The sequence below is a fragment of the Gymnoscopelus braueri genome (assembly GCF_963280865.1).
Source record: "Gymnoscopelus braueri genome assembly, chromosome: 12".
Taxonomy (NCBI): Eukaryota; Metazoa; Chordata; class Actinopteri; order Myctophiformes; family Myctophidae; genus Gymnoscopelus; species Gymnoscopelus braueri.
Window position 1 is genome coordinate 40,009,246 of NC_137614.1, and position 229,531 is coordinate 40,238,776.

Here is a 229,531-nt window from a genome sequence, read left to right on the forward strand (position 1 = left end):
AAGGTCTGAAGAATTCATCCTGGTGGCGCATGTTGGCACTATAAAAGGCAGATGTGAAAAATGTCTAAAAATAACCGTTATTCACAACCGTTCTACCATTATTTACAAGCAACTTCAGAAAAACAAGCCCAATGTGGCTTATAATAACCAGACCAGGTAACACTGCAGACAGGGAGATAAGAGAGTATCCGTATATTGGATTGGGGATAATGGCTAGCGCAGTCTTCTCTTAAAGGTAATGGCATCTGGCACGGTGATTGGTTTTATCATTGTAACGCCCAAACCACACCTATGCTTAATGTAACGGGTAGCGCAGGTGCCCCTTGCCTAGTCGTAAATCCGATATTAGTGGCTATTAAGATCTAGATATTAGTTTAGCAACTTGAACCTGGAATAGGGCCCTTTGGCTGCACCCGTTTGTTCCATTGTAGACAGTTGACCAATCTGGGAACCCAGAACCAAATGAGAAGGAAAAACAGCGCCCTCTGCTGTTTGTACTATCTCACTTGGCTCTGGGACAATGACGACGTAGCACCCGTGCGCAAGGAAACCGGGGTTTTGGTCTGCCTTCAGCGTTTCACTTCTGGTGGTGCGACTATGTTTTCATTCCCACTAACAATATGTCTACACGGAACACTAACACCACTTCTCCCAGAGAACATGGATCGTTTTGGTTATAAGCCCACTTGTTTCTATGATAAAAGAGCAAGTTAAAATGTGAATATCTTTTCGTGGTTTTGTCTGCTCCGCGGACGCTATTGTTAAATTAGTTTCGGTTGGTTTCGAGTGGGGAATGATCGGCGGACACGTAAATCCCGCCCACTACATTTGATTGGGTATATATATATATCACTTACCCTACCTTTAACTTGTGTAGCAATGGCGGGTGTAAAAAAATGAAAATCACTTACTCTGATTTGCCTAGAATTTTCATCACATGTTGTGAAATTTGTTTGAAATCCTTTCCTTCAGCATCAACCAGCACTTGCTCCCCATCATCTGTAGGAGAAAATACAGAACAATTCAGAACGAGTTAAACCACTTGTTAACCACTTTCACTCTGACGTCCCACGGTATGTCATTAGACTAACATTTTCAGAAGATGTCAGATCTACATCAGCTTTTTGATTGATTGATTGATTGATTGAATACGTTATTAACAGTTTGCAAAAAAGGTAGTGGCACGATTATACAAATGGTGCTAAAGGGATAACACAGACAAGCCCTGAGGGCTTAGTTCAATTGTGGTCCTGTGAATTCAATTCATTGAGACATTTGAATACAAACAATAATATTCAATAATATGGAAAACACGATGATCGGCGGACACGTAAATCCCGCCCACTACATTTGATTGGGTAAAGCGCGGCCTGCTTCCTGATCTGAAGGCACGCCCACTTGTAGCCCAGTGTGCACACGTTATGACGAACCTTCACGACAGATTCCAACGCAGAGCAGAATCTGTTCTTGAGAGATTAACAGTTGACTGACTGTCGGACAGGCATCTGGACACATGTATCCACTCCAAAAATCGAACACATTATAAACAAACTGCTTCAACAGTCATTCAGCTAAGATTGCAGATCTGGCTGCATTGGCTATTTAAAAATAGCAAATCTACAAGCTCACAAAGCGTTGCATCGCGACGCTTTGTGAGCTTGTAGATCAGCTATTTTCAAACTATACGAGCGCTTATGTGAGAGCGGCCGCGCCTCTGTAATCTTTTCATGGACAGTGAGGTCTCCAAACCTACTGTAGCGTGTCCTATGGAGTTATGTACAACCTGGGTTAAGCATAGGAACCCGACGCTCCAGACCTTTGCCCAGCGCAGGTGATTCTTCATGCTGTGGATTTATTTGGCCCACCGGGAAATCGGACTTTTAACCCTTCCCACACACACCAGCCTTCATCCATTAATGTTTATGCATTCATTCATCAATCACTCCATAAATGTTCAGATTACGAGTGCCTCTCCAGGCTATCTCTCATTAACGTGGCGGTAATCACTGCAGCCTGAGTCTCACTGGGAATAGCCTACATGACTGCTTTATTTTAGTGTAACTCGAACGTGCACTGCTCGGTATGAGTTGAATAAATTAATATACAAACGTATTCCATTCATGGCGATGTGATTGGTGTCATTCATGTAGGCTACAAGCCTACTTGACAAAGATTGTACCGTTACGGAATACATGACAAACACATGTGTATCCTTAGGTGCCATGAACTATCAACCCCATTATATTTGTTTACCTGTAAATTAATTGTAATTTGTGGATTCAAAAAAAGAATTAAAATGTGTTTGTGTGTGTGTGTGTGTGTGTGTGTGTGTGTGTGTGTGTGTGTGTGTGTGTGTGTGTGTGTGTGTGTGCGTGTGTGTTTGCATTTGTGTGTGTGACTTGACAGGCAGCAAGGCGGGTGGGGTAAACTCTTTCTTATTGGCTTTCCAAGCGTTGTCTGGTCGTATAGATGGGTTTCCCGTTTGTAAACATGAGGGGATGATGCGCGCGCAGTGGAGGGAAGAGCCTGTAGAGGGCGCTATTACCCGCAGCATCTCTGTCCATTGTACATTGATAAAATAAATGGTCTTCACCGGGTTTAATGAAAGTAGATTAAATGATGCAGTTTGTAATATCTTCTTTACTCAATAAAAATGATTTGTCGGAAGTTGGATCTGTCTGTATATAATAGCAGCATTATGCCTATTATGCCTATAATAGCAGCATTATGCCTATCTAAATCCCGAAAATAACAATAGAGTGAATGGCACTTCCGGGTCGTTCTACCTCCCGCATGCGCAGATCGCACACTCTGCTCTGTGATGACGTCGCGCGGAAACCCATCTATAGAGACACACGGGGACTACAAATTTCACGCCCACTTTTGAGACAGCGCCGCTACTCGAGGTCCGTTAGAACGATGAACTGCAGCTGCCAATGCAATCCCTATGAGAGGATATGAGAATTAGCCTACTTTTGAAATATTCGTACATTAACTGGAGACGATATTGATTTAAATAAAAATATGTTTCCAAATGTATGGAGTGTCTTTGTCAACATATCTTCTTGTTTTCTTAATAGTTGATGTGTTTCACATTTAATTTGCCACTTTAACGAGTTACCCATAATGCTAACACAGCAGAGGGTAGACAGCAGACAGGCATTTCAGTGACATCACTGTCTTTACGAGCGCCGAGCGCCGACCGACAGCGTACCCCACTGTAGTAGAGGCAGGAGAGGCGGTCGCCTGCCCAACTAAGATCTCGCCTCCCCTAAAAAAAAAAATAACCCGAAAATGTGTCATTGCGTGCTTAATGTCCTCAAAGTCACGCATCCAACAAGCTTTGAACTGAGCAGATTGGACCTTCTGTTCCAGAGATAATGACCAAAACCTATTGAAAACGGCCACTTTCGCCAGTTTTCTGGGTATTGAAAACCTCAAGGGATGCGTCCGTGATGCGACCACTTAAAGTCTGGATCTCCGATGCTAGCGGTTTTGACATACTGATGGAGTATATTATAGTATATTGTGGGTAGTATATCGAGATGAAAGATATGGGACATTAAAAAGGACAAATTAAACAAATGGGACAGATTATTAGAACACAAAAAAAATCGCTACAGCCTCAGTAGTTAACCAGTGAAATGACGGTATTTTACAATGCCTCTCATAGAGATTGCATTGAGAGCTGCAGTTCATCGTTCTAACGGACCCCGAGTGTCAAAAGTGGGCGTGGATTTGTAGGCCTTCCGCTTCCGGCCGTGTGTCTCTATAGAGCGTCGCAGTTCCCGCCCACTTCCTGTTTTTTTTGGTGCCGGAAGAAAAAACTCAATGCATTTTTCCATTGACATTTCCAAAAATATTTATATCTATTAATTTAAGCCTCGAATCAAGCCATCACGAGATGACATGAATCATGACCATAAAACGTTTTTTTCTGTGATTTTTTTTTATTTTATATTTAATTATATGATATACTATATTTAATAAATACCCTTTGTTTTGCCGTTTTCAACAAAAATCATATCATATAATTAAATATAAAATAAATAAAAAATCACAGAAAAAAACGTTTTATGGTCATGATTCATGTCATCTCATGATGGCTTGATTCGAGGCTTAAATTAATAGATATAAATATTTTTGGAAATGTCAATGGAAAAATGCATTGAGTTTTTTCTTCCGGCACCAAAAAAAACAGGAAGTGGGCGGGAACTGCGACGCTCTATAGAGCATCGCAGTTCCCGCCCCCTCCGGGTGCCGGAAGAAAAAACTCAATGCATTTTTCCCATTGACATTTCCAAACATATTTATATCTATTAATTTAAGCCTCGAATCAAGCCATCATGACATGACATGAATCATGACCATAAAACGTCTGATTCTGTGATTATTATTTTTTTAAACGGCAAAACAAGGGTATTTATTAAATATAGTATATCATATAATTAAATATAAAATAAAAAAAAATCACAGAAAAAAACGTTTTATGGTCATGATTCATGTCAAGTCATGATGGCTTGATTCGAGGCTTAAATTAATAGATATAAATATTTTTGCAAATGTCAATGGAAAAAGTGCATTGAGTTTTTTCTTCCGGCACCAGGAAAAACCAGGAAGTGGGCGGGAACTGCGATGCTCTATTCTGGTTCTTCATGTCGTAAAATCGGGGCGTTTCGAGAACATTTAAAGGCGTTTCGAGAACAGAGAGAGGGCGTGTTATTTAAATGAAGGTCGGTTTCAACCGTGGCATGTATCAAAGCTCCAACCAAATGTACGCTAGGATTGGCTATATAGGATCCTTTGATAAATCTCACTTGGACGTTGGCATAAGGGCAAAAATACGTCAAAAAATACGCCGTTTTTTACACTCCATTGATAAATGAGGGCCATAGTCTCTGCCACGCCTTTGGCCTGGCGGAGACAATAACAATAGGGTGCCTACGCACTAAGTGTTTGGCCACCTAATATTAATAAACTATTTGTATAGCACTTTTCAAAAGCTAGTTACAAAGTGCTTTATACAATAAATAAAATACTTATGTAGACAACAGCATATAGGAGACAAATTTTAAAACAATGCACAGACTCAGCAAGCCTGATTTCCTTTGGGTTAGGGCATTACAAAATGTGGACGCTCTGCAAAAGCCTTCTTTTGTTTTCAATGTAAAGTTTAAGCATCTGACAGAGCCTATGAGCTATGTGTTCAAATTAATCTAATATGTCGCCTTAGATTTCTATTTATTGCACCTATTCTATAGATAGACCATTTATTGATCCGGCAGTGGAAATTCAAATGTCATGGCAGTACCCCAGTTAAGACACACATGACAGATAACATTCAAATAGATTACAGCTAGGAGTGAAAAGAAAAGTAATAAAAAGAGTAAACAGGTAGTAATGCATAGGGTTTATAGTATAACTCTGGGCACCTGGTTCATCTCAAATGAGGTGAAACAGGTGAGAATCAGTCCGGTCACACTATTCAAACTTGAAGTAGGCTAACCTGGCTAAAACAGCTAACTTTCAAGGCTATGCTAGAAGTAAAAAGTAGCCTACCCTAATGGCAACCTTCATAGAAAGAGTCAAAAAGTATAAATATATGTATTTGATTTTTTTCAATTAAACGTAAGTACTCAAAGTAAAGTACATGCAGCTATTCAAAAAAATTACAGCACAATTTAAAAAGTCCAGTACTCATTCTATAAATCAATAATCAGTGATGGAAGTACTCACGTTTTACGTAAAAGTATTAATATCACAATACAAGTAAAGGTCTGGTATTCAAAATTTACTTGAGTAAATAGTACAACAGACCTAAAGTTTCTATTATTAATATGTTACACCTTTTATTCTTCTACATTCTCATTTGTTATTTTTAATTATTATTAAAATAAAGGTTACTTATAATAATACAATACACTAATCCTATTAAAATATAATTAAAATTAAATTGGCTTAACAGGCGGATGGTTGGACCACGCCATCACACTCATGTCACCATGACTTGGCCATAACCATATACCAAGGAATTCCCAACGCAGCTACATCCAACTATGGAGTGTGTTGTCTAACATCAATGTGTCATCATGGACTCAAGCACAAAAAAAACACTTGCCTCGATATATGGCCACAAAGGGGGCCATGGCCATTTATGGCCATATACTAATTACATCAGGGATCTCGATTTATGCCCATGAAAGGGACAAGAAATGACAGATAGAGATCTCCATACATGGCCATATAGTAGGGTCATCTGTGGCACTTCCGTGACCGTGGAGAGCAAAGGTCCGTTTCTCAATGGATTTGTCATCTAGGAGGGTTATTAAACAAATTTAGCCGGGGTGTATTTTTAAAAGGGGCGGGGAAAATTTGTGAGAGACCAAAATCCAAAATGGCTGCCGTGAAAATTAACTTTTTAATGGTTTGACCTACAATGATACACAATACATGGTTTCAGAGTTTATTTTGGTCAAGGAATACATCTTTGGTGTTTATATAATGATTTGACCTATTGTTGACCTTCAAATGCAAGATGGCTGCCAATTATGAGCTCCAAAAGTTTTTTTTTTCAAACTCGTCACAGAGCCTTCTTATTAGGCTCTAATGAAAGCTCTGCTCATGATGAGTTGAATAATATGCAGTATAAGTACACAGAAGTAATCTCTGAGGTCAATAAAGTAAATGTTTGTGTGTAAACAACAGTTACTGATGTGCGGTTTCCCATTAAATAGAGCGTCGCAGTTCCCGCCCACTTCCTGTTTTTTTTGGTGCCGGAAGAAAAAACTCAATGCATTTTTCCATTGACATTTCCAAAAATATTTATATCTATTAATTTAAGCCTCGAATCAAGCCATCATGACATGACATGAATCATGACCATAAACGTTTGATTCTGTGATTTTTTTTTTGTTGAAAACGGCAAAACAAAGGGTATTTATTAAATATAGTATATCATATAATTAAATATAAAATAAAAAAAAATCACAGAAAGAAAAACGTTTTATGGTCATGATTCATGTCATCTCGTGATGGCTTGATTCGAGGCTTAAATTAATAGATATAAATATTTTTGGAAATGTCAATGGAAAAATGCATTGAGTTTTTTCTTCCGGCACCAAAAAAAAACAGGAAGTGGGCGGGAACTGCGACGCTCTATAGTGTAGGCTACTGAGAATATGGTGTCCAGTTCATCCCATCACATTTTCATAATGAACCAAAAATAAATTAGCACTCTAGCCTAACATAACGTAGTATTCTGTATGCAAAGCTAGAAAGGTTTGTTGCTTGAGGTGAATTTAAAGGTCAACTCATGTGTCACCCTTATTTTGTAGTATTGCTCCCAGTGTTTCCTGTCTGCCTACTTACTTTTACCTGCCTTCTCTAACCAGTCTTGTGATTGTGTCAGTGTTTCCACCTGTGTCCTCTTAGTCCCCCAGCCTATCCTAGTGTTGATTGTCTGTTGAGTTCACATGTGTCCTGTTAATCCCTTTCTATATGGGAATACCACTCATTTTCAACGTTGACATATGTCTTTAATAATACACCTTAGCTGTTGTGTGGAAATAAGAAAAAAGCCCCCCCGCCCCCTTCTATGTTGCCTAGAACTGGATAATTGATTGAGATCATGTGATCAGTGACATACGCAAGGTGTACTTTTGGCCTCAGTACACCTTTGCAGGCTGGATGGAGAAAAATCTAGGGTGGATCAAAAGCTATAGGAGAAGAGGTGTGTTTTGAGTCTGGGATTTGAAAGTGTCCAGGGAGGGGGCGAACCTAACAGTGGATGGAAGGCTGTTCCACAAATTTGGGCCAGCCACGGAAAAGGCTCGGTCGCCTTTTTGCCTCAACCGGGCGTTCGGAACCTTGAGAAGCCTCTGGTCAGAGGATCTCAATGGCCGGGTGCTGTCCGGGGGGCCCAGCAGTTCAGCGATTTAGGGTGGTGCTAGTCCATTTAGTGCTTTAAAAACAAATAAAATGATTTTTAAATCTATTCTAAATCTGACTGGCAGCCAGTGGAGGGAGACCAGTACAGGGGTGATATGGTCCCGCTACGAGTGCCAGTCAGCAGTCTGGCGGCAGCATTTTGTACAAGCTGGAGTTTTAGGCAACATATTGAGGTATTCTTGATTGAGGTCATGTGATCAGTGACATACGCAAGGTGTACTTTTGGCTGAGGCCAAAAGCACACCTTGCGTATGACACTGATCACATGGCTGAGGCCATGTGATCATGTGTACTTTTGGCTGAGGCCAAAAGCACACCTTGCGTATGTCACTGATCACATGATCTCAATCAATTATCCAGTTCTAGGCAACATAGAAGGGGGCGGGGGGACTTTTTTCTCATTTCCACACAACAGCTAAGGTGTATTAAAGACATATTTCAACGTTGAAAATGAGTGGTATTCCCCTACACACGAATCCACGGAGCGCTGCCCTGTAGGTGGCGCAGCCATTGCTGCCTTTATTGACCTCAGAGATTACTTCTGTGTACTTATACTGCATATTATTCAACTCATCATGAGCAGAGCTTTCATTAGAGCCTAATAAGAAGGCTCTGTGACGATTTTGAAAGAAAAAAAAAACGTTTGGAGCTCATAATTGGCAGCCATCTTGCATTTGAAGGTCAACAATAGGTCAAATCATTATATAAACACCAAATAATAGTATTCCTTGACCAAAATAAGCTCTGAAACCATGTATTAATTTGTGCATCATTGTAGGTCAGTCAAACCATTAAAAAGTTCATTTTCACGGCAGCCATTTTGGATTTTGGTCTCTCACTAATTTCCCCCGCCCCTTTTAAAAATACACCCCGGCTAAATTTGTTTAATAACCCTCCTAGATGACAAATCCATTGAGAAACGGACCTTTGCTCTCCACGGTCACGGAAGTGCCACAGATGACCCTACTAATATCAGTTGGATCACTGGTACAACGTAGCTGGTGGATTTGCGATGCGAGGTGGACGCTCAACTAGCCCAAAAGAAGCACGCTTGAGTGTGTGTGCGTGTGTGTGAGTGTGTGTGTGTGTGTGTGTGTGTGTGGAACGCGTGTGCAAAGGACAGAGAGAGAGAGGGAAAGGAGGTGAGAGAGGGAGAGAGAGGGTGGATCTGGCCGATCTGCGCTGCGAAGTGGGCGCTACGTCACGCTAGATGTGAGGCCGAACTTCTAGTCAATTCAATTCAAATGACTTTATTGGCATGAATATTAGAACAATATAAAATAGTGGAACAATACAATCAAAACAGAATAATGTTGGTTGTGCACAAATAGCAGCTGTTTTTCAAAAGTGTTTAGAGTAATTGCTGTGTTTGTATGTACAGTGTTTCTACAATTTATTTATTTTCAAAAGTGGTTCAAGGTGATTGCTCTGTTTGTACAGGTATGTGCAGTGTTTCAACAATGTACATTAAAAAAAAAAGAAAAAAAAGTAGGCTACAGTGTATGTACAGTGTTTCTACAATTTACACATTTTAAAAAAGTGTTTAAAGGTAATTGCTGTGTTTGTATGTACAGTGTTTCTACAGCTTACATTTTACATATTTGGCATTCAGCATACGCTCTTAAGCGAGGAAAAACACAAGGTAATACATCAATTGCATAGAAATAGTAATCTAGGATAGGTAACTAAGAACATAATATCATCAGTCTAAACAGTAGAATATCCAAGAAATCAAGTTCTAGGTAACGAGATCACTCAATGCAGACAGTGCAGGAATACAAACAATGATTAGTAGTCTTTAAGGTGGTTGTGTTCTATTTGATATCCTTTTCCTTTACCATAATAGAATAATGACATGCAGGGTTCTGTTCCACAGATATGGGCGTCAGAATAGATTAGATTAGATCAACTTTATTTCAGACTTTCTTTCTTTCTTTCTTTATTCGGATCCCCATTAGCTTCCGCTGCCGCGGTCGCTAGTCTTCCTGGGGTCCACATAAAACATCACAACATAAAACAACATACAATATACATACAAACAACAACTGACACTCGTCAGTCCAAAACTAAGCTACATTAAAATGCCAAAATAGACAGACAAAATAGGTCCATATAAAAACAGAGATACAAAACACAATAACAACACAGAGATAGCCTGAGTACCAGAATAATTTCGCTCCTTTTGTTTTTCCAGAAGCACGAGGAATACCTTGTATCACTGTGTGATCCTTGTTAAGGCCATCATTAACACATTCTTTGACTCCATCAGTCTACACATAAATCTATATATAGAATTCCTCAATACAGCATGAAAGGTGGTCACAAACATTTCACGTGAACAAGTCCATCTCCAGTTTCAGCAATATTCAAAATGCATGTGTTGTGTTGCAATGTTGTTGATCTGATTTACATCCAAAGCATACTTATCCACACACTTAAACTCGCTATGTAAAGCACTGGTTCTCAAACCTTTTTTATGTCAAGGACCTCCAGGTTAATATGTATTTGGCTGGGGACCCCATTTGAAAATATTTGGTGCCAGGGTCCCTACTCCCCATACGTGATTTGTGTTGTTAAAATGTTTAAGAAATAACCCCAGACTAATAACCCATATCAGATCTGATCTGTCCATCTAGGTTTTTAAGTCTTTACTCAAACATCACCCGTTCTCTTTGGCTTTTAAACACATCTGATCTTAAGTTTTGAAGTTTGTGCGTGTCATTTTGTTTAACTTCTTATTTTTGTGTGCAATGGCCCTGCAGTGGGTGTGTAACACCCATGCTAATTTATAAATAAAGCTAACTTTTGCTCACTTTCAGAAACACAGCAGGAGAAAGGGTAAACATTCACGAGTCTTCTGCCAAATTCAGGAGTGTTGGCAGGTATGCCTGAGGTGACAAAGGCAAGGGGCTGGTTTTAAAAGGGAGGGGTCTATGAGGACAAGGCCCTGCCCCTATGCTCAAACTGTATAAATGTCTTGCCATTTGTGTCATACTCTGAAAAGGAACCCAAGAAGCTCTTGAAGAACTGAATACAGAAGAACATACATTTTGATTCAAGGTAAGAATATGTATGTGTGTATGTATATATATATATATATATATATATATATATATATATATATATATATATATATATATATATATATATATATATATAATTTTTTTTTTTTTTTTACTTGGTAGCAGTAAACAAAGCTTATAGAGTAACATAAATTATACCAGTTTACACCTGAACATAAGAACTATGCTAAGTCGATTGTACCAAGAGTCAAAGGTTTTGGCAAGAGCTCTTTCATCATGATTTGTGTGTGTGCATATCTCATTTTAAACCAGCTCAGTGCTTTATGAGACTTCCAGTTTAGTAGACCTTGTATTGTGAATTTGTTCTTCCATGTGCTGTTGTTCTCATGTCTTACTAAATAAAGTACATCAATCAATCAATACATGGGAATTTCTCTTTGAAATGAGCTGCCTCTGTGTGTCAGGCAGTCTCAATCTAAACTGTTCTATAGAAACTGTGTTAAAATACTGATTTGGAAAAAACTAAAGCTAGTGATGCATTTCAATTTGTGTTTTTATGGTTTGATATTTGTTAGGGATGGATTCAGGTTGTTTTAGTTGTTTTGTACTTTGTGAGTTCATGTGACGTGCTGCGTGCTATGTAATGTATTGGTGCTATATAATTTATTGGACTATTTAAAAAAAAAAACATTTCAGGACTGATTGATTGTTTGAATACTCTATTAACATTTTGCAAAAAGTACACAGGGTGACTTCAAGTACAAAATGTCATGAGCAGTGATTAACATCTTCTTTGCACTCTGGCCAGGCTGTCTTTCCAGTTCTCGTGGCAATGGCATTGGTGTCCGGTCTGGTTGCAGTTGTGGGAATGATTGGCTCTGCAGTTGTTGAGCTCATTCCAACTGATCGCCATTGCACCATTACTATCAGCAACCATAGTTCCCATTTACTCATCAATCCCAGGTATTTGTTTATTATTATTATTATTATTATTATTATTATTATTATTATTATTATTATTATTATTATTATTATTATTATTATTATCAGTTGCTCTAAACTGGGGGGTCATTTGGGGTCTCCAGGGATGGCAATTACTGCTCCCTAGTGCTCACATTCCGTTATTTCATGCATATTTTCCGCAACTCTTTTTCCGCAAATGTTGTTGCAGATTAATCTGATTAGAGATGAACGATGAGTGCATCTCAATCCATGCCCGTCCATCTACAGTAGCCTACATGTGACACATGCATGTTGGTCCCTTCCTTTTGGTCATGTCATTATAGGCGAACACTTTCACATTTGTTCAACATTTTAATAAAATAATGGATCTATAAGCTTGTAGATCCACTATTTTCAGAAATGGGGTTTAAGTGGTAATACATTTTTGCAGACCCCTATTTTTTCTGAAATTACGCCTCTGGCTCTAACTTTCATTTTTCTTCCTACTATTAAGGATGTACGTTTCCAGTGGCCATTGCACCAGATCTTTACCGCACGAAATCGCCTCCGGCCATGAGGCCATCGTTGAGTTCAAGAAGACACCCAACACTGCTAGGGGCGCTGTCGGTGTCTTCACCTACGAGCTCCAAAATCCAAGCAGCAAATCGCACTCCGAGAAGCTAGCTTACATGTTCTCTGTGCCCTTCGACTACATCGAGTACTCAAACTGGCATGCGGGGGGATTCATTGGAAAAAACAAAACTTGCGACTGCCATCTTTTTAAGGAGATGTATTACAACTCAGAGAATGGATTTGTCAGACAGAAAGGAGACAATTCGCTCTCTCACTCCGACGGTTATTTTAAAGTCATGGCCACGATGACAGACACTTGCACACCTGTCATGACTGTGGAAGTTCGTGACAACTGAGATCAGGGTTATTATAGTTAAAGGTAGGGTAAATGTTACTTTTGCGTTAAAACAAAACGTTTTTTGGTAACAGGTTAAAGCTCTATATTGTGATAGTAATCATTGATAAAGAACAGTGTTAGTTCAGTACCAGGGGTCTCCCTGTCCCCCCAGCTCTTTAATGAACAGAAGAAAACATTTGTCAGGTGGGTTGCCAATTTCAGCCAATCAGGATAGAGCACCCATGCAGCTTAACTTTTATAGTGTTCCAATTCCAATTTGGTCTGCTCATTTCTTTGTCATTACCTGCAGTTTATCCTGTATACTGCATGAGTTCTCTCTCCTGATTGGATAACATTGGTATCCTGGCCTGAAAATGAATTTTCTGTTTATTAAAGAGCTGATGCATGAGACCCATACTGAACAAACACTCTACAGCAATGATTTCAGAATACAGAGCTATTTAACACGTATTTTAACCACGCACGCACGCACACACACACACACACACACATTAATCAAATTAAGTATTAATCAAAAGAAAACACAAGTAATGCATTTTAGAAACCCAGGTACAGAAAGAAGTAGCTTCAAGTTTAGTGTGGGTGATAAACAACTGCAGTTTACAGATAAGTACAAGTACCTTGGTTTGTTTCTAGATGAAAACATGTCTTTTTTTCACGGTGTATCTGCCCTAGCAGATTCTGCCGGCAGGGCATTGGGAGGCCTCATAGGCAAAACCAAAACGTTGAAGGACATGGGCTATCTTACGTAGGCCTACTCTAAATTGTATCACACATGTGTATGTCCCATTTTAGATTATATTTCGGGGGTTTGGGGGTACAAAAGGTTTCAGTTAAATGAACGTGTCCAGAATCGGGCAATTCGATTCTTTTTAGGACTACATAAGTATGCGTCAATCGCAGCATTTAATGGAGATATGGGGTGGGACTCCTGTGAAATTAGATGGAAGGCCAGCATGGTGAGTCTCTGGAACAGGTTGCTGTGTCTGCCATCCAATAGGGTGGCTAGTCAAATTTTTTACTGGGATCTGTCTGGAGAAGGGGAATGGGCCTCTGAGATCTTTGATGTATTGAGGGAATGTGGTCTGGAAGAACATTATTTCCAAAGAACAACTGTGAATGTGGAGGAGTTTAAAAACAGAATCCGTGCAAAATGCATACAAACCTGGTTAGAAGACATTTGGCAAAAGCCAAAATTAAGAACATATCGTCTTTTAAAAAAAGATTATAAATGTGAAAATTATGTTTTGTATAATTTGGCAAAAAGTCGGAGGTCACTTTGTGCGCAGATAAGATGTGGCATTCTGCCATTACATATTGAAACGGGAAGATATAGAGGCATAGCTGCGGAGGATAGAATATGTGAATATTGTGATTTGAATGAGGTGGAGAATGAAATCAATTTTATTTTGTTTTGTCCCCTGTATGATGACCTGAGAGATATACTGTTTAAAAAAGTCCACACCCCTGATCTAAACCTGATAGATTATGAGAATGGTGCCTTGATTGAATTTCTTTTTTTTCATGTTTTTGCATTTTCAGAGTTTCTTTATAAAGCGTGGGATAGAAGGAGAAGGGTGACTTATAATGGATTTTTTTTTTGTAAATGTGTGTGTATTCTATGTGCAGGTATATATGAGTTGCTGGTTGGGTGTACACTGGAATGTTTGTAATTTTTGTTTTTTTGTTTTGGGATTGATGTGTCTGATAATCCCATGTGGGATGGGTCAAAGAAATTGTCCGGACACGGAAATAAAACATTCATTCATTCATTCATTCATTCATTCATTCATTCATTGCTGCCTTTATTGACCTCAGAGATTACTTCTGTGTACTTATACTGCATATTATTCAACTCATCATGAGCAGAGCTTTCATTAGAGCCTAATAAGAAGGCTCTGTGACGATTTTGAAAGAAAAAAAAAACGTTTGGAGCTCATAATTGGCAGCCATCTTGCATTTGAAGGTCAACAATAGGTCAAATCATTATATAAACACCAAATAATAGTATTCCTTGACCAAAATAAGCTCTGAAACCATGTATTAATTTGTGCATCATTGTAGGTCAGTCAAACCATTAAAAAGTTCATTTTCACGGCAGCCATTTTGGATTTTGGTCTCTCACTAATTTCCCCCGCCCCTTTTAAAAATACACCCCGGCTAAATTTGTTTAATAACCCTCCTAGATGACAAATCCATTGAGAAACGGACCTTTGCTCTCCACGGTCACGGAAGTGCCACAGATGACCCTACTAATATCAGTTGGATCACTGGTACAACGTAGCTGGTGGATTTGCGATGCGAGGTGGACGCTCAACTAGCCCAAAAGAAGCACGCTTGAGTGTGTGTGCGTGTGAGTGTGTGTGTGTGTGTGTGTGTGTGTGTGGAACGCGTGTGCAAAGGACAGAGAGAGAGAGGGAAAGGAGGTGAGAGAGGGAGAGAGAGGGTGGATCTGGCCGATCTGCGCTGCGAAGTGGGCGCTACGTCACGCTAGATGTGAGGCCGAACTTCTAGTCAATTCAATTCAAATGACTTTATTGGCATGAATATTAGAACAATATAAAATAGTGGAACAATACAATCAAAACAGAATAATGTTGGTTGTGCACAAATAGCAGCTGTTTTTCAAAAGTGTTTAGAGTAATTGCTGTGTTTGTATGTACAGTGTTTCTACAATTTATTTATTTTCAAAAGTGGTTCAAGGTGATTGCTCTGTTTGTACAGGTATGTGCAGTGTTTCAACAATGTACATTAAAAAAAAAAGAATAGGCTACAGTGTATGTACAGTGTTTCTACAATTTACACATTTTAAAAAAGTGTTTAAAGGTAATTGCTGTGTTTGTATGTACAGTGTTTCTACAGCTTACATTTTACATATTTGGCATTCAGCATACGCTCTTAAGCGAGGAAAAACACAAGGTAATACATCAATTGCATAGAAATAGTAATCTAGGATAGGTAACTAAGAACATAATATCATCAGTCTAAACAGTAGAATATCCAAGAAATCAAGTTCTAGGTAACGAGATCACTCAATGCAGACAGTGCAGGAATACAAACAATGATTAGTAGTCTTTAAGGTGGTTGTGTTCTATTTGATATCCTTTTCCTTTACCATAATAGAATAATGACATGCAGGGTTCTGTTCCACAGATATGGGCGTCAGAATAGATTAGATTAGATCAACTTTATTTCAGACTTTCTTTCTTTCTTTCTTTATTCGGATCCCCATTAGCTTCCGCTGCCGCGGTCGCTAGTCTTCCTGGGGTCCACATAAAACATCACAACATAAAACAACATACAATATACATACAAACAACAACTGACACTCGTCAGTCCAAAACTAAGCTACATTAAAATGCCAAAATAGACAGACAAAATAGGTCCATATAAAAACAGAGATACAAAACACAATAACAACACAGAGATAGCCTGAGTACCAGAATAATTTCGCTCCTTTTGTTTTTCCAGAAGCACGAGGAATACCTTGTATCACTGTGTGATCCTTGTTAAGGCCATCATTAACACATTCTTTGACTCCATCAGTCTACACATAAATCTATATATAGAATTCCTCAATACAGCATGAAAGGTGGTCACAAACATTTCACGTGAACAAGTCCATCTCCAGTTTCAGCAATATTCAAAATGCATGTGTTGTGTTGCAATGTTGTTGATCTGATTTACATCCAAAGCATACTTATCCACACACTTAAACTCGCTATGTAAAGCACTGGTTCTCAAACCTTTTTTATGTCAAGGACCTCCAGGTTAATATGTATTTGGCTGGGGACCCCATTTGAAAATATTTGGTGCCAGGGTCCCTACTCCCCATACGTGATTTGTGTTGTTAAAATGTTTAAGAAATAACCCCAGACTAATAACCCATATCAGATCTGATCTGTCCATCTAGGTTTTTAAGTCTTTACTCAAACATCACCCGTTCTCTTTGGCTTTTAAACACATCTGATCTTAAGTTTTGAAGTTTGTGCGTGTCATTTTGTTTAACTTCTTATTTTTGTGTGCAATGGCCCTGCAGTGGGTGTGTAACACCCATGCTAATTTATAAATAAAGCTAACTTTTGCTCACTTTCAGAAACACAGCAGGAGAAAGGGTAAACATTCACGAGTCTTCTGCCAAATTCAGGAGTGTTGGCAGGTATGCCTGAGGTGACAAAGGCAAGGGGCTGGTTTTAAAAGGGAGGGGTCTATGAGGACAAGGCCCTGCCCCTATGCTCAAACTGTATAAATGTCTTGCCATTTGTGTCATACTCTGAAAAGGAACCCAAGAAGCTCTTGAAGAACTGAATACAGAAGAACATACATTTTGATTCAAGGTAAGAATATGTATGTGTGTATATATATATATAATTTTTTTTTTTTTTTTACTTGGTAGCAGTAAACAAAGCTTATAGAGTAACATAAATTATACCAGTTTACACCTGAACATAAGAACTATGCTAAGTCGATTGTACCAAGAGTCAAAGGTTTTGGCAAGAGCTCTTTCATCATGATTTGTGTGTGTGCATATCTCATTTTAAACCAGCTCAGTGCTTTATGAGACTTCCAGTTTAGTAGACCTTGTATTGTGAATTTGTTCTTCCATGTGCTGTTGTTCTCATGTCTTACTAAATAAAGTACATCAATCAATCAATACATGGGAATTTCTCTTTGAAATGAGCTGCCTCTGTGTGTCAGGCAGTCTCAATCTAAACTGTTCTATAGAAACTGTGTTAAAATACTGATTTGGAAAAAACTAAAGCTAGTGATGCATTTCAATTTGTGTTTTTATGGTTTGATATTTGTTAGGGATGGATTCAGGTTGTTTTAGTTGTTTTGTACTTTGTGAGTTCATGTGACGTGCTGCGTGCTATGTAATGTATTGGTGCTATATAATTTATTGGACTATTTAAAAAAAAAAACATTTCAGGACTGATTGATTGTTTGAATACTCTATTAACATTTTGCAAAAAGTACACAGGGTGACTTCAAGTACAAAATGTCATGAGCAGTGATTAACATCTTCTTTGCACTCTGGCCAGGCTGTCTTTCCAGTTCTCGTGGCAATGGCATTGGTGTCCGGTCTGGTTGCAGTTGTGGGAATGATTGGCTCTGCAGTTGTTGAGCTCATTCCAACTGATCGCCATTGCACCATTACTATCAGCAACCATAGTTCCCATTTACTCATCAATCCCAGGTATTTGTTTATTATTATTATTATTATTATTATTATTATTATTATTATTATTATTATTATTATTATTATCAGTTGCTCTAAACTGGGGGGTCATTTGGGGTCTCCAGGGATGGCAATTACTGCTCCCTAGTGCTCACATTCCGTTATTTCATGCATATTTTCCGCAACTCTTTTTCCGCAAATGTTGTTGCAGATTAATCTGATTAGAGATGAACGATGAGTGCATCTCAATCCATGCCCGTCCATCTACAGTAGCCTACATGTGACACATGCATGTTGGTCCCTTCCTTTTGGTCATGTCATTATAGGCGAACACTTTCACATTTGTTCAACATTTTAATAAAATAATGGATCTATAAGCTTGTAGATCCACTATTTTCAGAAATGGGGTTTAAGTGGTAATACATTTTTGCAGACCCCTATTTTTTCTGAAATTACGCCTCTGGCTCTAACTTTCATTTTTCTTCCTACTATTAAGGATGTACGTTTCCAGTGGCCATTGCACCAGATCTTTACCGCACGAAATCGCCTCCGGCCATGAGGCCATCGTTGAGTTCAAGAAGACACCCAACACTGCTAGGGGCGCTGTCGGTGTCTTCACCTACGAGCTCCAAAATCCAAGCAGCAAATCGCACTCCGAGAAGCTAGCTTACATGTTCTCTGTGCCCTTCGACTACATCGAGTACTCAAACTGGCATGCGGGGGGATTCATTGGAAAAAACAAAACTTGCGACTGCCATCTTTTTAAGGAGATGTATTACAACTCAGAGAATGGATTTGTCAGACAGAAAGGAGACAATTCGCTCTCTCACTCCGACGGTTATTTTAAAGTCATGGCCACGATGACAGACACTTGCACACCTGTCATGACTGTGGAAGTTCGTGACAACTGAGATCAGGGTTATTATAGTTAAAGGTAGGGTAAATGTTACTTTTGCGTTAAAACAAAACGTTTTTTGGTAACAGGTTAAAGCTCTATATTGTGATAGTAATCATTGATAAAGAACAGTGTTAGTTCAGTACCAGGGGTCTCCCTGTCCCCCCAGCTCTTTAATGAACAGAAGAAAACATTTGTCAGGTGGGTTGCCAATTTCAGCCAATCAGGATAGAGCACCCATGCAGCTTAACTTTTATAGTGTTCCAATTCCAATTTGGTCTGCTCATTTCTTTGTCATTACCTGCAGTTTATCCTGTATACTGCATGAGTTCTCTCTCCTGATTGGATAACATTGGTATCCTGGCCTGAAAATGAATTTTCTGTTTATTAAAGAGCTGATGCATGAGACCCATACTGAACAAACACTCTACAGCAATGATTTCAGAATACAGAGCTATTTAACACGTATTTTAACCACGCACGCACGCACACACACACACACACACATTAATCAAATTAAGTATTAATCAAAAGAAAACACAAGTAATGCATTTTAGAAACCCAGGTACAGAAAGAAGTAGCTTCAAGTTTAGTGTGGGTGATAAACAACTGCAGTTTACAGATAAGTACAAGTACCTTGGTTTGTTTCTAGATGAAAACATGTCTTTTTTTCACGGTGTATCTGCCCTAGCAGATTCTGCCGGCAGGGCATTGGGAGGCCTCATAGGCAAAACCAAAACGTTGAAGGACATGGGCTATCTTACGTAGGCCTACTCTAAATTGTATCACACATGTGTATGTCCCATTTTAGATTATATTTCGGGGGTTTGGGGGTACAAAAGGTTTCAGTTAAATGAACGTGTCCAGAATCGGGCAATTCGATTCTTTTTAGGACTACATAAGTATGCGTCAATCGCAGCATTTAATGGAGATATGGGGTGGGACTCCTGTGAAATTAGATGGAAGGCCAGCATGGTGAGTCTCTGGAACAGGTTGCTGTGTCTGCCATCCAATAGGGTGGCTAGTCAAATTTTTTACTGGGATCTGTCTGGAGAAGGGGAATGGGCCTCTGAGATCTTTGATGTATTGAGGGAATGTGGTCTGGAAGAACATTATTTCCAAAGAACAACTGTGAATGTGGAGGAGTTTAAAAACAGAATCCGTGCAAAATGCATACAAACCTGGTTAGAAGACATTTGGCAAAAGCCAAAATTAAGAACATATCGTCTTTTAAAAAAAGATTATAAATGTGAAAATTATGTTTTGTATAATTTGGCAAAAAGTCGGAGGTCACTTTGTGCGCAGATAAGATGTGGCATTCTGCCATTACATATTGAAACGGGAAGATATAGAGGCATAGCTGCGGAGGATAGAATATGTGAATATTGTGATTTGAATGAGGTGGAGAATGAAATCAATTTTATTTTGTCCCCTGTATGATGACCTGAGAGATATACTGTTTAAAAAAGTCCACACCCCTGATCTAAACCTGATAGATTATGAGAATGGTGCCTTGATTGAATTTCTTTTTTTTCATGTTTTTGCATTTTCAGAGTTTCTTTATAAAGCGTGGGATAGAAGGAGAAGGGTGACTTATAATGGATTTTTTTTTTGTAAATGTGTGTGTATTCTATGTGCAGGTATATATGAGTTGCTGGTTGGGTGTACACTGGAATGTTTGTAATTTTTGTTTTTTTGTTTTGGGATTGATGTGTCTGATAATCCCATGTGGGATGGGTCAAAGAAATTGTCCGGACACGGAAATAAAACATTCATTCATTCATTCATTCATTCATTCATTCATTCATTGCTGCCTTTATTGACCTCAGAGATTACTTCTGTGTACTTATACTGCATATTATTCAACTCATCATGAGCAGAGCTTTCATTAGAGCCTAGTAAGAAGGCTCTGTGACGATTTTGAAAGAAAAAAAAAACGTTTGGAGCTCATAATTGGCAGCCATCTTGCATTTGAAGGTCAACAATAGGTCAAATCATTATATAAACACCAAATAATAGTATTCCTTGACCAAAATAAGCTCTGAAACCATGTATTAATTTGTGCATCATTGTAGGTCAGTCAAACCATTAAAAAGTTCATTTTCACGGCAGCCATTTTGGATTTTGGTCACTCACTAATTTCCCCCGCCCCTTTTAAAAATACACCCCGGCTAAATTTGTTTAATAACCCTCCTAGATGACAAATCCATTGAGAAACGGACCTTTGCTCTCCACGGTCACGGAAGTGCCACAGATGACCCTACTAATATCAGTTGGATCACTGGTACAACGTAGCTGGTGGATTTGCGATGCGAGGTGGACGCTCAACTAGCCCAAAAGAAGCACGCTTGAGTGTGTGTGCGTGTGTGTGAGTGTGTGTGTGTGTGTGTGTGTGTGTGTGTGGAACGCGTGTGCAAAGGACAGAGAGAGAGAGGGAAAGGAGGTGAGAGAGGGAGAGAGAGGGTGGATCTGGCCGATCTGCGCTGCGAAGTGGGCGCTACGTCACGCTAGATGTGAGGCCGAACTTCTAGTCAATTCAATTCAAATGACTTTATTGGCATGAATATTAGAACAATATAAAATAGTGGAACAATACAATCAAAACAGAATAATGTTGGTTGTGCACAAATAGCAGCTGTTTTTCAAAAGTGTTTAGAGTAATTGCTGTGTTTGTATGTACAGTGTTTCTACAATTTATTTATTTTCAAAAGTGGTTCAAGGTGATTGCTCTGTTTGTACAGGTATGTGCAGTGTTTCAACAATGTACATTAAAAAAAAAAGAAAAAAAAGTAGGCTACAGTGTATGTACAGTGTTTCTACAATTTACACATTTTAAAAAAGTGTTTAAAGGTAATTGCTGTGTTTGTATGTACAGTGTTTCTACAGCTTACATTTTACATATTTGGCATTCAGCATACGCTCTTAAGCGAGGAAAAACACAAGGTAATACATCAATTGCATAGAAATAGTAATCTAGGATAGGTAACTAAGAACATAATATCATCAGTCTAAACAGTAGAATATCCAAGAAATCAAGTTCTAGGTAACGAGATCACTCAATGCAGACAGTGCAGGAATACAAACAATGATTAGTAGTCTTTAAGGTGGTTGTGTTCTATTTGATATCCTTTTCCTTTACCATAATAGAATAATGACATGCAGGGTTCTGTTCCACAGATATGGGCGTCAGAATAGATTAGATTAGATCAACTTTATTTCAGACTTTCTTTCTTTCTTTCTTTATTCGGATCCCCATTAGCTTCCGCTGCCGCGGTCGCTAGTCTTCCTGGGGTCCACATAAAACATCACAACATAAAACAACATACAATATACATACAAACAACAACTGACACTCGTCAGTCCAAAACTAAGCTACATTAAAATGCCAAAATAGACAGACAAAATAGGTCCATATAAAAACAGAGATACAAAACACAATAACAACACAGAGATAGCCTGAGTACCAGAATAATTTCGCTCCTTTTGTTTTTCCAGAAGCACGAGGAATACCTTGTATCACTGTGTGATCCTTGTTAAGGCCATCATTAACACATTCTTTGACTCCATCAGTCTACACATAAATCTATATATAGAATTCCTCAATACAGCATGAAAGGTGGTCACAAACATTTCACGTGAACAAGTCCATCTCCAGTTTCAGCAATATTCAAAATGCATGTGTTGTGTTGCAATGTTGTTGATCTGATTTACATCCAAAGCATACTTATCCACACACTTAAACTCGCTATGTAAAGCACTGGTTCTCAAACCTTTTTTATGTCAAGGACCTCCAGGTTAATATGTATTTGGCTGGGGACCCCATTTGAAAATATTTGGTGCCAGGGTCCCTACTCCCCATACGTGATTTGTGTTGTTAAAATGTTTAAGAAATAACCCCAGACTAATAACCCATATCAGATCTGATCTGTCCATCTAGGTTTTTAAGTCTTTACTCAAACATCACCCGTTCTCTTTGGCTTTTAAACACATCTGATCTTAAGTTTTGAAGTTTGTGCGTGTCATTTTGTTTAACTTCTTATTTTTGTGTGCAATGGCCCTGCAGTGGGTGTGTAACACCCATGCTAATTTATAAATAAAGCTAACTTTTGCTCACTTTCAGAAACACAGCAGGAGAAAGGGTAAACATTCACGAGTCTTCTGCCAAATTCAGGAGTGTTGGCAGGTATGCCTGAGGTGACAAAGGCAAGGGGCTGGTTTTAAAAGGGAGGGGTCTATGAGGACAAGGCCCTGCCCCTATGCTCAAACTGTATAAATGTCTTGCCATTTGTGTCATACTCTGAAAAGGAACCCAAGAAGCTCTTGAAGAACTGAATACAGAAGAACATACATTTTGATTCAAGGTAAGAATATGTATGTGTGTATATATATATATATATATATATATATATATATATATATATATATATATATATATATATATATATATATATATATATATATATATATATATATATATATATTTTTTTTTTTTTTTTACTTGGTAGCAGTAAACAAAGCTTATAGAGTAACATAAATTATACCAGTTTACACCTGAACATAAGAACTATGCTAAGTCGATTGTACCAAGAGTCAAAGGTTTTGGCAAGAGCTCTTTCATCATGATTTGTGTGTGTGCATATCTCATTTTAAACCAGCTCAGTGCTTTATGAGACTTCCAGTTTAGTAGACCTTGTATTGTGAATTTGTTCTTCCATGTGCTGTTGTTCTCATGTCTTACTAAATAAAGTACATCAATCAATCAATACATGGGAATTTCTCTTTGAAATGAGCTGCCTCTGTGTGTCAGGCAGTCTCAATCTAAACTGTTCTATAGAAACTGTGTTAAAATACTGATTTGGAAAAAACTAAAGCTAGTGATGCATTTCAATTTGTGTTTTTATGGTTTGATATTTGTTAGGGATGGATTCAGGTTGTTTTAGTTGTTTTGTACTTTGTGAGTTCATGTGACGTGCTGCGTGCTATGTAATGTATTGGTGCTATATAATTTATTGGACTATTTAAAAAAAAAAACATTTCAGGACTGATTGATTGTTTGAATACTCTATTAACATTTTGCAAAAAGTACACAGGGTGACTTCAAGTACAAAATGTCATGAGCAGTGATTAACATCTTCTTTGCACTCTGGCCAGGCTGTCTTTCCAGTTCTCGTGGCAATGGCATTGGTGTCCGGTCTGGTTGCAGTTGTGGGAATGATTGGCTCTGCAGTTGTTGAGCTCATTCCAACTGATCGCCATTGCACCATTACTATCAGCAACCATAGTTCCCATTTACTCATCAATCCCAGGTATTTGTTTATTATTATTATTATTATTATTATTATTATTATTATTATTATTATTATTATTATTATCAGTTGCTCTAAACTGGGGGGTCATTTGGGGTCTCCAGGGATGGCAATTACTGCTCCCTAGTGCTCACATTCCGTTATTTCATGCATATTTTCCGCAACTCTTTTTCCGCAAATGTTGTTGCAGATTAATCTGATTAGAGATGAACGATGAGTGCATCTCAATCCATGCCCGTCCATCTACAGTAGCCTACATGTGACACATGCATGTTGGTCCCTTCCTTTTGGTCATGTCATTATAGGCGAACACTTTCACATTTGTTCAACATTTTAATAAAATAATGGATCTATAAGCTTGTAGATCCACTATTTTCAGAAATGGGGTTTAAGTGGTAATACATTTTTGCAGACCCCTATTTTTTCTGAAATTACGCCTCTGGCTCTAACTTTCATTTTTCTTCCTACTATTAAGGATGTACGTTTCCAGTGGCCATTGCACCAGATCTTTACCGCACGAAATCGCCTCCGGCCATGAGGCCATCGTTGAGTTCAAGAAGACACCCAACACTGCTAGGGGCGCTGTCGGTGTCTTCACCTACGAGCTCCAAAATCCAAGCAGCAAATCGCACTCCGAGAAGCTAGCTTACATGTTCTCTGTGCCCTTCGACTACATCGAGTACTCAAACTGGCATGCGGGGGGATTCATTGGAAAAAACAAAACTTGCGACTGCCATCTTTTTAAGGAGATGTATTACAACTCAGAGAATGGATTTGTCAGACAGAAAGGAGACAATTCGCTCTCTCACTCCGACGGTTATTTTAAAGTCATGGCCACGATGACAGACACTTGCACACCTGTCATGACTGTGGAAGTTCGTGACAACTGAGATCAGGGTTATTATAGTTAAAGGTAGGGTAAATGTTACTTTTGCGTTAAAACAAAACGTTTTTTGGTAACAGGTTAAAGCTCTATATTGTGATAGTAATCATTGATAAAGAACAGTGTTAGTTCAGTACCAGGGGTCTCCCTGTCCCCCCAGCTCTTTAATGAACAGAAGAAAACATTTGTCAGGTGGGTTGCCAATTTCAGCCAATCAGGATAGAGCACCCATGCAGCTTAACTTTTATAGTGTTCCAATTCCAATTTGGTCTGCTCATTTCTTTGTCATTACCTGCAGTTTATCCTGTATACTGCATGAGTTCTCTCTCCTGATTGGATAACATTGGTATCCTGGCCTGAAAATGAATTTTCTGTTTATTAAAGAGCTGATGCATGAGACCCATACTGAACAAACACTCTACAGCAATGATTTCAGAATACAGAGCTATTTAACACGTATTTTAACCACGCACGCACGCACACACACACACACACACATTAATCAAATTAAGTATTAATCAAAAGAAAACACAAGTAATGCATTTTAGAAACCCAGGTACAGAAAGAAGTAGCTTCAAGTTTAGTGTGGGTGATAAACAACTGCAGTTTACAGATAAGTACAAGTACCTTGGTTTGTTTCTAGATGAAAACATGTCTTTTTTTCACGGTGTATCTGCCCTAGCAGATTCTGCCGGCAGGGCATTGGGAGGCCTCATAGGCAAAACCAAAACGTTGAAGGACATGGGCTATCTTACGTAGGCCTACTCTAAATTGTATCACACATGTGTATGTCCCATTTTAGATTATATTTCGGGGGTTTGGGGGTACAAAAGGTTTCAGTTAAATGAACGTGTCCAGAATCGGGCAATTCGATTCTTTTTAGGACTACATAAGTATGCGTCAATCGCAGCATTTAATGGAGATATGGGGTGGGACTCCTGTGAAATTAGATGGAAGGCCAGCATGGTGAGTCTCTGGAACAGGTTGCTGTGTCTGCCATCCAATAGGGTGGCTAGTCAAATTTTTTACTGGGATCTGTCTGGAGAAGGGGAATGGGCCTCTGAGATCTTTGATGTATTGAGGGAATGTGGTCTGGAAGAACATTATTTCCAAAGAACAACTGTGAATGTGGAGGAGTTTAAAAACAGAATCCGTGCAAAATGCATACAAACCTGGTTAGAAGACATTTGGCAAAAGCCAAAATTAAGAACATATCGTCTTTTAAAAAAAGATTATAAATGTGAAAATTATGTTTTGTATAATTTGGCAAAAAGTCGGAGGTCACTTTGTGCGCAGATAAGATGTGGCATTCTGCCATTACATATTGAAACGGGAAGATATAGAGGCATAGCTGCGGAGGATAGAATATGTGAATATTGTGATTTGAATGAGGTGGAGAATGAAATCAATTTTATTTTGTTTTGTCCCCTGTATGATGACCTGAGAGATATACTGTTTAAAAAAGTCCACACCCCTGATCTAAACCTGATAGATTATGAGAATGGTGCCTTGATTGAATTTCTTTTTTTTCATGTTTTTGCATTTTCAGAGTTTCTTTATAAAGCGTGGGATAGAAGGAGAAGGGTGACTTATAATGGATTTTTTTTTTGTAAATGTGTGTGTATTCTATGTGCAGGTATATATGAGTTGCTGGTTGGGTGTACACTGGAATGTTTGTAATTTTTGTTTTTTTGTTTTGGGATTGATGTGTCTGATAATCCCATGTGGGATGGGTCAAAGAAATTGTCCGGACACGGAAATAAAACATTCATTCATTCATTCATTCATTCATTCATTCATTCATTGCTGCCTTTATTGACCTCAGAGATTACTTCTGTGTACTTATACTGCATATTATTCAACTCATCATGAGCAGAGCTTTCATTAGAGCCTAATAAGAAGGCTCTGTGACGATTTTGAAAGAAAAAAAAAACGTTTGGAGCTCATAATTGGCAGCCATCTTGCATTTGAAGGTCAACAATAGGTCAAATCATTATATAAACACCAAATAATAGTATTCCTTGACCAAAATAAGCTCTGAAACCATGTATTAATTTGTGCATCATTGTAGGTCAGTCAAACCATTAAAAAGTTCATTTTCACGGCAGCCATTTTGGATTTTGGTCTCTCACTAATTTCCCCCGCCCCTTTTAAAAATACACCCCGGCTAAATTTGTTTAATAACCCTCCTAGATGACAAATCCATTGAGAAACGGACCTTTGCTCTCCACGGTCACGGAAGTGCCACAGATGACCCTACTAATATCAGTTGGATCACTGGTACAACGTAGCTGGTGGATTTGCGATGCGAGGTGGACGCTCAACTAGCCCAAAAGAAGCACGCTTGAGTGTGTGTGCGTGTGTGTGAGTGTGTGTGTGTGTGTGTGTGTGTGTGGAACGCGTGTGCAAAGGACAGAGAGAGAGAGGGAAAGGAGGTGAGAGAGGGAGAGAGAGGGTGGATCTGGCCGATCTGCGCTGCGAAGTGGGCGCTACGTCACGCTAGATGTGAGGCCGAACTTCTAGTCAATTCAATTCAAATGACTTTATTGGCATGAATATTAGAACAATATAAAATAGTGGAACAATACAATCAAAACAGAATAATGTTGGTTGTGCACAAATAGCAGCTGTTTTTCAAAAGTGTTTAGAGTAATTGCTGTGTTTGTATGTACAGTGTTTCTACAATTTATTTATTTTCAAAAGTGGTTCAAGGTGATTGCTCTGTTTGTACAGGTATGTGCAGTGTTTCAACAATGTACATTAAAAAAAAAAGAAAAAAAAGTAGGCTACAGTGTATGTACAGTGTTTCTACAATTTACACATTTTAAAAAAGTGTTTAAAGGTAATTGCTGTGTTTGTATGTACAGTGTTTCTACAGCTTACATTTTACATATTTGGCATTCAGCATACGCTCTTAAGCGAGGAAAAACACAAGGTAATACATCAATTGCATAGAAATAGTAATCTAGGATAGGTAACTAAGAACATAATATCATCAGTCTAAACAGTAGAATATCCAAGAAATCAAGTTCTAGGTAACGAGATCACTCAATGCAGACAGTGCAGGAATACAAACAATGATTAGTAGTCTTTAAGGTGGTTGTGTTCTATTTGATATCCTTTTCCTTTACCATAATAGAATAATGACATGCAGGGTTCTGTTCCACAGATATGGGCGTCAGAATAGATTAGATTAGATCAACTTTATTTCAGACTTTCTTTCTTTCTTTCTTTATTCGGATCCCCATTAGCTTCCGCTGCCGCGGTCGCTAGTCTTCCTGGGGTCCACATAAAACATCACAACATAAAACAACATACAATATACATACAAACAACAACTGACACTCGTCAGTCCAAAACTAAGCTACATTAAAATGCCAAAATAGACAGACAAAATAGGTCCATATAAAAACAGAGATACAAAACACAATAACAACACAGAGATAGCCTGAGTACCAGAATAATTTCGCTCCTTTTGTTTTTCCAGAAGCACGAGGAATACCTTGTATCACTGTGTGATCCTTGTTAAGGCCATCATTAACACATTCTTTGACTCCATCAGTCTACACATAAATCTATATATAGAATTCCTCAATACAGCATGAAAGGTGGTCACAAACATTTCACGTGAACAAGTCCATCTCCAGTTTCAGCAATATTCAAAATGCATGTGTTGTGTTGCAATGTTGTTGATCTGATTTACATCCAAAGCATACTTATCCACACACTTAAACTCGCTATGTAAAGCACTGGTTCTCAAACCTTTTTTATGTCAAGGACCTCCAGGTTAATATGTATTTGGCTGGGGACCCCATTTGAAAATATTTGGTGCCAGGGTCCCTACTCCCCATACGTGATTTGTGTTGTTAAAATGTTTAAGAAATAACCCCAGACTAATAACCCATATCAGATCTGATCTGTCCATCTAGGTTTTTAAGTCTTTACTCAAACATCACCCGTTCTCTTTGGCTTTTAAACACATCTGATCTTAAGTTTTGAAGTTTGTGCGTGTCATTTTGTTTAACTTCTTATTTTTGTGTGCAATGGCCCTGCAGTGGGTGTGTAACACCCATGCTAATTTATAAATAAAGCTAACTTTTGCTCACTTTCAGAAACACAGCAGGAGAAAGGGTAAACATTCACGAGTCTTCTGCCAAATTCAGGAGTGTTGGCAGGTATGCCTGAGGTGACAAAGGCAAGGGGCTGGTTTTAAAAGGGAGGGGTCTATGAGGACAAGGCCCTGCCCCTATGCTCAAACTGTATAAATGTCTTGCCATTTGTGTCATACTCTGAAAAGGAACCCAAGAAGCTCTTGAAGAACTGAATACAGAAGAACATACATTTTGATTCAAGGTAAGAATATGTATGTGTGTATATATATATATATATATATATATATATATATATATATATATATATATATATATATATATATATATATATATATATATATATATATATATATATATATAATTTTTTTTTTTTTTTTACTTGGTAGCAGTAAACAAAGCTTATAGAGTAACATAAATTATACCAGTTTACACCTGAACATAAGAACTATGCTAAGTCGATTGTACCAAGAGTCAAAGGTTTTGGCAAGAGCTCTTTCATCATGATTTGTGTGTGTGCATATCTCATTTTAAACCAGCTCAGTGCTTTATGAGACTTCCAGTTTAGTAGACCTTGTATTGTGAATTTGTTCTTCCATGTGCTGTTGTTCTCATGTCTTACTAAATAAAGTACATCAATCAATCAATACATGGGAATTTCTCTTTGAAATGAGCTGCCTCTGTGTGTCAGGCAGTCTCAATCTAAACTGTTCTATAGAAACTGTGTTAAAATACTGATTTGGAAAAAACTAAAGCTAGTGATGCATTTCAATTTGTGTTTTTATGGTTTGATATTTGTTAGGGATGGATTCAGGTTGTTTTAGTTGTTTTGTACTTTGTGAGTTCATGTGACGTGCTGCGTGCTATGTAATGTATTGGTGCTATATAATTTATTGGACTATTTAAAAAAAAAAACATTTCAGGACTGATTGATTGTTTGAATACTCTATTAACATTTTGCAAAAAGTACACAGGGTGACTTCAAGTACAAAATGTCATGAGCAGTGATTAACATCTTCTTTGCACTCTGGCCAGGCTGTCTTTCCAGTTCTCGTGGCAATGGCATTGGTGTCCGGTCTGGTTGCAGTTGTGGGAATGATTGGCTCTGCAGTTGTTGAGCTCATTCCAACTGATCGCCATTGCACCATTACTATCAGCAACCATAGTTCCCATTTACTCATCAATCCCAGGTATTTGTTTATTATTATTATTATTATTATTATTATTATTATTATTATTATTATTATCAGTTGCTCTAAACTGGGGGGTCATTTGGGGTCTCCAGGGATGGCAATTACTGCTCCCTAGTGCTCACATTCCGTTATTTCATGCATATTTTCCGCAACTCTTTTTCCGCAAATGTTGTTGCAGATTAATCTGATTAGAGATGAACGATGAGTGCATCTCAATCCATGCCCGTCCATCTACAGTAGCCTACATGTGACACATGCATGTTGGTCCCTTCCTTTTGGTCATGTCATTATAGGCGAACACTTTCACATTTGTTCAACATTTTAATAAAATAATGGATCTATAAGCTTGTAGATCCACTATTTTCAGAAATGGGGTTTAAGTGGTAATACATTTTTGCAGACCCCTATTTTTTCTGAAATTACGCCTCTGGCTCTAACTTTCATTTTTCTTCCTACTATTAAGGATGTACGTTTCCAGTGGCCATTGCACCAGATCTTTACCGCACGAAATCGCCTCCGGCCATGAGGCCATCGTTGAGTTCAAGAAGACACCCAACACTGCTAGGGGCGCTGTCGGTGTCTTCACCTACGAGCTCCAAAATCCAAGCAGCAAATCGCACTCCGAGAAGCTAGCTTACATGTTCTCTGTGCCCTTCGACTACATCGAGTACTCAAACTGGCATGCGGGGGGATTCATTGGAAAAAACAAAACTTGCGACTGCCATCTTTTTAAGGAGATGTATTACAACTCAGAGAATGGATTTGTCAGACAGAAAGGAGACAATTCGCTCTCTCACTCCGACGGTTATTTTAAAGTCATGGCCACGATGACAGACACTTGCACACCTGTCATGACTGTGGAAGTTCGTGACAACTGAGATCAGGGTTATTATAGTTAAAGGTAGGGTAAATGTTACTTTTGCGTTAAAACAAAACGTTTTTTGGTAACAGGTTAAAGCTCTATATTGTGATAGTAATCATTGATAAAGAACAGTGTTAGTTCAGTACCAGGGGTCTCCCTGTCCCCCCAGCTCTTTAATGAACAGAAGAAAACATTTGTCAGGTGGGTTGCCAATTTCAGCCAATCAGGATAGAGCACCCATGCAGCTTAACTTTTATAGTGTTCCAATTCCAATTTGGTCTGCTCATTTCTTTGTCATTACCTGCAGTTTATCCTGTATACTGCATGAGTTCTCTCTCCTGATTGGATAACATTGGTATCCTGGCCTGAAAATGAATTTTCTGTTTATTAAAGAGCTGATGCATGAGACCCATACTGAACAAACACTCTACAGCAATGATTTCAGAATACAGAGCTATTTAACACGTATTTTAACCACGCACGCACGCACACACACACACACACACACATTAATCAAATTAAGTATTAATCAAAAGAAAACACAAGTAATGCATTTTAGAAACCCAGGTACAGAAAGAAGTAGCTTCAAGTTTAGTGTGGGTGATAAACAACTGCAGTTTACAGATAAGTACAAGTACCTTGGTTTGTTTCTAGATGAAAACATGTCTTTTTTTCACGGTGTATCTGCCCTAGCAGATTCTGCCGGCAGGGCATTGGGAGGCCTCATAGGCAAAACCAAAACGTTGAAGGACATGGGCTATCTTACGTAGGCCTACTCTAAATTGTATCACACATGTGTATGTCCCATTTTAGATTATATTTCGGGGGTTTGGGGGTACAAAAGGTTTCAGTTAAATGAACGTGTCCAGAATCGGGCAATTCGATTCTTTTTAGGACTACATAAGTATGCGTCAATCGCAGCATTTAATGGAGATATGGGGTGGGACTCCTGTGAAATTAGATGGAAGGCCAGCATGGTGAGTCTCTGGAACAGGTTGCTGTGTCTGCCATCCAATAGGGTGGCTAGTCAAATTTTTTACTGGGATCTGTCTGGAGAAGGGGAATGGGCCTCTGAGATCTTTGATGTATTGAGGGAATGTGGTCTGGAAGAACATTATTTCCAAAGAACAACTGTGAATGTGGAGGAGTTTAAAAACAGAATCCGTGCAAAATGCATACAAACCTGGTTAGAAGACATTTGGCAAAAGCCAAAATTAAGAACATATCGTCTTTTAAAAAAAGATTATAAATGTGAAAATTATGTTTTGTATAATTTGGCAAAAAGTCGGAGGTCACTTTGTGCGCAGATAAGATGTGGCATTCTGCCATTACATATTGAAACGGGAAGATATAGAGGCATAGCTGCGGAGGATAGAATATGTGAATATTGTGATTTGAATGAGGTGGAGAATGAAATCAATTTTATTTTGTTTTGTCCCCTGTATGATGACCTGAGAGATATACTGTTTAAAAAAGTCCACACCCCTGATCTAAACCTGATAGATTATGAGAATGGTGCCTTGATTGAATTTCTTTTTTTTCATGTTTTTGCATTTTCAGAGTTTCTTTATAAAGCGTGGGATAGAAGGAGAAGGGTGACTTATAATGGATTTTTTTTTTGTAAATGTGTGTGTATTCTATGTGCAGGTATATATGAGTTGCTGGTTGGGTGTACACTGGAATGTTTGTAATTTTTGTTTTTTTGTTTTGGGATTGATGTGTCTGATAATCCCATGTGGGATGGGTCAAAGAAATTGTCCGGACACGGAAATAAAACATTCATTCATTCATTCATTCATTCATTCATTCATTCATTGCTGCCTTTATTGACCTCAGAGATTACTTCTGTGTACTTATACTGCATATTATTCAACTCATCATGAGCAGAGCTTTCATTAGAGCCTAATAAGAAGGCTCTGTGACGATTTTGAAAGAAAAAAAAAACGTTTGGAGCTCATAATTGGCAGCCATCTTGCATTTGAAGGTCAACAATAGGTCAAATCATTATATAAACACCAAATAATAGTATTCCTTGACCAAAATAAGCTCTGAAACCATGTATTAATTTGTGCATCATTGTAGGTCAGTCAAACCATTAAAAAGTTCATTTTCACGGCAGCCATTTTGGATTTTGGTCTCTCACTAATTTCCCCCGCCCCTTTTAAAAATACACCCCGGCTAAATTTGTTTAATAACCCTCCTAGATGACAAATCCATTGAGAAACGGACCTTTGCTCTCCACGGTCACGGAAGTGCCACAGATGACCCTACTAATATCAGTTGGATCACTGGTACAACGTAGCTGGTGGATTTGCGATGCGAGGTGGACGCTCAACTAGCCCAAAAGAAGCACGCTTGAGTGTGTGTGCGTGTGTGTGAGTGTGTGTGTGTGTGTGTGTGTGTGTGGAACGCGTGTGCAAAGGACAGAGAGAGAGAGGGAAAGGAGGTGAGAGAGGGAGAGAGAGGGTGGATCTGGCCGATCTGCGCTGCGAAGTGGGCGCTACGTCACGCTAGATGTGAGGCCGAACTTCTAGTCAATTCAATTCAAATGACTTTATTGGCATGAATATTAGAACAATATAAAATAGTGGAACAATACAATCAAAACAGAATAATGTTGGTTGTGCACAAATAGCAGCTGTTTTTCAAAAGTGTTTAGAGTAATTGCTGTGTTTGTATGTACAGTGTTTCTACAATTTATTTATTTTCAAAAGTGGTTCAAGGTGATTGCTCTGTTTGTACAGGTATGTGCAGTGTTTCAACAATGTACATTAAAAAAAAAAGAAAAAAAAGTAGGCTACAGTGTATGTACAGTGTTTCTACAATTTACACATTTTAAAAAAGTGTTTAAAGGTAATTGCTGTGTTTGTATGTACAGTGTTTCTACAGCTTACATTTTACATATTTGGCATTCAGCATACGCTCTTAAGCGAGGAAAAACACAAGGTAATACATCAATTGCATAGAAATAGTAATCTAGGATAGGTAACTAAGAACATAATATCATCAGTCTAAACAGTAGAATATCCAAGAAATCAAGTTCTAGGTAACGAGATCACTCAATGCAGACAGTGCAGGAATACAAACAATGATTAGTAGTCTTTAAGGTGGTTGTGTTCTATTTGATATCCTTTTCCTTTACCATAATAGAATAATGACATGCAGGGTTCTGTTCCACAGATATGGGCGTCAGAATAGATTAGATTAGATCAACTTTATTTCAGACTTTCTTTCTTTCTTTCTTTATTCGGATCCCCATTAGCTTCCGCTGCCGCGGTCGCTAGTCTTCCTGGGGTCCACATAAAACATCACAACATAAAACAACATACAATATACATACAAACAACAACTGACACTCGTCAGTCCAAAACTAAGCTACATTAAAATGCCAAAATAGACAGACAAAATAGGTCCATATAAAAACAGAGATACAAAACACAATAACAACACAGAGATAGCCTGAGTACCAGAATAATTTCGCTCCTTTTGTTTTTCCAGAAGCACGAGGAATACCTTGTATCACTGTGTGATCCTTGTTAAGGCCATCATTAACACATTCTTTGACTCCATCAGTCTACACATAAATCTATATATAGAATTCCTCAATACAGCATGAAAGGTGGTCACAAACATTTCACGTGAACAAGTCCATCTCCAGTTTCAGCAATATTCAAAATGCATGTGTTGTGTTGCAATGTTGTTGATCTGATTTACATCCAAAGCATACTTATCCACACACTTAAACTCGCTATGTAAAGCACTGGTTCTCAAACCTTTTTTATGTCAAGGACCTCCAGGTTAATATGTATTTGGCTGGGGACCCCATTTGAAAATATTTGGTGCCAGGGTCCCTACTCCCCATACGTGATTTGTGTTGTTAAAATGTTTAAGAAATAACCCCAGACTAATAACCCATATCAGATCTGATCTGTCCATCTAGGTTTTTAAGTCTTTACTCAAACATCACCCGTTCTCTTTGGCTTTTAAACACATCTGATCTTAAGTTTTGAAGTTTGTGCGTGTCATTTTGTTTAACTTCTTATTTTTGTGTGCAATGGCCCTGCAGTGGGTGTGTAACACCCATGCTAATTTATAAATAAAGCTAACTTTTGCTCACTTTCAGAAACACAGCAGGAGAAAGGGTAAACATTCACGAGTCTTCTGCCAAATTCAGGAGTGTTGGCAGGTATGCCTGAGGTGACAAAGGCAAGGGGCTGGTTTTAAAAGGGAGGGGTCTATGAGGACAAGGCCCTGCCCCTATGCTCAAACTGTATAAATGTCTTGCCATTTGTGTCATACTCTGAAAAGGAACCCAAGAAGCTCTTGAAGAACTGAATACAGAAGAACATACATTTTGATTCAAGGTAAGAATATGTATGTGTGTATATATATATATATATATATATATATATATATATATATATATATATATATATATATATATATATATATATATATATATATATATATATAATTTTTTTTTTTTTTTTACTTGGTAGCAGTAAACAAAGCTTATAGAGTAACATAAATTATACCAGTTTACACCTGAACATAAGAACTATGCTAAGTCGATTGTACCAAGAGTCAAAGGTTTTGGCAAGAGCTCTTTCATCATGATTTGTGTGTGTGCATATCTCATTTTAAACCAGCTCAGTGCTTTATGAGACTTCCAGTTTAGTAGACCTTGTATTGTGAATTTGTTCTTCCATGTGCTGTTGTTCTCATGTCTTACTAAATAAAGTACATCAATCAATCAATACATGGGAATTTCTCTTTGAAATGAGCTGCCTCTGTGTGTCAGGCAGTCTCAATCTAAACTGTTCTATAGAAACTGTGTTAAAATACTGATTTGGAAAAAACTAAAGCTAGTGATGCATTTCAATTTGTGTTTTTATGGTTTGATATTTGTTAGGGATGGATTCAGGTTGTTTTAGTTGTTTTGTACTTTGTGAGTTCATGTGACGTGCTGCGTGCTATGTAATGTATTGGTGCTATATAATTTATTGGACTATTTAAAAAAAAAAACATTTCAGGACTGATTGATTGTTTGAATACTCTATTAACATTTTGCAAAAAGTACACAGGGTGACTTCAAGTACAAAATGTCATGAGCAGTGATTAACATCTTCTTTGCACTCTGGCCAGGCTGTCTTTCCAGTTCTCGTGGCAATGGCATTGGTGTCCGGTCTGGTTGCAGTTGTGGGAATGATTGGCTCTGCAGTTGTTGAGCTCATTCCAACTGATCGCCATTGCACCATTACTATCAGCAACCATAGTTCCCATTTACTCATCAATCCCAGGTATTTGTTTATTATTATTATTATTATTATTATTATTATTATTATTATTATTATTATTATCAGTTGCTCTAAACTGGGGGGTCATTTGGGGTCTCCAGGGATGGCAATTACTGCTCCCTAGTGCTCACATTCCGTTATTTCATGCATATTTTCCGCAACTCTTTTTCCGCAAATGTTGTTGCAGATTAATCTGATTAGAGATGAACGATGAGTGCATCTCAATCCATGCCCGTCCATCTACAGTAGCCTACATGTGACACATGCATGTTGGTCCCTTCCTTTTGGTCATGTCATTATAGGCGAACACTTTCACATTTGTTCAACATTTTAATAAAATAATGGATCTATAAGCTTGTAGATCCACTATTTTCAGAAATGGGGTTTAAGTGGTAATACATTTTTGCAGACCCCTATTTTTTCTGAAATTACGCCTCTGGCTCTAACTTTCATTTTTCTTCCTACTATTAAGGATGTACGTTTCCAGTGGCCATTGCACCAGATCTTTACCGCACGAAATCGCCTCCGGCCATGAGGCCATCGTTGAGTTCAAGAAGACACCCAACACTGCTAGGGGCGCTGTCGGTGTCTTCACCTACGAGCTCCAAAATCCAAGCAGCAAATCGCACTCCGAGAAGCTAGCTTACATGTTCTCTGTGCCCTTCGACTACATCGAGTACTCAAACTGGCATGCGGGGGGATTCATTGGAAAAAACAAAACTTGCGACTGCCATCTTTTTAAGGAGATGTATTACAACTCAGAGAATGGATTTGTCAGACAGAAAGGAGACAATTCGCTCTCTCACTCCGACGGTTATTTTAAAGTCATGGCCACGATGACAGACACTTGCACACCTGTCATGACTGTGGAAGTTCGTGACAACTGAGATCAGGGTTATTATAGTTAAAGGTAGGGTAAATGTTACTTTTGCGTTAAAACAAAACGTTTTTTGGTAACAGGTTAAAGCTCTATATTGTGATAGTAATCATTGATAAAGAACAGTGTTAGTTCAGTACCAGGGGTCTCCCTGTCCCCCCAGCTCTTTAATGAACAGAAGAAAACATTTGTCAGGTGGGTTGCCAATTTCAGCCAATCAGGATAGAGCACCCATGCAGCTTAACTTTTATAGTGTTCCAATTCCAATTTGGTCTGCTCATTTCTTTGTCATTACCTGCAGTTTATCCTGTATACTGCATGAGTTCTCTCTCCTGATTGGATAACATTGGTATCCTGGCCTGAAAATGAATTTTCTGTTTATTAAAGAGCTGATGCATGAGACCCATACTGAACAAACACTCTACAGCAATGATTTCAGAATACAGAGCTATTTAACACGTATTTTAACCACGCACGCACGCACACACACACACACACACATTAATCAAATTAAGTATTAATCAAAAGAAAACACAAGTAATGCATTTTAGAAACCCAGGTACAGAAAGAAGTAGCTTCAAGTTTAGTGTGGGTGATAAACAACTGCAGTTTACAGATAAGTACAAGTACCTTGGTTTGTTTCTAGATGAAAACATGTCTTTTTTTCACGGTGTATCTGCCCTAGCAGATTCTGCCGGCAGGGCATTGGGAGGCCTCATAGGCAAAACCAAAACGTTGAAGGACATGGGCTATCTTACGTAGGCCTACTCTAAATTGTATCACACATGTGTATGTCCCATTTTAGATTATATTTCGGGGGTTTGGGGGTACAAAAGGTTTCAGTTAAATGAACGTGTCCAGAATCGGGCAATTCGATTCTTTTTAGGACTACATAAGTATGCGTCAATCGCAGCATTTAATGGAGATATGGGGTGGGACTCCTGTGAAATTAGATGGAAGGCCAGCATGGTGAGTCTCTGGAACAGGTTGCTGTGTCTGCCATCCAATAGGGTGGCTAGTCAAATTTTTTACTGGGATCTGTCTGGAGAAGGGGAATGGGCCTCTGAGATCTTTGATGTATTGAGGGAATGTGGTCTGGAAGAACATTATTTCCAAAGAACAACTGTGAATGTGGAGGAGTTTAAAAACAGAATCCGTGCAAAATGCATACAAACCTGGTTAGAAGACATTTGGCAAAAGCCAAAATTAAGAACATATCGTCTTTTAAAAAAAGATTATAAATGTGAAAATTATGTTTTGTATAATTTGGCAAAAAGTCGGAGGTCACTTTGTGCGCAGATAAGATGTGGCATTCTGCCATTACATATTGAAACGGGAAGATATAGAGGCATAGCTGCGGAGGATAGAATATGTGAATATTGTGATTTGAATGAGGTGGAGAATGAAATCAATTTTATTTTGTTTTGTCCCCTGTATGATGACCTGAGAGATATACTGTTTAAAAAAGTCCACACCCCTGATCTAAACCTGATAGATTATGAGAATGGTGCCTTGATTGAATTTCTTTTTTTTCATGTTTTTGCATTTTCAGAGTTTCTTTATAAAGCGTGGGATAGAAGGAGAAGGGTGACTTATAATGGATTTTTTTTTTGTAAATGTGTGTGTATTCTATGTGCAGGTATATATGAGTTGCTGGTTGGGTGTACACTGGAATGTTTGTAATTTTTGTTTTTTTGTTTTGGGATTGATGTGTCTGATAATCCCATGTGGGATGGGTCAAAGAAATTGTCCGGACACGGAAATAAAACATTCATTCATTCATTCATTCATTCATTCATTCATTCATTGCTGCCTTTATTGACCTCAGAGATTACTTCTGTGTACTTATACTGCATATTATTCAACTCATCATGAGCAGAGCTTTCATTAGAGCCTAATAAGAAGGCTCTGTGACGATTTTGAAAGAAAAAAAAAACGTTTGGAGCTCATAATTGGCAGCCATCTTGCATTTGAAGGTCAACAATAGGTCAAATCATTATATAAACACCAAATAATAGTATTCCTTGACCAAAATAAGCTCTGAAACCATGTATTAATTTGTGCATCATTGTAGGTCAGTCAAACCATTAAAAAGTTCATTTTCACGGCAGCCATTTTGGATTTTGGTCTCTCACTAATTTCCCCCGCCCCTTTTAAAAATACACCCCGGCTAAATTTGTTTAATAACCCTCCTAGATGACAAATCCATTGAGAAACGGACCTTTGCTCTCCACGGTCACGGAAGTGCCACAGATGACCCTACTAATATCAGTTGGATCACTGGTACAACGTAGCTGGTGGATTTGCGATGCGAGGTGGACGCTCAACTAGCCCAAAAGAAGCACGCTTGAGTGTGTGTGCGTGTGTGTGAGTGTGTGTGTGTGTGTGTGTGTGTGGAACGCGTGTGCAAAGGACAGAGAGAGAGAGGGAAAGGAGGTGAGAGAGGGAGAGAGAGGGTGGATCTGGCCGATCTGCGCTGCGAAGTGGGCGCTACGTCACGCTAGATGTGAGGCCGAACTTCTAGTCAATTCAATTCAAATGACTTTATTGGCATGAATATTAGAACAATATAAAATAGTGGAACAATACAATCAAAACAGAATAATGTTGGTTGTGCACAAATAGCAGCTGTTTTTCAAAAGTGTTTAGAGTAATTGCTGTGTTTGTATGTACAGTGTTTCTACAATTTATTTATTTTCAAAAGTGGTTCAAGGTGATTGCTCTGTTTGTACAGGTATGTGCAGTGTTTCAACAATGTACATTAAAAAAAAAAGAAAAAAAAGTAGGCTACAGTGTATGTACAGTGTTTCTACAATTTACACATTTTAAAAAAGTGTTTAAAGGTAATTGCTGTGTTTGTATGTACAGTGTTTCTACAGCTTACATTTTACATATTTGGCATTCAGCATACGCTCTTAAGCGAGGAAAAACACAAGGTAATACATCAATTGCATAGAAATAGTAATCTAGGATAGGTAACTAAGAACATAATATCATCAGTCTAAACAGTAGAATATCCAAGAAATCAAGTTCTAGGTAACGAGATCACTCAATGCAGACAGTGCAGGAATACAAACAATGATTAGTAGTCTTTAAGGTGGTTGTGTTCTATTTGATATCCTTTTCCTTTACCATAATAGAATAATGACATGCAGGGTTCTGTTCCACAGATATGGGCGTCAGAATAGATTAGATTAGATCAACTTTATTTCAGACTTTCTTTCTTTCTTTCTTTATTCGGATCCCCATTAGCTTCCGCTGCCGCGGTCGCTAGTCTTCCTGGGGTCCACATAAAACATCACAACATAAAACAACATACAATATACATACAAACAACAACTGACACTCGTCAGTCCAAAACTAAGCTACATTAAAATGCCAAAATAGACAGACAAAATAGGTCCATATAAAAACAGAGATACAAAACACAATAACAACACAGAGATAGCCTGAGTACCAGAATAATTTCGCTCCTTTTGTTTTTCCAGAAGCACGAGGAATACCTTGTATCACTGTGTGATCCTTGTTAAGGCCATCATTAACACATTCTTTGACTCCATCAGTCTACACATAAATCTATATATAGAATTCCTCAATACAGCATGAAAGGTGGTCACAAACATTTCACGTGAACAAGTCCATCTCCAGTTTCAGCAATATTCAAAATGCATGTGTTGTGTTGCAATGTTGTTGATCTGATTTACATCCAAAGCATACTTATCCACACACTTAAACTCGCTATGTAAAGCACTGGTTCTCAAACCTTTTTTATGTCAAGGACCTCCAGGTTAATATGTATTTGGCTGGGGACCCCATTTGAAAATATTTGGTGCCAGGGTCCCTACTCCCCATACGTGATTTGTGTTGTTAAAATGTTTAAGAAATAACCCCAGACTAATAACCCATATCAGATCTGATCTGTCCATCTAGGTTTTTAAGTCTTTACTCAAACATCACCCGTTCTCTTTGGCTTTTAAACACATCTGATCTTAAGTTTTGAAGTTTGTGCGTGTCATTTTGTTTAACTTCTTATTTTTGTGTGCAATGGCCCTGCAGTGGGTGTGTAACACCCATGCTAATTTATAAATAAAGCTAACTTTTGCTCACTTTCAGAAACACAGCAGGAGAAAGGGTAAACATTCACGAGTCTTCTGCCAAATTCAGGAGTGTTGGCAGGTATGCCTGAGGTGACAAAGGCAAGGGGCTGGTTTTAAAAGGGAGGGGTCTATGAGGACAAGGCCCTGCCCCTATGCTCAAACTGTATAAATGTCTTGCCATTTGTGTCATACTCTGAAAAGGAACCCAAGAAGCTCTTGAAGAACTGAATACAGAAGAACATACATTTTGATTCAAGGTAAGAATATGTATGTGTGTATGTATATATATATATATATATATATATATATATATATATATATATATATATATATATATATATATATATATATATATATATATATATATAATTTTATTTTATTTTTTACTTGGTAGCAGTAAACAAAGCTTATAGAGTAACATAAATTATACCAGTTTACACCTGAACATAAGAACTATGCTAAGTCGATTGTACCAAGAGTCAAAGGTTTTGGCAAGAGCTCTTTCATCATGATTTGTGTGTGTGCATATCTCATTTTAAACCAGCTCAGTGCTTTATGAGACTTCCAGTTTAGTAGACCTTGTATTGTGAATTTGTTCTTCCATGTGCTGTTGTTCTCATGTCTTACTAAATAAAGTACATCAATCAATCAATACATGGGAATTTCTCTTTGAAATGAGCTGCCTCTGTGTGTCAGGCAGTCTCAATCTAAACTGTTCTATAGAAACTGTGTTAAAATACTGATTTGGAAAAAACTAAAGCTAGTGATGCATTTCAATTTGTGTTTTTATGGTTTGATATTTGTTAGGGATGGATTCAGGTTGTTTTAGTTGTTTTGTACTTTGTGAGTTCATGTGACGTGCTGCGTGCTATGTAATGTATTGGTGCTATATAATTTATTGGACTATTTAAAAAAAAAAACATTTCAGGACTGATTGATTGTTTGAATACTCTATTAACATTTTGCAAAAAGTACACAGGGTGACTTCAAGTACAAAATGTCATGAGCAGTGATTAACATCTTCTTTGCACTCTGGCCAGGCTGTCTTTCCAGTTCTCGTGGCAATGGCATTGGTGTCCGGTCTGGTTGCAGTTGTGGGAATGATTGGCTCTGCAGTTGTTGAGCTCATTCCAACTGATCGCCATTGCACCATTACTATCAGCAACCATAGTTCCCATTTACTCATCAATCCCAGGTATTTGTTTATTATTATTATTATTATTATTATTATTATTATTATTATTATTATCAGTTGCTCTAAACTGGGGGGTCATTTGGGGTCTCCAGGGATGGCAATTACTGCTCCCTAGTGCTCACATTCCGTTATTTCATGCATATTTTCCGCAACTCTTTTTCCGCAAATGTTGTTGCAGATTAATCTGATTAGAGATGAACGATGAGTGCATCTCAATCCATGCCCGTCCATCTACAGTAGCCTACATGTGACACATGCATGTTGGTCCCTTCCTTTTGGTCATGTCATTATAGGCGAACACTTTCACATTTGTTCAACATTTTAATAAAATAATGGATCTATAAGCTTGTAGATCCACTATTTTCAGAAATGGGGTTTAAGTGGTAATACATTTTTGCAGACCCCTATTTTTTCTGAAATTACGCCTCTGGCTCTAACTTTCATTTTTCTTCCTACTATTAAGGATGTACGTTTCCAGTGGCCATTGCACCAGATCTTTACCGCACGAAATCGCCTCCGGCCATGAGGCCATCGTTGAGTTCAAGAAGACACCCAACACTGCTAGGGGCGCTGTCGGTGTCTTCACCTACGAGCTCCAAAATCCAAGCAGCAAATCGCACTCCGAGAAGCTAGCTTACATGTTCTCTGTGCCCTTCGACTACATCGAGTACTCAAACTGGCATGCGGGGGGATTCATTGGAAAAAACAAAACTTGCGACTGCCATCTTTTTAAGGAGATGTATTACAACTCAGAGAATGGATTTGTCAGACAGAAAGGAGACAATTCGCTCTCTCACTCCGACGGTTATTTTAAAGTCATGGCCACGATGACAGACACTTGCACACCTGTCATGACTGTGGAAGTTCGTGACAACTGAGATCAGGGTTATTATAGTTAAAGGTAGGGTAAATGTTACTTTTGCGTTAAAACAAAACGTTTTTTGGTAACAGGTTAAAGCTCTATATTGTGATAGTAATCATTGATAAAGAACAGTGTTAGTTCAGTACCAGGGGTCTCCCTGTCCCCCCAGCTCTTTAATGAACAGAAGAAAACATTTGTCAGGTGGGTTGCCAATTTCAGCCAATCAGGATAGAGCACCCATGCAGCTTAACTTTTATAGTGTTCCAATTCCAATTTGGTCTGCTCATTTCTTTGTCATTACCTGCAGTTTATCCTGTATACTGCATGAGTTCTCTCTCCTGATTGGATAACATTGGTATCCTGGCCTGAAAATGAATTTTCTGTTTATTAAAGAGCTGATGCATGAGACCCATACTGAACAAACACTCTACAGCAATGATTTCAGAATACAGAGCTATTTAACACGTATTTTAACCACGCACGCACGCACACACACACACACACACACATTAATCAAATTAAGTATTAATCAAAAGAAAACACAAGTAATGCATTTTAGAAACCCAGGTACAGAAAGAAGTAGCTTCAAGTTTAGTGTGGGTGATAAACAACTGCAGTTTACAGATAAGTACAAGTACCTTGGTTTGTTTCTAGATGAAAACATGTCTTTTTTTCACGGTGTATCTGCCCTAGCAGATTCTGCCGGCAGGGCATTGGGAGGCCTCATAGGCAAAACCAAAACGTTGAAGGACATGGGCTATCTTACGTAGGCCTACTCTAAATTGTATCACACATGTGTATGTCCCATTTTAGATTATATTTCGGGGGTTTGGGGGTACAAAAGGTTTCAGTTAAATGAACGTGTCCAGAATCGGGCAATTCGATTCTTTTTAGGACTACATAAGTATGCGTCAATCGCAGCATTTAATGGAGATATGGGGTGGGACTCCTGTGAAATTAGATGGAAGGCCAGCATGGTGAGTCTCTGGAACAGGTTGCTGTGTCTGCCATCCAATAGGGTGGCTAGTCAAATTTTTTACTGGGATCTGTCTGGAGAAGGGGAATGGGCCTCTGAGATCTTTGATGTATTGAGGGAATGTGGTCTGGAAGAACATTATTTCCAAAGAACAACTGTGAATGTGGAGGAGTTTAAAAACAGAATCCGTGCAAAATGCATACAAACCTGGTTAGAAGACATTTGGCAAAAGCCAAAATTAAGAACATATCGTCTTTTAAAAAAAGATTATAAATGTGAAAATTATGTTTTGTATAATTTGGCAAAAAGTCGGAGGTCACTTTGTGCGCAGATAAGATGTGGCATTCTGCCATTACATATTGAAACGGGAAGATATAGAGGCATAGCTGCGGAGGATAGAATATGTGAATATTGTGATTTGAATGAGGTGGAGAATGAAATCAATTTTATTTTGTCCCCTGTATGATGACCTGAGAGATATACTGTTTAAAAAAGTCCACACCCCTGATCTAAACCTGATAGATTATGAGAATGGTGCCTTGATTGAATTTCTTTTTTTTCATGTTTTTGCATTTTCAGAGTTTCTTTATAAAGCGTGGGATAGAAGGAGAAGGGTGACTTATAATGGATTTTTTTTTTGTAAATGTGTGTGTATTCTATGTGCAGGTATATATGAGTTGCTGGTTGGGTGTACACTGGAATGTTTGTAATTTTTGTTTTTTTGTTTTGGGATTGATGTGTCTGATAATCCCATGTGGGATGGGTCAAAGAAATTGTCCGGACACGGAAATAAAACATTCATTCATTCATTCATTCATTCATTCATTCATTCATTGCTGCCTTTATTGACCTCAGAGATTACTTCTGTGTACTTATACTGCATATTATTCAACTCATCATGAGCAGAGCTTTCATTAGAGCCTAATAAGAAGGCTCTGTGACGATTTTGAAAGAAAAAAAAAACGTTTGGAGCTCATAATTGGCAGCCATCTTGCATTTGAAGGTCAACAATAGGTCAAATCATTATATAAACACCAAATAATAGTATTCCTTGACCAAAATAAGCTCTGAAACCATGTATTAATTTGTGCATCATTGTAGGTCAGTCAAACCATTAAAAAGTTCATTTTCACGGCAGCCATTTTGGATTTTGGTCTCTCACTAATTTCCCCCGCCCCTTTTAAAAATACACCCCGGCTAAATTTGTTTAATAACCCTCCTAGATGACAAATCCATTGAGAAACGGACCTTTGCTCTCCACGGTCACGGAAGTGCCACAGATGACCCTACTAATATCAGTTGGATCACTGGTACAACGTAGCTGGTGGATTTGCGATGCGAGGTGGACGCTCAACTAGCCCAAAAGAAGCACGCTTGAGTGTGTGTGCGTGTGTGTGAGTGTGTGTGTGTGTGTGTGTGTGTGGAACGCGTGTGCAAAGGACAGAGAGAGAGAGGGAAAGGAGGTGAGAGAGGGAGAGAGAGGGTGGATCTGGCCGATCTGCGCTGCGAAGTGGGCGCTACGTCACGCTAGATGTGAGGCCGAACTTCTAGTCAATTCAATTCAAATGACTTTATTGGCATGAATATTAGAACAATATAAAATAGTGGAACAATACAATCAAAACAGAATAATGTTGGTTGTGCACAAATAGCAGCTGTTTTTCAAAAGTGTTTAGAGTAATTGCTGTGTTTGTATGTACAGTGTTTCTACAATTTATTTATTTTCAAAAGTGGTTCAAGGTGATTGCTCTGTTTGTACAGGTATGTGCAGTGTTTCAACAATGTACATTAAAAAAAAAAGAAAAAAAAGTAGGCTACAGTGTATGTACAGTGTTTCTACAATTTACACATTTTAAAAAAGTGTTTAAAGGTAATTGCTGTGTTTGTATGTACAGTGTTTCTACAGCTTACATTTTACATATTTGGCATTCAGCATACGCTCTTAAGCGAGGAAAAACACAAGGTAATACATCAATTGCATAGAAATAGTAATCTAGGATAGGTAACTAAGAACATAATATCATCAGTCTAAACAGTAGAATATCCAAGAAATCAAGTTCTAGGTAACGAGATCACTCAATGCAGACAGTGCAGGAATACAAACAATGATTAGTAGTCTTTAAGGTGGTTGTGTTCTATTTGATATCCTTTTCCTTTACCATAATAGAATAATGACATGCAGGGTTCTGTTCCACAGATATGGGCGTCAGAATAGATTAGATTAGATCAACTTTATTTCAGACTTTCTTTCTTTCTTTCTTTATTCGGATCCCCATTAGCTTCCGCTGCCGCGGTCGCTAGTCTTCCTGGGGTCCACATAAAACATCACAACATAAAACAACATACAATATACATACAAACAACAACTGACACTCGTCAGTCCAAAACTAAGCTACATTAAAATGCCAAAATAGACAGACAAAATAGGTCCATATAAAAACAGAGATACAAAACACAATAACAACACAGAGATAGCCTGAGTACCAGAATAATTTCGCTCCTTTTGTTTTTCCAGAAGCACGAGGAATACCTTGTATCACTGTGTGATCCTTGTTAAGGCCATCATTAACACATTCTTTGACTCCATCAGTCTACACATAAATCTATATATAGAATTCCTCAATACAGCATGAAAGGTGGTCACAAACATTTCACGTGAACAAGTCCATCTCCAGTTTCAGCAATATTCAAAATGCATGTGTTGTGTTGCAATGTTGTTGATCTGATTTACATCCAAAGCATACTTATCCACACACTTAAACTCGCTATGTAAAGCACTGGTTCTCAAACCTTTTTTATGTCAAGGACCTCCAGGTTAATATGTATTTGGCTGGGGACCCCATTTGAAAATATTTGGTGCCAGGGTCCCTACTCCCCATACGTGATTTGTGTTGTTAAAATGTTTAAGAAATAACCCCAGACTAATAACCCATATCAGATCTGATCTGTCCATCTAGGTTTTTAAGTCTTTACTCAAACATCACCCGTTCTCTTTGGCTTTTAAACACATCTGATCTTAAGTTTTGAAGTTTGTGCGTGTCATTTTGTTTAACTTCTTATTTTTGTGTGCAATGGCCCTGCAGTGGGTGTGTAACACCCATGCTAATTTATAAATAAAGCTAACTTTTGCTCACTTTCAGAAACACAGCAGGAGAAAGGGTAAACATTCACGAGTCTTCTGCCAAATTCAGGAGTGTTGGCAGGTATGCCTGAGGTGACAAAGGCAAGGGGCTGGTTTTAAAAGGGAGGGGTCTATGAGGACAAGGCCCTGCCCCTATGCTCAAACTGTATAAATGTCTTGCCATTTGTGTCATACTCTGAAAAGGAACCCAAGAAGCTCTTGAAGAACTGAATACAGAAGAACATACATTTTGATTCAAGGTAAGAATATGTATGTGTGTATATATGTATATATATATATATATATATATATATATATATATATATATATATATATATATATATATATATATATATATATATATATATATATATATATATATATATTTTTTTTTTTTTTTTTTTTTTTTTTTACTTGGTAGCAGTAAACAAAGCTTATAGAGTAACATAAATTATACCAGTTTACACCTGAACATAAGAACTATGCTAAGTCGATTGTACCAAGAGTCAAAGGTTTTGGCAAGAGCTCTTTCATCATGATTTGTGTGTGTGCATATCTCATTTTAAACCAGCTCAGTGCTTTATGAGACTTCCAGTTTAGTAGACCTTGTATTGTGAATTTGTTCTTCCATGTGCTGTTGTTCTCATGTCTTACTAAATAAAGTACATCAATCAATCAATACATGGGAATTTCTCTTTGAAATGAGCTGCCTCTGTGTGTCAGGCAGTCTCAATCTAAACTGTTCTATAGAAACTGTGTTAAAATACTGATTTGGAAAAAACTAAAGCTAGTGATGCATTTCAATTTGTGTTTTTATGGTTTGATATTTGTTAGGGATGGATTCAGGTTGTTTTAGTTGTTTTGTACTTTGTGAGTTCATGTGACGTGCTGCGTGCTATGTAATGTATTGGTGCTATATAATTTATTGGACTATTTAAAAAAAAAAACATTTCAGGACTGATTGATTGTTTGAATACTCTATTAACATTTTGCAAAAAGTACACAGGGTGACTTCAAGTACAAAATGTCATGAGCAGTGATTAACATCTTCTTTGCACTCTGGCCAGGCTGTCTTTCCAGTTCTCGTGGCAATGGCATTGGTGTCCGGTCTGGTTGCAGTTGTGGGAATGATTGGCTCTGCAGTTGTTGAGCTCATTCCAACTGATCGCCATTGCACCATTACTATCAGCAACCATAGTTCCCATTTACTCATCAATCCCAGGTATTTGTTTATTATTATTATTATTATTATTATTATTATTATTATTATTATTATTATTATTATTATTATTATTATCAGTTGCTCTAAACTGGGGGGTCATTTGGGGTCTCCAGGGATGGCAATTACTGCTCCCTAGTGCTCACATTCCGTTATTTCATGCATATTTTCCGCAACTCTTTTTCCGCAAATGTTGTTGCAGATTAATCTGATTAGAGATGAACGATGAGTGCATCTCAATCCATGCCCGTCCATCTACAGTAGCCTACATGTGACACATGCATGTTGGTCCCTTCCTTTTGGTCATGTCATTATAGGCGAACACTTTCACATTTGTTCAACATTTTAATAAAATAATGGATCTATAAGCTTGTAGATCCACTATTTTCAGAAATGGGGTTTAAGTGGTAATACATTTTTGCAGACCCCTATTTTTTCTGAAATTACGCCTCTGGCTCTAACTTTCATTTTTCTTCCTACTATTAAGGATGTACGTTTCCAGTGGCCATTGCACCAGATCTTTACCGCACGAAATCGCCTCCGGCCATGAGGCCATCGTTGAGTTCAAGAAGACACCCAACACTGCTAGGGGCGCTGTCGGTGTCTTCACCTACGAGCTCCAAAATCCAAGCAGCAAATCGCACTCCGAGAAGCTAGCTTACATGTTCTCTGTGCCCTTCGACTACATCGAGTACTCAAACTGGCATGCGGGGGGATTCATTGGAAAAAACAAAACTTGCGACTGCCATCTTTTTAAGGAGATGTATTACAACTCAGAGAATGGATTTGTCAGACAGAAAGGAGACAATTCGCTCTCTCACTCCGACGGTTATTTTAAAGTCATGGCCACGATGACAGACACTTGCACACCTGTCATGACTGTGGAAGTTCGTGACAACTGAGATCAGGGTTATTATAGTTAAAGGTAGGGTAAATGTTACTTTTGCGTTAAAACAAAACGTTTTTTGGTAACAGGTTAAAGCTCTATATTGTGATAGTAATCATTGATAAAGAACAGTGTTAGTTCAGTACCAGGGGTCTCCCTGTCCCCCCAGCTCTTTAATGAACAGAAGAAAACATTTGTCAGGTGGGTTGCCAATTTCAGCCAATCAGGATAGAGCACCCATGCAGCTTAACTTTTATAGTGTTCCAATTCCAATTTGGTCTGCTCATTTCTTTGTCATTACCTGCAGTTTATCCTGTATACTGCATGAGTTCTCTCTCCTGATTGGATAACATTGGTATCCTGGCCTGAAAATGAATTTTCTGTTTATTAAAGAGCTGATGCATGAGACCCATACTGAACAAACACTCTACAGCAATGATTTCAGAATACAGAGCTATTTAACACGTATTTTAACCACGCACGCACGCACACACACACACACACACACATTAATCAAATTAAGTATTAATCAAAAGAAAACACAAGTAATGCATTTTAGAAACCCAGGTACAGAAAGAAGTAGCTTCAAGTTTAGTGTGGGTGATAAACAACTGCAGTTTACAGATAAGTACAAGTACCTTGGTTTGTTTCTAGATGAAAACATGTCTTTTTTTCACGGTGTATCTGCCCTAGCAGATTCTGCCGGCAGGGCATTGGGAGGCCTCATAGGCAAAACCAAAACGTTGAAGGACATGGGCTATCTTACGTAGGCCTACTCTAAATTGTATCACACATGTGTATGTCCCATTTTAGATTATATTTCGGGGGTTTGGGGGTACAAAAGGTTTCAGTTAAATGAACGTGTCCAGAATCGGGCAATTCGATTCTTTTTAGGACTACATAAGTATGCGTCAATCGCAGCATTTAATGGAGATATGGGGTGGGACTCCTGTGAAATTAGATGGAAGGCCAGCATGGTGAGTCTCTGGAACAGGTTGCTGTGTCTGCCATCCAATAGGGTGGCTAGTCAAATTTTTTACTGGGATCTGTCTGGAGAAGGGGAATGGGCCTCTGAGATCTTTGATGTATTGAGGGAATGTGGTCTGGAAGAACATTATTTCCAAAGAACAACTGTGAATGTGGAGGAGTTTAAAAACAGAATCCGTGCAAAATGCATACAAACCTGGTTAGAAGACATTTGGCAAAAGCCAAAATTAAGAACATATCGTCTTTTAAAAAAAGATTATAAATGTGAAAATTATGTTTTGTATAATTTGGCAAAAAGTCGGAGGTCACTTTGTGCGCAGATAAGATGTGGCATTCTGCCATTACATATTGAAACGGGAAGATATAGAGGCATAGCTGCGGAGGATAGAATATGTGAATATTGTGATTTGAATGAGGTGGAGAATGAAATCAATTTTATTTTGTTTTGTCCCCTGTATGATGACCTGAGAGATATACTGTTTAAAAAAGTCCACACCCCTGATCTAAACCTGATAGATTATGAGAATGGTGCCTTGATTGAATTTCTTTTTTTTCATGTTTTTGCATTTTCAGAGTTTCTTTATAAAGCGTGGGATAGAAGGAGAAGGGTGACTTATAATGGATTTTTTTTTTGTAAATGTGTGTGTATTCTATGTGCAGGTATATATGAGTTGCTGGTTGGGTGTACACTGGAATGTTTGTAATTTTTGTTTTTTTGTTTTGGGATTGATGTGTCTGATAATCCCATGTGGGATGGGTCAAAGAAATTGTCCGGACACGGAAATAAAACATTCATTCATTCATTCATTCATTCATTCATTCATTCATTGCTGCCTTTATTGACCTCAGAGATTACTTCTGTGTACTTATACTGCATATTATTCAACTCATCATGAGCAGAGCTTTCATTAGAGCCTAATAAGAAGGCTCTGTGACGATTTTGAAAGAAAAAAAAAACGTTTGGAGCTCATAATTGGCAGCCATCTTGCATTTGAAGGTCAACAATAGGTCAAATCATTATATAAACACCAAATAATAGTATTCCTTGACCAAAATAAGCTCTGAAACCATGTATTAATTTGTGCATCATTGTAGGTCAGTCAAACCATTAAAAAGTTCATTTTCACGGCAGCCATTTTGGATTTTGGTCTCTCACTAATTTCCCCCGCCCCTTTTAAAAATACACCCCGGCTAAATTTGTTTAATAACCCTCCTAGATGACAAATCCATTGAGAAACGGACCTTTGCTCTCCACGGTCACGGAAGTGCCACAGATGACCCTACTAATATCAGTTGGATCACTGGTACAACGTAGCTGGTGGATTTGCGATGCGAGGTGGACGCTCAACTAGCCCAAAAGAAGCACGCTTGAGTGTGTGTGCGTGTGTATGAGTGTGTGTGTGTGTGTGTGTGTGTGGAACGCGTGTGCAAAGGACAGAGAGAGAGAGGGAAAGGAGGTGAGAGAGGGAGAGAGAGGGTGGATCTGGCCGATCTGCGCTGCGAAGTGGGCGCTACGTCACGCTAGATGTGAGGCCGAACTTCTAGTCAATTCAATTCAAATGACTTTATTGGCATGAATATTAGAACAATATAAAATAGTGGAACAATACAATCAAAACAGAATAATGTTGGTTGTGCACAAATAGCAGCTGTTTTTCAAAAGTGTTTAGAGTAATTGCTGTGTTTGTATGTACAGTGTTTCTACAATTTATTTATTTTCAAAAGTGGTTCAAGGTGATTGCTCTGTTTGTACAGGTATGTGCAGTGTTTCAACAATGTACATTAAAAAAAAAAGAAAAAAAAGTAGGCTACAGTGTATGTACAGTGTTTCTACAATTTACACATTTTAAAAAAGTGTTTAAAGGTAATTGCTGTGTTTGTATGTACAGTGTTTCTACAGCTTACATTTTACATATTTGGCATTCAGCATACGCTCTTAAGCGAGGAAAAACACAAGGTAATACATCAATTGCATAGAAATAGTAATCTAGGATAGGTAACTAAGAACATAATATCATCAGTCTAAACAGTAGAATATCCAAGAAATCAAGTTCTAGGTAACGAGATCACTCAATGCAGACAGTGCAGGAATACAAACAATGATTAGTAGTCTTTAAGGTGGTTGTGTTCTATTTGATATCCTTTTCCTTTACCATAATAGAATAATGACATGCAGGGTTCTGTTCCACAGATATGGGCGTCAGAATAGATTAGATTAGATCAACTTTATTTCAGACTTTCTTTCTTTCTTTCTTTATTCGGATCCCCATTAGCTTCCGCTGCCGCGGTCGCTAGTCTTCCTGGGGTCCACATAAAACATCACAACATAAAACAACATACAATATACATACAAACAACAACTGACACTCGTCAGTCCAAAACTAAGCTACATTAAAATGCCAAAATAGACAGACAAAATAGGTCCATATAAAAACAGAGATACAAAACACAATAACAACACAGAGATAGCCTGAGTACCAGAATAATTTCGCTCCTTTTGTTTTTCCAGAAGCACGAGGAATACCTTGTATCACTGTGTGATCCTTGTTAAGGCCATCATTAACACATTCTTTGACTCCATCAGTCTACACATAAATCTATATATAGAATTCCTCAATACAGCATGAAAGGTGGTCACAAACATTTCACGTGAACAAGTCCATCTCCAGTTTCAGCAATATTCAAAATGCATGTGTTGTGTTGCAATGTTGTTGATCTGATTTACATCCAAAGCATACTTATCCACACACTTAAACTCGCTATGTAAAGCACTGGTTCTCAAACCTTTTTTATGTCAAGGACCTCCAGGTTAATATGTATTTGGCTGGGGACCCCATTTGAAAATATTTGGTGCCAGGGTCCCTACTCCCCATACGTGATTTGTGTTGTTAAAATGTTTAAGAAATAACCCCAGACTAATAACCCATATCAGATCTGATCTGTCCATCTAGGTTTTTAAGTCTTTACTCAAACATCACCCGTTCTCTTTGGCTTTTAAACACATCTGATCTTAAGTTTTGAAGTTTGTGCGTGTCATTTTGTTTAACTTCTTATTTTTGTGTGCAATGGCCCTGCAGTGGGTGTGTAACACCCATGCTAATTTATAAATAAAGCTAACTTTTGCTCACTTTCAGAAACACAGCAGGAGAAAGGGTAAACATTCACGAGTCTTCTGCCAAATTCAGGAGTGTTGGCAGGTATGCCTGAGGTGACAAAGGCAAGGGGCTGGTTTTAAAAGGGAGGGGTCTATGAGGACAAGGCCCTGCCCCTATGCTCAAACTGTATAAATGTCTTGCCATTTGTGTCATACTCTGAAAAGGAACCCAAGAAGCTCTTGAAGAACTGAATACAGAAGAACATACATTTTGATTCAAGGTAAGAATATGTATGTGTGTATATATATATATATATATATATATATATATATATATATATATATATATATATATATATATATATATATATATATATATATATAATTTTTTTTTTTTTTTTTTTTTTTTTTTTACTTGGTAGCAGTAAACAAAGCTTATAGAGTAACATAAATTATACCAGTTTACACCTGAACATAAGAACTATGCTAAGTCGATTGTACCAAGAGTCAAAGGTTTTGGCAAGAGCTCTTTCATCATGATTTGTGTGTGTGCATATCTCATTTTAAACCAGCTCAGTGCTTTATGAGACTTCCAGTTTAGTAGACCTTGTATTGTGAATTTGTTCTTCCATGTGCTGTTGTTCTCATGTCTTACTAAATAAAGTACATCAATCAATCAATACATGGGAATTTCTCTTTGAAATGAGCTGCCTCTGTGTGTCAGGCAGTCTCAATCTAAACTGTTCTATAGAAACTGTGTTAAAATACTGATTTGGAAAAAACTAAAGCTAGTGATGCATTTCAATTTGTGTTTTTATGGTTTGATATTTGTTAGGGATGGATTCAGGTTGTTTTAGTTGTTTTGTACTTTGTGAGTTCATGTGACGTGCTGCGTGCTATGTAATGTATTGGTGCTATATAATTTATTGGACTATTTAAAAAAAAAAACATTTCAGGACTGATTGATTGTTTGAATACTCTATTAACATTTTGCAAAAAGTACACAGGGTGACTTCAAGTACAAAATGTCATGAGCAGTGATTAACATCTTCTTTGCACTCTGGCCAGGCTGTCTTTCCAGTTCTCGTGGCAATGGCATTGGTGTCCGGTCTGGTTGCAGTTGTGGGAATGATTGGCTCTGCAGTTGTTGAGCTCATTCCAACTGATCGCCATTGCACCATTACTATCAGCAACCATAGTTCCCATTTACTCATCAATCCCAGGTATTTGTTTATTATTATTATTATTATTATTATTATTATTATTATTATTATTATTATTATTATTATTATTATTATCAGTTGCTCTAAACTGGGGGGTCATTTGGGGTCTCCAGGGATGGCAATTACTGCTCCCTAGTGCTCACATTCCGTTATTTCATGCATATTTTCCGCAACTCTTTTTCCGCAAATGTTGTTGCAGATTAATCTGATTAGAGATGAACGATGAGTGCATCTCAATCCATGCCCGTCCATCTACAGTAGCCTACATGTGACACATGCATGTTGGTCCCTTCCTTTTGGTCATGTCATTATAGGCGAACACTTTCACATTTGTTCAACATTTTAATAAAATAATGGATCTATAAGCTTGTAGATCCACTATTTTCAGAAATGGGGTTTAAGTGGTAATACATTTTTGCAGACCCCTATTTTTTCTGAAATTACGCCTCTGGCTCTAACTTTCATTTTTCTTCCTACTATTAAGGATGTACGTTTCCAGTGGCCATTGCACCAGATCTTTACCGCACGAAATCGCCTCCGGCCATGAGGCCATCGTTGAGTTCAAGAAGACACCCAACACTGCTAGGGGCGCTGTCGGTGTCTTCACCTACGAGCTCCAAAATCCAAGCAGCAAATCGCACTCCGAGAAGCTAGCTTACATGTTCTCTGTGCCCTTCGACTACATCGAGTACTCAAACTGGCATGCGGGGGGATTCATTGGAAAAAACAAAACTTGCGACTGCCATCTTTTTAAGGAGATGTATTACAACTCAGAGAATGGATTTGTCAGACAGAAAGGAGACAATTCGCTCTCTCACTCCGACGGTTATTTTAAAGTCATGGCCACGATGACAGACACTTGCACACCTGTCATGACTGTGGAAATTCATGACGACAACTGAGATCAGGGTTATTATAGTTAAAGGTAGGGTTAGGGTAAATCGTAAATGTTACTTTTGCGTTAAAACAAAACGTTTTTTGGTAACAGGTTAAAGCTCTATATTGTGATAGTGTTCCAATTCCAATTTGGTCTGCTCATTTCTTTGTGTCATTACCTGCAGTTTATCCTGTATACTGCATGAGTTCTCTCTCCTGATTGGATAACATTGGTATCCTGGCCTGAAAATGAATTTTCTGTTTATTAAAGAGCTGATGCATGAGACCCATACTGAACAAACACTCTACATAACAGCAATGATTTCAGAATACAGAGCTATTTAACACGTATTTTAACCACGCACACACACACACACACACACACACACACACACACACACACACACACACACACACACACACACACACACACACACACACACACACACACACACACACACACACACACACACACACACACACACACACACACACACACACACACACACACACAGAATAATATATTGGATGGTTACTGTTTTCTTCTGCTCCCAACTTGACCACGAAAATGCGCTTTTATCCAAAGCGCTTTACATAGATTGATGCTTTACATTCACCCATTCACACACACATTCATACACCGATGGCGGAGGAAACCATGCAAGGCACCAACCTGCTCATCGGGAGCAATTAGGGGTTCAGCGTCTTGCTCAAGGACACTTCGACACTAACTCTGGGGGAGCGAACTGGCAACCGCAAGGTTGCCAGTTCGATCCCGGGCTGGGGGCGCTCCCCCAGAGTTAGTGTCGAAGTGTCCTTGAGCAAGACGCTGAACCCACTCTACCCGGCCACTCTACTCCTGAGCCACTGCCGCCCCACGAAGTACACAGGCCTTAGTCAAAGAAATCAGGGGTTTTCAACATTTCTCAGGCCAAGGGGTCTGGCTGAGAGAGAGATGCAGCAGGGACCCCCACTACATATGGTATACAATTTTGCTGCAAGACTTAAACATTTTCATAAATTGCATAGACCTGTTTGTATTATCATCAATGCTGTGTATATATTTTTTGTTCATTTGTTTACACATTCTTTCTATTACTATGTTCAATTCATGTTAATATGTATTTTCAGACATTTAACACATAAACCCTCAAAACTTGACCTTGGTTCACTGTTTTTTTCTTCAATAAAAATGGGGCAATGAAACACATCGAACATCCTCTGAGCACAGGTTTCCGCCAGGTCAGGAAAGTTATTGTGGGCCAGCAATGTTGATGGAATATGAAAAATGAAACAGATCCTTCTTGATCACATGACTATAGAGATCATGTGTACCGATTTGCGTGACATTTGGATGAAATCTGACAGAGTAATATAAAAATATTTGTTTTACATAAGTCATGGTGGCGCAAGGTGGCACTAAAAGGCATATGTGAAAAATGTCCTGGAAATTTCAGGCCTGAATTTGGTTCAGGTTCTGCTCTGGCATCCAGGGCGTGTGCCTGCACAGTTTCGCTGCGAGTGGCCCAACGGGCCGGAGATTAGCTGTTCACAGACAGACCGACACACACGCATAGACGGACAGACAGACGGACGAGGTGCAAAACATAGGCCCCCATTTATCAACGTTGTGTAGACCAAATAATGGGCATACAGCGAGATCACCGCAACTTTTGGCATTTATCAATCTTTGAGTTCAGCGTAGGCCTACGGCCCGCGCAGATCTAATTTTAGGTCTGAGGGTGTGTAGACTTTGGCTGCACCCGTTTGTTCCATTGTAGACATGCGAAGCAGCATTGTCTGACCGTCTGACAGGCATCTGGACACATGTATCCACTCCAAAATGTATATCTAAAATATTAATAAATAATGCCTTAAAAATACAACATTTTATAAACTCATTTAAACAAACTGCTTTAACAGTCATTCAGATAAGATTGCAGATCTGGCTGTTTGAAAATAGCAGATCTACAAGCTTTTCATGGACAGTGAGGTCTACAAACCTACAGTAGTGTGTCCTATGGAGTTATGTACAACCTGGGTTAAGCATAGGAACCCGACGCTCCAAACCTTTGCCCAGCGCAGGTGATTCTTCAATGCTGTGGATTGATTTGGGCCACCGGGAGATCGGACATTTAACCCTTCCCACATCACCTTGTCATAAGGTCAAACATGGTCTGAGAGAAATAGCATATCCAAGCCTGGACATGCCTATATGCAAAGAGAGAGAGAGTCCCTCTACACATGAATAACAGTCAGTTTATATAGAGGATGAGACAAGTCATGATTGGTCCACAGTAGCTTGAGATGTCCCCACCAATCGACCCCTGGTAGCTGAAGGTGCTCTTTGATTGGCCCACCATGCTGGAGAGCCACGGACCAATGGGATGGACAGAGAGGACACAGTCAGTTGTCTGGAGTGACACACTAAATTTGCATTGGCCAGGACACATTACACACAGTAGATACTATTGGATGTAACAGTGTGTGTGTGTGTGTGTGTGTGTGTGTGTGTGTGTGTGTGTGTGTGTGTGTGTGTGTGTGTGTGTGTGTGTGTGTGTATGTGTGTGTGTGTGTGTGTGTGTGTGTGTGTGCGCACGTGACTTGACAGGCAGCAAGGCGGATGGGGGAAACTCTTTCTTATTGGCTTTCCAAGCGTTGTCTGGACGTATTCTGGTTCTTCATGTCGTAAAATAGGGGCGTTTCGAGAACATTTAAAGGCGTTTCGAGAACAGAGAGAGGGCGTGTTATTTAAATGAAGGTCGGTTTCAACCGTGGCATGTATCAAAGCTCCAACCAAATGTACGCTAGGATTGGCTGTATAGGATCCTTTGATAAATCTCACTTGGACATTGGCATAAGGGCAACCAGACCAGGAGACCTGGTTCTGCCAGACCCAGAATAGATTCCTAGTACATATACTGTAGGTGAAAAGCATACGTCACGCTAAGCTTGACCAATCAAAAAGAGGGACATGTAAGCACATGTTTTCGTCCATATATGGACAAAAGAGGGACCGACAAAGCCTCATGTAGGCCTGACCCCCTGGGTCTGGCAGAAATAAGGCAAACTAGAAAAAGTGCTTCTCGGAGCACAGGTCTCCGCCAGGCGAGTACTGTTCCTGATTAATCCTGTCTTACCTATTTATATTACATATTGTGATGTCACGTGAAGCTTGACCAATGTTAGCTTGGCTGAGACGGACACACACACACACAGAGGGTAAAACATACTCTCCACCATGCCTTCGGCCTGGCGGAGACAATAATATATTTATATATATATATAAAAGTAATCATAAAAATCACACCCAGTGTGAAGTGAGTGGTGCTATTTATGAGTTATTAATTTCATCATGCGTCTCGCTAGCACCGCTCTAAAAAAAGAAGAGGAAAAATATTTATTGAGAAAAATGTTTATTAAAATCATGTTCTGACGTGCACCGTTCAAAAGAAAAATAGAAACAAATATTTACTGTGACAATTCTTCTGCGACATACATACATACAAAAAAAGAAGAGAAATAGGCTCCTCTCACTAATTTGGAAGTCTATTAGTAACTGTCTGCTAGTTAGTAATGCCAGGCGGGGGTCTTGATTCAGTCCAGTTAGTGCCCAGTTGGTAAGACCAATGTGAGTTTGTTACGGATTCTAGTCTTTGATGGGTGACTGGCATGAGTCATCTTTCGAATGGGTTTCTGGTAATATTTTCATTACAGTAGTTTGTAGTCTAGTTTCATTGTTGTATGGCTCTAGTTTGACTTTATTAAAAAAGACATGTTTGGTAAACGTCAGTGTTCATTCATAAATAGCCATGCCGTGACGCCACAACATGGCGTCACGGCATGGATCAATTCACACCTAGTGTAAATTGAGCGGTGCTGAAATTTTTTACATTATTATTAATTTCATCATGCGTCTCGCTAGCCAATCACAGCGCGTCTGCGAAGTTTGAAGTTAATTTCATCATGTGTCTCGCTAGCCAATCACAGCACGTCCTGCAAAGCTTAGCCTATGGGAGTGTTTTCCACAGCATGGCGTCACAACGAAAGACAAATTTTCACGACGGAAAGAAAAACTTTCACCACGGATGGGTCCTAAACCCTCTTATAGGAGCGGTTGCACCGCTCAAAAATAGTCGGTCGGATAGGCATGAAATCAGGTGGTCTTCAAGGCATGTGACCAGAACCGCCAAGCCGACCAATATGCCCATATATAGGCATATACGGAGATCTGGTTGTCCAACACTGCAGTTGAGATCCTTTTGTCCAGAATGTCAGTAAGCCCATACTGATGACATCAGGGATCTCCATACATGGGAATAAAATGGACATGGACAGACAGATACAGAGATCTCCATATATGGGCATAAAAGGGACATAGTCAGACAGACTGGTACAACGGGTACTCTGACAATGGGTACAACAGGGTTTTGCATTACCGGGTGGGGCACGCATTCCCAACTTGCATCGTTCCCGAGAACGTCTAGTCTCAGTAAAAATGTTATGTTTATGCAAAGGGTATAAAGTAGGGGGGTTAAAGTAGCCAGTTCAAAGCCAACCCATGAGTGATATTTGGGCCAGGTTTGGAGGCAAATGGACGACTGGTCTACTGTGGGAAGGCAGACGTGCATGCAAACAAAATCCATGGCTTCCTGATTTAAGTAGATGAGATACAAGCAAACAGCCACATTTCCACTTCTTTCTGAAATTCTGCTTTGATATCTGTGCACATTGCCATGAAGCACTACACATGAGACAAGCTCTTCGCATGAGACAATTGGATTTGAGTTCCTCCTTTGGCTGTAGATATTGTTCATAATGTGGGAGACAGCTGCATGTGACTTTCAGTTGGACTGCACTTAAGTGGAGCATCCCCTCCTGATTATAGATATATATTTTTAAATTGTCATCAAGCCTGAAAATAATAAAACGTTTCATTGAGACATAATGCTACTGTCAGCTCTTTCTAATATTATCGCATTTTCACAGGAAAACTCGATTTTAAAGTGGACAGCAAAGCTTAGAAAATAGCTTTGTTTTAATAAATACAGTGAAAAGAGAAACCCACTACATGAGCATGAATAGTTTATTATTTTTCTGAACTGCGCTTTCTGGGGCTTCAGACTCAGAGATACCAGCCTCAGAGAATGGAATGATACAGGAGTTCAATCATCAAATACATTTTTCATTGATATGAGGTAGAAAATGTAGGGTTATGACAAACTTGAGCAAAAACTGAATGTATTTTTGAATAATCATTCAGTCACCATATCTGAAGAAATACGTTTTACATGAGCGAATACGTACACTTATAAAACTTTAACCATAGTATACTTAATCCATAAAGGAGAAAAAAAGAATTAGAAAAACAACAACAATACCCTTTAGCATAGCGACTGTTCATGGTTAGTATTTTAAAGCCACAACATTTAAATCCACATTTTTCATACAGCATTTAATAAAATGCATTTAATGTTTTCATGCACTGCAATGCACTATAAAAAAATAACAATGCTCCTTGTTTAAGGACTGACAGTGACAAGATTATAAAACTCCGCTTAGAAAGGACATGCACTCATTTTTAATGAAATTACATGTACAAAGGTCTGTTCACTTAAGTGCCTTTAGAAACAGTCTTTACAGGTTTTAAACCCACATATTACAATTGACATTTATTTTATGAGAACATAATCGCTGTTGACTTCATGTCATCTGTGTCATTCATGATGCTGCTGATGCTCTTCTTTGCGAACAATAGCATCTAGGTAGGCCTATGCATACTGCTATAGCCTAATCTATACTCAGTCATATGGTACACAGCGCAAAAATTACCGATCTTCATGCTCACAACGCGTCCAATTGGGACACATTGTGAGCTTGTAGATCTGCTATTTCTGGAGTGGGAAACCGGCGGGCAAACAAAACATGAAATCAGGTGGTCTTCAAGGCATTGGTGCACTTGAGGCTGCATCATCTTTCTTCTGTCATTTTTTTTAAAACCCCACAAACCTGCCCAAAACGTACTTTAAGTACACTTAGTATTGGACACGTTAATTTGTTCACAACAAATCAGATTTAAAGTTTTAAAGCAAAACAAACAAAAGTTTTAGTCAGCATGAATGCAGCGGGACACCAGAGGCTGATGGATGTGCACTTAACAGAATACAAATGCCAAAACAATGTAATGTACAAAAAAACTGTAGCATAGCTCAACGAAAGTAACCGTCTGAAGCAAATACTTGAAATAAGCCGATTCCTCATAGGAAAAGACGCTATTTGATAAATATAGTACATACAAAAAGCAGATATACAAAAGCAAGGCTGATATGAAACTACAGCATGATAATTAAACATGACTGGAGGAAAAACAGCATAGAATTGATTGTCATAAAAGGGTAAAAGTGATGTGTGGTAATTGCACAGACATAACAATAATACAAACGTGTATCTCCTAATCCAGAAATAGTTGCCCTCTACATAAACATCTGTGATACTATTCAGAACAAAACATGAATGGCAGTTCCACTGAGAGAGCTTTTACTTTAGAAATGGGGCTCTTCCTTACTTCCTTCACAATGATGCGGTTACCAATGACGCAAATTAAGGCTCTGTTCCATTCTGGTCAAACAGAGCCAGGGTGCTGATATTGTGCATGTTCACTGGAAACACTTGCTACACCAGTAGGTCTCAAAGTGGGGTCCATGGTCCTTGAGGGGGTTCCAAATGGCCCCTTACAGATGTGTACAAATGGAACCAAGTGGACCCAAAAGGGTAATATTTAGCTGATCCAATTAATGTCTGGCTGTTGAGAGATTCGAGACTTAACTGTTTTTCTTTTAAATGCAGCTTTGAAGACTTCATAGATTAGTTCGACAGTACTGTAATCATCAGCGTTGTGTAAATTAAAAGGTAGGGTAAGTGATATTTTCTGGTTAAAACAAAACGTATTTTGTTAAAAAGGTTAAAGCACTATATTCTTATAGTAATCATTGCTATAGAGTGTTTGTTCAGTAACAGGAGTCTCTCCGTCTCTTCAGCTCTTTAATTAACAGAAAATACATTTTCCGGTAGGTTGAACAAATTATCAGCTTCAATTGTGTTCCAATTCCAATTTTGTCTGCTCATTCCTTTTAGTGCCATCACTTCCAATTTCACTTGTTTAATCTGTATTCTGTGCAAGTTCTCTCTCCTGATTGGATTAAATAGGTATCCCGAACTGAAAATGCAATTCGTTTCCTATAGAGCAGGAGAGACGGGGAGACTCCTGTTACTGAACAAACACTCTAGTAATGAGTACCAGAATATAGAGCTATTTAACAATTATTCTAACCAAAATATATCGCTTTTTGCTCACTAATTAGCTTTGGAAATACACATTAACATGAATCCAACATAGCAGACATTAACTTGTCGTCGCGGACCCCCTGTTGAAGACCTCTGGCTTAGATGAACTATGTATCTGAAACAGATTCCAATGTTAAATATTTAAAAGTTAAATAGAATAAAAGCTTGCCATCAAATGGTTTTGAACACCGGTTCTGTGTAAGCTATGAATGGAGTTTAGAGTGGAGTGACCATACAAAATGGCAAATGAATCGGAATATTTCACAGATTAAACACTGCACTGAGGTTAGTTGCCATTAAACTGAGTTAATTCTTGTACCTGATTTAGCAGTTATCATTCCAATCATGTATATTAGGAGGAAATAGTAATTATATAACTAACTGTACACCGAAGTGCTCCTGATTGTACGAAATCATCACTATGAAAATAAACAAAAACAAAACAAAAATAATGTATTATAACACACATTTCAATTAAGAACATTCATCCTATTTAGTTTTAAATTATGACTTCTTGTTTAAGTTACAATCCTTAATTTGTTAACCACTGTGACACTTTATCGTCTCCGTCAGGTGGAAACCTCACGTCCAAAACATTTTACTTTTCAGTATTCAAATTCAAAAATAGCAAAAATAGCTGATCTACAAGCTCAAAACACGTCGCTTCGCACTGCATTTCGAGCTTGCGGATCTGCAATTTTTTTATACTTTTGTGTGTTGATGTAGTATGATCAAGTATGGCATTCATTTACGAAAAAGTTCCAAATATGGAGATAAGAGGTTTCTGCCCAACAGCAACCGATATTCACACAGCAATTGTTGCTCTTACGTCATACTTGGTTGGTGGGGTTTCTCTCCAGAGTATGAAATGATAGAGCAAAAATGGCCGCTGCATCAAATAAAGTTCCAATTCAACATTCCAATTTAACATACAATCCTATTTTGTGCCAAATGTTGACAAATAATACAAACGCAGACATTTTATAGCTTCAACCCTTCACTGTGCATTGTACTGTAGGTATAGCCTGGCATGGCCAGACTAATAAGGGCTTTTTTTTTTTTTTGCAATGGCAGATTCGTCCGGAACCAGGCTACTGTAGGTAGGTACCAAGACTTCCTTTAGGTATTATGTTTTAAAATAGATAAACCTCTCATCTCACTTTTAACCTTTCTATTATTTTTGTATCAAGGACTGTGCTTGAACATACTGTACAGCCATCTGACATTACTGTAGAAACGGGTGTTAAATGGTGTATATATATAAATATATAGTACATCTGTATATATCTATATATACACTACTCTATAGGATCGTGATGAGTGTACAGTAAGGCTTATATAAGACTAAAATAACTTGAGAGACTTATACAAGAATGGTTAAATTAACATGTGAGGAAATGAATGAAGTGCGATAAACCTAGAATGAGACCAGGAAACAGAGACAGCGGTGGGGAGAGCCCTCTTTCATAGGAGCGCACAGTGCCATGAACGCTCATGCCTGGCTCCAAGAAGCAACTCCTCTGGAGATGATTCCAGTCCTCCTCATCCTGGTGTCTCCACTAACAACTGTCCAACTTGAGCCCAATTTCATAGCCAACCTAAAAGCTCACAAATCGCTGCATTCGCGACGCGTTGTGAGCTTGTAGGTCCTCTATTCTCGGCCGACACCATCGCGTGACGGAGCCATATCACACAAAGCAAAATGTCCCCTGTGTGTAAAGACCTTAAGACAAAGCGGCACTGCACCGATTTTTATAGACTGGGTTAGACAGCTAACCCTCTCAAAGGACAAAGAGGGCATGGGTGAGGAAGATGCACTCATCTTTGAAGAGGCAGTTCTTCTTCTAGGACGTCAGTCCGTAGCGTCAGGGTCTGGGCTGCTGTACTCTGCGTTTTCCATCTTGAGAATGTAGGGAATGATGCTGTCTATTGAGACGTTACCTATTAATCCCGTGAAGAAGAGCTCCTCTGTGATGCTGGAGTTCATTAGACGCAGGGCCGGGAGTCGTGTCAGGATCCGGGTTAATCTGAAAAACCATACAAACATCGCTTTATATGGGTTGTCGGTAGATGACTGGATAGTCCATCAACCACATAGGTGTAATTGTTGCAATGTACCCTTTTGCAATGATTGATTCTTCCGGCTGTTGACCTGTGATTCATGTCCTCCTCTCTCTGACCTCAGTTGACCTCCTCTCTCTGACCTGTCTCTCTACTATGAATACACTCCACTGCATTATCACTACAGTATATAAAAGGTTACATGTTTAATATCTGCTGCTATGTGTGGTCTCTCACTTGCACAAGGCTGTTATTCTATATCTTCTGATATATATCTGAATCTAAAGGACGTCTTTTACAGTACTTGCACAAGAGACTGTGATAGTCTGCCTAAAGCATGCCATGCACATTATAATATTGTTTTCCTATTATCTGACTTTTCCTCCCCAGTTACCTTCTATATTGTTATGACCATTTGTAACGGGGAAAGTTTGGGAGCTTGCGTGAAAAATTAATTTACCTAATAATTACACAAATAACAAACTTGAAACTGAATCAAAAGCAAAATCTCCTAAAATAAAAACAGAGTGAATAAAAGAGCTATTCTTCTGATCTATTCAGGAAGAACTTATAACAATGATTGCTTAGGGGTAATTCATAAGGCTGCTATATAATGCATAATCTTTGCTCCCGTCGTACGAGGGTTGTTGCATGCCATAAACAGCCAATATACAAGCTCATGGTCAGCTTGTAGATTGGCCATTTAGCATGCAATACCGTCATACAACAAAGCATAAATCGGGCCTAAAACGGTTTAGTCTCATTGCAAATCTAAACTAGGCTTTAGGATTCACCATGGCTCAAAGCTGACAATAGTGTGGGTTGTTGTTTTTGGTAGAAAGCTGTGTACCTGTAAGTGTCATCTGGATAGGTCTTCTGCACATAGTCCTGCAGCTCCATTAGGGCTTTCTCCTGAAACTTCTCAATCTGGCTGCTGCTATCCAAGCCTGGGTGGTCTGGTGAGTGGCACACACAATAGCCATTCTCTGAAATGGTCAATGTATCATGCTTGTTCAGTCAGTAGTTTTGTTAAATAGTTCAGTCACTCCCACACAGGAGTTGCATTAGCTTCATTTAAAAAAAATACAAACTTAATGCGCTCTCTAAATAGCAGGGAAATGTTGCACTGGGGGACTGTGCTAGACTTTTGAGCAGGTCAGCGTAGATCTCAAGCGCAATTGCTTTTCAACTCTTCTCTTCTCTTCTGTGTGTGTAAGATATGGGCGCTGGATGGGCGCAAAATAATTTGTTACCAAAACAACGTGGGCGCTGGGCGTAAAAAAAAGACATCTGCGTCAGTTGGAAAATACCAATGATAATTGCTTAGCATCATTTTGCGCCGGGTGGAAGAGATGGCCCTTTGTCTGTGAACACCTCACACTACGGAATCATCACTACAGCCTCAAATGGGGAACACCTCCGTAATTTTCGGGAGGGGTACATCTGACCCCAAATCAGGGTAATTATGCTCTAGTATGGGGCCAGCTTAAGACCTATAATGACATGACATGCAGAAACAGGGACATCAGGTTGAAAGTGGTTAATAGACCCTGGTCAAGGCACTTGTCTTTGCAACACACTGTACTCACCAGGACTGAACAACACTATAGCCTTTAGGTAGGCAAATTCGTAGCTATCCGTCTCCACTCGCATCATACTGTTACAGAACTCCTGCAACTTCCAGATGTGCTCCATCACCTGCTTGACCCTCTCCCCAGAAACCTTGTCTGAGACAGAAAGAAAATCGCCAATTTAGGGCCTGAACGCTCAGAATTTGCTCATATAACCAAGCAGGTTACTTGCATAAAGCAGCTGTTAGAATGCATAATCAAAAAGAAGTGTGATTCCATGCACTCTAATACCCTAACTACTGGGAATAATCAGGGTGCCAATAATTTGACTGAAGCATTTACATGCATAACATTGATGTGATTATAGTAATAATCCGGGTTCACATGTTTTACTCAAAAGCCAGGTTTCTCCATAAAGGTTTGTAAATACTTTCTATTTGAAGTATGTGCGGCACATTAAGAAATCCGACAAAACGTTCACATGAAGTTTGGGTAAGAAAACAGCTATCTTAATCCGGTTTTACTTACCCTGATTAAGACTGTATCCTGATTTTGGAAATCAGATAACGGTGTATACATGGCAATTTCACTGACCAGTGTACTGCTCTACTAATTGGGGTGAGAACGGCACAGTGTGCAATTTGCATATAAATGCACTCAATGCATTACAGCTCATTATGAGGTCTGATGGGCCATCCTACCATCCTGAATGCTGCTCTGCAGGTGGTTGATAATGGCAGCTAGGATAGTGGAAAGGTTCATCACATGAGCACACTGAGCAAGACCCAGGGTGAAGAGCTCATTCCAGCAGGCTCGTATCAAACTGGTGTTCACCTCCTGACTAAGAGAGAAACAAAGAGAAAAGAGAGAGAGAGAGAGAGAGAGAGAGAGAGAGAGAGAGAGAGAGAGAGAGGGGAGTGGGGTGAATAAAGGAACCATAAACGTGCCCGCTCTTGCTGTGGTTACAAAGTTACACATAACACAAGGAGAAGCTGTCTGCGCTACTGACTAAAAGTTATAATTAAAGTGTCTTTGTGCTGAGTGCGCTCACACCCTAGCGGAAACAGCCGAACCACAAGCTGACAACGCGTCGTGCAGCGACGACGTGAACAGCTTATGGATCCACTGTTTACTCCTATAATGATATGCCAAAAATAGGGACGCCAGGTTGAAAAGTGGTTAAAGTGTCATCTGTGCCAAGTGCGTTCTCACCCGAGGGCTGAGAAGGCAGGGATGGAGCGTGCCCAGTGCATGGAGAGGAAGAGGAGGCGGGATGCGGACTCACAGATGTAGTGCACGTTCAGATACTCAGGCATTGGACTGGGCATAGTCAACTAGAGGAACGAGATTAAAGTGAGTGAGTGAAATGGTCAAATAAAACGTTCATTATTTAATTAAAGCCTACAGCATACGACAAACGACGCCAAATCATTTTCAGCTTGGGCAGGTCTTCTCGGAACGAAGGTAGTTTCTCGAGGACGTGACCAATCACACACGATGTTGAGCTAGCAGGTGTTTGGCTAGTTATGAAATCTTGGAAGTGCAAGAACTGCCGAGCTGAACGTCGGCAAGGCACTGGCAAAGTTCTAATGACATCATTTTGTTCTTATTGACCTGCCAAAGCCGAAAAAAAAAATCTTGTTCGGTTGGAAAAAAAGTTTTTTGTTAAAAGGTTAAAGCACTATATTCTGATAGTACTTATTGCTACAGAGTGTATGTTCAGTGCGTTCGTCACGCCACCTCTTTAATAAACAGAAAAAACATTTTCAGGGTAGTCGCAATTTTTATACTGTTCCATCCAGTTCCATTTTTTTCCCATTTCTTTGTGTCACCACTTCCAATTTCACTTGTTTAATCTGTGTCTTGTGCCAATTCTCTCTCCTGATTGGATAAAATTGGTATCCTGACCAGAAAATGCAATTTCTGTTTACTAAAAGAGCTGAAGAGACAGGGTGACTCCTGTTAATGAACAAACACTCTATATCAATGAGGTCTATCATTATATAGAGCTATTTAATACTTATTTTAACAAAAAAATGAAGACTGAAGCACCTTAAAGCCGACGTGCGTGTCTGTCAGCAGTGGCCCCTCCACCTCGATGATGGGACTGTCCTGATCATGGCTGATCAGCTGGATGGTGGCTCCACCTTCGCACTCCCCTTTAGCTGCCAGACTCTGTCCCACCCCTGTTTCTGATGGGTTCAGGGCTTTAGCCAGGGTGTCAAAGGCACTGTGTGTAAGACACCAACACACATGACAATCACACCCAAATGTAATGCAGGTAAATACAAACTTGCACGCACACGCACACACACACACACACACACACACACACACACACACACACACACACACACACACACTTTAGTATGCCAAATCAGTATGTGAGGCTTTTTAGTATGACTGAAAGCTTAGTAACCACTCAATAGTACGTGAAATGCATACTAAATTCGGGAAGTGTTACAGTATGCAATACTGGACAATAACATGCGTAGCATGCAGCGACCGAACTTCTGGCGTAGCGTCAATTACTCTTCCATTAAACAAATCTATTATCTAGAATGTAGGTATTTGTTGAAACCGATGACATGTCCAAGAAACAATGTTTAACTGCTATACAAATTGATGAACATGTAGGTGTAGTATCTCTGCTTTGTCACAAGATGGGGCAGTTTCCTAACATTCCATGTGGCCTGATAAGTATGTCTGACTATTGTGTAATGTGTATGCACTTAGAAGTATGTTGTAAAATAGCATACCGATTAGTATGTAGCATGCAATTTCCGAATTATTCAGTCACTGTCAGCTGTTTGCATGAGACCAACTCTTAAAAGGGATAACAGTGTTCATTGACTTGAAGTGTTCCACACAGGACCGCTAACTGACCGTGTAATCTCGCTGGCAGACTGCTCCTCCTTCTGGCTATCTGAGGTATCGCCATTGTTTAGGTTGTCTTTCAGTGAGTCACTGAGGTTGGCTAGGGATGTCACCACGCTGGCTAGTGTCCCCAGGCCCCCCTGACCCGACTCCATCTGGAGGGGACACAACATATGTAGCCAATGCAAATGATTATCCCACATTAAGAGACTTGGAATGTCACCGAATGTCAGAAACAGTGCACCACATGTACAGTAGAAAATGATATAAAGCAATACCGTTGCCAGCACTCATATTTGAAAATACACATCTTTAGAAATAGGACTAGATTAACTACTTTCAACCCGGTGTCCCTATTCTGGGCATGTCATTAAATGAAAGACATGTCAAAAATCTTGAAAATAGCTGATCTACAAGGGCACACCGTGTCGTGATGTGACACGTTGTGAGCTTGTAGATTGGCTATTTCTTCCGTACAACAATACTTTGTGACTAAGAAATACATTTCTCTTTTTTCCTTTTTTTTTAGAGTAGACAATCATTTTTTACCCATTTTTCTCCCCAATTTAGTCGTTATGCCAATTAATTCCTCCCCACACACATTCCTGTGTTGTCATTGCTGTTGTATCCTACTGACTCACCTGCCAGTGAGGAGACCCCACCGGGAGGACGTAGAGCCTTCGTCCTACTCCTCCCGCCCAACACTCCCCACTGACAGGTGCCGCCCCCCAGCCCGTAGGAGTACGTCCAATGACCATTATCACCCTCCATGCCCGGCTTCCCTCCCCCGAACACGGGCCAATTGTGTTCGTGTAGACCAGGGGTCTTCAACGTTTTCAGCCCAAGGACCCCTTGGCTGAGAGCGAGATAAAGTAGGGAACCCCATTATATATTATTTTTTTCATAGATTTCATAAGCAGCTTCATAGACTTGTTTCACAGCACTATCATGTTGTATTCATGTTAATGTGTATTTCCAGACATTTAACCATGCACTTAAACAATACTTAGTAAACCTGACCTTTCACTCTGTACTTAATCTGCTCTTTTTCCCCCTACATCAAACCACTTTAGCCAAAAATAGCAGATCTTCAAGCGCACAACGCCTCGCAGCGCGAGGCGTTGTGTGCTTGTAGATCTGCTATTTTTGGCTAAAGTTCTCCTTAGAATAGGGATGCTTGGTTGAAGTGGTTAATGTTAAAATCACACACCGATTTGGCGGACCCCCTGTAGTAACTCTGAGGACCCCCTAGGGGTCCCGGACCCCCTGTTGAAGACCTCTGGTGTAGACGCTCGACAAAGCCGGATGCACCGCGGTAGATTCGAACCCACAACCTCCGTGGTGGTGGGCAGTGACTTTACATTTCTAAAAAGAGACACGAGCCACCACATATCCCCATGTACAGGTGCACTATGCTGTACCTCTGAGTCGGTGGCTAGCAGCAGCGTTCCATCAGCCTGGATGAGAGGCTGCTGAATGTTCACCAGCATTCCCTGGTCTAACAGACTGGATCTGCATGGGGATACACAGCCATCATCAGCGACATGTCAGTATCAAAACATTATTGCATGCATTATGTGATGGTTCCTGGGAGAATTTAACCATTTTAATCTCTAAATCTTCAACAAGTGTGGGTGTGACACTAACAAACTTACATAAGGGGAAAAACCACAAGCCAACTGTTTAAAACAGCAGTCCAGGATTCCTGCATGTTGTCTCCCTCTCCGGCAGGGAGAGGTAATTGCAATTATACTAATAATAAACTTTATTTATATAGCACCTTTCAAAACTGGGAGGAAACAACAAAAGAAAACACAGCACACAAAAAAATATTAAAAACAATGCAAAAAAAAAGACAATGCAGATATTAACTCTCTCAGTGCCAATTAAATAAAAAAATTATTGCGAACTGTGCCAACTTTTTTTTTTTTTTTTTCAAAGTAAAAAGAAAGTGCTTAGGAAGCGAGATACAGCCTTTTTCAGTTATAGGTTAAACAAAGAGTAGATGGAGCTGCAAATCTTCAGATAATGATATCTTGGGTTCTGAACACTTTTTTCAACAAAAAAAGAAAAAATGATTTTTTTTTTTTTTTTTTTTACTCGGGATTTCTCGTTCTGGCACTGAGGGTATAACCCTAAAACTCGGGATAACTCGGGGTCTGGCACTGAGAGAGTTAAATAAGTGCATACTACACAAGTGAAAGACCAGTGCAGATAGATTCGAATCAGGTGGAATAAGCATCAAAAGCTAATCTATAGAAGTGAGTTTTAAGGAGGGATTTAAAACGGGGGACAGACTCAGCAGGCCTGATCTCCAGGGGCAGGGCATTCCAAAGAGTCGGGGTCTGATAGCAAAGGCCTGGCTTCCTTTTGTTTTTAACCGACAAATTGGAATGTCCAGGGGGTGCTTTATCTGAGGATCTCAGTCTACGTGATGGCACATAGGGGGACAGTTAGGTCTGAGATAAGGGATGGAGCAAGACCCAGCCTGGTCTTAAGCTGTAGTGAGAACGACTTCAAAATTAACTCTAAACTCAATTGGCAGCCAGTGCAGGGATGTGTTTGAACTAGATGTGTTTGAACTAGAACAAAGACGGCAGATCATCTAGTCTGTGTCACGGTTCCATAGCTTGTATTCAGCTATCTAGCTATCAACAAACCTAGACTCACATGATGTCAGTCTCTCTAAATGCTTTGCTTAATAGAGACCCGAGGACAATCCGACATATTTTGTTGATAAAACTGGGTGGAAACAATTAAGTTTTAAAAAACAAACTGCATTGCAGAAGCAATCCAAAGTCTTCAGGGCGGTCATTCATATTGGAACAACGGCATGGCTGTTTTCTCGCTGCTGTTCTAGCAACTACCATGGATTTAAAAGTACCCCAGGGCCCAAGAGTTCAAAACGTTGAATCCCTATCCGAGTGGATCAGATTTGGATTTTGGGTGTTAAATATATTTAATTTCATTAACTCAGTCAGTGCCACTGGACGTCGTATCATAAGCCCTGTGCCACGTCTACGTCTAAGACGTAAAAAAAATCCAATGTTCAGAACCCAAGATATGATGATTTGAAAATGTTCTGCTCCATTCACTTCTTGCTTAACTTCTTACTGAAAAAGGCTGTATCTCGGCTCCTAAGCACTTTTTTTTTTACAATGAATTTTGGCTCTGGCACTCAGAGCCAAACTGCCAGAAATAAGTCAGGCACTGAATGAGTTAATATGTCTAAATTAATAAAACAATATTTGTTACTGATATATTGTAGCAGTTGTGTATTCTGCTAACGCTGAATATCGTCACTGTCAGGTAGAAACCTTGTATGTCCATATAACTGTTACTTTTAAAAACGGATCAAATGTAGTAATTATTCAGTCACAAGCTCTTGTTAATACTTTTTCATTGGTTAAATATTTATAAAGCCCACAGACAGACTAAACCATTTTCAACCTGGCGTCCCTGTTTTGAGCATTTTTTAAATAAGATTTTCTCACATTTTCAAAATCGAACAAAAACAAAAGCGACAATAGTTTGCATGACACTGTCATACTTTGAGACTTGAGAATTTAGAGTTTTACTATGTTACCAATGATACTATGTTTTCCATCTGTATATCAACCATACATCAATTCACCCATTCAATCCGGGAACACGTGCGTCTGTGTCATTTCAGATTTGAGCTCTATAACCATAATTTTATACTTTGGCTATTCAAAAATAGCAGATATACAAGGTCATGGCACGGCACGAGTGCCGCGCTATGAGCTTGTAGATCTGCTATTTTTTTTTAAATCTTGGAACATTTGTGCAAATCTTTGAATACATATATCTTTTGAAACAACATGTTTTACTCAAATCTTTGCTTCTGGAGGTCCCTGGAACAAAATATTTGACAAAACGTTCGCTTTAAAAAAAGATTTATATTCAAAGATTTGCACAAATGTTTAAAAAAATTGTAGATCTACAAGCTCGCGCTATGAGCTTGTATATCTGCTATTTTTGAATAGCCAAAGACATCTTAAAATGGCACGGCTGCGTTCCCGGATTGAACAGGTGTTAAATAAAACATCCCAGATTGGAGCTTAAATATCCCCTCTTACCGTGAGCCTTCTGTGTCTGTGTCAGAGATGAAGGTTGGCGTTGCGATGAGAGGGCTGTTGAGGTCTTTACGGATGTAGATCTTCTGGGTGGAGGCAGCACAGTTGGCGTGTCTCTCTCTGGGCACAAGGTCAATGGGCCTCCTCTCACTCTGTACGGCTGTCGACACCAATACAAAAAAAAAAGAAAAGTATAGTAAACAGTACAAATCATTTCAGCGGTTCCGCAACCGTTTCTGGATCAGGGCCTAGTTGAAAATCTGGCACGTTTTCGCGGGCCCACTGAACACGGCAGCCTGGATTGGATGTTGAGTGCCGTGTTGAGTGGTCTGATGGGTGAGCCGCGTGCATTTTCAGAGCATTTTTTTAATGATCAATCAATTGATTGTGTTCTGGCTTGGATCAATGGAACTAATGTACTATACTTTAAGTTCCTATTTATTCGATATCACAATGAAAACTAATTTTTCGATGTTTTAAAGAGAAAATGCTGTGACCATTACATTTTTTTATTGTTATATTATCATCAAAATCTTAGTGTTTCACAAATTATTTGGGGGCCCACGCGTAATATCCTCATGGACCACCAATGGGCCCCGGTCCACAGGTTGGGAATCACTGCATCAATTTATTTACCAGTGTGACATGACTCCTTACTTACAAATGTTCTAGATTTTTCTAAAATAACAGATCTACAAGCTCAGAGCGATGAACGACGAGCTTGTAGATCTGCTATTTTTGAAAAATCTTGAAAAGTTGAGCAAATCTTTGAATATAGGGGGTCCCTGGAAGAAAACATTTTGAGATGGGGGTCCGCAGCCAAATATACATCTAAAAATGTTTTCTAAATCCTAACAGTATGTTGCTATATCAGTGGTGCTCCAACTTTTCCTTGTCAAGGACCCCCAAAATGATATGTATTTAGCCACGGACCACCCCCCATCTCAAAATATGATGTTCCAGGGACCCCCAGAAGCACAGATCGGAGTAAAAAAATGTTCGCTTTAAAACACAAATCAAAGAATTTTCCCCGATTTTTCAAAAAATAGCAGATCTACAAGCTGAGCTTGTCTATCTGCTATTTTTTTTTAATAGCCAAAGAAATCTTAAAATGACACGGATGCGTTCCCGGTCTCAATGGATTAATGCGTGATCCTAGAATAGGCTCAAACTCACAGTCCATCTTCATCCCCATCTCAAGGCACTTCCTCAGCCGGCAAAACTGGCAGCGGTTACGGTGATGTTTGTTGATGACGCAGTCCTGTTTACTGCGGCAGCTGTAGGTCAGGCTCTTCCTCACGCTCCTCTTGAAGAAGCCCTTACAGCCCTCACAGCTGACTGCCCCGTAGTGACGCCCTGAACACACACACACACACACATAGTGGATGCGTGTGAGTCACTGTGCGTGTGTGTCGTTTTAAAGCCAGATTTTCCAGGTTAAATACAATTGTTGTAGTTGGTTAAAAGGACGACTTCACACATTTTCAACCTATCTTCATATAATTGGTCCTCGCTAATGCTCATTATAATATGGTGCGATTTTTCCTACTCAGTCTGTGTCTCAGAGGAGGACTTTGGACAGTTCATTAATCCGCCTACCAGTGACATCATCGATGGGGAATCCAAGCTAATAGAAACTGCAGGATTTCTATTCCTGGAGAGTTAGCATGCTATAATGGAAGCCATTGTTCTCGCATTAATAAAAATCTAAATAAAAAAATTGAAATATTTTTGGGGAAAAAACCCTGCGTAACGATGATGTCACTGGTAGGAGGGTTTCTGAACTGTCCACAGCCCTGCTATGAGACAGACCAAGTAGATTTTTTTGTTACCATTTTATCATGAGCATTAGTAAGTACCAATTATATGAAGATAGGTCAAAAATGGGTGAAGTTGTTCTTTAAGGAAATCACCATCTCTTAAACCTCCACACTTCATTAGAATATGGCCACTTAACACTTTCACAGTGACCAGTGCCCTTTGCCTGCCACAAGTAGTGCCATGTCTGGCACCTGTTGACCTATAAAACGGTTTATAAAATAGCCATCAAATTGCCATAGAAATAAGTGAAACTGTTAACATTGCAAGCTACCGCTATTCCTGTTTACAATCATTCATATAGTAATGTGTTAAGAAATTCACAATGTTCATCGAAGCTGACAAAAACGAACAAGTGAACATTTTTGGGCTGGTGCACCTAATTGAAAAAGTTAGGCACACCAGTGCAAACAATGTGTTGTTAGTCTAAAGCCCTAATGAGCTAACAAGCGTAAAAGCAGTATGTTTTCAGTATGTAAAGCTGGAAGTACCTGAAGCCTTGTCTCCGCAGACCAAACAGTACTCCACTGGCTGCGGTCGGTTCAGATCCCCCGCCTGTCCTAGCAACCGCTCCATCGATGCCGCATCTGTGACAATCTGGGGAAAAAGGTACACGGTACAGTCAAACAAGCTCCTCTCTAATCCAAAGTCTGTCCTTAGTCACTGTTGGTACAGCTTTAAAATATCAAGAACAAAAGTAGTACACACCAGAATCCCACATGCCTACCAGCCACAAATACCAGATCGTATCGTGCTATGCTGTGACGTGGTTTTAGACCAATGATTCTCACACTTTTTAATTTCAAGGACCCTCAGTTTGATATGCATTAGGCCACCGACCCCCATTTGAAGCTATTTTTTTTAATCTCTGGGACCCCAATCTACCCTGTTATGAGAGTCCATTTGATTCTATTTTATACTCTCTGAGTTACAGACCCATAAGGGTCCATTTGGTTCCTAACTATCAATCACTGTGTGAATCAAGAACAGTGACCACTATGGACGACTTACTAGCGCGCGTAAAGTATAACAGTGAGACAAGGAACACGTCCATTGTTGTTCTAACAGAGACGTGGCTAACGGAGTTAGCATCTGATTCTTCTATCACTCCTCCTGGCTTCACCGCGTATAGGAAGGACAGAGACCCTGTACTGAGCGGTAAGCAACGTGGGGGGGGAGTTTGTGCCTTGATCAACAACAACTGGTGCAAAGATGTTAAAATCCTAGATAGTCACTGCTCACCAGACCTTGAACTTTTAATCATAGCCTGCCGTCCTTTCTACCTACCACGCGACTTCAGCATTGTGATTGTAGCCGTTGTTTACATTCATCCTGGAGCTAATAAGGACACAGCTATGAGGGAATTACACCAGGCGATCAGTGCACAAGAAAATCGCCACCCGGACTGCGCAGTCATCTGCCTAGGCGACTTCAACCGGACAGACTTAAAAAAGGTCTTTCCCAAATTCCACCAGCATGTCGCCTGCAGTACCCGTGGTGACAATATTCTTGACCACTGCTACACGCCCTTCAAGGATGGATACAAAGCTCTCCGCCGCCCACCGCTAGGAAGCTCTGACCACGACGCCATCCAGCTGCTACCTGCCTACAAACAGAGGCTAAAAATGGAGCCGGTCGTTGAGAAGGAAATCCGAATCTGGTCTGAGGACACAGACGCTATGCTACAATCCTGCTTCTACCAGACTGACTGGGGGATGTTTAAGAACGCCGCTGGGAATAACATCAACGAACTCTCAGACTCAGTCACTGGCTTTATCAGCAAGTGCATAGATGACATAGTCCCAAAAAAGACAGTTCGGATCTATCCCAATCAGAAACCATGGATGGACAGCGGAGTACGTGCACATCTGCATGAACGGGATGCTGGTTTCAAATCTGGCGACGTGGAAACGCGCAACACGACGCGCGCGGCCCTAAACAGCGCCATCAGGAAGGCGAAAAAGGCCTACACAAAAAAGATGCAAGACAAACTCAGCAATGGCGACATCAGGAGCACATGGCAGGCAGTACACACCTTGACAGACTGCAAAACAAGAACCAGAAGCGAGGTGAACCCGCCTGCCTCCCTCCCCAACGAACTGAACACTTTCTACGGCCGGTTTGAGATCAGCTCCAACCGCGGCAGCCAAGCGGGGCCATCAGCAGCACCAGCAGAGGAGAACCCTCTAACCATCTCGGAGAGAGAAGTGCGTACAGCCTTCACACGGGTCAACATCCACAAGGCAGCCGGACCTGATGGTATTCCAGGCCGGGTCCTTAAGACATGTGCAGACCAGCTGGCGGGTGTCTTCGCTGACATCTTTAACCTCTCCCTCTCCCTGGCTGTGGTCCCTGCAGGGTTCAAAATGTCAACCATTGTGCCCATTCCCAAAAAGGCCAAAGTGACATGCCTGAACGACTGGAGACCTGTTGCTCTCACCCCGATCGTCAGCAAGTGTTTCGAGAAACTGGTGAGGGAATACATCAGCTCCACGCTACCTGCCTCGCTGGATCCGTGGCAGTATGCATACCGCAAAAACAGATCCACCGACGACGCTATTGCCATGGCTCTCCACACCGTCCTCTCGCACATGGACAACAAGCTGCTGAAGGACAAATATGTACGTATGCTGTTCGTGGACTACAGCTCAGCATTCAACACCATTGTCCCAGCAATACTTGACAAAAAGCTCAGACACCTAGGGCTACACCCAAGCATGTGCGACTGGATACAGGACTTCTTGTCCAACCGACATCAGGTGGTGAGAATGGGCAGCATCACATCCGACCCCCTGACCCTCAACACCGGAGCACCCCAGGGATGCGTGCTGAGCCCTCTCCTCTACTCCCTGTACACGTATGACTGCATAGCCACACATGTCTCCAACACCATCATAAAGTACGCGGACGACACGACAGTGATAGGCCGAATCGTCAACAACGACGAGTCTGACTACAGAGAGGAGATCAAATCACTGGCACACTGGTGCCGGGAGAACAACCTCTCTCTTAACGTCGACAAGACCAAAGAACTGATCGTGGACTTCAGGAGGCCGCGGAGAGACCATGCGCCCATCCTCATCGACGGTGCTGCAGTGGAAAGGGTCAGCGAGTTCAAGTTCCTCGGAGTACACATCGAGGAGGACCTCAAATGGGAGACGCACTCCACACACGTGAGGAAAAAGGCTCAGCAGCGACTGTACTGGCTCCGCCGCCTGAAGAAGCTCGGAGTAGGACGTCGCATCCTCAGGCTGTACTACAACAGTTCTGTTGAAGGCATCCTAACAGGCTGTGTCACGGCCTGGTACGGGAACTGCACTGCCCGAGAAAAGATCAGCCTACAACGAGTAGTGCGATCGGCAGAGCGGATAATGGGAATCGAGCTCCCAGCGCTCCAGGAACTGTACAAAAAGCGGTGCGTGGTCAAAGCCAAGCGCATCATCAAGGACAAGCACCACCCAAGTCACAGACTGTTCAACCCCCTACAACGACCGCGACCGGGCAAGGGGCTCTACCGCAGTATCAAGAGTTCCACCACCAGGTTTTGGTGTAGTTTCAATCCAGCTGCTGTCAGAATGCTGAATGGGGCATAAGCCTGGATGAGTTCAGCAGCCTGACAGCAGGCGGCGCAGACTTTTTCTGGCTCTTCCTGAACACACCTGTGGATTATACCAGGGACAATGACTTGGACTTTAGCCCCCCCTCGGACACACCTGTGGACTACACCAGGTACAAATGACTTTTTGTTGCACTCCCTCATGGAGCTACTTGCGGATTATACTAGGGTCAGTCCACTCTAGGTGGACACGCACTGACCTTTTGCACCTTAATCCCTTGTATAACGCACTGACTTTTTTTGGTCTTTTTTTATTGTGCTCCTTTTCCTCTAAGCACCTTAACGTCCATTGTCTATCATGCACAGTATAAGTATAACATGCACAGTATACAATACATTGCTGCTATGCTCAGGCACCTTAGTTTAGTTTTTTTTATTATCTCAGGTAATTTGTAAATATGTAGATAACTTGTCTTGCCTTCTGTTGCTCTCTTGTTTTGATCTCCTTCCCACCTGCCCCCCACCCTCTTCTTCTCCCCCCCCCCCTCTTCTTTCTATGGAAACTAACGTTGCGATGGGAACGATGTACAAAAAAGAATTTCACCCACTTTTTTACCTTGTAAACCTGTGATGTGACAATAAAACTGATTCTGATTCTGATTCTGATTCTGATTTAGCGGGGGACCCCCTGGAACCCCCTCAAGGACAGCTGGGTGTCCCCGAAACCCCACACTGAGAACCAGTATTATAGACAAAATGTGTACCTGTATCCTGCCGGGCATGAGGCCGTCTGCAGCTGTGAAGATGAGCTGCTTTGTGTTGTGGCTGTCCGGGGAGGCCAGGATGACCTTGCCCGCACCAGCGCCATCTGCAGTGGTCAGGATGAACTGCTGCTGCTTGGCAGCGCTGGACGGGTTCATCGCTGTCACTATCTGGATCTTCTGACCCGTCTGCTGATCAGTTACAATCTGACGAGGAAGAGGAATAAAGGGATGTTAATGATTTATCTCTTAACTGTTCATCGTATTAAGACTTGTAATCGATTAACACTATCAGTTAAACAATTAAATGATCTATTTGTTTATTTTGTTTTTACCTATTTATTTATTTTCATTAGAAAGTCTGGTAAATATTGTATATTTTTCCTGCAGGTCTATTGTCTGATTTATGTATCCCCTTTATAGCAGTGCAGGGTATACTATATTAGGGATGCACCGACATATCGGCAGCATATCGGTATCGCCCGATATTTGCCTCGTTGACTGCCATCAACATATCGGCAAATAACAAATTCGGCAAATTGACTTTCACCAATGACAGTAGCCATTGTTTATCTGTTGTTGTGATGCATCCATTTTGCACTGTACCTGTATTCGCTGTGGTGTTGAAGCGGGCTCAGCGGAGATCACCTGGAAGTGTTGCGGAGGACCACTCATCACTGAATCTGCAGGAGAGGACGGCACCTATACGAGTTACAACAAACTTCAACATTTCCAACACCGTCCAATTCTATCAAATAATCTGCAGCAGTGTTAAAACATCTGCTTCTGTTTGTAGGGTCAGAAGAGTTGAGATTGGTCAAGCTAACGACGACGACACTGAGATGCAAGGGTCATTGTGAACCCAAGGTTGAAACTGAGGTGTGTCCAAGGCAACGAAAAATACACCAGACCTACAGCCAGTGTGAGTGCACATCATTAGGTTAATCGACAGTTAATCTAACGAATCAATTTAATTGATTAGAAAAATTATCAATTTGAATGAAATATAGAAAAATAGAAGCTATTTTGGGTATTTTGGTGTGACACCGCTGTACGACGAAGGGCTTAAATGGTTCATTAGACTAATCAATAGTTGATTAGAAAAATCATCATTATCTTACAGTCTATGTAACCATCCGAAAGGTGTGCATGCATCGCTCTCTCTCTCTGTGACTGTTTATTTCCAAAATATGCTTCCTCTCTAACACACACACGCACACGCACACGCACACACACGCACACACTCACCTCTACCACCTGCTCAGTGGCCACTTTCTGCTGAGCAAGCAGCTCCAGGTTGGTTGTCATGGCGATGTAAGGTCATTAGTGAGGTCTGGTTTGGAAGAATGCCAAAGACGTGTGTGAGACCTAGAAGTGCTGCATACATATACTGTACATCCTAGAACAAGGGTTCCCAAGCTTTTCAGGCCGTGACCCCCCAAAACAATCATATTTGAACTGGGACCCCCCACCCTGACAAGCACTTGGAATGTAGGAGTTGAGGCATTCAATTTAGTTTGACTTGGTTCCACAGATAAATATTGTGAAAATAGCAGATCTACAAGCTCACAACGCCTTGGCTATTTTCACAATGTTTTCCTCTTTCTTAAGCAATATTTGACAATTTGGCCAATTTGATACTAAAAAGGTCTTTAAAGTCACTAAATTGTATTGGCCGCTCTCATCCATCTCTCTGCGATTGGCTTGGTAAGGGTTAACCCAGTAGTTCTCAAACACAGTCAAGGACCCCCAAATGGATTATATATTTGGCTGTGTGGACCCCCGTTTCAAAGGATTTGTCAAGAATAAAAAAATTTTTTTTCGATCTACAAGCTCTCAACGTGATAACCACAGAGGTCTTCGTAATTATATTTTATGATGTTATGATTTATGATAATAACTGTATGCGACTGCTGGAGACCAAACTAAATAAGTCGCTGAGAGGCGATGAAATGGGCCATCGTCTATTGTCTGACGCATGCTCAGCTTAACATAAGAAGATTCGCTAAAGATCTAAAGAAAATGTGTTTAAAGGTTTTTATTAACGAAACATTAAGAAAGGGCTTAAACTTATAACAACGTAATCACAGTCATTAAAACAATAAAGCAAAAACAAATAAAGAGGTCAACCAAAAACACGGCGTCCCACACACCCCCTTTCACTCTGCCTGTTCTCAGCAGGTGAACAGGTGCTACTAGAGGTAACTATGTGTCCGCCCCTATGGCCGTGACCCAATTATTCATGTACCCCAGTGATTGACCAAATATACACATAGACAACCAACATAACCAAGCATAATTATCAGTTTAACAATAAACCAATTCATGGCTCCTACAATAAGTCTTTGTTATATGTTTATTATGTGATAATAACCTCTGTACAGAGGTCTTCATTATATGTGATAACCTTTGTATACAGAGGTCTTCATTATGATATGGTACGTGATACTCTAGTTCGCTCTCTTGGAAGTGTGCAGCTCATCGTTCACATTGAAACTGTGACACGCAAAAAGAAACACTGCTTTCTATACTTTATAGTTGTTGTTTTATTAACTGGTGACATGATCTTTGAAAAAAAGATCCATAAATGCCCTGCCTCATGTCCACATCACCAGCCCCCATTGGCTGAGGAGGAAAATGTTGTTTGCTGATTGGCCGGACCAGAGGATCAATCAATCAACACTTTCTTCCATTAAAACACAGGACAAAATGGAGAAGTCTGGCAATCAGCCAATAATAGAGTGCCGAAGCCTTATTAGAAGCATTGCAGTAATTTTCTTATCAGACCAATATGTCAAAATATATATATTGACACTATGTCAATATGGTGGGAATATAAGTAAAACGCCATTATTATGTTAATACATTGTTCCTTGTACATTATTAGCGCATTAAATCCAGTTCAAAGGTAAAAGGGTCGAGTTCACTGCTGCTGCAGGCAGGGAGCTAGGCTAACAGCTAATGTTAGCTTCTGCTATCCAGTGTTGCCATGTTCACTTATTATAAGCGACTTTGGCCTTGATTTTCTGTAAAGTTGCTTGTAAATATTGGTAGTTGCGGGTTGCGTTTTTTGGGGCTTGTTTCTAAAGTGCAGTTGCTTATATTTGGGCTTGTTTCCTAAATGTTGTTTAAACCAGTGTTTCATTTTCAAGTCAAGGACCCCCAAATTAATATGCATTTGTCTGCGGACCCCCATCTGAAAACATTTTATGCAAGGGACCCCCATACAAGATTTCTGTTGTTAAAATGTTTCAAAAATATTCCAAATTTTTAAAAAAAATTAAAAAAAAAAATTGAAAATAGCCAATGTAATAATGTTTAAAGGGTCTACACCATGAAAATCACTTTTTTCTTGGTTTTTTGTATTTTTTGGGGTCCCCAGTGTCTCTTGTACCCCAAAAAATGTTTTTTTTTTAAATTCAGTCATTCCTTCTCATTTCATGGATTTCCAGAATGGGCGTGTCTGAACAGGCGATCTCAGAATGGAAATGTTTATGATGTCATAAACATTAATGATGGCAAACCCAATGTTAAATGAAAAGTGCCCGAATCGCTCCGAAACTTTTTCTACCCCCCCTAAGTGGGGGTCTACGAACAAATACTCCGGGCTCGGATTTTGGCTCCGCCCCCCGGAAGTGGGTGAAACAGGCACCTCAAACACTTGGTGGAATTGTTCAAAAATGTTCAAAGTGTTTTTTTTTCGATTTTGTATTTTTCTTAGATGCTTCTTTTTATGCAGAATTTTTCCATTTTTATTTTTTTTAAAATATTTTTTTAAATATTTTTTTTTATTAACAGACAGAATTGCTCAGTAGCCCCCCCCTGCACAAGAGGACGTTTTGGTATTGCAGCTGAAAGTGCTGTATAAGCCAGAGACAATTGACTTGGGATGAGTATATCTGAGTGATGATTTAGGCTCAAACCTTTTGAAAAGGTTTGAGGGACATACACCATATGATATTAAATATCAAATATTTTTTTTAAATTCATGGTGTAGCTCCTTTAAAGGGCGAAGGGCTCGCTTCTTTAGGGCTTGTTTTCATAGACCCCGGTTGCTTGTTTCTCTCGCAAGACCTGGCAACACTGCTGCTGTCCTGTCTGTTCCCCTTTTGGGATCTTTATCTTGGGAACCTATCTAGACATTTGGGTTCTAGCAGTTCCGGGAAAAGACCAGATATGCAAGCTAACAGCTTGTAGCTTGTAGATCTGGTCTTTTTTGGGGGAGGCAGAGAGAGGGCAGGTACCACACCGACTAGACTCTCACACCCAGCCCGGTCCCCCAGGCTTCAGAGTCGGTCTAGGGGGGCAGAGCTCGCCTCGGCTAGCCTGTCTAAAAGCTAACGGTGTGGAGTTGGATCTTTTTTTTCCTATTGTTTTGAATGAGGGATAGAGGCGGCAGACAGACCTCACTTACCTCCTCCTGCGGGTCGTTGTGGAGAGTCACACGGGGTTGGTATTAAAGTTCTCCGCTGTTTTTAATATAATAAAATGTTTGTTTTGGTTTTGTTCTTCTGTTAAAGGTCATAGTTCGTGACCCCCGTCGCACCGCCCGCGCCTTGCCAGCGCGTTGAGGTCGTTGAGGGGGTTTTCTCCTCCTCCTCCTCCTGTCCAGTGTTGCCAGATTCTGTGAGAGAAATAAGCAACTGGGTCTATGACAACAAGTCCGAAAGAAGCAACTGGGCCACATGAGTGATTCAAACCCATTATACATTGGCTATTTGAAAATAGCCGATCTACAAGCTCACAACGCGTGGCGCCGTGACGCGTTGTGAGCTTGTAGATCTGCTATTTTCAAAAGAAACTTGGAAAACATTTTAAAAATGTGGAATATTTTTACAACACAAATCGGGTACACGGCGTCCCATGACACAAAATATTTTCAATCCGCAGATCTATTCAATTTGTTTCCTTGACATGAAAATGTTTTAAAACAACACAACAAACTGGTTTAAACAACATTAGACAGCAAGCCCAAATAAGCAACTACACTTTAGAAACAAGCCCAAAAAACCGCAACGCGCAACTACCAATATTTACAAGCAACTTTACAGAAAAACAAGCCCAAAGTCGTTTATAATAAGCAGACATGGCAACACTGCCTACTGTCTACGCCCCCACCTCCCGGCACGAGCGAGCCAGACAGCACTGACGTCATCCCGTCTGCATGACCTGGCTGTCAGTCATGGGTGTTTATTAATTAAGTTCTTATTTTTGTCTTAATCGCACACCAATTAAAGGGTGTGTACGTGAAAATGAATAATATACATAATTTTTTTTATTTTATTTTGTTAAACTAAGTCATAAATAACTATATTCCTGATTAATTATTAATCAGAATAAGTCATTATTAAGTAGATAGATAGAATAGGCCCCACTCCTTGGGGTGTTTTTTTTGTCACTGTACATTTGTGAAATAATTTGACTACTAGGAGCAGTGACCCCGTCTTTAAACGTCTTAATGCAGGGGGTTTCAACTGATTGTGAACCAGGGACCACCACCCTGACTAAGAATCAACCACAGGACCAATGTTGAGTTGGGTGGGGATATGGGCTAAGATTAGTGTTTTTTTTGGTAACACTTGTTATATATCCCATGTCTATAATGCATTATAATCAGCTTATAACTCTGTATGATTATAGTTAAAAACTAAAATACGCATAATGACTGAAATATTATGCTAGTGAGCAGAGAGTTTTTGAGTGATTGACTGTTTTTGAGAATGTCTCTTACTTTGTCCAGCCTTCAATATGAAACTCATATTAACTGATATACTGATTTGTAACTTAGTCCTATGTATGAGTGAGCAGCAGACACACCCTATTACATGGGCACATTTCCTAATAATGATAACTAGGGCAATCCGGTACACTTTCCCTTCTCGTCCCTTTTCTGTGGAAGTTCTTGACCTCCTACTTGCCTCCTACAGACCACCAGTTGCTGTCAACTGGTGGTCAACTACATCAACGTGTCATCTTAGGTCACCAGGTCATTGAGTGAAATGTTTCTCATGACCATAACCATGTCTATCTCTTCTTGGCTATAGCGGAGTCTCATGTCTCATGTCATTTTCTGGCTCGAACCTTGCCCTGTACATATTCTTCAGGTATGCCACCATGAAAATACTACTGTCAGAGATACGTAGTTATAAAAGGTCAAATACATTTAGCTTTTACTGTAAGCTCTGGGAATTCTGCCTGACACCTCATCCAGAACTTCACAAGGGACTGTGAAGTTCACTTTCCTACATTACTGAATGCATGATCAGGGACCACATGCAATACCCCCACGGACCACCAGTGGTCCACGGACCACCAGTTGAAAACCCCTGTCTTAATGAATTGAATACACAGGAGACAGGACCTGAGGACCACAATGGAAACAAGCCCCTAGGGCAGGGGTCATCACCATGCCAGCTTGTGATGGACATTTTCATCAATATTTTATTTTTGTCACGGACATACAAAATAACTGGTCAATAATTTTACCAGAAACCCAAATGACTAGCCCTAAATGTAATGTGCCATAGTGTCTATGCCAGTGTGCTACACATTTTAAAACTATAGACTAGTATGTCTGCATAAACACTAGTGCCACAAACACTGAGCCACTGTCTGTGTGTGTGTGTGTGTGTGTGTGTGTGTGTGTGTGTGTGTGTGTGTGTGTGTGTGTGTGTGTGTGTGTGTGTGTGTGTGTGTGTGTGTGTGTGTGTGTGTGTGTGTGTGTGTGCTAATTCAAGAAGGTTAGAACAGAAGGGCCCCCTCTGGCTCATTGTGGGCATGAGATCTATTTAGCCACTGCCTTTTCATCTTATTATAGACCGGATAGATACATATAATTATGAGAAAAGTGCAATGCACATCAAACAATAATAAAAACATGATTTATGATTAACATACTGATGATTGCACTTGACAATGTTTATATGGTAAAAAATGGTTGAAAATGTTAATTTCAGTTCCTTAGTTTATTTATTTTTCTAGTCAAATGATTTGTGGTTTGTCCGCAAGTGTCTTTCCAAATTCTCTTTCTTCACCATCACTGTGCAGTTCTCGCTAATGAGACAAATACTTAGAATTCTGATGACATCGCAGTTCCATGTATGGTACACAAATACATATGGTTGAGATTTCAGTTCCTTATTTATTTTTCTCAGTTCTCTGTCTGAATTTCAGTTATTTTTCACACTGCCCCACTCATTTGTTGGGGTTCATATTCAAACCAGCAAACCTGAGCATGGTAGGACAGAGGACGATATGAATGCATGTTTTTGTCAGGGTTTTCAAATTGCTCCACAATGGACGAGCTAAACTAGTTTTCTGTTTGTTTGCCAAGGTACTGTAGTTTGTTTCAAGAGTTATGGTTTCCGTTAAGGTGAACAAGTATTCGATGTTGATGAGAAAGTCTTAGACCATGCATAGGTGGTGTAATGTAAGGTATGCCAGTGGAACAATGAAAAAAATAAGGCAGCTATTAACATTACTATTATTGGTTGGGTGTTGTGCAGCAGTTGAATGAGATCTTCAATATGGAGTTTGAACCTGACCCCATGTGTTTGATTCTGGGACTTCCTGATAAAAAGATTATTAACAAGTTTCATAGACGTTTGTTTAATCTTCTAACCTATGCTGAGAGGAAAAATATTCTGTTGTCTTGGATTAATGAGAAACCACCAACAAAGAGAGACTGGCACAAAATAATCATGCAATGCATGCCGTTGGAATTTTTAACCTGTCTCCTACGTTCCACAACCGATGCCTTCTATAAAATATGGGACCCATATATCTACATTTTATTGGCCCTCAACTAGCTGACACTTTAACGATAGGGTTCCTTAACAGGAGTGATACCGCTGACCTTGATGTATAATGTCTAAATCCTTGCTTTTTTATTTTGTTTCTCATTTTTATTTTTTATTTTTTGTTTTTCATCTTTTCTGTTGTGGATATTTCTTGTATCTCTTTTTTGTTCATCTATGTAATGTCAAGCACCAAATCATGTATATATATATTGTGTTATTTTTTTTGGTCCATTGTAAGTATGTGGAATCTATATTTGTATCCGTGTCCTTTTCCTTTTATAACGTGTCTGAGCTGAGCTGTTTGTCTGTTTTGTCTTGTCTTGTCTTGTTTTGTCTTTGAAAATCAATAAACATACTATTGAAAAAAAAAAAAACATTACTTCTAGCTGTCTGTCTTGTCTTGCATCCTCACCTGATGCAATCATGTACAACCAATACGACTCCTGCAACATATTAATGAGCATGACTTGTCATCCTGACACTTTACGAGTCACCAAAATCATTCAAACAAATTCTTTGAAAAATATTGTGAATATTTAGGATAGATATACATTATTATAACCAAAATACAAAATGTGCCACGGACATGGACATGTCTTGCCGCGGACACGTTTGTCCGTGCACATGTTGATGACCCCTGCCCTAGGGCTTTTTGTGTTATCCTTATAACAAATCATTGTAAACCGTACCTCTGTACAAATCGCAAACTTGTTAATAAAGTAGTCAATCAATCAATCAAAAGTGAGCACCATTAATTATTTCGATACAGTTTTTGTTCAGTAACAGGGGACTCCTTGACTGTCCAGCTCTTTAGTAAAGAGAACATGTACCTTTAATATGAATCCGCAGCATAACTTAAAGGTAGGGTAAGTGATATTATTTTGTTAAAGGACGACTTCACCCATTTTCAACCGATCTTCATATAATTGGTCTTTACTAATGATTATGATAAAATGTTACCTTTTGTTTTCCTACTCGGTCTGTGTCTCATAAGAGGGCTGTGGAGTGTGGACACTTCAGATTCAGAAAACAGCCATCATCTTTTTATTTTTGTATTAAAGCGAGAACAATGGATTCTAGCATGCTAACTTTCCAGGAATAGAAGGCCTGCAGTTTATATTAGCTTGGATTCCTCATCGATGATGTCACTGGTAGGCGGGTTTCTGAACTGTCCGCAGCCCTCCTCTGAGACACAGACTGAGTAGACAAAAATGATACCATATTATAATGAGCATTAGTGAGGACCAATTACAGTTTACAGTTTAGGCATTTAGCAGACGCTCTTAATCCAGAGCGACTTACAGTAAGCAAGGACACAAGATAATACATCAAAATACGTCATACACATAATACATCAAATGCATAAAAATAGTAATCTAATAATAAAGTAATACATAAGTTAACCAATAATCTAATAACTAATACATACGCAAACCAAGAACCTATCATCAGCCTACATTGAAACTATACTGTACACACTATAGGATGCCAGGTCAACAATGACCTGGCATCTGTCTATATAACATGCTATCTAAGTTACATTTTAGCCTTTGCATAATCCTGCAAGGTCGTCAAGGCTAGGACAAGTGCTGAGGTGGAGTCTGAAGATTTAGACTACGGCAGAAGATTGGGAGTGAGTCTGCACTCTGCCGTTCTAATTGCAATGGGAAGTTCAATGGTCCATTCCATAATTTGCGAGCCAGAAGGGAGAAGAGTCTGGGACGTGTGGAGCGTTGTCCCGGATGTTTTAGCAAAGATTCTGACAGCTTCCCCTGTGTTAGCTGATCTGAGAGAGCGGGAGGGGTTGTAGGGTTGGTTATATGAAGATAGGTTGAAAATGGGTCAAGTCCAATGGGTGAAGTCGGCCTTTAAAATATGTGTTAAGTAGCTCTATATTCTAATGGTGCTCATTGTTATTGAGCGTTTGTTCAGTAACAGGGGTCTCTCCCTGTCTCTCCAGCTCTTTAGTTAACAGAAAATGCATTTTCAGGCCAATGTTATCCAATCAGGAGAGGGAACTCCTACAGAATACTAGCCTGGTAAACCAGGCTGGTCACGTGAATTCACATTATTATCATGTGTCTTGATAATGTGAATTCACACGCCCGGGAATCCTGGATGGTTTACCAGGCTAACAGAATACAGGAGATTCAAGTGAAAGTAGAAGTGATGATACAAAAGAAATGAGAAGACTACATTTGAACTGTCTGGAACACTATACATTTTAAGCTGATAAATGGGTTGCCTGCTTTGACCTGATTTAATGAAATTGGCAACCCATCTGAAAATGTATTTCGTGTTTACTAAAGTAAAGAGCTGGAGAGGTGGGGAGGCCCCTGTTATTGAACAAACACTCTATAACAATGATTACTATCTGAATACACAACTTTAACCTTTTCACCAAAAAAAAAACGTTTTGTTTTAACCAAAAATATCACTTACACTACCTTTAATCTGCAACATAACTTAACTAAAGCTGTCAAATTAATGCAGTGGAGTAAAAACTACAATATTTGCTCTGAGGGGTGAGGAATGGTATTTATCCAGAAATGGAAATAAGTAAAAGTACATTGGGTAACATTATATGAGATGAACCATAATAGTGAACGATAATAGTATTATTATATTCCTCCATATATTCATTGGTGATAGACATACCTGTAATATTTCATTCAATGTATACTACCCATCCTCTCTGCCTGGCCTACTTGTTGTTAACTAGTTGTACGAACGCTTGTGTTATTGTTGTACTTTTTTATTGGATCTTGTTTAGTCAATACACTTATTTGTTTTAGCTCCTGCTCATTTGATTTTGCTATTGTTGTCTCATCTGTTTCAGGAAAATAGGTAGCTGATATATTGCACTTTTACCTTAGCGCTAGGTATACTCTTGGTTGCTTGTTTTTGCAGAAAATGCACTTAATACTTCTGGTGATTAGTAGTTTTCGTTCCCTACCTATGTTGAATGCACTTATTGTAAGTCGCTTTGGATAAAAGCGTCTGCTAAATGACTGTAATGTAATGTAATGTAATGTATATGATGCTGCTATGACATCTACATTACCCTCCAGGACCAATAAAGGCTTATGTTATGTTATCTGACCTTATCTTATGAATCACCTTGTTGTGTCTTCTTTGACCAACCAATAAAGGGTTATATGATGAAGGTTTGAAAACACAGGACCACAATGGAAACAAGCCCCTCGGGTTTTGTGTTATCCTTTTAGCATCATTGTAAAATCGCACCACTGTACTATATTTGCAAACTGTTAATAAAGTATTCAATCAAATACATGACTTGTGGCAAATTGCTATGCAATAACTGCACTGTCAGTGACTGACCACCAGATGTCACCAAGCACCACGAGTCGGTTCATATTTGATTGGATGCAGATGCTGACATGCTTATATTCCCATGCTTACATTAGTGAATGTGAATTGTGAATGTGAGACAGCCTAGAGCGTGCTAGCACACTTGGCTGAAGGCCACAAATGTAGTTGGCTGACATACACAAAGGCATGTAAATCATGTAAATCAAGATAACCACGAAATATCAAAGAAAGAAGCACCACCTGTATTCCATTTGTTCTATGGTCTCTAAAGCAGTGGTTTTCAACCAGTGGTCCGGGGACCACCAGTGGTCCTTGAGGGGGTTCCAGGGGGTCCCCAGCCAAATTAATAATTAGGAACCAAATTGACCCTTATATGTCTGTAACTCTGAGGGTGTACAAATGGAACACTCTCAGAGTTAAATGAATACTGTCACTGATGATGATACTACTGTGTAGATTGGGACCACCAAGGAATCAAAATGGTTGAGTCCCTGGCATATCTTTTCAAATGGGGGTCCCTGGGCTAATATGTGTCAATTTGGGGGTCCTTGACGCGAAAAAGGTTGAAAACCACTGCTTTAAAGCACCGATTTGACCCTACAACAACATGCCATGGCGGATGATTGAAACGTCACGCGTGACGTCTCTGTAGTCAGAAGAAGACGACACATTATATACATAGCAGACAAATCAGGTTTTACTAGTTGCGACACATATTTCTAAGTAGAGAGAGGAAGTCACTGTCATTTCCGTTTCTATTGCAGCAACTATATATATATATTTATATATCTGTTCAGATCCTGCACTGTCTGCAGAATAGGGTCAACGACAGATTCAGGCTTGTTGGGGGAAGAAGATCGACCGTTTCGTTTCATCCGCGCAGCTGCATAATGTGTCAGTGTGTGCTGTGTGGCAAGAGAGTGATGCTGCCTGCAGGCTGCAGCTCTACCACATCATCCACTCCCTTTCAGCGCTGCTGCTGATCATCATCATCGTCGCGTCCGCGTCTGCGGACGATTTGAATCCACGAAATCAAGGGTAATAAAAAGGAACAAGCTGATACCATCACGCCGCATGGACACACAGTTATTGGAGAAGTGTATCGACAGCTGAAGGAGAAATAAACCAAAGATTAACCGCGTGAGTTTGTGTGGGGCTGCGCCTGCTGCTGCAACGGTCTCTAAAAGCTGTGCCTGTCATCGTGGAGGTTGTGGGGAGGTCATGTTGGGACGGGGACTTTGGACCGTGTGTAAGCCCCGGTATGGAAAGAGAGGCAGGTTTGGGGCTGTGCCTCTCGTCGTTGCTGCGATAGTGGTGTCTTGCTTGCTAGCGCTGCTGTTTGTGGACTCCATTGAATTATGGGTCACTGCATTGAACATGAACACGGTGGTGGCGTCACATGCGGGTGTCTTCCCTGCCCAGATTGTCCCTCCTACCAGGTCTGAGGAGTTCCTGCTCATGCCCAGTCCTCTGGTGTGTCAGCGTGCCAAGCCCTATCTCATCATCATGGTGACCTCAGCGCCTGCCAATCAGGCGGCCCGGCAGGCCATCCGGGACAGTTGGGGCGGGGGGATCGAGGTGATGGGTCTCCGGGTCATGACCCTGTTCATGGTCGGGGTGACGAACAACCCCGGCCTGGCCAAGCTGCTGATCGAGGAGGCCCGGGAGCGAGGAGACCTGATCCAGGGGCGTTTCCTAGACAGCTATATGAACCTCACCCTGAAGACTCTATGCATGCTGGGCTGGGCCCGTCGGTTTTGCCCCCAGGCCCACTTCATGGCCAAGGTGGATGACGACGTCCTGTTTAACCCCAGCGCCCTCCTGCACTTCCTGAACAGGAGCCGGAACCCCTACGAACAAGGAGACCTGTACCTCGGCCGGGTGCACCTTAACGTGGGTCCGGATCGAGACCAGGACAGCAAGCACTACCTCCCATCCGGAGCGTACCCTGCCAATGTCTTCCCAGATTACTGCAGTGGCACGGCCTATGTCCTCTCTCGCTCTGCCTTGCTCAAAATTGCCCTGGCGGCCGCCGCCGCCCCTCTGTCTACCCCTCTGCCCCCCGAGGATGTGTTTGTTGGGCTGTGTGCCCGTGTGGCTGGAGTGCTGCCCACACATTGCCCGCTGTTCTCCGGAGGACCGGCTGTGCCCTACGGGCGTTGCTGTTACAAGGCCATGGTCTCCGTCCACCACATCGCACCCCGGGAAATGCTGCGGTACTGGGCAGACACCCATTCTTCGCCCCCTTGCTCTTGGTTGGAAATGCACGCGTCTCTGGGTGTTTGCAAAATCAGGTCCATGCTTGGGACAGCTCTGGGCCTGGAGCAGGGCTTGTAAAGGTGTCCTGGCTGGCTTAATGTACACTTGTTAGGGGCTGGGCCTTGCTTTAATACTGTGAATAGCACAAGCGCTCTGGCTGTGAAGGCACACACAGTGCACACTGAGAAAATGTCATTTTATTTTTATAGCACTTTTTTTGTTTTTAAATACTTGAATGTCTCTTCTTTTTTTATAGGCTTTTCGTTGATGCCACATTACCACACGTACAGACACATTACTGTAGATATGAGAAACAAACAGGCAAATATTCAATATTTGCATGCCCCCACTTTACAGTCAAGAGATAGAACTGCTTGTTATGTGTGACCAATGCTCTGAATAGTTTTTTTCTTTTTTTAGGTTAACACAAGCATGAAAGCTAGAAGCTTCTGCCCATATACATCCTAACACATTTTGGGACTAGATCAAACCTGTTTCCGCTGTACAGTTAAGTCAGAATAAGTAATTACAATGAATGCATGTAATACCCTGTCAGAGAACCTATTAACACTACACTAAACCTCTTATTAATATTTAATAAATTGCTAATATTTTGTTAGGCTACATATGCAAATATACAGAGGGTACTGTGTAGAAATTAGAAAAAGTGCTCCTCGGAGCACAGGTCTCCGCTAGGTCAGGTTGCAGCACGTCCTGCAAAGCTTAGCCTATGGGCGGTGCCGGAGATTAGCCGGTGACAGACGGACACACACACACGGACGGACGGACGGACAGGGGGTAAAACATACTCTCCCCCATACCTTCGGCCTGGCGGAGACAAAGAGTTCAGGTAGAAAGCTGTCAAACTCAAAAACATTAGATGATAACATGCCAATTGTGAGACTATGACATGTATTTAGCTAGTGTGGATGTACGGTACATTAGATAAATCAATTACACCTGGCATTAAAATGTGATCTGTATCTGTATAACCACTTTCAACCTGGTGTCCCTATTGAAATGTTTAACACAAAAATAGCAGATCTAAAAGCTCATTGCATTGTGGCAGGCAGGGCCGGACTGGGACCAAAATTCAGCCCTGGCATTTTGGTCCGGACCGGCCCATAATCCTAAAACGGGAGCGAAAATATTTTTTTTTTGGCCCAGCGGCCCACCGGGCATTTGCCCGGTACGCCAAATGGCCAGTCCGCCGCTGGTGGCAGGTTGTGGGTCTGAGATTGTAGATTGTTGGGAACGCATACACCTCAGTTACTACACCTTGTTCCTGTTTTCAAGAGTACTGAGTGATGTACCCATTATCATAGTACTTGGAGGCCAGTCTATGACCTCAGTACTATGACGTCAAATTGACGACATCAGGGATCTCCATATATGGGGAAAAAAATCACACCCAGTGGGAAGTGGGCGGTGTGGTCATCACAGTGGTCATCACAGTGATGGAAGCTCACTTTAAAAAAAAGTGGATTGTCCTATTTATAGGTTATTGATTTCATCGTGTGTCTCGCTAGCCAATCACAGTGCTGAATAGAGTCAGCCAATAGAGTCAGCCAATCACAGTACAGCTAGGGGTGTACTAATGCTAGGGGTGTACTAATTATGAGCCAATCACAGTACAGCGAAGGGTGTACTAATGAGGTGTCCCAACCCCACTTATAGGGGCGGCTACACCGCCCAAAAAGGCACCCAGACAGACAGACAGGATACAGAGATTTTATAGATATACTGCAGACGAATCTGCCAGTGCAAAAGAAATGATTGCCCTCTGCAATTTGGGTCAGGCTAGATAAATGCTAGACTCTAGTATCTATCTACAGTGCTCCCCTCCGGTTATGCAATACCCGTTGTACCCATTGTCAGAGAACCCTGTTGCACGTACTGTAGTGCAATACCCATAATAGTACTTGGAGGTACTATAGTACTTCAAGAGTTTCATTGCATACTTCATTAGTTTCCTGTTTCCAATTAAGTAAGAATCAATCTTCTTGCCAGTAGGCTGACAAATTATATATGCACCATGCTGTTTCTTACTATGTTAGAGTCTATTCCTGTCAGTGTCAACGCAACATTCTTAATAAGTTCAAATAAATATTGTGCTGTTGTGTAAAATTGTTATCCACTCAGGGTGAAGGCATAAGAGAAAGTTTATTGAAGAAGATCTAAGATCTGTTTTATCATGTCCTGACCTGGATTAAAGAGAAGTCAACAAATGGAACGACACCTTAGCCTGAAGGTTCACATTCCACAAAGCAGGGGGATTAATGAGTCAGCTGTCTTCAATGGAACAGAACATACAATGTTTTACAATAGTAATAGTGAATAATTACACATAAAAAGGAAGCAATCTTCGTTATTTTGCGTGACACCGAACAAAGCAAATCAGACTAATTGATTTAGTTGATAGGTAAAAAAAAGTATGGAATTATATATCTAAAAACACGCTTCTCGATTATTCTATTAATAATTGAAAAAGTAATCAACATAATAATCACTATGTTATATGTGTCAACTGAGACAGATTCTCTATGATGTACCTGCTTTATTGTAAGATCTCATAAAAGTATTGATTCCGGACTGGCTTAGAGAATTGGAATATGATAGATTATTTTATTCAATTCAACAAAGCTCTGCACCATGCAGAGCTTCTGTACAGACCACATTTTAATGCAAGGTGTAAATGGGGTTGACACTGTATGTTCATCTCTTCTGGAAATGTTTTTTCCCTCCAGGTTTGGAACAAACTCAGATATGAAGGACCACACACAGCAATAGTATACTTAAGCCTGCTTCATCATGTAACCATGTGTGATGGCTGATTTAAACAGTCACACCTGGCTTGACTAATTGGACTTTGAGTTTGGTGTGACTAGGCACTTGTCGCGTATCGATTCACCCAGAATAAATCGGCCATCCCCACAGCCCACACACACACTAGACTAGAGCCTTCATCATGACAGCAATCCCATCTGCTCTTCTCCTGTAACATCTTGCCCTCTCTCTACAACAAATGTGTTATACCATCTGGCTGGTAGCATCATCTCGCTGGCACCTGAACAGGGGCACAGTCAAGTAATTTTACTTGTTAAATGTAAATATATTGTTGAGAGATTGTAAGATGTTACAAGCCAAAAGCAGATGGAATCGCTGTCAAAATGACAAAATGTGTGTGTGACTGGTTTATACTGTAGGTGAGCAGTCATAAACAGCTCAGTCCAATTAGTTTGAACTCTGGCTAGCCTTGATACAAGACTGTCATAATTATATTATATGACATGACATGACAGATAACCGTCTTGAAATCTCTCAAGACAGATTCAACGCTCCGCAGCTGAATCTGTCAGCAACTACCGTTACATGTAGAGTTTGTTGTTAGTGGGAATGAAAACACAGACACCACCGGAAGAGGGCTGAAGGCGAGTGAACGGGCCGACATCTGATCTCTACACGGGATCGCGGGCGGTGCCCCCAGAGGCAAATTCAAAGTATTTTTTTGCTGATGGGTTCCCAGATTGACAGTCTTGTGATCCAAGGCTAAACTCTAGCCAGATGTGACTGCGTACATCAGCCAACACCCACACCTCATAAAGGAGTGTGAATGTTGGACTAACACAAATTTATCTGGACTGTTTTGTCTCTGTTGGTACTTGAAGGATAGTATTTCTGAGTCAATACAGGGCTCAGGCTGGGAAATGATACTGAATGTGTGCAAATACACTCAGGAAATGTAAATGTGAACGGAATATTGTCATTAATAAACCACTACATTTTCTTCAATGCTTTCCTGTCTTCTTAAATAGACAATTCAGATATTCATGCCCATGTTCAAAAGGGGATCTCTGATAACGACATCAAAGAAAAGGACCCGCTCACTGTCTGGAACTTGCAAAAACATGTTGCTCTTTATTTGACGTTTCGGTCGTTAGACCTTCATCAGGACAGACAATGGTCTGATGTCATTATATCAGAGATCCTCTTTTGTCAGAGAATATCAGAGAAGCACTTTTTGTCCCACACACCTGTCACCAACCTTTGAGGTGTGCATCTGCCTTTTTCTAAAAAGATAGTAATGCCTACTTGCTAATGTTGATATAAATGTGTATACACAGTATGTGTATATAATTTATACTTTCGGTTTAAGTTCAAGGGTCAAAAGAACAGCAGGGTAATTTTGTTTTTTGTATATTCAGTGTATGTGGTGGCATATCAAGACTAGAATATTTTGCTGTAACTTAACACAATTGCGTAACAGACATATTTTCATACAAATCTGTTATTTTGTCATATTTTTATTCTCAGAACATATTTCTATAAAACTTTTGACAAGTACAGTAATAGGTTCAACCCACACAGGAGTCCATCTTACAGGTAAAAAATTTTCGGAACGTGTTGTATGGACTCTGCTCAAATTCTATTTGAGTAGCTATTTGGTACTAGCACCTCATTGTGAGAGCACTTAAATGAGCCATGCTTCTGGCAACAGACAATAAATCGATTTGTTTGTCCTAGAAAGTGACCATGAGTTACACATATGAGCGAATCAATTAATCCCCCATTTTTACAAACCCTCAGTATGAAGACTTAAAGCTCATATCAAAGGACTGCTAACAATCTGAATATTACTGCAGAGCCTCTTCATGTAAAACGACCGAAGAGAAACAGACAGTGTGCCTTTTAGAGAAAGTTTAAATGTCACTCCACACACACAAATGTCACTGTGTCATAGCCAAAACAATGGTTCCCTCTTGTCTATTTCTTGAATCTGTCGAGGGCAGACTTCTGGCTGGAAAATGACTTTTTCTTCTCGTTCTCCTTCTCCCTTTGTTTTTCTATCCTCATTCTGTCCTCCACTGTTTTCTTGATCACTTCCTGGAGGGGAGAAGGAACAATTCAGTCAAAGACAAGTTAGCGACTTAGTACTGACATAAGTGAGGGCGATATCAGTGTGTTCAAATGTGATCACATCAATAGGCTAATTGATATTTTGGAATAACTTACCCTCTGGTCCGTATGACCCACTTGCTTCTTGCGCCTTTCAATATTTCCAGTTGAGCTACGGCCCTTTTTCTTTAACCGTGGTGTGAATTTCTCTACTGCCATTGGATCATAACCCTGAGAAGACACCAAAACATAAACACTTGGTTTTAGGAAAAGTGGAGGCCATCAATAACATAATATTGTCTCTGTCAGGCAGAAACCTTCTATATCCATATTATTATTATTATTTATTTTTTCATAAATGAATGCCCCTTTTTCATGTTGATTACGATCCTCATCTGGACTAAGTTCCCTTATGTCCAACCTGAATGTAAGACTTTCTGCACAAAGACCTATGGGCCTCATTCACTAAGCTTGTTTACGCCCAAATGTAGCACTTAAGGGCATACGCAAATTACCACGTTACAAGTCGATTCATCTTTTTTTGTCCGTGAATTTTGAGCGAAGTCTGCTCTCTTGCGTCTGCTCGGAGGCAGACGTACATGGGACCAAAGCTTGCGTATGTCATGAGAATGCCTTATTCTTCATGCTAAATCAATTACAATAGTGCCAAACCTCAAATAAAATATGTATGTGCCCAACATTTGTCAACAACACATAATAAAAGAAAGCATATGTCAAACGATCTATTGCTTACATGCATAACATTTAGCTGAATTATTAGATCCCTCTGAGTGTTTGCCGCGTGGCCAACGTTTTGCCTATTGCTATTGGGCTTTCATGCAAACTCCAATGTTGCGCTATTCATTTATAACATTGACCATCTGATGAGGATACAGTATGGATGAAATCTAGCTGTGTCCATTCCTCCATTTCTGATGTAGGACAGTGGAGGGTTCATCCAAACGACAGATTCCCCTCGGTAATCAATAAGGCTCTGATAAAGAATGTGCGGATATTGGCGGATTCCAGCATCATCTTTTTACCTAGGCAAAGGTTAGTGGGCAATTGTTCAGTATTAAGTTTTATTAGCCTTTGGTCGTGAGGTAAAATTTTGTAAACTAACTTCTTATTCTCATTACACGTGAGAGTAGGCGATTTACTTTATTAGCGTTCAGCATGAGGGGCTCGCTTGCGCTCATCAACAAGTTGTCAAGTGCGTACCGCCGCGTTGTAAGCTTGTAGATCTGTCCATTTTGAAGCGTGATGACGTTTTTCATCTGACATTAGACGTTTCCGGTTGCCTTTTAAGGTGTTAAATGGGGCGTGGATGATCTACACGGGAGCACGCTCGTGACTTTTAGGCAAAAATTAGTTACACCTGCGATACAAACAAATCAAGGCTGTACACTGCCTTTCGTGAATCGCACGTGAGATTGTGCTTAGAGAAAATACACACCCCTTTAGTGACTTTATTTAGGCACTATTTACGAACAGCTTAGTGAATGAGGCCCCTATGTTCTATATCTGTTTACTGTTCTAGAGCTCCACCTTGCGTAAGCACCTGAATCTGCTGCTATTTTTAAGTACTACATACCTGCTACTATATATGACACATGTATACATCTTCACTCTGATCATACCAGAACATTTGTTTATCTGCATCCCGTTTTGTTTCCTTGCTCTTCCTTCTATCTCTATACTTCCCCCCCCTTCTCTGAACACTACAAATTCAACAGTGAAGATGCAAAGAACATTCTTCCAACACTTACAAGAGCTGTGACCCTGTCTTGGTGTCTCTGCTCAAAGCCGGCATAGTCAACCAGGCCCAACTGGCCTGGATCTAGGCTTATCAGCTCCGGTTGTATCTTGTCCAGTAAAGCCTTGACCTCCCACTCCTGCCTCTGCTTCACACTGCGGTATGGATTTGCATCCAAACCATCAAAGTTAGGCTCACCAGCACCTGTGGAGAGAGGAAAGAGATAAGTAGGGGTGGAACAGTTAATCAAACAAATCGATGTAATATATTATAAAACAATAACTATTAATCGATCATTAAATTAAATAATCAAATTAATAATGAAGTACAAATTTCAAAATATGCATTCTTAGGCACAAAACCCACAAGATGCGCAAGCACACAGACGCTGCTTTTCTTCTGCTCCATGTAATAACATGCCCAAAATAGGGGTTGATTATTAATCAACCCCTATTTTGGGCATGTTATTACAGGCCTTCCGTGCGTGGCCAGTGAGAACAGCTGCAGTCATTAACATGGAGCAGAAGAAAAGCAGCGTCTGTGTGCTTGCGCATCTTGTGGGTTTTGTGCGTAAGAATGCATATTTTGAAATTTGTACTTCAGTGCCATTTGAGTCACTTGAGTCTCCCCTGTGATTTGAGTGACAGAGTCAGAGGATTTCCCTTTTACAGAGTAAAGGGGAACTCCTGCATTAATATACTGTTGTGACTCAGATTGTTAGATGAAAACCTTCTCCAACTTCAGAGGGTTAGGTTAATGCTCTATTTCAGTGGTAGGCAGCAGGCAGCCCGTGGGCCAGAACTGGCCCAACGATAATATCGACCCAGCATATTAGTTAGTAAATAATTGATACACCATCTCATTATGTCTGAACAGAACCACATATAGGCTATAATGTCCAAATAGTCGAACCCTACCGGAATAATTATAAAAATGTTATCCATGTTGAGAGTAAATAACAGGCAAATGAACTGGGCAGTGGGGTGCACTATGGTGATGAACCCCTCATACCAGCAGACAGGGTAGGATGAATGCAAAGTTCTCTTTTCAGTCTTTAATTTTCTCTGTCAAGTTTCACTGTCAACTACTACTTAGACTTCTGGATGAAAAATGTATTTTGTGTTTAAAACAAACTAATGTGTTTCACATGCCTTAAACTGTTTTTTCCCCCGAAGAGACCATGAACAAAGAAAGAGCTTGTTCTATGAAAAAGCTCTTGTTTATTTTTCTCTGTTTGAAAAGGAGCATGACAAAACCTTTTTAATTAACTAAATGTCCTAACATTCAAGAATGTGGCCTGGACAAAATGATTACACAAGCATTTCTATTTTCACCTGTGACATTTGATTACACATGATGCAGTTTCAGTATGCAGTTACACCACACACATCTTTATTTATTAACTTTCATAGTAATAGTTATTATTGTATATAAGGCAGTCTGTCGCATGTTCCAGATCTTAAATTAGCCATTAATTATGTTCTGGCCCACCAATGGCTTAGAAAAAGCCTCGGCCCTAGGCCAAACTTAGGCCTATTTACTATTATATCAGTTAGTTCAGACCTCACATAGTGACATTCTGAACGGCATTTTAAGGAGTGGCAATATATCACTCTGAACACATGCATCGCATTTACTTTACCTGTAAGCTAGCAACGCACAGCTGTGCTAGCAAAGACAAACGCACAACAAAGACAAACGTAACAAAGACAAATGTACGCTGACGCTGTGTACATGTGTGTGTTTGTAGAAGGTGTTATACGGTTATACTGTTGTGCCAAATATGAATACGGTTTGTCATTTAATATCCTGTAGGGATGTGCATGACTGACCAAAATAATCTTTGAATAGTGTATTTCTCTACCCCTCCCGTTTGTGTGTTTCTAGAAAAAGTCACTTTGTTCTGTGTGTGTGTCGGCAAATCTTAGCCAAAAATAGCCGATCTACAAACTCACAACACGTCGCAATACAACAACGCTTGTAGATCGGCTATTTTCGCAGAATGTTTGGCTATTATGACTTTTGATACCCAGACTAGGGATGTTAGGGTTCAAATGATTATATGAAAATTTAAGACAAGTTTTTCGATGTGTCGTATACCAACCTGGTACCACCATACTGGTGAAGCCCTCTCCATGCCCCACTCCAAGGACATCCTCAAAGGGACAGAAGTGCAGTCCCCAAACTGGTCCCCGCAATCTGTGCGCCATGTAGGGCTTGGTGACTGGGGTGCTCCATACATCCCTGTACACCTGCACAGAGCCATTCACACTATTTATTAATTGCATGAACAGGGAAATTATTAAGGCTGTCCCCTCAGTCCATCAATCAGTCGGATTTGATCTTAGTCGACTAAGATTTTGTTGGTTATTACTAGTTGTTTTTTGTAAGCTTTTTGTAAGCGTAATCTGTTCTAAATATTATTTCTCATCTCTGCACATCTCTTCTAAATAAAACCCTTTAATTCTTGCAAACTTTCAATCGCCAGTAGCCAATCCATAGTGAAATAAAAATGATGCTCAGTTCTCAACCTCACCAACCTGTCAAGGCTGATTTCTGCATGATAGTATGTGGCATATACAATTTTAAAGATTTGCTGATTAAATCAACTAAAAGATTTGTCGACAAATTCCTATAACTATGAGACGACCATGAATGTCTTTACCCAAAGACAAACATCATTATTATCTTGATGCTAGAAGATTTGTATTATGCTGCACAAGCTTTATGTATGATATTGTTTTATGGCCAGCTCTATCAGCTGGCCATAAAACTCTAGGAATTGGTCATAAAACTGGCCATAAAACTCTAGGAATTGGTCACAACTGACTTCAGTTATGTTAAATAACGGTACAATGCAGCTTTCTTTTATCCATGTTTCAACTGACATGATGAATAGAATTTGGGGGTTAATTCAAGTGAATCCCATTTACCCATAGGCCTATGTGCAGAAAGTTAATAGCATCCCGACTAGAGATGCCGCGATCCGATTAACAGATTGGATATCGGCCCGATAACAGCAAAAAAATGGAGATCGGATCGAATCGCAGCGAAAATGCCGATCAAACGCTCCGATCAAAACACTCCATTCCAGTACTCCACTCCAGCAGTTCTATGCAGCACTTCTAACCAGCACGCTGTGAAGCTTTGTTGACTATGATTCTGGAGAGGTTATGGTCTCTGTTTGAGTAATATCACTTGATCAATCCCTTTTTAACATTTAGTTTTAGCATAAAATCAGTAATAAAAAGTAAAGATAAAAAACGCGGAGCGTGGACCGCGGTCGTGGCCGCGAGCCACATGTTGTACAGGCTGACACACAGTCCGTGCAAGCAACACAGAAGTGCGCAGCGCGTCCTGATCCAGAGTTCATTAAAATTCTCCGTCACCGTCATCCACACAAGTATGTTTATAAATACCTTGTGACTGTTAAGTTAAATCACCAGCCGATCAAACAATACGATTTGAAACGCGAATGATTTTGGCTGAATTAACACTGGCTTTTGCGACGCGAGCGGCGAGCCCCTCTCGCAGTGGTGTAAATGAATGCCCTTCTTATCTTCATCATCCTACAGCGTCACACAAAAGCATCAAAAGCAGATCTACAAGCTCTATGAGGTTTCCACCCAACAGAGACAATATTATGTACTGTAGAGTCCCTGTCACTGCCAACCCGAACCGGTATTGGGGAGGGTGTAGACTAGAGACAACCACTTTCTTCTGGCGTTTTTGTCCGTCTCTTCCTCACTAATTCTCCCCTCTACTCTCCTCTAGGCCAGTGGTTTTCAACCTTTTTCATATCAAGGTCCATTTATTTATTCCAAATTTTAAGCCACGGATCCCACCATTTGATGAGATTTAGACTCTCAGACCCAAAACTAGAATATTTTGTTATCGTTGGATAAGACTAAACAATGTGACTACTTTTTCCACCACTGCTCTCTCGAACCTGGTGATTAATCATTAACCCACAGGATTTATTATTGTCCGTCTTATTAAAAAAGACAATGCCTACATAAAAGGGAAACTTAGATGGCGTCTTTTGCAACATAGTAGGCCTAGCTGTCCATCGAGGCTCTTCTTTACACTGATGGGGACGCATTTGGGATAAAAGAGAAAGTGATTCAGACACTCAGCAAAATTATTTTCTTTTTATGAGCGGTGTGCGGAGCGAGAGGTGCGCGCGGGGGGGGGGGGGGGGGTCGGTCAACATTAGATAATAATAATAAACTTTATTTATATAGCACCTTTCATGACATAAATGCAGCTTAAAGTGCTTTACAGAGCAACAAAAAAAATACAAAATTTTAGATAGACAGTATAGAGACTATTATGTGCCGTATCGATCGGAATTAATCGGATCGGATCTGTTTTGACGCTGCCTGATCGGAATCGGATCGCAAAAACCTTGATCGCAGCACCTCTAAATCCCGACCCATAATTGATGTATTATTCATTAGTGTGTGTGGAGAAGAGAAGACAGTGACCTGAACAATGTCCCCCGTAGCAGCAGAAAGCAGACCCCTCTGGCTCAGTGAGAGAGAGGAAGCTCCAGCAGGCAGGAAGTAGGACTGGAGGGGTTTGAAGGTCCTGATGTCATAAACCTTTAGCTTCTTGTCCATACCTGATGTCACCATATATCTAGCAAGACACCAGAGGAAATGATAAGAACTGCCCTCTGGTGGGCATTAAGGGAAGGGGCAAGGCATTTAGTAACACTGAAAACTATTCACCTGTTTCCCAGGCTGTGTGTTTTCCACTTCCTGTCGGATTTCATTGGATATCATTAGTCATCGGACCAGTTTCATTGGATCAAATCGACAGGAAGTGGAACACACACAGGAAGTGAAAAGCCTAGGAAACAGGTGAAAAACTATAGGCCATTATCATACATGTAAAGAAATCTGTATTGCCAGTGGACACCGTTTTTAATTAGTATTTCTAATTAGTGCTCTTAGTGCTACCGCTACAAAGACTAGACACTGGACAATTGTGTGCATCCAATTTCAATTAGGAAACAGTTTGCAGAAGGCTTTTCACTAGTTGGAACTTTCGTGCTACAATCTGACTATGTAAGCATTCTTCCTGCTGTGCACTGGAATTATACAACTTTAATAGTGATGACCAGACAGTCCTTCGACCACATAATGGCATAACGGTCTACAGTTTAACTCCAGGTGGAGAGCTATATTGCATTTCCTTCCCCCTCTCTCTGCCCTCAGATTCCCACATCTCCTATCCTATCTAAATAAAGCAAAGAAACTGCCCAATAAGAAATACTGAAAATAAAAAATAAAAACTTTAACAGCAACCTACGTGCCAGTCTTGTCAACTGTGACCGAGCGCACACCGCCCTGGTGACAGAGCATCTTGACAAGAGCTTCTTTCTGGTTGGGGGACCAGAGGGTCACAACGCCTTTGGAGTGACCCAGGTGGATGATCGCGTTCTGAGGGTTCTGGCACATCACATCAAGCCGTCCCATCTTGGTGCCAATGGCTGCCACCTCCTTCCCCACAGACACATCCAGGTACTGCAGGAAACCTGTGGCACTCTAGACAGCGAAAAGAACAGCACAATGTTATGCCTTGTACTCTGTCGCACAACGGTATTGCTCGCAACGTACTAAGCTTTAACCAAACAACTCTGAAACACAAGCTGTAATACTATATACAGTATATTCATAAAAAGTTGAAGTATATTGTGTGTTTATATTCTTTAATAGACATTTTCAATATCCTGCTAATATTTGGGGGCAGGTTTTCAAGGGCTCACCGCTGTGGCCAGCAAAAAGTGATAAGGCAGGAACTGCATACGAAGGACATCGTTGAATTTACGAATGCAGTGAAGCTCAATGCCGTTGGAGTCGTAGATATACAGCCACTTCTTCTGAGCCACTGCAAACATAGCCTCACTATGTAGCCATCTGAAGATAGCAACACATTGAATAGGGGTTAGAATACTGGAACATGTTCAATATGTTATTGCTGAATGACGTTTAAATCTAACACTCAATCTTGTGCAGGCCAACTTACTTCACGTCATTAACAGTCTCCATGACGTTCATCTCACACATCAGCTCCTTGGAGTGCCAGTCCAGACAGGCGACGTGACCTCTCCTCCCACCGACAAGCAGTTGGCTGAAGACAACAACGCATGAACAAACTTAAAACACAAATACCTCTCACATGCATACAGTGTCAAAAGACTGCTAAGAACTATTTTAAGAAATTGTTTGCGGCCCTTTTGAACTAATTAGTCAACTAGAAATAGCAGTCCTACAAGCTCACAACACATCACATAAATTATAAGATGTGACGGGCGGCTGTGTTAGTTCTGTTCACAAACACAACAAAATGGCTGTGTGCACTCTTTATGCAAAGGGATTTTATATTTATCAAAAAGAAGTATGTGAAAATGTGGAAACTCAAGAACTCTTGAATAGCCCTTTCCATTTGGTGACTGAATTTCCCTCGCGGCATCAATAAAGGTCTCATCTTATTCACATACAGACATCCCCCAGCAAGATGAGGAAAATATATGAACAACATCATGTACGCAACCTCCTTGGTGCAGCATCAAGCACACCAGACCCCACTACCCAATCTCCTCCACCACACTCAGACATGACTAACAGCCTACAGAATACAGATGCATGACACTGACCGTCCAGTCTTGCTATAGTCCAGTCGATATGGCCCAAACTGAGACAGATTAAGGTTAAAATGCTAAAGAGAAAACAGGAGAGAGATTTCCATCGTTAAGACAGACAATGAAAACAACATTGTCAGATCAACACTTCAAACACAAATCAAAGACTGAGACTTCCACCATTCACTGAGATATCCACTCAGTAACTCACCTTTGCCCCAGATGTAATATCCACAGCATCTGCTATGTCCTCTTGGGAGATGGTACATGTGTCCTCATCCTCATCACCTTCTAAGAATCTAAGTGCAGAAGGAGAGGTGTCACAACAAAGCAGTTCACTAATGGTCTCCTGTGATATTCCCATTAATATATACAGTATATGCAGGAGCTTCATACACAATAATGTTCAGCAGTTGGTTATTCTAGAACTAATTTACCCTGCATCCTCTGGGAGGAGGAGGTCCTGCCGTGCAGCTTGATTCTGGGCCAATTCCGAGACAACATCTGATTTTGCCATAAGTCGTCTGAGCTTGTAACGCTGACGGGAAGGCTAGAAATACAAGAATAAAGGAGTTGTAAGTGTCCTCGTGGCAAAAGAGAAGTACCACAATGCGAATAAATTGTGACAGAAAATAAGATGACACACCAGTTTGGAATCGGATTTGTCTTTCCTCCGGAACTTTTTCAGCTTCTCCTCTGGGACTGGAGCAGATCCAGGGAATGGATCCATTTTCTAAAAGAGGAAAAATTGGACAGATTGTGTCAACCGTTTCAAGATCAGTGCATATATGCATCACAGTACGTCAAGGCCTGAAAACATCACTACGTATCTTGAGCTCCACGAGTGTACACTCTCCGAGATAAATTTACTTTATGTGTACTGTGGGGCGACGCAAGTTTGCGCAATCATAAAAATAACAATTTACTTACCCCGCCGGATATCCCAGTCTTTTTACTTCTCTCATCTTCTTGTGTTTTGTTCTTTGCTCCCTGTGAAAGAGTATGACCATGAATCAAAGTGAACTGATCTTGATCCCAGTACCCAAGCCAAGAAGGGACGCCCCAGCACTCTCAATGTCTACAGGCCAGTTACTCTGACACCGCACAATTCATGGACATCTCAGAAAGAATGCTTAACAACTTAAACCCTACAGTATATACTTCATCAAACGGGGTCCCCCAGGGTTATATACTTGGCCACTATCTTTATTTTCCCGTTCCACCAAAACTCTTTGCCAAAAATGTATTTCTAACTCAACAAACAGTATAAGTGTATACAGGCCAGGGTATCTACACATTTCTAAAGTGACAATTTTAAGGACTTTTAAGACCTTTTTAATACCTCTAAAATGAAAACATTGACCATTACTAGTATATCAAAAGTAATCAACAAACTATACTATTAAAAAAATGGTCAAACATTGGCCAAATATTACCCAAGAGGCAAAAATTGGGAAAATAAGTAAGTTCACAACACCTCGCATTGCAATATTTATCTGTGGAACCGAGTCAAACTAAATGTAATGCCTCAACTCCTACAATTCCAAGTGCTTGTCAGGATGGCGGGGTCCCCAGTTCAAATATGATTATTTTGGTGGGGGTCGCGGCCTGAAAGGTTTGGGAACCCTTGGTATAGGTCATAGTATAGGCAGAGATCTCTGATCTGTCTGCCTACATGTAGCCTCGATCTCCAGGCTTTTATTGTTTAGTTTTGCTAAAAAAAATAAAAGCCTGGACCAGCGCGTCGGTGTACCCGGTATAGGAAGTGTTTCATTTCCCCAACCAACCAGAGTGCAGTGGGCGTCGCTCGTAATGTTGTGTTGACGGGGGCGGGGGCTGACGGACAGATCGGTGAACCAATGGGATCAGGCGCATTCTCTCCGCGCTGATTTTAAACCCGCCCCTCTATACACGAAAGCAGGAAGGCTAGTGCAGCCTAGCCTACATGAGACTCAGGCTTGGCATGAGTTTGTGCAGTCACCCTTTCCATTTACTTACCACCAACATAGGCTTCTTTTTAAATCCTTCATGATTTTTTTCAGCTTCTCGTTTTCTTTTCTTCTGTCCCTGTTAAAAGAGTTCAAACAATAATACATTTTTGACTTATGTTGTTGCATGGTCATTTCCATTCATCTGTACAAAAACAGCAGGATGACACTAACAGAAATGTCATATTTCCACAGGTTTGAATGATAATGATATATCCTTTAGGCAGCCCTAGTGCACGCTCACCTGTGAGGGTATTGGGTGCGATGGTTTGGTGATACATACATGATAGAAAACACAACTACATTATGCCACTGTGGTATATTTTCTTGACATTTAGTGTAGGCGGAATATTGTTTTGTAAGTTAAGAAACTTCATCACTTCTGCACAGAACGACAAGCCAATCAGAAGCGCGCTGTGCTCTGAAATAGGCAGATACACTCGACACCACAGAAAAAGTCTACTGTATGCATGGAAGTAGCGAATATTAATAACAAAGTTTTAAATAAGCAGTTGCAGGTCTGAAATATTGAGTAACTACATGGCCTATTTACTATGTAAAATGTATCAATTCAATTACAAACAAGCTGCCAGAGATGAGCATCGAGTGTCTGTTCTCCTCATCCCTGTCTGGGAGCTCACAGGACGGGAGGTCGGGCTGTACGCGTGATGTAATAATAATGCTCCCGCGATAATGTTTTTCACTAGAAAAAGCACGAACGAATCATTTGAACTAATCATTTGAACGAATCATTGTTGTGAACGTGAACGAAATAGTTTGTTCACTGAAATAAACGTTTTTTTCCCACCACTACTCACTGGAGCTCTTGCTGGAGCACAACTCACTTTATTTATTAAGGGTGTCTGTCTGTCACCCACACCTCAGGCACGCCCATTCTATAGCATTTCGCGAATGTCCGCACAATGAACATTTGCTCACAGCTGCTGGTATGAATTGAGCATCTAGATTTTAGTGCAAGTGTCAACAATACACAACCTTGCCCATAGCTACCATGTATCTTGAACAAGATTCTCAAGGCTACGCAAGTTTGTGCAATAACAATCGATTCCATTTACTTACCCCAGACACACCATTCTTTTTACTTCTCTCATCTCCTTCTTGTGTCGTTTTCTTCGCTCCCTGTGAAAGCATACAACCATAAATTAAATTGCACTGATCTTGTTGTTACATTGTTCCGAGTTAAGGCCGTGACACACTGAAAGAGACATTGACGCGAGTGTCCTTGGCGCGCATCAAGTATTCACATTGGAAGCACACACACACATGCACTGGGAGAGCGTTGTTCCATTCACTCTCGCTCTGGTCTGTGCCGAGCGCCAATGCTCCAAAATAGAACCGAGCTCTGAGAGACGTGTCAGGCGGTTTTGACACATTCAGTGTGGCTGCAGACGTTGTAAACAACGTTTACAACAATAGTTTGATAAGTTAAAGGAGTAGTTCACCCAAAAAAAATCTTATTTTCTATCAATTACCCACCCCATGAAGCATTGAATTCATGGAGATTTTTTTGTTTTTGTCGCATTTCTAAGCCAGTAATTTGATTACCGGCGGAAAGATGCTAATGTATCCGGTAGGAGACTCAAAGGAGTCTCTTTGAATCTCCTACCGGAAATACACCCGGTCATCAAATTATTGGCTCAGGAATGCGTCAAAAAATTAAAAATCTCCATGAATTCAAGGCTTCATGAGGTGTGTAATTGATAGAAAATAAGAAATTTTTCGGGTGAACTATTCCTTTAACGCTCGTCTGAGTGGCCTGAAGATATTGTTGGCTACTATATTGATATTTAGCAGTTTATCCAGCAGAGAGACTTACAACGTGCATCGAATATGAACTCTAATCAGCTGGTCCTCAACACGGGGTCTGTCCCCCAGAGGTCTTTTGAGGGGCTTTCAGGTGGTCCGCAGCTAAATGACTGACAACGGACCCTCTGAGTGTACACAAACCAAATGTCATTTGAGATTTGTACAATCTCAAGAGTTAAATTCATGACCTTTCAGTGTAGATTCTGGGCCCAGAGATAAAACAATCGTATCAAATGGGAGGTATGTGGCTCAAACTGGGGAATTAAAAGGGTTGAGAATTCACTGCTCTAATCAACCAACAACGAGCAAGTAAATAGTGCTAAGAAAACAAGTAAGTGTTAGACACTTGACATGAGTTTTGTTCAATGACAATACCTTCCATGTACTTACCCCAGACATAGCCTTCTTTTGAACTCCATGATTTTCACCTCCTCCTTGTTTTCTTTTCTTCACTTTCTGGCTCTGCTTCCTTTTCCCTTTTGTCTGCTGCCGAGCCAGTTCACTCTTTTGTCCACCATCGGACGTCTCTTTTTTTGGTCCATCATCGGTCTTCTCTACTTGATTCTTCTTTGCTTTCTTTGCCTCCTGCCAGTAGCGAGGTGTACACTGTCACAAAAAAACAAACACATAATGAAATGTTTATCAGCAGGAAGGCTGAACCATGGTGCCTCCATCACAGTGGTGGAGGAAGAACTCTATAAAAAAATAAAAAAATGTTTTACTTAGTAAAAGTAGCAATACCACAATGTAGAAATACCCTGTTACAAGTAAAAGTCCTGTATTCCAAATGTTACTTAAGTAAAAAGTGCAAAAGTAATGGCCAACAAAATATACTAATTAAGTATAAAGTACCAAGAGTAAAAAGTACTCATTCTGCATAAGGTCCCATGTTTTTCAAAAGTTTGCAAAATGTGTGAAAAATCTTTCAGGGGGTCCCCGCAGCAACAGTCCTATTGAATTGTTCTGATCTATGTGAGCTTGCATTCTACTTTAGAAAAATCTTGACAATAAATTGTTGACTAATCTTTTCACTGCACTACAAATATTTGAAAACTCGAGTTACTAGTTACTTTGAAGATTTTGATTACTATTACAAATACACATTTACCAGTTCAGCCTTATTTTAACTTTGGCTATTTGAAAATAGCAGATCTACACACTCACAACCCGTCCCCATGCAACGCGTTGTGAGCTTGTAGATGTGCTATTTTCAATAGATTTAGACATTTTAGACATGATAACTTGTGAAACTGGACATTCTGCGTAATGAGTACTTTTACTTCTGGTACTTTAATAGCCATGGTTCACATGACGCTCGTCTGATATGACGTGTTTCAGGGCTAGTACTAATAATAATACCAATACTTTTGTACTTTAACCCAAGTAAATTTAGAATTCCCGACTAACTCAACAGAGTATTTCTACATTGCAGTATTCATATCGATACTTTTACTTGAGTAAAGAATGTGAGTACTTCTTCCACCACTGGACCATGGTGCTGCTACTGGAAGCCTGACATGTGGTTCCCAAAGCACGACGCGTGTCTATGCTCAATATGTCATTAACAACTGTGACGGACATGAATAGTGTGATATAAAGGTTATTATGACAATTGCTATTATGAATACCTTCTTCCTCTTCTTGGTGTTTTTGTCCGCTTTCCCCACGTGTGTATCATTCACCACAGCCTCGTCGGACGTCGCCATCTTTGTTGTGAAGCTGTATCAGTGTTGCCAGCTTTTGCGAGAGAAACAAGCAACCAGTTCAAAAGGAGCCTCATGAGCTCAGAAAGACTGGTGATGCGAGGTTAATGGACCAGAGCTGAAAATGTTTGGGAACCACTGGTTTAAACAGCATTATAGGAAACGAGCCCAAATAAGCAACTACACTTTAGAAACAAGCCCCCCCCCCAAAAAAAAATAAACGCAACCCGCAACTACCAATATTTTACAAGCAACTTTACAGAAAAACAAGCCCAATGTCGCTTGTAAGACGCGGACATGGCAACGCTGATATCGTATACGTTCTGAACTTCCGTCTACGTCAGATGCCAAGCCTTAAAGAAACAGTGCGCCATGGACGTTCCAGCATCAGGGAGCAGTGGTTACCCCCCAGCCAGGGGTCCTCGAAGAGGTTTCAGGGGGTCCCCAACAAAATGTGTTAATAATGCATCAAAAGTTTTACCACTTTGAGCTTTGGCAATCAAAAACAGCCGATCTGCAATTTTTTGGGAACAATTGGGAAAAGTTTGACATTTCTTAAAACATTTTAAACACATTTCTTCTCTTATGGGGGTCCCTGGCACAAAATGTTTTCAGAAGGGGGTCCACTGACCCCCAAATTGATATGTATGTGGCTGTGGACCGTCCACAGCCACATGCATATCAATTTGGGGCTCCTTGACATGAAAATGTTTGAGAACCGCTGCTAGTACACTAATAACTAGAAAAAGTGCTCCTCGGAGCACAGGTCTCCGCCAGGTCAGGTAGGTTATTGTGGGGCAGCAATGTTCGGAATTAGCCAATCAGGATGGAATATGATAAATTGGACGGAACCATCTTGATCACTTGACTATATGTGTACCGATTTGCATGATGTTTGAATTTGTAGGAGTAATATAAAAAAGAAAAGTGTTGCAAAATTGGCCTCCTGGTGGCGCTATAATAGGGCAATGTTAAAAGGGTGGCATTTGTTCTTCAGTTTAGTGCGAATGTGCGTGCAAAGTGTCACCACAATCGGACGCTGCATTCATGATTTGTGGCATTTTGTTCAAAACGGGCCACTCCTGCAAACTTTAGATGTCAATGTTAGCCAATCAGGATGGAATATGAAAATGTTAAAAGATCCATCGTGATCACATGACTATAGAGATCATGTGTACCGATGTGCGTGAAATTCGGATAAATTCTGAAGGCTTAATATCAAAACATTTGTTTTACATAAGTCGGCCTCCTGGTGGCGCTATGAAAGGCAAATGTGAAAAATGCAGGGCAGTTGTTTTTCCTTGGCCTCTAGGGAGTGTGCGTGCAAAGTTTCATGCAGATCGGTGCAGTTATGGTTAAAAACACAAATCGTCCATTTATAACGCCACCATGAGGCTGATTTGAACATTTTCAAGTGGCATTTCTTCCTCGGCCTAGTGGGAATGTGCGTGTGAAATTTCACGGAAATCGCAAGCTGCGTTCATGATTTGAGGCATTTTGTTGAAAACGGAGCAATCCTGCAAACTTTGGAAGCCAACCTTAGCCAATCAGGATGAAAATATATACATACTCTCTCGCCACGCCTTTCGGCCTGGCGGAGACAATAACCTTCACAAATCTAATAAAAAAAGAGTAATAAGTTGTTATATTTATACGTTAAACAGTATGAAGGCTTTTAAGACTGACTGTACATCTGTTGATACATACTACTTTGTGTTGACATGACATTTTACAAAGGCTACAAAGAAGCTATCCATCTATAAGAGGGTCTGTGTGTCCGGACTTCGGAGGTATTCTCACAAACCACTGGACCAATCAGCAACAACTGTGTAGTAGTAGGCCACATGGATTAACAATCCAATTCAAACCTGAGGCCAATTCTACAAATCTACAAATTCTATTTTTTTTTACTTATGTTGCTATAATATAAGTGGTTCTCAAACCTTTTCATGTCAAGGGCCCCAATATTTTGTTCCAAAATATATATATTCAAGGATTTGCACACATTTTCACAAAAAATAAATAAATAGCAGATCTACAAGCTCATGAGCTTGTATATCTGCTATTTTTGAATAGCCAAATAAATCTAAAATGACACAGATGCTTCCTTGGTCTTAATGGATTTAGAATTCACAAACATGCCGACATATGCACAGATGTGGTGGGCATGTCTGTTGTGTCTGACACACTGATGTCAGACACAACAGAAACCATTGCCTAACAACGCTGATTTGGGCATCATCACCAACAATATATTAAGACACAAAATGTTCTGCTCTACTCTCCACATACTGTACAAGCATTGTTCATACTACAATACAAATAAAATTACTGGAAAATTTTGCAGTGCAAATCATGCCATTTTGTCTGTTGGCGTTGAGATATATAATTTTGGTCCTTGTTCGTTCATTTTACAGTGTTCACTTTGTATGGTGCATTCCTTTTTAGAGTCTTCCATCCTGGCTGGACTTATAATGGCAGGTCCATTGATAATGTTCTCTATTCATTAGCCTCTTATTTTCATGTCATTAGCAACCCACCCAGGCATCTTGTCTGTGTGTCTTGGAGATAAATGAGATCTTTCTGGCCATGTCGGCGTGGTAGATCCTTTTGCAGTTCTCATAGTTTTCCCTCCTTCTCTCTTGGCAAGGCTTTTCAAAATAACGCCTGCGCTTCACTGCTTCGATGATCCCATCATGGGCCAGGACCCTGGTTAAAGCCTTGTAAGCTGCATCAATGTTGCCTTCTTGAACCATCACTGTCCGAGCAACAAAGCGAAGATGGTTTGCCATTTTGAGACTGGTGGTGTAGCTACAAATATTGCTCGAAATATATATTTATAATGAAGTCAATGGGGTTCTGATTGGCTGAAATATTGCCCAAATTTGGAACAATACACCATAGACATGTCATAGATGTCTGATGTCATAGATAACTGATGTCACAACAGACGAACGAAGTCTGAACGCTGAGATCCACATGCCGGAGCAAAAAGCACTTTGGTACAATGTGAGTTGTTTTGAAATGTGCTATAGAAATAAAGAATGTAGTCTTCACACAACTTAATGTGTGCATATTCAATACTCACATAAAGTATATTATGTCCTCATATGTCCTAAAATGAATTTGTGAATGAATATACTATACACTTCTTCAAATAGAGAAAATATCAGATGTTTGCCAGTTTTTGGTGAATATGTGCCTATTATGACAAACGCAGAATAGGGGCACTGGGGTTCATGTGATTAAGGCTTGGCTCACTGATTCCCTGTAATGGTATGCATGGCATGTATACTGTGGACCAGAGTCAAGTTCAGTGCATATATGGGGGATGGGGCTAAGTCTGGGCTCCTCCAGAAAGTATACAGGCTACATCCTCAAAGACACTCAGAAGGAGCCATGTGTTTCACATCAGACCAAGACATAATTTCCTCCCATCTCCCAAATGGTGGTCTTTGTTTATGTTCTTTGCTGTGGTGAATAGTGAAAATAGCTCATAATGCATTGTGAGCTTGTACAGTTAGTAGGTCCGCTATTTTCGCAATAATTAGTTTATGAACCTTTTGAAAAAGGTTGCCTATAATGACATGCCCAAAATAAAGAGACCAGTTTGAAAGTTAAGTTAAAGGAGGAGTTCACCCAAAAAATGACTTATTTTCTATCAATTGCACACCCCATGAAGCCTTGAATTCATGGATTTATTTTTGTTTTTGTGGCATTCCTAAGCCAATAATTTGATGCCCGGGTGTATTTCCGGTATGAGACACAAATAATCTACTTTGTGTCTCCTACCAGATACATTAGCCGGTAGGAGACAGGAATCAAATTATTAGCTTAGGAATGCGACAAAAACACAAATAAATCCATGGATTCAAGGCTTCATGGGGTGTGCAATTGATAGAAAATAAGTAATTTTTGGGGTGAACTACTCCTTTAAGTATGCACAATAACAGCAAAATCAGAAAATCTGGACATCTGGATTTTTCTCTACATGAGCAAAGACTGATTCAGAGCACAGAATAACAAACAGTAAGAAATCCAGATTTCAGTCAGTGAAAAACCTCATCTGGGTTTGTTGACAATCACAGTGAAAATGACAGCATCTTATTGAAAAGACAGACACATCTGTAGCACACAAGCACAGGCACAGAGATACAAACGTGTTGGGTAGTTTTGGCTATGTATTTATAGTTTTTGGTTATATGTATAAGTTATGAGTTTGTTATTTTATTTATGTTGATCTCTTGTTTGTCCTGCACCTGGACACTACAGCGATGTGCATGCACTATGCATCAGATCAATAAAAGTTTAACCTTGTCCTGAGTAAGGCGAGGGAGGAGGGCATTCAGAGCTTACAATACTTGTTACTAACACGACGAGAGGAAGGACAATAATGTGTCACAGCCAGACACGAGAGCGGTTGCAGAGAACAGAGGAGGAAGTCACTTCAGATACAAAGACACATTACTGAATTGTCAGCATGTCACTTGCTGTGGACAAGGTAGTCTGTTACTAATGTTATCTATTTTGTGCAATTGTCTTTGCCTACTCTGTTAGTTTTTCCAGGAATTATTGAAAAAATATAAATACTAAACACTGTTCCTATACGCAATACTCCTCCTGACAAGGACAAGTTTATTGCTGATAGTGCGCAATGGTATTTAATTTTATTTCTCTGTTTTTTTTACTTTACATAAGACATGAAGCACTTTGAATTGTCTTGTGCATGTGCTATAACAATACATTTGCCTTTCCTTGAATATTCATTTAATCTACTTTACAATGCCATACATGCATGTTCACACTCATTTATACTCTGTTATCAAAATGCGACAATGAAAAACTCAATTCCCAAACAAACATTTTCTTCTATTCAAAAATGCTGATTTAGACCTCTCATTAACTACAATTGTCCTGGTCATTGTTATGTTTCTGTTTCAGAAGGAGGTACCTCCTCGACCAAAATTGTTTTTGACTTTCGTGGAGTCTCTATGGTCAACTATTTCACAGACAACTGGGAGAATGTTGAAAACTTTCAGGCCAGGCCAGATGACATCCTCATTGCGACATATCCTAAAGCTGGTCAGTGTGTGAAAGTGAGATACTCGAGTTTGTAGATGAAAAGGACCATGTTTAGGATGACTCAGGATTTCAGGATTTTTGTCACCCTTCCCTCTCTCTCTCTCTCTCTCTCTCTCTCTCTCTCTCTCTCTCTCTCTCTCTCTCTCTCTCTCTCTCTCTCTCTCTCTCTCTCTCTTGTCTCTCAGGCACTACATGGGTCTCTTATATTCTAGACCTTCTGTATTTTGGCCAGACATCTTTAGAGCGTCAGACGTCCATCCCTATCCATGACAGAATACCTTTCCTGGAGGTCATGTATCCTCCTGATCCTCCAGGTTTGAGCATGAGTTCATACAGGAGTTCCTCCTAAAAAGAAAAAGAAAAACCTGTATGCAACCCCCAGTCTCTCAATCTGCATGCTGCAAAATGATAGTGCCTTGCTTTAATCCCATTATAATAATATAAACCCATACATGCTTGCCTTTGGTAACTGAGTTTTTATTCATTGTAAGTTTATTCTCACAACTGTCTGAAAGGTAATGTTCTTTGTAGCATTATTATGTTACCCTTTCAATACATGGTCAAACAGTGCCTTCATTCATTTCTAAGCAAGGCAGAAACTGATTCTAAAGTTCATGAAAGGTAATTACTTACTGGTATATCATCCAGTTAGGATCAATCCTTAAGCAAGTTTGTTTGAGAGTCTTGTTAAGGTTCACGGATAAAAAAAATACACTTTAATGTGTAAACAAGACATTGCAGAGCATACCTTCAGACGTAATATGTTACTATATTAAAAAAACTGTAAAACTCCCACTGACAACATCCTGCAGAGCTCACCTTTATTCCTCTATACAGGGACAGAACTGGCAGATAAACTGACCACGTCTCCTCGCCTCATCAAAACCCATCTTCCAGTCCAGTTGGTGCCAAAGTCATTCTGGGAGCAAGGCTGCAGGGTACAGCATATGTAATACGTATTTTTAAATCAACTTATAACCCCATTACTTTGACATGCAGTACAATCTAATCAAATATACAGAGGAAGTAGTAAGGGAGTTATTGAATCTTGGGCACGACTCCTGTACAGTATATCCACACAGATCATTCATCGGTTCAGTGTTCTTTGAACGCGTCTTTGTTAACACACAGTCACGGTTTAACTATTAAATTACATTGCTTTTTCCTGGGAGCAGAAGGTCCCAGGTCCGAGCCCTGTCAAAGTGTCCCTGAGCAAGACACTTTTAGCCCCTAACTGCTCCCCCACCTGCGCCCCTCTGTGGGCAGCACACTCAGCTGGGTGAAGCTGAAAACTGAATTTCCCCCTGTGGGATGAAATTGGTCTAGTTATTATTATTATTTATTAGCAGTGGTGGAAAAAGTACTGAGTAAAAGTATCAATACTGCAATGTAGAGGTTACTCTGTTACAAGTAAAAGTCTGGTGTTCAAAATTTACTTGAGTAAAAGTACAAAAGTATTGGTATCAGAATGTACTTAAATGTACTTAATTTACCAAAAGTAAAAGTACTGAAATGTTTGAAAATATCAGATCTACAAGCTCACAACGCGTCGCGGTGCGACGCGTTGTGAGCTTGTAGATCGGCTATTTTCAAATAGCCTAGGTATAAAATAGGACTAAAGTGGTTAATGTATGTTTTATAATGTAGTAATTTATATCTGCAAAGTAACTAGTAACTAAAGTTTTCAAGTAGACGTAAAAGTATCGGAAATTGGAAATACTCAAGTAAAGTACAAATACCTCAAAATTGTACTTAAGTACAGTACTTGAGTAAATTTACTTAGTTACTTTACCCCACTGTTTATTAGCAAGCTTGCCTGTTGACTAATTTCAGTGATTTCTTTGAATAGGTTGTCTATGTGGCTCGTAACGCCAAAGACAATGCAGTGTCCTATTTCCACTTTGATCGCATGTGCATGTCCCAGCCAGAGCCGGGAGACTGGAGCAGCTACCTTCAGAGATTCATGGACGGAAAGCGTGAGTATGAAATAAAGTAATAGAAACAGCTGTAGTGGGACCATCTTCATGGATTTTCCAATATCTTCGTGTCTAGAAGTTCATTCATTTATTGTTCATTGGTTTCAGTGGTGTGGGGGTCTTGGTATGACCATGTAACTGGCTGGTGGGAGAAACGACAGGCTCACTCTAAACTCCATTACATGTTCTATGAAGATCTGATTGAGGTGCACATAATACGCGTTTGTGTTTAATTCAGAATTGTGAGATGATACTAAGATTCTCTTCATAGAACTCTTTATTATTAGCCAACAGAAATAAGATTGCCTCTGATCACTGTTTGTGTTTACAGGACCCTGGACTAGAGATAGACAGACTGTGCTCCTTCCTTGGTTTGTCTCCATCAGCCGAAGAGAAGGAGAGAATCAGAGCAGGCGTGCAGTTTGACAATATGAAGAACAACAAAATGACCAACTATTCGACTGTCTCAGATATGGATTTCAAAGTATCTCCCTTCATGCGGAAAGGTGAATAAATAATATAATATAATAAGAGTAATGAGGAGATAGCTAATGATACACCAATGATACAGTGTTATGATACACCCGAGCTCCTCCGATTTTAATTGTCCCTCCCATATTTTCTTAAATCACCCCTGTAGATTTTGCTCATAGCTTTTGCTAAGGACACTGGCACACACAGGTCACTTTACTGCTTTTACTTGCACACACCACACAGATGTTTAAAATAGAAGTTAATAACTAGGAGTTAAGAACCTTGCACACAGCACCTTCAAGTCAGTCAAACTGTCCTTCTTGATTATTCTTTTTCTGTTTATTTTCCTTGTGGCATACATCTAGAATATTATTATTATTATTATTATTAAGGATGCTGCTTCAATGTTATGAATAAACCAGCAGTAAATTGTGTACACAAGACATAACATAATAAAGAACACCTTGAACCTTGATTTTCCAGGAAAGGCTGGTGACTGGAAAAACCATTTCACTGTGGCCCAGAATGAACACTTTGAGGAAGACTACAAGAAAAAGATGAAGAATCCCACACTACAATTCCGTCCCGAAGTTTAGAGATGTCTGGCCAGGTCATACAGGCATAAAGATGGATCAACTTACCTGTACAATAAAAATAATAATTAATATATGGCAGCCTTTTAGAATGAATTTAAGCCATTGTGCTTTTATGAGCGATCCATTTTAGAGGACCTTGTATTGTGAATTGTACTCCCATGTACTGTTTCCTGTCTTTTCTAAATAAAGTATTCAATCAATCAATCAAAATGTCAATTTTTTTTTGTGTGTGGGGGGGGGGGCATTTTGTTTTTCTTTGAGGACTTGGCTGGCCGGATTGAGATGGTCAAAGGGCCGGGTCCAGCCCCCGGGCCGGTTGCCCATGTGTGCATTAGCCTATGCTTCTTTTAATTTAGGGGGGGGGGGGGCTTTTTTTAAATATCTTTATTGATAGGATAGTAGGTTGACAGGAAATGGGGAGAGAGATGGGGTGTGACAAGCAGCAAAGGACGTCGGGATCTGGACTTGAACCTGTGTCACGCTGTCAGGCTACTTTGGAGCCTAGGTGCCAAGACCGCTAGACCAGTGGTCCGGGTCACATTAGCCTATTCTTCTTTCCAATAAACAGGTACAGTATATAGTATCATAGTTAGGTTAAAGTTAAGTGTGACATAGGCCATAGGTGCTGTAGGCCTAATATTGATAATAACATTGGTTTCTTTGGACTTGTTTGCCATTGGGATTACTGTTTTGTTTTTCAGAGCAATGTTGTGAACTGTTATTTATTATGGAAATAATTACCACTAACTGTTAACTGTCTATTGGCTGGTTAGCTTTTGAGTCCTATTCTGTGTCTGACTAGCTGATGCTGAGCTTGGCGAATCCCAAGAGGTTGACATCATCAGAAATTTCGGTCTCATCCAAGCCTGATGCCAGTTTGAAGGTAACATTTCTGTTGTTTTGAGGATCATCAACGATCTTTTGTAAATTGGCAGCGACAATGACTAGGTCTTTCCCATCGATCAGACTGGCTGAGAACAACTCCTGAGCCACCCCATTAGCTGAGTCTCTGCCAAACATGAAATCAAATTTGATGTTGTTGAGTTCCTTATTCACATCCCTCAGCTTCAGCACCAGGCTGATGGGGACGACATTGGTGCTTGATGCTACAAGGTCCTGTCCAGCCGGTGGTCCATGTGAGGGACTTGTTGTATTTGCAGGGGCCATTGGTATAGCCTTTCCGCATGTCTCTTCAGCATTCACAGTGCTCTCCTGGGCTGGAACAGATGGTTGAAGACAAGGGGTGCCTATTGGCAGGAAAATCTCCAAATTCTGTGATCCGTCCTTCACCCTGGGTGATCGCAGAGCTGCCACCGCAGCCTTACCCTCCTCACTCTCCTCGTCCAGCTCATGGTCGCTCCACTCCCATTCTCCGTCCTCCGTCTTGTGGAGACGACCGCTGGACCCAGGTACACGACGCACTTTTTTTGATCGATCCAACATCGTCGATCCCTTCTGAAGAAGAGTCTTCTCCAAGTATTGATTGTTCTTGGCTTTTGTGAAGAATTTGTGCTTTAACAATTCAGCAGCAGTAGGCCTTTTCTCTGGGTCTTTCTGTAAGCACAGGGTGATCATCTCCCTGAAGGACTTACCGTATTTCTCCACCATCTTCTTGTCTTTTAAGCCTGTCTCCAGGCAGGGAGGGTCATTCTTCAGAATCATCAGCAGCACCTTAATGGGTGCTAATGTGTGATACGGCGCGGCTCCGGTGGCAAGTTCAATGGCTGTTATACCGAAACTCCAGATGTCAGCTTTGAAGTTGTAACCCCGTACCTGCTCTATGACCTCTGGGGCAATAAAGCACGGAGTACCTTCAAATGTCTTTCGCACATTTCTGATCATGTCTCCTCCACCATCTGCTAAAAAGGCACTCACACCAAAGTCTGCAATTTGCACTGAGCCATCGTCGCCAATAAGAATATTTCCAGCCTTCATGTCCCTGTGAATCTGTCTATTTGTATGTAGGTATTCAAGCCCCTTCAGCACTTCTCTGAGGATGGTGGCGATGCAGGCTTCATCCAACACGCCACTCTTGTGTCCACCGCACAAGATAGTATGCTTGATGAAGTCCAACACAGAGCCACCTTTGAGTAGCTTCATCACCAACCAGAGTTCATCCTTAACCACAAAGGAGGTGTAGTACGGGACAATGTTTCGATGGCGACACTGTCTTAAAGCTCGGCTCTCTCTCAGTAGCTCATCCATGCTGGTCCTCTGACACCTTTCCAGGTTGATGCGCTTGATGGCCACCTGCTCCTTTCTGGGCTCACAGTATGCTGCCTGGACCACAGCCGTGGAACCACTCCCTATCACCTCATTGAGAACATAATCATCCTTATTGTCTGACCAGGATTGAGGATCTGCCATTCCTACACCGTAAACAAACAGTGTGGTTAAACTAAAGGTTGTAAAAACGACTAAAAAATGCACTAGTTGACTGGGAACTTCTGCTGCAGGAACGTAGGGCAAGAACTTAGCAAAATGATGTCTGCCTATACGAACGGGGAATAGGGATGGTGTGACTACCAGCAGGCTTTACTTTTGGTCTCTGGTGGAGTGGTTACACTTCTTGTTGGCACTGAAGGGCTTGTGAAGGCTCTGTATACAAAACCATTCCTTCTGCATCTGGTTTTAAGCTGACCGGCTGTGACGCTCTCATCATCACTATGATGTCACTAAGAGTCAGCCATGCCCAAATATAGAGTTCCGGGTCGGTCTAGCCCATATATGGAGGTCCATGATGTCAGATTGTTCTCTGATTAGCAATGCTGGAAACCATAGTAATCTGATATCAACCATGTTGGGTAACCATAGCAACCTGATATATTATATTATTGCCGATCAGATTACTTCGAAACAACAAACAAGTCTGACATCATGGACCCGTTTGGTAAGACTGACATGGAACTCTTACTCTATATTTGGGTATGGCTGACATATAGTGATAAAACATCCTATTATAAAATGCATAAAATCCTTGTCCATCTGTGTGTCAGTGTCTGTAGTTCACGTATCTCGAGAACCGGCCGCCCGATCGACTTCAAACTCGGCATGTGCGTCCCCAATGACCAGAGGGACCATGCAGATGGTTGGATCGCCGATTGTCCAGAACTGCCAATCCAACTGCTATGCTCATATATGAGCAATGGCATGCCCATATATGTGAGCGACCGGCTTCAAACCTAGCTCGGGACCCGAAGCGCAGGTGGGAAGTCGGTCGGATCAGCAGATCTCCCCCAAAAAATAATAACTCTGCAAATCCCCATATATGGAGTACACTGATCAATATGACATCATAGACTGGCATAGACTCTGTATTTGGGCATGCCTGACACAGAACTCCATATATGGGCATTTGCATTTCCAACTTGCATGATAACTTTCATATATGGACATACTTGGAGGCCAGTCTGTCAGTACTATGATGTCAGATTGATTACATCAAGGGATCCATATATGGGCATTTGAATTTATAGATATTTTTGGAGATCCGTTGTTCCGATTGACTTCACACTGGGCATGGCAATCCCTCTGGTCCTCAGCTATACACGCGTCGAGTTTGAAGCCGATCGGTCAGACTGTTCTCGAGATATGCGGGGGATACACAGACACGTGGAAATTCCATGCATTTATTGTTAGATGTTTTTTTGCCAGCAATCACAGTGTCTCATTATGTAATACTGACCTCCACCTTGGCAGGTCGTCCAGAACTGCCGATCCAACTGTTATGCCCATATATGGGCAATGGCATGCCCATATTTCTGGCAGTTTGGCTCTGGCACTCTGAGTGCCAGAGCCAAAAATACATTGTAAAAAAAAAGTGCTTAGGAAGCGAGATACAGCCTTTTTCAGTAAGATGTTAAACAAGAAGTGAATGGAGCAGCAAATCTTCAAATCATGATATCTTGGGTTCTGAAATTTTTTTTTCTAAAAAGATTTTTTTATTTTTTATTATTTTATTTTTTTTCATGATGTCAGCGACGTCATTGGCACCCTGGGCTTATAAAAACGTGACGTCGGTGACGTCAATGGCACTGAATGAGTTAACAACATGGCTTCATAGAAAGAAATTGCAGTTTAAAACAGAACACACAACAGACATAAAACAACCGGTGCATAACTAAGTATAAATCAATTGATTTGTAATGTACAGTAAAATACTAAGATATTTTTTTCTGCCGTTTCCACGCACATATTTCTGGTAACAAAAAAAAGAAGAAAAAAAGCTTAATGTCACTGGCTTCCATTGAAAATTATTGTCCACGCAGCCTTCATTGATACCCACAACATTCAAACCTATGAACCTATGTGTCCGAACATCCTGTCATCTGCATTATTAGCACAAATAGCCTAGCTGAAACAATGTAAACATGTATTTCATGGTTGTAGTAACGATTCAATGTCGTTCGTAAATTACTGGCTTGTCAGACACAATCAGGAGGATCAAATGACCGGTCGCCAGGTCCATCGATGAATTATCAAGAGAGGCAGAGTGGGGTAGCCAGTGGCTATGGTCAAAAAGGCAGACCCAACTGGTGTCCCAAGTAAGCCGACTCGACAGATGCAGAGGGGGGTGTTTCTGAGATGCCAGAATACATTGCTGAGCCTACTGCAGACATTGTGGGCTTAAATCAGCGAAACATTGGTGAAAGTAGGCGTACACTTCACAACCCCAGTCTTAACATCACAGTGCTCAAGTCTTCCATCAATAGGTATGGTCAGGTGCAAGCTTTGCTCGGGACGCCCCTTTACAGTCGAAACGTTTTTCTCCAGTGTGGAGATGCTGGTGACTCTACCTAACTGACTGAAACTCTTGTCACCATGTTTACAGTGGTAAGGTTTTTCTCCGGTGTGGATTCGCTGGTGGGAGTTCAGGTGACTTGACCGACTGAAACTCTTGTCACATTGTTTACAGTGGAAAGGTTTTTCTCCGGTGTGGAGAAGCTGGTGTCTCCTCAAACTACTCACCTCTGTGAAACTCTTGTCACACTGCTTACACTGGAAAGGTTTTTCTCCGGTGTGGATACGCTGGTGTCTCCTCAAACCACCCACCTCTATGAAACTGTTGTTACACTGCTTACACTGGAAAGGTTTTTCTCCGGTATGGATTCGCTGATGGGAGTTCAGGTGACTCGACCGACTGAAGCTCTTGTAACACTGTTTACAGTGGAAAGGTTTTTCACCGGTGTGGAGACGCTGGTGTGCCTTCAGGTCACTCAACACACTGAAACTCTTATCACAGTATTTACAGTCAAAACCTTTTTCTCCGGTGTGGAGACGCTGGTGTCTCCTCATACTACTCCCCTCTGTGAAACTCTTGTCGCTCTGTTTACAGTGAAAAGGTTTTTCTACAGGACGGATACACTGGTGTGTCTTCATGCCATCTAACTGATCAAAACTGTTGTCACACTGTTCACAAATGTGAGTTGTCTTATCTGTGTAAGTCATCTTTATTTCTCTTGGTTGAGTTAAAGTGTTGGTTAACTGTTGACAACTGTAAGATCTTGGTTCATCTGTGCCTCCTGGTTTCTGGCTGGTTATAGAGCTGGTGCTTTTCTGAGAGGCTGCTGGGAGGATCTGTCCGTTTCTCAGCATTTCACAGTAGGTATTGATGTGGCTCAGTGAGGGGATCTGTCCATTCTTCAGCATTTGGCAGTAGAGATTGTCGTGGCTCGTTTTCAAGTGTTTATGGTAGAAGACCTGAGACGTGAAGGCGTATGGACACTTAGGACAGGAGAAGACCTGAGTCCTGGACGATTGGGACATTACTCCTTCCATGACTGCTGTTTGATCATCATAGCTGCTGTTACAGTATATATGAACTGTGATGGGACAGAATCTGGGAACTCACTGGGTCTGCATCGGATTTTAAGCTGACTGGCTGTGTCACTATTGTGTCACTGAGAGTAGGCCATGCCCAAATATGGAGTTCTGGATCAGTCCTGCCCAAATATGGAGATCCATAAAGTCAGACTAAGTACTCTGATTAGCAACGTCGGCAACCATAACGGTAGTACTTGATAACAGTAGTACTTGGAGATTATGGCCTCCAAGTACACACACACACACACACACACACACACACACACACACACACACACACACACACACACACACACACACACACACACACACACACACACACACACACACACACACACACACACTACTACTACACTACTGTGTCACCTAGTACAGTCATGTGACCACAGAATGTGTCCATTCAATAGACTCTAGTCAATGCAAGGATTTGAACAGTGTCATTTAATATATTCAAAATTATACATATAAACAACTTTCCTGCAACAGCTACACATTTTATGAATAAAACTAATTCATACTCTACATTCGCACAATGGTGTCGCTTGGCGGTAATAACTGATCTTCAAGCTAACAGTTAGCTTGAAGATCAGTCACTATCACTTGGATGCAAAGAATGATTCAATTGTTTTTATTTAGCATTTCGTTTGAATGAAAACAATTGATGATCTTACAGATAATCACATCATGTTTTCATTCAAATAGGCCTACCAGTGTCTATAGATTATATAATGTATCAGAGTTCCAATTAGGAACCAGACATAATTTGACCCATGTCTCCAAATAGACAATTTTAGTTTTTGACCAACATGTGCCATGTTTCTTTTGGGCACTAGATGGAGGCATTGAAACACCCTACTGCATAAGCATAAGCTGCATAAGCAGACCCCCTTATAAATTTCATAAATAGAATGAGTCAGACTCATGGATATTTCTGTGTGCTCACCATTCTGCAAACCTTTAAACTGCAAGCAAAGACATACAAATATATATATCCATGAGTTTTTCTTTTGGAAACATTGTTTAAAACTATCTATCTATATCAATAATATCATACATAGTTATTTTATTTAAGTTTAAAAGTGTTAAAGTCCCATGCTGGTGTTGACCGCACTACAGTGGTGTAAAGTAACTAAGTACATTTACTCAAGTACTGTACTTACGTACAATTTTTGGGGTATTTTTTTTTTACTTTACTGGAGTATTTTCAATTTTCAGTTCTTTTACTTCTGCTCCACTACATATACAATTATTTGTACTTTAGTAATCTCTCAAGAACAGATTCTGCTCTAGTTAAAAACAGCAGAGGGCGCTGTTTTTCCTTTTCATTTGACGATGGGTTCCCAGATTGGTACTTTAGTTACTAGTTACTAGTTACTTTGCAGATATAAATTATTATATTAAAAAACATTCATTCACCACTTCAGCCCTATTTTATACATAGGCTATTTGAAAATAGCCAATCTACAAGCTCACAACGCATAGCAATGTGTATTCTCAAACATTTTAGTACTTTTACTTTTGATACTTTAAGTATATTTTGATGCCAATACTTTTGTACTTTTACTCAAGTAACATTTTGAACACAGGCCTTTTACTTGTGTAACAAACAGAGTATTTTTATATTGTGGTATTGCTACTTTCACTTCAGTAAAAATATGTGACTATACTTCTTCCATCACTGCCGCGCCTTTCTTTTCTTTTTTTTACGAGACCAAAGAACTATGACCTAATCGATGCTCCGTAGCACGTGCCCGGTGCCCCCAAAAAAAGAAGAGATCTACAAGCTACAAACGTCCTGCGCGGCGACACGTTGATCGCTTGTAGATCTGTTCTTTTGACACGTGACCGCATGTGTCTCGCGATGTGCCGTGTACATTCTAGGCGGCAATTTGAATCATCCATCAGGAGGTATTATTAATGTAAATGTCCAGCTTGTCCGGACATTAAAAGGTGAATTTAGGATTCATAAGTTGTTAAATGTAACATGTAAATGTGATATAACGATAAGTGCCACGTGTGGGAATAACAGGGACGACATTAAGCATTAGAAAAGAAACGTTTGTGTCAACTAAACGTAGCTCTGGCTTTATTAATAGCGAGACGATATGTAATGGCTGCCATGTTAGCATCAGTGGTGGAAAAGGTACTCAAATGTTTTACTTAAGTAAAAGTATCAATACTGCAATGTAGAAGTAGCCTACTCTGTTTCAAGTAAAAGTCCGGAATTCAGAGTTTACTCGAGTAAAAGTGCAAAAGTATTGGTATCGAAATGTACTGTTCAAATAATTGTAGTGGAGTAAAAGTACAATATTTGCCTCCGAGATGTAGTGGAGTAGAAGTAAAAGTATAGACTATTGGAAATACTCCGGTAAAGTAAAAAAAAAAGTACCTCAAAATTGTACTTAAGTTACAGTACTTGAGTAAATGTTACTTCACACCACTGCATATTAGCATTATGTACAGCACACTGTCGTGAGTCGACGCTACTTTCAATAAGAAGTGAATTAGAACATATTGTTATAGTAGCTTCTGTAGCTATAAAGGACTCAAATGAATGCAAAGGACTGGTTTTAAACGTTACTATTTACTTTATAGGATACTAAACCCTGTGTGACGCTTTTATTGCCGAAAATAGCAAGCACACTAACGTGTAAGCTTGTACACACCTGCTATAAATTAAGCATTTATTGTATCATGCCTCTACCAGTGCCAGTGGCGTTAAAAGTACTGACATTTTTTTCTTAAGTAAAAGTATAAATGCTGCAATGTAGAAATGCTCTGTTACAAGTAAAAGTCCGGAATTCTAAATTTACTTGAGTAAAAGTACAAAGATATTGGCATCAAAATGTATTTTAAGTACCAAAAGTAGAGAGTACTCATTATGCAGAATGTCCCATTTCACAAGTTTTCAAATGTTTAAAATGTATACAAAATATTTTGAAAATAGCAGATCTACAAGCTCACAATGCTTGTAGATCTGCTATTTTCAAATGGCCGAAATGTATATAGGGCTGAAGTGGGTAATGTATGTTTTGTAATGACAATCAAAATCTACAAAGTAACTAGTAACTAAAGTTTTCAAATAATTGTAGTGGAGTAAAAGTGCAATATTTGCCTCTGAGATGTAGTGGAGTAGAAGAACTATAGTACTGAAAATTGGAAATACTCCAGTATACCTCAAAATTGTACTTAAGTACAGTACTTGAGTAAATGTTACTTTCCACCACTGTTAATTAAACATTATCATAACCATGTCTCTGCTTTGTTGTCACAGAACCGAACCGAACAGAGTCCTGAACATCTGGAGGATTCAACATGCTGTTCTACACACATCTGTTTGCGTCCAAACGTGGACCTTTGGCCAAAATCTGGCTGGCAGCTCACTGGGAACGTAAGATCACCAAGGCCCATGTGTTTGAATGCAACCTGGAAAGCACCATTGAAGACATCATCTCCCCACAGGTAAAATAATGTATACTATACAGGTATATATATATGCTTTATTTACTTCAATACATACTGTAGTAATCAGTGGTGTAAAGTAACTAAGTACATTTACTCAAGTACTGTACTTAAGTACAATTTTGAGGTACTTTTATTTTACTGGAGTACTTCCAATTGTCTATACTTTTACTTCTACTCCACTACATCTCAGAGGCAAATATTGTGCTTTTACTCCACTACAATTATTTGAAAACTTTAGTTACTTTGCAGATATAAATCATTACATTATAAAACATACATTAACCACTTTAGCCTATTTTATACCTAGGCTATTTTCAAACATTTTAGTACTTGTACTTTTGGTACTTTAAGTACATTTTGATTTACATTGTGCATTACATTCACCCATTCACACACACATTCATATGCAGATTGCGGAGGAAACCATGCAAGGCACCAACCTGCTCATCGGGAGCAATTAGGGGTTCAGTGTCTTGCTCAAGGACACTTCGACACTAACTCTGGGGGAGCCCGGGATCGAACTGGGAACCTTGCGGTTCCCATCCGGCCACTCTACCCCTGAGTCACTGCCACCCCGTGTTGTAGCACTTTGTTGTTTTTCTTTGCGCTCTACTTATTTGACCACTTACCCTGTCATTTGGTTGACTATGGTTCATGTCATTTACTCTGATCTTACACTTATACGGTGTAAATTGTAAATTGCAATAGCATGGTCCCCGTTACATACCCTTGTATAGGCATCACCATGTGTAAGTGTGTTTCTGTGTGTTTCTGTAGATGAGGATTGGCTTGCGGCCATCTAGTCACCTACTCCTGGGAGTGGTACGGATCTACTCGAGAAAAGCCAAGTATCTCCTTGCAGACTGCAATGATGCTCTGGTTAAGATTAAAGTGGCATTCAGGCCAGGTAACGTATCTTTGTGTTGTCACTGTCAGTGTCAACATTAGCATGGTTGGAAATTTATGCAAGTAATAGTCGTGTGCACATTCAAACCTAACTAGTCCAGGTGTTGTGTGAAAGAATTTGTTTGTGAAAATAATCCATATATTGTCGTGTGCTGTGATACTTAGAAAGGCTAACAGTCTAAATATAATATTGTGACGCATACTTTCAGCTAGTGCAGGAAATTACTCTTGTTATCTTACTGGCTGATGATTTCATTCAATTCCGATAAGATGAATATAAAATAAACATCACCTGGCAATGGTCAAAATGCCAGGATTGGCTGGTATTACTAATTTCCTTGAAAAGATGAATAACTACAGTACCTGCACTGTGTAATTATAATTAATTAATAATAACCCTTTTGAGTTCAGAGTTTGGGTGCTGTACTTTCCTGTGCTGGTTCTATGAAGATATGAGTTATTGACTGCTGTCTTTCTATGACTGCCCCCATCCTCCCCCCAAACTACACACCTCACAATGTCAACACACCAGGAGAAACCCTAACTGATTTGCCTGCTGAGGCGCTTGAGGCCACAACGAAAGCCATCACCTTGGTTGAGGAATTCGCTGACTTTGACACTCAGCTGCCAAGGTACTCTTCTCTTTAAATTTACTTTTATTCATGCCATGTCTTATTTAATAATTATACAAGCTGTGTAGTGTTTTTACATTGATAGTGTAAAGATGTCAAAGACTAGTACACATTTCTATGCCCCTTACAACCTGTTCTTTCTTCATATGGACAGTAATATCGACCTGGTGGACAACTATTCACTCAACCAGTGTCGAAATGAGGAGATCACTCTCAAAGAAGATTTTAGCAACAGCTTTCTAATACTACAGGATTTTGGTAAGAACGAATGTTCCTGGACCTGTTAATTGTTTTTTTAGATTAACACTGTGAGTGATATTTATTTGATTTACCATTAAGTTTAGTCATTTTATCCGGCAGTAAGACTTTAAACTTAAAGGTGCCAGTCTTGTGTCTCAAAGTAGTCCCTGATATTGATTCTATAATTGTGCTTTCCTCTGTGTGCTTTAGGGGGTGAATCACATCACCCACGTGGACTGCTGGACATGACCTTCCAAAGCCTGGCTGACCCTCAAGATAATTTTGGGGATGAAGACAACGGCATGGACTTGCTTGGTAGTGGACAGACTACAGTTTGGCAGAGGACTGACTAGAGTTTGGCAGTGGACTGACTAGAGTTTGGCAGTGGACTGACTAGAACGCAGCAGTGGACTGACTTGACTAGAACTCAGTGGTGGCCAGACTAGAACTCTGCAGTGGACTGATTAGGGCTCGGTAGTAGACTAACTAGATCTTTGAGTTTGAAGAAATAAAGTTTATTCAAAACGGATACTATATAATGACACTTTACAGTCTTGGATTTTATTCCACTCAAGGGCCATACCCATAATGTACAGTAGTCTTCATGGTTCTTTTGCTGTCACTGCTAATTAACCATATTCACACAAAATGGCTGCTGTGTGAATATGATACCCACCTCACCTCATCTTAAAGAGGAATGACCTAATTGGATCTTTTTTATTTTAATGACTACAGATTGGATAACAAGCTCCAGTGATAATGCTTTTCAAGAGGATAACATCACAGAGGAGACACCAAATGAACTGCTAGAGACACCTTCTAACATGATCAACGAGGGTAATGTCTCTTGAATATTTTACTTAAATCTCTCCAATAATTACAGCTGCATTTACCTGTCATTGGTATTAGTATTAAAGGACTACATAAGGAGACAGCGGATTTGGCGATTAGGACTGAGACATACTTACATTTGATTTCTTATGTATTCTAGAACCTATGGAGGTTGATGCCCCTATACCAGATCCTATGGAGGCAGACCTTCCAACAATGAGTGAGACCACCCTGCTTGCCAACGAGGAGGAAGGCTTTGCCCTGGAGCCTGAGACTATGACTTGTAAGCTTAAACCACTCTGCCTTTAAATTGTTGTTCCTTATTTGTATAATTGAGAAACATTGTTATCTAACATACTTTGGAAGATTTAGAGGAGTGTGCAATGGGAGATAGAAGTCAAATTTGCTGGTAAATAAGCCTTGCAGAGCCATGTGGCCCATAGGGCAGGAGCGTATCTCCTGGTTATGTACTGTGAGGCGCCTGGATGTACATCCCTCAGCCATGATGTACAAGTACAACCCCTGGACATGATGTCCAGGCGTTGTACCCCAATCCAACCCTTGATGCTGAGTGCCAATCAGGGAGGCATTGGGTCCCATTTTTATAGTCTTTGGTATGAGCCGGCCTGGGAATCGAACCCCAACCTCCCAATCTCAGGGCAGACACTCTAACCACAAGGCCACTGAGCTGCCAAATTTGCTGGAGGAGGGCTTTAAAATGCATGAGGTCCTGTTTGACAAGTGTGCCTGTCAATATATATATGAGAAACACACTCATAGAAACACATTAATGCAAATGTCCTGCGTCTTCCTCCCTCAGCGACCTCTGACAGAAAGAGGTTGAAGAGAAAAAGGAAGCTGGTCGTGGACCAGGACAAGGAGTTGTCCAACGAGGCCATCAGACAGCAGATTGCCGACTACTCTGACCTGATCGGCCCATTGGACATGGCGCCCCCTACCTACGAGCTCATGAAGTGGAAGGAGACCGGTCAAGCAGACAAACTCCTCAGCCGGTTCACCACTGATGTCATACATCCACAGTTACTGCAGGTCCAAACATTTATAGTCAATCTGTTAACAGGGTTGCCACTCTTCTGGAAAACCTACAAAACTAATGGAATTCAAAATCCCATTTTTCTATTCTGGTCAAGTTATGTAAAATTATAAAAGGGAGAAAGGTTTTGTAAAAGTAATGGAGTTTAGTTGGGATCCTTTGTCGTTCAGGTTTCAAAATGCCCCTCATTCGTCTACATGCTAAACTTGTCATAGACATTTCAATGCGGGTAATGGAGAAGTTTTGTAAACTCAGTTCGTTAATGAGAAAGAGTGGGAACCCTGAGTTAAACCTCCCAACATACAGTTATATGCTCATAGATGCGCAATGTGATCGTATCATATCAACCCAATGTAAGTCAGCATTAGCCTCTATCCTGAAAGCCTTTGAAGCTATATTCATTATTATTTTTTATAATGTAGTAGTTATAATAGTAATGGTAGTAATATTAGTAGTATTCATGTAAATACAGTATTATTTATTTGTTTTATTGATACATTTTGCATTTGCAGCTTTTCCCCAATTATATTCTAAACCACAATGGTGACAGAGCGAGAGCCATCAGAGTGAGTGATGAAGACGAGCACAGAGCAGGAGGTAGGAAGCTGCACGTTAGAGCATTCATTCAGTCATCTATGTCTTTTTTGCAGAGCTTATGAATCTGCATAAGATTCACCGTGTCGTAATGTTTGTAAAGTGTTTTTGTTTGTATTTTAGATATTATTTATTTTTGATTATATACGTTTTTACTGATTTTATTTATCTTAATTGTACAGCACCTTTTCAGCGTCTGTTTTTATAAAGTGCTTTATGAATCAAATTGACACGACGTGTATTTTGTATACTGTAGGTCAGACAGAGCGGAGCCTCCATACTGCAGAGCTCAGTGCTCTGGATCAGACTGTGGATACTGAGAGACTGACTCCTCCTGAGCACGTGAGCGATGGCTACCCGCCCGAGGACTGCATTGTGCCAGCACAAGTAAGCTTTAGTAAGCATGTCTGTCTGTGCACGGACAGGAAACAAACACTGTAAGCAGATGCAACATCCCCAGTTCCATTCTGAACTGTGTTGCATGTCCTCCCCCCCCTCTGTCCTTTCCTGTCTCTATCAATCGTGTGTGTGTGTGTGTGTGTGTGTGTGTGTGTGTGTGTGTGTGTGTGTGTGTGTGTGTGTGTGTGTGTGTGTGTGTGTGTGTGTGTGTGTGTGTGTGTGTGTGTGTGTGTACTGTTCTCTTGGTGTATGCCACACATGCACAACGCACCATGACAAATTCAAGGATAAAACTACATAAAGTGTCTTACGAAGGTCACCACAAGCCACCAGAACAACTTCAATGCACCTTAGCATAGATTGTGCAAGTGTCTGGAACTCTACTGGAGGAATAGAACACAATTTTAACTAAAGACATTCCCTCATTTGGTATTTTGATGATGGTGGTGTGGAGCGCTGTCTGACACGTCAGTCCAAAATCTTCCATGGGTGTTCAATTGGGTTGAGATCTTGTGACTGTGAAAGCCATACTGTAGTTAACGATTCACGTCATTTTCATACTCATCAAACCATTTAGCGAACACCCCATGCTCTGTGGATAGGAGTATTCATTGTCATCCTGGAAAAGACTACTATGTTTCATCATAGGATAAAGGTGATTACTCACCAAATAACTTTGCATTGATCTGCAGTGACCCTTCCCACTAAGTGGACCCAAACAATGCCAGGAAATTGCCCCTCACAGCATAACAGAGTAAACAGACAGACTTTTCTTGCTGACACAGTCTGATCACGTCCTGCATTTAGTCACCTGAGGAAAAGTTGCTCTTCTACTTTCCTTATAACACTAATGCACAAGGTTCAAGGTCATTGAATGTAGATTTTTGGACCAAAATGTCTATTTGCTGATGTTTTTCCCATAGATGAAATGGAGTTGTCACTTTAGTCAATGTTCCTATTGCAACACTAGATAGTTGAGCAGTCTTTACGACTGAAGCTTCCGCCACAATAACGAAACTCTTTCATAGTCACTTCTAAATGGTATCATGCCTTCCACCAGTATGTATGCAGATTTATTTGTTATGTTTCTGCACTTCTATTCATTTGTCACCCGTCTGTGTCCATGTGTGTATTACTGTTTATAAACATTATCTGTCTCCGCTTGTTGAGGATGAGAGCGGGTTGGACTTCTCACACTCTGGCCTTCCATCAGAGGATTCAATGTTTGTCCATCCGTCTGGACGAAATAGGGAAAGTCAATCGACCATCATCCCCACTCAGGTGCTTACAGTAAAACACACACGCACGCACGCACGCACACACTCACAGATCAGTGAGAAGTGCATGCTTGACTAGAGTGTGACTGACTTTGTGATTTGATGTTTGATTTGATGTTTTCCTGCACTGCAGTCTGAGCTGAACAGCCAGGATCGTGAGGAGAGGAGGCTAACCCGAAATACCCAGAAGCTACTAAACACTCTCAGAGTAAGGGCGGAGAAAATATTAAACACTCATGATACAGCCTACATGACTTTCGTATTTGAAACAATTACAACTTTAAAATGATCCCCTCTACAAAATGTGCACATTAATGTCCATACTCATGGAGTGAAAATAGCAGGTCTACAAGATCATTAAGCATTGCGTCCACGATGCGTTGTGAGCTTGTAGATCGGCTATATTGGCTTTTTTCGGTATGCGAGGGGTCAGAGTAGGATTAGAGAATGGTAGTTGGAAATAAAAAATCTATGTTGTTTGTTTGTGTGTGTGTGTGTGTGTGTCTCTCACAGAGCCTGAGCAGTGGCAGAAACAACACAACGTTCAGCTTTAAGTCGCTATGTGCGCGGAGCTCTCGCGCGCGGGCATCAGCCACCTTCTTCTACCTCCTGGTCCTGAAGAAACAGCAGGCCATCGAGCTGCACCAGAGCGCTCCCTATGAAGACGTCCTCGCCACGCCTGGCCCTAAATTCCATGAGTCATAGGATGCAGCAGTGTTGTTACTGATTCTAGGGCTTGGCTGCCAGAATGGTTCGGAAAATGAGTCAGAGTCCCTGGGTGAAATTAAGTTGACTTAAATAGGTTTGTGGGTTGACAAAAACCAAAGAAATATTTGGACCTCCTCCTGGGATATGATTAATATGAGTGTGCTCCTCTTGCTTAAAAGGGCACAATAAAGAAGCTATTGTATATTATATCAATTATTTTGTTGCCCATTTACCATTTGTCAAATGTCATCGATGAAAGGGAGGGGAGGGGGGCATGGAAAAGGACTGATGTCATTATTATGACACAGTCTAAAATAACAATTATTTCGTTTTTGTGTGTGGTGGTGGGGGTGAGTTTATGTCTACCGTATGTGTAGTTTGAAGTTGTGTTGAAGGCTGAGTTTAGCCTAGCTTAGCTCAATTGCAGTTTGTTTGTGGGATCAAGTAGCAGCTCCTTTCAAAAGTAAGTTAATAGACCTTCTCCAAAGCTGAGGGTTTCATTTCATACAAAATCATAAGAAATACATTATAGTTTGGAACTACTTTTTCAGAAAAACGCATATTCCATTTCATCCACTGTGACTCTTTGCAAATAGCGATATTAATGACTCCTACAAACAATTCTGTAAATACATACATTTCAGTATGCAGTTTTGTTAAACCAGCTATGGTTCTTTGGAAAAGATTAAAAGGTACTTTTGAGATGGGCTGCTATATTTGATCCCATAGACATCCACAAATAAATGTATATTCAACATCAGTATTATATTATATTGAGATTTCTATTCCTTGACGATTTGATATATTGTAATGTTAATGTCAATCATTTTAAATGTTTTTCAATGGTCAGTGTTAATATGTTCTCAAGCTTAGAGGAATATCACTCAGGTTTGGAATGCATATGAAACACATTGTTCCTGTGAATGATATATATAACCCTGTCATTGGGTAGGAGATCAATTTTATTTTCCCAAGTTAAATTTCAGATGCATTCCCCTTTAAAAATAGTTATTTATTGTATTTGTTTACATTTGTATTAATGTTCATTAGATGGAAAAAAGGGAAAAAAAGGTTTGATTTGAACACATGTTTGTTGCTTTTCTACATTCTGTAAATAGGTATTGGTTTGGGTTAGCCTTAAAAATGGTTAACTGTCAAAAGGTGTTTATATTATATATGATATACAATTTTTATGCATTGGTATTGTTATAATAAAAGGACACATTTGTTGATACATTCATGTGATTTATTCCCCCTGAACAGTCAGTTTTGTTTTTCAGCTATTTAGCTTAAATTCACTTGTGCTAATACAGCCGATGAATCAGTTTATTAGTGTAACGATGTATTATTGATCTTAGAGACTCTGCAGTTCACAGATGTACAATGGTGTGTACAGTATGTATGCCCACCTGTTCATCATTTTTCAATGATTATCAGACGCTGTCTCTTTAAGAGCCACTAATGCAGTAGACGCAGTTACAACGTATCGTCTCATAGCTGCAGGAATGGACTCTCATCAGCACCGTTTTGTTCCATCTTGTCTTCCACATGTGACCGCTCACACAACCACAGCGATGCACAACTTCGCCGATCTGACCAAATGGTACTGTACGTGTATTATTTCTTCTCATTCGTAGGTGCCTGGCTTGAAAGAGCATGATCTGTTTTTTTTTGTGTGTGCAGATGATCGTATATATCCCCGTTGAATGATGGTATAGGGCATAGCGAGGACTAAATTAGTTTGTCAGCTATTTCTGATCTTGAAGATTCCTTGCAAAGGCAGTGATTTTACATGCAAATAGCCTAAGTGTACCCGGGGGCCAGTTTGTTGATTCACGCACACGCATGCACTTTCGAGGATATGACTTTTTTCCACTGACTGTTCTGTTCAGCTGGACTCCCCTGACGACCAGTGTGGTCAGCACGGCGGGCTCGTAAACTCCATCTCTTAGTGGAATATTGATTGTTCAAAAGCCAAAGTGTATCATCTCTGTAAAACAACAGACGGTTCTCCAATTAAAGCGTTTCAGATTCGGACATCGGTGGAGTTGAAGCTATTGGAATGAAAGAGGTCTGTCTACGTATCGTATGGACGTGCTAACTTCTGCTCTATGTCCCTTGCGGCTCACTGATATTCACACTTACGTAAGATGACTGCGTATTATTGCGTATTTGCCACCTGTTGCGCAGAGGTGAAGTCACATTGCCTGTTGAGAATATATATATATATATATATATATATATATATATATATATATATATATATATATATATATATATACACACACACACACACACACACACACACACACACACACACACACACACACACACACACACACACACACACACACGTACGTACATACACACACACACACACATACATTTCTTCAAGTTTAGGTTTATCCACATAAAGATAACTGTCATTTCCTCCAGCTGTGCATATCAGTGTGATCAACTCAATGACAAATTACAACAGTCTACTAAACAAGATACTGCCATTTGCACATTATCCATTTGACAGCACACATGATTTTTGCATATATCCAAAATTCTACAATAACAATAAATTGATGGCATTTAGTCAAGCAAAAATATAATTTTGTCACTGTGTCTACAAGTTCCAACATAACCTCATATTATGATATACGTATATGGCCAAATCCTAATTTATCCTCTCAAAATAACTTGAAAATGAGTTCATGTCAGCAAGTAACACCACGGTTTGTTTTTTAATTTTCTTTTTAGCTTTAATGAGCAAAACACTGAAATATTCAATACATAAATAATACAGCAAACACATGGTGGTGAATTACCAGCCACAAACATGTCGGTACATTTGAACTGTCAAGTTGTGCCTGTCTGGCTGCTCTGCAGTCAGACAGATAGAATCGTTATTTGAGGATCCTATTATTCTTCTTTATTCTTTATTCGGATCCCCATTAGCTTCCGCTGCAGCAGTCACTAGTCTTCCTGGGGTCCACATAAAACAACACAACATAAAACAACATACAATATAGTATACACACAAACAAACACTTTAAACCTAAGTTACACTATTAAAATGCCAATGATAATTAGATAACAATATAGGAACATAGGTTAAACAACATGTTGATCATTCCAGTTGTGTGGTCTCTCTCATTAATATGCGTTTAAGAGATTTTTTGAATAAGTATTTGCTTCTGATTTGTTTAATATTTACAGATTATGAGTTCCACTTGTGGGTGGCTCTGTAAATAACAGATTTTTTAAGTATGTCTAAAAGTTCCTATTATGAAATGTTTTGCTGCTGACATTTCCTGAGACATAGAAGAGCAGAACACGAGCTCTGTGGTGTTTATTATTAGCGCTGACAATCTGTCATCCTAAATATTTTGCCATATTGTTCATAATTTTACCTATCATTTTAAACAGGACTTCTTCTAGCTTCCAGATGAGGTTCTCTATTAATCATGCATTCATGGGAATGATAAGATTTCAGGCTGGGCTGGGGCAGCTCAGATAGGCCATTACACACACCTCCTCTATGCTGCGTGAATGCCCTCAATATAATCAACACACTGTTCTGTTCTGGCAGGAGAAGAAATGGGAGGCATCACACTGCATTAACATTAAAACAGTCAAATCAATACATCACAGTAACACTGTTACATCAGTGACATACAAACTACTCATGCAATGATGACAGGCATAAACTAAGGAAGTTCTGAGAAAAAACAGTTTTAGTAGTCTCACTTAGTAGCAAATAATGTATCCTTGTCTGAATAACATGAATTAGATTAGATAAAGCTGATGACCACAGAAACTACATTAATTGTTTATTTAATTACTTCCTAGTGTCATATTTTAGGGCCTTTTCAAGTTTATCTGAAGGTGGATGACTTTTATTTTAGGCTATAAGACCAGGGTACGGATGTATGCAGGATGCAGCTGCAGTGAGAGTGAACTCACTCTGTTCCCTTGTGTCAGCACTGAAAGGAGGCTTTATTTGGGCTCATGGTGGCTAGACTATTTTTCAGGGTCCTTGTCATTCGCTTCCAGTGAGGCAACACGTGAAGAAAGGCCATCTTATTGTCTTAGTTTGCTTCATTGTATTTCTCTGCAGAATGATGTCATAATAAGCTATTTGTGTATCATGTACTCACTGTGCTAGAGCACATTGTGTGTTACTATTAACTATTTTCTGAGTTTTTGTTTACCTTATGATTTAAATGAGTGTTTCCCAAATTGTGGTTCGGGACCCATTTTTGGGTCACGGACACATTTTTATGGGTTGTGAGTAAATATATTTTCTAAATTTAGTTTTTTTTTGTGCTTTTCTGAAGAAAAGAGTTCAAAAGATTTTTTTTTTTAAATCCATAAATAAATCCACACACTCACAAGTCACAACACGTTGCAATGTGATTGAGCTTATGTGGATCGGATATTAAAAAAATAGTGAAAATATCCGATCCACATAAGCTCAGTGCATCACATTGCAACTTAAAGGTAGGGTAAGTGATTTTTTTTTTGGTTAAAATAAGTGTTAAATAGCTCTATATTCTGATAGTACTCATTGCTATAGAGTGTTTGTTCAGTAAAAGGAGTCTCCTTTTCTCTCCAGCTCTTTATAAAACAGAAAATGCATTTTCGTTTCAGTTTCAGTTTCATTTCCAATTTTATCCAACCAGGACAGAGAACTCAATCAGGATACAGATTAAACAAGTGAAATTGGAAGTGATGACACTAAGAAATGAGCAGGCAAAATTTGAACTGGAACACTATAAAAATGAAGCTTAAAAATGGGTACTTTCTCCTGATTGGCTGAGATTTTGACACCTACCGGAAAATGTATTTTCTGTTTATTAAAGAGCTGAAGAGACGGGGAGACTCCTGTTACTGAACAAACACTCTATAGCAATGATTACTATCAGAATATAGTGCTTTAACCTTTTAACAAAATACTTTTTGTTTTAACCAAAAAATATCACTTACCCTACCTTTAAGTGATTAATTTATCACGTATTTTTGTACGTTTGGGTCCCGGGGAGACACCAAGTGTCTCTTTTAGGTCTCAAGCTAAAACGTTTGGGAACCACTGATTTAAATTGCAGTCACAATGAAATGTCTCTGCTTGTTATTGCCTGGTGCAGTTCAGCTCTGAGGCCTCCTAGGCTCTGTGTCTCTCTCTAGAGACAGTCGCGGGGCAGGAGGACGGTCAACGCCACACAAATGTCTCTCCCTCCCCCTCGTAAGACCCCTGCAGGTCAGCGCAGGTATTGTTCATTCTTGTCTCTCACTTCTGGAGTCAGTGATATGAGTGTTGTTTGTACAACTTTTCATGATATCATAATGGATTTGATTTGTCTGTAACGTGATCTCTCTGTGCAAGGCGCTCAGTGGGCACTGGTGGCGGAGGTCGATATTCCCACAGTGATTCATCCAGTACCAACACGTATCCTGGTCGAGGCAGGGGTATCGAGGGCAGTCCCACAGCCCGGACCTATCCCAGTACACCCAGGTAGGATGTTACTTATGGAACTCCACTGCGCTCAAAAAGGTTGGCAAGACATGTCCTGTTGGAAGCTAACCTGGATGATGTCGCTGAGACACTGTCGGGTAGAAACCTTGTGTGTTCAAAACCGTTACTTTTTGAGGAAATGGAGAAAATAATCTGCGTTCCAATGGATCTAATGCAGTTATTATTTAGTCACAAGCTCTTATAGATACTTTTTATTCGTTAAATATAAAAAAAAATAAACACACAGATTAAACCACTTTCAACCTGGCATCCCTATTTTGGGCATGTCATTACAGGTGAAAAAATCCCAATGCATTGTGAGCTTATAGATCTGCTATTTTCGCTACTCTTGTACGACACTGTCATACGACAAAGTACAATATAGGCCATTAATGTATGTATTAATGTATGCACACAAAAATATGAAACACGAAGCTACAAGGTTTCTGCCCGACAGCGACCATATCGTGAGAGCAAGAAAAAACAACACAGACCAGAAAATCCCCGCAGTCAACCGTTCTTTAAAACCAGTCCACTCACAACTTCATCCTTGTGTGTTGCAACAGGACTTGTGATTAAAGTTCTGAGATAATGTGCAGCATTTGAATGCAAATGACGCTGGTTTAAACTCAGGCGACAGGCACGGCAGGCCACCTGCAACGATAACCATGGAATCAGGCCCCCGACCCCGGAGCAGTACCTCACGCCCCTGCAGCAGAAGGAGGTGTGCATCCGTCACCTGCGCGCCAGGTTGAGAGACCATGTGGAGAGACTGCAGAACAGGTGAATCTTGACAGATATTGTGAGTGCTTAATATTTCTGTCTGACACACAGCTACCAATTGAAAACTACAAGCTGTCTTGCTAAACCAATTTCCAAGGACATAACTGATCAAATGCCTAATTAAATGTTCTGGCTTCTAGATCTAGGTTGAGTTAAAGCTGATTAATAGAAATAAAAATAAATTGTTTCATGATTTGTTTCCTCAAACACAAATAGTTTTTTTCTAATATTGATTAAAAATAATGATCTATACAAGATGTAAAGGAGGCAATTTTTCATCATTACATTCATTGTTGAAGAGTAAAGAGGGAAAAGCTATTTTTCCAACTACAAAATGACTAACAGTATCAGACTACTGGACTCAGTGGATTTGCAAAAAATGTCATCCAAAGTTGCAAGTTTCCACTTTAATCGTTTGTTCACGGGGAAAACTGTCATCTATTAATCAGTACTGCTGAATCAGCTACCGTAACATTGCATTACTTTTCCTCCATCAGGGACTGTGAGATAGATGAGCTGAAGACCCAGCTGTGTCGGATGCAAGAGGACTGGATCGAGGAGGAGTGCCACCGCGTGGAAGCCCAGCTGTCTCTCAAAGAGGCCCGTAAAGAGATCCAGCACCTCCAGGACGTGGTAGAAACCGTGAGGACCAATCTCAGCAGCCGGGAACCAGAGCCTCACGACCACAAGCCATACCCAGGTCTGCAGAGACCTCAGCCGGGTGGGAGATCCCGTTCCTGCGGCTGCTCTCCGGCCAATACTCTGAGCCGCAGCGCCACGTACACGCGGCTGAGCACCGAGGCTCTGGCTCTGCAGGTGGAGCGCAACTTAAACCCTCCAGACCTCAGCGGAGCGACGCGCCCAGCGGGACAAACCCACCTGGTGCTGGAAGCGGCCCTCCTATCGGAGCAGCTGCCCCCTGCCGCCGGCCATGGCCGAGGCCCCCCGGCCGCAACTCACTCCTCCACCTGTGAGAAGTTGTGCAGCGGGGGGGCCGTGCTGCCACTCTCACACTCCTGCCACACTCTCAGCAGCGGCTGCAGATGCACTGGACACGGCTACCTCCCCCAACATCATCATCATCTGTTCCTGCACTTACCTCAGGACGAGCCTCCCAGTGCAGCTGCAGCGAGCGCCCCTCCTCCTCCTCCTCATCCTCCTCCCCCAGCGCCTCCAGAGAAGAAGCCAGAGGTTCGCTCGCAGGCCTCCAGCCCGACTATGACCTGGCTTTCAGATGAACGTGGACACGAAGTGCTCAGTGTTATTTCTTTATCGACGGACGTTTCTCACTCAGAGGCACGAGTGTTCCCACCCTCTCTACCTCTGTCTTCACCGCCTGACCTCTCCTACAGCGTACAGCCGAAGCCCGCTGTGCAGCCAGTGGCGATGACAAGGGCGCCAACTGTGCCCCAGACCTGCCAGCCACAACCTCTAGTTCAGCCATCACAGAGGCAGGACGCTACGGTAGTGGAGCTGGAGGGAGAGGAGGAGGAGGAAGAAGAGGAGGATGAGGGAGCAGACGGAGTCGGGGAGGAGGAGACGCTTTTGCCACAGCGGTGCCACTGGAGCAGGTACTTCCTGGTAGACCTGCTGGCGTTGGCCATGCCCATGGTCCCTACGGTGGCGTGGCTGTGCCAAGGGCCTCATCGCGAGGTCAGGCCCATGTACCATATCGGCTCCCTGCTGAGAGGCTGCTGCGCTGTGGCGCTGCATTCACTGCGTTCACGCAGAGGAGGAGGAGCAAGAGGAAGAGGACGTCCCACCAACATGAACGGAACGACACCTATCTGAGACACATGTGTCTGCATGACACATACGCAGCCATGAGGACACACTCGCAGCCATGACACACAAGCAGCAATGATGACACACACAGCCATGACATGACACACATGGAGCCATGATGACAGACACGCAGCCACACACACAGCCATGACAAACACGCAGCCATGACACACATGCAGCCATGATGACACACACATGCAGACGTGATGACTTTGAAGTATGTTTTGGTCATTACAATACTTATTTTGTTGAAGTGCGGTTTAGCTTAAGTAATATTACCTTAATTTCAGTTACTGCAAACATACCTATGGCCCATTCTATATGATCATCAGATTTACCACGATGTCCTTGTGTTTTGTGCTCATTTCTTGCCTCAGAGATACAACTGATTATTAGTAATAAGAATGTTTCATGATTAAAATAGACTTAATGCCGCTGCCTGCATTTTAAGTGGCTTTAACTAAACAGGTTATTGTTGCATGTAGCCCAAGAAATGTTCTACCCAGCCAATTATTATTCCATCCAGCTGAAAAGCCTTGTTAGAATCTTGAACCTTTTGATACAAAATGTATTCACATACATGAACCTTTTGTACCTCAAGAGCTCTTCCGCACGCCCACACAAGAGCCAGGAATGAATCATTAAGACTGATTTATACGTTGTTGTACGATGGTGTCGCTCGCCGGAAATAGCCGATCTATAAACTCACAATGTATTGCGGATGCGACGCATTGTGAGATTATTGATCTGCTGTCGACGGCATTAAAACTGCAGGTCAAAACAGAGGACACTGTACAGTGACGTTCATATTAGATCTGAATGACGAAGGCAAAACAAAGTAAAATGTTTCTCTCAGCCATTATCAACCTGACCACATGCTTGAAGATGGAATAACAAATATTCCATAATATCTCAACATATAAATTCTTGGTAATAAACTACAGATTCTGAAATGTTAATTTCCCAAATGACTTCATATTGAAGACGGTTCATTGATTTTTAGATTACATTTTTTTAATGACTTGTGAAAATCGCCACATTAGACAAGGGGACTCTAGATGTGAAATTACTTTAATATTTTGAGATTGCTGGTGCATCTAAACTAAATATTGCTTTTGTGTCATTGTCTTGTGTAACTTTACAACATCAAAACAAGTATAGGCCTACTCAGCTGTCAGCACTGAAAATCGGATGTAAAATATTAATGTATTTAAGACTAGCAAAGCTAAATAAATGCCAACACTCATTCAAGGTGGCTGCAAGATATAATTTTGTCTGTAAATCAATAATGACAGCCAAGTATGTTCTGTGCAAACATTATAACATGTTACAAAGCGATCAAAAGCACAAAATTGATGTTCAGTTCTGATGCCTCAATGATCCAAAATAAAAAAAATGCCAAATTCTGGAGCAATGCATGAGTTTTTCTTTAGTTTTTTTTAAGGAGGGAGCCAAACTCAAAACTCGGCTGATAGAAAGCCAACACCTTGGAATTCGGCTGGAATACTGTGATAAAGACTGCATACGCTTTACGATAAATACCTGTACTTATTAGCCATTGTTTTTTTGTTCTGATTTCCAAAACATCATGTACATGTTGATGGGGTAGCTCATTTCAACTGTGTCACACAAAGTTTTATCTTTCAGGGAATTTTAGTGGACACAATTGTTTGTTAATCTGGAGATAGGATGAGACACATTTTGGAACTGCGAATGCCATCATTAATACAAAATTTAAAGGAAAATAGCATATAAATAAAAAACGTAGCCTACACTGTTTGTTTGATACAGCACATTGCAGTCTGAAATCTTTTGCCTAGAATCACATACACTACATCTCCATGTAAAGTGGTTAAAAGTGAATACATGATATCTAAATGTCAAACGGAAGGAATGACAGCAGTTTGTGAAGAAGTTCAGTCTTTAATGTGTGTGGAGGACGGTTACAGTACAGCTTTGAAAACCTCCACAGCTTCATAAACAATTCTTTGAAATAATTATGGGCACAACCCAGAAAAAGAGTCGCGCAAACACTGTGTCAACATGTCATGCAACTTTAAAACCTTATGCCAAAGAGCAATCGTTTGGCCACAAATGCTCAACAATTGTGTCTTTGCATTTACCTGAAAAGCAAAAGAGATAAAAATCTACCAGTCTTCTCTACCAGGTTTTGAAGGCTTGCAAGAGTAAATGTAAATAATTTCAACTGCTATATAAGTATAGAGCCAATAAAGAAATCTGTAGTAATTTATCATTACAGCAACATTGTGCCATGATTTTTTTTACAATTTCTCTGCTGTAATGAGTCCCTCCTTTTTTCATTTTTTCCCTAAATTAAGACTAATGCGAGATGCGTCACACAAGTAATTTATGTCCACATTGTTATGTGAAACAGACATTTATTATTTTTTTATTTTTCATTATTCAAGACAATTTAATACCCGCAATCAATACAGTTGCTAATGGAAGGCCACACAGAGCCACAGGAATGAGACCAATGATTACTATCAAACTATCAAAACATGGTCCTGATGGCAGATACAGTCAGCAATTTTGAAATCAAATTACAAAAAAACAAAACAAAACAATCACCATAAAATAAAATAAAAATACATAGAAGACTATAACATGATACATGGAAGGTATGGCCTATGACTCTTTATGGCAGTGGTTCTCAAACGTTTTTCATTTCAAAATCCTCCATAACTCTGAGAGTATACAAATAATACACTCTCAGAGATACAGACCCTGTAAGGGTACATTTGGACCGCCTCAGGGAAACCCAAGGGTCCCTGGACCCCACTTTTGAGAACCACTACTTTATGGTATCTAGAAGAGGATGAGGTTTTAAACACAAAGTGACGTAACATCATATCTAAATGGAAAGAGTGAAGTAGTGAAACTATTAGACAAAGGTCCTATGCAGGAATCGTCTGTTAACCTTTTCCTCCGTGTTCCCGGATAGGAGTCAACCTGCGTTGAGAGAAACAAAAAGGATTTCAGGTCTGTGATCAAACATTCATTTTACAGTCCATACTAGCACGAGGGTGTTGCCAACAAAAACAGATCTTCAAGCTAATGTCACGGCTACAGTTGCTTGTAAGATCAGTTCTTGTCGGCAAGCAATATGTCATACTACTAAGTATTAAGAATTAAGCAATAAGGATGCACACTTGCCTTGTTGACTGGCATTGTTTTTTCATAAATTCTTCCACAAGATTTGTTTGTTTTTGTATCATAACAAAAACACTGGCCAAATTGTTATTTTAAACATATGTATCTGCCCAAAATGTTCCAATCGGTGCATCCCTTTTACGCTTTAAAAGGAAAAATCCTCAGAACACCAAAGCTTGTTAAACACACCATTTAAAGTTACTAGCACTACTAAAGGCTACAGAACTGTATGCGTTTAGTTCATAAATGCAGCGCTACTGAAACACTGAACTACAGGCCTTAAGGAAGTGCTAATGACAACTAGCTGTAAGCTATTATTGCTTCCAGGTTTCACTGAATAAAAACCCTGGGCCCGTATTTATGAAACCTCTCAGGAGGAAGAAATCGCTCTTGAAAATTCTCAGTGTTGCAAATCTGGTTCACAGTATGAAATCATTACCCCGAGCATAAATGAAGACATGACATGAAGGTGAATCAAAAGCGACAGAACAAATCGGTTGTGGATGCATCAAATATCAAATATCAGCGGGACACCAAGGTGCGATTCTGAGGTGCTTGATAAATAACAGGCCCATGGTCGTTTAGTTTTTCAGCCTACCAGCTCCACCACAAAATCACTATATTAACACATAAAACACCAACAAAGCAGATTCTGGAACTACATAACAATAAGTAGGTCGGGAGAGGCTTATTGTCGGTATCAGGCGAGTAACACGCGGGAGTCTGTCCCTGTCACAATGCGCTAGACCCCTGGGAGATGGATTGCTGAGGTGGAGCACCACACCTACCATCAGCTCCTAGTACTTACCGCACGACTTACCGCACCCAAGCCGTGCTACTCATACGTTGAGTTGGCGGTGCCCAGGATCGAACCCATGACTTTGTGGTCTAAAGGCGAGAGCTCTACCGACTGAGCTACCCGGACACATAACAATGAATCCTGTTAACTAGTTTTGGGAAAGGTCTCTCTTCGTGTTATATTACTCGAATTTGAAAGATCTCCAGCACCACAGACATTGATAGGTCACCAATGACGGTGCAACATGAGCGAGAATCCGCCTTGTTCACTTTGAAGTGCACAATGAAGTGCGATTATGAGTCCTGTTCCGTCATGCAATAAAAGTGAATGGAGAGACAAAAACAAATCACATCAACCTGTTCCTCACTAAAAACAAATAAAATGATTGACAATATTTGGACACTTACAGTACATCATGACAAATTGGCTATACAACACAGGGTTCAACTAAAGTCGAACATAAACACATTATCCACATGAAGCCTAGCATCCGTGGCTATGTCATCACAATAGGTGAACATTCAGCTGAAACAGCCGAAGGACAAGTGTTGTGAGCTTGTAGACCGGCTATAATTGGCGACAACATTTTGTGCAGAGGGAAAAAAGAAGTATAGGCCTCTGGGGGACTCTGGTCGACCAAGTATAGGGGTAAAACAGGTTAAACAGTCATTCCTTACCCTGAAAATTTGAGTGGAATTATACAAAGTGAGTGCAGAGGCTTCAGACTTCCAGGCCAAGCAACTCCACCTCAAAGATGAGAGTTGCATTAGGGGGGATGACGCCCGGGTGGCCGTTCTTTCCGTAGGCAAAGTCAGGGGTGCAGGTCAGCTTGGCACGCTGGCCAACACTCATCTGTGGATGTGACGGCAAGCAGGACAAAGACTCATTCATGATCTGTAGCACGCTGTGTCGCTGGCCGACAAGAAATTATCTTTCGGGAGTAACTGTTGAATTAAGTGATGATGACTTAATGTGTAACATGTCGTCGAAGTCAGTCAGACACCTTGCATGTCTGACTGACATGCGTTTCAATGTAGTTATTTTTTTTATAACAACCTCTGATTTGCATTGGCTCAATATTTATAATACCCACAGACCAATCACTTTCAGCCTGGCCTCCATATTTTGGGCAGGTTATTAAAAAACTAAATACTTTTCAAAAATAGCATAGATATCAGGTCTACAAGACATATCAGTGATACTTTTGCACGACACTGTCATACGACTAAATATAAAATAGGGCATTAAATACGGATCCAAGGTTTCTGCCCGACAGCGACCATATACATATATTTAATCGTCATGTACCTTTGCTACGCCCTCCTCCCAGCCACGAATCACCTCCCCTTGTCCGATCCTGAATTTGAAAGGCCTTCCACGATCCCGCGATGAGTCAAACTTCTTGCCATTTGTCAACTTGCCTGTTAAAAACAAAATAAAGCTGGTTAAAACGCGAATTAAGGTAGGGTTTTGGCACCGTTTTACTGAGGTTACGTTTAGGAATTGACTATATTCACACAAACACTGCGGCCATTTTGCTCTCACGTCATATTTGCGCGTTGGGTGGCATTATTTAATTAACTTAATAGCAAAATGGTCACCGTGTGATTATGGTGAATAAGGTTAGGTTTAGGCATAGTTCACCAAGGTTATGCTTAGGAATACCAGGTGAATACTGCCGTATTTGGGGCAAGTTTTGGGGCAAGCGTTTTGGTATTCAACAGAGTAGCTTACAACACTCCAAACTTGCTAACACTCAAAGGGTTAAAATCAGATTTATTGTCACATCACAGGTTTACAAGAAGTGGGTTAAATTATTTCGTACAAGCCCCATCATTTGTAGTTTACAGGAAAGGGAAGAAGAATAGAGACAGAAAGAAGGCAACAAGGATAGAACAGGACAATAAACAAATGTTCCTGATATACATATTAACATTAGCATCTTGTAACATGCGTGTACTGTAGATGTTAAAAATAGCAGCATGAATACAGAAAACTTCAAAACAGCGGAGCTTGAACGAAAGCAGCCTTCTCCCTCTCCATGGTGTTTCCGGTTAACCCCTAACCAATGGGATATAGCTAGCATCTACTCTGGTTTAACTTGCCACCAACTATGATAAACACTGAAACAGGCTGAATGTGGAGGTAGATGATAAGTCTTCTCTACTTCCAGTGCTGTTACAGCCGGGGCTGAGCGATATACTGGTATTCATCATTATGAAACTAGATATCGTCTGGGATGTTGGATATAATATGATGTGACATAAGTGTGCTCTTTTCATGGTGTTTAAAGGGCTGCATTACATTGAAGTGATTTTCAGAACTGACTGTTCTATCCTTTCCCTTTACACACTTAAAAACACATAGCTAAAGACATTGTTGATTATTTATCAAAAATCTCATTGTGTAATATTCTGCAAAAGTACCAAAAGCCATCCATTCCACACAGTACAGTCACAGAACAAAAGTATGAATGACATTAGAGTTTAATAGTCGCACTACCTCAAGATCAGAACCAATCTAACCCCATGGCAATGACAATAAATCGCCAATCTGTGGTCTCGATCTAGTGTAGTTAATGGATTCGCATATATACAGGTCTAGTGCAATGTACTCCCGCCGTGTATTTAGTGAAGTAGCATTATAATTAATATATAATTTTGAAATGCTCTTAAAAATGTCAGCCCTTAAATTTGATGTTCAATCTGACATAATTGTTTTTACAGATGATCAAGGACTGTCGTTTTATTTCATTAGCTTTTAATATAATATGTGCTGTTGAATAAATTGCCTCTGGTGAGGACATTAAGGTTTTATATAACATACAATACCATTAAAATGTACAATTTATAATCTCATCCGCCCGTGTTAAATTGTCGCTGATTAAACAAACAGCACGGAATGCGGAAACTGACAGCTATAGCTTAGCGGCTACGCTAAGCCTTAGCTCGTGCTAAGGCTAACGTTCTTTAGCTTTAAGCGCAACAAAAGCGGTCGCTGGTCAAAAAGCACAGATCTACAAGACGACAACGCGTAGCCGTGCGACGCGTTGTCGGCTTGTAGGTCTGTGTTTTTCGGCGCGAGCGGCACCGTCGTACTAAATGTCGGGCCTCACCGTCGTAGTGAACGACGACTTGCTGTCCTTTCTTCGGAAACGTCTGTCCTGTAAAAGAAAAAGGAAGAAAAAAACAAACACATTTATCAAACAAACGCCATTGCGTGAAAGTGTGAAGATAGCGTGTCCCGTGACAACGGGGTGAATAAATGAGGTTATAAATATTTACCGTCTCCCGGGGATAAGGTCTCCACTTCGACTCCCATTTTCTCTCCCGAGCCTGTTTTTTTTTTTCCTCGTTTCTTTGCCTTCCTTGGTTCGGTGTTCTCTCACCAGCTGAGCTGACACTAAGCTTCCGGTTACGTGAGTTTCAAAGTAAAACATTGGGCAAGTAGCAAAATAATATTTATCTCACTGAATCTCACACACACACACGCGCACACACACACACACACACACACACACACACACACACACACACACACACACACACACACACACACACACACACACACACACACACACACACACACACACACACACACACACACACACACACACACACACACACACGACACGTCGTGACTGTTACACATTTTTCTCTACATAAAAAATAATATGTATTTTGCTCTTTTTATAAATAAGACATATTTATTTTATTAAACGGAAGATTAAGTATTACTTAAAAAAGGGCAAAATAATATGTATAAAATGAAAAGGAAATATATGTATATGGAAAAAATATATACATTATATATATATATATATAGATATATATATACATTATGTATTTCCAGTTATTAGTGATGAAATGCATAGATAGATAGATAGATAGATAGATAGAAACTGAAATAATTTACAAATTAAGCTTTTATTTTGGAAGCCAAATAGCTTGTTTCAGTTTATTTGCGTGTGTTTGACGTAGCTCTCTCTCTCTCTCTCTCTCTCTCTCTCTCTCTCTCTCTCTCTCTCTCTCTCTCTCTCTCTCTCTCTCTCTCTCTCTCTCTCTCTCTCTCTCTCTCTCTCATCCCCAGCCCACACATCCATCCATCCACACATCATCATGGCCCACATTCATGCTCTGCTTATACACTTATACACCACCCCCCACCCCCACAGAGAGCCAGCCTTGCCCTCCGTGGGCCGCCATCATGTAGCCTACGTCAGAGCTAGGATTGGGGGCGAGCATACTAGGCTACTGGAGAAATGTATTCAGAATCATTACACATTCTGTTTCTGACAACATTTAACCACTTAAAACCCATATGGGTAACCGAAGGGCTCAAGAACAGACCACCATAAACGCAGATACCCTGGCTGCTGGCTCACTGAAGCAAAATAAATAAAATAAAATAAATCAAAGCTTAAAAAAATATATTTATGCATATGTGCACACACATACAAGTCATTTGTTTACATTTGTACACTCTCAGAATTAAATTGACAAGAAGACTTTTAAGTGTGATTTACTTTTTATTGAATACTTTTCTTGCTATGAGAGAACAAATGTTTGATCTTCATCAGGTCCCGATGAAGACTACACCCCAACAATCTCCCTTGTTAAACCCATGTGACTTTGGATTTAACCTTTGACCCATCAGATGAAGACCCAGAGATATATGCAGAAGATGCGTTACTGTCTTTAGGTTTTGATGACTGCTGCTGACATGAAAGGGCCCTCTGTTTATGACATTGAGGATGTGAATTTGACCGAGAAACACTGTGTTCTACAGAAGAGCATTTTGACAGGTTATTCAACTTAGCTGAATATTTCTGATTGCTGTTGTTGTGAGACTTGTGATGATATGGCAAGGATTTTGATCTGTGCAAGGTACCAGTCTTCGTGGCTGGATGTGACTTTAGATATTGTTTCAAATTTGACTTCCCAATGGACTGTGGTTGCAGCTGTACCCTCTCTTCTGGTAAAGACGCAACTTCTGGTCTTGATGAAGAAAAAAACAACATTTTCGTTATGGTTATTATTAACATGTTTAGAACACATTGTTAGATGATTATGAGTTTTTCTAAATGATAATTTTAACCACTTGAATCGTAGCGGTAGCGTCCCTATTCTGGAATAATTCTAAGTAGCCCACTGATCAACCACTGAAACCATCTTTTCAGAACAGAAACATGGCATGACAGACACATTGTTCATACTGTATAAATCTAAATCTGAACTCAAGCAGAACAAACTCACTGTGTTGTGGTCAGTTGTGTCTGGACCAGTCTTTCATTGATCGGGTAGAAATAGAAGGACACCAATCCAACCAACAGCAGCACGATGGACACCGGTGAGAACAGTATAATCAAAGCCATCACGACACTGTCGCCAGCGTCACATGATCCAGCTCTGTAGCCCGCAAAGCTGCAGGGCAGGAGAACATAAGACTACTTTCTATATACACACTGAACCAAGTAGGCAGACACATGATTTAAGCCTAAACTACACTCCGTCGATGGCAAACGACGGTGTTGCTTGCAAACACAATCACTTATTATTGGCTAGTGACACCGTTAAGCTTGACTCACTGCAATGACATGGTTGATATTCCAACAGCCAGGCCCCCTCCAAGCTTACTGCAGAAGGCATAACAGGAGAAAAATAGCGGTTCCAGGTCCTGGCAGGAGGGGTTCATCTTGGAAAAGTCATCCACAACATCTGGCAGCATGGACCTAAATGCAGATAAGCTGGAAAATCTGATTTCAACCAGCATACAACAGCACAATTATTCTCAAACTTTTCAATTTCAAGGACCTCCAGTTCGATATGTGTTAGGCCACAGACCCCCATTCGATATGATTTTAGTCTCTGGGTCTCCAATATACGCTGTAAACCCCTAAGTGTTGACTTAACTCAGTCCTGAGAGTGTACAAATGAAACCAAATAGAAAAATAAAGGTCAATTTGGTTCTATAACTCTCAATCATTTAGCTGGGCACTCCCTGGAACCCCCTCAAGGACCAGTACAACAGCATAACAGTGACATACTGTATGTTAAATGGTGCATTTATATAGCGCCTTTATCCAAAGCTCTTTACAATGTGTGCATTACATTCACCCATTCACACACAGACGGTGGAGGCAACCATGCAAGGGACCGACTTGCTCATCAGGAGCAGTAAATGGTTCAGTGTCTTGCTCAAGGTCACTTCGACAGAGAGAACCTTCCGATTCCCTTGCGGCTGCGGACACTCTGCTGTACCTCCTGAGGCACTGCCACCCCATGCTTAGAATGCTTAGAATGACTGACCAGTGACCACCTGACAAAATAGATCTGTCATTTCTCAGACAGCCTTCCGGCCATGCATGTGAAACATGAAACATGCATGGGCAGAATTGTGCTTTGATTCTAATTCGGGCAGACAGGGGCCTAGAACGCAGAAGTGGAAAGTAACTATTGTGCTTAAGTACAATTTTGAGGTACTTTTACTTTACTTGAATATTTCCATTTTTGTAATACTTTATACTTCTACTCCATTACATCTCAGGGAAATATTGTACACTACAATTGCCAGCTTCTTTAGTCACCAGTAACTTTGCCGAGTCATGCCCCACTTTGTGGCTCACGACTGTTTAAAAAAAAGTTCAACTAATTTTGACTTTTAATTTGTTCACCTTAAGTATATTTTGATCTCAATACTTTTGTACTTCTACTCAAGTAAACATTTAAATGCAGGCCTTTTACTTGTAATAGAGTATTTCTACACTGTGGTATTGCAACTTTTACTTAAGTAAAACAACCTGAGTACTTGTTCCACCACTACTAGAAAGCAGGGCATCTCTGCACCGTGTCCTGTGATTGCTGACTCACCAGGGAAGTAAAAACAGGGTGGCCAGGCTGCATCCCATCAGCACACACATCATCATGAAGACTGGCAGGTTAGTGGGCATGCAGGCAATAACTATCACTGCCGGAATGAAGACCTACAGGACATATTAACACATCACACACACGCAATAGGGCTGGGTAATACTGTATATCTATATTATATTGATATTGTGAGACTGATATTGTCTGGGATTTGGATATTGTAAAATTGTGAAATGTTTTTTTTCTCCTGGTGTTAAGCAATTGATTCATTAGATTTCATACTGTACTTTTAAAGTGTCAACACTTTTCCAAAAATATTGAAAATAGCTCAACACATCACAGTGCGACATGTTGTGAGCTTGTTGATCTGCTATTTTCGCTATCTTGATTTTTTTGGGGGAAATTTAAAAGAAATCTTATATTATCGTCACTATACAATATTATCGTCACAATATTGATAGAGTTATTTGCTCAAAATAGTGTGATATTTGATTTGATATTTGAACAGGCAATGTGGAGAAAAGGGAACTAATACTTTGCTGAATTATTGTACAACAAGCAGTAGTTTTTCCATTCATGCTTGCTTACTGATAGCCCAATGATAACTGTAGTCTTCTTGCCGATCCGTATGAGAACTGCTTGCCATAGTGGAAGTGCTATGCAAGCGGCAACCTATAAAAAGGATTTGCATTGTTTTATTTACCAAAAAAGTAATTGAGTTTGTTGTAAAGCTTTGTAATTAATAGTCCATGAAAGCAGATTGTAAATAATATATGGAAGGTAATTCTTCAGTAAGACATGGGCACACATCATCTCACCAGAAGAACCAATAGAAGGTGTTGGAACTGGGACCCCAGGCCAGCTGCATAGGTGCAGAACAGTGCAAAGTTACCCAAGGACATCTGAGAAATAAATGACAACTATTAATGTTCCTGCTGTCACAGGGTAACGAAGCAGCAGGTTCAGAGACTGAGGTAGAAGTACGGATTAAAGTGCTTCAGTCCAGCGTACAGGCTGACATGAAACATAGACATTAGGGTGGGGCGATATGACTTCAAAATCAATATCACAATCATTTTAAACTTGCCTCGTTTACAACTAATTAACTTATTTAATTATTATAAAAAATATGAGTGAAAATAGCTATTTTTGCATGCCACCATTGTACAACAAAGTAGAATACAGGGCTTAAAGGAGTAGTTCACCCAAAAAATTACTTACTTTCTATCAATTACACACGCGATGAAGCATTGAGCATTGAATTCATGGAGATTTTGTAGTTTTTATCGCATTCCTAAGCCAATAATTTGATGTCCGGCGGAAAGATGCTAATGTCTCCGGTAGGAGACTGAAAGGAGACTCTTTGAGTCTCCTACCGGAGGGACCGTCTGTCATCAGATTTTCGGCTTGGCAATGCAACAAAACCCAAAAAATCTCCATGAATTCAATGCTTCATGGGGTGTGTAATTAATAGAAAATAAGTAATTTTTTGGGTGAACTACTCCTTTAAGTGGTTACTCAGACAAATTGATTTAGTCCATTACAAAAAATCAATTCGAATTTTGTTGTGTCGATTTGTTTATATATAATTTATAAGAAAAATAACTGCTTCTACATTATTCGATTAACCTACTGTACATGAGCAAGATTAAGTCAGACGATTTGAAACCTCGGTTTCGATATATTTTTGGTTAATAATTGCCCAGCTCCAATAGACATTCAAGAACACTGGAAGCACTGATGAGATGAAACACTGGAAAATTAGATGATCTGACACATTAAAGGAACAGACATTCATAAATACACAGGGGAATGGATTACTCACAGGAGGAAGCACAGCTGGAGGTGACATGAACCAGAATTATCATGGAAACAAGAGAATTGGATAACAAGATGACCGGGGGTGGGGGGGGGGGGGTGACAGGCAGGACATAGGACAAGACTGATGAGACATGGTGAGTAGGGAACGACAGGCTGGGGCAGGGGCACAAAAGCACAAGCAACGCACACACGCCCCCGGCCGCCCCCCCCCCCCCCCCCCCCCCCCCCCCCCCGCCCACCCACCCACACACACACACACACACACACACACACACACACACACACACACACACACACACACACACACACACACACACACACACACACACACACACACACACACACACACACACACACACACACACACACACACACACACACACACACACACACACACTGTTCCAAACTGAAATCACCCCAATAAACTCAAATTAGGTTAGATAGAATGTCAAACACACATAGAGTGTGAATAAAGTCTAAACTGAGCCAGGCCAAGTGTGCCTCCGAGTGACAGTGAGGGAACGTAGGACATCTAGTGGACTGGTGGAGGAGAGGCACAGAAAAACAAACTCTAAAAAACATAAAGTCCAAAAGAATCCCGACAAAACAAAATTAAAAGTGTGAAAATATACTGTACAGACAGGTACAATAACACAGAGTAAATACTTTTGCATCCTTTGTGTGATTTGTTGTTATTAAAGCCAGTAATAAGAGAGTAATACGACTGAATGTGTCAGTACAGCCTAATTTACGCTCTGTCATATGGCGGTGTTGCATTGCAAAAATAGCTGACCCGTACAAGCTCACAAAGTGTCGCGGATGTGAGCTTGTAGGTCGGCTATTTTCGGCACGCCACACGACAAAGACACTAAGTATAAATCAGGTTTAGAATGTACAGTGCTTTACCTGGAATGCGAGGGCGCTGAAGACATAGCCAAGGACCAGTCGTCGATAAGGAACGTGGAGCAGCAGCATCTTAAGGGAGGTGAGATAAGACAACTGCACTTTCTCCTGTGAACAGATGGGGGCTGGAGATAAAAACAAAACAAATCAAATTAAATCCAGTAAACATAATAAATCATCTCTGTCAGGGTGGAAACCTCATTATGTCCAAAACTACTGATCAAGTAGGGCATTAATTTATGAAAGAACTCCAAAAGTTAGAATATGGAGATAAGAGGGTTCTGCCTGACAGCAACGAAATGAAAACTCAGGCCATGGGCCTGACTTATTCATCATTCATGTGGCCTTTTGTTAGCCTGGTAAACCCTCCCTCCGGAAATCTCATTTCTATTTGATTCCTGGAGTGAGTCTGGCATGAACCGCCTCTCTGCAATATTGGCTGTGTATGCCAAACGGCCGCGCCTATCAGCGTCGTCGCTCATTGTTCTGTGATTGACAGCTTACGTTGGCCAATCAGGTGGCGAGTTCGAGTGAGCCCAAAACACGAACGGCAGCCATCTTTTTCTTGTGCGGCCAATTCTCCGCTATTTTTTTACTTCAAAAACTCTCTAACTTCTATTTTGAGGCACGGAATTTACTTATAAGATATCGTTTGGATAGAATTTAGTTGTTTAACTTCATATATGTGGTCAATTAATCATGACAAAGCCTATTTAAAAATAAAAATTTAGAGAACCGGTAGGGGCGGGCAGTGACACCATTCTATCCGAATAAGGCAACCCATTTTGGGTATGGCTGTCTCAAAAGTCCCGTCGCGTCACATTAAGACTGGTGAACTGCTGATTGGCTGAAGGGGAAAAATTATCATTGGCTGAAGGGGTTGTCAGTCAACGGTATTACTCCCGCCCAACTCCAGCACAGCCAATATTGCAGAAAGGCGGATCAGGCCAGACTCACTCCTGAAATCAAATGGAAATGAGATTTCCGGAGGGAGGGTTTACCAGGCTAAATCAAATGGAAATGAGATTTCCGGAGGGAGGGTTTACCAGGCTAGCCTTTTGTCACTGTTAAGTGTGAATGAGAGCATCAAACAGCAAACATAACAACTATGAAGGAATGTCTATCAATGGACTCACCCTGCTGCTCCTTGACCCCGAGGAAGAGGAGCAGACTGCAGAGGAAGAACAACGCGCCCATGACCAGGGCAGAGGTCAGGAAAGCCTTTTTCTGCACAGTCAAATACTGAGTGTTAATTTAACTCTGAGAATGTTCAACAGCATTGTTGAACGGGTTCAACAATGCCTTTGTTGAGGTAAGACAAGTAAATTATAGGGTAACTAGATATCCCTGTGACTATGCTAAAGGCCATGCTAAAGCAATGCTGTTGGACTGCTATAGAAAGGGGAGAGTGTTCATCTTAGGTAGAGTTTACAGCCAAGGTTACACAGTAAAATCCTCAGTGTTAATTCACCGATTTGTAACTCAAGAGTGTACAAATGTAACCAAATCAACCCTTATGGGTCCATTTGGTTACGTGAGGTGTGTCAATGTGCAAGCACACGGCAGTAGTCAAAGGTATTGTGTTTGCACATTGGCACCTAATGTAACCAAATGGACAATATGGGATGAGGGTCCATTTTGGTAATGTGCAAGCATAGACAGTAGTCAATGGTGTTGTCTATACTTGCACATTGGCACACCTAAATCTAACACACTCATTAACTGTAATAGCTGCAGCTGTGTTGCCAGTACATCACAGTGTAGGCCTACTACAAGGTCAGCCTGCCTTATGATTGTTTAAAACTTCTTTAGTTTTTAACCTGTAGGCTACAGGAGAACAAACTACAAAATCGGCCTGGGGTTTCATGCCCCTTTAACACTGAGGATTTCACTGTACCTCCAGTATTTTATTATTTACGTATTTTAACTAAATGGCGTGTATTATTATCAATACCGTGCCCTGTAGTGAAGCGGTGTGTGTTGGCGGTGAAGCTGTAGTTTGGAATATTCCCTGACTCTGGATCAGTTGTTGTTGACACGCCCCCTCTCTTTCTGCGTTGTACACGGCAACGACCTGACCCTGGATCACCGAGGCCACCAGCATCGCTAACATTTCCACACCCATCCCTGTCAAAGAGAGGCAGGGAGAAGAAGCAAGCAATGTATCCCAGAATCACTCATGATTAGGGGTGCAACAGTTATAAATAATATCAATAATCGATATTTATCAGTTCCAAAATAGAGAAAATAGCCGATCTATAAGCTCACAAGCACCGCATCGTGACACATTGTGAATTGGTAGATAGGCTATTTTCACTGCACACTGTTGAGCAACAAAGTGTAAAATTTGTAATAATCAATTTGTTGCTATAATTTTGTCAAATATATTGAAAACACACTTCTCGATTATTGTAGTAATCAAAAGTTATCGATAGAATAATAATCGATAGTTGCAGCGCCAGCCCTACTGTCTGATTAAACGGTTTGTATAAAATGTCTGCAGGCTTCATTGACAGACAGACAGACAGACAGACAGACAGACAGACAGACAGACAGACAGGAGATCTTACTGTACTTACTGTACGCTGTGGCGGAATCTCTGTCTCTCTGGTCTCCACCCAGGAACATGCTTAGAGAGAGGTAGGGCACGTTGTAACACTGTTAATGGATGAGAGACACACAGTTCATTTAAAGGTAGGGTAAAGTGATCTTTTTGGGTTAAAACAAAACAACACAGGGGTCTCCCCGTCTCTCCAGATCTTTAATAAACAGGAAGAAAAAAAATCCGGTGGGTTGCCAATTTCAGCCAATCATATATCACCTTCAATTTTATAGTGTTCCAGTTTCAGTACTTCCAATTTCACTTGTTTATCCTGTATTCTATAATTGTACACTCTCAGAGTTACAAGTGGATAAATAAACACAGAGGATTTTAGTGCGTAGGTGGTGTTGTAACAGTTAATGGATGGAGAGGTAAAACTCAGGGTACCACGGTCGCCATGGTGACAGTACCAGGGAGCAAGTGAGATTGGCATGGGAATGTTATTTAAAAAAAAGAATGTGTCACCATGGTGACATGAAGAGGAACATGGTACTTTATAAGAAGATGACAGGTTGCAGATTGAGGTACATGTTTTTAAATGAGGTTGTCACATATAAAGAAGAGAGATTATGTTTTATTTCAGTGGGTCTACTCTGTCCTATTTGACCAGAAATAACACACTGGATCAACAAAATGGATTCTATTAATGGTACACGTGACATACTCAAATTCCTCTCTCTTTGTACGCACCTTGGATTTGTATAGAATTGCTAAATATTGTTATTTATCAAGAACCTCCTTTGAATACTTGAATACAATACTTGAATAGAAATCCTGCAAATCCTGGGGAATTAATACCCCCCCTCTTAGATGAATTGCTAGTGATAGCTGTTGGACTGGAAGTTCATCTTGTGTTGTCTTTCTTCATGTCTAATGTTTTATTTATATTATTTTTCCAACCAGGCCAATGTTAAAGGTTACCAGGAATGGATAATAAAGTTCTCTCTCTAAAGGTGCTTAAAAAACACAGTTAAATGAAAACTGTGTTTGGATATTACTGGCATGAATAAGATAAATATCTTCTTGCATGGGAAAAAAAAAAGAAAAAAAAGAGGAAGATGGAAGTAAGGAGGTAAGGCAGTAAGGAAAGAACAAAGGAAGGAAGGAAGGAAGGAAGGAAGGAAGGAAGGAATGAATGAATTAAGCAGACCTTACACTCATGAGGGTCTCGAACAGACAGGCCGTGGTGAGGAACCATGGGACGGAGACAGCGTGTGACATGCTGCCATGGGGCAGGAACCACATCAGGATGTAGGACAGAACCCCAAGCGGTGTGGACAGAATCAGCCTGCATCACACACATTACAGCCTGCATCACACACATTACAGTGCTCTGTTGCTCTCCACAACAACAGGCCTTTTATCAAGTCTGGGACCCAAACTTGAGCTACATCATAAATTATTATAATCATGAATTATTAATTTGGTCTTTTGTGGCTTCTTGGTCTTGTGTCGATGAGAGGTTGTACTTTTTTCTTTGAATACTATTGTACTTTACTTACACATTTGTGTGACATGTAGTGTCACACAATGACACAAAATGTGTCAAGTGTCAAATCAAACCAAATGTGTAAGTTGTCATAATATCATAGTCTTAAGTCTAAGTCTAAGTCATGTCCATGACCACTTGTGACATGACTGAACTGTTTATGATTATTTTAGTTTTGTCTGTCAAAAACGTTTAAAAGTTTGCTCCACTCACCACGGCATGAGTTTACCAATGTGTGTCCATCTACTTCTGCTCACCAGGTATCCAACCAGAGGGTCAGTCACAGCATCCCAGAACCGACTCACAAACAGAATCATAGACACATAGAAGGCTTCCATCTGGAAAATAATACATCTTCGTTTACATTTATCTCATAGCTGAGATAAGCCTCCTCTCTTTGAGCTGATGCTAAAATCAAACACCAGGGTTTTTTCTTGTTGTTGATTATGAATTATTATTGGCCAACATCAATGTGAACATGCTTGGTCTCACTCATTTCCAACTGAGATTTTAGTGATCATGTAAACGTGACCTTGCCCTTGACTGTGAAAGCATGGCCATTCCGTTCAATTAATTTGTGTTTATGGGCTCTAAATCATTATTTTTACATGATGGTCGCTGTCCTGGGATGTGGGTGTGTTTGTACCTTCAAAAAACTGGTAACACTGAAGGCTAAACAGCCTTGTCAGTAAAATAAGTGACATGGGCTGCTACTACATGTCAGGTCATGAACAGAGGTGATAATATTCTCTTCATTTTCCATTTATTTAAAGATTACAAAAGTTCTTACTGTGATACCAATCTTAAAATATAGGATCAAATGAATAAAGTGAAAGTCTATTTGTTCAAGGATTTCTATTTGTAATGTAGCATGTAGCTTTCACTCCTGTTCTTAAACTGTACGTCAGCTTTAATTCTTACCCGAACAATATCCAGTAAGAAAATCTGAAGTGAGACGTTCATAGCAACGGTTGTTATCTGATATGGAACTCCACCCAACCCATAGAGCAGTTTAGTGGCCAAAGGGATGCCTGCTGTCCCCTGTATGACCACAAGGAAGTGTTACTGGACCACATTTTAAACAGTTTAAAGAGACCACAATGGAAATAATTTGCGCATCATTGAATTGAATATTGTGTTTACTTCTATGTCAATCAATCAATCAATCAATCAATCTGCCGTAGAAGGTGTCGCTTGCCAAACTAGCTTGAAGTTCATTCTTCTTTTGGCAAGCAACACATAGGCTACAAGACAGATCATAACAGTGAGGAGAGCATGAGCATTGCAATATCAGATGATACACACTGAAATAAATGTTTCTATTTATGTATGGTGGTCGTGAAAGATGCTTCAATAAAACTGTCTATTGTAGAAGGCTAGCTGCTTCCAACAATGGTAGATCAGTTTCTCTAGGCAAAACACAGATTTGACATTTTTATCATTTTATATAATGTAAACAATCTATACAGCTTACCTTCTGACACCTTGTTGTTTTGCACTTGTTCTGTAAGTTAATCTTTAAAGTTTGCAGGTGATCTCCAAAGGTCTTGAAACAACTCATCTTTATGAATGACATGGAACAGCTACTGGTACAAAAGTGACCTACTTGAAGCTTTTTAGGTAACAAGTGGTCTTTATACACATGCACATGCACATGCACACCAACCCTAATCCCCTTAACAATTGCATATCTGGTCAAACAGCATTTTTCAGAACACCTCCCACCTGCCTATAAGGTTCCATAGGTTGAAAAATGATGTGACATTTTAAGGCTATAATGCAAAACATGTGTCTGTTTATTCTATACTTCAATATAGATTTTATCTAGACCAGGGGTCTTCCAACGTTTTTTTCATACCAAGGACCCCTTAGCTGAGAGAGATGAAGCAGATTAAACCTTTTCATAGACTTCATAGATAGCTTCAAAGACTATCATCAGTGAGTGTTGTGTAAATTACGTTTTTTTGTTCATTTTAGACATTAAACCCTCAATACTTAGTAAACTTAACATTTGGCTCTGTGCTGTTTGTGTTCCTTTTTCCCCTCTACACCAAACCTCTTTCCCGAAAATAGCTGATCTACAAGCTAACAATGCAGCAAGAGGTGTTGTGAGTTTGTAGAGCTATTTTTGGCTAATGTTCCCCTCAAAATAAGGATGCTAGGATTCACATATTTAATGTAAAAAAAAAAGGGACCCCCAAGGGGTCCCGGACCCCTTGTTGAAGAGACCTGATCTAAACAGTACATACTGTATGACTACATTTTAACTGTTGTATTTTATTAGTCAGGGAAACAATAGCTGTTAATGATAAATAATTCACTTAGTGCCACAGACTGATAGAAGTGCTCCTGATGAACACAAATTATTAAATACTTTGGAATGTGAAGTTGTTCTACAGCTGCAGATATGGAAGAAGTTAGTTTAAACTAGATAGTATACTATCTATATGGACTGGCCTGACCTCTAGTGGATGGAAACTGACATTTTCATGCATAAGCTGTAAACTTGGTTGTTTTTTATCAGATGCTGAACCTTTGTCAAAGAGCACTGGTGAGGTGAGTGGTCCGGTAATTACAGTGCAAAGAAATGTACTAAGTAACAAGTAGACATGACACCTGTCATCCATCTAAATAACATAACTCACTGGTTCTCAATGTGAGCCACACAATATGAGCATCTATTTAAACAAACATCACCAGTAAGAATAGTTCAAAAATCACCTCATTTCTTGACTCATTTTCTTTCAAGAATTTGTAGATTTTAAATCTATAGGCAGTTATGTGCAAAAATATATCTAAAAACTATAACTTTTCAAAAATATTAGGTTGAACGCTTGGACTAATTCATAAGTACAGGGAAGTCTCCAAATAAATCCATTCTCCAAGTACCCACAATGACATAAAAACACGGTGAAGCAGCATTCTTCTTATACGGGCCGACGGCGTGGAATAAACTCCCATTACACCTAAGACAGGCAGCCTCTGTGGATAGCTTTAAAGCACAGCTCAAGACCTATTTCTTCACTCTTGCTTTTAGTTGATTTTTGAATCTCTGTGTTGTCATTCATGTCCATGTCCTCACTGTTTTGCCTGATTCACTGCCCTTTTTGCTTTTATTTTAATGTTATGCTTTTGCTTTTCTTTTTTTGCTTTGTTAAATTAGTTTAACTTTTTCTGTAATTGTATTCTTGCTCTGTAAAGCACCTTGAGCTGCATTTCATGTAATGAAAGGTGCTATACAAATAAAGTTTATTATTATTACTATTACTATATATTCACAACAGAATATGACACAATGACTAATCTGATTCTTGTGCCATTAAATCTTTAATGTCACTCATTTAAAGACATCAAGTGATTTTCCTGACCGTGACATTCTAACAGCAGCAGAGTCAATGAAAACCTTTTGAAAAAGTCTACATAACATGGAATACAATACAATGAAAATATTTTAAGTCTTCCTCAGAATGACATAGCTCGATCAAGTATAAACATTATTATAATTCTTTACATTTCCCCCCGTACTATTTCAGAGGACCAAATGGCAATAAATAACCCTGGATTACCATGTACGTGGTCAAAAATATAGCTCAAATTTACAAACAGTGTGACCATAAATTTTAAAGCATTATTTATACTGCATCGCAGGACGGTGTCGCTTCCTGACAAGAACTAATATACAATCTAACGATGCAACTGTAGACCAGTTCTTTTTTGGCAAGCGACACCGTTCTGCGATGGAGTATAAAGTAAGCTTTAACCCCCCGCGTGCCATTCAAATCAGTATCATTGGTGTTTAGAAAGTTTTTGTCATTAGACTACATGTTGGTGACCTTTGTGTTGTCCTTGGCCTGTTTGACTCCATACAGCCATTTGATGACTCTTGCGTTTCTCTCGATGACAGATACGCCGTAGGGAACGCGCTCTCCGGCGCCACCGTCATCCTCCCCGCCATCGTCGCCACCCTCCTCCCCATCAGAGCCGCCGCACTCCGACCCCGGGGCGCTGGCGCTCCGGAAACGTGCCAGGGACACAATGTCGGAGCTGGCCTTGGTCAAGTCCTGCAGCTCAGACGGGTCCAGACCGCACAGGTTGAAGAAGCGTTCCAGGCTCAGCTCCGTCCCGGCCCGCGAGTACCGCTCGCTCATGTCCGACTTGGACCGGGTGAGAGAGGGACGCTTCCTGGAGCTAGAGGACAAACGGGTGATCGCCGGGGAGGCGGGGGGTAGGACCGGCAGAGGGAGGGGAGGCGGGGCCAGGGCGGGGGCGGGGGCGGAGGCGTCGACCGGGCCGGCGGCAGGGTGGTCCGGTTTGAGCGGAGCGCAAACCGGTTTCAGAGGAGAAGGACCGGGCAGCTTTCTGGGGTAGAAGAGGTGTTGGTTCGAAGTAGCCGGGCGGAGCGGAGACTGCGAAAGCAACGGCATGGGCTGAAGAGGCTGTCGGATGTACCGCGCCGGTCTGCAAGGAGGCGTCCGCGCCGGTCGCGCCTGAGGCATGACGTCCACTCTGCGTACGGTCACCGCGGCCGGAGACGACGCCACGGGACCGGGACTCTCCGCCTTGGCCGGACCGGAGGCTTTCAACCTCACCTTAGCTGGACTGGACCAGTCTGGACCAGGAGGAGGACCCGACCTCTCCTCTCCCTGCCCGGGGTCATCAAGATCAGAGCTGGTGAAACTTCTAGTGGTGGTGGTGGAGGTGGTGGTGGTGCAGTTAGAGGTTACTGTGGAAGTGGAGAGGTGACCGTCGTTCACACCATTGATCAGGTTACTGAGGTGCTCCAGGTTAAAAGGGACGTTGTTCCCTTGCTGCGTGTTCTGTTGCGTCGGGGTCTTCCTGGTGGGTCGCATGGCGGCGGTAGCCGCGGCCGGTGGCTTGCGCAGCATAACCGGGGGTCTGATCGGCTGCTGCTTGGAGAGCGCAACCGGACTCTTGACGTATTTCGCCTTGTCTGCCTCCAGCCTTTCCACCGCACTCTGCCTTGGTCTCTCCGCTGCCGTCGGGCTCTGCCGGTAGAAGTCCGGCCCCACCGGACCCTTGGGACGCAAGCGTGGGGGCGTAGCGAGGGCAGCGGTCCTCAGCGGTCGGCCCAGCAGAGGCCGGACGCTCTCCACAGGCATCCTGGTGGAGATGGGAAACTGGCACGGTGGATTTGAATTTGTCCTCGTTCACTTTGTTTCTAAAGCTTTGTCTTCAGCCACTCTGGAATGACAGTCCTCACTTTGTGCTGCAGACGTGAAATAGCGTCACTTCATTGTTCTCTCATAAACAGCTGTGTGTCATTCTTGGGGAGATATTAGCCTCCTGGCGCTCGCATGAACCCAAGTGCTCTGACATTTGCACTTCCTGTGAGAAAAAAAAAGAGAGACGCTGCTTTAAACAAACAGTAACACGCACAACGACAACACTGACATGGAATTAAACCTCAATCAGGGGAAGGTGCAGAGGAAAAACAAACAAAGTAGGGAAAAGAGCAGTCAGCAGAAAAGTTTACCTCCTCAGACCAGTGAGCGTCTCTTCGTCAGACCATTCACAACTTAAGGAAACTTAACAACTGAGACTCAAACAAAATCAACCGTCATAAACCCTCCCCCTTCACTCTGGAAACCTAAAGACGGGGCCCAATCACCAGCCTTTAACGTTATACATCCTAATGCGTTCATTGGTTGCCATGCAGGAGAGTCCCACCCACTCATCAATCTTTCTCTAGACAAACGCACAATAAAAGTGAGACTTCATTTTCAGTCACCCATGGGGCCTTTGTGTGTGTGTGTGTGTGTGTGTGTCTCGCAGCAGATGTCAACAATCTTTTGTTTGGAGGCGAACTCAGACAGAGCGTATAACACACGCGCACACACACGTGCACACACACACACACACCCCAACAGCTGTTAGAGGGGAACAATACCTCCTCATCTTTAAATAAAGCTCCCAGTTGCCTGGTTTGCAGTGGACTTCCTCTAGTAGCCCCTCAGGACCAGTGAAACCATCTTTGTTTACTGTCATGGTTAGTCATTGTAATGTGGCTCAGGAACAATAACAACATTGACATGTGCTTCTACACAGCGCTGTTGTCTTGCAAACGGTCATTGTCCTACATGTTTCTTGTGGCACCTTAAAGGACGACTTCACCCATTTTCAACCCGTCTTTGTATAATTGGTCCTCACTATAAGTATAATATGGTAAAAGTTTTGTCAACTCACTCTGTCTCAGAGGAAGGCTGTGTGTGGACAGTTCAGAAACCCGCCTACCAGTGAGGGAATCAAAGCTAATAGAAACTGCAGGCTTTCTATTCCTGGAAAGTCAGCTATAATAGAATAATTGAAATCTTGTTTGAAATGACCAAACCTGCTTACTGATGATGTCACTGGTAGGCGGGTTTCTGAATTGTCCACAGCCCTCCTCTGAGACACAGAGCGAGGACCGAATTACAGAAATGGGTGAAGTCGTCCTTTAAACAGAACCAGTTCCTTAATTTATGCTCCACATACAGTACAGGCAATAAAAGGATTCCGATGTCATGTCAATACACAAGAAAAGGGTACATGATGTAACGATATGCACCTAGTAAAAAAAAAACTGAACAAAAAACCATTACAAGATGAGGATGATGAATCAGTCTTATTAAAGCCAGAAGGAAAAACTGCAGACAGAGTGAGTGTCAGTTGGAAAGATACCGCTTGGATAATCTATCTACATTCTCAACATATTTGCCATTCCAGCTGTAGTCGGCCAGGCCAAACTCCTGCTGAGCACACAGCCATCCAACCGCCTGTCTGGAGGATCTTACCTGCAGGACACAAGTTTGGCATCAACTATTTACATACTTCCAGCTCACTAAGCTCTGTTTATCAGCCAGTCATAGGTCAGAACAGAGCCTAAAGCACTGGTTCCCAGACCTTTTAGCTCAAAAGAGAAATGTGTCTCCCCGGGACCCAAACTAGTGAAAATAGCAGATCTACAAGCTCACGTGTCACGATGTGACGCGTTGTGAGCTGGTAGATCGGCTATTTTCACTACTTCTTGAACATTTGTTTATGGAATTTCTTTGATTATATAAAAATAAAATAAAAAATTATATATATATATATATACATACATACATTCATGAAATTATTTTGAATTAATTGAATTTGTTTCTATTTGTTTTAACCCATTTAGACCTGAGGCCGATTCTAATAACGCCTTCTAAATCCTGACCTAAGTTTTCTGAAAAACTTAAAATATTAATTAAAAAATAACAACAAATATATGTTGCTATATACTGTACATAGCAACAACAACCCCAAAAGGGATTCCCATCTTGAAAGGTATAGTTACAAAGTTACAAATAGGGGTTCCCGCCCTTAAGAGATTAATTAAGTGATATTTATTTACTCGTGACTCATACAAATGGGTCCCAACCCACTGTTTGGGAAACAGTGGGCTAAAGTATTAAGCACATTTTATGGTGCACTGTAATAAAGGTAGGACCAATGTATCACCAACAACCACACAGGAATGCATAACCAGCAAAAATAGAAGCTCTAATTTAGTGTTTCTGAGTCTTTGCACGTTCTGCTTTGGAGAAGAATAGGTAAACATTAGCTGTAGAATACAACTCTCGTAGACGTATTTATGATTCTGACGTTTTCAATCTGTGTCCCCATGGACACGGGGACTTTCAGCACTATACCCCGTAGACACTCCAAACATGTACAAATTGAAAATAAGGTGCTTACCCCCACGCCCCAAATGTTAACTCTCGCTACGGGGTAGTAGTTTAATGTAATAATCCATATCTTTCAATAAAGAAGTGTTTTAATGCCGTCTGTGGCCAAACGCCATTTTTTCACCCTCGTTTAGTTCCGGTTTATATTGAGTGTAATTCCGGGTTTCACCAGATGGGCACGTAACTACCGCCCATTGGGAACTTCCAACAGAATCGGCCACAGACGGTATTAAAACACTTCTTTATTGAAAGATATGGATTATTACATTAAACTACTACCCCGTAGCGAGAGTTAACATTTGGGGCGTGGGGGTAAGCACCTTATTTTCAATTTGTACATGTTTGGAGTGTCTACGGGGTATAGTGCAGAAAGTCCCTGTGTCCATGGGGGGTGAACCCTACACTCTCGTCGATTGAAAACGTCAGAATCATAAATACGTCTATGAGAGTTGTATTCTACAGCTAGGTAAACATAATAGGTTTGTTACATTGGTTCTCAAAGTGGGGTCCGGGGACCCACAGGGGTCCTTGAGGGGGTTGCAGGGGGTCCCCAGCAAAAGTAGTTATAACATCACAATCATTCTAACCACTTTATCCATTTATTACGTTGGCTATTCAAAAATAGCAGATCTACAAGCTCACAGCTAGCTTGTACATAATTTTTTATTATTTTTGAAAAATATCGAAAATGTTTGTAAAATCTTTTTTTTTTTTTACATAGATCTTCCCTTCTGGTGGTCCCTGGCCCAAAACGTTTTCAGATGGGGGTCAGCAGCCAAATTAATATCAGTTTGGAGGTCCTAGAGTTAGTTGCCATGAAACAGTTTGTGAAACACAGGGTTAGTACAGGGAAAGCAAAAGCAATAGCGACAGACAGAATCACACCAACCAGTTAAACAAGAGAAAAAATAGCCCACATGCACACCTTAAAGCTTAAACTAAAGGCCTGGGTAGGGATCGTGTCCTGACAAGCACAGGCAGGCCTGTCTGTTCGTTTGTTTTGTTTGAAGATGTTCGGGCTTATTTGTCCAGTTAAGACACAATTCATGCTCTCACTATTCTAAAGCCTTCCACACAAAACTCACCTTGACACTGTGTTGTTGAACTTGGGCCTCTCTGTGCTGCCTTCCGACCCTGTAGAGTTCTGCTGCAGAGTGAGTGTGAAGTGAACGCGTGTGAAACCAATGTTGTTCTGGGCCAACCTGTTTGACAAGTCCAAGTGCTCCTCCTCCTACACTCTGGCACAAGGAAGTAGGCAGACTTCCTGGGTCATGTGACCCAATGTCATGTCCCTGTTAAGTTGTTTTGAAAGTTCAGAGCATGCTGCTGGTGGTGCAGTGGTGTAAAAAGTAACTAGTACATTTACTGTACTTAAGTACACGTTTGAGGTGTTTTTCTTTAAACTTTCCTGGAGTATTTTCAATTATCAGTACTTTTACTTCTACTCCACTACATCTCAGAGGCAAATATTGTACTTTTACTCCACTACAATTATTAGATAACTTTAGTTACTAATTACTTCGATTTTCATTATTATTACAAAACATACATTACCCACTTCGGCCCTATATACATTTCGGCCATTTGAAAATAGCTGATCTACAAGCTCACACTGCGTTGCGATGCATTGTGAGCTTGTAGATCTGCTATTTTCCAAAGATTTGTATACATTTGAAAACTTGGGACATTCTGAATAATGATTGCTTTCTACTTCTGGTACTTTAAGTACATTTTGATACCAAAACCTTTGCACTTTTACTCAAGTAAATTTTGAATTCCGGACTTATTCAGACTGGACAAGTTCTTTAAAAAAAAAAGATGAGCACTAAGGATTTTATACTGTATACATAAACATATAGATAATAATGCCAGATAATACAGACCACTTATCTTGCTGCACAGCAAATGGTCTACAATTCGTAATTCATTCACACATTTTAAACATTATTGGCAGCATTTGATTGCTGTTCATGGCCCTACTATGATGAATGCAGGCATATTGTGGAAGTAATCCAATAAAAACAAGAAGCTGTTAAATGCAAATTTAATGTTCCCATAAAATCAACTTACAGAAACCAAACTGTAATCATAAGCTCTGGAAATGCACTTTGATAATGTCTTATACCCAAAATAAGAAAAAAGAATTGTAACTAACACCCAAGTATACAAAAAATAAAGAAATATGAGTGTTTTTGATCAGAAACAGCAAAACAAGTACATCGATGATTTTACAGTATTTCATTGTACTGTAGACCACTGTACAACTGATAATAACCTCACACAGTATAAAACTACCATGTTTTGTTGTACAGTACTCATCATGTTTGGCCCTCTGCTATTTATAACTATCATATTAAAGCATTACTAAAATGCTGAATTGCACAAGACTGATACAAAAACTGATAACAATTGAGGAATGTGGGGGTTGTGCATTTCTTGGGAGAATTGCATTAATAGAAACCAAAACTGCTCTCTAGCCACCATGGCGCTGTACTATTTCTCAATGTCGGGTCCGGGTGCAAAATGGACCTGTACGGTTGGTTCTGTAACTCTTGAGAGTATACAAAAGGGTCCATTTGGATCCATTTGCACACTCTCAGAGTTAACCCTTAAAACCGGGAACGCATCTGTGTTACCACTTAAACCATTATTTTATACTTTGGCTATTCAAAAATAGCAGATATACAAGCTCATAGCGTGGCACAGAGTGCCGCACTACTATGAGCTTGCAGATCTGCTATTTTAGAAAAATCTTGAAAATGTGTGTAAATCTTTGAATATACAGTACATATTTTTTAAGCAAACATTTTTTACTTAAACCTTTGCTTCTGGGGGTCCCTGGAACAAAATATTTTCAGATGGGGAGGGGGGGCGGGGTCGTCGGCTAAATACATATCATTTTGGGGGTCCTTGACATGAATGAGGTCATGTATATCAAACTGGAGGTCCTTGAAATTAAAAAAAAGGTTGAGAATCACTGCTGGACTGTTCATCATGAATGCTGTAGTGTACATAATTAATGCTGTATGGTACATTATGAATGCTGCACTGTACATTGTTAATGCTTTAAGGTGCATTATGAATGCGGTACTGTACATTATGAATGATTCTACAGTAGCTTGCATATGGTTCGGTTTAGATACAACTAAGGTTAGAATAGGCTGCACTAGCCATCCTGCTTTCGTGTATAGAGGGGCGGGTTTAAAATCAGCGCGGAGAGAAGGTGCCTGATCCCATTGGTTCACCGATCTGTCCACCAGCCCCCGCCCCGTCAACACGACATTACGAGCGACGCCCACTGCACTCTGGTTGGTTGGGGAAATGAAACACTTCCTATACCGGGTACACCGACGCGCTGTTCCAGGCTTTCATTTTTTTAGCAAAACTAAACAATAAAAGCCTGGAGATCGAGGCTAAGGTTAGAAAGACCCGGCTCCACTGGGCCTTGTGGTGCAGTGGTAACGTCAATGATTCTAAGTTCGAAGGGAATACATGTTTAGGCTTAATGTTACAGATAGCTAACTTATGATATACAGTGGAAATGGGTTGTTTAGGCTTTACATTATGTGTTGTTGAAGTTATGGTACACGGTTAAAATGTTCAAATGTGTTTAGGCATTAGCTAAACATAGTTAAAGCTACACTCCGTAACTTTCATGTTCTACCCTGGATTTAAACCCAGGTCTCCTGCCCACAAGTGCTGAAACCTTTACCACTGAGCTAATAGAGCATGCCTGCTTGCTCTGGGGAGAATTTTTACCTTCAGGCAGCAGTACCACAATGTCAACCAATCGTGTAAAACCAGACACGGGATATAAATGTCTCAATTGAGGAGCGGGGAGATCAAATGGTGTAAATAACATTATATTCACAAAAACACGTTACATAATACAGCTTTAAGTTAGGGTTCGGTGTGGTTAAGGATCTGGGAGGGCGTTCACCCTGCGGTGCTCTGAGATCAGTTTGGGTTTCTACTAATGCCATCGCATGTATTTCTTGTTCTAGTATGTATGCATGTATGACTGTGTGTAAAAACAGTAGGAACAGTAACGATGTGGTTGTGTGTTCACAACAGAACCTGTTTAAACATATTGCAGGAGCGTCGTCTGTCTGTCTGTCTGTCTGTCTGTCTGTCTGTCTATAGCTCTCCTATCTGAGCTCTTTGCAAATGTGGTGCTCAACAGTGACATTAAAACCATGACATGCAGAATGTACACAGTAAAAGTGTTAATTTATATTTTTGCGCCAACCACACCAAGCACGATATAGTGTGGATGCTACCATAATTGTCGTTATTAGATAATAGTTATAGTTATCATGCTTGGCGCGGATGGCCCCACTCCTTACAGGTCCTTTTGGTTACATTTGTACACTTTCAGAGTTACCTTAACCCTGAGGATTCTACAGTGTACTCCGTGTGAGACGGAGTCCCCTTTTGAACCAGGAGTCCTAGGCTACATTTTTAAGGTGTTTTCATGTATAAGTGCAAAAAAATAACAACAACCCTCACATCAGCAGTGTAAACACAAAGGTACAAAAAAAAACATCTGTACTGCAATCCCTTCTTTTACACTGTCCTTTGTTTAGTAGTCGTAGTGCTGCTGGGGTTCACAGAGAATTCTATTCAGGTCTAGGAAATTCAAAAGAATATAGCCTAATTTATACTCAGTTGAATGATGGTGTCGATTGCCTAAAAACGCTCCACCTGGTCACGTCGCAACATGTTGTTACCTTGTAGAACTGTTCTTTTAGGCAAGTGCCACCATTGTGCGATGAAGTATAAATTAGGTTTACGATAACATTCTCAAGATATTTTTTTATGATTCTATCCGTGGTTTTTGACAACAGAAAGAACGAATAAAGAAGACAGGAGCGTTTAACCACTTAAACCCTATATACTTAGTTGACCGGAGTCCCCCTGGGCTCTATAGTAGGGCCCCTTATGTTTTTGCTCTACACTAACTATCTTTGCAGAAAGTAGCTGATCTATAAGCTATTTTTGCTGAATGTTTGCACCGGAATAGGGACCCTAGAGTTTAAGTGGTTACAGTCCATTCTCTTCTGAATTATTTTACAATATCTCTCTGTCAGGTGTCTTGTTTGTTCTTCTGCTATCAGGAGCTGCGTTAAGAAATGGCACAGTTTTTATCTTTGTCCTTGGCCCCGAGGCTGTGGGCCCTCCGCCGTCTCCTGATGCTCCCTCTCAAACCCCAGTCTCTCTCCGCCTCCCTCTCTCCATCTTCTTCTCTCTCTCTCTCCTTGCTGTCCGGCGAGTCCTGGGGGTCCTGTCGTCTCAGCTGCGGGGGCAGGGGGATGGGCTGACCCAGGAAGAAGCCTTCCTCCTCAGAGTCCGACGAGGAGGAGCTGGTGGAGCAGCACTCGTCGTGCTTGTGGCGGGTCGGCGGCAGGGAGAGAGAGTTCCTGTCTCTGTCTTTGTCTCTGTCCCCCCTCAAGCCCAGGGTATCCAGTCGGGGCGGGCGGTCGGGGCGGTCGGGGCGAGAGCGGCGGAAGCGCCTCTCGGTTCCCAGTTGGAGAGGAGAGTCCGACGCCATTTGACAGTGACTCCACCCTCTGCTCAAGTTACGCTGGTGGTAACACGATCCGTCTGTTGTTTTTTAAAACAGAAGATGGGTTTTAATAGAAGATCAAAGACAAACAAACTTTAACACACAAGAATCACAAGTTTAATGTCTGTGTCTTTTTGGCGACACCTCTGATAGCTCTGTTGTTGTCTGTTGGAACTGTGATTCCGAGAATTCAGTTTGAAACAAAAACACGGACATACTGCTCCAAATTGAATGCTGCAGGGTCCTAGCCTAGTCTGTATTATCTTTAGATATATACATAAATATAAATAAATAAATACGTTTCCGGTACATTTCTGATGCCTGCATCATTTTGGCTTAAGTGTCAGGGGCAGTCACTTGCAACTAAAATAGTGTAATGTGAAGGAAAAAAAAGTGGAATATTTATTGTGAAAAATATACCAGTGAAAGAGTCTATAAAATGTACACAGTATGACTTTAAATATAAAGCAAATAACATTCAAAAATTAAAAACTAGCTCACCCAGTAGATCCATCTGAGGTGGAATGCCTTTCTGAAGATGCAACCTGCGTCCAAAGCCTTCCTCCGTCTCATCATCATCAGCAGCACCATCTTCCTCCCTGTCCTCACGCTCTTCCTCCTCCTCCTCCTCTTCCTCCTCCTCTTCCTCGCTCCTCGACAGAGTAGCTGCAGCTGATTGGCTCTCTGAAGCTGACCCTGGCCGTGCCGCTGCGGACCGACGGGCTCTGGGGTTCTGGTAGAAGAAGAGGAGAGGAGGAGGCTCAGGGCGGGAGGGGAATCTCTGGGGATCAGGTCACGGAGCTTGCAAGGCAGAGGAGGGGGCAGGCTGGGCGGGATGGCAGGGGGGAGAGGAGGGGAGTCGGACGGGACGGGACGGATGACCGGAGACACAGAGATCCTCTGGGGAGGAAACACTGGAGAGAGAGAGAGAGAGAGAGAGAGAGAGAGAGAGAGAGAGAGAGAGAGAGAGAGAGAGAGAGAGAGAGAGAGAGAGAGAGAGAGAGAGAGAGAGAGAGAGAGAGAGAGAGAGAGAGAGAGAGAGAGAGAGAGAGAGAGAGAGAGAGAGAGAGAGAGAGAGAGAGAGAAATTAACTTAGTTAACTGAAATAAAGATAAATAAAAGGTAACAGTAGTAAAAGGAACATTATATGTAGTTAGCCTCAATGTACACAAGCTAGAAACAAACCACAGAGTGCTAATATGAATATGAATTAGGGGTGCAACTATCGATTATTTTACTAGATATTATTCTAACGATTACTTTTTCGATTAATCATCGAGAAGCACATTTTTTTATATCAACGAATCGATTATCCACGTGTTATTTTATACTTCATCAACAGTGAAACAATATGTTTTGATTATGTTCACCATTTTAGATAAAGAAAATATTATGACATGACACAAAATAGGGATAGATTATTAATCAATTATTATTAAATTAACGATTATCGAGTATTATTTTATAATTGATTAAATTGATTAGTTCGATTAACTGTTGCACCCCAATGCACTTTCATTTGTGTTGTGTTGTCTTGAAGGATCTGTGGTACCTTGCATGACCTGACTGCTCCTCTCCACCCAGTTCCAACAGTCCCGGGCCGTGGAGGTTCCTCTGGAGTTCAGGCTGCTCAGAGGGTCTGCCATGTACTCCAGACTGCTGACTGGAGGTGGGACCCCACTGTCTCCTGGCACTGAGCTGTAGGGTGGCAGGTCCCCGGGCCACGACGGCCCCAGACCGTTCCCACGGTGAATGTGAGGGAGGGGCTCGTACGAGCCTCTGGGGTACGGATGCACGCTGAGCGAAGGGACGCCGTTTTGTACGCTGAGCGAAGGGAGGCCGTTCTGTACGCTGAGCGAAGGGAGGCCGTTCTGTACGCTGAGCGAAGGGAGGCCGTTTTGTGCGCTGAGTGAAGGGAGGCCATTCTGTACGCTGAGCGAAGGGAGGCCATTTTGTACGCTGAGTGAAGAACTGCCATTTTGAACTTGAGTAGAGCAGAGGACGCCTGGGAGATGAAATGCAATGTTGAATTGAAACCATACTGTGCATTATGAGCATGTTTTGACATAATTGAGTAGATTTGTTTTTCTTCTAAATGTTCAAATCCCGCATAACACTTGAGCAGTGGTGGACAAAGTACTCAACCTCGGTAACTGAATACTCAACTACAAGTGAAAGTTGCTGAAATTCGTACTTGAGTTGAAGTACTCGAATATTTGCTTTTAAAAATACTTAAGTATTCAAAAGTACAAATTACATACTTTTTAATATCAGTACATTGCTGTATTTAAATTAAGAAATCTTATAAACATTTCAAAAATGTATAATGTATTTTTGTACGTTTGGGTCTTCGGGGTCCCTTCCTAGAAATGAGTCAAAAGCACAATATTTGTCTTTGAATTGTAGTGGAGTGAAAGCAAAAAAACAGTGAAGTACTCAAGTAAAGTACAGGTACTCAAAAATGTACAGTAATCAAGTAAATGTACTGTACTTCGTTACTGTCCACCACTGGACCTGAGAACCATGTCACCAGTATTTACCTCTACTCTCCATAGTCGTGTGAATGCAGTCTTTAGCAGGATGTAAGGGGAGGTTGGTGCCCTCCAGTGGCTGCTGTGGTGAACAGCGCTGTGACGGCTGGGTCTTCTCTGCCGTCTCACAGCGTCTGTGTTGAGGCGGTCGGCTCTGGAGGGCGGAGTCACAGGAGTCAGAGTTGTCGGGGTCCTCCCCCAGAGAACAGGCCCTGGAGCAGAAGATGAGACCCCCGCGAGGCAGGAAGGGTCTCCCCAGCAGGGGGAGTCGGCAACGAGCGCAGCAGAAACATGACTCGGCGGCGTGCCAGTGTTGACCCTCATACGTCATCTGACCCTGGTCAATACCTGAACAAAAAACACACGCGTGTTCGATGTACAACTTGAAAAAAATGTGTGTGTGTGTGTTTATAAAGCCTAATTTATGCACAATGTTGTGATGGAGTATAAATTAAAGGTTATTTTAACCAATCTGTATGGTAGAGTATATTAATACAATATAACTGGTACATCTGCAGTGGTTGGAGGTGGTCTCCTTACTCTTTCATTATGACCCTGGTGTCAGGTAGGACACCTAGTGGTGGACGATGTCAATAAAGGTATTTTAAGCAGACGTATTGAACAATAGATGCTAGATGCAAATCTTTATTGTAGTTCGGACATCGGTTGCAATTGCCTCCCTCCATTGAGAGAGGGAGACAACATACATAAAAGTTACAGATTGTAGTTTTAAGCTTGATCACTTTTCCATGTCAAGGACCACCCAAAATTATATGTATTTGGCCGCGGACCCCCATCTCAAAATATGTTGTTTCAGGGACCCCCCAGAAGCACAGATCGGAGTTAGAAATGTTCGTCTTAAAACATGTATTCAAAGATTTCCAAAAGTTTCCACGATTTTTCAAAAAATCCACAAGCTCATAGCCCGGCACTCGGTGCCGCGCTAAGAGCTTGTAGATCTGCTATTTTTGAATAGCCTAAGAAATCTTAAAATGACACAGATGTGTTCCCGGTCTTAATGGGTTAAACCCTAGCCAGGAAACCAGACGAATCTAGTCTGGCCATGCCAGGCCACTTAAACCCTATATACTTAGTAGCGTTGTCGTGCTTGTAGATCTGCTATTTTACCCTAACGTTCGCCCCTGAATAATGACGCTAGGCTTCAAAGTGGTTAATTGATTAGACAACTTGATGTCATACTTATGTGTTCCCCACAGGTGTCACAGTATTCGGCGTAGAGCGACTCGTAGCAGGAGCAGCAGTACGGTCGACTCTCTCTCATGATGTAGCGCTGACCGCCCAGCGCCGCCTCGCACTCAAAACAACAGAAATGCTTCATGTGCCAGTGTCTGCTCTCTGCCTCCGTGCACTCGTCTGCTAGAATGACCTGCAACGAACACACGAGAGATGTCACTGCACAGTGCACACACACACACACACACACACACACACACACAGCGGGAAGGTTTCAAAGGGTTCACGCACACACACAGACATAAATATAAATACGCATCCATCAGATGTTCACGCACGCGCGCGCACACACACACACACACACATGTTAAAATGAGTAAAAGCTCCACAGCAAAGATGCCCTAATGGTCTGCAAGGTTTACAAAGTTACATATCAAGGTAGAGACTATAGAGGGAAATAAGGCAAAGCCACTGACAGTGGCAACAGAACAAAGAATCTACCACAATTCATTTAGAATATTTATACTTTGAGACAAAGTATAAACAAGATCTTTTAAACAAAGACTTGCCCGCGTCCCGAGGCAAATAAATCAATGTTTAACACCGTGTGACTCTTGCTAAAATGTCTCAGCGTGTAAACGGACTTTGATGTCGGTATTCTTTTGGACAGTGTGGACTGGGGACCTCACCTCGTCACAGGCCTGGCAGCGAGGCTTCAGTCTCTCGGCGTGGTGACGGCCGCAGTAGATCTGTCCACTCTGGTAGAAGTAGATGAGGTCCACCAGCAGCTCGCTGCATGTGGCACACTGGAAACACTGCGGGTGCCAGCAGCTGCCGTGCCCCGCCCGACTGGCAAACACCGCTATGTCCCCGCCGCATATCTGCCTGCCACACTGGAAAAAAACACATATGACATGTCAGTCACATCCTCTCGCTATTAAAGCTGAAAGATATAATGGCCCTGTTTTGCTCAGCAGTTCGCTCACAGTGCTCCGTTATAAAACATGTACAGTAGGTCCCTGTGTTCCTTGGGGCCCCTGAGCGATACCTGCACGTACTTGTATCCTATCTGGCTTCTATCTCGTAAAAAGGAATTCCTCTTCTTGCTGGGTTTTTATCTAGTTTTATCTGTAGTGTTTTCCACTGCATAGTATCGGGTCAACTTGGCCTCGACTGTACTCGCCAACGAAAGATTTTGACACATTTAAAAAAAAAAAAATTGAGTGAAAACGGGACATTTCACAGTAGTACTTCCACTTTTGGTACTTTTAAAGTATACAGAATGTTGATGCCAAATTGCTAATACTTTTGTACTTTTACTCAAGTAAGCGTCACTGCATCATGATGGACTCCCCTACACTGCATGGAAGCTCCTGAATACTGTTAACACATCGAGTGCCATAAACGAGAATTCTCGTGTTTGCAATTATTATCATAATTTTTCCACAAGGGGGCGCTTTAACGCAACTTAGGAATCATCCTAGGTCCCTGTAAAATGGAATGGACGGATGTGACAAGGGCCCAAAAAACGTCTCTTCCTCCAATGATAGGATCTGGAGAAAAAGCTCCATATCTCCATATCTTTTTTTACTGTGGTGAAAAGAAGCCATTTTCGACGTGCGATCACTCTTCAATTGCGGATCGCGTTAGAAATATTATTGTTCCAGTCGTTAGACGGGACCCTCGACCATCGCGCACACACCCTTTGTTTACATCCGCGTCCTTGTGGAGGCTTCTACAGCTCTAAACAGATCAGCGTAAACGTTAAGAACGCTGTCACTAGATGTACCCTGTTTAAAAAAAAACTCTGGCACTCTATGTGTTAACAAAGGTTTTCAACTAACCGTAAACATGAATTGTTGTCAATATTGAGCGACTGCATGGTCTGTTTGTCACCTGAGAAATAGACTGTTTCCAAGAGCATTAGCTTTAACTTTAGCATTGTTTAGCACTCTCCTACACCGAGGGTTGGACATTGCTATGACGACCAGCTACATTGAGGGGGTTCTATCTGCGGTGGAAAAAGGAAGTAACTTAATAACTTTAAAATATATATTTTAATTTAAAGCTATATATGCTTCGGACAATTAGATTTACAGTAGAACAAGACCAGGAGACCTGGTTCTGCCAGACCCAGACTTCACATGACGTGTCAGCCTGTGTCTATGCCCATGTATGGACGAAAGGGGGACAGACTTTTATGGCTGGGGCCTAAGGACAAAGTGACCAAAACCTGTTTTTTGCCCATGTATGGAGAAAACAGGTACAAAACATGCCCATGTATGGACGAAAGGGGGACAGACTTTTATGGCTGGGGCCTAAGGACAAAGTGACCATGCCCATGTATGGAGAAAACAGGTACAAAGCCTCATGTAAGCCAGACCCCCTGGGTCCGGCAAAAAATGTGGGGGACAGGCGGGACATCCGCTTTATCCCCGGGTCATTTTCAGCGCTTCTGCGGTGCAGACGGTACTATGACGGAAGCATTTGAAAATTGCTGGAGGCAACAGTCTGGCTCACGAGACTAGGGGTCAGGGGTCGAGGTGTTGATACCTGCTGGCAGATGGCTCCTGTCATGGTAACAGGAAACAGTCTGACCGTCCCTCTGCCCAGGTTCTCTCTCTTCCTCTGCTGGCTGAACACGCGCAGCTCCTTCTTCTCCTCCTCGTCAAGGGAGTTACAGTACTGTGGCTGGAACACACACACACACACACACACACACACACACACACACACACACACACACACACACACACACGCACGCAGACACGCACACACTATTATTTATATTCGATTAAATTGATTAGTTTGATTAACTGTTGCACTCCTACTAGTTCATTCTCAAGGTGCTGTGCAGTGCAGAAGTCGCCCCTTAAAGTACTGGAAGATTCTATAAAACACACTCACCTCACAGGGGTGAAGAATAGAAAATATTAAACTGCATTAGAGTCTAGTTTCCATACTGAACTATGTGGTGATTGGGGGGTGTATACAGTTGGCCAAGGCAATTACCAAACACAAGACAATAAACCCAGTGGTGTGTGTTCTAGATTTTTTTGGAGGGTATACTATAACGATTCCCCCCCTAGTTCCTCCCACACGCACGGCACGCACACGTGTATAATTAATTAATGTAAAAATATTGCGCGCGCACAAACTCGGCCAGGCCCACTCAGGCCCAGTTTCACAGTAACACTGAGTACACTTACAATATGCTTTGTACTGATTTTCTACTGTTTCTAATGTTAATCACCCTGTAACTCAACCACTTCGAAGCTGCTTTTAGCCTTAGATGCATTTAAAAAAAATATATTACCATAGAAGTGCAAGGATTGTTATAAATAAATGCTGGTTAGGCTTATCAGATATATAATAGCAGTGTATCCCTGTATCTATTACAGAATAGTATTAACTTGGCATTGAAAACTGTATTGAAAATTCAAGATTTTGCTATGACGCGCAATTTGAATACTAATGAAGTACTCAATTCAGTGACCTACGTTCAATGAAGTGAATGGCAGGTCGTAGAAATGTGTGAATTGAATTCCTTCACCAGTAGCCATTAATTATCACCTCAAGAACAATAGCCACACACATGATTAGCCATCAACTCAGAGTTAGACTAGTCAGACGGTCAGACCACATTCTTGCTGTTTGTATTGCTGCGCCCCCCCCCAGCCCAGCCACTCCTGGGTGCATCGTATCAGATACGCCGTTTCGAACTGTTTTTGGATGTATACGGTGGCGACGGAAAAAATCTACAGGCCATACGGCGTATACAGCGTACCACGGTAGAACACACCACTGAATAAACCTGAATTCACACCAGCAGTGAGTTCTACCGCTGCGTTTTTCCACTAAATAGATGTGTGCAAAAAGTCTGAAACACCTCACCTTCGTGTGTATGCCTGGACCACGTCTATTTCTTTCTTTCTTTCTTTCTTTCTTTCTTTCTTTTTGTTGTTGTTTCCCTTTTACTCCTTTTTCTCCCCGATTTAGTAGTTATGCAAATTGGAGGATGTAATGCCTCCGTCCTACTCTTCCCGCTCAATACTCCCTGCTGACAGGTGCCGGGCGTGCCGCCCCAGCCCGTAGGAGTACGTGCAGTGAAAAATATCACCACCCCCTGCCCGACTTCCCTCCCCCAACCTTGCTGCTTTCTCCCAACGCGAAAGTGGGAGCAGAACTGCTGCTGGTGTGAATTGTACTGTACGTAAGAGTTGCATGTCCAGAGCACAGTGCTGTTACCTCGCTGTCGTGGGCTGGTAGCTGGTGCAGCAGCTGTTTGATGCGGTTCCTCTCTCCTGGACTGTTGACGTAAGGAATCCTGTCCTCTGGAATACAACTGAAGTACTGATAAACCTGCAGGAGTACACAAGCACTTTCACAAAGAGATACCAAACCAGAGCCCGACCTATATATATATCTCGGCTGTCCGGCAGAAACCAGCTAATTCCAAAATATTTTTCAGGAAATGAAAGGAGTTAAAAGGTTTTGTTCATCATTGATAAGTACTGCTCAATGGACCTCCAAGCTCACAATGAGGTTGGAGGTCAAAAGGTGGTGGAGCCTGGAGTCAGCACAACCAGCTAACTTTAGCAAAAAGTTTGAGGATCCAATGGAGTTAGCTGGTTTTGTCAGAAGCACTTTTTAATGCTTTTCATCGGTTCAATATTTTTTTTTATCAACACACAGACGTAAAGGGTGTTCAATGGCCCTGATTTATGGAAAAAAAATGCTAAAGCGTCAAAATGGAGTTAGCTGATTTCTGCCGGACAGCAACGAGAGGTTCGGTTGATATATAAGATATTTACTTTTAAAACGGTATAAGCAGCGGATGTGTCCCAATTTGTAATTTTTTTATTGCAGATCTACAAGCTCACAATGCGTCACATCGCTTCACATTGTAAGCTTGTCCTCCTGCTATTATTATAATCACAATTCAATAGAGCTTCTACATTTTTCTAATTGATTTCAAAGTTTTGCACTTTGTTTTTACAAAATATGGGTCAAAACATCGCTCTCCAAAATTGGGATCGGCTTTGGACAAAAAAATCTGGCATCAGTCGGGCTGCGCTCTATACGTAATGGCACATTTTAGAAGCCAATACGTAACAAAACCAAAAAGAATCCCATAAAGAATCCTATAAATCAAGTTAGCATTAACTACTTTCTTCTCCCATAAATGTTGCAAACAAGACGCCGTTGAGCAATCAGTATATAAGTGTAGACATGTCCACGCGCTCTGAACATTTGCGTTGTGCGTGCGTGTATAGCATAAGTCTGTACTGGTTGTTATGGTGACCTGTTCGGGTTTGAGGCCCGGCGGGACCCAGGCGTACTCCTCGGAGGCGCAGCCCGAGTCGTCGTCAGAGATGGAGTGTCTCTGGAAGTCAGAAACCAGCTTGGTCATCATCCTCTCCAGCTGGCCGGGAACCGCCCGCACCGCATGCTCCTCGCGCACGCACTTACAGTGAACACAGATCTTCCTGTCCAAAGAAAACACAACGCAGAGTTGAGGTTCACAATCAGTGGTGTTAAGTAACTAAGTACATACAGTACATTACTCTAAGTACTGTACTTCAGTAAAATGTTTTTACTTTACAGGAGTATTTCCAATTTGCAGTACTTTTACTTCTACTCCAGTAAAAAAAATTGTTTAATTTTGATTATTATTACAAAAGATGCATTACCCACTTCAGTCCTATACATTTTGGCCATTTGAAAATAGCTGATCTACAAGCTGTGAGCTTGTTGATCTGCTATTTTCAAAATATTTTTTAAAACTTGCGAAATGGGACATTCTACATGAGTACTTTCTATTTTGGTACTTCAAGTACATTTTGATTCCAATACTTTTGTACTTTTACTCTTTTCAGAATTTCTGACTTTTACTTGTAACAGAGAATTTCTACATTGCAGTATTGATACTTTTACTTAAGTAAAAAATGTGAGTACTTTTTCCACCACTGTTCACAACCAGGAGGGATACAGGAGTAGCAGATGCAACACAAGAAGATGAATAATTAATTTCATATTGATTAATCTGTCTTCTTTTCCAGATTATTTGATTAATCTATGTGATTAACCACTTAAACCTAATGTCAAAAATAGCAAAAGTAGTAAATCTGTAAGCTCAAAATGCGTTGTATCTTAACACGCTGTGAGCGTTATTTTTTTTACATTTCTGACTTTTGTTTAATTCTTTGGGGGGCCTATAATGACACCCTAAATAGGGACACCAGGGTTAAGGTGGTTAATCTATTCTAGACCATAAAATGTTGGTAAAATAAGGTCATGGTAGTGATAAAGTACAAAATGGTGGTAAATACCAATCACACGTTATCTGACTCCAAACAAATTGGCCTTGCGGTTCTAAAAATATGACAGCTGGCTGCTTCAGTGGGCGACAACCAAGCGCTCAGAGAACTCACATCAAATGGGTATAAACTATCAACATCTGCTTTCCTATCCTTCTCATTCTCCTAACTCCTAACTCTCTCCACTGTTTAGTTTCTAACAAAGCAGGAACAGTACATCTAGTACGACAAGATTATAAATACGGTTCGCTGATCCGTAAAAATTCAACCCTGAGAGGACTTACTTTAACAAAACACCACAGCGGTTAAAGTAAACCAGCTCCTTGAGTAAACACCAGCAACACACTGACATATGGACACACACGCAGGCACACACACGGCGTCATATAATGAACGTGCATCAGAGACATGATGTCAGCCGACAGACATTCTGGAGTTTGACTCAACTTGACTCTCCGAAGCCACAAATGACGAACACACAACAAACCAGGTGTCTTTCAGAGAGAATAAACAACACATGCATGCGCACGCGCGTGCATACACACACCCACACCCACACACACACACACACACACACACACACACACACACACACACACACACACACACAGAAACAGAAAAGCGAAAAAACGAAAAGCTTGTTCCAGCCTAAAATGTGATTTATAATTAGTTGCACGCCGGTGTCTTGCACCGAGAATAGAGGATCAACAAGCTCACAACGTGTTATGACTTATGATGCAACATTTTGTGAGCTTGTAGATCCGCTATTTTCAGTATAAAAGCCGCAAGTTACCAAGTATAAATCAAGTCCAATGTTATCTGATCACCTTCATGGATGTCGCCGTGGATTGCAGATTCCAGGTCGGTTTACACCCGATGCAACACTGACGTTTTTAAAAAACAACCCACGAGTGCCACTGCCATCGCTCTGTGACACCCGGCCAGCAGGAAATGAGGTCACAGACGTTAGTTAAGCCCTCGCCATCCGTTCAGTTAAAACAAGACGAGGGGAATAGAATAATCTTCCTCTGAGCTCAGAGAAAACTGCCCTCGCTACGTTCAAATCCGGGAGGGGGTGTGTGTGTGTGTCGGTGTGTGAAGCTGACGGGTCACAGTGGGGGGGTCTAGAAAGTGGGTGTTGTGTACAGAAGTGGTCCTCAATGTGGGCTTCGGGGGGGGCTTCAGGGGTCCTTGAGTTGGTTCCAGGGGGTCCCCAGCTAAGGGATTGATTAGGAATATAATGGACACTTATGGTTCTGTAACTCTGACGGGGACTCTGTCTGAGTAAAATGAACACTGAGGATTGTACAGTGTGGATTGGGGTCCCAGAGATTAAAAACAAAAATGGTATGAAATGGGGGTCAGTGGCCTGCACTAATGCATAATCAAACTGGGGGGGTTCTTTAAATTAAAAAGTTTATGAAACACTGATGTACAGCATCATAGTGTGATCAATGTGACATCATGGGTGTCTACGTCTTTGGGGTCATGTGATGTAACAGCCTGTCAGCTGGGACTTCTGGCTCAAGTTCAGAGGACACACAAAGCCGCTCTGTGGCGACAACCCTCCCCCCTCAACCAACACACACACACACACACACACACACACACACACACACACACACACACACACACACACACACACACACACACACACACACACACACACACACACACACACACACACACACACACACACACACACACATTTGTATTTCTATACTTGTGAGTAAAAGATAGGATGGTGATTTAATGAATTTGAATGAATGAATTAATGAAAATGAATTACATGTAAAAAATAAATGTGGCCATTTTTAACCATAGCCCTATAGCCAAAAATAGCTGATCTACAAGCTCACAATGCTTCGCGCTGTGACGCGTGTGAGCTTGTAGATCGCCTAATCCTAACCCCAACCTGAATCTTTTCCTAATTGTAAACCCAAAGGCCGTTTTAGACGGGGAGCGGTTGACGTGCCTTAGCAATTCATTTTCAATGAGAGGTGGGCGATTATTTGGAACGCGCGGAGAAGTTGAGGGGCAGAGAGGCAAGCGAGCGTGGTCCCGTGTGTGTGTGTACAAGTGAGTGTGCATGTGAAAACTTGTGTGTACAAGTGAGTCTGTGCACGTGAGTATAACTCCTCTCCTGTCAGGAGGGGGGGGGGGGCATAATTGTCAGAAGATTTGGTACAAATGTGCCACTGCGTGTGCACGTGTCCACTGCTCTTCTGGTGGCTCTCACAGCTGGGGCTCCTTATATGGTCCTGTAGGCTGAACGAATGTAAATAATAGTAAACACACTAAAGGCGGCTTTCCATTTACATGGACTTACCTAGCCCCACCCCACACCGCCCACCACAGCAACGGTTTCCACTACAATGAAGTGGGTAGAGTGGTGTGTAAGTGGTACTAAACTGGTGCCTAAAAAGTACCCAGTCTTGGGTAGGTCTGAGCTGGGCTAAGCGGGGCTAAAGCTGTGACTGCTACTGATTGGTCGGCTCACAGCTGTGTCTGTCCACTCAGGTCTCTGTAAAATGTAAACACTACGGTAGCAGTGTTGCCATGTCCACTTATTATAAGCGACATTGGGCTTATTTTTCTGTAAAGTTGCTTGTAAATATTGGTAGTACTTTTACTCCACTACAATTATCTGAAAACGTATTAGTTACTAGTTACTAGTTACTTTTCAGATATAAATGATTACATTATAAAACATACATTAACCACTTAAGCCCTATTTTATACCTAGGCTATTTGAAAATAGCCGAGCTACAAGCTCACAACGCATCGCATCATCGTAGATCTGCTATTTTCAAACATTTTAGTACTTACTTTTGGTACCTTAAGTACATTTTGATACCAATAGTTTTTGTACTTTTACTCAAGTAATTCCAGACTTTCACTTGTAGATGCTTCTACATTGCAGTATTGATACTTTTACTTAAGTAAAACATTTGAGTACTTTTTCCACCACTGTTTCTAAAATGTAGTTGATTATTTGGGGCTTGTTTCCATATGTTGTTGAAACCAGTGGTTCTTAAACATTTTCATGTCAAGGACCCCCAAATTAATATGTATTTGTCAACATTATATATGTATATATATTTTTTAAATAGCAGATGCACACACTCACAATGCGTCGCATCGCTACGCGTTGTGAGTTTGTAGATCTGCTATTTTCAAATAGCCGTAGATAGTCGCTTCTTTTGGGATTGTTTTCATAGACCTGATTGCTTATTTTTTTCTGCTAAACCTGGCAACAATTAATGTGCGACGATACACGCTAATAATGTTTTTTTTATATAAGTGATGGCAACGTGTTTAGACACCACACAGGTCTTCCCAACAATAGCGAAGATTAAAGTCAGGGTGAACATGGCCAAATAATAACTTAAGAGCCAAACTAGCTCTGAGGAAGCGCGCTAGCATTTAGGCTAACCCTGTAGCCTGAGGCTAAGTTGGTGTGTTAAAGAAAGGGGCGTTGATTTCCTTCGGGAGGGGAGGGGAGGGTGGGGATTTTGCGAGTGGGGACTTTTGTGCAATGGAAACGCAAGACATTTTGAAGCGGTGCGGTGCGGTTCTGGACTGTACTGGACAGTGTCGTGCTTAAGGTGTGATGGAAAAGCGGCTTAAGTTAGCTCAGCGCTGAATCACTGTCCACAATCTGACCCACTCCTTTAGCAGGGATGCAAATGATCCAGAGGTGATAAAGTCTCTCACATGCAGACCGGATGATCACACGTTATCTGAATCCAAACCAATTGGCCTTGTGGTTCTAAAAATATGACAGCTGGCTGCTTCCGTGGGCGACAACCAAGCACTCAGAGAACTCATATCAAATGGGTATAAAACATCTGCTTTCCTATGGAAAATGCAGTGGTGGACAAAGTGCTCGACCCCAGTGCTTGAGTGAAATTATAGATACTCCTGATCAAATATTATTCAACTGCAAGTGAAAGTTGCTCAGTCAAATTTGTACTTGAGTTAATGTACTGGAGTACTTGCTTTTCAAAAATACTTAGGTATTCAAGTACATGGCTTTTAAAAACTACAAATTACAAAGTACATCATTATTTTAATATCAACGTATTGCCGTCTTCAAATCTTTTTCCCGACTCGGGAAATGAAACATTTTAGGTATTGCGCTGCAGATCTTATATCCAGATTAATTTACGATAAGTGCAAAGGTAAACTATGCTCAAACTCGTTAAACACCAGCATGACATGCAGCCAATGCTAAAGCCTATCTTATACTCCGTAGAATGATGAGTATAAATGAAGCTTAAGGAGTGTCTGAGAATCAAACCGACAGAGATTGATCTAAGCTCCAACGAATACAAGCCGGGCGGGGAGGGTGTTCTCTGTTGCTGCACTATAGCAACTCCCTCAGGTTGGTCTGGGTGCCTGTTCAGCAGGGAGAGGAACTTAAGAGGAATAGCGAGTTCCTACACATGTGTTAACGTTACGTCCTACCGATGAAACACAGTACAGTGGTGACTGATGCTTCATGCTTATCAGAGGAGACACACTGTTGTCTACAACCTCCCACACGACCAACTGTACGGGGCAGCAGTGACAGGGACCAACGTGAACTGGAAAACTGGAAATTTTCCTAAATTGGCAGAAAACAGGGAAAATGGATAATGGAAAAATAAATAAATAAAAAGACAAAAAAAATGCAGCCAACAGCAATTATCACCATGGTAACACAGTGGATGCTGTTTCTGTTTTTTTCTCATCCTTTGGAGCACTAATCCACATGATGCCTCTGAACGCAGCAGCCAGTCAGTGCAGGCGAGCTGGTGTTGATATGTTTGGGTATAAACACAGGGACTGATACTGTCTGTAGATAATCCACATCATAAAGCACTAAAGCAGGCAGCTGGAGGATGCTGAGAGACACCGAAAAAAAAACTACGCAAGGGTGGTTTAGTCAGTGATGGAAAGTAACCAAGTACCTTTACTCAAGTACTGTACTTGAGTAAAATTTTGATGTAATTTGTCTTAAATTTGAGCACTTTTAATTTGGTACTGTAGGTATTATTTTGATGCCAATAATTCTGTACTTTTACTCAAGTACCATTTTCAGTACAGGCCTTTTACTTGTAGCAGTATTTTTATATTGTGGTATTGTACAAAATCTGAGTACTTCTTCCGCCCAGCGCACCATTGGTTTTAATACAGCCATTGAATGCAGCCATTCACACTGGTCTAACAGTAATAAGATAATCCTCTTGGTGAAACGTGTGATGAACTCTGACTTCAGATGATACTCTTCTCTGTTGAATGGATCTGGCTCTGTGGAACAGATGGACCAGCTCTTTCAAAACCCAGACACTAATTAGCTCCAGAGTGATCACTGCAGGGAGACCCCACTAAAAGGGACGCTGATATAATCCGCACACTTTTGAAGTGCGGCCGACGAGGACCCTCGGGTCACACGTAACTCAATTCTTTCTGGGCTGGGCGGTGGGAGAACCATCTGTCTCCCACCTAAGACAGCTGATCTTCTGGTCTTTTTCTTTCAGAAGGGGAGGTGTGACTCTGAATGGCTTATTAAAAGGAGATCTGATTTGTACTTAAGGTGACCATTTAAAAAAAAACAAAAAAAGCTGGGACCCTTAATCACTTAAATTTCAAAAATAGCTTAAATAGCCGCTCTACAAGTCTATATCAAACAACAGACAGTTGTTTATATTTATACTGGACTCTGGGCTGTGGAAAAGTGACCTTGCTCGGATACATCTAGAATGCTGAGTAATTCTAAGAAACGCGACCATATCACACCCATCTTCTGCTGCTCAACACCATCTCCAATGCCAACCTGTGGGACCTCACTAGACAGGACATAATAAATCAATCACAAAACAGGCTCTAACATGGAACCCGCAAGGCAGGAGGAAGAGAGGAAGGCCTAGAGCCACCTGGAGAAGAACCACAGAGCAGGAGATGAAGGCGCAAGGGCTGTCATGGCAACAACTGGAGCGGAGGGAACAAGACCGAAGGGGATGGAGGAGTTTCATCAATGGCCTATGTTCCTCAGGGAATTCAAAGGCCTAAGTAAGTAAGTTCTGCTGCTCACCATGTGAGACCTTCAGATATGACCAAACAGGCCCTATTATCATCCATTTGTACAGTTAAATTAACAATGAGGATTTTACCACGCAGTCTTACTCTGGAATGTGGCTCAGTAGGACAGCATCTGTGTGTGAGGTAAAATGTGACTCACATGGTTTATATTACAACCGAACCTCCAAGCTTTAGTATTGTACTAAATCATAACCAAAGACACAATTACGGTCCTTTGGTTGGATCAAAGAATGCATTTCCTGTGTCTGTTGTTTGATTCTCTCCATCATTAAACCACGTCATATATATTGGTTTAAACTTTACGTGCACATCCTGATCATTTGCATTTAATGCTGAATCCTGCTATGAAAAACCCAATAAACAAAGTTAAAAAAATAATAATTTACGTGCACAGTATTCTCAGCCTGAAGCAGGAAGTCTGACTGTAAAATCGTTACCTTTAACTTAAACAATGATCAGCTTTGGGGTGTGGGACAAGACCACAGTGTAGCGGTAATCAGTTCATTCTTTACTCAGTGCAGGGACTAATGGATCACTGGTGATAAGTGCCTGGAATGCCTTGTATGGAATAAGGGAAGTGTGGAAGTCTGACATGGGAGATGACCTCAAGAGGCGCCCTGCATCATGGCTACAGTAGAATAGAATCGGTACTGCTGTACGGGGCCGAGACATCATAGCAGGAAAAGGCCCTGGATGGCATCTACACACAAGAGTTCTCCTGCTGGTCACAGACAAGGTCAGGGAGAGAACAATGAGGCTTGGCAGGGCACTGTGTCAGGCACCCGGAAACTGGTGGCGAGCAAACTGACACTGTGGGAGCGACGGCGGTACTAGCAACACTGCAGATCTCCGGACTCCCGAGTGGGATAGGAGGGACTGGAGAGCAGCGATCCAGGAGTTCCGAGTTGGTGTCGGCTAGTCGGCACGCTCGCATCACACTGAATTATGTGTATTGATATTATTGTCATTGGCTGGAATTAAAAATGAAATAAATGATTAAAGAATAATTTCTGATTTCATCATCAAATGTTACAAAATGTGCAGGGCCTATCGCAGAGGGGCGTGGCCTATTACAGCCATAAAGGCTAATCTGATTACAACAAAGGAGCGGATTACATGACCAAGAGACCCAGCTGGGTCAGAAAGAGAGAGAGGAGAGAAAGTTAGGGCTGATTAAAGCTGTTATTTGCTGTTCAGAATGGAATCTACTGAAGAGCAGGCCTTTGAACACAGGCCTTTTACTTGTAAGAGAGTATTTTTACATTGTGGTATTGGGCGGCCATAGCTGAATGGTTAGAGAGCCAGCCCGCCTAGGAAGGCAAAGGTCCCACGTTCGATTCCAGGCCTGAGCAATGTGTCTGAGCGTGAAACTAAGACACTTTTAACCCCTGACTGCTCACCGAGCGCTACAACCAACAGCTGCTCACTGCTCCTAGGATGGGTAAAATGCAGAGGACAAATTTCACGTGTGTGTGCAAATATACAGTGACAAAAAAAACACCCCAAGGAGTGTGGACCAAATTATATTATTATGCTACTTTTACTTAAGTAAAGTAAAAGATTATCTGAGTACTTCATTCACCACTGCTGAAGAGGTATTTCAACAAAAGCAGTGAAAGCAACTAAACGGGCAGAAGACGTACTATAACTGTACGGAGAGCATAGGCTCAATGTCTATCATCAGTCTAAACAGTTTAATATCAAAAAATCTTTTTTTTTGATATACTGTTTAGACTGATGACAGGTTCTTGATTTACCTATGATCTTGGATTACTACCTCTATGCATTTGATGTATTACCTTGTGTTTTCCTTGCTTACTGTAAATCCCTCGGGATTAAGAGGGTCTGCTACAGTATATATGCCTGTAAATGTAAATTGTAATGTTCTATTGGGAATCTAACAACAAAAAAACGTCTGTTATGAAGGTCCCTGGCACAACATATTTTCAAATGCCTAATAAGTACGTATCGCGTTGGGGGTCCTTGACATGAAAATGTTTACGGTGGAAGGGAACGTTATACAAAATCAAGATTTGTGTCCCGGCACCGGCAGTAAATGTGCAATGTCAGGAAAGAACCTGTATGTCTGTCACCTAAAAAAAAAGGCCTACGTCCTCCTTCATTCAGCATGGGCATAGGACAGCGGTTCTTAACCCATTCAGACCTGAGGCCGATTCTAAAAACGCCTTCTAAATCCTGACCTAAGGTTTTCTGAAAAACTTCAAAAATGTATTCAAAGATTACAAGCAACAAGAACCCCAAAAGGGGTTCCCGTCTTGAAAGGAACAGTTACAAATAGGGGTTCCCGCCCTAAATGGGTTAAACATGTTCATGTCAAAAGACCCCAAATTTATTTTGCAGCAGACCCCCATTTAAAAAGATGTTGTGGGGACAACAAGAGAAGATTTGTCAAGTTGTCAAATTTCGAAAATAGACAATCTACAGGCCCATGAGCTTGTATCAGCTTGCTATTTTGGAATAGCCGAAAAATTAAATTAGGCTTAAAGGAATAGTTCACCCCAAAAAATACTTTTTTTCTATCGATGAGTCCCCCCATGGAGACTTGAATTCATGGATATTTTTTTGTTTTTGTCATATTACTAAGCCAATAACTTGATGACCAGGGGACCGGTAGGCAGTGGTTCCGGTAGGAGACACAAAGGAGACTCTTTGTGTCTCCTACCGGAACCGCTGCCGGTCATAAAATTATTGGCTTAGGAATGCGACAAAAACAAAAAAAAATCCATGAATTCAAGTCTCCATGGGGTAACTAATCGATAGAAAAAAAAGTCATTTTGGGGGTGAACTATTCCTTTAAGTCTTTAAACTGTTCCTCATTTTGCTGGGGACCCCTGGAAGCCCCTCAAGGGGGCCCCGGACAGGACTTTGGGAACTAGTGATATACTGTAGGACTCTGTTCATCCATATGTGTGTGTGTGTGTGTGTGTGTGTGTGTGTGTGTGTGTGTGTGTGTGTGTGTGTGTGTGTGTGTGTGTGTGTGTGTGTGTGTGTGTGCGTGCGTGTGTGCGCGTGCGTGCATGCGTGTGTGCATGTGCATCACTGCACATGGTCATTTGGACCGGGACATACTATAAATCCCAGCATGGATAAGGATAATCCGTCTGCTCTATAGTGCTCATGTTTTCACTGCACACATAATGACAAGTAAAACAAAACAGCAGTGCTGTTATCAGGGTTTTAATGTCACGCTGTGACCTTGTTCCTTATTAACACACAGTGGCTCAGGCAGATCTGCTGTGTTAATACCATGTGCGTGGCTGCGTGCAGTGCACTGATTGTTTGTTTTGTGTCATTAGTATATCTACGTTCAACATGAGCGCAGACAGTACACACAGTTAATCTGATTTCTAATGGCACCAATATGGCACTGTCCTTCACACACAGTATGTATATGTCTATGTACAGTACACTACAACACAACTGATGTCGACACATAACAATGAAATGATAAAACCAACCAACATTACGCAGTAAAATCATCAGTGCTAATTTGATAGAGTGTACAAATGAAATCAAATGGACCCTATATAACTCTATTGGTTTCATTTGTACTCTCCGAGTTATAAACCCGTAATGGTTCATTTGGTTTCCACTCTCCAGATAGCAGTGAGTTACATTTACTGACCCACATTTACTCAATTAACTTTTAGAAATGTTGAAATAAATTGTAGTTTGTAGGAATAGCGTAATATACTTTTCACTTTTACTCAAGTACTGTATATTTGTAAAGAAGAAATGTTGCCTTTACTCCATTACATTTGGGCCAAATCTATAGAAATGTATTGTTTATTTCAGAATAAGCATTTATAATCTTTCAATTATATTCTGATCATTTAAACAATAAATCAGATCATATGAAGTATCTCAGTAGTCTACTTGAATGCATACTTTCTTACTTTTACCCAAGTAATTATTTGGATGACTACTTCTAGTTCTACTCGAGTCATTATTATTTTATAGTAAAACTTATTTTTTTACTTGAGTACAGTTTTTGGCTACATTGTTGAGCGGTGATGACATCACATACCTCCAGCCGTGCATTCTGAATCCGGGACACTGCTCCCCACAGCGCATGCAGGGCTGTCCCCGGTCCGGGTCATCCTCCTCCAGCTGTAAAACAAAACACAAACACACCTTCAACCAACACGACACAACCTGTAACACAGAATCTACTTTACTACGCATCATGAATCATAATAATGACTCAGCTAGCATGAATCATCATAACAATACTACCGTACCGTTTTTACAGGGTTTACAGCACAGGGTCCGAGAAATTTCAACAGCATAATTCGGTAAACTTGTCAGTCAGAAGCAGAGCGGGCTTAGAGTGGACTAAAGCTGTTCAGCCGTGAATGCTTTCAGTCCATGTCCAAAGATTATTCTATTGTTAGTAAATTTAAGGATTTATGGATAATGTGCAGCATAAGAAAATCCCATCCATTTTTTGCATATGTGCTTCAACTAGCAGACATAGCAACAGCTTGACTGCATAAAATCTAAATTCCTGTATAGACAAGTCTTTACATCTGAAACAACTTCTGAATCATGATCTCAATTATGTAACTCATTTCATTGATTAAGTGCAGTGGGAGTCTCTGACTCTACCTGTGGTCAGTTGTTTTGTGATTCATTGTGTTCTCCTGTTGTTAACACTTGAACCCTAGCGTCCCCTATTCTGGGGGAACATTTGGCAGAAATATCAGACGCGTTGTGAGCTTGTAGATCTGCTATTTCTGGTGAGGAGATGTGGTGTAGAAGGAAAAAAGAGCAGACCAAGTACAGAGCCAACTCAGTTCCGCTTTGCTAAGTATAGAGGATTTGGTTAAATGCCTGGTAAATGGAACTGAATGTATAACACTTAGGCTATCCAACCACTCAAATGTGCTGCATTCACTGTAACGGTGGAACGTGTTACACATTACATGGAATTACATGATGGCAGCGTATTTCCATTATGTGCTTTATATAACGTTTGAGTGAAATGCATTGCATGAAAATAGCATTTAAATATATGGACAGAATAATTTTTTCCCTCTTTTTTTTCTGCATAGTTAAATAGGACTGTATTTATCATTAAATAGTAGTGGACATTGTCATACAAATAATTGTGATTAATTTCATCCAGCTGATTTTATCGACACTAACGATTATAAAAAGTAATTGCAATTAGGCGATTATTATAGTTTTTTTGCAAACATATTAAGGATATCCCTATTCCCCCCCCAGCCCCTCAAATCCAAAGTCCTGTTGTGTATTAGAGCCAGTAAAGCCCACAGCAGGTGACCGCTGACCGGCTCTTTTCTCAGCCACAGGGCAGGATTTTGCTCTGTTATGCTGGTGTTTTTTCAAGCTGAACAATCAGATTGATGGTGAAGAAAGAAAAAATCTACAAATTGTGCTGAGCAGAATTCCTGCCGTAGCCAACAGCTTCTGAATGGATCAGCACTAAATCAACCCCTTCTGTCTCACTGTTGCTCCAGGTCCTGAAGCCTTGCGTGCACGCGAGCGAGCGAGCGAGCGAGCGAGCGAGCGAGCGTGTGTTTGTGTGTGTGCGTGTGTGTGTGTGTGTGTATGTGTATGTGTGTGTGCACGTGCGAGTGCGTCTGTGTGTACGAGGGTACGCAGGTATGCAGGCGAACATTCGGCCCAGAATGGTGACGCTAGGGTTCAAGTAGTTAAAGATGAGAGGAAGGAAACAGACACAGGAAGCATACTGCTGCACCCTTTCCCTTCCCATGTAATCGCCCCGTCTCCACTTTCCTTTCCTCTGAAGCTGCCAGTCTGCCTGTGCGAGCCAAATGACAGGAACAGATAATACTTTTTCGATTTGATCTTTTTAGGCAAACGTTGTTCTTGTTTTGTCAAAACTTGGCGGCATCGTAAATCATATTGTCTCACTACACAACGTGATCCCAACGGTTTAAATAAAGGTTAATTGAATTGAAAGCTTTCTCACTAAAAGTAAAAGTATTGTGCAGAATGTCCATTTCAAAATCATATACTGTATATAATGTTATTGAACTATAATTATTGATAATTTAATTTATACTTCTGGCTATTCAAAAATGAGTGTCCGCCCTGAGATTGGAAGGTTGGGGTTCAATTCCCTGGCCTTGTCATACCAAATAGGCAAAGACTATAAAAATCACACCCAGTGTGAAGTGGGCGGTGTGGTCATCACAGTGGTCATCATAGTGATGGAAGCTCACTTTTAAAAAAAATGATTTTTTGAAGTGCATAATCCTATTTATAGGTTATCATGTGTCTCGCTAGCCAATCACAGTGCTGAATAGAGTCAGCCAATAGAGTCAGCCAATCACAGTACAGCTAGGGGTGTACTAATGAGCCAATGACAGTACAGCTAATGAGGTGTCCCAACCCCACTTAAAGGGGCGGCTACACCGCCCAAAAATAGGACCCAATGCCTCCCTGCTTGGCACTCAGCATGAAGGGTTGTATTGGGGGTAAGTCCCTGCAACATACTAGCGTCATGTCCACGGGTTGTACCTGTACATCAAGCCGCCTCAAGCTACAGAAACAGGAGACAGGCTCCTGCCCTATGAGCCACATGGCTCGAGAACCGCTGGTTCCCAAAGATACTAAGCTCAGTGTAGATATATGGGAGCATTTTAGAAGGTTTTGATTAATACCAGTGCTGAACAATTTACATTTCTTCTTCTCCTCTGTCGGGAGGGACTCGAGTTTCCTGCAGTAGTTGATAGGGTGGTCTTGGTTACATAAGAGACATCCTTCCTTGGATTCTCCTATCGGGGACTCGATTTGGGACCCTTTGGTGTTAGGGTTTGTTTGGGCGTTATACAGTATTTGACTCGCCCTCGGCTTATAGCTGGGGCGGTCTCTGGATTGCTTGTACCTGGGTTCGTATGGTCTGCTACCGTTGTATTTATTCCGGTTATCGACTGAATTTCCTCCTTGCCTAGTACTTCCTTCACTAGGCATATAGTTATAGGTGCTCCTCATTTCGACCGTGTCCCTTACGAAGTCTGCGAGCTGGTCGAGTTCCGCGTCTGCGCCGTGTTTCTGTTTGTAACGGAACGCCTCCCTTCTCCATTCGCTGAGTATAGACTCTGGTAGTCTTATGGCGAATAGTCCTAGGGTGTCGTACATATCTATGCTTTGGTACGCTGCGTCGGCCTTCAGGTTACTGCGGCACTGGTTTATGAAGGATGAGAAGTCACGTAGAGCCTTGTGATCTCCTTCCTTCACGTAGGGCTGTTTCCTAGCCGCGTCTTTTACCGCTTTAGACATCACGTTCGCAGAACCGAATTCCTTTTTTAAGCCGCTCATAGCGGTCCTATACCCTATGTCAGTGTCAGTGTTGTTCCTAGAGGCTACCACGATATCGTGTGCTCTTCCGGAGGTGAACTGTTGCAGATAGGTTAGCTTCATGTCGTTGTTATCGGTTACGTCTGCAATAGTCCTGGCGAAGTCTCTTAGCCAGCCTGCGAACCTCAGGGGGTCACCATGGAAGATATCCATAGTTCTCTGGGGGAGTGAGGCTTGCACCTGGGTCTTAACCAGTTGCTGGCTAGTCGTGGCTAGTTGTTGCAGTATCCCGTCTATGCATCCGGGGTTTGGATGTTGAGTGTAGTTTGGTGGACCGTGGTTTGGCGGACCGTGGTATTCCGGTTCCTGCCTCTGGTAGTCGCTGTCTTCATTCCGAGGGCAAGTTCCATACGTCTTCTTCCTCGGGGTTGAAGCGTACTGTGCCTGATAGGAATCATCAAGGTTATTCCAGGTCGTGGCCTGGTCTGCCTCCTGAGAGTTCATCTCGCGGAGGATGGGGATGACGGGGGAGATAGCGTGAATCAGGGCGTCTAGCTTTCGTTCTAGGGCATCTGATCTCTGGTTACCGGAATGGTAACCGGTATCTAGCTTCCGTTCTAGCCTATCTAGGCGGTCCTGGATCATGGCTAGCATGTCGTCCTCAAGACACAGGTGGTCAGCATGACCGTTGGTTCCCGTTTGGGATGTCTGGTGCGACATAATATCTTCTGGGGAGGGTAATGAGCTAGAGGGTTCTGCTCCAATCCGGCTTCAAGAAGGACCAAATGTAACAGAGAACTACGATAGCTCGTATATGTGGATTCCTGGTAGCAGGTTGCCCTGAGCGCCGTCTATTAGAACGGTACCTCTCCTGGGTGCCCTAGTGACTATGTCCGAAGATGGATCAGATGTGGCAGAGTGAGTGGTGTGTAAGGCCCTCACTCTTGGACGTTAGTTAAACTTATTAGTTAGTTATAAGGTTATACTTATATACTTATAGTTACTGAACTGAAATATCTCTGATCTGGCATCTATCGGGCATAGCTCAGCCATATATAGCCTACGTAAAACATCATACGTACGTTCGCCATATAAGGACGACCCTAGAGCATAGCCGTTTCATATAGGAGATGCCCGTATAGGGGGCGTCTCCGTAACACAACTAAAGTAAAAGTACCTTGAAATTGTACTTAAGTACAGTACTTGAGTAATTTTACGTAGCTACTTTACACCACTGTTCAAATCTAACCCGAGGCACTTAGCTGAATGTCAACCTCTCTCTCTCTATCTCCCTCTCCCACCTTTCCTGTCTCTCTCAATAAAGCATTAAATACCAAAAGGGGGGGGGGCACTCATTATTGAAACAGAAGCAGTGCCTTTGGTGATGAAAACATCTCACTTGTGTGATAAAGGAAATGGTTGAACTACATAAAGCCATCTCGATGTCTCTATCCGGTGGCTGGGGCTTTATTGTGTCTCCAAGCCGACAGCGCACATGCACCGAGGCTACTGTCTCCTGTTTCCTCTGACAAGCTGTCAGTGGTGGGAGAAGTACAGTACTCCCATTTGTTACTCAAGCCAAAGTCACTATATACCATATTGTAGAAATAAGTGCTGTATTCAGCACTTTACTTCAGTAAAAGTACGAACGTATTGGGCATCAGTACGTATTTAAAGTATTAAAAGTAAAAGTACTCACATGCACATTATGTGAAGATATTTCAAAAAAGATTGGGGGGGAAAATAGCAGATCTACAAGCTCACAACACATCGCATTAACGCGTTGTGAGCTTGTAGATTGGCTATTTTCGAACAGCTTAAGTATTAAGAGGGGTTTTGTATTAAAAAAGTAACTAGTAACTAAAGTTTTCAAATAATAGTGGAGTAATAAGCACAGTATTTGTGTCTACAACATCTACAAGCTTGTACAAGCTTGTACGCTTGTAGATCAGCTATTTCTGCTATACTGTATGTATAAAAATTATGAAATATGTATATGTCAGTTTTCTGTCATATCTGCCCTATGCAATTTTTGATTAGGAAAATAAGGCTTCGTATGTTTCACTGTTCAACGCCAAACCCACAATTAAATGATTAATCGCAATTATTTGAGTGACAATTAATCGTCAACATTGTAATCGTGACAGTTCTTTTTGTGTGTGTGTCTCTGAGATATAGTGGAGTAGAAGTATTGAAAAATGGAAATACTCAATACATTTTCAACCTATCTTCATATAATTGGTCCTCACTAACGCTCATTGTCTCCACCAGGCCGAAGGCATGGCGAGAGAGTACGTTTTACCCCTTGTCCGTCCGTCCGTGTGTCCGTGTGTGTGTCCGTCCGTCCGTGTGTGTGTCCGTCTGTCACCAGCTAATCTCCGGCACCGTTGGCCCGGTCGCTCCGAAACTGTGCACACACACTCCCTGGATGCCAATTCAGAACCTCTGCCCCAAATCTTTCACATGGGCCTGTTATAGCGCCACCAGGAGGCCGATTTGTGCAAAACCCATTTTTTTATATTACTCCTACAAATTTGATCCAAACGTCATGCAAATCGGTACACAGTATCACTATAGTCATGTGATCAACACGGATCTGTCCGATTTCCCATATTCCATCCTCATTGCCTAAGGTTGGCTTCCAAAGTTTGCAGGATTGGTCCGTTTTGAACAAAAAGCCTCAAAGTATACACACAGCTTGGGATTTCCGTGCAATTTCACACGCACATTCCCACTAGGCCGAGGAAGAAATGCCACCCTTCTCACATTGGCCTGTTATAGCGCCACCAGCAGGTCTAATTTAGCAAAACACATTTTTGGAACAAAATGCCTCAAATCATGAATGCAGTGTCAATGCAAGAATAAATGGCACGGTTGGCACCCTTTTCACATTGGCCTATTATAGCGCCACCAGGAGGCCAGAATAACGTACCTGACCTGGCGGAGACCTGTGCTCCGAGGAGCACTTTTTCTAGTTATAATATCATTTTTGTCTACCCCATCTGTGTCTCAGAGGAGGACTGTGGACAGTTTAGAAACCCGCCTACCAGTGACATCATCGATGGGGAATACAAGCTAGTAGAAACTGCAGGCTTTCTATTCCTGGAAAGTTAGCGTGATATAATGGAAGCCATTGTTCTTGCATTAATAAAAATCTAAACGATTTTTTTTTTATCTTGTTTGATTTTTTTTTTTTTTACCATTTTATCATGAGCATTAGTGAGGATCATTATATATGAAGATAGAAATGGGTGAAGTCGTCCTTTAAGCACAGTACTTGAGTAAATTGTCTCTGTCGGGTGGAAACCAACAGAGACAACAAATGGTTTCTGCCCGACAGCGACGAAATGTACTTAGTTACTTTGCATCTTGCTGTTTTATCTGGTGTCGTCCTCTGGCAGGAACCAGGAGAGTGCAGACACACAGCCAAGAACAACATCAAGCCACACTTTGGAGTTAAATGAACACTTAGGATTTTACGGTGTACCACACACACACACACACAACCTCTGCTTTCTCTCTACCACATGCAAACAGAAACATACACACACACACACACACACACACACACACACACACACACACACACACACACACACACACACACACACACACACACACACACACACACACACACACACACACACACACACACACACACACACACACACACACACACACACACACACACACACACACACACACACACCCAATAAAGTGAGGAAGTGTGATATGATACCTGTACACACCTGCAGCGTTCTGTTTTGATCTGTTTTGTTTTTTTCAACCAGCTCATAAAAACCTTGCATTTTAAAAGAAAGCATCAGCATTCAAGACACGTCTGTGTTGCATTACAATGTTTCCGGAGGTTTACACCACTTACAGCGCTGCTCCTATCTGGAACACTGTTCCCAAACAATGGGTCTTGACCCATTTTTGGGTCACGCAACCATTTTTATGGGTAGTGAAGAAATATCCCCTTTTGTTTCCATTTAAATAATTATTTCAAAAGATTTAGGGGTTAATAAGTGTCATGCTGCAGGGACACCTCGACACATTGCCGGGGTCAGGAATGGAACCTATAGGACCTTCTGTTTCCCAAGTAGCCTCTCTTCCCATTCAGCTATGGCCTCCCCTAAATTGCAATGTGTTGGGAACTATTATTATATATTTTTAGATATTTTTGGGGGCTGTTCTGCCTGTATTTAGTGTATAGTGGAGATGGACCGGAAACAAGGAGAGAGAGATGGGGAGAGACATGCAGTAAAGATCGTCGGGAACGGGATACGAACCTGCGATGCACTGTCAGGCTACATTAGAGCCTATGTGCCCGGACCGCTAGGCCAGCGGTTCGGGCCCACTATTTCTGAAATATGGCTTAAGACGCTCATTCTTATTATATTTGTGTATGTTTGGGTCCCAGGCTAAAATCACTCTTTAGTAGTAGCCTACTTTCCCACCGGCTCAAAAGCATTGCTGCAATTAGAGAAAAGCTGTGTTTGTTTTGCTTATCTGTCTGATATTATTTCATATGCTGATGAAAGGGCTCAGGATGGACATAAGCACTGGGACGTTTGTGTGACCTGAACAGGTCATTATTAATAATAATTATGTACTGTAATAGACCTACAGTATAAACCAGGATGGGCATTCCTTTGTTTACGATAATCTCTAGCTTAAACCATAGAGGACATGATCTGATTCACTCAGTTGGGTTCAATCAATAATTCATTTTGCAAATCATTTCTAGTGCATGTAGGCAACATTCAATGATGTCTGTATGCTTCTTTGATGAAAGCATTAACTGGTTAGTCCAGAATAATAATACCATGCTGGAGAACGGTTCACATCATGCTCTTTTTTATTACCTGCTGCTGGGACATTTTAGTAAAGAAAATGCCACATGCACTCACTTGCACCGGCATGTGATTAGAGCAGCAATTCCCAAAGGGCCAACATGGTCGTCAACCTGTATGAACGGAGGCATCACCAAAATAAAGGTTTGATGTGAAATACTCGCGACGCATTTTCGCATCGTTTGTTCGCGTTGCTCCTGGTGTGCTATGACCTTTAGCCCATTAAAACCGAGAAAGCATCCGTGTCCTTTTAGATGTTAGCGTTGGCTATTCAAAAATAGCAGATATACAAGCTCACTTGTACATTTGGCACTCAGCATGAAGGGTTGTATTGGGGGTAAGAGCTTGTACATTTAAAAATATATATATATATTGAAAGAACTACTGGTTTAGGCCTCAGGTCTTAATGGGTTAAAGAGTCAGGTACAAAATGTGACAAGTTGGGTTAAATTAAGCGTAAACATAGTTTCAGGGTGACTGGACCGTTCTGTTTTTATTTCCATCAGCTGTCAAGAGTGACATGACAATTAACTCTGGCAGACAGGAGGAGAAACCTGCCCACAATTAAGTTATGTAACAACAGTCACTGTTAGTGCATATTCACTAAAGTTAGTGACACTGAAAGTATTGGGGTTTACCACTTGAAACCTAGCATCCATATTCTGAGGCAAACATTCGGTGAAAGTAGCCGATCTACAAGCTCACAAGTTCGTGTTGCGTTGTGACCTGTTGTGAGCTTGCAGATGTGCTATTTTCGGCAAATAGATTTGGTGCGGAGGGAAAAGGGGAGCTGACCTAGTATACTGTAGATCGAGCCTTGGGTGACCTTGGTCAACTACTTATATAGTGTTTAAATGGTTAAACCATATATACTGTCGTATGGCGAATAGTGAAAATAGCCGACCTACAAGCTCATTTCGGCTATTTTTGAAAAATGATCAAGAATGTAAAAAAATATGGATGCCAGGTTTAATGCGGTTCAAAATAAAAATCTGACCTGAGATTTTCACCTTCTTAGAGTGTCATCGATGACACACTGCCATGTTGGACTAGCCAATCAGAATTTGGACAGAACACGTGACAAGATGCGGCAGAACACCTGACAAACGTGTTTCACCCTCAACCCTAGTGCCTATTTTTCATTTCATATCAACCCGCTACCTAAGGAACAAACCATTACAATCGTAAGACATCTTCTTTACATTTTTTTCCTCAACATAGATTCAAGACTTCATGAAATGTCAGTCATCAAAACTGACCCCCCCCCCCCCCCTGGAAAATCCAGAGTACTGATTAACAAGATAAAGAGGAAGTAGGATTTTGAATATTTTTGCTGTTTATGTAAATTATGTGACATGACTTGTGCAACGCAGCGCACTGGATGCTAACTGAGCCTTGAAAAGACAGTGATTGATGCAGGGAAAGGCTTAGGCGCTTAGGCAGAGAGTAGACGCAATCATGTTGTAAGGACCGTTGGAGGATTAGAGAGGCTTCAGTTTACCTGAAACATTTGGTGACTTTGTTATCGTCACAACAAGCTACAAAGACACAACAACCACTAATTAAGTTACATAAGCACAGTGGTGGAAAGTAACTAAGTATATTTACAATTTTGAGGTACTTTTACTTACTTGAGTATTTTTATTTCTTCACACTTTAAGTTAATCTGTAGATTTGGATTATTATTACAAAACATACATTAACCAATTAAGCCCTGACTATTTAAAGGTTTTGACCAATTTAAGTAACATTTTTTATGCAGGACTTTTACTTGTAACAAAGTATTTCTACTTTATGGTTTTGCTACTTGCTTACTTAAAGGGGTAGTTCACCCCCCAAATAACTTTTTTTCTATTGATTACTCACCCCATGGAGCCTTGAATTCATGGATATTTTTTTGTTTTTGTCACATTCCTTCCTTTATTATTTGATTATAATAAATGTGTCCCCCTACCGGAATCAATGGGGACACATTTATTATAATCAAATTATTGGCTTAGGAATGTGACAAAAACAAAAAAATATCTATGAATTCAAGGCTCCAGATGGTCAGTAATCAATAGAAAAAAAGTTATTTTGGGGGTGAACTACCCCTTTAAGTAAAAAATATGAGTAGGCCTACATCTTCCACCTTCCTTCTTCCATAAGCAATATAATTATGTTAGGAGGATTTATACCTGTATTACATGTGAATACACTGGCTAATCTTCAATTACATTCAATAAAAGTAAACTTGAAAATCTCTAATTTATTTTGGGGGAAAACAAGATTTGGAAGCATGGAGATGATTCAATCTGTGAACCTATCCAGAGACACATAAAAACTTGTCAAGCTGGTTCTAATTAGCGCTACATGATTACAGAGCAGAGAGAGATAGTTAGCTCTCCATGCCATCACTGTGGTACACAAGAACATTAAATCGTGGAGAAGTTTCACACGCATTCCTCTGCTTGTCTTCGGCTCTGTCCTTTTTCTTAAAATACTGAGGAGGTGAGGGCGACGCTGAGAGGATCTCGGGGGAAACAGAGACGACACTGTCAACGTTTAGAACCTGAACTTCATTTGGCACTTCCTCGAGAACGTTCTTCCTTGGCACGGCCCTCTCCCATTCGTCAAGCGAGCCTCGCGTGGAGAGAGCCTGGTGGGTTTCATGTGTTTTCCTTTCAGCTTTGACACAAAAGATAATGCGTCAGGTCTGTGGCCCAACAATGAGGTTGCTCTATTGTGTTGTCAGTGAAGGATGCAGTTGGGAGGGGTGCTGGGAAGTGCTTTGCTCTCAAAACTCTGCTCGGGGAAAGTAAACAGCCACTCTAGTTCACACTGGTGTACAGGAAAGAGGAACGCTCTCATAGTGGAAACATGCTTTTAAAAAAATCAGCTGTTGTTTTCACAATGAGAGCATAAAGGTTGTAATCAGATCAGAGAGCCTTTCTTGGTTGCCATGCAACCGTGTAAACGTGAGCCTGACAGGTAGACAAACTAATACTAAAGTACCTTATTTTGCCCTTTTTGTTTCTGGGATCGTCAAGCGACTATACTTACACTAATACTAGATAATATTAGTATAATTAATAACCGTTTTGGGTAAGGTTGAGCACATTTGTGATGGCTGGCACCAGTTCCTACGAGGCCTTGTTTGAGTAAAGTTCTTTGTCAACAAGATAAATCACTTTTCACACTTGAACAATCACTTGAACCGTAGCGTTCCTATTCTGGGCCGAACATTCTGCGAAAATAGCAGAAGAGCTTGTAGATCTGCTATTTGGAGGTTGTAGACTCTACACCAAATCTACAAGTCTGCTAAGTATTTCTTTCTCTACACTGTAGAGGAAGAAATACTTAGCAGACCAATAGAGCCTTGGCTGGGGGAACCCGGTCAACTAAGCATTTTGGGTTAAAAGTAGACCTTGCCTCTTTTAAATGTGTCTATTGTTTTTAAATGTGAAGCATCATGAGTTGTGGAGAACGGTATTTTGCTCCCCTGTATGCCTAGTGTGTATTGTGGAAGTGACATTAAAACTGATTCTGATCATAGAATATCTCAACCCAATATCAAGATCACTACTAGTAAGAACATCATTTGAGTTTTGCTCTAAAGCACAATGACTTGTGGTGGTTACGGTTGACATTTAGATGTTAAACATTAACAAGTAAGGTCAGGGGTCGGAGCCTGTGGCATGCTGGGTAGATTACCCCCCCCACACACACACACACACACACACACACTGGACAAGCTCGAACACAACCAGCAGGTCAACAAGCATCTCCAAGTTCTTCTGTTAAAAGAAGAACTCTGCCTCTCTTAAGCTTATTTTACACTTCAGACAAGAAAGGATCTTCAAGCTAACATTAGGTTTGAAGACCAAGTCCTGTCTGCAAGTGACTGTAGAGAAACACAATGGAGTATAATGGTCCAGATTGCCCTGTATGTCACCCCAAGCAGCCATGCTGCTGGGTTGTTCTCAAATAAATTAACCGCATGAACACTACAGCGTCCTAACTCTGAGCATGGCAAAATAGGCGAACATTCAGCAATATCTACAAGCTGCACGATGCGTTGTGAATGTGAACTTGTAGATCTGCAATTTCTGCTGAATAGATTTCGTGTGGGGGGGAATAGGAGGGGACCAAGAACAGACCGGACCCCCGGTCAAGTGCATATATACGGTTTAAGTAGTTAAACTTTCAAATATTGTCAAAATAAATGATGACATGATTTTGTGTAGCCTTATGACAAGAATATGACTATTATAGTACTTACACATTATGATTCAGGAATAGGTTGTGTTACAGTATAATACTATATCAATGCAGATTGTATTGTATCAATACAGAACAGATCATGCATTTTATTGGACAGGCGTTGCTAGTTTGACGCACGCACGCACGCACGCACGCACGCACGCACGCACGCACGCACGCACGCACGCACGCACGCACGCACACACACACGCACACACACACACACACACACACACACACACACACACACACAAGTATAAGACACGTGCCAGTATCATTCATTACTGTGGGTCTGTGGGATTAACACGTTTGGAGATATTCCAACGCGAGAGACAGATGTGAAAGAGACAGATGTTTCATGTTTACAGCCATGTTTGAATTAGCACAGCCAGCCATATGGCCATTGCAAACTTTTAACTCTCCAGTGGGAGCAATGGCATATGTCTTATTCAGACATACTGTATACTGTATATAACCAGTCGTGTAAAGTAACTAAGTACAGTTACTCAAGTACCGTATTTAAGTTAAATGTTGAGGTATTGTATTTTTGTATTTTTTTACTTTACTCGAGTATTTACAATGTTCAACACTTTTACTTTTACTCCACTACAACTCAGAGGAAAATATTGTACTTTTTACTCTACTACAATTATTTGAACTACTTACTTGTTACTACTTACTTTGAAGATTTTGATTATTATTTCAAAACAAACATTAACCACTTCAGCCCTATAAATATTCTGGCTATTTGAAAACAGCCAATCTACAAGCTCACAATGCATCGCAAGCGACACATTATGAGCTTGTAGATCTGCTATTTTCTAAACATTTGCATACATCTTGAACTTGTGAAATGGGACATTCTGCACAATGAGTACTTCTACTTTGGTACTTTAGTATATGTTGTTACTTTGACTCAAGTACATTTTTAATACAGGACTTTTACTTGCAAGAGAGTAAATCTACTTTGGGTTATACTTTTACTTAAGTAAAACACATGAGTACTTCCATCACGCCATCACTGTATATAACAATACAAAAAAACAGTTCATATTGATATTAACTTCAAGGAAAGCCTACTTGTTCCACTACCTGCTCAGGTAAATTCCTATGACGTAGTTAAGCACACCCCTCCTAACCCAGGGCGCCCTGAATGAGTCAGGAAACAAAGAATGTAGCTCTTTTTTTAAACGATATAAGAAGAAACCACACAACAACAGTGTAAAGAAAATGAATAACAGATGGACCACTATTACAAAAAAAACAACCCCTGCAGGTAAAAGGTGAAACTTTGGTCCCACTTCGTTCTGTTTGTTCCCCTCAACGTCGAACATTCGCGTTTCAAATCTATTTCTGCTATTCATTTAAATCACACTGTAGTCTCACACGACGATTTATGAAGCCCCCCCAAAATAATGTATAATCCGGCCCTGATATTCCTACTTACCGAGCGGTTCGATCGTCGCTTTTTAGATCCACGGGAGAACATGGTTGGTCGGTTCAGTTCAGTGTTGTTGAGAAGAAACCCGATCAGTCAGTCAGTGTTGGAGGACATTCAAGAAGATCAACCTTTCTGAAGAGGCTGTGTGTAGAGATGTTTTCAGACACTCAACAGCTTCATCACGGTGTCTTCAGGTTGATATGATAATGTCCCAACAACTTCACGTCTCCATGGACCTCTTCTTACGCAGAATACGCACCATGCAGACTCTGTGAAAGTTTTTATGATAGTGCGTAACGCATACGTAACCACGCGTCACCCTCCCCCCTGTATACTGTACTAGTAGTAGTGTGACTGTACCGGACTGTACACTGTACAAATCAACAGCGGTGGAAGAAGTAGGCTACTCGCATTCTTTACTTAAGTAATGTAGAAATACTCTGTAAGTAAAAGTCCGGAATTCAAAATGTACTCGAGTAAAAAGTACAAAGTACAAAAGTATTGGCGTCCAAATATACTTAAAGGGATATTTCACTTTCAAAAAAAAATTTGGTCATTTTATCGTCTACTGAGGCTTTTGTGAGCCCCCCAGACCGTTTTTAAGTTGCTTCATTCAGTATTTAGATATTTGATATCCATTTTATCAGACACGCCCCCTTCCTATACAAACCCATTATAACTTCAAACTCCATTTTTAACATGTTAGATTCGTCAAAAACACCCGTCCTTGGTTCTGGTGACTCACCCTGCCCTCCTAATACGCGAGGGGGCCGTGTTTTTTCGATAACTTTTTTCATTTATTTTTAATATATATATTATTATTTTTTTAAATGAAAAAAGTAATCGACTAGTAACTAAAGTTTTCACTAGTAACTAGTAACTAAAGTTTTCAAATAATTGTATTGGAGTAAAAGTATAATATTTGCCTCTGAGCAGAAGTAATTAAAGTACAGAAAATTGGACATATATGTGTTTTTGTTTTACATTACTTGAGTTAAGTATACTTAACTCAAGTAATGTAAAAAAAAAAAAAAAACCTCAACATTTTACTTAAGTACACAGTACTTGAGACAATTACTTATAGTTACTTTACACCACTGACTGTACCAGCTGTGTGACTGTACACTGTAAAATCATCAGTGTTTTGTTTTGTTTTTAAACTCAGAGAGAGTGCAAATGTAACCTTATTTAACCCTGAGAGTGTACAAATTACCCTTAAGGGTCCATTTGGTTACACTTGTAGCTACTCTCTCAAAGTTGCAATATGGATGAATTAACACTTGGAACTTTTGTGTGTGTTCACACATTCATGTCACTTTCCTATAGTTCTCATGGCTTTTATTTATAGAGTCAATTTGTATGGAGGGGATTTGCACTGAATAGGATTTTAAGAGCTCTAAGCTCAGTGGTGGAAAGTAACATTTACTCAAGTACTGTAAGTACTGTACAATTACAATTTTGAGGTACTTTGACTTTACTCGAGTTTTAAGCAGCATTTTTTATACTTTATACCATACTGCACTATCTCAGACTTTTCTCAGACAATTATTGTACTTTTTCACTCCAGTAAAATTATGTGACAGCTTTAGTGTCTAATTAAAGATTTAGATTTAATATTAATACAAAACACACATTAACTGATAAATGATTCATGTGTTATTCTAGGATAACTACCCAGCAGCACATGAAGTAATTAAAAGCAGCCCCAACTTTACCAGCTACAATATTGTGAACACATTAATACATTAATAATTACAATCCAATAATATAATTGTGAAATGGGCCATTCTTTTACTTGAAGCAGTGTATTTCTATATTGAGTAAAATTGCTAAAACATCCCACCATCACACCACTGTCTCTAATAATCTGATCTCGACTCATTTAAGTGTTAAATATTATGTACTTTAATCTATTCTAGAGCTTTGAATAAGTCACAACATCAAACTTTAAATCCTAAAATGAGGTGGTAGCTTTTTGGACAGATTGAGTGTGCTATGTTGAATTTGTTTAGTTGCTAATTGTGCAGCAAGAAAACTGCTTCACTAATCTGCATTCATCACAAGCCCAGACCATGATCATGTAAAGTCACATATATTGACATACATAGCACATCGAGAGAAGACTACAGTTTTTTGCTGACTGTGTGGCTTTTGTATCCACAAGTTTCCTAGGGAATTATGGGCATCACTTCCTGTCGATTTGATCCCTGATACCTGATCAAATCGACAGGAAGTGAAGCTCATAATTCCCTCGGAAATTTCCAAGTATCCTAGGGAATTATGGGCATCACTTCCTGTCGATTTGATCCCTGATACCTGATCAAATCGACAGGAAGTGATGTCCATAATTCCTTAGGAAACTTGTGGATACAATCAAACTAAAATGTTATTACAGTCAATGGTGGCTCCAAGACCAGGCAGGGACCCTCAGGGTTCCTTGAGGGACCCTTACAGGTCTGTAACTCTGATAGTGTATCAAATTTGTACACTTTCAGAGTTATGGGGTCCTTGAAATATTTATGTATTTTATAACCAATTAGCTATTATGCACAAGCCATTGACTGCATACCAAAGGGGCCTATTACTCTTTACCTGCCAACTGTGTGGAATTAACAACAAATAGCGCTATGCTGCCATCTAGTGGCTTTACTGCAGAAGGCAACTCAAGCCACTAAAAAGCACACAACTACAGCTATAAGACAATCAATTTGCCTTAATTGATCACAACCATGATAATAATTAAGTGTGCAAAACAAATGATTAGTTAACAGAAATATAAACTATGCAGATTTTGTTCTTTGTAGTAACAATGGCTTTTTATTTTCCAAAACACTGTTGCTTCAAAACGTCAAAGGCACAAATCGCAAACTCATGTAAAGCACATTAGGAATACAACACTGAGGCCACATCTTGCTGAACATAAACAGTACTTCGGGTGGAAGAAAAACCATCAAAAATGTATTAAAATGGTGACATATGCACAAATCCAAAGTGTGGTGAATGAACTTCCCTTTTGTCATAAAAAAGAACAAAGAATGAAAGTGCAGAAACTGACTAATAAGCTTTTCTATTGAGCGATGCATGATGTTTTCTTTTTGCTGAAAATATTGAAACATTGAACATTTTGCTACAAATACAAATAATATACATGTACTGAACGCATGACCTGAGTAAAAACTAATGGAAACCTGTAAGATGATAACTCATGTACAATAAGACCAATCAGGCTGGTAGTTAATGGATGCTATAATCTGATGAGTCACGGCAATGAAATTTGATCCATAATGTTAGACCACTTCAAATGCTTACAGTATGTCTCCAGATCCTAGATGCAAATGGACTCTAAGAATAAGATAACTAAGTTATGGTTAGTTGTATCATCAATTCATTGTATCATCAGATGACAAGACACTTTAACAGATAAAATTACAGTACTTTGTAAAAGGCCTTTATGGAAGTGTATTAATCTATGGAAGTGTTGCTTGTACACATTATAGCTCTGTGAGCCGTTAACTAAAAAAAACTCCCTAATTCATAATGTTATTACAATACAATGGAGGCACACATTTCATTAAGTACCAACACAGTGTTACTGTGAACTGACTAGACTTTTCCATAGGTTAATGCACAAGTTATTTGACGGGACGAAGTTTGGGGGCATTCAGAGGAACAGTGCTGTGCTTTGGATGGCAGTGAGTCAGAATGGTTGAGAGACGGGAGTGCACAAACTCAAGACAAAAATGGGAAAAGTACAGTTACATATAAAATTCATTAGGCACCAACTCATGTAGTAAATTCATTGTTTCTTAAAATCTAAACACAGACAACATATTCCCTCTATCAGCGGACGTGTTGAGTATGACACACAGCCAATGCATTTACTACAGCCCATTAGAACAGAACACACGTGCGCTACGCAACACGACAAGCTGCGTCAAAGTACTGAGCAAAGCTTTACGTTGTCATTATTTACAACTTTCCCTTTTTAACCACTTAAACCCCATAATTAGTTGACCGGAGTCCCCCAGGACTCTATACTAGGGCCGCTCCTGTTTTTGTTCTACAGTAAATATCTTCGCAGAAAATAGCCGATCTACAAGCTCAGAACGCGTGGCAACGCGACACGTTCTGAGCTTGTAGATCGGCTATTTTCTCCGAAACGTTCGTCCCCAGAATAGGGACGCTAGGGTTCAAGTGGTTTTAATGGACCAAACATTTAGTGATCAGTGGTGCACTGAGGTTGGAGGAGAGGTTTATGAGAGCGTCTCTCATCATCATCAGAGTCACGTAGTGTAGAACTGTCTCATCCACATCCCAGCATTCTCTCTGTCTCTCTGACATGAACCGTACGACAAACCTCTCCTCTACTGGGAACCATATCATCGGTTAATTCATCATCTGTTCATTCTACTCTTTTCATCTTCCACTCTACTCTGCCGTTGTCTCCGTTGACTCACGTGTGAACTTCTTTGTTTCATTCTTTGTGTTTTCCTGGTAAGGATACAAGTATCCCTACTTGTTTAAACTCTGTCATCTGTAAAGAAACAAAACAAATATTGTTACATATTTTGCAAGGGCAGGTGCTGCAAAATATGCAATTATAGTACAAGAGCTATCTTCAATACTGTACGTATTTCGTAGGTCAAAGATATAGTGGACAAAAACACATAAGGAGCTTAAATTCGTTCTGGAAACTCGACCAGGTTTAAAAGATGTTAAAGAACTTTGGTAGAATCTTGGATCATAGTTACCTGCCATGAAATAAATCTAAATATTGTCAGTCATCTATATTTATTGGCTCTGTGCTCTGCGATCGAGAGACCAGACAAATTGTTTAACATATTGGCAGACGCTGCTTTGTTGTTCTTTCACCCTAAAATGTTTAATGGAATTGCTACTTCAATCTCAAAGAAGCAACAGATAGATGATTATACAACAATAGAATAATATTTGCTTAATATCGCTTTAACTAAGCTGTTCGGACCACTCAATAGCAGGCTTTAAAACTCAATCACTGTTCATAGCCCCAACGTCAATACCTTTTTGATTGATTGATTATATTATATAATTTATTAGTCAGAAATGTAAACAGCACGAGGTACAGTCAGACATTTGGGCTAAAAGGATGAAGGTCCTGGGGACTTGTTACCATTGTGGTGTATTTTGATAATCGTCTTTTAATTCCCTGTATTTGATTGGTTTTTAGATCATAGTTTCTGTTTAGAAAAGCCTCCTGTGGACAGATGTTGAAACTTTGCACGCGCTAGAACACTCAAGCAATGCGTCTGGTCTGTCCAATGTGATTGTGATGTCTGTGTCGAATAAAATGAACATAAACATACTGACTCAACCCTAGTTATGAGAATATTATTGCCTCAGCCACCTCCTCACAGCTCCACCTGCTAGAGAGAGCTGATGTGTGATTATATTACTTCCGTTCCGACCAAAGTCTGTTCACATGCAGACAAAGAGCCATAAAAGCAGACCTATTAGTCCACTGACACCGGGCAATCGACTGAAAATATGTCACAACCGACATTTAGAACCAGAGAGTCAGAGAGAGAGAAGGGTGAGGCTGGCCAGGGCACTGTGTCAGGCATCCAGAACTAGTGGCAAGCAAACTAACACTGTGGGAGCCAACCCAGGGCAAAGCCAGGAAAGGCAAGAAGCGCACCACCTACGTAGATGCACTGCGGCGTGACGGTTTAGCTAACAACACTGTAGAGCAGTGGTTCTCAACCAGTGGTCCGGGGACCACCAGTGGTCCTTAAAGGGGTTCCAGGTGGTCCCCAGCTAAATGATAGAGAGTTGGTAACCAAATGGACCCTTATAGATCTTTAACTCTTGAAAGTGTAAAATGAAACCAAATGGACCCTTAAGGGTCTATTTGGTTTCATTTTACGCTCTCAAGAGTAAAATTACTGTTAAACATCTGCATTACTCAATTAAATAATTGTTATTTTGATCAACGTTTGCCTGTTATCTCTCCTATGGTACCAACATCAATACAGCATGGAATTGTGAACAAAATACTTTGGGTCTGAGAGGCTAAATCTCATCAAATGGTGGTCAGTGGCTCAAATGCCAAATAAATAATGGACCTTGGTATGAAAAGGGTTGAAAACCACTGCTGTAGAGCTGAAGACCCCGATGCTAGATAGGAGAGTGTGGAGGGCAGCGATCCATAGGAGTCCAGAGTTGGTGTTGGCTAGAGCGCACTCTCCCATCGCATCGCATTGCAGAAACTTATTTTAAATAATCGACTAAATCGTTTAGTTGAATGAACCTGTATTATACTCTATTGCACAATGGTGGTGTACAACAATAGAGAATATGCATCTGCTATTTGTACAATTGTACATTAATCGTAATCGAGGCAAAAGTTTGAAATAATTGTGATATGGATTTGAAGTAACATCGCCCAGCCCTAACTGAAACCAATAACCATCTATAATGCATCTATTGCACGAATATGCGGAGATGTTCTCACCAGTGGAAGCAGCGGTGTGCTGCCTGGTGGCCTTTACCTCCAGGAAGATGGTGTACGTGTCATAGGCGAACAGGACACCAGCGATCAGACCAAACACCTGAAGGACCACAAGGTCAAACACGTCAGAACAGTTCTACTCTAAAATGATTGTACATAGTGAGTTAAAACCCATTAAGACCTGGAACGCATCTGTGACATTTTTTGATTTCAGCATTATTTTACACTTTGGCTGATCAAAAATAGCAGATATACAAGCTCATAGCGCGGCACCGAGTGCCGCGCTACGAGCTTGGAGATCTGCTATTTTTGAAAAATTGTGAAAACGTGTGCAAATCTTTGAATATACATTCTTTTAATGCGAACATTTTTAACTCAAATCTTTGCTTCTGGGGGTCCCTGGAACAAAATATTTTGAGATGGGGGTCGGCGGCCAAATTCATGTAATTTTGGGGGTCCTTGACATGAAAAAGTTTGAGAACCACTGATATAGAAACATACGTTTTTCAAAATACTGTTGGGATTTAGAAGACATTTGTAGAATCGGCTTCAGGTCTTAATGGGTTAATCACTTTCAACCTCGTGTCCCTACTTTGTGGGTGTCATTAGGCGAAAGGTTTAAAAACATTGTCTTCCTCTGAGGTTTAATGTGAAAAATAGCCTGTCTACAAGCCTGCAGATCTGCTATTTTTTGCTATCTTTCAAAATGTTGAAATAGGGACACCACTAGGGTGAGAGTGGTTAATGAAGAAGGAACAGTGACATGAATCATGATCATGATGACAGCGCAGTGTCTCTCAGTGCTGGAAGGGGTGTGTCTTACAGTATGTTATACATTAACTCATAGTTATTGTGTAAACCTCAGTGATTGTGTAAAACAGCGGTTCCACAACATTTTCTGCATCAGGGGCCGGGCCCACTTGAAAATCTCGAAAGCGTTTGCAGCCCACCGCTCGGCCAGCCATTCTGCTGCCCGGGTTAAATGGTCAGATGGGCGGGTCACGTGCACGTAGTGTAGTGTTACTATTTATTGGTATCACAATGAAAACTCTTTTTTTTTCAGGTTTTAAAAATGCTGTGTCCTTACGGCCCACACGTTGGGAAACGCTGTCTCACAGTATGTAATACATAACTCATGGTCGTTGTGTAAACCTCAGTGATTGCGTAAAAGAAAATGAATAGTTAGCAGAAAGTTTCTGTCAAGAACTGGTATTAACTGACAGATGGAAACCTTATGTATTTCTGGGATTTTCTCAGTCAAACTGAATTCAAACAGATGTTGTAACTGACCCCGCCTGCGATGCGGGCGCCATCCCCTGATCCACCAATCACACAGATGAGAGAGGTGATGAGGTACAGCACACAGCCAATGGCAGCACGGATGAGATCCTGTCAGGAGAAGAAAACAAAAGTAATGACAAACGCTTGTGTCAACTCCATTGTGTGTGTGTGTGTGTGTGTGTGTGTGTGTGTGTGTGTGTGTGTGTGTGTGTGTGTGTGTGTGTGTGTGTGTGTGTGTGTGTGTGTGTGTGTGTGTGTGTGTGTGTGTGTGTGTGTGTGTGGGGGGGGGGCATGCATTGGTGCACAAACAGCACTTTCAGGCCTACTGAAGGCAAGGTTATGCTTAGTTGCACTTCCTTTTTGACAACAATGTGGTGTTTTAGAAAATAAACTTAAGGCAGTTTCCCGATCTGATAGTAAAGAAACAGGAAACTGAGGTCAGAGAGAGAGAGAGAGAGAGGGCAGATGTGCTGGAATTGAACTGTGCATGTCACACCAGCTCGTCATCCAACGGTGCGGCCAAAACAAATGAGTTCTTTCTAACATGAAAACGTTTAAATGTGTGTGTGTCTTTCAGGGTCATGAAGGGTCGTGCAATGAAGCGTAGATTAGCCTCAACCGTGTGATTGCTGTGGCTTCAACTATCGATTATTTTCTTAGCGATTACTCTGAAAATAGCTCAAATAGCCAAGATCTGCTGTTTTTGCTATTTTAACATATCAAAAGGAAAAAGTAACTTCAAATTTGTTCCCCCCAAATTCAAATATTGTTATTAAAAGTATTGATTACTTTCATAATTGATTATATTGATTAGTTCGATTAAATGCTGCTTAATCTTCATACTCACACTCCACATCCAGTTGACCACCACAAACGTCTTGTCCAACTCCATCAGGAAGACTCCAAAAAAGATCATGGCAAAGATCATCTCGCAGATGGCCACGGCGGTGTAGCCTCCTGAATGAGAGGCCCCATAGCAGATGAGAATGATGAGACTCAGGAGCTAAGAGAAGAGAAGGGAAGGGAAGAGAAGAGAAGAGAAGAGAAGAGAAGAGAAGAGAAGAGAAGAGAAGAGAAGAGAAGAGAAGAGAAGAGAAGAGAAGAGAAGAGAAGAGAAGAGAAGAGAAGAGAAGAGAAGAGAAGAGAAGAGAAGAGAAGAGGGGAGACATGAGGTCATTACATTTTGACCTTGAGATGTTATTATTCCTAGTGAGTCTTGAGGGAACAGAGGAATCCATGCTTCATATCCCAGAATCCTTTGGGAGCCTCTAGAGCAGTGGTTCTCTAAGTGGGGTCCAGGGACCCTTGCGGTTCCTTGAGGGGGTTTCAAATGGACCGTTACAGGTCTGTAACTCTGAGAGTGTACAAGGGGGGTCCGTGAAGAAGACCAGGGCTCTTGTCACGTGCTGGTCTGTGGTGAGAACCTGAACGCGGGACAGCCAGGCAAGGTAGCGTACAAACCCCATTATTGGGGGTTTTAATACAGGAGACAGGTGAACAAAAACAAGAACATCTCGGACAAACTAAAACACGTGACACAATTCTCAACCAGGACTAACTGGCGAACAAAGACTGATATACACATGAGGGGTTATCAGATACAGCTGGGGCAAACACAAACATAGAACCAAGAAAACTAGACCAGGGAGCAACATACGTAGAAATACAAGACCTAGACGCTACAATCAATGAGAGAAAAGTCTGAGACTGTGACAGCTCAAGAGCAAACTACTCTAACAATGATTGTCTACATTTCGTCACTCTATCATACTGTACATCGCAGGTCAGGTTAATTAAAACATCTGTAACGTGTAGGTCCCATGCAGATGTTTACATATGCAAATGAAGGTCTGGCAGGCAGCAGAAAATGAACCCTGACTTGACTTCCTGTACTGCAGAGCCCAGTGATTGACCCAGTGTTCACCTCATTACTATTCATTTTGTTGAAGCCTCCACACACCGGCCCCACGCCAAACATTGTTTGGTTTACTCTGGCCAGCGACCAATTCAACATCTCGTCTCACAACAGCTCAATGTCTTCTATTTACTTATTGTTTGTATTGTATTCTCTTGGCGGCTGCACTTCCTGAAATCTGCTTATTGAATATTTAGATAGATGCTGGCCTGCTACTGTAGGTATGTTGTTTAGAAATGCTAGATGCTACTCTCAAGAGCATCTGTTCAGCATCAGGTCCTTGAGGGGGTTCCAAACTAGTTAATAGCCTATTATAACATCAAAATCTGTGTAACTACTTCAAATTTCATATTTCAGCTATTCCAAAGTAGACAATCTAAATTCTAAAGCTCACAACGCACCACAATCCGACACGAGCTTGTAGATATGCTATCTTGAAAAATGGTTTTCCAACATTCCACATTTTTAACAGCACAAATCTTCTCTTTTGGGAGTCCCTGGCACAAAACCACTGTCCTAAATGCCTGAATTGTTACTGCCATTGTAAGGCCATAGGAACATTTTCAGCACAAAATTTACACATGTAAAATCACAATAGCTCCAGCCAAGCAGGGATGGAATGGAATTACAGTTCAGTCCATCAGCTGAACCCCCAACACATGATGCTTTCATCTTAGATTTACTGTGTTTTTTCCATCAAGACCACATTTTTTCCATAAGAGGGAAAGAGTAAGCGGGCATTCTCCTCGGTTCATTCCGCCAGAAAGCTGGCAGTGTGTAGGAATCATAAACTTAAACGGCCCACGGCCAAAGACCAGAATCAGCCTGACTGCATGACTTCAATCCTTCTATTGTTGCTGCAGTCAAGCTCTGTGGGTAGAAGAACTCCAAATAGTGTGTAGTACACACAAAATAGTGTGGGGTACACACAGAATAGTGTGTGGTACACACAGCTGTAACTAGAGAATGCTGTCACTCAGCCCCTCTGAACACAACCTCCATACAATTACTGTTACAACCAAGGATATGACATTTATGAGCAGCAATAATGTTTTTGTTAAAGTGAACAAACAAAACCGTTATAAATGTGCACGGGTATCACACTATAAAATACTTTACTATGGCCATATGTCTTTCTAATTTGTTTAATGTATTCATAAATAAATAAATACATATAACACCTGAATTTCCCCTCAGGGATCAACAAAGATCTATTTATTTAAATAACAGTTTGAACACCCTTTACAAAACACTATTGGTATAACTATAAAATGTATTACTATTCAACCAAAAGTGGAACATTAACCCATTCAGCTGATTCAACTGCTTTTTTGCAAACTGTTGCTTTCTCGTCCTTGTGGAACATGAAATAAGGTTTACAGGTAATGCATTACATCCTGCAGACAATATCAGACTCTGATTGTGATACAAATCTAAAAATACAGGGCTCACACATTGTGATGTATTCATTATTAGATGTCGGACATGTTTGCTTTAACAAGGGAAGGTGTGAACTGTGAAGCCTGATTTATGCTTCGTCGTACGACAATGTATAAATTAAAGCACGAGTCACACACACACACTGCTGTCTATTCTACATGAAGCATGCGTGAGGTAACAGCCGCCCCCTCCCCAACTATCTGTTTCTCCCCTTTACCCCCCCCCCCACGCCATGTCACAAACCACCTCACACACACATGCGCACACGCACACATGCATCAGTGTTTGGTGAGTGTTCCAGAGACTGGCACAGGCTGCCTCTGTGCGGAGAGGTGGGCGGGGGGCGGGGGGTCTCGGGCCAGGAGCCTACACAAAAGAGGCTCTATTCTGGCTTCAGTCTTCTGCTTGTGTGAGGGCAGCGGTTCACACAGAGAAACACACACACATTGCTATACACAACGGTCCTTCACAACAAGAAAAGGAGCGAGGACGTTCAACACGTTTATGTCACAACACAGCCACAGCGACGGATCTGTATCGGCCAGTTCAGCATCTATTCACACAAGTATATAATCAGTTTCTCTCTTAACCCGACTACTAGGGGGAAATAGTGAATGGCCAGCTAATTATAGACAAATATGAGAGCAGAGAGCCAGTCAGTGGTACAGAGAAAGACCAAATACCGAATGGAACTAGGGGAAGTCCCGTTTTCTTTTTTTTTAAGTCTTGGGCTGGGCCTCCTACATCAGCCATATAGTCTCAACATTTTCCATATTACTCATACATAGCCTTACCGCTTTTCCCACTGTAACACATAAATGAGTAAAAGGAAATATTGGCTTCCATACCCACAACTATGGGACCACTTAGGATTATTTTAGGAAGAGCAATTTAACAGGACTTCAGTTCACTGTGTATGACTCACCCAGGTTTATCATCACTTTTGGCCGTTACTGTATAACAAAGGAGGATTTGCATTACCTGGGTGTGACAGTCAGTGACATAGGGCGCTATACCGGTGAAAACACGGACAAGACGCTTCATGCCTCTCTCAGGTCATTACAAGGAGGATCAAAAAGAAAGGAGGAAAAGAAAGCTCATGCCTGATTTGCTAAACATATGGAAACTTTACAGTGTAAACATGCTGATGGTATAAACAGTAGCCTCCAGCTCTCTGCTGCTCGGTTTGTGTTCAGTGTGCTTTGATGAAGGTTCTAACAAAAGAGGTGACTACGTATGTCCTTGAAATATCCCCTTGAACCCCAGCATGCCTATTCTGGGGGGAACATTTGCCGAAGACAGCCGATCTACGAGCTCACAGCACGTCGCATTGCAACGCATTGTGAGCTTGTAGATCGGCTATTTTTGGCACAGAGATTTGGTGTAGACGGGGAAAAGTGGTCCAAGTACAGTTGCAACTCAGGTCCATTTTACTAAAAATAGAGGGTTTAAGTGGTTGAAATCTGATCATAACACCAAGAGAAACCATATAAGGAACAAAAAGGAACAAAACATTGTCAAACGAGAAAACAACATGACTACTAGATTAGCCATAACAGGGAGAGATTAGGTTTCCCTTTTCCTGTTACACGCACGCACACACACACACACACACACACACACACACACACACACACACACACACACACACACACACACACACACACACACACACACACACACACACACACACACACACACACACACACACACACACACACACACACACACACACACACACACACACACACACTCCTCTTCCTGCAATTAGCAAGTTATTTGAGACATCCAGCACCAGAGATGACTTTCTCATTCATAGCTTTCACCCAGACCCCACAGAGAGCCACATGTGAAAGTGCTTTCTCTGTCCAAGAATGCAGAGACGCCACAGAGGCAGCAAAGTGTGAAAGTGTTCTGTCCAAGAATGCCGAGACCTAGATGTGTGCTGACTGAGACATCCATGCATTCTTTGTCTCAGGGACGGAACCGCACATGTTGTCTGGAACTCCCATCACCTCTGAAAAAACAACAACTGTTAATGTGGGTGGACCCCCGAAGCAGCTGACTCAACACACTGTCACAAGTTCTCAACAATAGAGCCTTCACATCAGTGACCGAGGCAAAGCGCTTTTCTTATTCTTAGAAACGAGAGCTTTATCAGGACTTTGATAACACTGTGGTGCAAAGAGATATTCAGTGCTAACCAGTGCAGTAACATGTTGCTACAACTTGTGTGCTCCTGTACTACAGTGCAACTTTTACTTTGGAACTTCAGTTGGGAACATGAGGTCAGAATGACTGCTGTATTTAGACAACACAGTGATGTGAAATGCAAACAAGGAGAACCACGTCAAAGCCATGGTCAGAGAAAAGATAAATAGAGCTCTGCATGCAGGAAGTAGACACAGGCCTTACAAGGAAGTGGAACCTACTTCAACTTCAAAGCTACTTAAAACCAGACTTTAAACCTCACATTGAGTGGGATTGAAGTGACTGATGATACTACTTCTACTACTACTACTACTACTTCTAACAATAATAATAATAATAATGAATTACATTCTGTATATATATAGCACTTTATCTTGATAGCCAAGGCACTTCACAGTGCACTGGGGAGACTCATCTTAACCACCATCAGTGAAGGTTGAGATGGTGTTTACTGCTTACACAGTGATGTAGAACAGCAGATTGTAGTTACACATTGATGTACTGTAACAGATTGCGGTTACACATTAATGTAACACACATAAGTCTCCCCACACATCAATGGTGTGACGTCACTACTGCTGAGACTAGCTGAGATATTCATATTAACAACAACCAGCACTGCCAACTATAATGTGGAAAAGGGCTTTATTTTATGGCATAAAATAAAGTGAATTGACAGTGGTTCCAGGGACCCCCAGGGTTCCTTGTGGAGGTTCCAATAGAGCCTTACAGGTTTGTAACTCTGGGTGTTATGTTATGGTGCTCCTTGAAATCAAAAAGTTTGAGAGCCTCTGGCATAGCCATAGGCTATGTTTTGCTGCAAACAATGCATTTTCTTTTTCCTGGTATTTGTTAGGCTACAGGCTATCCTCCAACTAATCCTGTGTTTACTGCTAATATTTAGCCTAAGACAAAGATTAATAAAGCTTAAGTAGAAAAGGAGACAGCTGCCAGTAGGTCAGATACATGCTCTCCCTGCAAGTGAAACCATGTGACCTTTCATCTGCCATTTTTAACAGCCGGCATCTGGCACTTTGGTGCCAAATGAGAAAACAGTCGAGTACAAGTGACAGGTGGAAGCCCTTAGCCCCCCTGTGCTGACCCCAACCCTAAAATCATACACGTGGCCCTCATTCCATGGCCCGGTTCAGAACGTAATGGAAAAGAACAATTTTTTATTCGATTACCTTATTGGTCCCACTGGGGGAATTCTGTTTTCAGCTTCATGGCTGCTATAAGATGGTCATGATGAGCGCTCGATGGGAGCAGTATAGGGGTTAAATGAGTAGTTCACCCAAAAAGGTACTTATTTTCTATCAATTACACACCCCATGAAGCATTGAATTCATGGGTATTTTGAAGTTTTTATCGCATTCCTAAGACAATTATTTGATGACTGGTGGAAATATGCTAATGTCTGACGGTCATCACATTTTTGGCTTAGGAATGTGACAAAAACTAAAATAATTCCATGAATTCAATGCTTCATGGGGTGTGTAATTGATAGAAAATATGTCATTTTCTGGGTGGACTACTCCTTTAAGTGTCTTGCTCAGGGACAGTTCGGCTGGGAGGTGAGCCAGTGACCTTCTGATCTTACCAGACAGCCACGTCTCTACGCACTAAGCTACAGCCCCAAACACAGCAATATAAACAGTTTCTAGCAGTATAGACTTTGTATCCACATATTAAAACATACATGTTCCTGTTGCAGTGTTTACTTTGTGAATATCAGTAGCACAGGTTCGGGGTCCGGGGACCCCTCCTTGAGGAGGTTCCAGGGGGTCCCCAGCAAAATGAGGAACAGTTTAAACCTTTAAGCCCTATTTTATTATTGTAGATCGCTGTTCAAAAATAGCCTTTGTCTCGATTTGTCCAGATGTCATTGTCAAGATAGCAGATCTACAAGCTCAACAAGTTGTGAGCTTGTAGATCTGCTATCTTGACATCTTGACAAATCGAGACAAATCTTCTCTTATGGGGGTCCCTGGCACAAAATATTTTCAGATGAGAAATTTGAGAACCACTGGAGTGGACTATAGAATATAGACTAGCCTACTAGACAAGAAGACTATACTATAGACTTGTCTTAGCCTTCTTGGATCAAGACTAACATTTTTATCAAGTCTGACCTTTGCTTTCGTATCATAGATGCGAAAGCAAAAGTCAGACTCGATAAAACACATTTATGATCTTGTCTATACCAGTATAATAATATGAATAGGCTACTAGCCTACTAGACTAGATTTCTATTCCATTCTACTTTAAGATAATATACTATAATACAATACAATATAGCTACTTAATGCGTATAGTATTACATAACAGAATAGAATAGAACAGAACAGCATGTATAATACACGATAATTGGCCATTTATTACACAAATTGCAAAGGGACAAGAAACAAAGCAGCTTTTAGTCAGCTAATCATTAGCTGATGAAGAGAGAATGTAAACCTGGTGCATTAGCTGCTAATGTACCAGGTTTAAATTCTCTCTCCATACATGATTCAGTGTCCATCACAGTCAACAGATCCATGGCCCCTAATAAAGGCTACAGTAACCTAGATTGAACCCACTTCACTGTACTGACCAGGGCTGTCTAATGCAACACTGGAACACTGTCTGTCTGTCAGTGGCGGAAAGTAACTAAGTACTTGTACTCAAGTACTGTACTTGAACATAATTTTGAGGTATTTTTTACTTTACTGGAGTATTCACAATTTGCAATACTTTTACTTTGGCGATGCGACACGAGCTTGCAGATCTGCTATTTTCAAAAGATTTTTTTTATACATTTGAAATGGGACATTCTGCATAATGAGTACTTTAACGTTTGGTACTTTAAGTACATTTTGATGCCAATAATGTACTTTTACTCAAGTCAATTTTGAATACAGGACTTTTACTTCTAACAGAGTTGCTATTGATACTTTTACTTAAGTACAAAATGTGAGTAGGCTACATTTTCCACCATTGCTGTCTGTCTGTCTGCAACACATCCATCATTGTTACTAGGCTATTCACAGTGAGAGTTTTAAACCTCATAGTATGCATGTGGATGATTGATTGCACAGCTGCGCCTCGATGTTGTAGGTTGTACTATTGAATGTGCAAATGCAAGAAGTGCGTATAAAGTTTATACACTTACTATTTCTGCAGCCAGAATAAAGCCCTTTTGAGTCCTCACGTAGAGTTTCAGCTTCTCCAAGACGCTGCCGCCGACGCTGGCCGTCGTATCAGCCATGATGAACCGTTACAAATGGAGTTATTCCAAACGTATTTTATATTCTATACAATTATATGTGGGAGAAAAAAAAGGCGCGCGTTACATAAACCACCCGATTTGCCTTCTTGAGCAGAAATAACCGAAGAAGTAGTAGTGAATGTAAAAGTAAAGTTTCTCTGGGGAACAGATTGGATCTTGTCAGCTCGGTTGCAGATCGGTAATAGTTCACTCTGTCCCTGTGACTGTCTGCTCTCTCCTGGCTGCCTCTATAGAAACTAATGTGTGACACATGGGCGTTGGCTTGCACTTTTCTCCAGGGTGTTGCTGCTACTGTTGGCAAGTATAGGCGCGCCCACTGTTTCCCAAACAGTGGCTCGGGACCCATTTGTGGGTCGCGGCGGGTCCAAGTTTTATGGGTCACGAGTAAATGTCCAAAGCTTAAAAAAATAAAAATAAATAAGAATGCAATGATTAAAAAAAAAATCGTGATAAAAAATAAATAAAAAATATCACAGTGCACTTTGATACTATTTTTTTCTCTTTTCTTTTTTTCCTTTTCTTTTAATCTCTGGGACCCCCCAATGTGCATCATAACAGCTATTAATTGAGAGTGTGTACTGTGTAGGCTGCAAATAGAACCAAATGGATTTGGACCTGTATAGGGTTGATTTGATTTGGACCCAAGAAAATAGAATCTAGCCTACTTGATTAACTGGCACAGTTGGTGTGTTGCCATTTAAGCTATTTATGTAGGCCTAATGCCTATACAGTATTTAGTATTTATATATATATATTTTTATAATGTACCACTAAATGCTCGAATTTGGGCAAATGTGACGATCATATTTGCCACAGCAACGGCGAAAACATTTCTCCTGACAACAAGCCCCGCCCAGCATGGTTGCCTGTAACCATGGTAACCACTTGCAAAAGAACATGCATAATTTCTGTGCAGTGGTAGAGTAGGTAAACTGGAAAATAATGAAATTGCTGTTCCACACTGTCTAACTTGTTTACAGTAATCAGACACTACATTATAACATTTATGTTCATATATTTTTTTCATTTTGTTTATATCTCATAAATATCAACACAGCAACTATTGTTTCGTCCAAATTGCAGGATAAATGGGCATTCTAAGAATTCCGTGAAGGGGTCTCAATTCAAAGAGTGTTTGCAGGTAATTATATTGACCTTTTCCACAATTCAAGCAACAACAAATGGCTCCAGGTTTATTTCCTGTTGAGTGCTTGTGAATATCAGCTTGTGAAACAAGCTGTTCCCTAGCAACGCATTTCCACTGACAAAGATTTGTATTTGTGAATAACACAATTGTGGTTATGCTGAAACCAAATTGAATACGTGCATGGCAATAGATGATATTACAACTCTGTTCTGTTTTTTTGCCATTAGTTGTTCAGTTCAAAATGAAAAGTTTACCACAGATCATCATATTTCTTTACATGTTGTATGGCTACCTCATTATTTGCTTAGTTTTTTCTTATTTGCATATAACTTATGTTAAATTATTATTATTATTATTATTATTATCATTGTCCTTATTGCTGCTTTACTACTAGTACTACTACTGTGTACTACTACTATTTCACATTCACTGTGCCCAAATAAGCCTTGTAGTAGATAGCCTATTGGAAAATTTGGTAATTGAGTTGCAGCGCCCTCTCCTGGTAAATAAAGAGCAAAACAGATGTCTTGTAACAAATCTATCACACAATCAGCTCAACAACATGCATATAAGGAAAGGAGCACATTTAACTGTCAACAGAATAATTTAAAGTTTATTTCATTTTTGTTTCACATGGATTCCATATAATAAGAATACAGCAGAATTCTGGAGTCTTGGACATTGCTTTTTCCTCTGACTTATCAATCATTATCATAAATACTAATATGTATACATCATACACAATAAACACAGCACTATCCAAAGGTGTAGAGAGGATCACAAGACATCATTCACCACTAACAACAGATTATACTTTTATTAGAGCATATTTATAGAGCTACAGTCAGAGAGATTAGAGAAAAGGGACAGAGAGAGAGAGAGAGAGAGAGAGAGAGAGAGAGAGAGAGAGAGAGAGAGAGAGAGAGAGAGAGAGAAAGTGGTCAGAGAGGAAAAGAGAAAGCGAGGTGCCTCTATACTGTCTGATTCAAAGGACCCTGATTGAAAAAGAACAAATGCCTCCAGAACTGTGTTGAAAAACCAACATGGGATGAAACAAAAAAATCTCTCAATTTGATGATGAGCGCTGTGGTGTGTGGAAGCAACAACACTGCCAAATCAAGGCGCGTCTCTTAAAACCAATTGGCAAAACATTTCCTTCTCATATCCAAACAGGGGATTGGCAGTAGGAGGTTAAAGTACAATTATCTCGGAAAGGAGTATTTATTGCAGCACTCACTGTGTGCTTTGTTTAGAATATAGCAGAGCTGCTGCGCGGTAAACTTAGTGTTCATGTAACTCTGAAGCGCATACAAATGGTTCCATTTGCACGCTCTTCAGAGTTAAATTAACAGGGATTTTACTGTGTGTGTGCTGTTCTGTAACCATAATTATGAGTCAAACACACTGTGGTTTTTCTATATGGTCTAACACTGTACTATTCTAAACCTCTCCTATGAGTTCCTGTCTGCTTTAGGATAAAGTTATACTTCGTTGTACAACGGAGTACACATTAAGCATAAGAAGTAAGCCGCATGCATAACGATCCCTTGCCTTCAGAGAATAGGAATGGGAGAGTGCAGGAGCAATTATATAATACGGAGAGATATTGTTCAGACTGCCTCAGAATATTACTTGGTTCCTATAGCTCGAGCAAGGTCTTTAAAACATAGTAGCATTCTCTTTGTTCTCGCCGTAAACTACAATACATGTTAGTGTGAATATATGTGTCCCCCATGATGGCCGCACGATAGAAATGTTAGTTAAAAAACTATATGACTCTCATATGTCTTGATTACTTGCTGGACCAACGAAAAGGCGATTCAAACAGGACAAAGGTTTGTCGACAAAATCTGTCTGATGCTGATGTCTATACTACATGAATCCAAACAAATAAATAAACAAACAAACAAACACACACTGCTAAACATCTGTTTCACATCCCCGACTCACAACATCACACTACAGCAGCTTGGGACAGCATCGTATCAGCACAAAATCAGTTGCTAACATGCTCTATAATTGTCATTATTAAGCCTAATTTATGCTCCGTCGTATAACGGTGTCGTGTGAAGAAGCATAAATCAGGCATTACTCAACACATCTTTGCTTTTTACATGACCATTTTCTAATTATTTTTTTTCCCTGTATAATATGAGAGCTAAACCTTTTTCTTGACAGTGATATTTTGATGGAAAAATATATATAAAAACAAACAAAAACAAAATGGACACAAACTACTCAGAATTACTCACAGCTAACATGATTATCACACCTTAACCACTCTCTAAGCACACTCGTCATAATTCACAATTATCTTTTTGTGCCCTTTCTGGTTGTAACATTTGCCGTCACAACATAAATAACCGTAACGCCCCTTAAGACCAATTTATACTTCGTTGTACAACGGTGTGGTGTGCCAATTGTGGGCACGTGACACCGCACAACATTAAACCCTCAGTAAC

The 229,531-nt window shown here is 40.7% G+C and overlaps 21 protein-coding genes across 23 annotated transcripts; 12 read left to right on the forward strand and 9 right to left on the reverse strand.

The window, feature by feature from the left end:
- Nucleotides 1-12,427: 12,427 nt before the first annotated feature.
- Nucleotides 12,428-12,841, forward strand: LOC308096555 (uncharacterized protein; the record flags this gene model as incomplete). Its single annotated transcript, XM_080443972.1, has 1 exon — nt 12,428-12,841. One exon carries the CDS (start codon nt 12,428-12,430, stop codon nt 12,839-12,841), a length of 414 nt encoding a protein of 137 aa, XP_080300098.1.
- A 5,678-nt stretch (nt 12,842-18,519) lies between these two features.
- On the forward strand, nt 18,520-18,933 carry LOC308096556 (uncharacterized protein; the record flags this gene model as incomplete). Its single annotated transcript, XM_080443973.1, has 1 exon — nt 18,520-18,933. One exon carries the CDS (start codon nt 18,520-18,522, stop codon nt 18,931-18,933), a length of 414 nt encoding a protein of 137 aa, XP_080300099.1.
- Nucleotides 18,934-24,699: 5,766 nt separating this feature from the next.
- LOC308096557 (uncharacterized protein) lies at nt 24,700-25,113 on the forward strand (the record flags this gene model as incomplete). The annotated part of the gene is made up of 1 exon (XM_080443974.1): nt 24,700-25,113. One exon carries the CDS (start codon nt 24,700-24,702, stop codon nt 25,111-25,113), a length of 414 nt encoding a protein of 137 aa, XP_080300100.1.
- A 5,759-nt stretch (nt 25,114-30,872) lies between these two features.
- LOC308096558 (uncharacterized protein) lies at nt 30,873-31,286 on the forward strand (the record flags this gene model as incomplete). Its single annotated transcript, XM_080443975.1, has 1 exon — nt 30,873-31,286. The coding sequence occupies one exon, from the start codon at nt 30,873-30,875 to the stop codon at nt 31,284-31,286; it is 414 nt and encodes a 137-aa protein (XP_080300101.1).
- Nucleotides 31,287-37,040: 5,754 nt separating this feature from the next.
- Nucleotides 37,041-37,454, forward strand: LOC308096559 (uncharacterized protein; the record flags this gene model as incomplete). The annotated part of the gene is made up of 1 exon (XM_080443976.1): nt 37,041-37,454. One exon carries the CDS (start codon nt 37,041-37,043, stop codon nt 37,452-37,454), a length of 414 nt encoding a protein of 137 aa, XP_080300102.1.
- Nucleotides 37,455-43,200: 5,746 nt separating this feature from the next.
- Nucleotides 43,201-43,614, forward strand: LOC308096560 (uncharacterized protein; the record flags this gene model as incomplete). Its single annotated transcript, XM_080443977.1, has 1 exon — nt 43,201-43,614. The coding sequence occupies one exon, from the start codon at nt 43,201-43,203 to the stop codon at nt 43,612-43,614; it is 414 nt and encodes a 137-aa protein (XP_080300103.1).
- Nucleotides 43,615-49,402: 5,788 nt separating this feature from the next.
- On the forward strand, nt 49,403-49,816 carry LOC308096561 (uncharacterized protein; the record flags this gene model as incomplete). The annotated part of the gene is made up of 1 exon (XM_080443978.1): nt 49,403-49,816. The coding sequence occupies one exon, from the start codon at nt 49,403-49,405 to the stop codon at nt 49,814-49,816; it is 414 nt and encodes a 137-aa protein (XP_080300104.1).
- Nucleotides 49,817-55,589: 5,773 nt separating this feature from the next.
- On the forward strand, nt 55,590-56,006 carry LOC308096562 (uncharacterized protein; the record flags this gene model as incomplete). Its single annotated transcript, XM_080443979.1, has 1 exon — nt 55,590-56,006. The coding sequence occupies one exon, from the start codon at nt 55,590-55,592 to the stop codon at nt 56,004-56,006; it is 417 nt and encodes a 138-aa protein (XP_080300105.1).
- A 5,984-nt stretch (nt 56,007-61,990) lies between these two features.
- Nucleotides 61,991-84,642, reverse strand: nr2c2 (nuclear receptor subfamily 2, group C, member 2). 3 transcript variants are annotated; one of them, XM_080444979.1, is made up of 15 exons: nt 84,480-84,642; nt 81,314-81,398; nt 80,672-80,713; nt 80,069-80,272; nt 76,240-76,345; nt 75,107-75,286; nt 73,934-74,090; nt 71,255-71,345; nt 69,843-69,988; nt 69,009-69,186; nt 68,169-68,290; nt 67,658-67,797; nt 66,975-67,112; nt 66,236-66,341; nt 61,991-65,351 (listed from the first exon to the last, which is right to left on the reverse strand). In XM_080444979.1, the coding sequence occupies exons 2-15, from the start codon at nt 81,371-81,373 to the stop codon at nt 65,177-65,179; spliced, it is 1,845 nt and encodes a 614-aa protein (XP_080301105.1). In that variant the 5' UTR covers nt 81,374-81,398; nt 84,480-84,642; the 3' UTR covers nt 61,991-65,176. The 3 variants fall into 3 exon arrangements, with proteins under 3 accessions (XP_080301105.1, XP_080301104.1, XP_080301103.1); XM_080444978.1 differs by having other exon boundaries at nt 80,672-80,748; XM_080444977.1 differs by having other exon boundaries at nt 66,236-66,371; nt 80,672-80,748.
- Nucleotides 84,643-91,919: 7,277 nt separating this feature from the next.
- b3galt4 (UDP-Gal:betaGlcNAc beta 1,3-galactosyltransferase, polypeptide 4) lies at nt 91,920-97,228 on the forward strand. Its single transcript, XM_080445008.1, has 2 exons — nt 91,920-94,525; nt 94,680-97,228. Exon 1 carries the CDS (start codon nt 92,419-92,421, stop codon nt 93,532-93,534), a length of 1,116 nt encoding a protein of 371 aa, XP_080301134.1. The 5' UTR covers nt 91,920-92,418; the 3' UTR covers nt 93,535-94,525; nt 94,680-97,228.
- A 516-nt stretch (nt 97,229-97,744) lies between these two features.
- wdr46 (WD repeat domain 46) lies at nt 97,745-112,283 on the reverse strand. The gene is made up of 17 exons (XM_080444976.1): nt 112,201-112,283; nt 110,963-111,178; nt 109,826-109,885; nt 108,756-108,824; nt 107,688-107,747; nt 107,404-107,490; nt 107,195-107,307; nt 106,969-107,056; nt 106,773-106,834; nt 106,142-106,246; nt 105,882-106,032; nt 105,425-105,660; nt 104,596-104,749; nt 102,213-102,360; nt 100,122-100,312; nt 98,470-98,583; nt 97,745-98,340 (listed from the first exon to the last, which is right to left on the reverse strand). Exons 1-17 carry the CDS (start codon nt 112,276-112,278, stop codon nt 98,221-98,223), a joined length of 2,052 nt encoding a protein of 683 aa, XP_080301102.1. The 5' UTR covers nt 112,279-112,283; the 3' UTR covers nt 97,745-98,220.
- Nucleotides 112,284-114,803: 2,520 nt separating this feature from the next.
- On the reverse strand, nt 114,804-115,067 carry LOC308097307 (small ribosomal subunit protein bS21m-like; the record flags this gene model as incomplete). Its single annotated transcript, XM_080445020.1, has 1 exon — nt 114,804-115,067. One exon carries the CDS (start codon nt 115,065-115,067, stop codon nt 114,804-114,806), a length of 264 nt encoding a protein of 87 aa, XP_080301146.1.
- A 1,654-nt stretch (nt 115,068-116,721) lies between these two features.
- sult1st4 (sulfotransferase family 1, cytosolic sulfotransferase 4) lies at nt 116,722-120,416 on the forward strand. Its single transcript, XM_080445011.1, has 8 exons — nt 116,722-116,776; nt 117,217-117,357; nt 117,543-117,671; nt 118,195-118,295; nt 119,207-119,333; nt 119,442-119,539; nt 119,665-119,839; nt 120,291-120,416. The coding sequence occupies exons 2-8, from the start codon at nt 117,267-117,269 to the stop codon at nt 120,401-120,403; spliced, it is 834 nt and encodes a 277-aa protein (XP_080301137.1). The 5' UTR covers nt 116,722-116,776; nt 117,217-117,266; the 3' UTR covers nt 120,404-120,416.
- Nucleotides 120,417-121,201: 785 nt separating this feature from the next.
- Nucleotides 121,202-122,770, reverse strand: LOC308097287 (serine/threonine-protein kinase OSR1-like; the record flags this gene model as incomplete). Its single annotated transcript, XM_080444996.1, has 1 exon — nt 121,202-122,770. One exon carries the CDS (start codon nt 122,768-122,770, stop codon nt 121,202-121,204), a length of 1,569 nt encoding a protein of 522 aa, XP_080301122.1.
- Nucleotides 122,771-129,541: 6,771 nt separating this feature from the next.
- On the forward strand, nt 129,542-136,329 carry rad21l1 (RAD21 cohesin complex component like 1; the record flags this gene model as incomplete). Its single annotated transcript, XM_080443980.1, has 12 exons — nt 129,542-129,688; nt 130,469-130,598; nt 131,130-131,229; nt 131,384-131,487; nt 131,680-131,784; nt 132,205-132,306; nt 132,461-132,583; nt 133,121-133,350; nt 133,867-133,951; nt 134,205-134,335; nt 135,758-135,832; nt 136,138-136,329. The coding sequence occupies 12 exons, from the start codon at nt 129,542-129,544 to the stop codon at nt 136,327-136,329; spliced, it is 1,524 nt and encodes a 507-aa protein (XP_080300106.1).
- Nucleotides 136,330-141,546: 5,217 nt separating this feature from the next.
- snpha (syntaphilin a) lies at nt 141,547-144,409 on the forward strand (the record flags this gene model as incomplete). The annotated part of the gene is made up of 4 exons (XM_080443981.1): nt 141,547-141,590; nt 141,707-141,835; nt 142,469-142,618; nt 143,116-144,409. The coding sequence occupies 4 exons, from the start codon at nt 141,547-141,549 to the stop codon at nt 144,407-144,409; spliced, it is 1,617 nt and encodes a 538-aa protein (XP_080300107.1).
- Nucleotides 144,410-146,306: 1,897 nt separating this feature from the next.
- Nucleotides 146,307-151,772, reverse strand: fkbp1aa (FKBP prolyl isomerase 1Aa). Its single transcript, XM_080445019.1, has 5 exons — nt 151,661-151,772; nt 151,492-151,539; nt 149,685-149,797; nt 149,054-149,228; nt 146,307-147,376 (listed from the first exon to the last, which is right to left on the reverse strand). Exons 1-4 carry the CDS (start codon nt 151,695-151,697, stop codon nt 149,097-149,099), a joined length of 330 nt encoding a protein of 109 aa, XP_080301145.1. The 5' UTR covers nt 151,698-151,772; the 3' UTR covers nt 146,307-147,376; nt 149,054-149,096.
- Nucleotides 151,773-153,627: 1,855 nt separating this feature from the next.
- mfsd2al2 (major facilitator superfamily domain containing 2a-like 2) lies at nt 153,628-163,621 on the reverse strand (the record flags this gene model as incomplete). The annotated part of the gene is made up of 13 exons (XM_080443983.1): nt 153,628-153,799; nt 153,964-154,107; nt 155,246-155,358; nt 155,834-155,917; nt 156,064-156,147; nt 157,973-158,094; nt 159,106-159,196; nt 159,924-160,096; nt 160,549-160,627; nt 161,727-161,859; nt 162,274-162,398; nt 162,982-163,101; nt 163,535-163,621. 13 exons carry the CDS (start codon nt 163,619-163,621, stop codon nt 153,628-153,630), a joined length of 1,527 nt encoding a protein of 508 aa, XP_080300109.1.
- Nucleotides 163,622-165,368: 1,747 nt separating this feature from the next.
- Nucleotides 165,369-170,979, reverse strand: LOC308097290 (protein FAM110A-like). The gene is made up of 2 exons (XM_080444999.1): nt 170,858-170,979; nt 165,369-167,406 (listed from the first exon to the last, which is right to left on the reverse strand). The coding sequence occupies exon 2, from the start codon at nt 167,178-167,180 to the stop codon at nt 165,879-165,881; it is 1,302 nt and encodes a 433-aa protein (XP_080301125.1). The 5' UTR covers nt 167,181-167,406; nt 170,858-170,979; the 3' UTR covers nt 165,369-165,878.
- A 2,212-nt stretch (nt 170,980-173,191) lies between these two features.
- prickle3 (prickle homolog 3) lies at nt 173,192-209,580 on the reverse strand. Its single transcript, XM_080445021.1, is given in 13 exon segments — nt 173,192-175,376; nt 175,840-175,987; nt 175,989-176,052; nt 176,054-176,252; nt 176,891-177,343; nt 177,879-178,217; nt 179,070-179,256; nt 179,753-179,956; nt 181,617-181,754; nt 183,312-183,425; nt 184,369-184,552; nt 195,519-195,601; nt 209,327-209,580. Coding segments are annotated over 13 exon segments (2,634 nt in total). The 5' UTR covers nt 209,369-209,580; the 3' UTR covers nt 173,192-174,897.
- A 2,529-nt stretch (nt 209,581-212,109) lies between these two features.
- Nucleotides 212,110-226,167, reverse strand: plp2b (proteolipid protein 2b). The gene is made up of 5 exons (XM_080445017.1): nt 225,806-226,167; nt 217,936-218,091; nt 217,098-217,196; nt 215,811-215,907; nt 212,110-213,854 (listed from the first exon to the last, which is right to left on the reverse strand). Exons 1-5 carry the CDS (start codon nt 225,899-225,901, stop codon nt 213,841-213,843), a joined length of 462 nt encoding a protein of 153 aa, XP_080301143.1. The 5' UTR covers nt 225,902-226,167; the 3' UTR covers nt 212,110-213,840.
- Between the last annotated feature and the right edge of the window lie 3,364 nt (nt 226,168-229,531).

What these genes read in the sequence shown, in the direction of transcription:
- sult1st4 (XM_080445011.1), top strand. Translation starts at nt 117,267, where the DNA reads ATGGTCAACTATTTCACAGACAACTGGGAGAATGTTGAAAACTTTCAG. An exon ending in GTATCCTCCTGATCCTCCAG is followed by an intron (nt 117,672 to 118,194) that starts GTTTGAGCATGA and finishes TCCTCTATACAG; the next exon opens with GGACAGAACTGGCAGATAAA. An exon ending in ATCTCCCTTCATGCGGAAAG is followed by an intron (nt 119,840 to 120,290) that starts GTGAATAAATAA and finishes TTGATTTTCCAG; the next exon opens with GAAAGGCTGGTGACTGGAAA.
- fkbp1aa (XM_080445019.1), bottom strand. Translation starts at nt 151,697, where the DNA reads ATGGGAGTCGAAGTGGAGACCTTATCCCCGGGAGACG. An exon ending in GACCTTATCCCCGGGAGACG is followed by an intron (nt 151,540 to 151,660) that starts GTAAATATTTAT and finishes TTTCTTTTACAG; the next exon opens with GACAGACGTTTCCGAAGAAA. An exon ending in GGGAGGAGGGCGTAGCAAAG is followed by an intron (nt 149,229 to 149,684) that starts GTACATGACGAT and finishes TCACATCCACAG; the next exon opens with ATGAGTGTTGGCCAGCGTGC.
- plp2b (XM_080445017.1), bottom strand. Translation starts at nt 225,901, where the DNA reads ATGGCTGATACGACGGCCAGCGTCGGCGGCAGCGTCTTGGAGAAGCTG. An exon ending in TGGTCAACTGGATGTGGAGT is followed by an intron (nt 217,197 to 217,935) that starts GTGAGTATGAAG and finishes TTCTCCTGACAG; the next exon opens with GATCTCATCCGTGCTGCCAT. An exon ending in GCGCCCGCATCGCAGGCGGG is followed by an intron (nt 215,908 to 217,097) that starts GTCAGTTACAAC and finishes GTGGTCCTTCAG; the next exon opens with GTGTTTGGTCTGATCGCTGG.
- nr2c2 (XM_080444979.1), bottom strand. Translation starts at nt 81,373, where the DNA reads ATGACAACCAACCTGGAGCTGCTTGCTCAGCAGAAAGTGGCCACTGAG. An exon ending in TATAGTGTTGTTCAGTCCTG is followed by an intron (nt 66,342 to 66,974) that starts GTGAGTACAGTG and finishes GCCACTCACCAG; the next exon opens with ACCACCCAGGCTTGGATAGC. An exon ending in TATCCAGATGACACTTACAG is followed by an intron (nt 65,352 to 66,235) that starts GTACACAGCTTT and finishes ATGGTTTTTCAG; the next exon opens with ATTAACCCGGATCCTGACAC.
- b3galt4 (XM_080445008.1), top strand. Translation starts at nt 92,419, where the DNA reads ATGTTGGGACGGGGACTTTGGACCGTGTGTAAGCCCCGGTATGGAAAG.
- wdr46 (XM_080444976.1), bottom strand. Translation starts at nt 112,278, where the DNA reads ATGGCGACGTCCGACGAGGCTGTGGTGAATGATACACACGTGGGGAAA. An exon ending in ACAAATCCGATTCCAAACTG is followed by an intron (nt 107,308 to 107,403) that starts GTGTGTCATCTT and finishes TTGTATTTCTAG; the next exon opens with CCTTCCCGTCAGCGTTACAA. An exon ending in GAGACTGTTAATGACGTGAA is followed by an intron (nt 106,033 to 106,141) that starts GTAAGTTGGCCT and finishes TGCTATCTTCAG; the next exon opens with ATGGCTACATAGTGAGGCTA.
- LOC308097290 (XM_080444999.1), bottom strand. Translation starts at nt 167,180, where the DNA reads ATGCCTGTGGAGAGCGTCCGGCCTCTGCTGGGCCGACCGCTGAGGACC.